This window comes from Sinohyriopsis cumingii, chromosome 4 (assembly GCF_028554795.1).
Source record: "Sinohyriopsis cumingii isolate HCF-2022 chromosome 4, ASM2855479v2, whole genome shotgun sequence".
Classification (NCBI taxonomy): domain Eukaryota; kingdom Metazoa; phylum Mollusca; class Bivalvia; order Unionida; family Unionidae; genus Sinohyriopsis; species Sinohyriopsis cumingii.
The window spans coordinates 84,584,105-84,872,462 of NC_142964.1; the positions used below are offsets into that span (position 1 = coordinate 84,584,105).

Sequence of the window (288,358 nt, forward strand, 5' to 3'; positions counted from 1 at the left end):
ATCGTCGAATAATTCGCTTGTTTTTGCCAATAAAAACCGTCCCGATGGAACTCCCGATTGGATCGTCGTTGGCATACCAACAGGCAGCTACGAAATTGAGCAAATAGATAAGGAACTAACCCATAGAATATCAAATATAACCGGCGATGCTACACCAGGAATAAAAATATTAGCGCACGAACCAACGTTGTCATCGATAATCGAGGTAAAATCGCCGTATATCGTCGATATTTACCAATCATCGATCAGGACAGTTCTAGGTTGGCCCGAAATCGCACCTCTGGCAAAACCAGAAAAACCAGATTTTATTATTCCAGGTTGGCACGAAGAAGCTCCTCCAGAGCTACCGGAACCAAAAAAATCAGATTTTACCACCGACGAAGGATGGTACGGAGATTTTAGACACAGGACTACGATCCACAATGCCATCAACCTCATGAACAACCACAAATTTAACCTGGTAACGTTCGCTTTTACTTTCAGGGACAACAAAATTCTCTCGTGGTTACCTCTTCCTAAAATTCCCCCCGGTGTGGAAATCTTCGTCGCTACCAACATTAACAGGATAATAGCCCCCATAGACGGTATCTTGATAAGAAGAACCATCGACGATTTTAATCAAGAACATAAATTACAATTAAATTTATTGCGGGGATTCTTTCATGAATGTATCTTAAATAAATCAGGTTCATGCAGCGAAATTATCGAACGCGTGAAGTTTTTAAATCAACTCGCGAATGATGTTGAATATTATCATGGTATGTTCATTCGGGCGATAACCGACGATATATCAATTGCCGATTACGTTCTTCCTATTAGCAAATTCAAGTTGATCAAAAATTCAGGAGAAAAACAAAAATTCATGACAGTATTCGGATTAACCGAGGAAACGCTACCAAATTTCAAATTTCCTGATTATGATGTTGATAAAATGAGAAAATCCGTCACTGATATCATTGATGAATTATTTCCGAAATTACATGCCGCGTGGACTAAAAAAATACAATCAGAATCGATTCTCAAAGACAATAATGATCCAACCGGGCAGGGACGGCATATCTAGCCGGGTATCGTCAATATAACGGAGGTTATCGCGATTAATCTTCACGCGGACGTTGTTGAAGGTAGCTACAACGCGGATACGTCTACGTCAGAACAGGTACAGCAGGGATTTATCTTATATTCGTTTTCACCTAGCGCCTCTCCGGGATATTTGATAATAAAAGAACCCGTTAATCCGTTTTATCTGCGATGTCACAATCGATTATTGTCGAAGATAAATTTCAAACTGACAGACCAGAATGGAAATTTGCTTGATATACGCGAGGAAACACTGAGTATTAATTTGCTGGTGAGATCGTAGAAAATAGAATCGAAGATTCTTAAGATTTAAAAATCTGCCCGCCAGAAAAAAATGGCCAAAAAAATAAATAAAAACCAGGAAATTTTTCAAAATTAATAAAATTTTTAATTTTTGTTTTTTTTTGTGGTAGAAATTTTTAAGAATCTTCGATTTTAATTTTACTCTCATCGACCAGCTTTATTAGCTGCCTAACACGCGAGCTGGTAATTTTTCTCGACTCGTACTCGTCTGATAAACTCGATCTAACTTTTTCTACCAGCGTCGATAATTTGACGAAATCCTCGATTTGATCATCACTGACAGTCGCAAGCGATTGATACATCGCAATCTGGATTTTCTTTATAAATTTATATTCGGACGGTAGCGTGTACCTGTATTCGAGTTTTCCTTGGACGATCGTTTCAAATTCGGACCGGATTTTACCTGCGTCCAAATCCGAAGATAAATTTACATTTTTATTTTTCAGATCCTCGATGGCTTCGATGATGTTGTTTACGTTTTCCTCGTTCATTTATATTATACTTTGTTGTATTTAATTTCAAAAATCTTCGATTTCACTTTCCGAATCTGATATTATCGGAATATAATAAAATTCGATCCACACGCCGAATTTATATGAGAATGTCGCGTTGATTATTTTTTCTGCCACAAATCGTACCGATTGTGAATGAATACTAAAATATCTTGCAGCGGCATTCATCGATGTAAATATAATTTCTTCGTTTGTTTCTCTGTTTATCGATTTGACCGCCTTAGCTGGTCGCCGTCCGCCGCCGGTATTACCGGATATGCAATTTTCACTTGGAGTTACCGTGCGAAGATTGAATAATTTATTGTTAGCTTTATTTCCATCGATGTGGTCGATAACAAGATCGACTTTGATAGGTCCATGGAAACATTCGTATACGAACCTATGACAGAAATAACTTGTGCATCTTCGTTTTTTGTTTCCGTTAATAGTAAATTTGAGATATCCAAGTCTATTAACTCTACCGACATGTTTTTTTGTTCTAATATGTCTAATGATACCGTCGGAGGACGCCTCGTATCCAGTGATCGTAGGATGAGATTTAAACTCAGAAATTGATGTTGATTCGGGAATCTCTGATTTCAGGTTCATATATGATAATCTATTTGTTTAAATCGTTATTTGCTTTGAATCGATTAATATAATCTTCTTCGCAGGCTATCACGGACGAGGATTTTTTTTCATAATATCGCCGCAATTCCCGATAATTCTTTCCTCCACAAGCCAGACACAATCGAGTTTTCCCCCGCGTGCCAACTTGACAAACTAAACATCGCTGTGGTCCTTTACTGCCACGCCGAATCGCATGTATGTGAGCGCCGCAATAATCGCCTCTGCAGGATTTGTCACAATTATTTGTTGAACCGATTAGTATCCATTTGCAATGCATTATAATTTAAACATATGTCTAAAATATAATCGATGGATGCATTTGATCTTGATGAGGCAGAATATATTATTCCTGAGGTTGATCGAGCGAAGAAAGAGTTCTTCGATGATGGAGCGATTCACACTTGGTCGACATGGAAAACGAATTCCATCGATGCTACGATGAATCTGGAGCGAGCCAAGAAAATAATCGAGCATATAAAAACCAAGCATCACGAAGAGCGATTTATCTTTGGAATAAAATTTATCGCACAAATGCCCGATGATACTTGGATTATTCGCGATAAACGAGATCCAGTGCGTGGCGGTAAGAAAAACGTTGTTCTCGATAAAAATTCTAAACCAGGATTGTTACTGGGAATCGATGGTCCTTATTATGCTAGATCTTATCCAGCCAGCGCTGTTGTTTATGGAATTTATCAGCTAAATAACAACCCGGATGTGAAAAATCTACCTACGATGAAAGAATCACCGATGATAAACTGCGTGGCTGAACGTGTTATCGAACACATGAAAAACGCTCGACGTGGATCTGGTTTGACACAATTAAGGTTGGATAAAATTAACGCGTGGGCGAAGACTGTCGTTGATGGTGCGTCGGTGGACGATGTAGCTGCGTTGAGTAAAAATCTTAAATTTCCCATCACGGTGAAAACGTTATCGGGAGAAATATTATACTCGTCGCCGTATAGATCCCGAGGAGCGCCAATCGAGATTATCGACCACAATTCCCACGCGTGGTCGCAATCGGTAATGATATTTCCGCGAGATCGTGTGGTAAAATTTTATCCTGTAGATGCCGCGAAGGATAATTCCGATGCCATGTTCAGATTTATCAAAAAATTAAGCGCATCTGATCCGATATCGATATGGTTATTCTCGAGTGAAGAAAGATACGATCAATTTATCCTGCCATGCGGTGATATTTACAGGGACGAAATATTACATGAATCGATGAAAAAACTTGCGGTGAAATATTCGTCGAATCCCAACCAGTTGCTAACGAATTGTTTTACAATTCCGTCTGTGGCCGCTCATGCCGCCAGAGAGAAAAACTCGTGGAAGCCTACAAGGAACGAATATCTTGCTGATATTCAACGTAGCTGTATCGAATACGGCCATGGCGGATTGTGGAATACCAGGTACGATTTCGAAGATATGATTTCCGTTGACATGAGCGCGTGTTATCCTGGAAGTTTTCTTGGATATGGCGATTGTGCATATTATTTTGCTAAATTCGGCCATCCTACCAGCGAGATGACAAGAGTAGCAATTAACGGACCGTTGCCTGATTTTGTCATGACCGGATTCGCTTGTGTTACGTCGTTCGAGTTTGCTGAAAATTTACATAAAATTTGTTATATTTGGTTCGGCAAGCATTTCTCCCAACGTCGTTGGGTCCCTACGGTGTTATTGAGATATATGCTAGATTCGTCGATGTTAGTGTCACTGACGGTAAGTGAGGCGATTATATCTTACAGGAAACAGACCGATGTGTGGTTGCCGACGGATTGTGATAACGCGAAGGATATCGGAAGAAAAATAATCGGTAAATTTACTCAGGGCGGATCCGTTGATCACAAGCATCGACACGCTAGATTATTTATCAACGACGCCGAGATGGATTTTATAATCGCCGATACGGTATCACGAGGAATATTTTGTAACAGAGAGAATATTATCATTGATGGAACAAAGTTAGGTACCGTGATTAGCTACCTTGACGGAGAATCAGCGCAATATACGCATTTGCGATCGTCGATGCTCGCTTATGTTAGTATAAATTTGCTATCGATGATAAACAAATTTTCTGATATCGCAGAAAGAGTCGCGACGGATTCGTTTTATATCGATAAAAAATACCAAGATAGGCTGGAAAATTTAATCACCGATGGTAGTTCGTGGGGAACTTGGAGGATAAAAAACGAAGATATCTTAGATTATTGTGAAGACGCTGATGTTGAAGATCGCGATGAATTCCACCGAGGTAGATTTGAAGAAATATCGACAGCCGCATCTGCGTTCGATCCAATTTCGCGCAGTAAATTCGTTTACCTAAATGGACCTGGCGGTAGCGGTAAAACAACGCGAGTAATAAATTTATTTGCAAATTCCGATATGATCATGTTGACTCCGACACATAGATTAGCTCGAGAAATAAAGCAGCGCGGCGTTAATTCTTGCACGTATCACAGTTATTTCAAATATAGCGGTGGATCATGGGACTCGGTGCGAATGGGCGATAAATATATCAACAAGATCATAATATTCGATGAGATTTGCACGGTGAATTTAGATATACTAAAATCGATATTAACTTGGCTGGGGGGAAAAAATACCGCCGTAATAATGTGCGGCGATCATGGCCAACCTAATCCGATTGATGGTGAATCGCCTCACGAATGGCTCAGAAGCTTCGTTGATTATTATGAAGAAATCGACGCTGATCATAGATCGACGGATATTTTGTTGACCGAATTTAAAAAATTGATTAGATTGCAACCGAATAAGATTCAATGTGACGTCATGAGGAAAATAATCGATGAAACTCCGATGAACGATTTTCTAAATTTGTGGCGTCCTGATCACCTGATTGTCGCTAGTAGAAAAATTATTTGTGATATTATCCAGGAAATGCTGTTCAAGCTACATTGTGAGAAATTTCCAACGCTGCAGGTACCGTTATGCTACAGGCCCGCTAATACTCGACGACAAAATATTAATGTTACTCTGCCATGCGGAGAGGAGAAAAACTTTGTCCTGAATGATATTATCTTTGTTGATATTAATCTTGTTAATGTCGCGCTAAATGCAGAAAAATCGCCATGGAAATTAGGCTACGCAACAACGATACATTCATCGCAGGGATTAACCGTCGATGGTCAAGTTTGGATCGTCGATGACAGAATTTCTTGGTCAAATTTGGTATATTTGGCCGTATCGAGAGTAAGAAAATTATCTCAGCTAGGACGAATTCGAGTAAACTACATTAGTGACGCTGGCGGTAGTTGAGTATCTTCGGGTACTATTTGTAATTCTTCCTTGGTAAATCCGCGTTGTGGCGCTAACGAATCTAGGATATAAATCGCCGGTCTTCCTGAAGATCTTGTTACGGCGGATATTTTGTGCGTTGTAACGCTCCAGGTTGGATCGGTTGCTCTTTTTCTTCCTCCTTCGGCTTCACCTTCCTTATATAAATACCTGACTGTGACGCTACCTAGTACAGGTTGAATTGTGGAATCTCGCTTTAGGGGTATATTCGATTTTGTAATTGCAATTGCAGGCTTCATTGATATTGTTCGAGTTGTCTCGTTATTTAACGCGTTAATTACATGAGGCAATCTTGATGCCCAATCATGAGATCGATTATCCTGGATAAATTCACGCGCGTATTGGTATCCGAATAATCGTTCTGCGAGTTTTATTGAATCTTTCGACGACAGCTTGATTGCGATGAACACCTACGATACCGCGACGGATTTTGACGTTATTTTTTTTCATTAATGAAGTAACCGCGCCAAGAAATTCTCGACCTGGATCAACCTGGAGAAGATTCGGCCATGTTAACGGGGATCGTGAGTAAATTTCGTTAAATGCCTTAGCAATTTCCGTTGCTGTTTTATTCGATAATGGCTCTGCTTCTTTATACCTACTAGCGATATCAACGATGGTCAAAACGTATTTATATGTGACTCCGTCGACGGTATCGTGAGGAAGAAACATTAGATCCGCTTGATGGACCTCATTAGGGACACTGACGGTGAAACTCGCGTATGGTATCTTTTTAGGTGGAGGAAGATATATTTGCCAAATTGCCTGTTTTGATAACCACGATTCAGCGACGGATTGTTTTACTTTAGCGGCCTTGGCGAGTTTGGCAATTGCTGATTTTCCTCGCCAGAATCCTCGCGGAGAATAATATATCTGCTCCATATTATTTACCAGCGCCGAATACTAATTTGCCTTTCATCGCGCCTTTTACCATCCATGTTGCCAATTTCTCTTTGAAATTTTTATCAGGAATCGCGTCTAGTGCGTGAATTAGCTTGATATCAGCGAGATGTCTCTGTTGTAAATCCCCGCTGCGATATGCGAGATCGTGGTAGTAACAAGCTTTATCGATGGCGTTTACCGGATCTTCACCTTGCTTTGGTTGATTATTATCGTCGAGTCTGATATCGAGTCTTGTTCCGGGTCCGCAATAATTGTACCCTGGTAGATGCTTCTCTCCGGGATATTTTGCCCAGGGTAACCCAGGTAGATTTGTCAAGGAGGCTGCGATATCTCCTCCGGTTCTGTTATTTTTTTTTTTACAAACCTGAACTTGCGTGTCTTACAAACTTCGCATTCTCCTGCGATCGCATTTCTATTGTTGCGTGTGACGATTTCGGTTGGATTTATCGTAGCTGTGTGTATGCGACACTTAACACAATATAGATCCATATATTTTAGTAACATGAATGTAATTGATTTTTCAGCCACGAAGCGACGCGAGCAGGTGAAACATCATGCGACATTACCGAATTCGATTAGAATGATAATCATTGGCCCATCTGGATCTGGTAAAACGCAATTGTTATTGAATTTGATCATGAGATGGCTGAAATGGGACAAATTGTACTTGGTTGCACCATCCGTGGACGATCAGCGTTGTTATCAAGTGTTAAAAGAATTTAGCGACAATACCGATGAGGGCACAATAGAATTCATCACGGATATCAATGAAGCTCCATCCGTGGAGAATTTGGACGGTGACATTAATAATCTTGTTGTTTTCGACGACGTCATGCTGGACAAGCAAACCAACCCGGCTAGAATATTCTCGCGTGGCAGACACAAGAACACCGATGTTATTTACGTAACACAGAGATATACGCAGATTCCAAAGGTGATTAGGGACAATTGCAACATTTTATCTGTGTTCAATGGCGTGGACACGCACACGTTGAGAAATATCCATCAGACCTGGTGCAACGGTGACATGGATATAAATAAATTTAAAAATTTGTTCAGCCGCGCTCAGATGACGCCGCATGGTTTCATCACGATAAATCTGCATGATCCACGAAGTCGGTATCGTATCGGTCTTGATCAAATTTATTCATGAAAAAGCAGCCCCACGTTGCAACAAAAAATAATAACACAAAAAATTATTCCCGATAATTTATTTTCCTGTCTTGGATGCTATATTTGCTGACACACACGGCGCGACCACACGATGCATCGGGTCTGAAATGCATGAAAATTAGCTCCCGTGGAAGGCCGTAAAAGTGAAATCCGAGGCTTCTACGGAGAAAGTTCGCGTAGGAACGTTTATTTTGGCTGGAAACTCTGGTCTGTTCAACTTCCCTGCTGCTCTCTCACACACAAACGAATAAACACGGTGCTTCTGCGTGTTCAAAATTTTGAAATGGATTAAAATTACAAAAATAAAGCAACAATATCAAACATAAAACGCGATATTAAAAATCGCCAGATATCTTAGGGTTAGCAGTAAATTAAAAGTATTTACCTTACTAGAATAAGGAGTGTACGCGTACACTCAGACTCAGAAGCTTAAATAATGCAGTAAAGGGGTACTTTGCCAGAAAAATTAGGTATTTATTTCATACATAAAAATAATTTTTATTACTACATAAAATTCTATTTAACAAAGGATTTCCAGTTCTATTGTTTTGTCAGCATTATTCGCTTGGGACTTCTGAAATGGACAACCATATCTCAGCACAAAGAGTGAGACTGACAGACAGAGAATTGGTTCTCTTTTCATAATTCCTTTGTTAGAATTAAATCAAATCCGTCTCTTTAAAATATATATATATATGTGTGTGTGTGTGTGTGTGTGTGTGTGTGTGTGTGTGTGTGTCTTTTAAAAATATTTATTTATGTTCTAGCTTCTCTTTCTACAGCGTTTCTCATTTTCAAATTAGTGCAAGAAAATTTATTCTTCGACTGAAATCCATTTCGTGACATTATGCGACTAAAGTATGGTACGTGGCACCACTAATTTGCGTCATGGGATTGCCAATGGGGAGCAAGACTTGTCTTTATTGTTTTGCCATAAGCATGCCTGAAATGGTTAACATTTCATGTCTGTTTATGTAATGCAAATATTTAGCCCAAACATTCGGCGGTATGGTATCTAGGGATCTGTTTTTGAAGTAATGAGAAATATATCTAATTTGCTTTCCAAGCACATGAATCATATAGTGGTCCTGTATATATGTAATTGAAAGTGCTTCTAAGGGAAACGACTTTCAGGATAGACATTTTGAATCTCCCCAATGACCCTAACAGGAATGTTTTAGGGTCGAAAACAGGGACCCATACGATCCTTATTCATTGCTCTTGCTGATCATCTATCTAACCGTCATGATAATGATATATAGATGCATACGTTTAATTATAATGCATAATAGAAATGGCTGATTCCCAATGTTCTCATGCAAACAGATAACAACTACAATAGCATCAAGGCTGTCTCAAGTTTGCGCAGAATGAAACGACGTATCGGGCGAGCGTCGTCATAGGCGCCCCCCCCCCCCCCTTAAAATAATACTGCAAACTCCGCGAAATGGCCCTTTCCCCATGGCTTCGCCCCTGGCTATCGCCCTTATCACCCGCCTCTTACGACGACCCTTGTTATTATACCCTGGTCATTCCATATTTGTTTGTCTCACAGCGACATTAGTGCATGGTCCGAAGATTTACTTCAATTTTAAATGAATAATTAGATATGTATGTGAAGATAACAAAAACAATCGTGTTCTTTTCAAATAAAGGTTTTATTCTGCATTTTATGTATGCACAACATGCAAGATCTGTTGCAGATTATCGTGCGAAACAGCAACAACAGCAACAAAACCGTGGATAATATTTATATTATGAACCGCATAATCTAAGACTAGATTTACAGGCGAACAGCTCCATGAGAAGGCATGTACATACCTTTTTTCTTCAAATAAGACATTACGTTATAAAAATAAATAACATTATAATGAATTAGGAGAGATTAAACTTTTAAAAAAGTATGCGTAAAAGTCATAACTTTGCTACAGTGGTACTGCTTGGCAAATTTATGCCTACGTATCAATGGTGGATAAATAACGGAGATGAAAAGAAAGAAGAAAACGAAGTGAAAAGGAAAATAAATGGGTGGATGGGGGATCATATGTATCGTTATTCTAAATGCAAAGCGCGGTAAGGAACGCTTTTTAGTAAACACCTAGGAATAGACATATTTAATGTTGTTGTTATTGTTTTTGTTGTTGTTGCTAATGTTGTTTCTAAATAATAATAATAATAATAATAATAATAATAAATCAAATGTATGAACATTTTAAATCTTTTATTTTAAATAGATGTGCGTTACATAATTTTTAATCATCTTTCAATTTACTGATTGTATTGTTCATATTTCTGACGGTATCAAATCCAAATGGACCCAGATAGTTTAGTTTACAGCTTTTAAGGACGGGTGATTACTTCGAAACTTTTGTATTCTGTCATGTATATTTGCTTTCATGACACAATTTTGAATAAAAGTTTCATGCAGAAATATATAATAATGTCAAGCTTATCTGAATTACATAACGATTCCTGAATTTCAAATAACAGCATATTCAGAACCTGAATTACAGAAAATTGCAGCCATTATGAATTCAAAGGAAATAAATCGGCATATTTACATCTTGTAATTGCACTTGCAAAAAACTCGCATCATCAAAAGACGTCAGCATGATAAAAATGACATCGAACACAACGTCAGTACAACAAAAATACTATTTTTCAAGTGTATTTCTTTAACCTTGTAATGAGAAAATCTATACCCTTCTTTCTTTATGGCAAATTTTAACCAACCCGACTGAATTGTGTGTGTGTTAGCGACATTTATATCGCCAAGCACCCGAGTGGTGAGCGGGTTGCATTTCAACAAGGTATCCAAGCTGTTAAAGCATATTGTAAAAAAATATTGCATGATCAACAATCTGCTTCATTCACACGTGCTGAGTTCCAAGTAAAATATAATGAAATATTGTCACTTTTAATTATCCCATATAGACAAAACGATGACAAGTAAAAGACTGGTTTGTAAACAAATTAATGAACTAGAATTTGATTAAAAATATTTTTAGATTTTCAGACATTTTCCGTTTCACTGGTTATTAAGAATGATTTCTTGTCAGAATACATTAAGAAAAAGGCTAATTGTAGTGGAAACTACTGCGACAAGCCTGTTCTTCGAGCTGTTAGTCGGACCATGAGTCAACACATGCCGGTCAAACGCATCATATGAACGTGTGATGTGCAAATTAACTGGTTAGAGAATAGGCTTGCTAAATATTCCTGATGTTGGAGACACGGGGTGGATTTAGAAATTGATCCGGACAAATGCCAATACAGCTACACGACCTCTTCAATGACTCCAAATAAATTAATTTAAGAGAAGAAAATTTTTTATTTCCCTTGCAAAAGAAATTTATAAATTATTGCTGTGATCCTAAATCAACTGTACCAAAATTATTGTGTACCTTGAAAAAATGAACTATTTTATATATTGCAGAAACCTAAAGCTTTAGACGCAGTTGGGTTTGAAAATGAAAAATACAAAGAATTGTCTTCTTTAACTTTATCCTTGGCTGAAATCATATATAGAGTTCAATACAAGCTTCATGCGAAACGTTATCAGTGATTTGGGGGAACAAAAACTTCTTCAAATTCGTGAAAACTTCAATGTTTTCAGAGGCAATAGAGAAATATCAGGACAACACCACAGCTAAATGTGTCCAGACGTATAATATAAGTGTCCAACTGATATATCCTTTGCCAGGAAAACATTATTGGATGACGACTTGCTATAGTTATTATGAAAAACAAAACACATCAAACTTACGAAACTTAATGATTGTGATTTTAATATGTGCAAGAGCTGTCTAAATGGATGATGTATGGATTGGACTACACCAAACCGGTACGCGTAACGATGGCCACTTAAGACTATTGGTAACGTTACCAAGTCTCTATTCATCTGTGTTAAAATATAATTTGCATGACGATATCAGATTAAGTATAAATTTCGAAGATCCTAATAACCTTGAAAACGACAACGTGTTTAAAATGCCACAGATCAGCTAAAGGTTCCAGGAGCTTTCAAGTGCAGGTATCTTTGAACCAATTACAGAGAGTTACTAGTTAACGACAAACCACTGTTCAAAACGAGGCCCAACCATATAGTTTGGGCCAAAATACATGCTAGATGATCTTGACATTGACCATAAATAAATTGTTCGGGCTAAAATACATGTTGTATGACATTGACCGTGACCATACACAAACTATACGGGACAAAATACATGCTAATTGACATTGACCGTGACCATACACAAACTGTACGGGACAAAATACATGCTAATTGACATTGACCGTGACCATACATAAACTGTGCGGGACAAAATACATGCTATATGACATTGACCTTGACCATACATAAACTGTGCGGGACAAAATGCCTGCTATATGACATTGACCTTGACCATACATAAATTGTGCAGGCTTAAATATATTCTATATGACATTGACCGTGACCATACATAAACTGTGCGGGACAAAATACATGCTAATTGACATTGACCGTGACCATACATAAACTGTACGGGACAAAATACATGCTAATTGACATTGACCGTGACCATACATAAACTGTACGGGACAAAATACATGCTAATTGACATTGACCGTGACCATACATAAACTGTGCGGGACAAAATACATGCTAATTGACATTGACCGTGACCATACATAAACTGTGCGGGACAAAATACATGCTATATGACATTGACCTTGACCATACATAAACTGTGCGGGACAAAATGCCTGCTATATGACATTGACCTTGACCATACATAAATTGTGCAGGCTTAAATATATTCTATATGACATTGACCGTGACCATACATAAACTGTGCGGGACAAAATACATGCTAATTGACATTGACCGTGACCATACACAAACTGTACGGGACAAAATACATGCTATATGACATTGACCGTGACCATACATAAACTTTGCGGGACAAACTACATGCTAATTGACATTGACCGTGACCATACATAAACTGTACGGGACAAAATACATGCTAATTGACATTGACCGTGACCATACATAAACTGTACGGGACAAAATACATGCTAATTGACATTGACCGTGACCATACATAAACTGTGCGGGACAAAATACATGCTAATTGACATTGACCGTGACCATACATAAACTGTGCGGGACAAAATACATGCTATATGACATTGACCTTGACCATACATAAATTGTGCGGGACAAAATGCCTGCTATATGACATTGACCTTGACCATACATAAATTGTGCAGGCTTAAATATATTCTATATGACATTGACCTTGACCATACATAAATTGTGCGGGCTTAAATATATTCTATATGACATTGACCTTGACCATACATAAATTGTGCAGGCTAAAATACATGCTATATGATATTGACATTGACCTTGACCATACATACGTTGTGCGGACCAGAACACATGCTATATGACATTGACCTTGACCATACACAAATTATGGGCCATAATATATGCTACATGACTTTACATAGTCTTCAACATATTTCATCTTTGCATCATAATCACCATAGTTTGTGTTATTTGCCTTGGTTTATTTCTTTTAGAATCATGCTAAACCTGAATTATCAAAAACATGGCATAGTCTGTCAAACGTTGACTTCATGAGCTAAACCGTGAACTTGCTTGAGTCAAGTTTGTAATGTGTCATATATGTATTCCTGAACATTTCAAAAGTGTCACAGCATAGTCTGTATTTTGCTTTTACTCATTAGTCGTAAAGGTCACCGAGTGAGTTCAGTCTGAGGTGTGAGACCACATAATCGCTATCTCATATGTCAGAGTCACTAAAACTTTCAAATAACCTTTGTTTTTGGTTCGGTTTTTTTTTTTAAGGTTGGGGTCGGGGTAGCTGTCTGCACAAATCGTTTAAAGGTGTCCGTTTATTCATATATGTAAACATTAGTTCTCGAATATGTAGGATGCATGCTTTCAAAATATTTAATCGTCTCATCAAACTTCTCAGCATTTTATTTTGTAGCCAGTGAGAAAGTCGAGGAATTCGGAAGTGTATTTTGTTTTAATGCCAGAGTAGTTAAAATGCCCCATGTTTTTGTGCAGCGTGACCAGGGAGCTTTGTGTTTTTATACAGTAGTTGAGAACTAATCTCGGGCAGATTGTACGAGGGTGTTTTGTCTTTTATGTATTAATAACGAAAGTATTTCAGCAAAGAGTAGATGACTAATTTAAAAAACTGGCATTTGAATTAACAAGTTCGTAACTGTTTACTTTATTTATTGCAATATAGACACCCAAAATGTCCTTACGACTTCAAGTTTAATTAGTGGCCCATCCCTGTCATAAGTCATATTCTAAACAGCAAGCTGGAGGCTTATAAGAGAGCAGTAATTTTCATTAAACGGAACATTTTCATAATTTAAAATGGAAACAAGAAGTTGTCATGAACTGTCAATTGACCTAATAAACTTTGTTTGCTTCAGAAATCACGGTGGAAGAAAAAATAGTTCTCATAATCGTTATTTATGTTTCTTCGGGGGAAAAAAGATCTAACTTCTTGCCTTTTAATTAATTATACCAGGAAAGGACGGCAGTTTATCCCACTCTAGACCAGGTTATTCAAATTTTGCAATGTCATTCAAAACAATATTTTTGACAAAAGCAATGAAGTTTCGCATGTAACTTAACAAGGCTAATGTGATGATTACTTCTAGTTATTAATACGCATATCCGGATATCCGGGTGTAGGACAATGTCCCCTCAGAACAAAATGCTCGTAGGACAAAATCCTCCTTGGACCCCCCCCCCCAACAAAATGAAAGGTAAGTCATAAACCACCACCACCCTTAGGTCTAAGCGTAGCCCTTTCTAAACTATCACAAATATACATCCTTGTCGGCTTGGGCCCTTTGATGTTTCCCTTTAGTAGATAAAAGACGTATAGTGTTCAGGCTAGATGCTAGATCCTAATATACAAGGATATTAAGATGCCTAATGATCTGCCAGTAGCTTCTCGTGGGTCGGTGGCTCTTTCCGGGGTTTTCCCGGGTTCTTCCTCTACCATTAATACTGGCCGCCACGTTTAGCCAGCCTATCCTGTGTTGAAAAATGGCGTTAAACCCTACAACAACAACAACAACTGTCTTAGATCGTTTTGACTATGAAATTATGAATGTGCATGTGTTTTGTCTCCTCGCCTTCACAAGTACTGAGCTTACTGTATTTTATCATCATTATTATTATTCGAAGTATTTACAAGTCATAATTTTATTGGATAAGCATGAAATTTCATAATTAAATTAAATCTGAGGTATATTAATATGTCACATTTCTTTTTTCCCCTTTCCCGTTTCAAAATAGGCCAGTATACTTGTAACGGTTTATGACGGGGGGGGGGGGAGGATATATATAGCATACCTTTCATTGGGGGAGGGGGTAGGTGTCCTAAGGGAATTTTTTTGTCTTGGGATATTTTGTCCTGTTGGATTTTGTCACTAACCCCAACCCCCCCTTTATGAAATCTGAAATCTTGTGTGTTTGTAAAGAAAGTACTGCATGTCAATGGCGTTGTGGACAAGTTTAATTGCGTGTATAATATATGCAAAGATAATAGTCTGATTGCTTGAATTATTAAAACATGATATCTATATGTAAATTCAAATCTTTTATAAAGGTCGACTTTAGATACCGATCACCTTGTCGAAATGGCAAATTTCCCATTTACACGCTTGAATATCCTTCCATAAAACTAAATGTATTAACAGACGACTGTTTGAGAACAAGGCAATGTTTTCTTACTGCTCAAAGCAGTCACTCAAGCATATCGATCGTGCAAATGACGGTTTGTTTTCCCAAAAAGATCATTGTTTAGGTCAGGATCTGTCACGTAAACTGGTGTGTAAATATTCCATATCTTGCTGATCTTGCTTATATTGACCGTACTCAAGTCAATATATGTTTTAAATTTGCTAATGTATCTTGATTTTTATTTTAAGGTTTTGAATAAAGCCTCAGTATATTGCTTATAAAATTGTTGTTGGGGTATATACTCGAGGTAAATTGTGACGTAGGAATGTTCACAAAATTAGAAACAAACAACGACAAAAAAAAAAAAAAAAAAAAAAACAGCAGAGAGTACGGGTAATATGCTAACAGCTAGTAAACAGTGTGACTATTCAGGTTGCCTAAGTAGCTAGAGCGTCCGCCTCGGATGCGGGAGGTCGCGGGTTCGAACCCCAGCCGAGCCATACAAAAGACATAAAAATAGTACTAAGAGCTATCTCGCTTGCTGCTCAGCATTAAGAAGTTAGTGACTGGTCGTCCTGGTGTCAGTATAATGTGACTTGGTGGGACATGATGCTACATGTCTGCGGCATGACGCCCCAGTGCTAGACATCACTATAAACTGCCACAGTGTAGACGTAGTAGAGATAATGGAATATGATGCATAATGTCGGCTAGAAAACAAAACCTGATCAAAACATCGCAGAGATATTGGTCCCATAAACGATGCAAGTGGCAGATGTTGTCGGCAACTCTTGTCGAAATGATCTAATAACAGTTGCAGAAATATTAATTTTGTAATCTTTCATTAACATAACGTAGATGATACATACATCTAATACTTATTTGTGCTTATATATAGTTTTAGACAATAATTTTCGTCCCTTTAAGATGAAAGAAAAAGTCAGTTTTCAGATCATAGAAATTGATCAGGCACGAAGTGACGTAATAGATTACAAACACATTCTACACTATAATATATATATATATATATATATATATATATATATATATATATATATATATATATATATATATATATATATATATATATATATATATATATATACACACACACACACATTAAATACAATGATGTACATCAACACATTATACACTATAACACATTCTACACTATAATATATATATATATATATATATATATATATATATATATATATATATATATATACACACACACATTAAATACAATGATGTACATCAACACATTATACACTATAATGTACATCAACACATTAAACACTATGATTGTACATCAACACATTATACAATATAATGTACATCAACACATTATACACTATGATGTACATCAACACGTTATACACTATTATTATTATTATTATTATTATTATTATTATTATTATTATTATCCTGTGCAAAGCGTGCTCAACTATTTAACAACGTCATCATCAGCAAGCTTGCAGTTGATTGGGGAACTTTGTCAGTGGACAGTTGTTCACAATGTATGACATGGTCTGAAGAGCTCCACAGCAACGGGAAGAGTTAGTGGCCTGGACCCATCGGACAGGGTTGACTGCCAAACGACCCTGTCCTGTCCGAAAGCGGTTTATGTGTGGTCCACAGATGACGTGGAGGGCAGCCAGGAGGCAGACAGATGGCTCAGCTACGAGGGAGTTGTTTACAACATCTGTTGAAGACCACTCGACACTCCATGCCGAAATAGCTGTCATATCCTCCGGCAACGAACCTAACCAGATTGGGCGTCTCGAAGTCAAGCGGACTGCGGGATATGAGGTGGTGTCCTTGTACAGTGGAAGTTTCTCACTGGCATAGACCTTAGCCAACACTTTTGGGGTTGATTCCTTGCGACGCAGATGTGGAGGAGGAATGTTGGTGAGTACCATCAGCCATGGTAAAGGAGTAGGACGTAATGTTCAAGAGATTATGCGCACTTTTGTATTGAGCTGGACATCAATTAGCTTAGTGTGGGATGCTCGAGCCGAGACAGGAGCGCAATACTCGGCTGTCGAATAACAGAGGGCCAGTGCTGATGTCTTGAGTGTCTGAGTACAAGCGAATCTGGTTAAACAAGCCAGGTTGTGGAGTAGGTTGTTTCGAGTGCTAAGTTTTGCTGCAGTTTTCTTCAGATGGCTGTAGAATGTCGGTGATCTGTTCAGAGTCACACCAAGGTATGTTGGTGTCGGGTCGTATTTTATTTGCTGACCACTGATGAGGATGCAAAGCTCACGGTTCCCATTTGCATTGTCATGCTGGAAGACGCTAGAGGCTGTCTTTGTTGCGCTTGGCTGTAGACGCCATTTCTTAAAGAAGTCCGTCATATCCTCCAGGTCCTTATTCAGTACTCCCTCAAGCTCAGTAAATGAGCGACTTTGGTTTCCGAGAGCAATGTCATCTGCATACATGAACTTACGCGACTGTGACACAGGTAAGTCATTGATATATACATTGAACAAACTTGGCGAAAGAACAGACCTTTGTGTGAGTCCATTAGTCTGACGCCTCTACGAGCTGCATCTCTCTCTCTCTCTCTCTCTCTCTCTCTCTCTCTGTCTCTCTCTCTCTCTCTCTCTCTCTCTCTCTCTCTCTGATTGGCACTCTGAAGCGCCTGCTGAGAAGAAACAGTTCAATGGTCTCAACTCTCCAGCGCGGCAGTACTCGGGGAAAGTTTCAACAGCAGCTTCGCATGCCAGACTGTGGCATATGCCACTGTTAGATCCAGAAAAACAAATCCAGTCGTGGGTCAGAAGGAGGTCATTGTTCATCGCACACTCTACCATGTGTTCCCTGTCTTCACATGAGTGTGAGTAGCCCAAGTCAGGGTGATGACTGTTGAAGTCGCCAATATAGACAGCTGGGTGTTTTAGATATGGAAGCATATTGTTGTCCCAGTGGGCACTGGGCAGTTTGTAGACATTAGCAATCTTGTACCCTTCAACCAGGACCACATCGCAGAATCTGGTAGAGGAATCTGGAGAGGCGTCAGTAATGTCACAGCGTGCATACGTAGCACGGCCAAATTTGGAGTCAGGTGTTGATGAAATAAGGTCAAAGCATCCAATGGTGTTTCGTCCTGCTACCTGGTCAGCTACGTAAGTCTCCTGCAGACAGATTATGTCAACATTATGACGGTGGGATATAGTGCTGATGATGGTTCGTTTGGCTGCCGAGAGTCCCTCGACGTTAGTTGTAAAACTCATAGGGATGGTCCAATGGCTTAAAAGTCAGCGTACATTGGCACGTCGGGAGCTGCTCTAGGTAGTGGCACGTAACCGGTATTCGTTGCTGAATGCGGTTTGCAAGTTGGATCCTTTGTTTTCACAACCTCGGGCGGAGCCTTGGCGGAGTACCGACGAGGAGCGCGATGTGAACGCGGATCCATGCACCCTACTATAATGTATATCAACACATTATACACTATAATACACTATAATGTACATCAATACATTATATACTATAATGTATATCAACACATTATACACTATAAGACACTATAATGTACATCAATACATTATATACTTTAATGTACATCAACACATTATACACTATAATACACCATAATGTGCATAAATACATTATATACTATAATGTATATCAACACATTATACACTATAATACACCATAATGTACATCAATACATTATATACTATAATGTACATCAACACATTATACACTATAATGTACATCAATACATTATATACTTTAATGTACATCAACACATTATACACTATAATACACTATAATGTGCATCAATACATTATATACTATAATGTACATCAACACATTATACACTATAATACACCATAATGTACATCAATACATTATATACTTTAATGTACATCAACACATTATACACTATAATACACCATAATGTGCATAAATACATTATATACTATAATGTACATCAACACATTATACACTATAATACACCATAATGTGCATAAATACATTATATACTATAATGTACATCAACACATTATACACTATAATACACCATAATGTGCATAAATACATTATATACTATAATGTACATCAACACATTATACACTATAATACACCATAATGGGCATAAATACATTATATACTATAATGTACATCAACACAGTATACACTATAATACACCATAATGTGCATAAATACATTATATACTATAATGTACATCAACACATTATACACTATAATACACCATAATGTACATCAATACATTATATACTATAATGTACATCAACACATTATACACTATAATGTACATCAATACATTATATACTTTAATGTACATCAACACATTATACACTATAATACACCATAATGTACATCAATACATTATATACTATAATGTACATCAACACATTATACACTATAATGTACATCAATACATTATATACTTTAATGTACATCAACACATTATACACTATAATACACTATAATGTGCATCAATACATTATATACTTTAATGTACATCAACACATTATACACTATAATACACTATAATGTGCATCAATACATTATATACTATAATGTACATCAACACATTATACACTATAATACACCATAATGTACATCAATACATTATATACTTTAATGTACATCAACACATTATACACTATAATACACCATAATGTGCATAAATACATTATATACTATAATGTACATCAACACATTATACACTATAATACACCATAATGTGCATAAATACATTATATACTATAATGTACATCAACACATTATACACTATAATACACCATAATGTGCATAAATACATTATATACTATAATGTACATCAACACATTATACACTATAATACACCATAATGTGCATAAATACATTATATACTATAATGTACATCAACACAGTATACACTATAATACACCATAATGTGCATAAATACATTATATACTATAATGTACATCAACACATTATACACTATAATACACCATAATGTGCATAAATACATTATATACTATAATGTACATCAACACATTATACACTATAATACACCATAATGTACATCAATACATTATATACTATATGTACATCAACACATTATACACTATAATACACCATAATGTGCATAAATACATTATATACTATAAGGTACATCAACACATTATACACTATAATACACCATAATGTGCATAAATACATTATATACTATAATGTACGTCATTATATAAAACATGCATTTGAACGAAAACACATTGTTCTTAGTTACTGGTGGCAGGATTTTTCCTACCGCTCCCAAATCAACGTGTTTCGTTCTTTTCAGATTTGAATATAGTATATTTTTCCAGGTTATAGTGGTCTTTAAAAAAAAATTCAACCCTTCCAATCAAGGCACGAACCATTTTATTTTGCCTATATAGATGAATCTTTAGCTACAAGAAAACAAAAAAATAGAAAGGTTGTTCATATATTCCATCTTTACGTGTATCTTCAATGTTATTTTCAAGGTTAATATAAATTTATCAATGTCGCCTAACCACTTATAGAAAACGTTTGATGCTTTATGAGTTTGTCAACTATTGACTGTTACATAAGGGCAAAACAAATGATTCATTTAATTCCAGGATAATATTTCACGGAGGATGATGCATATAAAACTTTTCGTACAATATTTAATACTTGCTTTGTACAAGACAGTTAGACTAAAGGCGTCATGGTGCAAGTTTATAAAAAAAGGCGACAAAATGCCGTTATTATGTCAATTTATAAAAAATTAAGGTGACAAAAAAAACAATAGGTCAAAATTATTGACCTATTGCTTTAGTTAGCTGTTTTGGTCAAGTCTTTACAACTGTACTAAATTTAAGATTGTCTAAATTCCTTGAAGATATTTCGTTACTATCTGAGACTTAAGCTGGATTCAGAAATGGCTATTCCACAACAGACAATATTTTTCTTTGTACGGCCTTATGGAATGGATTATGCATTGTAAAATAAACTTATTGCACTTTTGTTGATTTTAAAGGCGCCTTTCATAATATATGCAGAGTTGGATTATGGCATAAACTGAATTTGGTAATCATCAGGGAATGTATTTTAATGTTACACTGAGTATTTACAATTACCTCAAATGATGTGTCCGTGAAAATAATGGATTTCCGGTTGAGTGAAAAGCGAAGAATGCATTTGATATAACTGACAAATAGACGTTTTATCTCTTACAATATAAATTCATGAGCGAAACCACACAGAGGAAGAGTCAGAACACCCACCCCCATTAAAAATACCCTGAAAACATTTGAATTACAGGAGCTTCAAGGAATATCTCGCAGACCAGTTGCATACTTATTTACCCTCCACCAACATCCCCACACTACATTCATGGATCCACCCCTGTGGATAGTTTTGTTCGGTTATGAAAATGTGGATATGTTAATTTCAAATTAATGACGGCTACTCACGGAATTCAACAAAGTTAATTATAATGTTTTTCTTCATTTATGAAGCAGATTCATGGTGTCTCAGTTGGTGGTGCGTTAGTTTTGTAATTCAAGGGTTGCGGTTTCTGTGCCCGCTCTGACCAGGCCAAATGTGTGCTTGGAAAAGACACTTAACTCCTACCTCCTCGGCCTGATATACCAGTGAAAATCCAACCGATAATTATCAGAAAGTCGAGTTTCACAAAGTTTGGCCGAAAAGACTGCGAAATTAACATATGAAACAAAGTATTCATCGTATCATATTACCCACTCAAGTGATTTTAAGTCAACAATTACAATGACTTAATTCCATTTCTTTCATTATCTCTTATAAGAGATTTTGCACTAAAATAGTTCTCATATCTAAAGATATTTTCTAAGCTTTTTTATGCTCTGGTCACATCCCCACTTCAATATTCAGTTTAAATTATATAAACATACATTTTAGAGGTTTTTATGTCTTAAATGACAGCCTATAATCATTTAATGATATACCAGATTGTGGTCACGAGTTAAACAGGTAAAACTGCATCTAGCTATTGAGAAGTAAGTATTCATTAAGGATTCAGTTGTTGTTATTTTTTTAAACAATGGGTCGCACACAAATTTACATTGATAGTTAGTGTCTAAATGGAAATTAAGAACCTTCGCTAACTATTTGAAAAGTATTCCATTTTTTGGAAACTGGAAAAAGACAACTATAAACTATCTATAAGCAAAATAAGTTACCGATAGTACGTTCTTAAAGTCTGCATTGGAATACATGACATTCAACCTTTGTTGTTAGGAGATAATCCAATTTTGCTGATTATTCACTAACACAAATCAAAATCAAAATATCACTATTATTGTATGTCTTATATTTTTAGACGTAGCAGCAGAACGTCACGTTTTCCATCAGGAGAATTTCGCGACATCAGATAACGAAGCTTCAACTGAACCTGCGTTGTCCTGGATTCCACTTTTTCTGGAGAAACAAATGTACTCAGATTACTAGAGTATCGTACACTGTACGTTTAATACCCGTCGTCAGTGTAATTAAAGATATTAGTGACCTTGACTCTGAGCCCTTAATCCTCTAATCGTCATGCTTGTTTTTCTCACCTAGGGCAACTATCATTAGAAGTTTGGTGTAAGGATATTTAGCATCACTTAGGTTACTACATCAAACCCTATTTTCCTTTTTCATCTGGCAGTCATCTTGCTCCTACTCTTAATTAATCAGTTTGCTTCTCTATATCATCAGAGGCAACACATGTACACATTTTGCTAAAAACATATGCTTAGTGGAAGTTTTTACGAAGAAATGATTTTCCGTGTTTCCTCTTACCCGATAGGTCGAAACAATTTTGCTACAGTCAGGCATAATCACCTTGACTTTTTGAACCCCAAATCAAAAGGGTTACTTGCCTCCTATAGAGAAACTCACCTGCAAAATTTGGTGAAGTTGTTTCGAGTAGAAATTGCAGCATTGCATTAAAGCAAACTTATTCGTTTTTGTTAGTGTTATTGACCCTTGAATGTTAAACCCAAAAGCAACAGATTTTTTTGGTCTCCGACAAAGTATAAAGGAACTCAGTTGGAACAATTTTTGAAGTACATGAAGTTTTCGTTTTAGGTTGGGTGGTGGGGAAAGGATGTTTTTAAGTACATAATCGGCTATACATGGTGGCCGATATATTTGGTGGAGGAAGAACCATAGCTTTATGGACCCCTCAGATCTCTCATCTGTCCGCGTTATTTTCAATATCGGTTCGATCAACGTGGGTATATGAGAAAGCTTGATAGTAGCTTCCTGTTGGTCTGTGGTTCTTCCCGGGGTCTTTTCAAGTACTTCCTCCACTAAAAATACTGGCCGCCATGTATACTCTATCAAGTACTGAACAAAAGCGTTAAATCCCACAAGAAAAAAAAACACCCACCCACCCGCCCCAAAAAAGAAAATAAAAACAACAAAAAAGGACACAGACCTACGGGAAGCTACCGAGAGTCTTTCTCAGATACCTACGTTGGCCGCACTGAGCCTGGATATCACGCAAACAGAGTTTAGATGCGTGAGTTATCTGACAAGCCTTAAACAATTCGATCACCCTGGTCTCCTGAAAGGATGTAAAGCATAAATCATTGCTACTGCATGTTACTTGTCGAACCTTTGACTATTTTTTACTGCTAAATTAATAGTTATTTGTTATTGGGGAACCCACTTTCAATGTTATGAAAAGCAAGGAAACCAAAATGTCAACAAACGGACGGACACACGACTACAATACACGCGCCGCTTTACGGCAGGCAGCTAAAATTGATCTTTAATATCGTTGCTCGATGAAATGTTAGAGTCGCAGAAATGTTTGTACTGTTTTGTTTGTATCTCCACATTTACGTCAAATGTTGGTACTATTTTGTTTGTATCTCTACATTCATGTCAAATGTTGGTACTGTTTTGTTTGTATCTCTACATTCATGTCAAATGTTGGTACTGCCTTGTTTATATCTCCACATTCATGTCAAATGTTGGTACTGTTTTGTTTGTATCTCTACATTCATGTCAAATGTTGGTACTGTTTTTTTTTTGTATCTCTATATTCATGTCAAATGTTGGTACTGCCTTGTTTATATCTCCAACCGCTCCGGTGGCCTAGTGGTTAGAGCGTCCGCCTCGGATGCGGGAGGTCGTGGGTTCGATCCCCGGCCGAGTCATACCAAAGACTTACAAAAATGGTACTAACAGCTGCTTCGCTTGACGCTCAGCATTAAGAGGTTAGTGTTAGGACTGGTCGATCTGGTGTCAGGATAATGTGACTGGGTGGGACATCATGCTACATGTCTGCGGCATGATGCCCCAGTGCTAGACATCACTATAAACTGCCACATTGCAGACATCGTAGCGATATGACTGGAAAATTGTTAAAGCTACGTTAAAAATCCAAATCACATCACATTGTTTATATCTCCACATTCATGTCAAATGTTGGTACTGTTTTGTTTGTGTCTCTACATTCATGTCAAATAATGGTACTGTTTTGTTTGTATCTCTACATTCATGTCAAATGTTGGTACTGTTTTGTTTGTATCTCTACATTCATGTCAAATGTTAGTACTGTTTTGTTTGTATCTTCACAAAAAAATTTGGTATTGTCTTGTTTGTATGTCCACATTCATGTCAAATTTTGTCAACTCTTGTTTTTATGTCTGCATTCACGTCGGTATTTTGGTTTTGTTTTGTTGGTATCTCCATATTACGTCAAATTTGAATAATATTAAAAGACCCTATGATTGTTTTATTTGAATTTATTTTTATTCAAACACTGTGTGCTCAGCCAGTTCCGTGAATACCGTGCCTGGTGTTGTGGTGAAGAAGTCAATCGATATGTCTGTAGGGAGTACCAACCCGAAGGATTATATATGTAATCCCAGAAGGAAGGAAACCTGGTTCGATATTTCACTCAATCCTCCGGTGTTTATCTGGATCCGATCATCGTAAAGTTTGATAAACACGATTACTGAGTGGCATATTTGTGACAGATCACTACGTGTGCGAATGACATTCATCAACGCAGAACAAGTATTAGTACTGAATGACCTGAGTTTTCATATCGTTGTTCAGAATACAATTAGTATATGAGTATGCCTGCGGCTTTCGACGTACGAAAATGGATTAACAACCCTTTTTGTGCCAAATATTAGATTAATCGTTTGCTGTAGCAATTACCTAGAATTTAATTAATAATTTCCTCATATTACAGCAAATCCGAATAAGTATTAAATGAATTCATTAGTCAATATACATATAGTTTTCGTAAGTTATAGTTTCTACGAGCTTCTAACATGCATACGTTGACCGAGTCCGAGACTCGAACCGACGCTGACACAGGTGAGATGTCATTTATCTATAAAAGCGATCCCCTTAGAATACTCGGCCACGCGCTCTCCCTCCCCGACAATGGTGCAATGTATTTGTTCAATAGAGAAATTTTTGCATTGATACAGTGAATTACACGACTTAATGAATCACACTTCCAGTTAGTGATGTTGTGAACGATTTAATATGCTGGTAAATTTGTTGGTCAAATGACGAATGGCTTCAACTGTAACGAAGCAAAAGGAAATACAATATGTGCCAGCCACGGGAATGTACCCAGGGTTTAAGTGAATTTTAAAATTTATAATTTTCTAAATGTTTTGTCAGCCGTTACCTCTGACCGTAATCTAGAGCGAGTAGAAAAGGCCGCGCTGGAGTAATCGACATTGAGAAATTTTTTTTTAACGCAAGCTGGAGAGTATATAAGTTGAGCTGTAGTAATCGAGGGCGATCTATATAATAACTACAAGGGAGGACGTTTCTTTCCTTTCTCGCATGGATTTATCAATTTTTATGATCGATGTAAATATTTATCGACAAATATGATCAATGTATGGAGTTATGAACAAATACGACGAGTATGATTGTACATTAGATCATCAATAAGCATGAGGGAGTTTTAGATAGTCTAGATTGCCACACTTAGAATGTACATTGACTTCTCCGTTAAAACCGAATAATTATATATATATATATATATATATATATATATATATATATATATATATATATATATATATATATATATATATATATATATATATATATATATATATATTCCATCAACATGATAGTATATGATATTGTTATCTCGTGACGTCCAGGCGATGACATGAAAGTTTTCGATCCACCAGTCCCAAGTAAGAGTATAGGATGAACTTGTGGATATCGTGTGGTTCATTCCTTCCGGCCTGCTGAAGGGTCTCTTTAGCCCCTTGCACCGAGTTAACCAGTAATCAGACCCCCTTCCCCGAAACTACGCCACCACTGAACCAGATATCCGGGTTAAACAGCCCACAGAGTTGAATGACTCCGGGTAACTGCTAAAAATACCATAACTGAGCCGTGTTCGATTCCCTGGTCAGCAACTCAAATGCGAACTATGTATAGGATATAGGATCTCATTAAACACATTTAAATGCGAAGACATTGATATACATTACGCATGTGCACACATGAATTTAATTTGTTGCACATTAAATTCTTCTTTATTACAATAAGCACGTGCGTACATGAATCAGTCGACGCTTAAAATAATTGTACTTGATTTAAATATAAAACTTTAATATTTCTCATCGTAGAACAAACAATTAAATTCAACTTGCCTGTTCAACTATAAATTAGGAGACATACTATATTCTACCCAATAGCAAGGCGCTATGAAGCAGGTCTGACTTCCTAGAAAATTTAGAATAAATTCAAAACTATTTAATATATTAAACACCTCCTCACCTTCAACGGACAGAATGAAAGAAAGAATAACGTTTTACATTTCCATTTACCTCTACAGCTGAAGAATCTTTTGGGTAAAGTGGACAGCTTCCTGTCAAGGCTCGTTTGCATTATGATGATACAAAGAAAATAAGCGCTAGAAGTACCATGACGTGATAAAATCCAAGGCCAGATAACTCTATGTAAACGGTCCCCATCCCCATCCTCTCCCCCATTTCCGTTGCTTTATGCGTGCATTTAGTGAACATAAAAAAGTAGTATTTAGTTCAAATCTCTAAGGTTAAAACCATACACGTTCAGTCATGCTGTACGTGGCAACTTAACCCAAATTACATTTATGTTCATATAAGAATCCAAAGGTATGTTCGCGCATACAATTCCATGACATCTGTAAGTTTTTAATTAAGTTTTATTTGGCAAACAGTTGGATGAAAGTAGTTAAATAACTGAATAGGTAGAATTAAGATATCTTTAACTGAGGTAAAGTGAAATCGTCCCAATGTATTGCTGCTTTGAGACAATTTTGGTATTATATTTAGATGCAAAAGACAAAATTACAACACAATGAATAGCTTTAGAGTACCCAGTTAACATAATATTGTTTCACATCGAAGCAAGAATAGTTGTGAATATTGATGGTGTGTACGAATACGGTCCAACATTAATTTAGCACTGTAGGAACTTTATTGAAAGAATGCATCGGTATCATGATGGCTGAAGGACACGTGATATGAACATGCCCGCACCCTTTAAACCCGTTATGGAAGGGGGTCTATAAGAAGGATTACGTCATCAAATTAACAAGAATGCAATCATCCGCAGCATATATGCATATTAATAACGTGTTCTCTTATCTCATTGGCCCAGCTAGAGACCACTCTAGAAGATGTGGAACTTTTGCTCGAATATATATATATATATATATATATATATATATATATATATATATATATATATATATATATATATATATATATATATATATATATATATATATATATATATATATATATATATGTGTGTGTGTGTGTGTATCTATACATATACACACACATATATGTGTGTGTGTATGTGTGTGTGTAGACTGAGACAGATAGACAGACAGCGAGAGAGAGAGACACACTGACACAGAGGTAGAGTTAGAGAGTTTTATGATCGGTAGTACTGTTATCAAAGCAGAAACATTACTTAGATCAACAGTAAATATATTAAAATATTTTAATTACCTCCTGTTGGTTTGGTTCGTCATTTTGTATTATTTTCTATTCCACATTAATTTCCATGCGCCGGTGCGTGGATGTCTTAGCGTTCATGTGAATGGCGTAGCTAACCAAGTGTTTCTAGTGCTCTAACTTTCTTCATTAAAACCATCTTTCATGTTTAAATCATAAGTGTGTATCATTGATTTAATCAATGTGAAGAAAAATGTATATTGAAAAAGAAAACAATCGACTTATTAATATACAATGGCGATTGTGAGTAGAGACCATCATCAAAATCTATATTAAGAACGATGGTTAGATGGTTATGCGTATTATCGGAGAGATGTTGCATTTGGTAGGCTAAATTTCTTGTCAATTTAGATAAAAGAGGTGGTGGGGGGTGAGTTGAGTTTTGTGAAAAGTGATTAATAGGTTTAGAACTTGATAAAAGGAAACAGAACTAAGTGTGATCTAGAGTAAAATATATATGCAAAGAAACAATATTATTTTATTACCCTAGTATTGATGGCCATTAACATCATGCTAGTTTTTCCCCAGAGGTCAGGTCCATAATCGGTAGATTATATATGGTTATATAAGAGAATTATGTTTAGCGTCTGTTTACAGGGTTATAATCAAGGTATGAATTTCACTGTTTACGTTGAAAAAGCCAGTAGTGCATATACATATCAAATTATCCCCCCAGAGGAAAATCCTTTTGATCCAATATTAAAGTCTCAATTGCGTGTCGCGTATTTATTGCTTATGGATGTTTGTCATAATTTCGTCCGACGTAATTGAATATTCTAGCGTGCAACAAAGAGCAATACAATAATAGTGTCTCTTTACACACATATTTTACCGTAGACCACAATTTTTTTTTTGTAATACAATAATGTTGTCTCTTTGCACACATATTTTACCGTAGACCAAATTTTTTAAAAGTTTTCGTTTAATCAACTTATTATTCATTTGATTAAATTGTGGTTTTTTTTTATATCCATCATATTAATTGAAAAACAAAGTTTTCTTGAGATAAGAGAAAGGAAAAACATGGCAACTTGTAAGCAAATTCCCTGTCCCTACTTGTCCCCTCAGCCCCCATCCCGAAATTTCAATTTTCGGTCCCTTAATAGGAAAGATTTCTTTCCAGTTTTAACAATATGTATATAGACTGTTATGCAGAGCATAATAAATACGCAAAAAGACAATATTACCTCATGAACCATTTGCTGAAACCGACTAACTTGATTACAGTCCTGATACCTCTGCTTTTAAATTATAGTTTTCGTATCTTCGTCAGGATTAGCAACAAAGCAAAATAAGAAGTGAATATCAACAAAAGTATACACAAATATTTATAAAATGCCTAGTTGCATGGTCGCCTGTAACACTATATAGGCACGTGAGTCTTATTTTCGTTATTTGTACGAAATTTATTAGAAATTGTGCTGTCGGAAGGTAGCAAGCTCGCATGTGCATCATCTTCTTAAGCCACGGATAAAATACGATACGCTCTCTTATTACTCGTGGCTGCCTACGATAAGAGTTCCTCGTTTCTGATGAAGATGCATAAACCTGCTTATACTTAAGCAATCACTGTGAACGCGGTAAACATTTCTGGCAATGTTGACCCATCATGATCTCTCCTGCTACTTGAGTGAAAGTTTCTCTTCCAGCCACTTATCGATTGATAAAAATGGATCTTTCGTTGACATACAGGAGCTGTTTACTTTGTTGTGTTGACGATGTATTTTCACATATGCATACTGAAGAAAAAAAGAAATATTGACACAGGCGGCCAGTGGTGAAAAAGGAGCGTAGCGGAGTGTCGCCAGTGGCTTGCGACGATGGCCTGGGTACATCATAGAGATGTTTAAGAATTGCCGAAAGTAATATAAAGTAAATGGGATACTGTTCAAAATGAAGTTGTTTATTATATAGACTTATCGTTCAATTCGATCGCAAGAACCATTCATATAACAAGAGATCGTGATATAGAGTAATTCAATCCAAACAAGATTTCATATAACATGAAATCAAATTCACTGTCAACTCGTCACAAAATGGTCATATTGTCATTGAATGGACAATGAGTGCTTTTGCAGGCGAAACTTACACAATATGGCGACATCCGATGCTTTAGGAAGACTCGAATGTGAAACTTTAAACAAAAGCTTGCTTACAATGGCATTAATATGCAAAACGTTTGTAAATATTGAGATTTCTAGATGTTTCGACAAAATTTTTCTGTTGATATAGCTTTCTTTTAAGGGTTATTACATCATAAGGATCTGATTTGGACAATAAACTCAGCTGCGATAACAAAAAAATTTGAAAACAGAAAATATAACTACTTTTAAAAATAACTGTTGTTATTTCTCTCAACCACGTTACATCTGTGATACAGCTCTCTAGCGCACCTATTTTCAAAGATGATCTACGTCACCTAGGAGTTTCACGGTATGTGCAGAAGTGGTGGGTGGGGGTGCTGTTGCCATTCATTTATTGAAACAGGAATTACAGCCACATCCAAAACGTTCTAAATAGCAGACCCTAAAACTTGCAACAATTGACTTTCGGACCATAATATTGATAATTGGACCGCCATCCACCGCCATCCACATGACTAGTCCCTGTACTTGCTGAACTTGACATTATTTTATGACCGTTTTGTTGATAACGATTAAACTTCTTTATTAGTTTTTTCCAGAGGAAAGACCCATAACAGTGAAGCGGAGGAATATACTTAGAAGGATTTATTTTATGTTTTGGATCTGCTTACAGTCTTATTGTCAAGGTATGACTTTCAATGTTTACATTGAATCATTCAGTAGTCCATATAAATATCGAATTTTCCACACAGTCATAAATCCTTTTGATCCTATATTAAAATCACAGCTGCACGTCTCATATTTATCTTTAGGAATTCGTGCTTCGTAATTAAATATTCGAGTTCGACTCATAAAAGCGTAGAGAGGAGGGTTTTCGTGACTTGACTCCTTTCTGGTTTAGTTTAGAAGAGATATAACCTGGCTGGACTCCTTTTCCTTCCGGAGATATTAACTTGAGCGGGAATGGGGCGGGAGAGGCTGTGCGGACTGATGGGGAAAATCTAACCTGAATTAATACGATTTATGTATGAGATGATGCTTGGCAATTTTTTCTGTTATGTGTGAAACGTGTTTTTTTTTTCTTTCTTTCTTCTTCTCATCCATGACATGCGTCTTTGTTTGGAAAAAATATTTAGGTATATTCTGTTTACACGTGTGGACGTGAAACTATGTTCCAGGATGACGTCAAGTGATGAAAGTCACAATTTCAAGACAGGCATGTATCTAATAAGTATAGGACTCGTGGTACTAATTCAGTTCGCATAGTAAACCTATGCAAACGTCATGATATTAAAAATTCAATAACTTTAAATTTCTGAGTGCTTATGATCAAACCTATATTTATCAGTATAGATAAAACCTGGATGACAGCGGCCTTATAGAGAAAAGGATATGAGCCGCTGCATTTTTTTGGACCTACTCGTGTTTAAAACAGGTGTTTTAAATTGTGCACCAAAAAGTCAGATTCTAATTTCAGTAATAAGTGTTTCAAGCTCAAGACTGTGAAAGGACTGAAATTCCACAAAGAAAACAGTCTCTATTTTTTTCAGTTACAACCAGGATTAGTCCGAGTTTCCTCTGACCCTTGCCACCTCTATTTTGATCTTTGGACATTTATATTGTGGTGTAGGATCAGAAGCAGCAGGGAGGGCGAACAGCCTCTAATTGATTCACTCATATTTTCGCAAATTAAACCTTCCTACAAAAACACAAAAAAATCGTAAAAAAAGTGCGTATCCAGCGTAAAACAACTTCGATTACATGTTATCGCCGTGGGTTTTCTTCTTTGTTGTAACTTCGAAGGAAAAATGCGCCATTGTCGGTGACAATTTGGAGGGTGAACAGCCTCTAATTGATTCACTCATATTTCGTCAAATTAAGCCTTCCTACGAAAACACAAAAATCGTAAAAAAAAGTGCGTATCCAGCGTAAAACAACTTCGTTTACCCTTATCGCTGGTATGTTTTTTTTTCTTTGTCGCGTCGAAGGAAAAATGCGCGATTGTCGGTGACGATTTGGAGGTGCGCCCTCCCTGCTGCTATGAATTAAAAATCGTATCTAACCCGACTCGATACCGTGTTCGAGGATCATGTAAATTTATTGTTATAAATCCGTGCGGGGTTGATTGGGCATGACTAAATAAATTTCTAAACTTATTTATATCCATATCACCACTGCACCAAGTCTGATGTACATTTCGTAACGTGTGTGTATCAACACCGTTAAATACTGCAAGAATATTACAGTTATCCCTGATCACTTTAGGAATTTGTGTATATCGCTGGGTTACATAAATCACATCAGTGTTTTTGTGTCTGCCTCTGGAATATATCCTAGCAGGATTTGATTGTTTATCCAACATCACATCATCGTACACAACTAAATTATTAATAAATCCATCAATATCATCAATACTTGGTGCTTCATTAATGTCAGTTATAAATTCAACAACATCATCACCGTTTTCATTTAATGATTTTGCACTTTCATTAAAATCTTTTAACACTTCGTAGCACCGTTGATCGTCTACACTTGGTGCTACCAAATACAACTTATCCCACTTCATCAACTTCATTATTAAATTAAGTAACAACTGTGTCTTACCACTCCCAGATGGTCCAATTATAATCATACGAACAGAATTTGGTAGCGATGCGTGATGTTTAACTGGTTCTCGTTTCCTTGTTGCAGAAAAGTCAGTGACTTCCATTAGATATAATATAAAATAAACATGGATTTTTATTGTGTGAAATGCAGGGCGCGCACGTCAACAAGTGATCCAACAACCATTACAACAAAAAATAATAGATCCGCGGTTTCGGGCAAGTGTGAGCGATACGGTACAAAGAAATTTAAATTTATTTCCACTGGCAAGTCAACGCAGTCAGGTGAAAAACCAAAACCAAAGCCAAAGCCAAACCAAAAGTCAAAACCAAAGTCAAAGCCAGCGCCAAGTAATAAAAAAAAGGAGATGATATTGCCGCTAAGTTAACAAAATTACCAGGGGCTCCGTGGGCTAAATATCCAGGAGAAAAACATCTCCCAGGATATAATTACTGTGGTCCTGGAACCAGACTTGATATTAGACTTGATCAAGATCAACCAAACCCAGGTGAGTATCCGATAAACGCTATTGATAAAGCGTGTCATGTTCATGATGTAGCTTATAAAAGTAAAAATCTACAAGATAGGCATCTCGCGGATGTGAAATTAATTCACGCGTTAAATTCCATCACTGATAAATCTCTCAAAGAAAGATTAGCCAGTTGGTTAATAAAGCCCGCGATGAAATCTAAGCTTGTATTAGGTGCTGGTAATTAATTATAATGGAGTCGATTTATTATTCCCCAAGAGGATACTGGAAGGGTAACGCAGCAATTAGTAAACTTGCCAGTGCGGCAAAAGTCACACGTAATACTGCAGCAGATTGGTTATCCAAACAGGCAATATGGCAAATTTATTTACCGCGTCCTAAGAAAATTAATTTTGCACATTTTAATGTTAGTGTGCCAAATGAAGTTCATTAAGCTGTTATATTATTTCTACCACATGATACCGTTCGTCGTCGAACATATAAATACGCGTTAACTGTAGTTGATGTTGCAAGTAAATACAAAGATGCAGAACCGTTAACGACTAAAACATCATCTGAGGTTGCTCCTGCTTTTGAACGAATTTATCAACGAGGACCTGGACCACAAGGTGGTCTGCGATGACCAAATCTATTACAAGTTGATCCTGGCAGAGAATTTCAGGGTGCAGTATCATCGCTGATGAAGTAACATAATGTCACCATCAGACGAGGACATAATGAAATTCATCGTGATCAGGCAATTGTTGAACGATTTAATCGAACACTTGCTGAGCGGTTATTTGGATATCAGTACGCGAAGGAATTCACCCAAGACAAGAGATCATGCGAATGGGTTGCAAGATTACCAGGTGTGATAGCTGCATTAAATAATGAGATAACTCGAACAACCAACATGAAACCTATTAATTGAATTACCCAAAAAAATATACCACAACGGCGTGATTTTTCAGCACAACCAATACTGGGTGATGTCACTGTGAGATATTTATATGAACCAGGTGAACTTGAAGGTGGTAAAAAAGAGCTACTGATCCTATCTGGAGTATTACCACACACAAGATATCTAACATAACTAGATCTACTGGTAGACCAGCAATTTATAGACCGGATTCAACTGCTCCTCAACGTGGATTCACACGTGAACAATTACAAGTAATTCCCGAGGACACACAATTACAGCCCAGATCACTTAACTAGCACCAAAGGTGCTGGCACCTCTACGTCGATTACGCTCAAGACATGTCAGCATCACATTTTGTCGTACATGACCTCAACTACTATCTTTTCCATCTACGGTGAATTGTCTTGAATTATTACTCGAATACTGCCATAACATTATACAATTACAGCTCGCACAGTGATTATTCTGATGTTGCTTCAGTGTCATGATAAATTCAACATCGAGATCAAAATCGCGATTATTTTTTTTGTCACTCTGTTTGTAACCAGCTAATTTTTTTCTTATTATATCGACTTGACATTTATCGTTGTCATCAGCCGTTGACTCATCCAAGACAATTCTCCGCAGCTGAGAAAATCTTCTGACTCTGGACACAGCCAAGTAAATTAAGTTTGACCATTCGATGCGATCATCAACGATCCAAATATCAGAAATAGTCAATCCTTGAGATGAATGAATCGTCATTGCGTATCCTAGCGTCCACGGGGATTTATCGGCGCGCAGTGCATCTTCAACAACATTGACATCAACTGTGACAATATCATTTAATACTAAATTCTGTTTTTCGGTCTGTCCTGGTATATCAACATCAATATTTTGCAGTCGTGTATCAGCTGGTCTATAGCACAACGGCACTGGCAGCGTCGGGAACTTTTCCCGTTGCAGTGAAAACAATTTCATCTGAAGTGTGTCTCTGACTATTTTTCTACTTGCCACTATCAAATCGTTTGGTTTCCACGTTTGCAGAAAGTCGCTCATTGAAGTCTCTGAAATTATTTTACGCATAATTTCACATTGAATTTTAATCGGTTGTAATCTGATTAATGTTTTAAATTCCTTCAACGTTGCATCAAGAGATCTATAATCGTCAGACACTTCTTCAACGTAGTCAACAAAATCTTTTAACCACAAATGCGGAGATGAACCAACAAAAGGTGGTGGCTGACCGTGATCGCCGCACATAACGACTGCAGCATTTTTTGTTAATAGCCAATCGAGAAATATTTTTAATGTTTCTAACGGCACTGTGCACACTTCATCTTAAATAATAATCCGCGGAATATATTTCTCTCCCATTCGTCAGGAGTCCACGCACCACCGCTGTATTTGAAAAAGCTGTGATAAGTACAAGAATTAACTCCTCGTTGTTTGATCTCCCTGGCGAGTCTGTGTGTAGGTGTTAGTACAATCATATCTGAATTTCAAAATAATTCAATCGCTCGAGTTGTCTTACCAGAACCTCCCGCCCCGTTCAAGTAAACGGTTTTGTGTCTGGTGATTGGATCATACACAGACGGTGCCAACGACACTTCTGATAATTCTGATTTGCAATAACTGTCTTTGATAGCAACATCAGCGGATTCACAATAACAATGTAACATTTCTTTTCTTATTCTCCACGAACTCCATGATTCATCATTGCTTGTAAAACGAGCCAGTGATTCTGAATATCTTTTATCTATATGAAATGAATCCGTTGCAACTCTAACTGCAGTGGCAGGAAATCTGTTTATCATCGATAACAAGTTAATGGAAACATAAGCCGGCATCGAATATCTTAAATGTGTGTACTGAGGTGATTCTCCTTCGATGTAACTAACAATTGTACCAAATCGTCTTCCATCAGACAAGAAAGCGTCTTCATGATTACAAAGTATGTTTCTTGCAGCGGCATCATTATCTATAAAAGTTACTTCAGTATCATCCATAATCAATCGTGAGCGATTTCGTTTATGATTATATGAGCCGCCTTCAGTAACCTTGCCAATTATTTTTCTGCCGATTTTTTTTTTTTTTTTTTTTTTTTTTGCTGCGTCTTCATTGTTGTTGAGTTTAATCTTAAGAATAGTAGGAGCTTCACTGACGATAACATCTATGGTCTGATGGGGACATTCTCGTACATATTCTTCAATAACTTCATCGAGACTGATACGCTCAGGTGTTGGTAACCAAACCTCAGTCTCTTTCCGATATGATATAATCGCTTCACTGACAGTCAACGACTTTAACATTTTACTGTCAAGCATATATCGTAATAACACTATTGGTGCCCAAAGTTTTTCCGAGAAGTGTCTACCAAACCAAACATAACAAATCGGATGAAGCTCTTCAGCGAATTCAAACGATGTCACACGAGCAAATCCAGTCAGATCAAAATCGGGTAATGGGCCATTAATCGCAACTCTAGTCATTTCATGACAAGGATGACCAAATCTTTTAAAATATCCAGCACACTCGCCCATCCCGAGAAAACTTCCCGGATAACACGCAACCATGTCTACGGAAATCATCTCGCTTATATTATACTAGGTGTTCCACAAACCGCCGTGTCCGTATTCGATACAACTTAACTGAACATCTTCAAGGAACTCAGCGCGCGTTGGTCTCCACGAATTTCTCTCTCGAGCGGTGTGGGCAGCAACCGACGAAACTGTAAAACAATTGGTTAATAACTGCTCAGTGTTTTCTGAATATTTCTGTGCGAGTTTTTTCATTTCTTCATGCAGAGATTCTTTACGATATATTTCGCCGTTAGGTCTTACAAATTGATCATACTCACCATCTTCAGAACTTTTAAACAACCACACCGACACAGGGTCGTTTTTGCTTATCCGGCTGATAGCATCAAACATTCTACCCTCCCCAGAGTTCTCTGGGGGGTGGGGGGTAATATTTCACAACACGATTTCGTGGAAACATTGTTACTGCGTTAGTCCAAGCGTGAGCGTTATGGTCAATAATTTCAATCGGCGCTCCCTTTGACTTATTCGCTGATTCATATAATACCTCTCCGGTTAATGTTTTTACGGTTATTGGAAACTTTAATTTCCTTGATAATTCAGTGACATCGTTTATTGACGCTCCTGTATCCTTAACCAATTCAGCCCATTTGTTTATTTTTTCAATTCGCAGATCGGTTAAACCGTTTCCACGCTTCGCATTTGTAAAATATTCCATTACTCGCTCGGCTACACAATTTAGCCATGACTTTGCCAAGGATGAAAATCTCTTTGGGGCAAGTTCATTGATTTTTGGTTTTTTTATCGGATAGATTCTATAAATGACCGCTGTTACAGGATACGCTCGAGCGTAATATGGTTTATCAATCCCAGTTAACATTCCTGGTTTGGAATCTTTACTTAACAGAGCGGTTTTTTCATTAGCAAGGACAGGGTCACGTTTGTCACGGATAATCCACGTATCGGAATCTCCTTGCACAAAAAACTTTATTCCGAAAAAATATTTCTGATCATCAAAGAGATAATCGATAATCGTTTTCGCTCGTGCATCATTCATTTCAGCATCAATGACTTTGCCAACGTCGCGTATAATTTTAAATGTAGACCATGCGTGAGATGCTCCATCATTACGAAATTCTTTTTTGGCATTCCTGATAATATCAATCAAATCAGTCGGGGCTCGTCTCCGCGAGTCAGGGGTTAGTCTGTCAAGATCGAATCTAGAAGCTTTCCAGGGTTTGATTGCAGATAATCTTTCAAACTCCTGCATATTATATCTAAGACAAACATTTAAATAAGAAATTTTATATATATATATATATATATATATATATATATATATATATATATATATATATATATATATATATATATATATATATATATATATATATATATATATATATATATATATATATATATAATGAATCAATGCAAGTGGTTTAAACTTGGATCTGTAACCTTTTGTAAAAATCCTGCAGGAAAGAATTCTGCGGGGAACATTCCCGAAGCATTAGAAGGGGGAGCTTAGGACCAATACCCTGCCTGCGATGTGGTGTTGGGGTCAGGGGTAAAACACAGTTATGTTCAAGAAGCGGGAAAAAAGATACCGTGAACTTAAAAGATATTATAACAAAAAAAAAATAACAATGATGCGCTAAAATGTGAGCGCGATTATATAACTAAGTTTTCAGACAAATTATAAATTAGACAAATACATTATTATATAAAATGAATCAATAATTTGTCCCACACCCTATCAGTAAGAATTACGAAGCGAATCGTGAGGGAATAGTCAGACATTGCAGGTTGAAAAAACCAGTTGGTGTTGTTAATAATTCTGGTTATCTAAGATTCAACACTGGGAATAAAAACTATTATAATCACAGGTTCGTGCTCGAGCGTTTCTTTGGGAAGATCGAAGACGATCTTGTAACTGATCACATTGATGGACAAAAACTTAATAATAAATTATCTAACCTACAAGCTATCACGCCGAGTGAAAATTCTGCACGAGGTGGTACCGGTAAATTTAAGAGCGTTACAAGGAAATCTGTCAGATCTTTCAATATAAGTACCCGTGAAGAGAAAATATTTCAGTCAATGACCGCGGCTGGCAAGTATTTCCGTATTAACTTGCGTTCGGTCCAACGTGTTGCAGAAAATATAAACAATTCATCGGTTTCATACAAGTTTAATAACTGGATTTTATTTCGTTATGTAGATGGAGATAACTCCGCAACGATTGTGTAAAAGTCAATTATGAATTTCTCTCCCTCCGCAACAGGTAAACAATTTTCCCTGTTACCTGTACGATCACAACACGGAAGTAAAACATCTGCAATTACTTCCCCTTGACATAGTCAAGGTTGACAAAGTCAAGGTGATTGCACAACACCTTGGGTAATATTATCCAGCGAGCAGAACTGTATACAGTTTTTTTTTTACAGCCAATTGTATACACACTGCGCCACAGTCTATTTCAATACATTAACACTTCCGCGTCTGATAAAATCAAAAATTGTCAGTACAGGTAGATGTTATTTTTTCACGGATAATGTTTAGAACTTAAATTTAGCAGTAATGTTTAAAATCCAGTTTAGAACTTGTTAACTGTCTGTCAATAGTTACCTATATGATAATTTTTAAATCCTGTATTATTAGATAAGACCGTGGTGCAGTTGTAAAGCGTTTGACTCTCGTCCCCGACGTTATCAAATGTCAGCGGTTCAAGTCTTGTTACGGACATACTGTCGACGGTGCCCATTTAGGGTTTTATAATAAATTGGGGGGCTCCAGCAGGGCCCTCGTGCACATATCTCCTCCACGTCGAATCGTGGGGGTGTGTTTTTCATCGCTGGGATTTTGATCTCGGGGGGTATGTACAACAGACAGTTTCACTTTCGCTTAGGGAAACGCCTAGGAAGTGGAGCCCTTAAAATAAACAGTGGCGGATGTAAGCTCTAAGTCATATGGGTAAAAATAAAACATTCAGAAAGAATGCGACCAAAAAGAAAAAAGAAACGATCATGGGGATTGCGAGAAGCCACAAGAAAGGTATCTGTAAAACTGAGATAAAAAATCTCTGAGATAAAAAATCTCGAAATAAAAATCTGATAGGACCCCGTGGAGACACATAGGTCAGTGCAGGTGCCCATTGATAACCGCTCATCATGCCACTGTTTATTTTTTTCTTCTTTTAATATATATATATATATATATATATATATATATATATATATATATATATATATATATATATATATATATATATATATATATATATATATATATATATATATATATATATATATATATATATATATATATATATATATATATATATATATATGAATTACGAAAATATCAATGATGTGATTGTTGCTATTAAAAACTTAGAAGAGCGCGGATTTAATATATCCGATGAACTAAATCCTGAAAAAATCATGTCTGATTTTGAAACACTACATGAGGATAAATGCGCAGGGCGTTATATTTTGCCTGCTCAGTACAGATTTATAAAAAGTATCCAGACGAATTTATATAAATCGCTGGCTACAGTAGAAGAAGCACAAATAAATGAATTTGTTTCGTTGTCTCGTGCAATTGAAAAAATTCGGTTGGAATTAGCTGAGGAATACGAAACAAGGAAAGTAATAAATACTCGCGTAAAACAACTAAAAAATGTATGTCCCTTGACGAAGTCAAGGAAGTAAATACCTCGCCTTGACTTTGTCAAGGTGATTTCATCAAGGAAGTAGAATATTTCCCTTAGTCGATCGGATTTAATGCAAGAATGCGCGTAATTTAGAATTTGATCTTTATTACACTTGACTATACAAATACGTTCTTGCTGTAGTTTATCCAGCTGTGATTGTGTCAATAGGAAGTCTTCGTTACTGTATGCATCAATAACCAAGTCAACTGGTCCGACTATAAACTGTGTAAATATCTTTTTGATGTAGTTTTCAAGTACTTGCTTATCGTGTATGAAAACCTTTACATGTTGGTACATTATATAATACTCACTTGATTAATTGTCAGTCCTTGTGTGTGGATATATTTTTTTACTTTCCAAATTGAAAATCTATGAAAATCGAAGACTTCTAGGATTTCACAAGTAAATTAATATGTAGTGTTTCATTCCGTAAATCAAGAAGGTGACCAGACTGGTCTGTTAGTTTGAAATTTATTCTGGTCAGCCACGGATTATGACACCGTAGATAGAATGGATTGATCGGCTCTTGCACGATTTGAAATCCAGGTGGTACATCTTTCGGGGTGAATGAATAAAGAACAAATCCTTGCTGGACTTGATTTGATACTGTCGTGTCTGTGCTGTAGCTGCCATCGATTACATCACACACAAGAATGACCGAGACCACTTCGGTTATATTTACGATGCCCGGAGATACATGTCGTCCGTCTCCCGCTTGGCTATTGTTATGTCTGAGGATATTTGACGGTGGAAGTGTTTTTCTCCATGCAGCGAGTATGTCATCAAAGAACTCATTAATTAGATCGTTAACAGATTTCTTTAACTCGGGTGCGTTATATCCAGAAAATTTAAAATTCGGCAGCGTAACTTCTGTCAGCGAATACTTAGTTAAAAAATTTTGTCGAGGTCGATCTTTACTGGTGTCAACGTGATCGATTATCGACTGAAGTAATCGTTGGTTAAGATATTCCATATCGTATACAAGCCGATTTAATGTTTCTATGTGTTTAATGATGTTGTCGCGTGAACTTGTTATATCAAAAGATGTTCTTCGAAGTGCTGCCGCAGCTGATTTAAATACATTTTATGGTCTTTTCTGATATTTACGTTAAATTCTCTAATAACTGATTCATGTATGGTTGTGTCAAAATCATAGTTTTTATGACTAATATCATAATAATCCCACCAAAACTTTGATCCAACTTGTTTAAAAATTATATAAGGTATTTCTTTTAACATATTGACATAACGATAATTATGACGGCCGTCGTGGGCAAGAAATTCGTACTTGGAGAGTCCGTGGTACATTTGCTTGTCCGAAGTATAATCAGACTTTTTAGGTTCTGGTGGTATTGGTGGTGCCGGTGGCGGAGTTTCAGGCCATCCTAACACTGTTCTGATCGAACTTTGATATATGTCCACGGCGTAGTATGGGGTGCTTATTTCGATTGCAGAAGACAGCGTTGGCTCATGAACAGTTATTGTTATCTTAGATTCTTTCCTGTGATATTTTTTATTCGACGTTGTAATTCTTCATTGATTTCTTCGATTTGATAAGACCCGGTTGGTAACCCAATGACACTCCAGTCTGGTGTACCATCTTCTTTATTTTTATTTGCAAACACAATTATTCGCTGGCAATCCACTAAATGATTTTGATCTGATAATGTGCCAACTGTGAAATACTCGTAATTTTGTTAACGCGATCTAGTTTACTGGAATCGCAGTTGGAAAATTAATACTGAATTCTGGTTTAGTCGAGATTACTGTTATCGAAGAAGTTCGTTTTGGGCTTGTATTTTCGACTATCTGTTGAAGTAATTCCGACATTGTTATTTATCTTTTGTCTTTTTAAATGACTGGTGTATTCCTCGTATATCTTAACCATTAGCGCGAATTCGGAATCTGATATTATTTCGTCGTTTAGGCTTGATGATATCAACGACGACAATTTCGAGTAGGCGCTCGTGGCTGTGTTTAGTTGTATGACATAATCGTGCAATTTTGTTAGCGCGCATGAGGATATTTTTTTCGCGATAATATTAGCAACACCTACAATTGTCGTTGATGTTGAAACTGTAACTGTGATTGCGATTGCAGTTGTCACTGGTGTTAGCGCTGATAATAATACTCCCGTAGATGCAACTATCGCGGATCCTAAATACACTATTGTGTCTAGGATGATTACACGCCGCTTGTATTTTTTTACTTTTATTGTGCATTCGTTAATGGTATTTTTTAACTCTGACTGCCATTCGCGTACTTGATCATATATATATATTGTTGCGCATCTGTTGACTCTGACGCCATTTATTATCTTACGCCGTAACCAATTGAGGTGTTTCAGCTACGAATTCCAAACACCACCAGTAAGATGTTGCGGTTAATTTCTTGTCGGCGGATTCCAGTATAAATGTTTCTTCGGTTCCCTTGTTTAATATGATAGTCACAATCCCGGAAAACTTGTCGGTGGAATGTCGCCAAGGATATGTTGTGAAAATTTCAAATTTTGCAGCACTGAACACAGACAGCCTGTACACTCCAGTGAATGTTGCTGTATATTTGATAGTATTATTTTGTTTAGACCATGTTGCAAATCCAGATGATACTGTGTATACTATGTTGGTAATATGCCCGGGAGTAACTCCAGTGGGTATTTTAATCAAACTGGTTTTGTTAACGATATCAGGAATTCCACTTACGATATCCTGCTGTGTTTGTTTGATCGTGTCAGTGTTAGTTTTGATATCAGAAAGTTTTGCGTCAACGGTGGGCGGAGCACTAAAGAAATTATCTATGGTCTCATCTGCTTTTTGAAAGTTTCTACGAAGTCTTGAAAACGCGTTTACATGAACGTCATACTCGGCCCGCAACGTGAATAGTTTACCGTCAACGGCGTCAACATAATTTTTCGTCGCGGCATCTTCCGGGGATGTTGGATCTCTTAAAACCACTATTTTGTTTCCGTTCATGCTGAGTTCACCTGTCATTTTGTCGCCGGTCTTTTTCACTCGTTCCCCTGCAGCTTTCTGCGTATCATCTCTTAACGCCGCAATTGATATCAGCGAATCTTTGATTTTTCCACTGTCAGTGAACACAGGGATGTTACCCGGAGTAGCTCCAATAACCCTACGAATTATTTCATGCCATTTGATATCGCTGGTTTTTAGTTTTCCGTGTCGGTCCTGAAAAATAATAACCTCATCTGGGTCTATCCCGGATAACGATAAAAGATTGTCGATTTCATCCTTGGTCGCATATTTTGATAAATCTACATCGGTGCGTTTTTTTTTTGTCTTTGGGAGAAGAGATCTTCCGTAAATATCAACCATTATTCTTTAACGATTGTTTAAATCGACCCGCGGTATACTCGTGCACGACCTTGTGAGGTGGTTTGGTTGACGCTGATATCGCATCGAGGACATTTAATACTTCACGTCCACATATTGGCGGATCGGTTAGTGTTTGTGTTGGCAGCGTTGAATACCAAACTGTGGATGGAGTATTTTGCACATATTTTAGAAATTCAACTGGAGGTGCTAACCCATACGAATCGAAATAGATAATTCCACGTTGATGTATCGCGTAAACAACCCAGTGAGTTCCTGGACCATCGCTGTTATCGAGATTAATAATTCCAGTTTCTGGATTATTCGGTTGTTGTGGTAACTGATCTCGCATAAAGACGCCTCTGAAATTTTTTATATTTAATTGTTTAGCGGTATCGAGTAAATCAAAATTTGACATCGGTGTGAAAACGCTCTGGGTGAGACGTTTTGCGTCTAGAACCGTCTTGGGTACCATGATGGCGGAGTTCCTGGAAGTCTTAGGCCGTGTCCTTTTTTCTTGTATCCTTTTCCAGTTGCTTTCTTTAATGCCATTCTAGCAGCTGTTCCAACAGCTCCTAACGCGGCTGCTTTTGCGACTGCAACATTTTGTTGTTGAGCAGTACGCGATAACGACGTGGTAACAGGCTTAAACAATAGTTCAGTTGATTCTGTAAAACCTTCCTTAGCTTCTTGTTGTAATTGTAAAAATTTTTTTGAAATCCTCCTTTACAGGGATATATTTCTTAAGTGCTTCTTCTCGCTCTCTAGCTAGTCTAGCTGTGTAAGATTCCGAATGTACCATTATTTGGTATAGCAATTTTTTAATTCATAGCAGCAGGGAGGGCGCGCCTCCAAATTGTCACCGACAATAGCGCATTTTTCCTTCGACGCGACAAAGAAAAAAAACATACCAGCGATAAGGGTAAACGAAGTTGTTTTACGCTGGATACGTACTTTTTTTTTTTTTTTTACGATTTTTGTGTTTTCGTAGGAATGCTTAATTTGTCGAAATATGAGTGAATCAATTAGAGGCTGTTCACCCTCAAAATTGTCACCGACAATGGCGCATTTTTCCTTCAAAGTTACAACAAAGAAGAAAACTCACGGCGATAACATGTAAACGAAGTTGTTTTACGCTGGATACGCACTTCTTTTTACGATTTTTTGTGTTTTTGTGGGAAGGCTTCATTAGCGAAAATATGAGTGAATCAATTAGAGGCTGTTCGCCCTCCCTGCTGCTTGAGAGTCCATTCCCTATCGAAAAGTTGGAATTCGCCGACACCATTTGGTGTCGGCATGGGGTAGCTGGCCCAGCAAACTTGAACGAACTTTCATCGAGATATACCTGCATGAAATCGATAGGAATATGATTTATTTTCTCAGAAATTGCCATTATAGCATTCGTTCTGTCTTTAATCCGCTGACAGACGAGACTAAAGTACATCGTTGCTGAAATTTGAACCGGATCTGGCCATTTGCATTCCTAGTCACGTGACTACACAATTCTCGTAACCTACATGACAATGACATCAGAGGTCTTACAGTCACATGATGTCAACAATAAACAATTCCTAGTGCTGCTGTAGGAAAACAAATCGAACATATAAATGAAAGTCGCTTAATTTTTTCAGAAAAAATAAAAAACATAAACTTCTCAAAATATTTATCGTGAAAACAACGACCGAAAATCTGTAAATGTTGCAGCACTTTGAAGAAAAACAGATTCACTACGCAGAGAGCACATGTCAATGTGGCGGTCACGTGACACCAACAAAAACATCGCTTACACGTGCTCGGTACTTCTTGAAAATGGTTTTGTCCACCCTGCTGCGATGCCGACAGGTTTCTGGTCGTTGTTCTCAGAATAAATATGTTGAGAATTAAGTGTGCATTATATTTATTTACAAACATTAAGTGACTTCTGTATAATATGTCCAAATTCTATGTACAACAACTTCGGAAATTTGTTTATTTCGATATCACGTGACTATATGACCTCTGATGACATTGACATGGTGGTAGCGAGATTTGTATAGTCATGTGACTCGGGATGCAAATGGGCATACCCAGGTCAAATTTCAGCAACGAAGTACGTTCGTCTCGTCTGTCAGCGGATTAAAGACACGACGAATGTTATGTACACGATTTTTGATAAAATAATCATAGACCTATAGATTTCATGCAGGTATATCTATATGAAAGGTCGTTCGAGTTTGCTGGGCCGGCTAGTAAGTGGCTACCCCATGCCGACACCGACATTCAAAACATCTCCTAACAGTTCCTACTAACTAGATTACTTCCCCTGTTGAAAGTCATATTTATTTACTGTTGTACTTGTTTGATTTGTAATCTGAGATCTTTACGCTAGTTGCTTTCTACACGGAGGCAATTACTAAGGAACCGAATTTATCGCCTAGGCGGGTTTTGTTTATGGAACACCTGTATTTATAGGACGCAAGTATATTAAATTACAATAGCTCTTGTTTATAGTTATTTGCTATTTTGTCGTGGAGCAAATATTCAGTGGAATACACTTTGAATTGTTTTATATTGATTCAACACTGACATTGTAAGTACGATATTTAATAGTGTTATTTGTAAATATTTACATTATGTGGATCGAAGTCTGTAATTGTATGACCAGTTATTACATAATATTCAAGCGTTAATATTTGTTATTATATTGGAGAAATTTGAAAGAAAATGTCGCCAGTTTTAACAAGCAGTAAACCAGTCAAAATATAATAAATATATTTTATGTTCTTTTCGGATCATAAAGCTTATGAAGGTACATTTTTTAGGCAGAAATAAATCAGTTTGTCGAAGAGGTAAAACAAACCGTGTCTCCAGATTAACAACAAAGTTTGCAATGAGAGACTAGGGGACATCAAAATAAAGTTTGGATGGACGTTAATACTGCCATAACAGCGAAACCAAGGAGAGCGAAAATATTAACAGCTGAAAATGTGTAGGAGACCTTAAACACATTTCCATACTTTCTGGTCAAACAATAGACGCAGCATCAAAATCATTTGCAAATTTCGACAATAAAGAGTACGAGATTTTACCTGGATATTAAGACAATAAAGAGTATGAGATCCATGTGCTTTTACCTGGATATGTAGACAATAAAGGGTATGAAATCGATATGCTTTTGCCTGGATATTGAGAAAATAAAGAGTATGAAATCCATATACTTTTACTCGGATATTAAGACGATAAAGAATATGAAATCCGTATGCTTTTAACCAGATATTAAGACAATAAAGAGTATGAATCCATATGTTTTTGCCCGGATATTAAGACAATAAAGAGTAGGAAATCCCTATGCTTTTACCCGGATATTAAGACAATAAAGAGTATGAAATCCCTATGCTTTTACCCGGATATTCAGACAATAAAGAGTATAAAATCCGTATGATTTTACCTAGATATTAAAACAATTGTATGGTATTTTTTTAAAAATCGGATGTACAGGTACCACTCCACGAAAACTTGCACATTTATGCACAAGGAGTGCTCTTGTAGCGGCACTGTTCAATTGTGAAGAAGGTAATGCGCTATATTAAATAAGACAATGTACAATGTAGTGCACTTATAGCAACGATGTAGTACACTATGCTAACAAGGCAGCTTACAACATTGAGCAAGGAAGTGTACTGTAGTGAACAAGGTAGTGTACTATAGGGAACAAGGTAGTGCAGTAGCTCACTATAGCGCAGATAGTAGTGCACTGTAGTGAGCAGCGTATTGTAATGAACAAGGTCGCACACAATTATCTGTAACGAATAAAGACACGGCACATCCACCATAGGAGTCTATCCATGATTATTAACATTACGCTAAACCAATACTGAATAAAACAATACTGTGTTGACATGTAGCATATCGTTGTATATTGGAGAAATGGTGATGACAATGCGGACGATGATTACGACGACAATGATAACGATAATTTAGTTAATTTATACAAAGTGGCTCTTTAACTCCCCTACTTCTATATATGTTAATAAAGTGACCATGTGTAGTAGTAATAGTAGTAGTAGTAGTAGTAGATTCTCTTTTTGCACTAATAATAGTATGTAGTTGTTGCTTGTAATATATGTTGTTAAAACATTATCATCATCATTATCATTATCATCATCTTCATCTTCATTATTATTATTATTATTATTATTTTCTATCGTATAATTACTTCGATAAATAGTCATTTTTATAGGCCTTTATGCTTTCAGTTTCCCTTGAGCAATTTATTTGGCCATTTAAATTCAACAACCGCATGACCGAGGTCAAGTGATGTAGAAATGTTTGTAGTGATGTCTTTCGCGGTCGTCAAAACAAAAAAAAAATGTTTTAGTTTTCAATGGAATTCTTTTAGTTTGAAATGGGTTGCATGTTTTTCGGTTTTATATACATGCCACCAAAGTTAACTTCTAGCCACCTAAGGAGAAACAGGAAAACTTTTTAAAAAATCCTCTTATAATGTACAGGCAAACAATATATCCAGGTGCGTACGTATCTTGGTCAGATGGTTTCAGCGAGGATAATGTATACGATAAAGACGATAAAAGGTTGATTCGGATATCGACTTAAACGTTTTTTAATTGTGTATTAAAAACACGGATACCTACCGCAACGCAATCCGTAAATTAGTAAAACATGACAGATAAAATTCGGAGAGGGTTTGAGGGTTTACGTGCTACTGTCGCAAGTATGGTGACCGGGAGGAAATACGACATATATCCTGTTATACGAAAGACAAGTTCAAGGAGAACAACATCAATATGAAGAGGAAGGACTCGAAAAGAGTCCCAGAAAAGAAAAGGCAACTTATTGATGTCATTAAAGGCGGAAAGGAAAATGGGACAAAGGTGAAGACATGTCTAGGAAATCTCGTTATAAATGGAGATGAAAACACGTTACCTAATAAAAATGTAGAATTTCGCAGATGGAAATTATCTATCACATCCTGGAGTGTTTCTGTTTTTTTTATAAAAAAAATGTATTTGTGAATATCTTTCGTTAATTTCTTAATGCATGTCTTAGTATTACACGATTCATAAATAAATTCTAATGACACTTACGTTCTAAATATCATATTTATGGTGCAAGGGCAAAACAAGAGGTAGATTTTGTACGGATTTCGTTATGTTATAAACAGTTTTCAGAAGGAGAAATTGATACATTAAATGAAATCGTTAAGTTGTTTCACAGGATCGTTCTGTGCTAGTATGTAGCGAAAATAAATTTCTTTGTTATTTTGGTCCGCCCAGTGTACGTGAACTACAATTGAAACAGTCGATCTTTTTTAAGTTTTAGAAGCTGTAGCGACATGTAAATCTCCTGGTAAAAATATTTTTATAAGAGTATTTTAATTCTGGAACTGGCGAAAATAATTTGATAAAAGACACCTTGGGATACAATGATTATAAAGAAAATCTTCAACGCCGAACAGGATGGGTCAGGATGGGTGAGAGGATCCACTGTTGACGTTAGTGGTTAGGAAAACGTCATATAAAGCCACTAAAACATGGGAAAATCCTCTAATAAGCGATTAAAAACAATAGGGCTTACGACGAGTTTGTTGAGCCGCAGAATGATTTCCATTCGTATCAAAGGGAACTGAAATTTACGTTTTTACCTTAGAAACTGCAAAACAGGTGTCCTCTTTTTATTTCTCATTCTATGAGTTATTTTGAAGTTTGAACCGTCAGTAAGTAATACAGTTCAGTTTGTAGGGCATCTCAACCCATAACAACTCATATAATACAGTTCAGCATTGTCATGCATCTCAACTCATAACAATTCATTTAATAATGATAGTTATGATACAGAGTATGTAGGCGCCCGGAACAGTGTATTTTTTCGACCTGAAGTGGAAATTTAAACCACAATTTTGTTGATGATTTGGAGTCTTCTGTCTTTACCGTTAGACCGTAAGTTGACTATCCGGAAGTAGACTTTTTAATGACTGAAAGTGTACTGTTAACCGGTGCCAAGACTTAAAGTTACTTTGATGATGTCATAACTGGTTTGTTTGACATCATAACCAGAAGTGGAGTTGGGTTTTATTATTATAAAAAAGACAATGTGTATTTTTAACCGGCGCCTTTACTGAAAATCTGCATTTTATGACTGGAAGCAGATTATTTGAGACAGGTTATCTAATGTTTAGTCAAAAATTAATTGTACGACCTAAACTTCAATATCATTAAACGTAAAATCACATTTACTTTACGATTTTAATTTTGGGGGAAATAAATTCAAGATTTTGCGTATCTGGTTTATTTCTAATTGTCTCTTTTAATCTTTGTTGAAAGAAAAAGAATTTCGTTCACATTCAGTTTTATTTTTGTAGGATAAGAAGAGATAAAAGGAAGTAAGGGATAAAGACGGTCACATCACATCATTCCCCGAATAAGGGGGTAGAGGTGAACGTGGAACCATAAGGAATATAAATTGTGTTTTTTAAATGATAAATTGATGGGGCCCCTGGTGGCCAAGTAGTCTAAAGCTCTCATCGCCTTTACCAATCACTGCCGTCTCACCGCTTTCCGCGCGGGTTTTAGTCACAGGTTGGGCTATTATGGTATGTGAGAAAGCTTGCCAGTAGCTTCCCATGTGTCGGTGGCTCTTACCCGGGTTTTTCCCGGGTTCTTCCTCCACTAGTTCTTCTGGCCGCCATGTAAAGCCTACCTTGTGCTGAAACGGTCCTACTAAACATTGCAAAGACACGCAAAGACACGCAAGATGCAAAAAGACATGCAAAGATACAGACACGAAACGAAACACGAAGATGCACAATGATATGCAAAGATACACAAAGATGCACAAAGACACGCCCAGATTCAGAAAGACATGCAAAGATACACAAAGACATGCAAAGACACAAAGATGCACAGACATCCAAAGACAAAGACACGCACACACAAACAATCTAAAATATTTAATTGTATGAATATGTGCATGTCTATAGATGACACATTAATTAAATAAAAATAATTAAAAAGTGTAGGTTGCTATTGTTTGCTAAATTTTCAAATCAGTACCGATCGACTAAAATATTTGCTTCTTTGTCATGTTCTTTGTCAAACTTACTGCGGCAAGTAAGCGCGGATCATTTTCGCATTTAATTATAGCCTTGGTGATTTGATTGAGACAAACAGGCAAAATTTGCTTAAGATTAAAGTGTTAATGTTTTTAATTTTCAAATGCCCATCGATCGCATTCAATAAGTGGCATGTTTGTCAGACTTACCTCTCAGCTTTAACTAATTTAATTGAGAGCAAGTGGCACAATTTGTTTAAGATTAAAGAGAACGATTTCACGTCCTCCACGGTAAGTTTAATAGTACAAAGGAATTTGTGACAAGCAAGGCTACTGCATGCACGTAAAGAAGTGCATGATTGGAATGTTTATTCATATGTAGTCTTGTCTGCGCGATATGTTAATTATTCTATTTTCAGTGCTAATTGATATGGCATAGCTTTTAAAAATCTGAATTATTAGACTTATTTAAATAGGTAAGCTTTCATAATTGTTTTAATTAATTATGCTTTCACTTTGCTCATCAAAGTTTATTCTGTGACATTTTACTAATTTGTGTGACATAGTCGTGTTTGTATCAAAATGCCGAGGGCACGGACCTGCAATGAATCAAAGACTGTACATCACCCTTATGTAGTTTGTGACAAGAATTGCAACACTGGTTCAGTGCAGTATGATGCATGTTAAAATTGGGTTTATGCAAAATGTGAAAGTATTGAGTTAAGTGATTTGAGTGCTATCTCTGTGAATTATAATTGTATGTGTTGCATGTCTACTTAGAAGGAGGATGGAGAACGTTTCAACTACAAAAACTCTCTAAGGAGACTAGCAGGTTAAGGTATTTTTTAAATTAAAATTTTTATGTACGGTCTATTCTAGGAGTATAAAGAACTAAATGAATTATATTTACTCGACGTGACCAGAGTAAATATAGATATCGTCACGTATATTAACTTTTCGTAACTTCTGAATTAAAGGGTGTGGCTGTACTTTTAAAATTAATACATTTATAAATCCTTAGAGATTCTTAGATATTGCAGTGTTTTTTACGGATATTGATTTCGGTTGATTTCAAAGTGCCCATCGTATGTTATTTGTAAGATATCGTTATATCCAGCTGTAAGTGAAGAATGTTGATACAATATTCGTGTAACATGAATATGCTACCTACTTTTCCGTAGAATTTAAACATTTCATCTGGTTAATTAATGGAGAAAAAAAGCACATTACACATTCCAATATTTTATAGAGGTTTAATTATCAAGAAGTATTGTTGTACACTATTTCGTAGATAGAATTTCAAATACCATATTTTACTTTACGTCTGATTTATGATAGATTAATAACGTTTTAATATAGAAAGGTCAATTCGACAGCTTTGGACAGGACGTTAGCCTTTGAATCGAAGGTTTAAATTCGAAATTTATGTGGCACTTTGATTGACATGAGTTATCTTTTCTAAAGTGCATAGGCGGCGCTCTTGTTTAATGTCTGGTCATAGCAAAGTTAAACAATTTTAATTTACTTACAGCGCGTGGCGTTTGGTTTCGATCATTTGCGGGTGATTGCACATAGAGAGGAAAATCTCCTATCCGAACAACATCATGAGTTTTTTTTTTTTACATGTCTTCTCTGCACGAAGATTACACATCACTGGGTTTCTTGGTAATGAATTCAAGTAATTCGAATGTCCATCTCCAGCCCATTTTGACAGCGGGAGACGGCACTTCTTTTGTTCAATGTGGGCTCGATGTTAATCTGTACAAATAAAACCATGAGTACTGTTACCAGCCTATGGTCTTAAACTAAGTAACAGAAAAGAGTGAAGACAACAAGCTTTGCAAAATTTAAAACATAATGTAATTCACTAGAATACAATGTGAAAAATGAGAACAAATGACTTAGTTTTACGAATTTAATCCAAATTGTAATCCAAGAATTAAAAAACACAATTCCTATCAATGAAAAGTTCTAAATGAATCGTAGTTCAAATCCCGATGAAAATCAAGATGGAAGACGATTACCTCTGTAATAGCCAGCGTTGTACTGATGTGTCAACAGCCTCTTGTTGAATCACAGAAAATATTATTCCATTTTGTGAAGTCTGTATAAATTCCAGTGAATGTCTTTGTCCAAGAATTATATCAAAGCACCTTTTTATGTCCAAGGAAAAAATTCACTTGAATTCAATAATTTGAAGGAAAATAATATTCAGCCCCAACTGGTCACAACATAATACAACTTAACGCGTCAAAAATGTTTTAAGCCCGACTGACTAGCTTTTATCAATGCATCTGTTATAAGACTAACTAAGACGCAAATCAGATTCCCGGTTGTGAGGCAAAAGTTCATCCTTCTGGAAAAAATGGAAGTTTGTTTACCAATTGACACATGCTTAATGACATATAGTCCAGATATGACATTGACCCAACTTACTGATTCTTACTCTGAGAAAGATAATATAAAAAAATAAGAAAAAGTTGTTTACAACTGTCACTGATTATGGAACAAGGTCATCAACAAGTTACAATGTTTCCATTGTTATGTATATTTGATTTAATTATATCTGATTTAATATATCTTTATTTCAATTTAATTGTTTGTCAGTTTTAATTTTTTATTTTTCATTACATGATATTGTAATGTAAATTTGTTCACTAGAGATGATACTTTTTTCAGAAAATAGTTTGACCTTGACTGTTAGTTTATAAACACCAGGTGTCGATCTAAATCCTGACCTTGTTTAAAAATTTGTGGCAATCACGTAAACAAGTTCTATCTTTATTTTAAAATGATTGGTTGTTGTCTAGGTTATGATGGGACTTCGTCTTTAAGATATAAACAATTTGTTTTTATTTATTAGAGTACAATGATTGGTTTTAGTCAGGGTCACACTGGCTGTACGTGACCTTTAACAAGTACGTAGTTTCTATAAGCTTCTAGAAGATGATCACGTGACCCCTATTTTCGTTTTAGGATAAGATATAACCTCTATTTTGGACAATTATTCCCAGTTGCAGCTGGGCTTTTTCTTACATTAGACGTTGTATATTGCGCTGTTTGGAGTTCTTTCAAATTACTTGGATTCAAAAGGATTAATTCTGTTATTTTTCTGGAAAATACGTGTGTTCATGTAAAATTGTTCAACAAGGACCGTTTTTTATAAAAATGTATTCAGCTATCAGAAACCGGAGTGATAATTCTTGTTTCTACAAGGAACTATAGTATTCAACACTACAGATTTCAGCATACGTTATTGTCTTCCGTCTTGGATTCTTCGTCGGGATTCAAACTTGAAATCACTAGAATATTTTGTTATTAGGATTTCAAAAATTTTATTCGTGGATTATTCTTGGATTATTTTTGGATTTGATTCTATAAAACCGTACGTTCATATTTTTTCATTTTTATAGAATGTTTCCGGGGGCAAAAAATTTTGTATTATTTTTAAAACTTGTTGTTTTCACTCTTGTTTGTGTTACTGTTTATTCGAGCCTAAACACGTGACATAAGACTATTCTGGACAATGTCAAATCCAGTAAACACTGTTACATTACAATAGCATGTATTGGAATAAAAAATGTTCAACTCAAGCAACAAACAATTAAATTAAATATACAAAACAGGACTGAAACTTGAGTTCGCACGTGTATTGCGATGGCTTTAAACAGGGATTATTACACAGGATTGCAGTAAAGCAAATGCATCATGTTATGTTTCCCCTCATTTGAAAATTCTGCTATTATGTGTGCCCAATCCGGTACTTGTTCAAGCGCGTGGACAATTCAAGCCCGTAGCGGAGCAATGAAACGAGATATTAGAGTAACGTATCCTTTTGTTAACAGCCCCAGTGACTTAAGGCAAAATTGCTCTCCATAACACATGAATCTAGAAGTAAGGTCACCGGCTCTGACACGTTGAGAATTATGGGGCCACAAAGATGGGGCCACAAAGAGGCAGCATTTGGTCACCAAATCATTTCGTACCACTTTTTCCAGTGGAGGAAAACTCACCAGAGATTATTCCTAAAAGCGTTCAAGCTGGTAAAGTTAGCACCCCGCCAAAACCTCTCAGCTGAATGAAAGAAATGAGTTGTGACAAGTCTTGCATAAATGTTGCTATCAATTAACACACAGTTGATGACTGCAAAGTTAGTGACGTTATCAATAAACGCAATTCAATGATAGTATAATTATGGAATCCGCACAGGTAATGTCTTGTGACACTACTGACAGTAATGATTCTGTCAATGACAACAAACTTGGTCAAACACACGAATCATCAGTTAAAGAGAGTGTCTCAGATAAAAATGAACAAAACACAGAAACTAATAAACACTCCATTCCTGGCACACATCCTTTACCTGGTTGTAAACTTCTAGCACCTACTGAAGTTTTGACCATTTTCATTCGTGACATGCCGAGCCTTGAAAAAGTACCAAAAGGCATCAAAGATAACATTTATATGATTCTTGATAATAGTGATAATTTAAAGAGAATAAGTGACAGAAAGCTCCACAGTATTGGTCTGATTGTGAAACCCTCGGACTATATAAAGACTATAAATGTTTTTAAACAAGTTATTGGTAAGAGAAGATGACAGTCAGTATTAACTCGTTCATGTGATTGTTAAAGACGGATTGTTAAAGACGGAATGTTATACACAGAACAAAGATGAAAGGGAATTACAATTTTCAAACTCCTTGACCTACAACATTCAGAAACTGTGACCGTTCACAGATACTACACGGCAGTGAAGCGTCAACCACAACATGGACTGAGTGGTTGTCTAAGACTAAGGAAAGGCAATCAAAAACGGTCGCGATTGTTGAAATACACGAGAGAGTATGAATACACTGAAGTCCCTCATGGAAATGCTAAAATTTATTCGAAACTGTACGTAAGAACTCACCCGAAGATGTGATAGACATGTGGCAGATAAACTCTTGAATTTATTTGGCATGTTAAGTGAAAGAAACCCATATTTGGCGGAAATAATACATTCTCGAGATAACGAACTTCCATTAATGAGGATCAGATTACCCACCTAAGGTCATTCCTAACAAACAACGAAGGTGCCGTCAGCCTTGACATAACCTTTTCCTTGTTTAAATGCTTTGCTACAACTACATTTTGCAAGTGGAACAAAGTTGTTCGAAAAGGAACAAGGGAACCCTAAATACTTCTGGGACTTTCGTGGTTACGCTGTACAAGCATATTAAAGCGTTAGTCCATTCTGCATTTTGTATAATCTCCGCACCAAAATGGATTTGTTTCTGCGAAATAATTCGCTTGAAAGCACTTTATTATCATTGGGACTGAGACAGGTAGAGACTGCTGCAGGCTTCAAAAAGTTGGTTTGTGTTTACAATGGTTGCATACAATACTCGGCTAAAAATCCTGACAACAGCACAAACTGTTTAAGTACTAGCCAGACATTCCTGATGCTGAAAATACAAATCGATGCTTTTTATTTTTGGCCTAGAGAAAGCATGACTTATCTGCTTTCAAGTGATAGCTCCAGCAATCAGAAAAGCATCTTGTTACTTTCATTCAGGGCAGAAATTGCCAACAAATTATTTTTTAATTTGCAAAATGTGAAGGCACAGTTGAACTGAAGAAAAGTAAAAATCAAGGTTTAGCGTGGTTACATTTTTGACTGAAATTATTTCGCGCGCACAGCGTTCATGGCTGTAGTGTATGTAGCACTATAGAGAACACAAACCGACCTCGTGACACATCGAAGCATTTTGGAGATCCCCTGAGGCTTTCATATCATTCATACATTTTAGCTCTGCAAAATGGTAGTGTCGAACAAGTGAAGACACGGGAGATTTTCAAACGTTTGAACTAAAATATTTTCACCATCACACTTTTTCTGAACTTGTTTACATTTTTTATATTTATAAACTTAATATCAGTCAAAATACCGAGTGTGAACATTTTCATGGATATTTCCTTTATCAAGCAAACAGATGTGAGTTAGGTTACACAGTACATAGACAATTATCAGAGAAAGTGTGCCCAGGCACCCGAACTAAATATACAATACACGAAAACATTCAGTTTAACCAACAATTGGTTTCGAAGTGGCAATATATAAAGAAATGCTAATATTGATACTACATATTGATAACTGAAAATCAATTGTACCTGCAGTTTCAAATTATAAGCGTGACAGACAGTGGTGTGGGGCTTATGAGAATTTAACATTAAGCTTGGGCCGGTATGGTGATTATGCAAATTTAAAATAGGGGATGGAGATGTATTAGGCTTATTAAAAATAGAATCACGGATTATTAAATGGATCACACTGGCGGTTATGAGAATTTAACATTAAGCTTGGGCTTAAAATAGGGGATGGAGATGTATTAGGCTTATTAAAAATAGAATCATGGAATATTAAATGGATCACACTGGCGGTTTTGAGAATTTAACATTACGTTTGAAACGTTAAGGCGCTTATGGAGATTTAAAGCTGCTGATGTCAAAATGGCCATTTACAGGATATGAATTTGGAAATGGGTCCCAACGGCTATCCATGGGAAGTTAACATGGGGATGGCCATTTATGTGAATTTAACACAGCGCTTGGGATACTACTGGGATAACGTGTGGTACTATGGGACTTTAACATTACGGACTAGGCGGTATGTGTCTTTCGGATAATTTAACATTACGAATGTCATGGTTGTTACGCCTGACAACAATACGTGATCTAGCATCCCAGATCGAATTATTATGATAATGATATTTTTGTAATATACCAATCACTTGTCAGATAAAAATAATAAAATCCCAAAATGAAATTGGAAAAAGAATGCTTACGATTTCTACCTTTCTAATACGAATATCATCTCAACTCATAAACCGAATTTCATTTTTTTGTGGACAACTGATATACGCATTAATATCAGTTTTATGAATGAAGCGTTTATAACAACACTCATGTTCACTACCATCATTGCTAATAACACACGTTCTTCGATGCATGGGATCCATATAGGTGATTGTTAGCTTTTGTGCAGTTGTCAAATTTTTGCCTAACAGAAGGTATCATAACAGCTGAATAAGTGGGAATGTTTATATCCGAGGCCCAGCTGATAGCGACTGAACTGTTTTTGGCGGGAAATAGTGTGAGGCTACAATAGGGACCTAACATGGGGATGACAACGTTATTTTGACAGCTATTTGCAGCTGGATTGTTGGAACTTGATTACTTAGACTCGTTAAAGAGAATGCTACTAATTTCCATATGTATGTCAAGTGAGACTACAGCATTGTTATTCACGCTTGTTCAGTTGTAACCAATAAACTTCGAGGAAAAACTAGCTCCAGCCTGTTTGTGAGTATGGTAAATTGGAAACAGAAAACGACAGTATCATTTTCACAACCTTTTTGACTTTGCGGTAAATTTCTGGTTCATTCTTGAGATATAATTGATAGGTATATATTATAAACAAGTTTATTTACAAAGTTGGAACAAAATTCAGTCTGCAGTTTGGTAACATGCTGCAAGGCTACATCATCAACATACATTGATCTTGCACAGAATCAAATTTATCAAACATCTTGATGTTATACGACTATTTCACATATTTGATCAAAAATGATTCGCAAATAGCCTTGCTCCACAAATGGTATGTAAGGCGCGCACTTGCGTGTTTGTGTGTGTATACATATGTGTGGTTTGGATTTTTAACTTAGCTTTAACAGTTTTTCAGTCATATCGCTACGATGTCTGCAGTGTGTCAGTTTATAGTGATGTCTTCTAGCACTGGGGCATCATCCCCACCCAGTCACACTACCCTGACACCAGATCGACCAGTCATAACACTAACCTCTTAAAGCTGAGCGCCTAGCGAAGCAGCTGTTAGTACCATTTGTTTATAAACCTTTGGTATGACTCGGCCGGGTTTCGAACCTGCGACCTCCCGCATCCGAGGCGAACGCTCTAACCACTTAGGCCACCGGAGCAGTCTGATATGTAAGGCAACCATTGGGCCATATTATATAAAAATGGCAAGGATTCTTGTAATATAAGGTAACTATAAGACTGGTAAGACAGATGTCATGCAAAGATATAAGTTAACCTGGTCGGACTGGAAAATTTTAAAAAAATAATCTGAAAAGCCGATAATTGCCTACAAAGAATGAAATCAGGTTAGATCGACAATAGCCATACAAATCTATTAGGTCGATCATTACAATATTATGCAGCTACTTGTCATACATAATCATCATCAGAAGGAGATTATAGTACAGACAACCGTGCCGATATGTGTAGTAACTGGACATCACTCTTTACTATACGAATCGTTGTTGTATCATGCATCTGTCAGACCGGTGCAGTAGTGTCTTGCAAAAGACACACATAAGCTTATTTTGATTGCTCTGATTTTATTTATATACCAGTCTATCCTACAGTGGTCACACAAAGACTAGAGTTAAACTTCGCGGATTGTTGCTATGTTCTGCACCTTATCTGACTGGTTCAACAGATGTTATATAATGTCAGCGTTCAGCTAAGTTGAATTATACTATTATCAACAATTGAAGCAGCGGGATAGCTTTATTACAAACAAAGCAATCAGGATAGGCTTGCCGTTGCATTATCATGAAAATATCCGAGCGATTCGACAGTTGTCATACAATGAAAGGCAATAGCCCAGGAAGATTAAGTTATTATGATGCAACTGTCGCATCAGCCCATTAGCAGCTATGCAAAGATGCTATTATCTGACTGGTCTGATAATTATCCTGAAGGTTTCGCTCTACAGTTACCACGTACTTCGGATATCGGGACGGGTATAAGGTGAAGTTGTGTACATTTGTAACAAATACAATAGAGATAATGCTGACATACCATTGTGCTACGTTTACGCACAATTTTTTTTAATTTTTATATGTAACCAACGTGCTGCCTAAAGCAGACAGCTGATCAAAATAGCTGCTCCCATGTGCTCCAGAAACGAACTTGAAATAGTCCAAAGCACATTAAAATAGCAAAATATTAATTTTGGCAGAGTGGACCATACATATTCTGAAAGTTCAATATATAAACTGTAATCTTTCAAAAATCTGAAAAAGTTCTTTTCTTGCCAAAAATTACATCTGATATACAGAGTGTGAAAAAAGATCCAGGAGAGTTAGCAATCTTTAGGAAACTGCGTGTCTGAAGTAAGGCCAATCTGTGTACTCTAAAACCGAAATTACATCAATCAATACTATTGGTAGATCAAACTGTGATCCGCCCATATCACATTAATACGCATATATCAACATTCTTGCAACTGTACTCTCGATTCTAGGTCAATAGATCCATTATGAATTTCCATTCATTATTCATTAGTGACGTACTAAAATACTGATAAAAAGTATTAATAATCCCCGTTTTCTAATTGAATTTAACATGGTACACAATTTCATTGCAATCCTTTCTTTTCCGTTGTCTCCTCCTCTCTTAGGAATAAGGGATAAAATAAGCAGAAATCTGGAGTGAGAGAGAAAAAGAATTTGGGCTGGATGAAAACAATGAAACTGAACTTACACCAAGTCACCTACAAGAATATGGTTCGTCGTAACAGTATGTGCACACTTTTCTTGGGATTTCTCTACGGTGTATATATAATCAATTATACATAGTTGAAATAGCCTGTCGACACTACACGGTAAATTTCTTTGGTTACGAGGTACCCATACTCTAATGTTTTTAATGCTTTGGTGGTGTTGTTTCTTAAACTTATTATAATGTTCTAAAATTAGGTTATTATTATTATTATTATTATTATTATTATTAATTTAATTAAATATGAAAAATGTACAAAGGTCGCCCCCTCCCTCCTTCCCTCTCCTTCTCTCTCTCTCTCTCTCTCTCTCTCTCTCTCTCTCTCTCTCTCTCTCATCCTAGCAAGATACGTGCGAAAATCCATGAAAAGAAAAGACGAGATTAGATAATTTTCGCTTGAATCGTACGGCAATGTCTCTGGTCTTATGACTGATGGCAAAAGTTAAGTCAAATCGATCAAAGGGGTGAGAGAGAGAGAGAGAGAGAGAGGTCTTAGGTGAAATGAGGCAGTCTCTGCTCACTAATATTTTGACTGAGAAGCCATCCGTTAGCGTCCCGAATATAGACGTTTCTACACGACCTATCATCATACACTGACGAATGAGGCTGGTGAACCCAAGTGGTATGCTAAGTACTAGAGGAGTTTCCAAATTGCTTTCATCGTCTGAAGAGACTGGTCTGCTCGTTGCATTATGTTACTGTCCGCCGGGGGTGATTACTGTTCTTCTGTGACAAAGAGTTGACCACTCCGATTGTTTCGTAACGTTCGGCATAGCCTTATTGCTTTCATTTGCATGACCATTATTCAATCGGTCCGATAGCAGTATAATCAAATAGCAATCCGCCTGTACCGAGTTCTGTCTTGGTATAGCATGGTAACGAACAGGTCTTATAGTTGCTTTAAATTACATCTAGTTCTCTTTCTATGGCAACCATTTCATATTATTGCAAGAATATGCACAGCCTCATTATTGTGTGTCCTTGACAACTCACAACACCGATCTGAGAACTTTAGAATATAACATGTTCTAAACCTAATTCTATTCTTTTTATGACCAATGTTTGATCGGTCTGATAATTGCAAAATAGATCCGTCTGATAATATAGCTGTCTTTATATGACAGCTGTTTGAGTAAATTTACCCTTTTAGTGACATTCTGAAAATTGAAAATCGGTCAAAACGATGAATAGAGGATGAGGCAGAAATCTCCATCAGCTTCGAACCCAGGCACGCGGCAAAACGGTATCCATCGCGGTCACGAGTTCGAATCTCCTTAGAGTACGAATTAAATTTCTATATATTGTATGATAATCCTATTTATTGTTATCTCTAAAAAATATGTTAGAATTATCAAGCATTCTCCTGTAGAATCCAGGGAGAGCACTCTCCGTTCTCTTTGGTGTCTATATATAATCCTCTCTCTCTCTCTCTCTCTCTCTCTCTCTCTCTCTCTCTCTCTCTCTCTCTCTATATATATATATATATATATATATATATATATATATATATATATATATATATATATATATTAATTCTGCCTACTTTTATGAAGCATTCTTCTATAGAATCCAGGGATAGCACTTTCCGTTCTGTCTCGTGTATAATTATAATTCTCTATAATTAATTCTATATACCATGATTTCTTTCAGAGGAATCCGAAATGACTGTATATAGATGAGAATTAATTACTAGGTCGTCATGCGAGTGTGTCCGCTACACACGAGTGCATATAACACCGACTGAGTGGCATCAGTTTTTGGTGATGGATGTGTGCTTAGTTGTGAGGGAATATGGGCTCGTGTGTGCAGGCAAGGCGATGTGTGCCTATATATATATATATATATATATATATATATATATATATATATATATATATATATATATATGTCCCATGTCCAAAAGTTGAAATAAACTTTGATCCAATCCATTGCCCATTCTTCCTTTTCAAGCTTCCCATGACAATGGCATACTCATTTGCAACTGTGAAAGAGTTAAATAAGAAATTTTTATATTTCTTAACACAATAAATTCTTTGTGATCGATGGACGGAATATCAGCCGTCTATGAAAAGTAATATTAAAGCATGACAGAGACAATACTTAGTACATGGAGTGAAAAAGCCACTGCTATTAGTTTTTTCAAACGAAAAAAGATTGAAAGGCAGATAACTGTCGGATGGTTGTAAAGTTATTTACGAGTCGTCCCCCTTTAATCGCTCTTTGTCTCTCGCTGTCTCTAGGTAACTAAAAAAAAAAAAATTAAAAAATGTCGACAATAAGTAGGCACAGATGAGGACCATGTGTAAGTACGTGCAAGGCAATTGCTACAGACGGACAGCGTTCTTTTAAATAAAGCACAATAATTAGCTCCAGACTCTTCAGTTTATTTTAAAAAATGTCCAAAACAGCTATTGCCATTTTCTCCCTACGTTTATATTGGGCTCAAGTTGTTTGTTTGTTTGATTGTTGATTTATTTATTTATTAAATTTAATATTTTACTTCAAAACCAATTTGATTCAGACAGCGACAATGTTTAGCTGAAAAACTTCTATGAAGTAGGATAACAGACAGAAATCATGGCATATTCACACGACGAAGCAAGCGCGAGTGTGAAAGCAATGAAATACCAAAAACACCGAACAACAAACAACACCTTGTGAAGAATATTTATTTATGCCATGAGGAATAAATAAAACTTGGAATCGCTATTTCTTGAATCCAGAGAGCAATAGCCGACTGAATAGATATTACCCTGGTTATTTATTTTCCTATGGAATGGTTTGAATGTTCAATATTATTTGAAACTAATGGACAATGGCTTTCCGAAAATAAATAGTTATTACAAATATTATACTTTATACAACCCTGGCTGTTATTTAACATTGAAGGTGATAATTGTGATACATACAAAAGATGTGCATCTTACATTCATGCCGTTCAATGTATATCGAACTAAAACAAACCGGTTTACAACAAGATTAAAAAGTCATAACATTTTTGAAAATACTTTCAGCGTCTACAGTTTACATTAACAACAACAACAAAAAACCCAGCTACTAAACAGATTAGTAGAAATAAAAACGGAAAGACGAGATCATCTTTAAACATGAGCTGCAACCCATATTTCCAGCGTTAACTGTACACAAAAGAGATCTTTAACTGAATGCTCGCAAATATTTCAAATATTTCCACCGTTACTTTTAACATGAATCAAGATAACATCCAGTGTACAGCATAGTAAAATTATACTCTCTCTCTCTCTCTCTCTCTCTCTCTCTCTCTCTCTCTCTCTCTCTCTCTCACACACACACACACACACACACACACACACACATGAAAAATCACTAAATAAATCATGAAATGAAGCCCATAATATCTTACGATGATCTTGCAGGAGAGTGTTATCACGGTGTCATTCATGTATGATCACCATCTACCTGGCAATTTGATACTTTGTACCTTTATCTTTTTAAAGATTGGTGATTGCTTCGCCTTTTATCTCTTATCTATAAATGACTATATTTAAGTTTATTTGGAAGAATTTGTCGTATTAAAGTACTGTCTTTGCAATTCATTTGTTTAAATTTGTTGAATTTTAATTGGTACAATGTATAGATAGGACTGTGTTGGCGTGTCATAAAACCATGTGCATCTATTACTTGTTGTATGTATGTATTTGTATGTGTTTATTTGAAATGATTTATCCTCGCAAAGTTCCGTTGGAACTTAATCGGCACGATATAGCTATAATTGTGCTGGCGTACCATTAAACACCACACATACATACAAACACCCAATGTAAGATAAAGTCCCCGTTATCTCAAAATAAATGATCGATGCCAAACTTTAAATGGGATAACGGACGAACAAGTAAAGTATTGTGTACGATAGTCATCTTCGTTCTCTTCAGCACCATCACCATCATCGTATTATTATTATTATTATTATTATTATTATTATTATTACTATTATTATTATTATTTATTCGCATTTTTCCCGTAACGCTAAACCAAATTTTGTAACTGAGAAGGAATTCATACCCTATAAATGTGTCATTTTTGCATATGAATTCAACTTCATAGTATCGTCGATAGTCTATTTCGCATACTTAATGTCATAGAAAAAAAATTGTTAACATCACATCTCCATAGCTAAGTAAATAAAAGGTTATATACCAAATATTGTCATAAATAAAGTAAATGAAAACGAATTTATCTAATGCAACATGAGCGATATTATATGACCACGTGACGTCAGTCAGTAAGGTAATGGTTGAATTGCCATAGTTGTGTAATGGTATCTCGTCTGCAGATCCTCATGATGGGCCCCGATGGGTCAAGGTCGAGGCATAACCCGCTCTTCTCGTGCTTTATATAGCCACCCTGAAAAAGAAATAAAACTCTTCTTTCTTTAACGTTCCACGAATACGAGTTTCATGTCATTACTGTTACAAATCACTGTTACTGAACTGTGCAGGGTCAGGACGCACGTACATCATAGAAGGGACATCTTTAAAAGTATCAGAATGGTAGTGTAAATGTTCTCATTATTAATTTTAAAACGAAAGAATATTCTTGTCTAATATTAATGCTCGTTTTATTCAGAAGCCATTGTTGATCATATGTGAAATTTTCAGTAGACTTTAAGCGAAATATTAGCCATATGATCCCTAAATTATCATGGATTAGGCCTAGATGTTCATTTCGATCCAAAGCAAGGGACTTGTAGATGTCAAAAATGAACAGATGCATCTTCTAAAAAACAAAAGTTTATTTGTGTCATTGATTGCGTCAGGAGAATTGTTGAGAAAGAGGGATATACCGGAAAGAAGTCAGTCTTGCCTAGTTGTTTTCAAACTCAGAATGGTTTACACGTCCTGACGATTTAAGTTTATTTTCTAGGCAAACTCATTCTGCACCACCATACTCTCTCTATCCAAAGACGCACGCACAAGAAGACAAGAACACGTCATACAAGCGTTTAACTTTTAACAATCTCAATGGGGACCACTCTGATCGCATAAGCAGTTAGAGTGGCCGCCTCGGATGCGGGAGGTCGGGGGTTCGAACCCCAGCCGAGTCATATCAAAGACTTATATAAATGGTACTTGCAGCTGCCTGCTAGGCGCTTAGGATTAAGAATTTAGTGTTAGGACTGATCGGCCTGGTGTCATGATAATGTGACTGGGTGGGACATAATGCTACATGTCTGCGACATGATGCCCCAGTGCTAGACATCACTATAAACTGCCACACCGCAGACATCGTACCGATATGACGTAAATAATTTAAACTACGTTATGAATCCAAATCACACACACACACACACACACACACACACACTTGATGGAAAGATTCCAGAGTCTGCACTGAGGATATTGTTCTTCGCAGAACTTTCCTGGTGTCCCGATTCAGATTTAACAAAGTAAAACCTGACCCTTCTATACACCAATGTACGCATGATTTGACCACTGACTAAAGGTGTGCTTGCAGACTTTTTTTCATTGTATTCATTAAAAATACGTACAAAAGAAGAATATACGTGTATCACACACAGCGGTGGACGCCATTTTCTTAGTGTTAATTTCAGTTGATATGTAGCACTAAAATTAGTTAATGAACAGTTTATTCAGAAATATTAACAGCTGATGTTGGTCACACGATGGTAATTTAACCAATGAAATAAGCTGTTACAAGAAATGTTCACATTAATTATAATTGCTAAAGTATAATTAACTAGGCCTGTGTGCATTAGGTATCATCGCAAGTGGCTCTTCTCACGACAGTTTTTGAGAAGCTATATTTACCGGAAAGTTATGTTAAAATTCAGAACATTGGAGTGTCAGGTCTTCAAAATCCGTGCGTTATCACCATTTATGCCGCCCAAATCAAAGTCTGAATGGACAGACCGATGGATGGAAAATGTTCTTACTTGGCCCAGCACAACCCACACAACGCAGAGTCGCTTTGTGGAAATGAAAGAAGCGTGTCATTCAAGCAGCAGCGTACTGTACATGAACCAAACGATGATGTAGAATGCAAACAGTAACTGCAGATATGCGCCAAGAGTGGCTGAATTTCAGTAATAACCAATTTGCTGACTGTCATTTAAAACCTAAAGCATTTTCTCCCCTCCATTCCCCCACGACAAAAAGCACGTCATCCTGTGGTACTAAGAGCGGGATCAAAGAAACACCCTGCCCAGGTGAAATAAAGGGAATTATCTTACGAATATGACTAAAATATTCACATTCTTTAATACTTATACGTTATCTTTTCGTGTGTAGGGGACGTCAACCTGTGAACAAGATACTGGGACATTATATGGTTTAATTTGATAGCAGATACGGCCATTGTGCAATTCACTTGTGCGCAAATGGTACTCGAAAATATCTTGCTTTGGTACTTTAGTGTAAGATTTTCAACTTTAGGTTGGCATTTATTACTCTTAATGTTTACTAAATGTTTACTGTGATGGAGGGGCTCGAATAAATTCTAAGGAATATAATAAGTCCATGATGACACATTGTATAGACAATTAAAATTGTCTCAAATCGCGTCAGTTTAAAGCTGTACGTCGATTTGTATGGTGATCAAGTCGTCACTGAATTCATGCTGCGAAAACAACAGATGTTGACGAACGGATGAATAGCTGGGTTACTTAAGGGTTACTTAAGGGCCGCCTGCTAAGTGAAACCCTAAAAACAAAACAAAAATTTAAGTACCTCAAAGATAGGAAGATTTTGAACTAGTTCGGGCAAATTACTGCTAAAAACTATGAGAACCCACACGTTTCATGGTCGCGTTTTGTTTTCTAGGTTTAATATTGTTTAATATTGTTTCTGACGGAAACACAGCTTTCATGTAGTCACGAACAAATTTTCAATTTGTCTTCCGCTGTACGACGCCATCTTTACCGAGCAATCAGATAAAATCGATTTTCAGTACATGTAATATACAACCAAAAAAATCAAAACAGTATATACATGTTACGATAAAAACGAGGCCCATTTTAAAGTATCTAACTGATGTCGATATCATCGTATCTAGCTGATGTCGATTTGATCGAAGTTAACTGATGCCATTATCATCGTATCTAGCTGATGTCCATATAATCGTATCTAGCTGATGTCCATATCATCGTATCCAGCTGGTGTTCATATCATCGTACCTAACTGATGTCGATATCATCGTATCTAGCTGATGTCGATATGATCGAGGCTAGCTGATGCCATTATCGTCGTATCTAGCTGATATCGATATGATCGTACCTAACCGATGTCTATATCATCGCATCGTTCCTAGCTGATGTCTATGGGGGCGCTGTACAGTTTTTATTTTGCATAGCGCTATAATTTTAAAGAAAAAGAATTCCCCCAGGTTTCCTCACTGATTATACTGGATATATAAAAGAGACCTTGAATATCTTAGGTATTGTTCAAGGAAGCTTTAATTCCATTTATTTTGGTGCATGACTGACGGGTGTAATTTGGGTTATATAGCATACAGCTTGGCCTTACTTAAGATGTGCGCCTCTCAAGAAACTGCTTGCTCCGCTTGGTCATTTTCACTTCCTCGACTTCAGAGGTAAATTGTAAAAAAAAGAGCCGATTACTTTTTAACGTTTTATATATTTGGTAATTCATTTATTGCACTTTCAGAAGCAGGTATTGTCTAGCCTGACAAAATTCCTTTTTCCTTTTTTAATAACTGCTAAAGACAGTGCACTTTAGACTAATTCGAGCTGCTTTTTGAGCACAAGGGAGCAATCATTTAGTAAGCCTTGTGTTTAGATCATGTACAATTTCCACAAGTACAATATTTAAAGAAATTTCAGCCATAGTATATGAAAGTAACATAAGGTCAAATGGTACAGTATTGATATCATTTACTAAGGCACCACCATTTTCATTTCACTTAAACATTCTACCTACATAAAGATCTGCCATCGCTCCTAAAAGGAGCAGCTTCTTACGCCAACTACAGAGCTATCAGAAGCTGAAGAAATTCTCCTCGTTAAACAAGTACTTTTTTCGTTTTGGATGATTGGACATTTTTTTTATACCATGCTTCATAGAATGTGACGATGTCGTTCTAATCGCTGCTACTGTCTTCTCACCAAGGGAACAATTCTTGTCAACACCTTCAAGCAATATTGATATACAGTATCAGTTACGTTGAATATATGTTTTAGCACTGGTGCATTCGCTTGGTCAACACAGACAACACATCCTGATCATTGGCAAGATGAGGAGGATTGGAAGTTTTTATAAATATTTGGACAACGATGTACTTGGAAGTCTGGGGGGAGGGGGCATCCTGTTAATGTGTTTGATGCAACTCATGTCTGAACATCTTAACTATACAAAGGCTCGTATGACCTTGTTGTCGGGACGCCGTTCGGATTTTACTTTCAACACTAGGCGATGAGAAAACAAAGGCATTGCCAACGGACTGAATCGAGTAAGTATTTCTTGACACATCCCGTAAACTTCCGGGTCTTGCACTTTTGTCTTGGGAGGGGCTATTTTATTTAATTGTTTGTAGCATGAATAACAGACTATGCAAGACGAGGATGATGAGGATCAGGATTCACTTTTGATATGGGGGGGTCCATTTGTGGTCGTCAAAAGAGATTGGCAAGCACTTTTTTAAAATCAGGTTTCACTTACGTCATCAATAATGGAGAAGAAGAAAATAATGATGTCAGCGTGGCTATTGTTCGATATTTCCGCGAGTACGTGCTTTTGCTAGCAGCAACGCGTCTCTTTCTTAGAGGAGTAGTTTTGATTTTCGTCTTCTTCCTCTTTATCTTTTGTCTTTATCTTATTTCTTGTCACATGTTATAATTTTTGGTGTGTAATTGCCCATTTTTCTTGCTGATCTCTCTCTCTCTTTCATTTTGTTTTTTAAAAAATTCTTGGTTGCTGTATTGGGGTCCTTTCATATAAATGAACAAATAAGAACTCCTCCCAGAAATCCACTTCCACCAGGTTTCAAGATACGTTGCCTCTTGGTCGGGTTCTCGGTTCTTTGATCTGCTGGTTGTGTGTATCACCTTATGATTCATGACAAAACACTGCATTTGATGACAAATGTTAATGACGCCTTGCAGTGACGGACGTGACGTCAATGTATACCACTCCAACACTTTTTTGAGACTCGCTTCCTACAAATGCAAATGTGCTTATGCATGTGTTTCACGACGCTTTGCTGACACTGCTCGAAAACACGTATCAGAAGGGTCAGATTGGAGTGAGATCATGTTGAATAGTGTGATGAATTGAGTGAAGGAATGTGGTCCTTATACGTTTTCAGACAGAGGAAAGTAAGGAAGGCAAGTCCAATTGTGAAATGTCAGGACGAAATATAAAACGTTTCTAGGCTTCAATAAACACAAGTGTTGCAAATTTGTGGCATAATCGTGCACATAATTAAGCTATGGTACTTGAGGTTTGCCAACATTTGTGCTTGAGATTAGGCAACACTTGTACTTGAGATTAGGCAGCACTTGTGCTTGAGATTAGGCAACACTTGTACTTGAGATTTGCCAACACTTGTGCTTGAGATTAGGCAACACTTGTGCTCGAGATTAGACAACACTTGTGCTTGAGATTAGACAACACTTGTACTTAAGATTTGCCAACACTCGTGCTTGAGATTAGGCAACACTTGTGCTTGAGATTAGACAACACTTGTACTTAAGATTTGCCAACACTTGTGCTTGAGATTAGGCAACACTTATACTTGAGATTTGTCTCTGAGACTTGTAAAAATACATGTACTGCATAAGAGGCATTGAGATTTGTCGTGCGATACACTCTGCTTTCTTGAAATATATCTTGTGTGATGTAAATGATACTGTCATTGTAATTGTATATAAATTAAAGTGTAATTACATTTCACCTAACATGCTCTCGACGATAATGAGATGGGTTTGACAGGAGTCACACACGATACCGTCGTCTTTGCGAGGAATACACTCTACAAACGAAAATATTTTTCCTTTATTTGTTAATAAAACGCGGGTTAATTGCCACTTTTTGTAACTCCACACAATGCGTTGTGGATGATGATCGAATACGATTAGTCCGTCTTCGATCAAACGTTTTACAAATTCGGTTCTGCGTGAACCACAAGATTCAGCAATGAGCATTTTTATGAATGTCGAACATACAGTTCTTTCCAACTTTGATGGTCTGACCTTTTGTAAGTCATTTTAAGAACTGAGGACCCAGCTATTACAATAGAAGTCTGGGAGTAATCATTTACCAAATGACGTTTCGTACAAAAAAGAAACAGCTCTTTTTTTGTTCCACAAAAGACAACACATAACACCACGTCACAGTGATTTCAAAATGCTCATCTTGGTTTTCTTCCTTTGGTCACAACATAATTCATTTGGATATTTCTTGTGTGTGTGGTAATTCGCAGCCAGGTAAACGTTTACACGCCACACCTGGAAGCATGGGCGTCCGCAGCATAGGTCAAGAGGGGTAAAATGCCCCCCCCCCCTTGAAATCGTATATATATTCTGACAAGTTTAATCATGCAAATGAAGCTGAAAATATGCCACAAGATCCTGTTCAAAACGCTTAGTAAATATTAGCTTTAGTTTCAGACTGCTTACTATACTAACTACGCAACTAATTATCCCGGCCGTGACTGACTGACCCCCCCCCCCCGCAAAAAATCCTGCGGGCGCCCATGCCTGGGTGATGAGATACGTGTCGTCACAAGGCCTAGAATCAAAGGCGGTGTCAATCGCATAAATCATTTTAGTGTTAAGCATTCTCGCGTAGATCACTAGCGACACAAAATTCTTGTTACGTGTGGCATGTGGACATAGAGCGACAAATATTTTCTTTACACAGGGGTATACTGGTATTTATTGCTATTTACAATACTTCATAATGAATATTAGTTAATAGACACAGTTTTAGTATGTGTGATTGTAGTGATAACCTTGATGTCTATTCATGAAATGGCGATACATTTATTAAAGTGATTCTGCAGTACCTTGTAATCCTCTACGTCCTTGGTTGTTTGATTGATATCCTCCCACGAAATTCGGTACAATAATACATGTCAAAGTAAATGCAAAGCAAGTTTTATAATATGCTCTTATAAGACACTCAATTCCTGCAATTTTTTTTTTCAGTAATGTCTCTCTATTTGAAAACTTTAAAGGTGCCACATTCTTTTCTGACATTAAGATATCAATTATTAAAAAGTTTATGACATTGAGGATGGAGTTCTTCTTTGGGTTTTACTTAAATCTGTACCAAGTAGCTGTTTATGTATTATATCAGTCCCAAAGGTAAACTATGAAATAGCCTTTCAAAAATGTCCGTAACTGTCTATGATGAACGTCGCTGTTCACTGTCTTAACTGACCAAGTGAAGGTAGTAACAGTTCGGAGACCATATGTCATGTTCATGGCAAACTATAATATTGTGTTCCTCTTTGAGGAGTTTCACGCAAATACTGAAACACTGTTTTCTCGCGCTCTCACATGTACAAGAAACCTGCTCTAGTTAAAGCACTAGGTATGCCTCCTTCCAGATATTTAGGTCATTACCCTTGGAAATTGTTCGACTGGCAAAACTACAATAACAATTCAAAGTCATGGGAAACTTGTATTCGGCTCACATCCTTGATTCTCCGTGATAAGATGGAGGTGGGTTTTGGAACGGTCGGTTTTACTTACGTTTGTGGTTTAAAGAAAGTTCTGCGATGGAAATGATGATTTTGGCACGGAAATTGCAAACTTTTGTTGGGTGGACGGGGCCGTTCATCGATCTCATCGTAAGGCACAAGATCATACACCTCTTCATTGAAACTTTCAAAGGGTAGGACTTTACTGAGACAATTTAAAGGAGTGGACAACTTCTTTCATTTTGGATAGTTCTGGTCAAAACAGCCTCTTCCCTTGGAACGCTACTGTTTTTGACTTGACGGCGTTTTTTACGGCTTGGTATTGTACTCAGTAAGTCGTAACAGTTTTAAAAAAGATCTGAAACACTTTCTCCAACACTTTAGTGCCATTATGGTGAACAGGAAAGCGTGTTATCTTGTGTGACTCGCGAATCTGAAGAGAAAGTCAATCCTGTCACTTTACATTTGGTGTGAATCTGTCCCTTCTTATATCGGTGTTAGTATCCGTAATTACATGGTCTGTCACTGGCAAAATTGAAAAGAGTAAAGTTGAGATATTCGTCTATCCCCTGTCCAAAATGTTCATCTTAAGTGTGGGGATGATCCAGGTGGATCATTGTACATATAGCTATTAGTCTCAAAGTATGGTACACATTCCCTTGAAGCCTTTACAATCGAGTACAGTTTTAATCGGGGATTGGTCTTGATGTAAACAGTAATGATCATGTCGGCAAATGAGTAATTCGTACAAACTCGATGACAAATGAGTTATTCGTACAAACTCGATGACAAATGAGTAATTCGTACAAACTCGTTTACAAATGCGCAACCAAGATTACATCTTCTCGCACGATTTCAGTGGGTTTTTTAAAAATCAAGTTTCTTTTATCATCCTTATCTGGATCAATCAATTATTCTGTAATCATAGAGCGCTTAACTACATTTCACCATAAACAATTCAGCATAACATTTGGCAAAAGCCTGTCTTCCCTCGTTGAATTCATCGCATTCGAACTTCATTCTTTCTATAGATCGGTACCGTTGCTTCAACTAGTCTTTTTCATTCTTGCCGTGACAACACTTCAGATAACCACTAGGGTATTTTTTACATCGCAGAAACTGTGGTTGGAATGTGCCAAATGTCATATATTTCTTAACAAACTGGTATCCACCATCGAGAGCGTGAAACAATTCAACACTCACCCACATTCTTGTTAAGGTCCGTTCCTCTTTGTCATGACGGAAGGTTCGTATTGATTACACGTTTCTTAACACGTGCGATACACAGGAAACATGAATTTTCCGTTGCAATGATGAAGTAACACAGGGTGGTACAAGTGTGAGAGTGGAACAATTTAGCATTTGATTATTCATTCGCATTAACGAATATGTTCCACATCAGTGAGCTTCGTTATAATTTCGTAGTGACTTGTTGAAATAGTGCATATACAGAACCAATGGTACATCATATACAGACCCAAAATACGTCAATACATTTGTCTGTTTTCTCCTTGAGATTCGCCTGCCTCCTAAACAAGCGGGTACCATTAGTCCGTCCTCCAAAGAAACTGTCACGTGGTTCTAAAGGTTAAAAGCATACAACGTCGTATTCTTTGATGATAGGTCGAAAGTCTGAGTCTGTTCTTAAACAACTCGTATTCCTGTTTCCACATAAAATTTCCACCACCTCGTGTTTTCAAGGTTCCACAATCTGACGCAACTGGCAATTTCTTCTGCAAAGGTCTTTCATGGTTATCGCCGTATAAGAACTTTTCAGTGCCAGAGACCGCCATGGAATTCGTACACAAGCTGTAGGTATTCAAAATCGCAACCATTGCCATAATAAGAACCAGTCTTCTCTCCACCGTTTCTGGATTGCTGCATTTTGTTGTCGTGAATCTGAAATCAGTAATGCAACCAACGCAAAACCTTTGCTGTATATTAACGACTCACTGATTAATAAGGTTGCGGTGGTACGATAGTTACCATGTTCTCGGGCAAGAAATTCTTTTGGTCCACAACAGCAAGCTTTAATAATGACAGAGACTTCCACCAAAGAATCAATACTACAATGCTCAATAAAAACAGCAAGAAGTTTCACAACAACGTCTTAGAATGTCTACATCAGATCCGCCTTCAATAGGTATTTTCTTCTTAAAAATGAAAAGGGTCCCATGAGCAAGTCTAACACGCCGTGTAGAACGCTTTCCGTTGCTTCGTTCGCACACTTTCTGAGTCACAGCATTGTCCGTCAGGCAAATGAGGGAATATGAAGTGTTTATTTTCCTCGAGGTTATAAAAATTGATGACAACATCCTTCAGCCATTTCAGTCATTGTATTCATTGTTAGGCATCTTACTCAAAGCCATAGCCAAGTAACTCATGAAATATTTGAACTGAACTTTTACTAGCCTCATGTACAAGATTTTTAGCTCCGTTTTGGCAATTATGTTCCTTTCTCTGCACAATGTTTCAAAGAAGCTGTGGCGCATTGGTGTAAGTTGCCGTAACGATCTACATCTCTTCGGCACAGCCATCCGCATGATCCAAGACCCACTGAGACAAATCGGAAATAGTATTGGGTCCACGAAATATATTTTGTATCTATCTGTAAGCATTGTACAGTTCTGACAGTGATAAAATAAACGTTCTTGAATATGCTGATCTCAAACTATTTGGACGAGCGACTCAAAAATTAAGGACAAGAATATCTACGGCTTTGAACATTCAAAATCAGTAAAAAGGTTTTGTTCCTTTTTCGTCTGGTTCTGGTTATCCATCTCCTTGCCTTGGTTAATGTATCGCTGAATGTAACACCATAGCTCGATAGCAGCGATGTAATAAATAAAATCGTTTCTTTATTGCACAAATAGTGTTTCTTTTCTGGCCAAACATGCTAGTCTTTACAATTGGTACAAATATTCTGTCCACATTCTGGATAATTATCTAGCAATTCACAAGGACTTTTCTTTTTCTGGAATTGTTTGGTTTTATGACAGTCGTAATATGCTTGACTGAGAAAATGACGTCCACAAATGGAAGACGTAATTCATTTTTGTCCGTCTGGAATACACGGACTCGAGGCCAAGCAGTAACGATATCTCTCTCAACAATGTACATGCTGCTCTCAGTTGCTAAATACTTTGACACATTGATCACTATAATAACTGCCTCCGAGAAATCTTTGGATAGTGTGAATGAAATTAATATGACTTTGTTGACTATAGAGGTGTGTATACTTTGTCCGTCTAGATGACTGGGTCATCGAAACAGAAAATCTCTGCCTATGACTTGAATTTCCAGCCCACCGACGTTAATTTACAGAAAAGGCCAGAGTGGCCTATACTTTTAAATTCCCGTTGAGGGTTGGATTGTCATGCTGATGTTAAATTCGTATACAGGGCCAGAGTGGCAAAACCTCCACCCAACCCATTTTAACAACCCTCATGCTTATCGTCATCATCTTTATTAAATAATCCTCTCTCTCTCTCTCTCTGACTTTATATTGCAGGAAACACACACACACACACACACACACACTAAGTACACACATATAAATGCAGAGATACAAGAGTTGGAAATGAAATTGAAACGGTTGAAATTTTTTACCATAAATTTAAAAATGTTTAATATCTATTAATCGTTTAAGTTGAGTGGAAATGGAATGATCTCTGTCAATTTTGAATGACCTTTATCTATGTCACTGCAATATTTTAATGGAGGCATATAATACTACTCTTGTACGATCCTCTATGCTTAGTTAAATGTCGTGCGCTCAATAATTTTATACCCCCATAAGCTGAAGCCAAATGTGCCGTGGAACTGAATATAAACAACCAGTAGGTTTAGTTTAAGTTTCACTTTTTCCGTCACGATAGTTTCCGAAACATGGCCCCTGTTTGACTTACAAGTTTTACTGTGAATCGCACATTTTGTTTCCTCTATCTAGTTCACAGAATGAAACCTTAATCATTTGTATTAGGTTAGGTACAAACACGACCCTGGTCAATTTCCATAAAGTTGATTGAATAATTGCCCCTATTTGTATCCGTATATTCTAATCACATTTCACGTTTACTTTATTCGTTTACAACAACAAAATAGAAATAAGTAAAACTAACATAAAGAACATTGCTCCTTCTCAATTCTCACAGTGAGCTTCCTAAATACCAAAATTGGCAACTCGGCGGTCGCTAGGAGCGGGTAGGTAGCAAATACTACATATCAGTTATCGTTGCCTGAGTATGTGGAACTTATTTACAAGCCCATATCAAACAATGCGTACATATTAAAAGACTATACGTCAAATTAGTGGCATACAGTATAGAAGATTAATCAGCCTCCCTAATTAGTAAATTAATTATGACAGGCGACCAGTTAGCTATTTACAGTGCAAGATGATTCCCAATTACAAATAGTCAATCAGATCGCTATAAAGAGCTATAAAGAGCGTATTTTCGCAACTACAGACAAAGTTAAGTTAACAGAAAGGAACTAAATAGCTAGCTCACTTTTATATAAAGGGCTTCCGTCTTTCAGTAGATTTGACTGTATTTAGTTTTTATTCTACTTCTTTATAATCCGCAGGATTCTAATCCATCCATCCAGTCAATCCATACCACGCATTGACACAACGTCCGTCCATTTCATCCATACCACGCCTTAACACAACGTCCACTCATTCAACCCATACCAGGCCTGGACACAACATTCATCCATATATCCATACCACGCCTTGACACAAAGTCCTTCCATTCAATCCATACCACGCCTTGACACAACGTCCATCAATTCAATCCATACCACGGCTTGATACAGCGTACATACATTCAGTCCATACCGCGCCTTGACACAAGGTGCATTCAAATAATAAAGGCATACGACCCAGGGGGTACCTTCTGCCCTACCAACCTAATCTCACTAAAGGCAATCACTAATAACAACAACAACAATCTAATGATCTGTGGCGACTTCAACGCACACAGTGAATTATGGGGAGGTAAAAAGAAAGATCAAAGAGGGAAAATGGTTGGAAAATGGATAACTGAGAACAATCTGGTCATCTTAAATGACGGGTGGAACACTAGATTAAACCCTGAGGATGGCACTCTCTCAGCCATAGACCTAACCATCACTACCCCAAAATTGGCTCAAATCACAAATTGGTGGGTGGATCAGGAAGATACGTTAGGAAGTGACCATTTTCCCATCACAATCAATATTCAAACAAAACCTCAACACATTCCAAACGAAACCCCACCTAAATGGAGGTACCAACAGGCAGACTGGGACCAATTCCAATTATTACTAGCTAGAGTATATCCAGATAACTTAGAAAGCCCAAGTATTGACATGTATTATGATAACATAACAGACACAAGTAAAGAAGCAGCTAACCGATGCATACCAAAGACAACTAATATCCAAAATAAAAACCCTGTACCATGGTGAACTAAACAGTGCACTATAGCACATAAAGACAAAAAAAGGGCCTTAAATAAACATAAACGCACCAAAAATTCTATCTACTTCCAGCAATATAAAGATAAAGAAAAAGCACTAAAACAAACTATAAAAACTGCTAAAATTAATCTATTGCAAACCTTTTGCTCTAAACTGAGTCTAAAATCAAACTCAAAACAAATATGGGACAAGATAAAAGCCATCAAAGGGAAAGCAACTACCTCAGCCCCAAAAATTAAAAATGCCATAACAAATGAAGATAAGGCAGACCTCCTAGCAAAGCATTTTTCGAACATGAGTAGCAACAATAATCACACCAGAAACTTTCAAGAACACAAAAACTAATGGAGGAAACCCAACCTCAAATGTTTCAAGGCCAAGGAACAAAAGAATCTTACCTAAATAGCGACATCACAGTACATGAATGGAAGATAGCCCTACGATACAAAAACGAAACATCCCCTGGTAAGGATCAGTTAGGCTACATTATCTACAAAAAGCTACCTATCAATATAACAATAGCCATAATCAAACTCTTTAATAGGATATGGGATAAAGGCCAACTACCCACCAAATGGAAACAGACCATAGTAATACCAATGCCCAAGCTAGGTAAAGATCCCAACAACATAAATTCGTACAGACCCATCTCCCTTACAAACAATATTTGCAAAATAATGGAGACAATAATCGTAAATAGGTTAAAACACCACCTAGAACCAATAACCTACTCTCCATAAATCAATGTGGCTTTCGGAACAAACGGTCCACCACTGACCAACTTCTCAGATTGGAAACAGACATCAAACTCGCTTTTAACGCACATAGGAAAACCGATCGCAACCTCATAGCGGTTTTTTAGACCTAGAAAAAGCGTTCGACCTAGTATGGACCAATGGACTAATGGCAAAATTAAATCAATTTGGAATAACTGGACGCTTGTTCTACTGGATTGGCAATTTCCTCACTGGCCGGAAAATTACCACAAGAATAGGCAACACCCATTCGGAAGAATTTTCACTTGAAAATGGAACACCGCAAGGCAGTGTAATAAGTCCCTTACTAATTAACCTAATGGTAAACGACCTTGACCTCAATACAGCCTCCGCAAAAATAAACTTGTCACAATTTGCAGATGATAGTGGCATATGGAGGAATGGAAATCCTGCCAATAACACAGTAGTTACAGAAATCCAGCAGAGCCTAGACAACATAGGGAGATGGGCGGACAAATGGGGGTTCAAAATATCTCATGAAAAGCCTGTGGCAATCATATTCACTCTCAAATGAAATAACAACCTAGTCTTTCCAAACTTCTATATACAAAATCAATTAATCAAATACGTAACAGTTGTAAAATTCCTAGGAATGTTCTTTGACAACCACCTCACATGGAAACAGCACATTGAACAACTCACCCAGAATTGTAACAGAGATCTCAATTTACTCAGGAACATCACAGGGACTGACTGGGGATCCAACCAGGAAACCCTCCTCACGATATATAAAACCCTAATTAGATCAAAACTGGATTACGGTTGCCAAGCATATAACTCGGCTAAGCAACCTGTACTACAAAAACTTGACACTATCCAGAGAAAAGCCTTACCATTATGCACAGGAACACTCCCCTCAACATCATTAGAAGAACTACAAACACTAACAGGAGAACTACCCTTAAAATTACGTAGGCAAGAACTGCTCCTCCGATACTCCATTCGATTAGATACCCACCCAGACAACCATCCCACCAAAATAGCTATAAATAAGTGTAAAGTTGTCTTGAAACCCAGAATCATACCAATCACACCAAGTGGCAAAGTAATCCTTGAACTAAGAGAAAAGATACCTCTACTAAAAAAACAGGTAACAAACAATACAGACCAGAACAAATCACCATGGTTACAAAAACCACCAAGGATTAACATTGAAGCTACCAAATTAGGCAATAAAGAAGGACAAGAAAACTTACTAAAACCTGTACTGGTAAACGAAATCAACCAAAAATACCCGGACTATGTTAAAATATATACCGATGGATCAAAAACAAACAACCAACCAAGAACAGCAGCAGCAATAGTCATCCCTGAATTCAATTTACAAACGGGATCCAGATTACCTGACTATTACTCCATTTATCAAAAAAATGCAACAAGAAACCAGCGATGTAAAGCAAGCAGGACAAAGAGCTCGGGAACGGTCCTGCTTGCTTTACATCGCTGGTTTCTTGTTGCATTTGCCTGGTGTTTCTTGGTTTTTTTTTTTTTTTTTTTTTTTTTTGGTCGATGTATTTTTTTTTTCTTCTTCAAAATGTTCTTAAAGGGGATGTGTTCTATGCTGTTTATAGAGGTTCTTAGTAGACATCAGCACGACAATCCAACCCTCAACGGGAATTTAAAAGTATAGGCCACTCTGGCCTTTTCTGTAAATTAACGTCGGTGGGCTGGAAATTCAAGTCATAGGCAGAGATTTTCTGTTTCGATGACCCAGTCATCTAGACGGACAAAGTATACACACCTCTATAGTCAACAAAGTCATATTAATTTCATTCACACTATCCAAAGATTTCTCGGAGGCAGTTATTATAGTGATCAATGTGTCAAAGTATTTAGCAACTGAGAGCATCATGTACATTGTTGAGAGAGATATCGTTACTGCTTGGCCTCGAGTCCGTGTATTCCAGACGGACAAAAATGAATTACGTCTTCCATTTGTGGACGTCATTTTCTCAGTCAAGCATATTACGACTGTCATAAAACCAAACAATTCCAGAAAAAGAAAAGTCCTTGTGAATTGCTAGATAATTATCCAGAATGTGGACAGAATATTTGTACCAATTGTAAAGACTAGCATGTTTGGCCAGAAAAGAAACACTATTTGTGCAATAAAGAAACGATTTTATTTATTACATCGCTGCTATCGAGCTATGGTGTTACATTCAGCGATACATTAACCAAGGCAAGGAGATGGATAACCAGAACCAGACGAAAAAGGAACAAAACCTTTTTACTGATTTTGAATGTTCAAAGCCGTAGACATTCTTGTCCTTAATTTTTGAGTCGCTCGTCCAAATAGTTTGAGATCAGCATATTCAAGAACGTTTATTTTATCACTGTCAGAACTGTACAATGCTTACAGATAGATACAAAATATATTTCGTGGACCCAATACTATTTCCGATTTGTCTCAGTGGGTCTTGGATCATGCGGATGGCTGTGCCGAAGAGATGTAGATCGTTACGGCAACTTACACCAATGCGCCACAGCTTCTTTGAAACATTGTGCAGAGAAAGGAACATAATTGCCAAAACGGAGCTAATATACAGCAAAGGTTTTGCGTTGGTTGCATTACTGATTTCAGATTCACGACAACAAATTGCAGCAATCCAGAAACGGTGGAGAGAAGACTGGTTCTTATTATGGCAATGGTTGCGATTTTGAATATCTACAGCTCGTGTACGAATTCCATGGCGGTCTCTGGCACTGAAAAGTTCTTATACGGCGATAACCATGAAAGAACTTTGCAGAAGAAATTGCCAGTTACGTCAGATTGTGGAACCTCGAAGACACGAGGTGGTGGAAATTTTATGTGGAAACAGGAATACGAGTTGTTTAAGAACAGACTCAGACTTTCGACCTATCATCAAAGAATACGACGTTGTATGCATTTAACTTTTAGAACCACGTGATAGTTTCTTTGGAGGACGGACTAATGTTTAGGAGGCAGGCGAATCTCAAGGAAAAAACAGACAAATGTATTGACGTATTTTGGGTCTGTATATGATGTACCATTGGTTCTGTATATGCACTATTTCAACAAGTCACTACGAAATTATAACGAAGCTCACTGATGTGGAACATATTCGTTAATACGAATGAATAATCAAATGCTAAATTATTCCACTCTCACACTTGTACCACCCTGTGTTACTTCATCATTGCAACGGAAAACTCATGTTTCCTGTGTATCGCACGTGTTAAGAAACGTGTAATCAATACGAACCTTCCGTCATGACAAAGAGGAACAGGCCTTAACAAGAATGTGGGTGAGTGTTGAATTGTTTCACGCTCTCGATGGTGGATACCAGTTTGTTAAGAAATATATGACATTTGGCACATTCCAACCACAGTTTCTGCGATGTAAAAAATACCCTAGTGGTTATCTGAAGTGTTGTCACGGCAAGAATGATAAAGACTAGTTGAAGCAACGGTACCGATCCATAGAAAGAATGAAGTTCGAATGCGACGAATTCAACGAGGGAAGACAGGCTTTTGCCAAATGTTATGCTGAATTGTTTATGGTGAAATGTAGTTAAGCGCTCGATGATTACAGAACAATTGATTCAACCATTCAACTGTAAGGGACCTTTATGGACTCCCAGATTGAGGCCAAACTATCAGGGTTCCTTGAATCCATAAAAGCCTGTGGGAGGTGGCACCATCCCCTTCCCCAGGAACAACTAGCAGGCTGCGGTGCATTCAGAAAAAAGTGGCACATGCACAATTGTGCACACGCCACTATAATTAAACTCAACAACAACAAAGGTGCATCCTTCAATCCATACCGCGCATTGACACAACGTCCATCCATTTAATCCATACCACGCCTTGACACAACGTCGCATCGGATAGACATACATGCATATAGAATATGCACGCTTGTAAAACAAAGTGCTTCATAAACCGAATTGCCACCAACAATAAGATATGTATGTAAATTCGTACACATCTGTAAGCAGTTTGCATAAGAACGGTGTATAAGAAGTACATGTTCCGAAGTGTGTCATTGGCAGTTCCGTTTTACATATTTTGCCAAATATGTCATGCCAACTTACATAATGTTGGACTCCAGTTTATGGAATTTTCTATTGAGAAACGAGTGACTGCAGAGTAGCTTTGGCTGCTTTAATATGATTAATGTGCTTAATAGCAATGTAATTATGCAGAGAACAGCACACCACACATTCTCAAAGTGTGTGTGTGTGTGTGTGTGTGTGTGTGTGTGTGTGTGTGTGATTTGGATTTGAAACGTAGCTTTAACAATTTTCCAGTCATATCGCTTCGACGTATGTTGTGTGACAGTTTAATGTGATATCTAGAACTGGGGCATCATGCCGCAGACATGTAACATAATGTCCCACCCGGTCACATTATCCTGACATAAGGCCTGCCAGTCCTAACACTAGCTTCTTAATGCTAAGCGCCAATCGAGGCAGCTGCTAGTACCTTTTTTATAAGACTTTGGATATGGCTCGTCCGGGGTTCGAACCGTGATCTCCTGCATCCATGGTGGACGCTCTAGCCACTAGGCTACCGGAGCGTTGTTCAAAGTTGTATGAAGAGTTCATGTTTCTGTAAGAATTAGGATATCAGTGGGTTTGTCAAATTATGGTTTTATATGCTTTCAGCCAGGAAAGGGAACCTGAAAAGATGACGAAATTTGTTTTAAGAGGTTTGAATGTAGTTCAAAGGGCATAACATCACTTTAATTTGCCGTGGTAAAACTAAAGGTTTTAGTCGGATCAACTCCCTATTAACTCCTAAGAAGAGTGCCGGTCTAAGACTGGACCATGCCACTATTCGATTCTGAACATAATACTAACTTTAGACTCAGAAGACCATGCACTGGGAACAATGTGTTATAAAATTGACACATATCTACCGATAGTTAGAAAAATGTTTACAACACAAACGTTTACCAAAGAGTTACATGAACTCACTTACCCTCTGATGTTCCCATGTATCGATAGCACCAGTTATGCAGTCCTCCAGTACGGGTCGTCCACCATCAAACAGATTCTTTACGACAACACACTGCATAGATGTTCTTAACCGTTTATCTTTTAACCAGGAAAATCCCTACAATAAAAATCAAAAAAGGATAAAGATTGACCACACATCATTGACCAACAAACTACAACATAAATCCATCTCATGTATGCTCTTCCTTCTTGATATCATTGCATCTATTAAGTTCTTCTTAAAAACATATTATCATATCAAATAACATTAACACACAGTCTGATTGCTTTTTATGTCAAATTTAATGATACGCTTCATATTTACTGGAAATTCAATATACTGGAAATTCACTTTTAACAAAATTTAGTCCTTCACCGAACCAATGATTGTATTTTGCTGTATTTTGTGGATACTTTACTGAGAATAAAACAGCCTTTTCAAAGTAACGGTTGTCATCATTCATCACACTCTGTATGAGTTTGTATTTCTTAATCTGGGCTAAAATTGGTAGACATGAAGATTCACGAAATGGCACGTATTTTGTTATATTTATGTCTTAATTTAAATTACCTGAAACAGTCCATTTATAACCTAGGCAACAATACTATAGCTAATTCTCTTATCAATTAATTCTTAACCTGGAAACACAGCATTACCATTCTCAGTATCATCCCAAAGTTGTCATTTGGAATGATATATGCGCCTCAATTTGACTGTCATTTTCTATTTTAAATGGCTTTTAACAACTAGTTAGGTATATATATATATATATATATATATATATATATATATATATATATATATATATAGTGTGTGAGTGTGTGTGTGTGACTTAATTATCAATGTGAACAAACATAAAGTTTATATATGGTAAACATTATTGAGTAGCTTTTATTATATTGTAGCTGTTGGTGCTAATGATGGTGATTATACAAATACATAAGCACGTTGTTTTTTATTGGGAATGCCTTAAGGGAATTATTTCTGTGGTAGAATTATTGACTATGTAGATAATGATGCATTTCGGGAAGAAGCCCATATATGAGAATATACGACAAAGTCGCTATGCGAGTGCATGAGGCTCCCTAGGTAGTCAGAAAAGTCTCTATGGAGGAGCCGTCCTTGTGTGTGAAATAGACATGAGGGACGCGTAAATAATGACAATAAAATAATGAAATCAAAAGGGATAAACAGATCTAATGTCAGGGAAATATATTTAAAAATCATCATTCTAAAGATTATAGCATTTGGTTCTTTGAGAGATAAATTAGAATCAGCTATTAGACGAGAATGAACATAGAATATATTACCAGAAAACCAAATCTATCAGCATAATGAACAGATGCATAATGAATGATGTCCTAGAGAATGAACATAGAATATATTACCAGAAAACCAAATCTATCAGCATAATGAACAGATGCATAATAAATGATGTCCTAACACAAGAAACAAAAATGCAAGACAGATATTTGACATCATATAATATTTAGCACATCAAAAAGGTATAAATGTTCAAAGGAAACTCACTCATAAATTTGCCTGATTGGAATAAGAACAAAAGCTTTAATGAATATTTTTTTTAATCAAAAGATATACTTGAAAGACGTTTCGTTTATGATATGGAACATGAGCTAAACACAAAAAGTGACGAAGTAGACTGATATTTGAAATAAAATTTTGTTTGATATATGTCTTGTAAAAAATATGTAACACTGTAGTCCTTAAGGAATGAACTTGGTTTGGATGTTGTACTTTGTCACATTCAAAGGTGAGTAAATTTATCTATAGCCAGTGTCTGAGACTACAGTACTCCCAATGGTTCTCTGGGCGTCTACAAATGCAATATCTTAGCCGTGTTTGTACCAAATGTCCAGCAGTCTGACATTTTCTTTTCAGTGCAAAGAAATTGAACGACTGATCTACTGTTATTTCACGCCAACATATTATACTTTGTTGAATTAACTCTCTAATCAGTTCATTTACTCCATTGTAATACCGTTTAATTATTGCTGCTCAGAAATTCTTTACAGCTATTTCCTACTTGCAATATAAACATTTTGCTTTTCAATGTAGCATTTACTGCATAATTTAAGTTCACTTACTAACAGATGTAAAAAGAACCTTGTGCGAAATGTTGTCTTTAAAACATGATTATGTAAAAGGTATAATGGGGATTTATTCATTAAAATCGTGTACAAACTCTTCTCAGATGACGTGATTGTGGTTAACTTTGTGTCAATTCTTTATTTGATAATGATTAAATGATACACTAAACTTTTGCATGGCAAACATTTTGTCCAAGAAAATTGTATAGTAGCTTTGCTTTCTTTGGATTAATTTCGAGAGGAACTTTATATGTACCTATTATTACATCAATATTGCTGTTACACTTGTGACTCTTGTTATCTTCTATTTTGTTCAGAATCTCTTACACAAGTTTCTAGTCTTTTACATTTCTTTTCTCAGCATTGATGACATTGATTCTCTTTATCACCATTTTGGAGATATAGTGGACATTGTTTCAGTTTTTCAGCATCTTGGAGGTATAGATGGAATCAATTTCATATCTTTGAATGTTATCATTTTCATGTTTTCCGTTATGTCATTCACAGTCTTGTCAGGGCATTATCACGTTTTCACGTGTACCCCCATGTCATTTCCTGGTGTATTTTGGATATATATTTTATTTCTTCTCATCAACATACATTAGCATAGTGCGCACATGTTTCAACTCCTTGTTCCACTGTGCTGTTTTGTTCAGCATGTGTTACATTCTAGAAACTCCTTATCGTTAAAAAGAAGAAACTCAGTATTGTCGTGCTTTTAATACCGCTACTTATGCATCGTGTTTACTCGAGCTCCACTAGTTCTCGCGCACCAAGGTTTCGCCGCTTCACAACTTGCGTGTTATTTATTTCACTTGCATGATATTTTCGATTGGCTTCCAACTGTTAAACGATTCATCATATCCTTTGCACTTAACAAGCATATAAACTGTATCATTCATCCGTTTGGTTTTTAAAATATGTTTAACTTTCACATTTCATCGTGTTAGTAAAATATGCCTGTTATGCCCTCCACCTTTAGGCTTCTAATTTGTAAACAAATGAATCACCTATAACTTACATACCTGATGTTAAGTATTGTCTCTATATTATTGAGATGGTATCGTTTTTGAAAAATTCGTTTGTGTTGTATCTTGAAGTTCTAATTGTTTCGCTATTTTTAAATTAGGTGTTCCAAATATATCTGGTATCAGGAAACTGATCCATGCCTTTGATCTGTAGTTGCCTCTGTTTGTTTCAAACGGAGAAATGTCAGCTGATCTACGATGAGAGCTATTGTATTCGTTGTTAGATTTTGCACATTCTGAATTTTGTCAGTGATCTCGTGAGCCGTTAATTAAATCAGGTATGCTGAATTTGATCAACACAGAATATACCAAACTGTCATGTGTGATAGACATTTGCAAAGTTTCTCAATCATTGGCACCACACTATAGTGTAACTAGAACAACAATAGAATCGAACAAGGCAGTGATAAACACCGCTGATTTATCTGTGCAGAAATCTGATCCTTAGATCTAGCTGTGTACGTACGTTTTATTTACCCAAAGTCAGCTTCCTCGCAGATTGGAAAATGAAATAATCCTCGAGTGCTACAATACGAATTTCATTCTTGGACGATCTTGATTTTCTGTATCGTGGTAACTGTGGCGATTATATGATGGTGATGCATAAGGGAAAAATCATCTCATCACGAAAAATGTGAAGCATGTTGTAATCACATTTGTCACTTCTGGCTTTTCGAAATCATCTGGCTTTCTGATGGAACTAACATGTGGTATTTAGTTTCATTCTATGTACATAAAAGCATGACGTTAAGTCATGTTGCAATTTGTTTCTTGTTATATCAAGTATTTGTTTATAAGTGTGCGTAATTGTGTTAAGCGTCTATGCTCTTGAAATAAGTAACAGAAAAGAGTGAAGACAACAAGCTTTGTAAAATGTAACAAATAATTTATTTTCCTAAAACACTAAGTAAAAAAAATAAGAAAAAGGAACTTACGGTATTGCGAATTAAGTCCAAAAATAATCCAAGAATTATAAAACACAAGTCCTATCAATGAAAAGTTCTAAGTGAATGAAAGTTCAAATCCTGATGGAATCCAAGATGGAAGGTGATGATGTCTGTAATAGTCAGCGTTGTACTGATGTGTCAACAGTCTCTGTTGAATCACAGAAAATATTACTCTAGTTTTTTTTAATTCTGTATAATTTCCAAGGAATGTCTTTGTCCAAGAATATATTAGAGAACTTACGTATTTCTAGGGAAACGAAACACTTTAAATTTCAATAACTTGAAAAAAATGTAAAAACTCAGTCCAAACTGGACACAACATAAAACAACTTGAAGTCTCAAGTGTTAAGGTGCAACTAATAAAATTCTTATCATAACATCAGCTATAAAACTAACTACAACGCAAAACAGATTCCCGGATGAGGGTCAAGAGTTCAGTTTTTTTTAGAAAGAAATGGAAGCTTGTTACGTGATAAAAGTCACGTCTACCAGCCGTGACCTTGACTCAAATTAAAGTTTCTTACTCTGAGAATGAATAGAAAAATAAAATGGTTCTTTACAAAAACTGTAACTGATTGTGAATCAAGGTCAGCAACTACATACAATGTTTCATTTATTAATTGTTTACGTTGAAAATTTCAAAAGTCAGTCAGAATTGAACTCTATTCTGGATAATATCAAATCCGGTAGAAACAATTACATTACACTAGCATGTAATGGAATAAAAAAAAAATTAAATCTAACAGACAAACAATTAAATTACATATAAATAACAGTTTGTTAGTAAGTACCTTTAGCAGCTATACACTGTAAGTTGGATTTCGCTTGTAAGGATGGGTGTTGTATATAATTTTATAACATACTTCTTTCTTGCCGCTGTATATTACTTTGTAAGTGTGTATTTGTTAGTGAGTATAAGAGTTGGTTATCATAGGATATCATACTCCTGTCATAATATCAACTAGTTTTGTATACACGGGTGTTTCTTCGTCAGCCCAAGTATATGTCATTATATAATGACGGACCCCCTTCTTTCCATACATTACTTCGTAAGAGTGAGTGATGGATTGTAAGAGTGTATGTTCATAACAGTTAGCATATCACCTTTACATCCTATAGCCAAATAATGTGCATGTGTATGCGCTTTTTTGCAAGAATGCGTTTTAGTCCTCATACCATACAATGACCCTTGCTTATAGCACAGAAAGATTATAAGCTGAAGGATAAAGTAGTTAAAAGGAGTGTCCAGAAACATAAAAGAACCTTTGTTGCCGTATTGGCAAATGAGGCAGAACAAGTAGCAGCAAAGAGTAACCTGAACATGGTATATAATATTACAAAACAGCTATATGGACAAGCATCCAACCACTCTATGCCAGTTAAAGGTAAACAGGGAAGAGTGATAACAACGGAAAGGAAGCAGGCTGCGAGAAGGATCCAACACTTTGAAAAAGTACTCAACCAGCCAGAGCCTGATAAGCCAGCAGACCCGCCACCATCAGACGCCATTAATGACATCGATATCAGCCCACCCACTTAAGCACTGGTCAAAGCAGATATCAAAGCCATGAAGAGCGGCAAGGGATTTGACATTAATTCCCTACAAGGAGAGTTGCTGAAAGTTGATATAACCACAGCTGCAAATGTGTTGACTAATCGCTTTAGAAAGATATGGGATAATGATGTCATGCCACACGACTGGTGTAATGTAAAGGTCTCTTTGTAAAGCTACCAAAAAGGTGACCTCAGCAGTTGCGGCAACTGGCGAGGGATAAGGCTCCTTCCCATCCCCAAGAAAATCTTCTGCAAAATTCTTCTCCGAAGGATTGGCAGTCTTAGATGACAAACTCAGACAAGAACAAACGGGGTTCCACAAAGGAGGAGGATGCATAGATCAGATATTTGCTCTACGCAACATCATTGAACAGTGTCTAGAGTGTAATGTCCCCCTTTACATAAACTGCATTGACTTCAAGAAGTCATTTGACAATGTTCACCGCGAGAGTCTATGGAAGATTCTTAGAACCTATGAGATATCACTGAAGATAGTCCAACTCACTGGGATGTTTTACGAATACTTCGACTGCAGCATTATCCTTAACAACACTATTACCGAGTCGCTCAAAGTGAGGTCTGGTGTTTGGCAAGGTTGCATCCTCTCTCCCATTCTGTTCCTCATCACAATGGATCGGATAATGCGCCAAACATCTGAACGTGCCAGAGGGATTCAGATGACACTCTTCTCACACCTTGATGATCTGAACTATGCTGATCATTTCATCGAAGTACTCATCTTCAAGAGAAATCTGATAGACTCAGCAAGAACGCTAAACAGACTAGCCTGAATGCCAATACAAAGGAAACTTAAATGATGTGAAATAATACCATAGTTACTCCTCCAATTACCACTGATGAAGAGGCACTTGAGTTTGTAGAGGACCTCACCTACCTGGGTAGCCTAATTAGCAACGACAGTGGCGTCAAAAAGAACATCAAAGCCAAGTTAAGAAAAGCCAGAAGTGCTTTTAGCAGACTCCGCCCTATATGGAAATAAAAATAAAAAAGCCACAAGACAAAGATCAGACTTTACAACAGCAACGTAAAGTCGGTACTGTTGTACAGCGTCCGAGTGGAGTGTTGGAGAGTAGTGAAGACTGACATTAACATAGTAAATTCATTTTACAATAGCTGCCTCCGTAAAATCTGCAACATGTATTGGCTAAACAAGATCTCCACTGTGAACTTTTATGAAAAACATTTCCCGTGAAATTAAGATGCGCATGATCAAAAAGCTCAGACACATAATGAGGATGCCCCAAGAACGGATATTCAAGGTAACCCTCAGATGGACATCAGCTGGTAAGCACAAGTGAGGATGGCCAACGATAATGATTGTAATGACCGAGCTGAAAGTGATTGTACTTTCCTGGGCGTATGTGTCAAGTCTACTGTAGAAATGCCGACAACAAACTCTGCTTATGGTTCTATACAAAATTTGAACAAGCGCGATTAACGTGTTTCGGGGGATGGTCAATAACGAAGTCTACCATAATGAATTCTTTTTTTCTTTTTTTTATAAGTTTAAATGTTCTAAAACGTACAAATATGAAAATCGAAAGTTTAAAAAAGTGTAAATATTACAACAAAATAAAGCTTTCAAATACCGATATTATAATAAAACCCCCAACGAACTTGTCAGTCTGTATCAAGTGTATTATTGGAAAGTCGACAAAGAATTATACCTATCGCTCTATACAAACATTGATTAAAAAGAGTCAATGGGTGTATTGCTGAACAACCGACAACTAAATTGCTTATTGGTCTATACTAACATTTATCAAGCGAGGTTATCTAGTGTATTGAAGAAATCTTACAAGAAACGTTTTCTCTATAAACACTGGTCGCTATGAAAAGAAAAAGTTAGCGTCGTGTCATCAAGTCATAGATACTGAGAAGGTAGGCTGATATAAGAAGCAAAACTAGTTTCAGCCCTTTAGCAGGAGTTGTTTATAATTTAAAAAAAAAAACAAGGGTAATTTGGACAATTTCCAAGGGTAATAAAATGATAAAAATCATAAGGCTATATATCCATTAGCATTAGAGAGAAATATTATCATTGAATTTGATATTACAAACTCGTACATGTTATATATTTATGACATTTATATATGACATTTAATACGATAATCTTTCATATGGTTGTTTGGCTCTACATCAGCTTTGAGAGAGTACCGTACCCAGAGCGGTCAATAATCTGCCTTTAAGAACTTTCATGAACTCTGGTTTCATCTGGTTTTAATATCGAAAATCACTACCTAATTCAAGAGAAGTATCTGATTAATGCACAAAAATCTCACAGCGTGTCCATTTTCCTGCGTTGCATTGAAGTAGCACCGTTTTATGAAAAATCTGCACCTACAAACCGGATTAACAAAATGGTTTGTTTTATGCTCTACACAGTGATTTTTGCACAGAAAGATGAGAAAAGGAAACCTAGTATTTCATGAACGTATAAAGGTAGCGCTGTACATCAAAGGGAGCGCAAATAAAGGCCGATTTAAAGTAGAGTTAATAATGTCTTCTATTTATAGCAAGTAAAAGCATTATTTCATGTACATTGTCGAACAAGTTCAACAGTTCTCTACTGCATTGATACTTACGGATTTAACAAAATATCTTTTCCACAAGGAATATAAAAAACACTTTATGCAAGAGGAAAGATTCAAAGACGATCCATTTTGTTTTTGGAATATAAGTGACTAAGAATACAGTTTTGCAGTTCTAAGCATTTAAGGCACTGTTCTTTATGGTTGAGAAAACGATGGAAAATGGAACAAAGCCACCGACATTGACGGGCAGCTAAATGTTCTTGCACGCCCCATCATCGAAAATAATACGACTGCAGAACCATCCTCTGCATACACAGAGTTATACAGTTAGCTATTCAATTGGTATTTCTTTCTGTGAGCATACGTCGTACTGTTCGTAAATGCATTGCTAATTTCATAAAAATGAGAAAAATATGTAAATCCAAACGGTTTTGTCTTTTTATCCCATTTTCAAGGAAAAATTGTGAATTTATGTCTACAAAATATGCTTAAGTATGTAAAGGAGAAAAAACAAACATCAGGCAGGATTATTATCGAGAGCTGCTGAGGGGTAATGTAACTATTCAAAGTCTGTATGATATCGATAGAGGAATTGAAAAAGTATGGCCTAAACCATAAACCTTATTACGGTGTTGTTGTAACCAGCAACCTCAAACCTTTGGATTGGTCAACGCTATATTTGCATTGAATGAAGAATTTGCAAGGTGCCCACTGTTTTAAGACATCAGGATACTTCTCGTTTAAATTAGCCAGCTAAGCTCACGAACAGTAAAATACTTGCCGTGTTTAAGAGAGACTTTACAATAACATTATCTTCGAAATTGTTCCAAAAGCTTGTCGGTATTGTTTTATGTATGTTATTCGTAAAACAAGGGTCATGAAAGACTGCCCTACTTCTTTATATATCACCATGAATAGTGATGGTGTGTACAGAACGACAAAACATGTCCACAATCAAGGAAATTAACCCATTAAATTCCATTGGGGTTAAGGGAAACTTAAATATGTGTCTTAAGCTCTATCTCTTTATTCTCAAATGTGATAAGTACCTTCGAGGTTTGGTCCATCTGTATATATTTATGGAATTTAAGGAAAATTTTTAATACTGCAGAATGTTGCATCCAATTTGTCGGCTGCATTAGGCAATTTGATGTCAATACATCACTCAAGTCAACCTGACAACGTGATGTTTTTGTACAATAAGACAGATGTCTAACAAAGAATCGTAACACTGCGTTGACATACACAAGATTAGAATGACAATTTGTTGACATATTTGTAATTCAATAAATAAGACGTTCGCTTCTCTGGCAACTATAAAACGATAAATAAAAGTCTGGGATGGGTTACAGTTATTCTGAATAGGTTACCATAAAAACAAGCTAAGATCGAACTTGCTTCTGGGCGAAATTATATAAAAGATCATTAAATTTGGTTTGTTATTAAAAGCATGACAACTAACGAGAACCTGTGAAAATGAGCATTTGTGATTAATATATGACTGATTACCCAAAATCTTCAATTAATGAAGTAACTTTGAAGTCAACAGGTGCCACACAAAAGATTAATATTGACTAATCAGGACAAACGTTTTATTAATGAGAAGCTGAATATGTCAAGTTGTTTGCTCGGCTTTACCTTTCGTTCTTGGACTTACATTTAAATCTTTATCTTTCAATTTATAAAAGACCCCCACGATGTTTACCTAGTGTGCAAGTGTGTGTTTACGTTGCACTGCAAATCTGTAACGGCGATTCAAGTGATGGGTTTGCTGCACGTATTTAATGAATATTAATTGCATTGGACTTCATTAATTTTCTTTTGCCCTGCTTTGATACAAATTAATTAGAAAATGGGTCATGAATAAATGATGTTTTACACACATGGGATTGTGTGGTAAAATTTTGGTATTACTGGTATATGGTGATTGTTTCTACTCGCTTTAAGTGTACTAAATGTCACATAAGTAATTGGTTATTGCATAACAAGTATTATTTTTCTGTATCAGATAATTGCCAGGAAAAGATTCGTTATTGCTATTCAAAAAATATAATACCAGTTGGACTTTTTTCTATGACACTCATCCTCGAATAACCGGGTGGCAGACTAACACAAAGTGGTTCAATAATGAAATCAGAGAGGATCCTAATACGTCTGATAGACTTCATGCTTTGTGTGTACAAGCTCCAAAAAATGTATTTTCCATAGACACAGAGCAAGGCAACACTGTACCTAAAACAGCGGAGAGTAAGTATGAGCAAGTGTGTTGATGCCGTCTGAACAGAATCGCTTGTCGTCGAAATTGCATAAATCTGCTTTGACATCATCTGTTTCATTCTTGTGACAGTTTGATCTGATTACTGTCATCGACACAAGATTTTTATCACCGTATAGAGCTGCGTTGTTATCTTCGAATTATATATCCCATTCAACAACATTTTAAAAACTCTTTATACTCTTATTTTACTTTGCTGTCTGCAAGTTTGATGTAATACATTTTGCTCTGCAATCCGATAAACTTGACAATGATGATACAGTTTGTTTTGTCTTCTATAACGTTGGCCCTTTTATCAGACGAAACATGGGTTGTTGGTCTAGATTTGCTGGTCCAGATAACACCGACGTTCAGAACATCGCCCTAAGACAATGCGGGGATGTATCAAAAGAAACGTTTGTAGAACTTTGTCACAAAGCAACTAGTCGTGGCAGGCACGGCTTCTTCTTGTTTGACAGATTTGCCAGAGGCAGCAAACACATGATCAGATGCGGCATTGATGAGATTTTATGTGGCGACTAAAAGTTGTGTAACATCTTGTTATAAAAATCGATAAACAAGATGTATTAAGAATACGTATTGCTTCACGAGCCAGACTAAAAAAAGGAGAATTTGCCGAAGCACGTCTTGGCCAGCAGCAACAAACAGCTGAAGAAACCTCAAGACTTATTAGGCTAATAACCAAATCTGTGCTTGGCAAACAATGCTAAACTATCACCAGAAGAATTAGAGAAGCTGAAAGAAAAAGGTTTGCTTGGCAAGCTAGAGGAAAAACAACAATAGGCTGCAGAAAGAGTCACGTATTTTTTATGTGAGGACGAAAGAGTATGCATGGAAGAACCCTTATTATTGGTTATTATTAAAACATTTATTAATTTCAGTTTCTTGAGGATACGATTATCTATATAAAAAAAACGGATATTTGTGATGGCTTCCATCTTTAGTTTGGGTTCACACATTAAGCATGTATGTACCAACCGATGTTCAAGTTATCTTCCTCCGTTGTTCCATCAGCAAATATTGGCGGAATTGTTATAAGCGCTACTGACAGACCAACAGGTATAAATGTGTTACACTTCTTACTAAGTGGTACAAAACCAACACAATTTATAGCAGATTTCACAGTTTGTAATAAACCAAATATCCGAAAATTCTAAGCTGTTATAAGGTAAACTTTTAATTGGGATGAATATAAATATAGGTTTTCTCATTACTAATAGCAAAACAAAAGTGACATTTTTCTGATATTTTTTAATAAACCTAATAGATTTTCTAATTTTATTTAGTTCGCTAAAGATTTCGTTACAAGTTATAGTTTTTGATCATATGGTTAAAATATTAATCCGATATAGTGATTAACTAAACTTAGTCCTGGTTGAAAGAGAATGTATGAAGTGTGTGTGTGTGTGTGTGTGTGTGAGAGAGAGAGAGAGAGAGAGAGAGAGAGAGAGAGAGAGAGATTATTTTGAGAAATTCGACGATCTAATCAAACAGATTTACATGAAGTTATACTGTATACAATAAAAATTTATTTCAAGATTTGACCAACCGACCAACGGGGTTGGGGGCGGGGGTGGGGTGTTAGGCAGGAATACATGGTGTTTTGTCCTTTTTTCTTCAGATTTTGATCTTACAAGGCAAACAATTAAAACAAATTTGAAATTAAAACCCCATTCAAACTTTATTCTTAGTATTGCAATAAATATTAAGTAAATTTGAAAGGTTGTAGATGAAACAAAGGGTTGCACAAACGTCTCAATTAACTTCCAATTTATAATAGTGGGCTCTGCTTGTTTGTCGTTGGGACCGATAGCCTGACGACCTTTGTACGTTCATGCAATTCGAAGAAAATAACTATCGATCAAGTAGTGAAGTGATTAGATAACAATTTTCTTGTAGATTAAGAAAGAAGTACGTCTAGGTCATTTCCTTCAACAAGTTAAAGTATGCATAATAATGAATCTCTCTCTCTCTCTCTCTCTCTCACACACACACACACACACACACACACACGCGCGCACGCTCAAACACAAACACACACACACACACGCATACACACGTTCTCTTCCTTAATAAGAAATAATACCTAAATTTCATTCAATATGGCAACTCGATCTATGCATTTTGCCCTACCCTTTTTAGTCATTATGCTGTCCTCGTTGTTATTGTCGTCGTCACATTCTTTGCCGTCTTTTGAAGTGTCTTACAGGTGACCTATTAAATTCTACTGAGTAATTACCCACCGCACGTGCAAAGGAGTGACTTTCGCAAATGTTTTTCTTGGACGTACGAAAGTTTCCTCGGATATCTTTGTGAAAAGCATTTTCGAAATAGCGTAATATTTTCTTAAGCTTACAACTTACGAACAAATTGTGTGCGCGTAAACTTCAGTTGTTTCATGAAATTGTGCCCCAGTCTCTAAGTCTTGAGATTAGTAACTTCCTTCCTCATCTATTCGACATGATATAAATTCTCGCCTGTCACTTGTCGTTCTTATAGGACTGGACGCCATTTTTAGATGACTACTTGAAATAAATCATACTATTAATGTTTATAAAAACACATTTTAAACACGTGGGAAAACTACGGGAAGAACTACCTACCCGAGAGAAGAAAATGGCATGCTTTCTCGCACGCACAGCCACGTTTGCCGAGCTGCGACTCGAACTCGCGCTGACAGAGGCGAGATGGCAGTGATCTCGGTAACATATCAACATACTCGGCCACCTTGGGCCCAAACAGTTTGTAGCACAACTCGAGATTTGAACGGAGAACTGGGAACGAATATACGCATGTAGCAACAACTGAGGATCCTGAACTCAGTACCTGTAAATTGTGTTACCTAATGTGTTTTTATAAACATTTTTAGTATCATTTATTTTAAGTAGTCATCTAAAAAATGGCGTCCAATCCTATAAGAACGACATGTGACAGGGGAGAATGTATCAAATGTCGAAGAGAAGTGCAATATAATGCATTTTCGACAAAGTAAAGACATTTGAAACAATTACCGTGGCAGTTCGATGGTGTACTCGCGACCAGAAGGGTTCGGATTCAAACCCTGCCTATACTTGGCTGGGTCTCCAGACGTGGTGTGTCTCCAGGCAAGGTACACCATTTTACATTTTGATATGCCATTGAAAATTAAAATAATCAATCAATCAATCATTAACCACACGATAATTTAATTTTTTTTTATCTGAATTGTTAATAAGCGAATGCTTGACACATATTACAAATTTCTAAGTCTGACATTATAACATAATTTTCTTTCCCCCCAACAAGTGCAGATAGGAGCAGGGTACTCACTTTTGATTATCAGTTTAGGTCATAAAACGAACAGAAAAATGTAATTTATTTAGGTCATTTTTAACAATCGTTTAATAATTTTGTTGCCGACGGTAAGAGGTTGTTTGTATACTGTTGACGAAAGAATGGTACATAAGAATTTTAGCTCTCTCAAGATATATCTACCGCAACAAAATTTACGGTCCTGGAGGAAGTATATTGTCATGGGACAAGCCAGATTAAAGAACACTTATCCATGAACCTGACTTCGTAGTTTTAAAGATTATCATAGATTTTGATGATATACACTCACCCAGGCCTAGTACTTTGTATAAAGACTGTTACACTTCGTGCTGCGTCTTCTTTTGGATACATTTCTATGCTATCGTCGGTTTCCCTGCAACCATCGTGGGTGCCATTAGTTCATTCAAGAGTAGGTCAGATGAACACTACGTGAATTTTGTTTCAAATGTGCCTGAGTCGGAACAACTGTGTTATCGTGATTCATCGTGAAATAGATCATCCCATATGATTACCAAACTGTACTTTATTTATTAGGTAGTGCCGAAAAAAAGGTATATAGCGAAATTGGTAATTTAGCAAATATTATTTTTGGAGTTATAATGTGAGTTGAAGTGTTATTTACCAATGGAATTGTTCCTTGTTTCCGTTCTTCAGAGCAACCAGTCATGGTTTCGTCCATTTTTTCCCCTTCCCAATATCATCAGTCCAGTAGTTTTCAATACCACAAATTATATCTGAATAAGTCATACATCTATCGTTAGCAAATCACGTAGCAAGCCTGAGTAACGCCAAGAACATTATAAATGGGAATCAGCAACATGCTGAATAAACGCCTTTGGAAAACACATTTTGTAATATAAAACAAAAACCAGACCATTTTTTAGTGCTTAGGCTATTGCTTTGGTGTCCTTCTACGCCAACGCGGTGATCCACAGAGGAGGAACTGGACCAGAAGGAGAAATGACAGGCACAAGAAAATTGACAGACAGACGAGATAGAAACAATAAAACCGATGCTTGCATGGATCGGGCAAGAAGAAAATATTAAGCGCAATATAAACATAATTTTAAATCGGCCGAGTACAAGATGATTTTAAGACGGAAAAATCTTCCCTCTTCACCTTCTGTACCCTCTATTACTTTTCATCTCCACCCAATGTGTAACTATAAAAATGTTTCGTCAAAACTGTCCAAACAACGTAAACCGTTCCGTGTCGTCCCTGATCCCTCGTTATACAATGATGTACGCATTTAGAGTAACTCGATGAACTGAACTGTTTTTGAAAATTGTAGCAACAAAAGACTCCAGGCCACACCAAACCAAAGATGAGGGCATGATTCACATAGGCCCCTATAGCTGTGCAGTCTTTATCGATCATTTAAATGTCTCACGTTAAAACTACCTTCACTTGACAGGAATTTTCTTGACAAGCGTGGTAACACAGATTGTGGAGTGAATTTGCCAGAATGAAACGTTTGTCAATGCTTGCTCGTGTACGTGCTTGCTCGTGTATGTATTCAAGCCAATAAGCTTTGTATCGTCTGGCTTGGGAATTGAAATTATTTTTATTTGGAACTTATATAGGATAATAACTCCATCGAATTTGCTTGAAAGTAGAAATTATTTTTTTAATATCAATGTTCTAAGGCTAGCTAACGACCTAGTTGATGATAAAGAAGGTTAGCTAATGACCCAATTAAAGATAAATATGGCGCTACAACTACCTAAATGTATTAGTAGGTATTGTCGTAATGGACGGATACATACAAATTTTTATTTGAGCATGCGCAGGGACGAACTGAAATAAATAACTGTCCTCCCACTGTGTATAAAGTAGGACGATGAAAATTCCTGAGCTTACCTGTGTTGCTAACTTGTAATGACAGGGTTCGGCGTACAGACTCTCCGGTGCTCGAAACAGGTACTGGTGGTTATCTAAACACTTGTTTGTATTGAGATTTCTCGCCTGGGAAAAATGAATATAAATTACATCTGAATGTTCACTCTGGTGTTCGAGATAGATCTAACTCGATAATGTGTATTGCTTTTTTAACACCAACAACTATTAGCTACATCTATTAAAAATGACAGTCAAAATATATATAATCCATTATGCATCTTACTGTATATCTGGCGTTCTGTCTGCGTGTATGACTGTTTATCTATTTTCCTGTTGTATTCCATGAGTGTTTGTTTATCTTAACACGTCAGGAAAAGAGAGAAGAGAACGCTTGTTGGTAACATTTCCTATACTGCAGTTTCTATTTGCAATTTATTTTTCGTTCACATGAAAATGTCAACATTAAGCGTATATAGACATCATTAAGTGTATATACAGAACCGCAAGTTTAAAGTTTAAATATACTTACTGAGCCCCATGCGAGTACATTTTGATTGTAAACTAGAAGTTCAGGCCAGTGATTGGATAAGAAATATGAAAATGGTTTGCACTGTAGTTTCTTCTTAATCTCGAACCGTTCTGTAAGATCACCGGGATTCAGATCCTGCGAAAACATGCACGTACTAAATTCAGATGTTCATCTCTATAGTAGTATAAAGATTGAGAGTTTTGGCACACCTGATATAACGATTGACTGTTCATTCCGCTCCAGTAATATGACAAAACTCATTCGATCTACATCGCTCTGAAGTTCCACTGCTAGCTATTTCAGAAATGCAATGTTACATTATCCATGCCTTTGTATATGTTGTGTCAAAGTTAGTGCTAAGCATGAATACGCGAGTCTTTATGTATCTGAACTTACCACTAATGAAACGAATTCAGCACAAAGCGTGGAAAGAATTAAGCGAATATACATGAAAATATTTTTTAGCTATAAAATTATTGTTATAGAGATAAAAAAAAATCCATGGTAACACTCTATTTTGATAATTAAACATCCTAAATATATTCATGGACAGGAAGGACTAGATAAAGAACAACAGTTTGCAATGAAGCTACTGTCGATGAAAACGGTGATAAAACAGACAGAAAAATAACAACAGATAAGGCTTTCAATCTACTATCAAGCAAATGGAACCCCCAGAGGGAAAAACCTAAACATCTATCTTTATTTAGTAAGCCGAAAAGTTAGATGTTTGCAGAAACCATTCTATTGCGGAATATCGAAGAAAAAAGACTGATGAAATTGTTGAAATGCTTTCAACAGATTTGAACAAAATTGATGATGACATGAAACAAGAAAATGCGCATTGGAACGGAAGGGCTTGTTCAGGACACAGGATAGTTGAGCAAACCAAAGAAGAGTTAACCTGGAAAAGGTATTATTTGAATCACTGTCTGTATCAATTAGGTATCGGTTTGACAAATTATGAACATGGTCAGAACAAGCAAATTGTACAACATGTTGCATCTTCAATACAGTACACAAGAAAACAAAAGACCATATATAATGCACATCAACCGTTTATCATAGTAACACTATTACTATAGAGTCTCTATAATGCAAACACATAGTATATCATAGCAACAACTATTACTATAGAGTCTCTATAATGCAAACACATAGTATATCATAGCAACAACTATTACTATAGAGTCTCTGTAATGCAAGGAAACTGTATAGCATAGCAACAATTGCCACTATGAATCTATCTAATGCGAATAAACTCTGTATCATAGCCACAACTGTCACTACAGAGTCTAGTGATATATATTGCAAAGAACTGTACATCATAGCAACAACTATTACATACACGAGATGCTGCAATTAATCTAGACAGTTATCCTCTTGTTTCTATTTTGCCTTCAACGTTGTTTTGCTTTTAAAACATTAATTGTAATATGTTCAACGTTATAGTGTTTTCAAGAAAGTCTTTATTATATTGTAGTTCATGCTGAATTTTATGAATCTACTTATTTTACAGTTTTGATAGTGAAAGATTGGGCTACGATTCCAACCATTACAAATGGAATTTTGTAATAAAAAATAGTGTTAAGCTAGAATTTAATCTTCGTATAGTCTATTGGTTAAGGCCATTGCTGATACTCAGGTATAAATGTGTTAAACTGGAATTAAATCTTTGTACAAGTCCATTGGTTAAGGCTATTGCTGATACTTAGGTACAAATGTGTTAATATTGAATTAGATCTTTGTACAGTCTGTTTCTTTGGCCATTGCTAATAGTTAGGTACAAATGTGTTAAACTAGAATTAAAGCTTTGTACAGTCTATTGGTTAAGGCCATTGATGATACTTAGAATGTTCACCTATTTCACCCGAAATATACTCTTTAATATTTTAGTAAAATATTGCACGTGTAGTTTTCAATGCACATTTTTAAAGATGATTTAATAATTGTATGTGCTGATTATTTTTTAAGAACTAATGTGTTGAAGAACTAATATTGTTCTTTCAGTTACTATGTCTGAGAGAGTCTGTCATAGTGTCAGCACCACTTGTGCGAAGCAGCAGAGCGGTGTAGCTAGACTGAGTACTTTCGTGTAAAACAAACTGAAATAGGTAATAGTTATATCAATATTATATATATATATATATATATATATATATATATATATATATATATATATATATATATATATATATATATATATATATATATATATATATATATATATATATGGATGGGTGGGTGGGTAGGTAGGTAGAGAGATAGATAGATAGATAGAGACAACTATCTATCTATCAGCTAATACAGACTTCGATAAAAACAAAATTTGTAATTAACGAAATTATAATTCATGAAGTGACTCGAATATCCTAACTCTGTCAGAAATATTGTTCTATATTCGAGAAATGTATACTATCTCATGGAAATGCACATAAACTACAAGTCATGGTACTTATTATGCACAACTATATTTGACAGGAAAATAAGTTGTTAAATCATTGTAGAACAGAATTTACTTCACACTTGCTGACAACATTTCACCTTGCATTTTTTATACTTCTTCTGGACCTATTGGATACTTTGGGAAAATGCCTAAAAAATATGCTAACTTCTAGTCCGGGTATAAATCTAGCCATTGGCTTAAGACAAGATTTCTTAACATCCCAAGAATAGCACTTAAAAAAATAAATACTACCTTCATTTCCGGAAAATGGTCGAACACAAACATTTTGTATTCTGGCTCCATCCAGACTTCGATCCCGCGCTTATAATTGTACATTTCTATAGCCTGCCTTCCTCCAGGAAATGAATATGGTTGGAATCTGGCCACATGCCCTATATGAGAGCACGGAACATGGATCAAGCGTCCTCCACACAATGTTACCTGTAATGCAAATGTTTTATCAAGTAGAGTGTCACTAGGTGGTGTTTTGAATTTATTTTATTTGTTGGGGGGAGGTGTCTTTCATCTAGTAAAGAAAGTTGGATTCTAATAAAATGTAATTATGTTGTCCGCCATGTTGAAGGGAAGACTAGTCTACACAGGAACTTCGACAGAGTTTGATATCAAATATTTTGAATGACACAATACTCAAACGGCATTCACCGTTGCCTTTGATTTTCCAGGACAGAAAGCATAAATGATTAATACATTACTACAATTCTGTTCTGTACCAGGGAACGTTATTTTTTATGCATATCTATACTGTATGTAGAATTTTTTCATGATTGTAGATTGTATTTGGGAATTTTATAAACAACATATTACTTAGCTAATGTTTGTCTTTTAGTGTAGATTTTATTTTAAGATAATAATCACTTTTAGATAAACATATTTACTTGGATTTGAGTTCAAGACATTAGTTTTTCACTGGGGAACTCCTGTTCTACCTGATGTTTGTCATGTTCTTTATGAAAATTTAAGTTAAAGACCTAATCGTGTTTAAAACTTCGAATGTTCTAGAAATGAACCTTTGACCCTCATCCCGATCCTCTTATTGTGTCTTAGGTTTTATATTAAGGTTATTTACATCAGAATCATTTGTTTCTATCTTAGCATCTATGATGGAGTCACTCTTTTAGTTTTGTTCAGTTCACATTTGAGACGATTAATTTATTTAAAGTATTCATTGGAATTACAGTGTTCATTACTACATTCGGACTAAGTCACTTTTTTTGGATAATTATGAATTCCTTTCGAGATGTTTTGGATTATATCAATGCGCATCAACACTATTCCAGGCTATGGGTACATCAGTACATTCAAGATTTGAATTCATTCGGGATACATCTATAATTCATTCGGAATACTCTATCCTCTTTGGACTTGTAAAAACGGAAAAATAATATTTCTTGAATTTTACAAAACTTGATGGTTTTCCCTCGTTTCTCTTACTTAGTTTAAGACCATAGAGTCGTAACAATTTTAATAATGATAGAGCTTATCCACATCGCTCCAACATTACGAACAATGGATGGTAACACTATATGCTGCAAATGAGTCTATAGCGACTAAATAGCTGAATTAGCTACTTGCAGGGACTGATCGGTAGTATGAAGACAGGGACTTCAAACTAGAAGTTATTAATATCAGGTATTCTGAAATAAGAGACACACTGGTCCGTCCACCTAATTCTCGCCCCGTTGTATATAGGCTGTCATCATTCGTATGCAACAAGCAAATAAATATAGGATATAATTTAATGCTTTCAACGACAAATTTCGTTCTCATAAAAGTAATTTGGATAAAGTGGTGCATGAATGTTGCCCCAATCTAACATAATGTATCGGAAAAATACCAGTAGATATTTGAAGCGATTTTGTATACCAGGCAAAATACATTTAGGAATTCTGCGTCGATTCTGAAGGCTACCAAAATTTAACTGTTTACTTGGATGTCGGTATTTGTCCACCCCACCCCACCCCCGAAAAAAACACCAACTTTCTGATGGGGAAATCAAATGACACTATGGGAGCGTAAGACCTTAAAACTCTTTATCCATTGTGTAGACAAGCCCTACAGTTGCTGTTGGCGCGACATGGATTATAGATTGAATACTCCCGTGTACAGATGTTTTTGCGTAGATTACGCAGATTGTATCAAAACAAATTTACTAAGAAGTATAATCTATCCTTAACTGTTATAGGAGTAATGATAAACAACAAATACAAATGCCAAGTTCATTTACTTGCCTATTAATAATTTGCATTCTTTCCTCCCATTGTTTCAGTCCAGTTTCTTGCTGAACGTTATGTTGATAAACATTGCACACAAATGTCAGCTGGATATGTCATGCAGTTAACATTATATATTGTGAATGATTTAAAGAGTTTTAGAGGCATACATAAGAAACAAAACTGCCGCAGACTACGCGGATTATAGTGTCTTAATTTGTTGAACTCGGTTGCAAGAATATTTCTGATTCTAATAACGCGACTGACTAAGCCTTTCGACTTCGATGATGCACATTGTCAATATACATGTGCATTCATGTTGTCAAATGTGGTATGCACAAGATTGCTGTCATTGAAATCCAAAGATATTCGTTCCCGGAATGACAGAGGCATCTTAGAACCGTGCATATTTAACGAGATTCAGAAATCTCATACAAGTCTTATATATCACGAAAGCAGATAACTTCCCATTCAGCTACTTTCACATGCACAAGTAAATATGCTGACAGTTGGAGCGTTATGTTGCAAATATTCTAAGCTAGACAAAATTCCATCAATCTCAATGAACATGCAAATTTGAGCTTGTTGTTGTTGTTGTGGGGCAGTGATCCGTAACGGAGAGCGCTTTAGACCACTCGGCCAGTCGGGGCCCCAATTTGAGCTTGTAATCGAAATAAGTCATAAAACCCCTTTCATAAAAGGTCTAAATTACATTCATATATATTTACCCGAGCAGTTTGAGAGTAGTCGTGCAGAAAAATTCAAGTGATCGTATTTAAGCAACCTGATATAATGTGTACAATTGCATTTGGAAACTTAGTATATCGTAACAAATCTTGAGAGGCAGGAAAACAGATCACACTGTCACATTTTCTCTTGTTATCTTGCTCGGTTTTGGTTTGATTGAGTGTCTTATGGCATAGCAACTCATGAAGGTTAGTTCATGTCAATTAATAAATCAGAGTGAAATGCCTTGCTCTGTGACACACTATCCTAGCCGATCTTGGATAATCCGATGGTAGGATTCAAAATCCATACCCCTTCGGTTGCGCAACTAACATGCTAAACAGTGAGTCACGTCCGGGGTGAGGGACTAACTGAGGTGAATGACACATTCTCTAATCATGATCGATATCTGGGTAAATTATCGTGGAAATATTTCAAATTTGATCCTAATATCCTCAAGATTTGCAAGCAATTGGAGGAGCAAGAAAAATTATATCGCATGCATGGGCTAAGTATAGACAACGCAATAACACAATGCACTCGAATTAAGACTGGCGTATAATGAGGACTCTTTCTAATATAGATGTTTCAATGAACTAAATAATCGTTGTTTCTGTATTAATAGCTTCATTTAGCGCGTAGCGAGGCAGAAGTAGGATATAGACAGGCCATGGGTTGCTATATAGTTTGTGTTTTTTTCCTTCTCTCGTCAAATTTACATTAATGTGTATAGTTTTATTATGGATCAAGCGCAACCATTAACAACAATAAAGTACATATCGGAAATGATATGTTTAACTTAGGATGTCCTATTGAATTTGTTAAATTGCAATTCTTTTCTTTGTCTGCTAGTTTCCTTGTTGTTGTTGTTTTGTTTATTTATTTATTTTTTTTATTTTTTTTTTGTTTTCTGGGGGTTTTTTTCGGGGAGGAGGTGTATAATGCTTTTTTTCATCATTTTCACCAATTACTCATGGACGGCTGCAGGGGACAGGGATCGGAGTAGTTGCATCACCTCGATATTTTAAAACTCCAGTGTGCAGTGTGTGTGTGTGTATATATATATATATATATATATATATATATATATATATATATATATATATATATATATATATATATATATATCCACCCAATCCGAATGTGGGATCTTGTCGCTCACCTTGACCCTAAATCCTGAATCAGTATCTAAAACAGTTCTAGTAGATGTTAGATGTATGCATGACTCGGACAAAGGAGATAAGTAATGACAACTTACCAACACTTCGAGCTATTAAGTGAACACCAGTAAAAGTTTAAAACTGGTGCGCTACCCATAAGACAACTTATAAAACGTGTCATACCAGGATGTGCACGACAAATCTTTTCGAAGAGTGATTCAGAACTTTTAGGTCAAACAGCTTCCCAATTCTTCCTACTGCACAAACTATTTAAAAATCGCTTCATAAATTTCACCATCAGATCGGAATTTTGTATCCATGGAAAATGTTTGGGAATATTACTGTGGCGCCTCTTCCTCCGAGCATGCATAGTCCCCGATTAACCAGGGTCCAACCTACCCTCCAGGCCATCTCCAGATTTTCTCCTCCCCAGACTTTCATGCCCTCATCATAAGCTCCTATTTCCCGGAAGTAGCTGCTGTCAATGGCGTAAGCGGCTCCAACCATAACCGTTCCTCTGAAACAAAGTAAAAAGGTTTCTGTAAATGGAACGTGGTACGTGCACTTGGTTACATTTTCCTGGTGGTAATCTTAATTTTTCAACTGGAGACCTGACTGAACTCGTGGCATATTGTCTAGTGCCATTTATGCAATTTCATCCAAATAGTACAATGTACAGGCCAGGCACAGAAACATGAAACGCAGAAACATATTCCAATATAGCATGTTGCCCTCCAATGATCATGAATTTTAAGCTTATGGTCTAAATATATGTGTAACAGACTGGACAGTCATAATCATGTACGGGAAAAAGTGTTATCAAGACATCTTCAGTGGTTCAAAAAAGTAGCTACCAGACAGTAACTGGTCACAAGATTATATATTCAATTGCGATGACATTAAAGTTTTGGATCTGATGAATTGGTACTCAACACATTCTCTTTTTGTTTAGTTTATCTTGATCATGTTTGATTTGTTTTAGTAGCTCAAACCATATGACCTACCTTAGAAAGATAATATAACATTGCTTGAACACAATTACCTATAATCGTGACATACTTCAGGAAAACTCGACTATCAGCGTGGTGTAAATAGTGTCTAGTAAATTTTATGAAACTGCATACTGCATATATATATATATATATATATATATATATATATATATATATATATATATATATATATATATATATACTGCACAATGGGAGCTTTTAAATATCGAGGCAGGTGCAACTGTCCCGATCCCCCTCCCTAACTGGTGAAAATAAATGATGAAAATAAGCACTGTACATCCTCCTATCCCAGAGAAAAAACAAAACTAAGAAACTGACAGACAAACAACTTAACTACAATTTACAAAATTCACTAGGACATTCTAAGTTAAACATATCAATTCCGATATGTACTTTATTGTTGTTAATGGTTGCGCTTGATCCATAATAAAACTATACACATTAAGGTAAATTAGACGACAGAAGGAAAAAAGAACACATAATATATAGCAACTCCTGGCCTGTATATATCCTACTTCTGCCTCGCTACGCGCGCTGTATGAAGCTATTAATAAAGAAACAATGATTTGTCAGTTCGTTGTATCATCTAGATTAGAAAAGTCTTTGTTATACGACCGTCTTAATTCGAGTGCATTGTGCTATCGCATTGTCTATACCTAGCCCATGCATACGATATAATTTGCTTGCCCCTCCCATTACTTGAAAATCATGCCAACCATGCGGGGTTGATATGACTTTCAACCTTCAGCTATACACCTAACTAAGGTGACCAACACACCATCTAGTCATGACAGATATCTGGTTAAAGATGCATCCAAATCTGTTTAAGTCTTGTCAAGCTTTAAAACGGTCAGGGCAAGATTTACGTACAGACAGACAATCAATGCCATAACATACTAGTAATACACTACGTCAAGAAGACGGTACAAAAATCAATAAGGAAACATTGGTCAATACGTTCGTGGCTAAAAGCAACGTTCGAGAAGGTAAAGACATCAAACGACTGCGCAATAAATAGCTAAATTGGGTCGCTGTAATTAGCAATAATAAAATTGTCATATTCAGAACTATAATTTTTTTAAATCATGATTTATATACTTTAAATGCTATATTTGTCATATGACTTTGTATATTTGAACGAAAAGATGCATGGTTATCTTAGTACTGAGAGGGAGTAGTGACTGGATTGAAAAGGGTCATTTAATGACACCAAATACTTACGGGCGGATATCTTCTGGTCTCTCGCCGATTTCATCTTTTCTGAAGAATGTCTCAAAGAATGTGAGGCGCCAGTCAAAGCCATATTTATTCATGTAGTCTTCGTAGTACCTATACTCCAAGGTATCCATCTGTATGTAGTCTAAAACTCCCATAGCAACAGTCTGCCGGGTTTTATTTATTTCCGTAAGAAGAGGTTGCAACCTTGTCGAAAAAGATACCGAGTACAGAGTAGTACTTTATAAGTTTGGTGACATTTCTTTAGTGAAAGAAATATAAAGATGTTTCAGTGAATGTTCTCTATTCGAGCGGACAGGTATCAGCCTTAAATATGTATAGCATAGTAGTGAAAAATCCCCATCATTGTCAAACTGTATGCCTTACGTGGGCGTATGATAAGTGGACTCTGATTGTCATATTTCAGTAATTACGTACATAAATTTTTATCTGTTATTTTATTAATGCAAACATTGATCTGCTTAAAGTGAAATGAATGGTTAAGATAAATAGCCAGATTTTTTCTTACAGGTGAAAATAATTAGGTTTGGGCGCGGTTTATTTGAAGAAAGCTGTGTTTAATATGTAAGGGCAAAGTTTTAAGTCACCCAAGTGCCATTACTTGGTCGAATTTTTCAAACAATGTTGAAAATCGAAATTGGTATATATATTTCTTTGTATAAGGCCACTTAAATGTTGGATTACAGTCCAAAAGTCCTGCGAAAGTTATCGTGCGTTAATGAAATTTATGATGATCAGACGGATGTAAGGAACGTGACAGGTGAACACCGGTAGTATTATTTGCTTGCTTGATAGAATATAGCGGTGACAGAAAAACAATAGTCGATTTATTAACTTTTGTGCTTTGTTCATCTATTTACACTTGCTACCTTTATGAGAGATTGATCTTCAGACTACTTGTTTTTCTTCCAATGTCATAGACTTGCCACCTGTTGTGTATGAAATTCATTTACAATCTGACTCACCGGTTTAAAATATTTCTTTGTAGTTCGAAGATTTTCAACAATACTATGGAATAAACTTGTGCAACAAATTGAAAACATTTATGCTCAGAAATATTCTTCGTATCAAGCAGCATCTTGCTGTGGTCATCTATTTCTTGTGCACGTCATTTACATTTAGTATACTGTCATAGCTAAAGAGATACGGTATGTCTTACCAATCTATATTCACTTCCATGTGGCTGTCGAAAAAGATTACGGCCTTTCCAGTTGAAATTTTCCAACCTTCCATACGGGCTTTTATCAGTCCAAACCTTTGAGGAAGTCGAATTAATTTAATCAGGCCATTCGGAAAGTGAGTTTTCAGATATTCATCCAGATATCCTTGGAGTTCCTCTGTAGTAAAAAAGAAAAGTAATGAACTGTAATTTTGAACAAGAAGGTGTTGACATAAATATATATATGCCGACATGATTTCAGTCATGTTTTTTGTTTCACCTTTGTTCAAACTGTGGAAAAATATGTTAACGCGTTCATGCAGATTTCATTTGAAGATTTGGATAATCAATGCGTTGAAGACACTGAATGAGATTCTTATCATTACCACCATTGCTTCTTTCAATACTTTATTGTTTTCGTTTGTCTTCTTTTAATATGATTGGTGTTAAGTGTTATTACCAGTCATTGGTTTTCCCATCCCAAACCAAAGGGACCGGAGCAAATCCTCCTGTGAAAGGATGGATTTTGGATTTGACCTACATTCTTCGTCACGAAAGCAAAAGGCAAAATTACCCGGATCTTGATATAGAGGCGATATAAATGTTAAGTGTTGCCTCATTAGAGCCAAAGCGGAGAATAAGTGTTTCAGTTCCTATGTATAGAACGTAGCGTTATTGATACAATTATAAAGATGTTGCCAGGACCTGTCATCTCACGGATCTCTAAAAATTTTGGATTTTAAGGCTGACATAGCAATAACAGCCACGTCGTCAATGGACGTGGTGAGTGGGTGAATTGTTTCTCTGCACAACGGCGTATGTATGCCCACTGTATTGGTTTAAGATGCATATTAGCCTTGTTTTTAATTGACCAATGAAAAGGGTTTAGAAGATATCGACATTTTACAAGTCTGTATATCAATTAAATCAGTTTAATTGAAATCGCTAACATTTCTACGTTATAGTGGAATCCATGTGTGGAAGGAATGATGGAAAAAGAAACATGTACTTCTGAATTCATGGATCGAAATTTAATATTAGTTTCTCATCTCGATGATCAATATTAAGTATTCTGTTCGAGTTTATGTGCACCAGCTGTTGATCTCCGTTGAAGTGTCTGCAAGTATACATGATAGAAAATAGAATTTATCAACAAATCACAAAGTGCATACATCAAACAATTGCATGTACAGTGAATTTTTTTTGGGGTGGTGGGGTGGTGAAAGAGTTGTCGGAGACCAAGGACATCGATTCTCCCGAAGATAATAAATGATAAAAACAGTACTTCCCGAATATACCTGTAAATCAGACTTTTCTTCTCTACTTACTGAAACATATAATTTTACTAAGGCAAAAATGGGTAAATAATTAATCAGAATCAATTGTCTTGATTTGTAAGGTCAAACGAGTACCCCAACAAGTATCACGCGCAGGTAATAGTCCATGAACGTCATGTCAGCCTCCCGAGGGCTTATAATTAGCGCCTTTTGATTTGGACAGTATTTCCCAAGAAAATTTGTCTTTCCTGCTAATTTGGCTTAATCAACCAACAACCTTCAAATCAAGAAGACTGGATTATTGGTTGATAGTGTCCAAATGAATCAGACAAAAAGCAGTCAAGAAAAACAAACGAGTTCCCCTTCTAAATGACAAAGAATTTTAATTTATTCAAGATCTTTTTTATATAAAAAATAAAGGTAGAAATGAGTACGAAAGAAATAATATAAAAAGGCAATGTTTTTTAAACAAATTTTTTCATAACTATCTTGCGTTTTGTTAAGGTTGATAGGTTTTAATCTTTCAATGTCTTCGAACGCATTGATGCCGATGTGGTCGTATTATAAAATAAATAATTACTTTGCAAAAATGCATGAGCGGGATTTAAATGCCACTGTGCATACTACTTTAGAGCAAAGGCCAACCCTTGTTCTGTTTGATAACGGGATACAATCTCAACCAACAGGAAATTAAAAAAAATTCCCAAGATTAAATAGATAGAAGTAAAGAGCAAAGATAACGGTGATATATGTTAAACATGATTACGTGCGCAAAAGTTGAACATATTCTGAGCAATTGTTATGTGTTCTTTGTGTTTGACGAACTTGCGGCATGAAAACGTATTGAGGGGTTAAATTTTATGTCAAAAAACCAGTTTGATATTACACTAAATATTAAAATATAGTTCAATGTAAAGCAAATAAAGTGAATTAGTCTAAGCTGTGTATATTCAATATGTCGTTGTAGTTTTTCAGTATTATCGGTACAGTAATAACAAGTACACGAGAACGTACATGAATGTCACTTGAAGCAGAAATTCTCAACAGGAAGTGAGTAGTCAAAGACTACAATGCGGGTCAATACTACATTTCCAGATCGTTGGTCGATATCTAACATTCAAGTGCTACCTTAGAACACGCAAAGGCCTCACACATGTTGCTGACTATAAAGACAGTCATTTCGTAACATTTTGGGTTGATTGGTTAAATCATACAAAGTTTACGTGCCACACAAGTAGTCGATCTATCTAAACGTAGACTTCGATGTTACGCGTACATGTAAAGCCAGCTAAGTTCAGTGATCTTTTCTGTCAAACCGCGGTATGCTGGTTGTTCTTGTTGTTGTTGTTGTAGGGTTTAACGCCATTTTTCAGCACACGATAGGCTATACATGGCGGCCAGTATTAATGGTGGAGGAAGAACCCGCGAAAACCCCGGAAAGAACCACCGACCCACGAGAAGCTACTGGCAAGCTTTCTCACATACCCACAGTAGCCAAATCCGAGACTCGAACCCACGCAGACAGAGGTGAGATGGCAGTGATCCGTAACGGAGATCGCTTTTGACCACTCGGCCACTCGGGGCCCCGCGGTATGCTGCAACGGGTAAAACTTGTGTGCATGGAGAATATAAATGATACAAAATAAACTAGGCCCTCATGTATAAACAATCATGACATTATATTTTTACCAAAATAGAATATATTCTGACACGCATGCTTCTTACAGGCGAACACGCTGACTCGATATTCTTTATTTTTTTTTCTTTGCTGCTTTTTTCACATACAGAGGTCAGATAGTAAAAAGTTCATGAAGTCCACAAGCTTCAGACATTCTGTGCAGTTTATACCATTATGATAATCGTCAAAAAGCACAAAAGAAGAACTCGCATGGAAACGGTAAGATTCAGTTCAGTTCACAATTGTATTGTCATACGAATGTACAGACGCATGGAGTACATACTGCATATATTGCTAGGTTAGCAAATTATATGCGTACACCTTCAAAACGGAACTAAAAAAGGAAATCAACAAAAGCCGGAATCGAGAGGATGGACAAATATAAATAGTCTTTTCAAAAATACTGTAATAATAATAATAATAATAATCTATCTCTTATTTTAAACGCTTTATATATATATATATATATATATATATATATATATATATATATATATATATATATATATATATATATATATATATATATATATATATATATATATATATATATTAGCAAGTGTGCATATTCCTTTCTGATTGCTTGAAGCTAACAATTGAATGCATTTATTCATGGATGGTTTACATGTAAGTTAGTATATACTGGACACATTAAAAGAAAGTGATATTCAATATTATGGTTGTCACAAAGTATACCATATCTTTCACTTCTATCTACTAAAGTGAACAACTGAACGCGCTTATACGTTGATGGTTTGTCCCAGACGTACATTTTAAGTAATAATAACAACTTCCATATCCCACAGTTTATTTTAGCAAATTATGACAATGCTTGGCTTTAGAGAGATTCTTACGTTCACTAGCTTTGTGGTTTATGGTTACACAAGAATTTGAAACAATCATCGAGATGGAAGTCAGTTTTATGTTTATACAGAGACAATTTATCAGAATTGTGTACATTTTTCTTCCAGTCTAATATTAAAAATTATGTAACCATTTGTTCAAAGCTTGGAACAAACTTGGAGCAACTGACAGAATCATGAAACATCAAAACTTTACCAGACCCAACTTTTTTTAAAGTAATTTAGGAGTGCAACCTATTCATTATATTATTTGATTCACTTTCACTAAATAACTACCTATATGCAGTATTAAATAAAATATTTACAGCATTTTAAATTCTAATTCAATACTTAATTAACTAACTATAAGTATTTTGGCAGAATTATTCCCTCTACATTGTGTACATCGACGTAGGAAGTAGACACCTTTACATTTAGAAAACATTTTTAAAACTTTCGTTGTACACGCTCAGTGGAGTCAACCTGATGGAAACCCTCCAAAGCTAAAACTATATATTAAACGTTGATTAACTTGTGTATTTTATTTTCAAAGTACAGTTAAGAATCAGATAATGTTTATTGAGCTTGATAACATTTTCCATTACAAAAAGCAAAACTGAAGAAATTAACATTTTCGACGATATAAATATTGTTTTGGGCAATATTCAATACTTTGTCTTGTCTTATTGAAACACATTTTCCAAAGATCATAACATTAAATTTAACCAAAGGTAATATAAAGATTCAATCTTTTGCAATGATCATGCTAATTGTTCAAGACCTTCTCTAAACCTAGATCTTTTCTGAAGAAAAAAACAAAACTATATCGTCAGTAAGAATTTCCACTTCGTTTCTGAAATACTCATTCAAATGATAATCGATTTTTTGCAATTTATTATCGCTTTTTTGTAATTACATTATCCGTTATTTGCTGACCTAGTTCTTCTATGATTGTTACACGGTCCAGTAAATCATTTCCATAAGTATCTCGTATAAAATCATTCGCTTTCTCATACTTCCTTTTGACTGTACAAAGAATTGAAATGTTGGGAAAATTGTTCAGGTGAAATGCTTTATAAGTCAAGTTTGCTTTCTTATTGTAATTTCGATATTTCATGGGATTATATTTCTTAAAACTAGACAACACATGTGATAATTTCGTTTTGCAATGAAATATTGGGAAAATTGTTCAGCTGAAATACTTGATAAGTCACGTTTGTTTTCTTAAGGTAATTCCGATATTTCATGGGATTAGAATTCTTAAAATTAGACAACACGTGTGATAATTTCGTTTTGCAATGAAATATTGGGAAATTTGTTCAGGTGAAATACTTGATAAGTCACGTTTGTTTTCTTAAGGTAATTCCGATATTTCATGGGATTAAAATACTTCAAAATAGATAACACATATGATAATTCATTTATACATTGGAAATTCGCTTTTTCACACACACACATTTCTTATAAATATTCTTCTGTTATTAAACATCGGTTAAATATCCATTTCTCTCCAAATTTTACCATATATATATATATATATATATATATATATATATATATATATATATATATATATATATATATATATATATATATATATATATATGAATGTTTTGTGTGTGTATGTGTAGTTTATATATATTCCTACATTCACCATACTTTTTTTTATTTGAATCTATAATCGGTAAAATGAACACTACCGACTTTTTCTCATGAGTACTAAGATCGGGTTATCAGTATATATATATATATATATATATATATATATATATATATATATATATATATATATATATATATATATATATATATATATATATGAATAAATAGAGATAAACAGTTTTATTAATATTTTTATTATGTATAATGCACATTTAAAACAGATATAAAAGTATTATATCTTGACATATTATCGACAAATGTTCAATATTTCATCAGAACTCAATTTATATAATAAAATTGTATTATGTTCATGATGCTTGTAATCAAGTATTTTACAGATAATTAGTCATAATGTATTAAGAAATAATTTTAAAATGCACTTTCATTTTTAAAGAATTAGTAAACTTATTTTTGTGATAGTTTATACTTTTACTAGCTAAGTTATTCTGTAAATTGGAATAATATAAAAATTATTCTCAACTAATTTTAAACAGGAGACATAATTCGGAAGGAAAAAATGATTAATGAATGTTTTTTTTGTGAGTTCTTCGGTTTTGTCGTCACAAAGTCAATTTCAGGCCCTTCTTGCTCGACAGATATGAGATGAAAATTGTCCTGATTGTATCCATCTTTCGAAAAGTCTGTATAGAGTGACTTATAGCTAAGACAAGAGGCTATGAGTTATGGAATTTACTATGACAAAAATGAGGACTTGCTGAGGTCTCTTTAATTTGGCAAACAATTAAATATTCTTCTTTTCTTGAGGGAAGATAAGCAAGCAGCTTATTTTGAAACACTATTGTTTCAATATTCTTTTTGCTTATATCAGTCTCATACGGAATTTGCCATCTTGTTTTGATGACGTAATGCGCTGTGTATGTCATCAGCCTATGGTCTTCAAGGGGTTCTCATGTAGATCAACAAAACGATAGATTGTCCTTCCTATGTGTGATAGTGACATGATCACGATCATCACAAAAACTTTCAATTACTTTGCCAAGTTCCAAAATCTAACCTCTTGTGTTAACAGGATCATTCCTTTGAAATGGCATTCTATATGTCTCACTTTTGACAATATCGCGTATGACGTCTTCTTGTTATGCATGGTGGCTCTGTGAAATTTTCTAAATAATAAATAGCAGCTTTGCTGTTTACGTCTGACAACGTGGCTTGAATATTCTCTATCTTTTTTGTGGGGAGGGAGGGGAATATGCTGAGGATATAACACATGACGAACATTCTCGATAACATTCGTAATTGCAGGGATTGTAATTAAACGTCGTGACTGCGCGGGATTCATGTTCACTGAAATCTATTTTCGTGAGGTTTAAATTTTTTTTCTCCATGTTTCTTGCTTTGCAGTAATATTAACAGCATTCAGTTATTCAAACAAGCAACCATCCACCCAAAATAAAAGCCACTCACCAGCTCACTGCTAATAAAAGCTAAAACAAATAAGCACAATGCAACTTGTACAACAACAAAAATGCATTCGCACATTCCAGGAAGAGTGTGAAAAAGTAGTCCTGTCGGAGAACTACTTGAAATGAAATAATTACGAAAAAGATGAAGCAATATATAGACATGTACAATGATTTCATTGTCAACCACATACTTAACCTTCCACGAATATTTCTCACGACAGAGGACTAAGAGTGGATTAATCGCGACGCCAGTCTTCACTAACGCAATGAGTTTAATAACGATTGGTACCTGCTAGGCGACGCAATATGTTAAAGGGTATTTACAAATCTTTATTTGTTAATTCCATTTTACTGCGTTATTTTATTTCCTGTTGAGCAAAAAAAATATAAAAGAAATAGGATTCAATCATCTTTACCTTATTGATTATAAATTCTGTCCCGATTCCTGTCAAAATCAATTTGGCTATTCATGTCAATACAAAGTTTCTACTTCATTCTTGAAATATTTCTGCATATAAAAAACTTAGATTTTCTTTCATTATGTATTTTTAAGGTAAAAGCCGTCGATTTAATTGGTTTTCTCCATTTCGATTTGAAAACAAACATATAGCACAGCGGCGTTATTTAAAAGTTAGCTTGTAGCTATGCTTGAAACTGTATTTTGTCAAAACGATGACAGTTTTCGTACGAAATGGCGACATTTTCACTTTTTGCATTGAGTGGGGTAACTAAAAACATAACAGATCGGTTGGATCTGACAGACTTCAGAGCGTAACATCTTTAAAGAAAATCTTTTAATGATTATAAGTTTAGTTGTTAGGCTTTTCGTCCTTCCTTTCTTGCATTGCTGTAGATAAACATAAACTTTTGTCTTGCATTATCTAGCTTGCCGTCAAACTCGGTAGCAGATAATGAATCGAATTTTCGACTGTCGCTTAATTTTGGTTTCAACACTATTCAATGCCTGTTTTACCCATCGTTTTCAGACACGATTTTGATCCAGTTAAATTCCTAATTAACAAAATATTATTTTTTAATCACGAATTTGTTTCTAAAAATGCATACAGTTTGTTGTAGAGTATTACAGGTACGTATTGTATGGGTGAGCCATAGCAACAGGTCATATAAGTTCGGTCACAGGCAGTTTCCATTATTCGTGTAGACAAGTAAAATATTTAATATTTTAAGTCGGGTTATTTTTGCTGTTTGGAGTTCGTTTTTAGGCATTTATTGATGGCACTTCACTGGCTGCATAAAAGTACACTAAAGGGTCTACAGCTGACACATTTTAAGATATGTACATCCTGACGTTGATGAGGAGAGAGAGGAAAGGAGGATAGAGAAGGAGCATAGGAAGAAGAAAAATGAAATGGGTCTATATATGAAATACGGGTCTGAATAACACACATAAGGACTCACTGAATGGAGAATACAAATTAGTTCCGAAAATGATATCGCCACTATGATGATATAATTTTACTCCAATGAAATATATAATAAATGAAATTATTCGTAGGATATTCATTCTCGTATGTATTTATGTATGTACGTATGTATGTTATATATATATATATATATATATATATATATATATATATATATATATATATATATATATATATATATATATATATATATATATATATATATATATATATATATATATATATATAAGTGGTAATGACGGTGACATTGTCATGACTTCAAAACATAAAAATAACAATACAGGGGAGCAAACATGCAAGAACAAACATTTTTATTGAAATTTAGAAATACCCTATCATTTAAAAATAGCGATATGACGCATTTTCAACAGATATATGCATATTTGCTTTGAATTTCAATCATTCCATTCTCGATAGTCATCAATATTTTTTGGGCGAGATGAAAATGATCTGATTTTAGAATTTTCCGTAATATCAAAAGAACGGTTTTGTTGTTTCTCTCAGACTAATACGTGCTTAATATTTTCTTTTCATTGTGGTCTTGGATTTTACTATCGTCCATAATAAGCGTTGTTTGAACCCTGTGTTTTTGTTGTTGTCCTTATGACCTTTCTCCTTTTACAAGGTAATTCATACAATTGGTAGTCCTTGGAGGGCTTAATCTTCACTCTGAAAAAGCTGTCTTTGCAACATAGTGGTTTTTTCTTTATGTTCTTTTTTCTTAAATCACATTTTTGTTTCGGATATCAAGCTGTCATCCCAAATATCTTTTTACCGATATTTCGAATGTTACGCCAATGCATTTTTGTCGAATGGTTAATTACATAGCTAGTACTGCTTCTGCGATTAATGTTACATCGAACTGGTGCTCCTCCAACTTAAAATCGTGCATTAACTCTTTTTTTTTATGGACTAATGTTTTTTTTTTTTTTTTAAAACAAAATATTTAATGTTCGGATATGGAGTAATACTGTGCAGTTCCTATATAACACAGAAGATTATATTTATTTTTTTAAGCTTAACAGCAAGATGATATAGAAAACTGCATCAGAGTGACGAGTAACTGGAACATCAATCAAATGATCTCGAAACTGCGTCTAAGTGAAGGGTAAACGGAGCATCGGCCAAATAATATCGAAACTGCGTCTAAGTGAAGGGTAACCGGAACATCAGCCAAATGATATCGAAACTGCGTCTAAGTGACGGGCAACTGGAACATCATTCAAATGATCTCGAAACTGCGTCAAAGTGACGGATAATGAACATCTGCCAAATGATCTCGAAACTGCGCCAAAGTGATGGGCGACCGGAACATAGTAATATGCTTCTGACCTGGAAACATAGTGTACCTGACACTGATTGAAAACCAGAACTACTTGGCCACCAGATTAGTTAATCAAAATTGCATTAAAGCATCTCTTGTGATAGTGCTGATGATATATGTGTAACACAGTTTACCACAAAAGGAGTGCTTTAAGGGTTACAACAAAAAAAATCGAGTACATAATGAATGCATTCAATGACAATACGATCATTTCATTTGCGAATGCTAGAATTTCAAAAAGAGGACGCACATGGATTTAATTATTAATTATTTTCAGTAAAACTCATCACCATTATCATCAATATCAACGTCTCCTTTATCGCCATCATCATCATTATCATTTGGGACGACCATACCTGGGTTCAAGAAAACTCAAGAAACTCGATATTTATGAGGTTAAACCACTGTCCCGTTTAAAAGTGAAAGCTAAATATACGATCATCTTATCGTTTTGCATACAAGTTATGTAACGGTAACTACACCCACTTTTGTGCGAATGATCCTTTACTTGTTACAGAATAATCCAGTATTTCGACAGTCACAGAAAGGACTATGTACTTTACCTTAAAATGTATTCTTGGAAAAAGTGCGCTAATAAGTTACTGCTTCATAATGACCAAGACATAGGACACATTGTGGACAATATCATTAAAGAAGCAATCCTGAGCTGTTACGTTGACCTTGAAAAAAATACTATGCAAACGATAAATATACGTGACAAAACGTAAGCAATCAATACGAATTAAGTTTACCAGGTTTCTAAATTCTTTCTGCCAGCACTGTTTTTTGAGGGTTTCCTAGTACCAGCTTAGCACAAAATTAAGTACTGTTGAATTTTTTTAATACTTTGACCTTAACTATACATGTGGACTCGTGAAAAGTGGCATGCGACCAAATTTCATATGACCAGATTTAGCTGTATCAAACATTGCCTTGATATGTGACCTTTATACTGAGTATGAAGCCTTGGAAGTGGTAAACGGCACATCCTCTAGCCAGGACGGTTAATGTACATATACAAAGTTTAAGATCACTGACATTAACGTTAGAGAGTTATAGTTCGCGGATACAAAGTAAAACACGCTGCCGCCACCACCCCACCCCCATATTAAGAAAATAAGTTAGGAATATCTTACTCATGGTGCTACCGTCGTCCACCAGAATAATTTCTTCTAACAGGTGGCGTGGTGATCGATTGACTATGCTATAAATAGTCCTTAGAAGTAGAGATGGCCATTCGTCATAAAATGGAATAATAACGCTTGCCGATGGCAGATGCCTAGGGTACGGTATATTGCTGCAGCTGAAATTAAAATAAATAAATAAATTAATAAATAATAAATAAATAAACGAAAATGTATGTGGGCATAGAAATGGAATAAATAGGAATATCCAATTATAAATGGATGTACACAAAAAGGAACAAAATGTATATATAATGGTGTAACATGTGTGCATGTTTGAAGAAAAGAGGAAAAGAGCAGTATAATATGTTTGTTGCTATTTGACTGGCCCTAAAATCAAAATTATATTAATGACCAAAACTCGTAGACGAAAATCTAACGTTGTGCTGACGACGCTATCGAAAAACTAAGACGAGAAAAAAATCACGCACTTACAGTTGACATCTAACCATATGTTACAATTTATATGAGTTGATTTATGTGCCTTTAGGATTTTGAAGCGATTGAGTTTAAATATTTGTCTTTCGTTAGCATTGCTTCTCGATAAATCTAAAATACAAGTAATATAACGTAGCGAGAGCCCATAAATCCGTTTTAGTCGAATTAATAACAGACGATTTAAAAGTGCGCTGGCCATAATGATTTATGTCGATAGTAAGCTGGTCCTGTCTGAAACAAACCAAAGTTTACCATATTAAACGATAAAATAATAGAATAAAATAGAGACAAACAGTCATACATATAATTATATTGTTATAAAGGATATACAATGTATCAATTAAAACAATTAGACAATGTTATATAGTGCATTGGCATTAAGGTCATTAGGATACAAAGTATCTAATTTACGAATACAATAAGTTTCTTTTATGAGCCTATTGATGTCACGAGGCACAATATCTATTGGCATGAAAGAAATCGAGTAGAGAGTGATTATTGGTGTTAAAGTGTGTTGAAATACTAGAGGAAAACAGGATCTCTATAATGTTTTATATGAAAGCGATGATTATTCATTCTCTTTGAAACTTGTTGAAGTGTTTGTCCAACATATTGCATGCTACATTTTTTACAGGTTATCAAATAAATCACATCAGTTGATATGCAGTTTGTGTTATCACGTAGAGAAAATAAATCTTTTGTATTAGCGCTACTGAAAGAAGTACTTTCTCTTATGTTTGCACATTGTGAGCGCCGGTGTCTGTTACATTTAGATGACGAAAATTGTCTTTTTTATTTCTGTTTAGTTCTAATTAGAAAATCTTGCAAATTCTTGGGTCTTATAAAAGCGAGAATTGGTTTATTTTTGTAAAGTGATTTTACGCTGGTTTTATTTGATAAATTTAGGAGACTATAATATTCATTAATTATACGACCTATATTAGGTAATGAAGGATAATACTGTATTGTGAAAGGAATTATATTTTTCTATATTTTACATTATACTGTGTTTAAAGCCTCATGTTGAGTAAGATTACAGGCTTTGTTCAGCGTAGAATCAAATGTGTAGGATAATTTCTAATTTGAGAATATGTTTGTAATTTATTCAATGAATTTTGTAATTGACAATCATCTGAAATAATGCGTCGGTATCTTTTGCCCTGGCTATATGGTATACCGTTTTTACATGACATGGGATTACATGAAGAATATTCCACATATTGGTGGATATTAGTTTCCTTGATATGAATATTTGTAGATATAGTGTTATCACTGAATTTTCGGCGTTTGTGGGTTTTATTATTTATCCCAATTCCATAGTCAACGAGACATGCCGAGTCAAAATCTGTACACAAAATTATAATATAGACTACTAGACAAAACCCGCTTCCCGTTGGCAATGGATACTCCTACCAACTATTGTGATATATGGCACGTGGAGGTAAATATATACAAGACTTAAAGTTAGGTATTGCAAAGAGGTGGAAGAATTTCAAATAGTGATAAATCTTGTATAAGGGTTTGGAACCAGAAATAGTCAACAGGCAGATAAAGCTATGCTTGTTCTATACACAGATTCTTTTGCAAACTTGGGAACATACGCACAGAGTGGTTTGTAAATTATTTGATATTTTTAGTTTTCTCAATTTTCAATTATGGTGCCGGAGTACGGGGAGAAAGTACATTTAAAATTGCTTAACTATGTATTAGGACCGAGTTAATGTAAGCAAAAAGGTTTTATTTATAGTGAATTGAGGAGAATGACTCCGCGTAGATGTACATTTCATTCGTATATTCGTTCGCTCGATCAGTCATTCGTTCGTTCATTCATTCATTCATTCATTCATTCGTCTTTATTTTCATCCATTAGGAAAGCAATAACAGCAAAGAGAAAAGGTATACTTGAGAATGACGAGGACATGGCTTACAATTACTTATACAAATCTCTAACTCATACATATAAGAAGGAGAATACAGAGTTGTACATTTGGTTAGTAAGAAACTGTGCGGCCGTACCATTCTAGCTTTACCCTAGGAGGAACGATACGGCCATTCAGTCTCTCGTTGTAAGTAGATAGGCCATATGGCCGCGTCCTACTGAGTATGTAGGCGTACTATGTACATCCGATGGATCGAATATTCATTTTAAAGGCATCAAGCAACAATTTTAAAATCACAATCGTCTACTCTATGTGCTAAACACTGACACGTGTTATATTATCCAGCCTTGTTGGCGTTAAGTATATATAACTTATTCATCCATTTATTATCAGCACTCAGCAAGGTAAAGAATTATGATAAATATTACATAAAAAAATACGGAACAGATAATCCGACGGCATAAGTATTGCTATTAAGTCTTATCTGTGAAGTAACACAGCGGGATACATCTTAGTTACTTCATTCATTCGCATCAACAATGGAATTTGATATCACTATTCATAATATCATCTGAAAAGGGTTATATATATATATATATATATATATATATATATATATATATATATATATATATATATATATATATATATATATATATATATATATATATATATATATATATATATATATATATACATACATACATACATACATACATATATATATATATATATATATATATATATATATATATATATATATATATATATATATATATATATATATATATATATATATATATATATATATATATATATATATATATATATATATATATATATATATATATATATATATATATATATATATATATATATATATATATATATATATATATATATATATATACATATATATATATATATATATGATTCAATATTCTAATCACGAGGCTTGCATACTAAGAATGGAAACACGCACCACATGTGTGGGTGGGTAGGTGAATATATATTTTCAAGAGGAGGATACAGATCTGTATTAAAATCCTGCTCAGTCAGACGCCTAATAAAGACAAACATGTGCTTGATGTAGGCATGGTAATGCAAAGCCTAGGGCCTGCACTAAGAACTCGTGCACTTCACAACAGAATGCCTTTATAAAGCAGCCGATCACTTTATCTCACGCTTAAACTTTTATGGTCAATCCTAAAAGCTATCATCTGTCTATATTTGGGTTTGCAGAAAAAAAATAAGTATCATTTTTAACAATTCTGAAAATATTGAGTTTGTAGAAGAAAAAAGTTTATTTGCAACTTTATTATCTGTCCAACACGTTCGCTTGTTTATGTAATTTTTCTTTCCGTTTACTCTTTCAATCCGACCGTCTGTTTGCAGCTGCAGGGCCCGTCTGTTTTTCTGTTCACCTATCTGTATACGTCATTCCATCCTTTTATTCGTCTATTCGTTTTTCTGTCCATCAGTTCTTTCATCTATCCGTTCGCCAATTTGCCCATCCTGCCGTTCGCTCTGTTCTGGTTTGTCCATAAATCTGTATATATATGTGTTCGTTCGTGTTGTTTGCATCCATTGATCCATGTACAGGCTATTCTCCGCTCGTTATCGATCCGTTTCTCTCGTTCATCCATTTGTATCCATCTGTCGAAGTGCTGATCTGCCATTTTATACAACCGTCTGATTCGTTTCGTCAGAAAGTTGGATGTTTATGTTGTCTTCAAATATTTTCTGTTCAAACAGTTGTTGTTGTTGTTGTCGTTGTTGTTGTAGGGTTTAATGCCATTTTTCAGCACACGATTTAATGCCATTTTTCAGCACACGATAGAAGATCTATCTAAAATGTAACACTACAGGAAAGTTTGTTTTCTTTTCGTATCGTCATCTCCCGTTTTGAATTGTAAAACTATGTTATTCAGATGAAGAAAATTAAATAGGAAACAATAGATTTGAAAATGAGAGTTGGTATTCCTCATCATGTGCTTACATTTTTACTTACACGTACACACTGTACATATATACAAAAATTGCAAATTTTATTAATAAATATGCATGCATTTCGAATGCATGTAATTCGACAAATAAAAACTTCAAACACATTTGCTTAAAGTTGTATTGATTGCTTTACATATGGTTATACATTCAAGCTCAGCTTAAGTGTGTGTGTGTGATTTGGATTTTTAACGTAGCTTTAACAATATTTCAGTCATATCGCTATTATGTCTGCAGTGTGGCAGTTTATAGTGATATCTAGCACTGGGGCATCATGCCGCAGACATGTAGCATCATGTCTCACCCGGTCACATTATCCTGACACCAGGCCAACCAGTCCTAACACTAACCTCTTAACGCTGAGCGCCTAACGAGGCAGCTGCTAATATCATTTTTTTAAAAGTCTTTGGTATGACTCTAACCACTTAGGCCACCGAAGCGGTCCTCAGCACAAATAGGAAAACGAGGTTGCCATGTACATGATGTAAAAGAAAAGCAGCGCGTGTGAGAAAGAATATTATCTTAAAACCCGTATTATCTTCATAAATAACAAATTTGCAAATGTGCGTTTGTATATCTCTGTGTGTGTGTGTGTGTGTGTGTGTGTGTGTGTAACTATTGGTGTTGTCTCCGTTCAGCGTAAGTGGATTCAAGGATTCCTATTCCAATATGTGTCTGTGCGGATGTAAGTTTTCCATCAGATCCTACCGCGCACAGGAAATTCGTGTAATTTATGGCTTATACCTTGTGTACACGCTATTTTAAGGTAATAGGGCAATCTCATACTGGTTGTTAGAAGGTTAATCGTCATAATTTCATGTTCGTTATATGAATGATAAGGTGTCATAACTCTACATCCATTTATAGACGGTATATTTTCATATATTCATATATTCAGATGTTGTATGAACATTACAACTTACCAGGGGAATGTTTAATATGAGAATAGCATATCATCATAATTTCACGATACCAACATTGACTCACGATTTCATTAAATAAACAGAACAGTTTCACAGGTTTAGCTCTGGATGAAGCATCGTCAAAAGAGGAACAAAGCTAGGCTTGGTAAGGTGGCAGGGTCCAGTTTTGTAAATTGGCCCCTGGCAAATTTCTTAACTTAAGGCTATGGTGTGACTTTTACAGCTATTATTGTTTACTATTTATAGATATGGATATATTTGTGAACTAGGTGTTTCGGGCTTGTGTTGTTATGGAAATTGATGTCAGGCATATACACCTTCCATAGTTGCTCTGCAGTATGTTGATAGTTAAATACCAATAGTTGGCTAGGAAGAAGAGCTAGCCTCCCATAGCAGTAGACACGTGGGTTCAAGGCAAGTAGAGTATCTCAAAAACGGCTTGGATGACAACTATTCTGAACTGCATCAAACTATTTAGTAGACAATGTTTTTCAAAATTTTCATCCAGGGAAAGAGCTTGCATTTGCACTGTGAGCACCACATGCTGGCCTTTGGATGTGAAAAATGCATGTATAAAATAGGGGTTGAGGTGCATAAACTTCTTCTGCTATGAACTGCCATTGACTTCTCTGGTCAAGTGAATACTATTCTTATGCTTTGTTTTAATATAGGTATATAAAAATATGGACCTTTTTGACCTCAATTGTGTATTTGATTTTCTAAGATTTTTTTATACTAGGTCGCTGATTGCGGTAATAAATTTTAACATAAAAACTGGTCCCTGCCCCCTAAGGTATACAATACTAGCGGGTTCACTGAATAAGGCCAACTACATTTGACAATGAATATTGTCGTATATTTTAGGGATCATCATAACTTTTTCATGTTGTATGTTTTTTTTCAACCCATTTCTTGTACCTAGCATTTTTACCTGGACAAGGCAAGGGTTCACAGTATCTCCCAATATAATTTTCTTAATCTTACACGCGCGCGCGTGTGTGTGTGTGTGTGTGTGTGTGTGTGTGTTTGCAATGTGCAGCGAGGAAGGATTAGATTTAAACACTATCCAGGTAGGCGCAAGCCTTGCAGACTTCATAGGGAAAAGGAGCCTATCGATTTCTGCGTAAGATTTGCGTGCTACCTTGGTAATATAAAATAAAAGCAGTAGGTCTTTTGTAAATTTGTAATTACTAGCACGATAAACGAAAGAAAAAAATGAATCAGTGATAACGTCAAATTCAATCTCTATCCTTGTATATTACGCGAAAACACACGCAGATCTTGCACACTTGTCAAATGTAAATTAAAAACAAAATATTACTGATAATTCATAATTTCATCTCTATATATCTGTTAACGTCTCTTAACACATCTGGTAACCAACCACGTTTGCAAACAATTAGTACGATCTTTTCCATGCAGAACAAATAATCACACTAAAAAATGTGATTTACCGCTCTCTCTGCTCTTGTATAGCTAAAGATCAATGCAGTTCTTTGTAAACGCAACGTTTTTTGCACATCATGAATGTTGGCACTAAGTCACTAGGTGATAAACTTAAAAGTATTTAATAAATGATATAAATATGTATTGATTTTAATATACAAATAATGCTCACGATATAATATTTATTTTGTTTATAGGTTTGGAAGGAAAAGAGTTCCCAAATCAATTTATTTGACACAATAACTTTTAAAAATATCTTTAAAATAATGATTTTGCATTTTAAACATAAAACAACAAATATTCTTTAACATTTCAGGAAAGATACATATTTACAGATATAATTTCATAATGATAACATGGAAAGAAGAAGTATCAGTCATTTATATAAAGATAGTTAAAATAGTGTAGTATGAGGAGGAAATAAATTACAAATCTGATATGGATAAATATACATATTTAAATTCGGTTAAATTTACAGTTTACAGTTGCTGCAAATTTTACAGGAGCAACTTACTACAATTCTGCTAAAATAAATACGGAATTTAAGGAAGACAAATTTTAGATTTTAAACAGCACAAACAGATTCAGTATATCAAGTTGCTGCTTGAAAATCAACCATACGAACTGAAATCGTTTAATGCATTTTGAAGGATTGCATGACGAAACGTTAAAAAGGTTCAAAAATGAAAGTAACAGTTATACATAGATATCCTTTTGGTAACAATTTGTTAATGAAACCTGAAAATGGACTGATGTCTAACCAGATCTGATGCTTGGATGCAACCAAAAAAAAAACCATCATACATCAATAGACATTACTCCTTTTGAAGAACTCAATAAAAAAGTTGATAAGAAGTATTAATCAGTCTGTCTGGTTATAAGTTTAAAACGGTGAAGCAGTCAGAATTTCGAAATACAAACCAATTTTTGATAAAGGCTATTTAAAATCAATCAAGTAGTCAGCTATTTACAAACCGGAAAACTTGATGGACGATAAAGTTTAAAATGTTGAAAAGACTTTGAAGCTCAAAGCAATGAACGGTAAAAAGAAAGTATGTCATTGCGAAATGGAAATGATGTTATGATTCGTTTGACAGATGGGAACCAGCTTCAATTGTTATGCAAAATACATGATGCACGAGAAAGATAAATCCATATCTGGAGAAGACGGTAGCGTCATACATAGGAGTAATAAAGAACACAAAACTTTTGTGCCTTTGACATAACGAGTTTCTAGCATATAACAGATTTGAACATAAGAAACAAAGTATAAAGTCAAATGTAATCCGCACTTAGGTGTGCATGTACAAAAGAGAACATCTATTACACTGAATGTTTCTACAGTGTTAGATACTGCTTAAAAGTTAATGGAACTATTACGTTTAGGAGAGAAATGTTACGACACAGATGAAAACATTAAATTACAATCTCAGCACTACATCCTAAGTGCAAAAAGTATATTGCATTATACTGTTGACGGCTATGATATGATATATTACCAAGGGGTACAGCTTTTAAAATATTTAGTGACTCTTTCAAACTCAGGTCAGATCCAACCGATGTAGAAACAATCGGTATTCAAAGAATGATAGCAGTATGGGATAGTAAGACAAAAATTTGTTAATGCTGAGGTTGTTATGGGTTTAACATCAATTGTCAGCACATGGCAGCCAGTATATTTAGTGGAGGAAGAACCCCGAAAGAACCACCGACACACTCGGAGAGAGGTGAGATGTCAGTGATATGTAAAAGTGAGCGCCTTTTACCATTTGGGCCACCAGGCCCCCCCCCCCATTAAATTCTAGAGGACAAATAAATTAAAGGAGGATGAATGTTATATAGAAAAGAAGCACAATGGCGTCGATATGTATAATGTCATGTCTTCCAATCATATCCGGATCTCAGACGTTCAAAGGACACGTGACAATTTAGAAACACAAAAACAATACTCACAGTGAAACTGACAATATTGCGCATGAAATAATTTATATTGATATTAATAGAAAAGTTTACTAGTTTGAAATAAGTTATGAATCTCTAACTGTGCTAGATGCTTTGTTTGCACTCTGATAACAAATGTAAATATTAACCACTAATTCTAAAACAAGTAACATGGTGTGATCAGTAAAGAAGAAAGCAACAAGTAAAGCTATGATTAAAACAAAGCTGGTTTTATGGTTAACCCAACATAGACAATCTATAGCACAGCAACATGAGTAGCTTACACCGAAACAATTGGAGTAAAGTGCCCTACCAAAGGAAACACCACAGCAACTGACGTAGCAGGCTAATTGGATGGTTGGATTCGAATCCGCACCTACTCGGTCGTGAGCCCGAAAAGCAAATTACTGTATTACCACTACTCCTGCCTATAATTCGTTCTCAAATGTCTTTATTTATACTGTAATATCATTAATTAGAACATTTGTTCCAATCGATTATTGAGACGGTTTGCAGAGTAGTCCGAAATAAGATATTTCACTTCATTTTTTTATTTAATCGTCGTTGGCCTCTTTCTATAGTTAATACTATTTTTATATTACTCAAACATATCAATTGCAAAAAGTCAACATAAAATACGGAACCTGAAAATGCTGATATATGCCTAATTAAAACGTGTAGTGGTTGCTTTATCTCAGATGACCTTTTGACCTAAACTTTTGCCACATTTGTTGTCTTTAAAGGAGCAGCTGATTAACAATGGATAAGTCGATAATGGAAAACAAAGGAGAAAATACTGTAATAAATCTCATCAATTATGAAGTTAACCATCATGAACAATTCAACTTTTGTCGTATACTCATCAATCTCTTTCTTTGATGATAATTTTGCAGCTATAGACCTGTTATCGCTGTGTATCTCGCATCCTGCGTTTGACCAGTGGAAACAGTTCCTTTTCTCCTTTGATGGATCACGTATCTCCATCGCTGGACACGTCTTGTTTAGTAAAGTTTAACTGTGTTCGGTAGAAATTAATTTACGCGACAGCGAGTGTTTTCAATGAGGTATCTAATTTTCATGCTTTTCTGTTTTTCTTTTCTTGGTATAGATAATGTTTGTTGTCTTTTCTTTTTGGTGTCCTTTTTCATTGTGGTATCCATGTCAAAAGGATTTATTATAGTATCTGTTTTTATTTTGTGTCTTTTCGGATAAGTTTTCTTGCTCTCTCTTCTTTATGTTGTATAAGTTTTGCCTTGCATTCCACAGCGTCTGATGACAAGTTTTGCAACAGCCGCTAGTTTTCTATATAGCATTGTATTTGCCCTGAAATCAATCTCTTTTATCTACCAAATTAGATTTGAAAACATTTATCACTATTCCAAGATAAAACGTATGAAGGAAAAAATAAAATAGTAGCAAAGAGTAATATATGTCAACACCAACCTGATGTTCACTAAAACGGAAACATAAGACATGGGGTCGTATAGAGAAAGGGACGAGCGGAGACAGGTTGTAAAGAAAAAATTTAAAGAAAGTATTTTTAGGTTTTGGAATTGCGAATTCTTCCAACACAAATATTTTCTGTAAAGCATTTAGAGAAATATAATACATTCGCTGTAATTATATAGCGGTGAGCTATACTGTACTCGATGTAATTATATAGGTAGCTATCTCACATACAGAGTTATGGAACAATCGATGTAGAAATTTAAAATGCTATCTTATATAGACTGATACATGCTAATCGATGTAATTGTTTAGATAGCTATCTTATATAGAGAGTTATATCACAGTGGATGTAAGTAGTATATGGGGTCAATATTCGGACATTGGGAAAATACATTACAAAACACTCTGCGGTACTATACGGACAAAGTTTTTCAGATGACCTTGGAGCACTATACGGACAATGGGAATTGACCATGGGGAATATTGGGCCTGTATACGGACAAGGGACAATAGGAACCGAACAGGTGAGGTGACGTCTCAGTACTGGAGATTGGGTAACAATGTTGCAAGGGTCTGACCTCAATCGGACCAAAGAGCGGGAAAAAACATAGAACGCTTGGCGGGGTGGGACTGGCGGGACATAGACATATATAACTCATACAACACATATATGGCAAAGAAAATAAATATCTTTTCGAGGCATATGAGTGGCGCTGAAAATGGCATTTGGTTTTTTATGTTAACATCATTCCGTTAACACGGAGGGTATCGCATAAGTCTTCTTCTCTTCCACAAACTTCTTCTGACTTACGTGCCGTAGATGAGAACTCGCTTTAGACAGCCTTGTCTCTCCACATAAATTATTCTTTTCCAAACGCTCGTATCAGTGATCCAGATAATTGTCCATGATGATCTGACATACATGGGTAAGTCCGTGCGGAACATCATCGACGATACGAGGGTATATGATTCAACATTAGTCCAAATCTTGTGACGAAAACAGGTGAAGGGAATGAAATGAACTGCGGTTATTTACAGTGGAAGAGTGAATCGAAACGGGTTGAAATTTTTCACCAATCCCAATACGCGTTACGAAATTCAGTCATAATATGGAGTCTGTCTTTCAATCCGAAGAGAGTTGCCCGTGACGTCACATTCCCGATATAGATGCGCTAGCGTCTGTGCGCAGTGAATCAATGCGACACAGTTTTCAAACATGACGGAAACTAAGAAGACGATGAACTGGGATGCATAGGCAGTGAGACGAGAAGCGATGGTATAACAGCAGCTACCAAAGTCAACACAGTTTTACTTCCAGAAGAGACCGATTTTAATTGGAAATTAGTCGATTTTTCTTCTTCTTCGCAAGAATTTGTTCCTGTATCAGCACCTTCGCCGCCTTCTCCTTCTTCACTACACGTCAAGGATTTTAAACATAGACAGAAAGAAGAATCTGAGAGATTCTACCAGCATCAAAAAGAAGTAGAACAAACTTTTCTCCTTCAACAGCAAAAACGAGAAGAAGAAGAGGCAAGAAGGAAACGACAAGAAGAAGAAGCAGTAGCAGAGGAGAAACAAAGTCTAAGAGAGAAGGAGGACAGTGAAAGTCAAACGGTAACGTTACTCTTAGACATTTTAGCAGAGTTAAGGAGTCTGAAACAAATGTATCAGACTTTTTTTTATTACAAACAAAGAGAAAAAGACCTTCCCGAGCCAAACAGCCCAGCCGTGTTGCTACACCTGAGATACCACCCCTAGTGATTTCTACCAAATCATCATTGACAGGAGCAAGACCAGAAGTAGGCCTTGGCTGTGGCAAAAGCTTAAGGCACTTAAAGATGATTACATCCGTTCCTGAGTTTGTTTTTCTTCAAGAAAACAAACACCCAAAAGTCCTTTTCAGGGCCACTCTCCTCTCTCGAAAAGAGACAGCATTCATGTTACCAAAATCAATTAAAACTCAAAATCCCCTTTTTTACCCATTGTGTAGGTGGGTGAGTGTGTGAGTGTAGGTCCTTATTCTAAATAAATCAAAACCAAGAGACACTTACATTTTCTGTCTGGTCTATTCTTGTACAAATTTTGCAATCCAATTCACAACAAAACACTTTAAAAAGTTCATAGACTTCTTCTGTGTGTTTGTTCACTCTGGTTTTTGTAAATATTTCTTCACTGTCACGTGTTTTTCCTCCTCTTCTTCCTCACTTTCTCCTTGCACTCCTTTCTTCTCTTTTTTTCTCCTTCTAGACATGTCTGAGTTCTTCCTTTTGGGAGGGTACCTCCTCTTCCGGTTCTGAATCCCTCTCATCCTCTTGCTACTGTTGTTTCTTTTAGCGCATTCTGAAGATCAGTGTCCTTTCTCTCGACAATGATAACAGGTATCTTGACTTTTGTCACTTCTGACACCTGTCTTGCTTTTTTGACGGTCTAGACACTCTATAGCCCAATGCTCTTTCTTCTTACAGATATAACAAGTATCTTGACTTTTATCTCGAATGGAGGTGGAGTAATCAATCGACTTTTCTGAAGAAAACTTTCGTATGACACATTGCAAAGCTCTGAGCAGCAGTTCGATCTGTGTGGGCTTCTTCCATCCTTCTGATCGGTTTGAGAGTAAACTGAATACTGGGAGGTAAGACAAAGGCCCTTTATATAGGAAGATACTAGTCTGACATTGATATAGGGACCCATGGCGTTTATAATGTAGTCATTTCACATTTTGCAATCAAGATGAAACAATCGCATCATTTCGTGGAGAAAGGAGAAGAAAGTAAGAGGCAGAAACGTGATTTATCGCCTCGCACAGTAGCTGAATTTTTGGCTCAGATTCATGCCAGCGATTTTGAAGATGACATGAATGAACCAGAATCTAGACCCAGAGAGTCTACACCCAATCAAAGTCCACCATTAACTCATCAAAATTACTTCCACATTCGAGAGACGGAAAAGCGCTCTTTTAGAAAATTTGGAACGACAGCCTATACGTACACGATGAAGTTTAAAGATTTCAAGTCCGATGTACCGCTGGAGAAAGCAGAAGGGTTCATCACCGAGGTGTGTGATTCTTTGTTAACCACACTGAAACGACAATGTGAAGCCAAAGAAGACGATCGCTTGAGACTTTTCATTTATCACGACAGTCTGAAATCCTAAGTTTGGATCGAGTTTAGCAGCCCAGCAGAATTGACACCTTCCATAGTCATTGACAAGATTCAACACGTGCATCTATCCAACGATAATTTTCACATCACCGATGAAAAAGCGACACTGTTCATGACCCACGTATCTTTTCCCCAAGGGACAGGATGCAGAAAAGAGTCATTGGTGGACGACCTGTAGCATCAAGTATAGCCTCGTCCAAATTAACAACCCTCAAGATCAGATGTGCTTAGCCTGTGCCATCGTGGTGGGACGAACGTATGCCGACAAGAACGACATGGCAGAATGGAAAAGAGCCTGTCAAACTATTAAAAAATTGAACCGTGCCAAACAACAAAGAGAAGAAGAACTCCTGTTACAGCAAGCGTGCCTATCCAAAGATACACCCTGTGGCATTCCATAAATGTAAAAATTAGAAGACATCTTGGCTGCACGCTACACCTTGAAAGTGCACCCTCAAGAAGTGCGCGGACCTTTAATGTTTCAAAGCAAAGATTTCAAAAACGGAAAATACATTCACGTCCATTACCAGTATCAACGGATTCCTGAGATATAGTTATTACTGTGAGAAATGTGAATATGGTTATAACAATCGAGAGCAACACAAGTTTGTGGTTTGAAATGCTCAGGATGTTTGGCATTTCAACCCTGTCCTGACGAAGGACAACCACGAGTGCATTGCCCAGCTTTACAGCGCACTTTTGTCAGCAGCATCATCTGACGAAGAAGTGTTTATAAAAGTTCTTGTCAACTCCTGAGATTGTGCCCTACTTGTGGACAAGGCATACATACCTATAGTGCAAAGGCACACGTATGTTGAGGAAGAAACGATGTCAAATTTGTCGCCAAATCGTGGAATTGGAACACGAATGCTACATTCAAAAATACCATTCCAAATATCAGGAGGACGAATATGACCAAAAGAAAGGCAATTGCGACTGCATGCATGAGACCGGTGTTCACATTCGAGCGTGCGAAAAGTGCATCCAAGAGCCTATCTTTAGTCATTGCCCTGACTGTAACAAGATTCCTGGAGGACGTGAAAAAATCTTTCGAGGACCGAACACGCTAGCCGAATTCGCCCAATGGATCTTAAACCCCATGGACGAGACGTGGAGTCAAGAGGACATCGAACGTTACGGAGATTGTCATCGCCATGCCATGGTGATGGCTCACAATTTCTCGGGATACGATGGACAGTTTCTTCTTAGATACTTTACGGTACAAGGCACCGAACGTACTAAAGTGACTTTTAACGGAGTCAAAATCATTTCCGTGCAAGTGGGACAAGTACAGTTTAAAGATTCGATGAGATACTTGGCCATGCCTTTGAGCCGAATGCCTAAAAGGTTTGTAATGACAGAAATGACCAAAGGCTATTTTCCCAACTTTTTCAATACAGAAGCCAAATCAACACACCGTTTTACCCCAGTTCCCTGAGGATCACCCTTACGACCCTGACAACATGCCTATCGAATAACAAAAACCTTTCTACGCTTAGTACCAGGTTCACGCCTCGGACCCCTTCGACTTTCAGGAAGAAATGTTAGCATCGTTCCGACGTGGACATTTTACGGCGTTGCTGTTGAAAATTCCGAGAACTGTTCACGAAACACGGAAGGATCGATCCTTTGAAAGAAGCCTGTACCATTGCCAAAGCGTGTTCCTTAGTGTACCGCCAACGATTCATGCCCGAAAACACCCTGGCTGTCATAAGCCCTCAAACGACGAACTTTGTCAATACTCGGTCAAAAAGCCCTACGCTGGCGACATTACTTGTGTTACAAGGAAGACAAGTGGATCCAACATGCCCGCAAAGGAGGAGGTGAAAAGACCGTCGGAACGTCTTCAATGGATGGCTGGACTTAGAAAAGCGCAATATCGAGTACGAGTTTAACGGATGCTTATTTCACGGATGTCCCATCGGCTACCTTCGACGTGACACTAAAAATCAGTTTTTAAAATATACCATGGAAGACTTGTAGAAGGCAACTTGTCGGCGGCGCATGAAGTTAGAACAGCAAGGATACCAAGTGGTGGAAATGTGGCAACACGGGCACGATCACCATTTGAAAATCGATCCCGAGTTTAAACGCATCGTTAAAAGTTACAAGTTGTTGGACCGAGTAAACCCGAGAAACAGTTTGTACGGAGGACGGACAAATGTCTCCTGTTTGCAGTACCCCGTCCACGAAGACAAAGGAGAATAAATCAAATACCTGGACGTGTGTATCGCTGTATCCTTACGTGTGCAAATATTGTCACTTTCCCGCTTGGCACCCGCAATTGCTGACGGAACACATCTACGTGGACAACATTCGACAATACGAAGGATTGATCAAGTGCAAAGTCTTGCCTCCCTCGGACTGGTACCACAACCGATTCTGTAGAAGGAAATCAATGAGACTATTCTAACGGTTGAGGATTACCAACACTTACTACGAGAACTGTCTCCATTGAATTGGGGTCGACGCGTGGTGTGTGTCTTAGTTACTTGCTTTCTGAGATTTCATTTACCAGCCGATTCGTTGTGGGCTCGGTTCGATCTGTACTTTACCACAAAAAAACATCACGGTGTTTTCTTTAAATGAGCATGAGAAACTCGTTCTGTTAAAGGTCTTGCACTTTCATCTACCAACCTTTCGACCTCTGCTTCAAGAAAAGTTTCTCTGTGAAATTTCGTCACTGCGGATGCTTACGAAGATGTGTGTACAGTTTGTGATTTACACTCTCACTGGAAAGATGTACGTGACTGGAGAAGTTGGGGTTTGAAGGCTAGGACAAAAGAAGTGGCTTATATTGCCCGAGATTTGCGTTATGCATTCAAAGGAAAAAGTGAACTTAAAGTGTCCAGTGAAAATAGTAACTATAAACCTGTGTTATTGACGATGTCAGAAGAAAAAGAACCCGACACCGAGGAAAACCACTCCCTTCAGGACAGGACTGTTATGGACATTCCCGAAAGGCCATTCCGGGAGGACTCCTGTATGATTGTACCCAGTGTATAGACTGTAAGAACATTACACACTGTCCCTAGGACACCTTTGTTACCAAAAACATGTTGTACAGAGATTTGTTTATACTCCACTTTGATCGTTTTGATATGAATTTTATCGTTGTACTTAACCATTTGGCTTTAATGTATTTTTGTCTTTCGTGTTGTTCCATCTTAAATATGTGTTGTAATAAACGTTGTCGACTTAAAAACAACAACAACAAAATAAATCTATAAAAACCTCGGACACTTTGGGCCTCTCTCACACAGGGTCAAAATGACGTCCCTTCAGTCTCATCTTTTCGTCAAACTGATTCGTGCCTTGTACGGCATCAGTCGCTAAAAATATCCAAATGCGTGCTCGTGTCTTAGAAACCAGGCGCGTTTTTGATAGGAACAAAGTAGTCTTGACGCAACTGGCCGATCTCCACATCGACACTCAAACGAAAAAGCAAATCATTCTGAAACCTGAAGATAGCATTTCTCTAGAAGGTGTCATCATTTGCTTCCTCTTTAAATGGGATCACAATGCCCCCAAAGTCCTCCTCAAGAAAAAAGCCACTCCCAAAAAAGACAAATGGACCCAGAAGAAGAAAAAGAACAGTGGTTTCAGAACTATGTCATAGCAACAGAAAAAGAAAAGCCCCCCAAAAACAGCTTCTTCCCGCAAGAGGCCACGACCTACAGAGACGGTGATAGCGTCTCCAGTAGCCTCAGGTTCTTCCACTTCTCCGTTGATAGTGATGCCTGCCAAACCAAATTTGACACCCGTTCTTCCCCAATTGGTGAAACAATTGAAACCCGCATCTCCAAGAACTTCTTATCCAGCGGTGACACCCTCCTCCTCTTTAACTGCAGTGTCAGCTGCTCACAAAGTACCTGCCCCCAAAATCAAAGTCCAAGAGAGATCAGAGATACAGAGCTTACTGTATTTGTCCAAGCAAGAACTGTCCCGATTTAGTCCTTTGCGACGCGTGATGCCTGTCATTAAGTTGATACCACGCATTGCAGTATAAACAAAAGACCTGAGGCAAAGGATGTGAATCAGAGTTATTGTGCTCCGCAACGCACAAAGATGTCCCCTCAAAGAAGCGCACACCGTCACCATCGTTGTTCTCCTGTCCAAAAAAGAAATGGATAAAGACAAGGATAGTCTCGTCTTTCGAAGAAACACTTAACCAAACATCGACGTTACCCCAGGAAATACCCTATCGTCCAAAGAAAAGGAGAAGCCAGCAAAGGGAATGATTCTTTGGTGGTTTTGGAAAACTCATCGTTATCTTTTTTGACGAAGCGATAGTAAAAAAAAAGATAAAAGGACTGTGCCAAGTCATCCATGTGAGTGTATTTTGGTGTGTACACTGGAACCGACAAAGATGTAACCACCATCCCCCGAAAACATCCTTCTTCACTCCCCAAAGGAAAGAAAATGAAATGACACCCTCCTCGTTTAGTCAAATATGGGGACATGTTGTCCGTCCTGTCCAGCCCTTCTCCACCCATGCAAAAAAAGCTAATTCAAACTGCCTCCAAAGACATCATGTTTTAACGTCTTGAAAGGCACGATACCTTTGTCTAAACACCAGCAAAAATGCTTAGCGAAACATCGTCACGTTATTCGCCAAATGGTTCAAAAGAAAATACCCATCCGTCAAAAGAAAAAGATGTTGGTCCAACATGGAGGATTTTTACCCCTATTAGGAACTCTTGTCAAAAGGAAGAGTAGGACCCACGTTGTGGCTCCTGGGAAGTATTTACCCATGCTTCCAGGAAGATAAAAGGGAACTCTGATGTCAAAACACCTCAGACGTGACCATTGATATCGAATGGAAGGACGAAAACTGGCTTAAGGTGCCTTAAAAACGATCGATGGAATACCGTCGTTGGCAAGAACAGCGGACCCCGCATTTGCCTCCAATCTTCATTTGACCGAGATGTCCCAGTTACAACACGAATTGCAGTGGTTGATGGATCGCAACGATTTGTCCGAAACAGTACAATCGCCAAAATACGGTAAGCTATTGCAACGACTGCAACTCTTTCACCAGAAAGCTGTAAACGAAACACCTCTACCAACTCTGAAAGTTTTTAAGATCCTGTGGAAATGTCCATCACCATCCCCACCACCACATTCAGAGGTCAAGCCAGACGCAGCCCCACGAATGCCTCAGGAAGAAGAGGTACGAGAAGTCTTCCTCCCATTCCTAGTAAGATTGCAGAGTACTTGTTGACCCCTTCCCCCACTCTCCTACGAGAAGAACTTAAAGCTTGGGTTAAAAAGATGATGTCTACTCCTCCTTCGAGAGAAGTCAAAATGAAAGAAGGGAAACCAGAAGGGAAAAAAAAAACAAAAGAAGACCAAAGTCATTCCATTACCACCCGCACCACCACCACTACCAACGACTTATATTCCCGTCGTATATCGGAAACGTACTGCCGTTTCCAAGCCACCATGCAAACCCCATGCAAAGTAGCATCAGCGAAGAGTGGGTGACTTGTTATACAATGGAGAAGGTGTTATCCAGCATTTCCTACGATCCAGCCCATCCTGCAGGATAGGGAGAAGTTCAAAAATTATATCGTGCTGCCAAAACCCGTCTGAAAAGTCTCCATTTACCTCAAGTACAACAATGGTTACAAGAACGAGCCATGTACACTTTATACAAACCCATTCGACGAAAATTTTCCAGTGGAGGGCATCGATCGTCAATGGCAAGCCGATTTAGCCGATGTCACTCATTTGGCCACTTACAATCGTTGCTACAAATATTTATTTTGCGTCATCGACGTCTTTTTACAATTTGCCTGGGTCGTGCCATTGACTTCCAAATCGAGCAGTGAATTAGCGAGAGTCCTCAAACTGATCTTGAAACAAAGTGGTCGTCACCTTCTTCGATGGCAAACTGATAAAGACATCAAATTTCTGAACCAAACTTTTCAAAAAGAATTAAATAAACGTGACATTCTTTTTTTCACCACCAAGAATCCCGAAACCAAAGCCAGCATCGTTGGACGTTTTCAATGCACCTTCAAACAACGCATGTGGAAATATTTTACGCATCAACACACTCTCTCAAGTACATCGATGTCTTATCGAACTTGGTCCAAGCGTACAACCTATCGTACCATCGGATCATCGGATGTGCTCCCCAAGAAGTGACTCCCGAGAACGAAGTGACCGTTTTTGAGCGCCTGCTTGGCATGTCACCGACGGGGGCTGTTCCAAAGAAAGGTGTAGTGTTGGCAGCAGGAGACTGGGTTGCATTGGCAAAAATAAAAACGCACCTTCGACAAAGGTTACTTACCCAACTGGACCGCCGAATTGTCACTGGACGAGTGTGTCCGTCATCCTGCCGTCTATTAATTGGAAGACATGGACGGGGAAGTCTTAAAAGGAACGTTTTACTTGCCCATGTTAGAATGCGTGACCGGAAGAAGAAGTGTATGGCATCGAAAATATTATCGAACGAAGAACCCGTAAAGTGGGGAAACGACGTGTCAAATAAGTCAAAGTACGTTGGAAAGGATATCCTCCCAGTTTTGATTATTGAATCGACGCTCGCAAGTCATCCAAAATAAAAGGAAGTGACCACCATGCCCTTCAACACAGCCTCAGCTACCGCTACGACCGCAGTGACCACTCCTTCACCGAGTTCTTCTCAGCAAGATCTACAAAAGCAACCCTTGTGGGTGTGGTGTGGAGAACGTGTGCATAAAATGCAAATCGTCTTTTTCTGTCCGGTGCTGCCATTGCCAATTTGAGTTTGCAACAAGGAGACAAACAATTGTGGACCATTTTACTGAGCAGTTGCATCGGTTACCTTCTTCCCAATCCTTCCCTGAAATACTCTTCTAACGGGAACAACGGGGGACTTGCGTCCAACGTCAATCACCCTTCCTACAGTTACCACTCCAACAGCAAAAATCCTCTTTTAGACACTTCTCTCACTTTGAGTGACCCCTCGGACAGCAGAACTCTGGAATTATGATCATCAACAACCAATTTTACTTAAAGTTACCCAGTGACAGTTCCATGAATGTGTTTCCCATCAACACTTTATGCTGTTTTACGGCCAAATTAGCTCAGACCATCCAAATGGATGAGGAAGCCCGATGAGAAATGGCTTTGATGGAAATCATTCACCCTAGACAAATTAAAAAAATATCGTCAAAAATCAACACAGTTTTTTGAGGTCGAAATCTTTAATGACCAGATACAACAATACTTGATAGAAAACAAACCTACAGATGCCACTAAGGTCACTGATGTTTCACGTCACATATGTCTTGTTCTTTCGTCCAGGCTATTATTTTAGCGGCCAACATTTGGTGGACGCAATTGCTGTCAGATTCAAGGCAGCGATTGGCAAAGCCTTGACAAATTTTAAAAAAGTGTCACGATCGAGTACCATAAAGTGGCTAATCGCCTAAAGATGAAATGGGACATGGAGATGAGGAAAAAAGTAGAGGAAAAAGGCGAATTAGCAATCGTGTACGACAACCCGAGTTTTTCAAAGTGGTTTTGTGCTCCGGTAGAACAGAACAAGGTCTCAATTTAATCTTTGTGTACTCCGATGTGGTGGAGTACAACGTGGTGGGACACACCTCCGTACCGTTACTGCGTGTCATTCCTTTCAATGTGGATTCTGCCACGAACGCTGACAAGGAAGGTGGAAACACCTATCACGTTCACCACGAATTCGTACAGCCTCATTATTTACCGTCTATATGTCGTATTTTTACACTGTCAACATTACTATAAAAGGAGATCTGGGATAAAATATTCTATTCACCAAAGGGAAAGTCGCGGTGAAACTCCATTCTCGAAAGTGATTCTCTAACGACTCGTTATTCATGTATCCAGTGTACGAGGCGTCGCTGGACAGCGAGGACATGGCTTAGGAGATATGCTGAAATCGGCCTTTCGTTCGGTGGCCCCGGTTTTGAAACCGATGGTGACACAAAGATTGCACGCCTTGAAAGAATCCGCGTTGAGGCTAGGCAAAGAATCTCTCCAAAATGTCATCATCGACAAACAAATCACCTAAAGAAGCTTTCTTGAAAGCAGGCAAAAATGTCTTGCTTCAAACGGGCAGAGACATTTTGGGCCGACGAGAAACTCCTATAAATGTCCTTGACACTGCTGGGTCACTCTATCCTGCTTCCCTGACGCCACAGCAAGGACAAGGCAGAAAGAGACGACGAAAACAACCCTTCAGAGGAATTCACACTCATAAAGCTAAAAGACTAAAAAACGAGAAGAACTGTCTGAGACTTAGACGTTTTTTTAGTATTAAGCAATCACAAAGAGAAAGAAAGAAAAACAATGTTGCACCGAGAGACTTGTGCCAAGTCGGAACTGGATCTGTTTGCCACGCCACCCACCATGATGACGATTCAAGAATCCCAATGGGTCGAATTTCATCCCATCTCCTCTGTCAAGGATTCAGAACCAGTCCCCATCGAGCTTGAAATCAAAGGACAGCCCGAAGATTGCATCGACCTGAATAGCAATTACTTGTACCTGAAAGTAAAAGTTGTCGATCCGAATGGAATTCCTATAGACAAAGAAGAAATAACTCCCGGAAACAAGTTCATGCATTCCCTGTCCAGCTCAGTGGATTTGTACTTGAATAACAAACCGGTTAGCAGCACATGGATACTTACCCTTACCAAGCGTACTCGGAAAATCTCTTGACGTACGGAAAAGAAGCCAAGAACACCCATCTGGATGCTTGTGTATTATGGAAACCTGACACAACAGGCACATTCGAGAATACCGATTTGATTACAGATTTTAAAAAAGAAGACAACAATGTGGGATTCAACGACCGACAAAACTAAATCAAAGGGGACGAAGTTTAGAACTGATGGATCGTTTGCATTTGGACATGCGGTTGCAAGAGAAGTTTTTGCTGAACGGCGTGGATGTCAGCCTGAGACTGAATCTCAGCAGTGCTGATTTCTATGTGATAACTGAAATTGACGCCGCTTTTAAAACAAAACTCAAAGAAGCTCGACTCTATGTGCGACGCGTGGAAGTGTTACCTAAAGTGGGAAACGACATCAGTCACACTTTGAGCAGAACGACCGCCAAGTATCTGATATGACGCGTGAAAGTGAAAACTTTCATCATTCCCAAAGAACAGAAATCCATGATCGAAGATCATCTGTTCCAAGGACAGTTACCCAAACGTTTAATCATTGGTATCGTCAGTAATGAAGCCTACAATGGAACCAAATTAAAACATCCTTTCAACTTTCAACACCATGGCGTGCCCACGATCGAAGTCATTCACGATAGCAAGACCTTGTGTACCACACCCTTTGAACCTGACTTTAAAGAGAAGAATTACTTGAGATCGTAAATGTCCCTGTACGAAGCCACCGGACAGTTAGGGACTAGCACCAGTCGCGGTATTTCGTACGAGGATTATGCAGAAGGTTACGCGTTGTGGGCTTTTGATTTCACTCCAGCGATGGATGGACATTTACACACTATAAAATCCGGCCAGATTCGTGTGGAACGTCCTCTTGTATGCCGAATTCGACAATACCATAGAAAATTAACAGTTTGAGAGAAGTCATTCTAGACTATTAGAGTCTATGGAAGACTGTAATCCCTCTTTGAATGGTGGAGAATCTATGGAAAAGGAATGAGAGGATATCGTTGAAACAGAACAGATAGGATAACATTCTCAATGCTGTGTGAAATGAACTGTGACAGAAAACTCTGATCCTTGCACACAGACTATAGACCTATACACTTTATAGCCTCCCAACTCTCTTAACAACTACGGAAAACTTAGTAACTGCCAGAAATGTGTTATGTTAAACATGCTTTATTTTAATTTTGTTCAGCATATCCAGTGTGTCCTAGTTGAATCAAGAATATATCTACACTATTTAATGAAACATAATGCGCTTACCAGACAGAAGGAATCATTTATCCGTCAACACATTAGTCCATCAGCAAATTTCACTGTGGCACTTGCCATATTTTCTAGACAGAAAAACAAATTTTCAAGGAATCCGTATTTGGAGGGCTTTTATACTTTAATACCTTTCTATAGGACCGCTCTGGTGGCCTAGGAGTTAGAGCGTCTGCACAACAAATGAAAAGTGCACCGTCTGTCAGAATGAACGAAATTATTCGTTCTTCTTTCTATCTAAACAATTTCCACTGAAATAAAAACTATGTGATAAAACGAATCTCACGTAGGTAATGATTTAATGTTAAATAATGTCCAGCTTTTGCTCGCCAAGGCTCGCAAAAGCAAGACACTTTTCAACTCGTTTCATAAATTCAATATTAAATCGTTACTCATTTGAGGTCCTCTGTGTACAACGACTTCACTTTCCATTTTCCCTATACAGGCCCAATATTCCCCATGGTCAATTCCCATTGTCCGTACAGTGTCCTAGAGTGATCTTAAAAATCATTGTCCGTATAGTGCCGCTGAGTGTTTTGTAATGTATATTCCCATTGTACCTATATCGACCCCATATATTACTGATGTAATAATGTACAGAGCTATCTTATCTAGATTGATATATGTTGATAGATGTAAATATATATATACAGCTGTCTTATACTGAGAGTTCTATCACAATCGTTGGTAAAACCACGAAAATAAAAGTTTCCCGACTTTTTTCACCTAACGCAAGGCCTATTCTGGAACCATCGAAAAATTGAAGAAAAAAAATGGTCTCACACACACAAACGCACGCGCACGCACGCACGCAAGCGCATGCACGCTCGCACACACACACACACACACACACACACACAGACACAACGATGCATTTTGGAATAGAGTAGCAAACTATCCAGATATAGCAAGAGCTCTAAACTGAAGAAAACGATCAATATAACCAAAAAAAAAATAGCCACGTATCTAGAATATCACCTGTCATCTAAGATTAAGGCGAACAAATTCGGATGTGAGTTAACAGCACTATTGGGCTATATGCTTGAGATGACCTAGTTTGCTGCCTCATTGCAATGAGATTGGGTTTCATAGGCGTCATCTGTACAGGCACATTTGTTTCTCTCAAAAATCAAGACTGCAACATATTTGATTACCAAAAACAAATTTAAAATAAAATGATACCTGGGTTTCAAGAATTTGTTTAAAAGAAATAATAATTTTAATTTTGCAAATTTAGTCATGCAAAAATATCATTACACTTAGATTATCATTCCATGCATATCACAAACTTTGGCTAAACGTAATAATCAAAAAGTGTGCAGGTGGTCAGTCCGAAACGTTCGTAACGTTGTATAGTTGATATCCTAAAACTGTGCGTTTTATAAACGCTTTAAAGTAACTTTAACAACAACAAAAATTCTTCATGCAAAACTATTAGCACTCTTAGATTGTCCTTCTATGTTTTAGTTTACCAGTTTTAAAATTTTAAAACTGTTTGTCAATTGTTCTTATTTTCTTATGTTGCATCCTTTGCTTTTATCTTTCTCCGTCATTCAAGAACGTCTCTTAACTTTGTGTTTAGTTTTAATTTGTGGATCTAACTCGCATCTTTCTTTAATGAAACGCTTGCTCTGCTCGAAACTTTGGGAACCTGTTTTGTATTTGCACGGTTATAAATTTTTGTCAGAATATATATATATATATATATATATATATATATATATATATATATATATATATATATATATATATATATAGAGAGAGAGAGAGAGAGAGAGAGAGAGAGAGAGAGAGAGAATATCTACGTTTATTTAGTAGATATAAGGTAATATTTCACGCGAGAAATGGAACATAACATTCTATTTTAAGGAGAAATATTTCCTTATATCTACTAAAAACGTAGCGTGGTTTATATCCAGTGTTTTCGATGGCAACATTTTCCATGTCTTACTCTGATGAACAACAAAAGCACACAGAGATGATTAATGTGCGTGTTAGAATGTTTGCAATGACACCACTGTGTCTAGCTTATCGGAGAGGTATACATGACAAAAGATCGCATCTCAGTGGTCTTCAGCAAAAAAATATTAATTTGCAGCTTAACACGAAAAAGAAAATGTAGATTCTTAAAAAAAATGTATGTTTTTGTTTTGTAAGTGATACTCAGAAATGCATATTTTAAAAAAATCAGCTATAATCAAGTAAGATTTAGTGATGACATGTGTTCAAATGAGCCTTACACGAACTGTGCAGTGACTAGTTATGTACACTGAATCAGATAGATACTTAATACAAGGACCTTTTTGAGTACATCATCATTCTCGAACGTTATTTTCGATGCTATTAAGGTGCCAAACGAACACCATAGACCGAGGGTAGCATGCTATCAATATTCTACCTTATCGCTGCAATGAGTTCCTTGTAATCTGGCCACCTCTCTATAACACTACAATTTTGTACCAGTTCAAACTGTAATGTTTTAAATAAAGTATGGGATAATGTAGAAATAGGGATAAGAGGTAAAATAGTATAATGTAAAGAATGTGCCAAAAAAAAAAATGAGAAATTACCACACTAACAATCTAACTACATATATAGAATCAGTCATCGTGAAATTTTCTGGAGGAAATGCACTAAATAAGTTCGGTTATAACAGTAAAACTTTTTTTTGTTCAGTGTCGGAGAAAACAGAGTATATATACGGTATAAAAAGATAAATATATAACTGATCTCCATATTTAACACCTTCTAGCTTGGAAGATTTCAACCATCTGCAAAAGAGTTCCATGAATGGAATACCAACTAATTGCAATGTTGTGTCATATTTGTGATTGTCCTTTAACAATCTGACAATTCTAAAAACTTTTGATTCAATTGTTTATCGTTGTGGTGTTTATTTCTGAAATATTCATTGTAGTGTTCTCTGTTCTCTTCACACTAATCCCTTCAGTATTCATTTTACTATCCTCTAATCTCTTTATGCCAATTTCTTTGATATTCAATTCACTAGTCTCGATTCTCTTTAAGCAAATTTCTTTTGTATTAAATTGACCAGTCTCTGTTCTCTTTACGCCAATTTCTTTGATATTCATTTTGGCCTTCTTTATTCTCTCCATGCCAATTTCTATCGTATTCATTGTAATTTTCTCTATTTTCTTCGCTCCCAATTTCACTGTAATAAAGTTTTCAGTAACCACACATTCCAGTAATTCAGTTTTGTCATTCTAAAATTAACATTATGAATATCTTTTAGTATTTTCTGTTTTTAACCACTGAATTCCAATATATATATATATATATATATATATATATATATATATATATATATATATATATATATATATATATATATATATATATATACACATACTGTCATTTCAACATTAATTCAAATTTATAACAAATCTACCTACTAGATAAAGTTAGAGCATTTGTGAGGTAATGCTAATTTACTTTCAAATGGACACATTTTAACACTTACATTCAGCTGTCATTCTTTTGTAAATTAACTGCAATGCAAGTAACACAGTATCAAAGATGAAATAAAGGCTGAGGAGGTAACTCGACCAAAGAAAAAAGATCTACGTAGAGTTGAACTTGGTAGGCAACTTGGAAAAGGTTCTCAAACATTTCAAGAGAATCAAAGAGAAATGAGAGATGGAACAAGTCTACATAATCGAAAGAAAAGACTGGTATATCAGACATTTATTACAGTGTAGGTGGTGAAGCAATTGTTGTTGTCATTGTAGCATACATTCAATTTGGTTTTGTTGGACAGCTAACCAACCTATACAATCTATACAACCCGTGAAAAAGGTCAATCACTTACCAGATATGTTATAAAATCAAAACAATAAATGATCGAGTCAAACAACATAATTAATTAACATCCTGCTGCTTGTAGCATGCTTTTAAATATGTTGGTAAAATTTACTTGTGGTTTTCCCATTAAAATGTATTCGAAGAAGTCTGAACATCAGTTGTTCATGTTTCTTTAAGCAAGTTAACGTTTGACTGCCTTGTGAAATCTGGTACATCACATAACTTAAATTATTCAGCCTTAAATGAGTGTGAATGATTAGTACATGAAAGGATTATATATCTAATTTGGAAAGCGAATCTGAAAAAAAGAGAATAGTTAGATTGGAAATAGCAAATAGCAAACAAACTAGCATATAAAGCTTTAGTTAGACTAGACCCTCTTTGTAACTTACGTATATATATATATATATATATATATATATATATATATATATATATATATATATATATATATATATAACTTGAAGATGACAGAATTTAATGTTGGTACTTTCCGGCCACCATTATGTTTAGTGAATATGTGCGAGCCATTATTGTACTCGTAAAATATATTCTTGATTCAAAATACTGAAAGGAAAGTATTAAAAGGGTTTAATAGTGTAAAACAAAAGAAATGAAAATTGTAATTTATGTTGCCCATTACTTATCACCAGAAGGCAAAAATAAGCACATTCAGGCATATGACCTACCATTGCGACATTTCGTCCAATGGTTCGTGTGTATTGTCGCCTAAATGTATTTTGTAGAAATGAGGCTCAAAAGTACTAAATATGTCCTCCAGCAGTATAATATACGACGAAATGTAGCTGCTACGAACATAAGCGGGACTACAGTAAGTAGTGGCAAAAGCTGTGTTGCCTAGCTTTCGGAATCCAGCGGGTACTCTATGGATGGATGGATGGATGGATGGATGGATGTACGTACATACGTATGACGGTATGTGTGTATTAATTCATTCATCACGGTAAAAGAAGACATACATAATGTTAAAATGATATATTATTCAACATTTTGGTGGCCCGCGTACTAAACGCATCCCCAAATCACCCAGTCAAAAGATTAAACTTATTATGCAAGGTAGTTCAATTATATTTGGCTTCATCCTCATATTCATTACAAAGTAAAGCGGAACATTTCTCTAATTTTAAAAAGCTGAAACTCAGCTCATAAGTCTGCATTGGACGGTTATGTAAATACATGAAAATGGTAATAGGTGTTACAATCCGAAATCTTTTTTTATACTTTCTTTGAAATAAAACTCATTATCTGTATGAAACATGTCAAACAGTTATCGCCCTTTGTCGCCCATCTGATTTATAAATACGATCTTAAGCCTAAATTTATGATACCACAATCTCTCTCTCTCTCTCTCTCTCTCTCTCTCTCTCTCTCTCTCATGCACGCACCTCAGTTTATCTTCATTATGAATAATTTCAGATAATGATAAATATGAAGATTTTCGTATTACAGGCGACCTGAAAAATCACCCTTCTAAATATGCTCAAAATGTTCCCTATTCTTACGAATGTATGGTCACGTGATTTGTGAAATGGAAAACAAGTCCTAGGCTGGAAATAAGGGATAATAACCTTTTCAGAGATGTTTTTCGAACGGGATAGAGTCAAAGAAGTAAATAAGTTGAAGACATTGAAATTTAGCTCATAAAGATACGTGCTAGATAATGTTCAAGTTCAGTTTTAAATAAACCTGTCATATCGCTTCAGCTAGTAATTGCATATTTTGATGAAAATCTGTTACATTATGGACAAACTTAAAATTCAAATAAAAGCTATGTAGTGAACTTCTAAATGAACCCTAGTTCTCAAGTTAAATGAAATGAAAGTATTAAGTAACTTAACCAAAGTCGGTTCGTCACATTAAACGCCTTACTTGGTAAATAGGTCTTATCAAATTACACCACGCCATTATGAACTCTTCAATTACTTCCGTCGACCTCGCATGGGTCAATGCGGGTTTTCAAACATTTCTGAGTGTATTTTAAACACCAAAACACAAATCTATGATATCCAAAATCAAATTATTTTTAAAAGGCAGCTGATCCTAAAAATGGTATGTATGAATTAATCGATGTGCTCATTTTGAAGACTTTGTTGTCATTTCTGGACAAAATTAGGTCAAGAAAATCAATTGTTATAGAACTTAAGTTCCGTTTGATTAAAAAAAAACATGGAAATATTCATATGTTTACAGTGTGTCTCAAAATGAAATTTAGAAAACCTGCTTTGTCAAAGGATATATCTCAAGAGTATTAATGTTTCAACCTATGTACACAACTGTATAAAATATAGCTTGCTGACGTAACAGCATCAACAGGTCTTGGATGGCATGAGTACTCATCAACGTTGAGAGGTCCTATCATGTGACATATTTACAATCCAACTTGGAGAAGTCCTATCAACGACATGTTTACACAAGCCTTAATGGTGTACTTGTGTATGCAGTACTTACAAGGTAGTCGAAGCTGTTCGTCACAGGTGCTAGCTTTAAACTATTACAAAACTAAGTCCTCATTTATGACTGTCTTTGCAAATGATGTGTCTTTCTGATACTTGCAGAACCTTTTCTCATCTGCACATATTTTGACTTTGGTATGTTTGCAAAGATTTTCCATTTTTTTCCCAAGTGTTCATCACAATTAAGAAGTTCCTTTGAAACTTAGTTTAATATATGTTCTTTACTTAGTATTACGTACAGTATATATCTTTACCTATGTTCTTGTTTAAATAGAATGCGTCTTTATATATATATATATATATATATATATATATATATATATATATATATATATATATATATATATATATATATATATATATATATATATTGATTGATCAGTTTTAAACCTAAATGGACGAATAGTTTAAGGTTGAGGTTAAAAATTACATGTATGTCCCTTTATTTATGAAGTGTATATTATACATTAGGTAACCATATTTCATAACTTTTCTGTTCCCTGAAACTTTACTCTTCAAAGGTGATACTTTCTGAACTTGTTGGATTACCTTTTTCAGGGGCTAATGTGTAATTTTTTAAATCGTCATGTAAACGTATAGCTACTTCTAAATCAACTTCCAATATTCCACCTGAAGTAATGTCATCATTCAGTGGCATCAGGTTGTCTTGTATGAATAACAACTGTTCTGAAGTTGTCAATTTAAAGTATCTAACAGGCCTATATTACGTCACTGAATGATTGTAAAGATTGTTACAGTCTAAATTCGTAATGAAGATCTCTCGACTTTATGTTGTTATATTCACAATCATCTTTTATATCAGCCTTCATTATATAAACAGTATTTATTTTTAGCTGTATAATTCGAACAACTTGGTAAAATTTTAAAGACGGATCATGTGCTAGAACTGATGCCCCGTAACAGTGTGCGAGATATAAAATATAGTTCTACATACAGATACTTCAAATCCTTCAAATACAGAGCACAAAACACAACATCCATTTAATATTAAACCATGTAATCAAGTAAGTCTCCTAGAGCTTGCAGTTTTGTTTATGTTCTTCATTACATTCTGGACATATTTACAGTTTTCTCGTGAAAGTGTTTTCTCTTTTGAGTGATGAAGAAAATAACCTACAGTCTTTTAATCAAATCTCCCTGCATTGTCAAATACTCGTAGAAATAAATGTCCTTTTTAAATACTTTTGTTGAAGTTAAAGTCTCTCTCTCTCTCTGAATGTGCCATTATTTCCAGCTGTTCCGATGATCTTCTATTTGCTTATAGCTATCAAGAAATATAATTGTCTTTTTGAAATGGACTTCATCTTTAACCTATTCGTCAACTATGAAATCATTTGTAACGGAGACAGAGTTTCAAACGTTTATAGCAATGATAACTACCTCTCGATTATGGAATGATCGCTACTTCTTGATTCGGGACATGATAGTTACTTCTTGATTAGGGACATGATAGTTACTTCTTGATTAGGGACATGATAGTTACTTCTTGATTAGGGACATGTGTCATCAAGCTTTTGATAAATAAGTTAATGTTATAAACATTATAACAAGAAGGGTATATAAATTGGATATCTGTAATTAATGTTGCAGTCTTGATGATCTTGGCTTCATAAATTAACCAACGCTCACATGAGTCCATGCAATACATAGAGGTTGTATATGCATTTGAAAATGGGTATTAAGTATGCTTGAGGTGACATACAAGGAACGTTTGTCATATTGATTATGAACGTTAATAAATGCATTCGCCTTCATCCATTCAGATACATTAATGTACGATTCAAAGTGGTGTAAACCAATCGACGTATAGAATGAGAAATTCGTTTAAGACAAAGAATCAGCTTGCCCCATGCTGTGAAATACCAATACGTGACATTTCAAATATTTTCTGTGCAACCACAGGTATCTGTCTTACGTAATGATGTTTTAAAATTTACATACACGATACTATGCAGAATTTATTATTTTATACTCTGCCCTTGTATATATAGTAAGAACTATACCAACTTGAAGTTTTCCGTATAGTTTTCTGTTTCATTGCAACAGCTGCTTGTCACATATTGTTGCATGTTGCATTGGGTATGGAAATAATTTAGTTTAAAAGTCACTCTACCATACCGACTGTAAAATATAAAAATCTCTTTAATATGACAATGGAAACTTTATATTTGAAACAACCGCCTCCGACCACCACCACCGCAAACTAAACAGCCTGGTTCTTTATGGAACTGGAAGAGATCATTATAGTTAGATCTGAATCCGAATAGGTAGATGATCTTTGGAACATTCAGAGAATACAACATGTAAAGAAGTATTAGAGATTAACATGGTTAGCAAAAACGCTGTGAATTTTAAAATGTTAAAGTTTCCAACTTAGGGTTATTCATTTCGCTTGAAAATGTAAATGACGTTCATGCCTTCATTCTGTTTCAAATTTACCAAAAAGTTCATCTATCAGCCCTAGTATATTAATGCATAGGGCAGAAATCCTCTGTGTATTATCTGCTTCGGTTGCCTAGTGTTTAGAGCGTCCGCCTCCGATGCGGGAGGTCGCGGGTTCGAACACCAGCCGAATCATACCAAAGACTTATAAAAATGGTACTAACAGCTGCCTCGCTAGGTACTCAGCATTACGAAGTTAGTGTAAGGACTGTTCGGCCTGGTGTCAGGATAATGTGACTGGGTGTGACATCATGCTCCATAACTGCGGTATGATGCCCCAGAGCTAGACATCACTATAAACTGCCACACTGCAGACATTGTAGCGATATGACTGAAAAATTATTAAACCTACTTTAAAAAGTCACACACACACACACACACACACACACACACACACACACACACTGTGTATTATTTGCACCTTGACTGCCCGAATCATAATTCACTTTTCTTTCTTCATGTTTTTTGAGCGGGTTGTTGCGTCAAGTGGTCCTTACCTAAATTAGCCGGAATGTCGCCTCCATGAATTACAATTATACCTGGTTGAATTCATAACCATATAGAATACCTAGGCTAAATGAAAGTTTATGAAAGCGGTCTGCCTACTCATGATATGAGTGCATCGGCTGATCATTTGACTTTTGTAATTGTAATCCACTTCGACTCGGCTGATCATTTGACTTTTGTAATTGTAATCCACTTCGACTCGGCTGATCATTTGACTTTTGTAACTGTAATCCATTTCGACTCATTCCTTGGCATTAACTTAGGGTGTTTTCCCCATCAATTCATATTAAACATCAAGACGGGTTCTCATATATGAGCGTGCATTGATAAGAGTCGATAGCTGAACTCCAACTATATGGGAAAAAGGCTTTAAGTCAACGATGATACTCTGACAACAGTATATTGCATGCCTCATGACAAGTTCTAATCCACCACGATTACTAACGGGTACCTGTGCGTCCCCTAGAGCTAAACATGAAGCACATAAACTTTAACAAGTGGTTGGTTTACAAATCGCTAAGTGTCGTGTAAGTTAGTATGTTCGATTTTGGATTTCAAGGTGTTGATGTCCAGTTAAACATGAAGTAAATGCCGATCACAGAACAGACTATAAACATGTGTTAAATTTTTTAAATTTTAAATCCAGAAATGTACGTGTTTGTAATTAGGTTGTCGAGTATCTCAGTCATTATAATATATTTTACAACAATAATGTTCCTGAGCATCCATCATGGGAATGTGGTTTAAATCCACGTAACTACCATTAAATAATACAGTTATTCCCCATTATACAATGATGAAAACCCTTGTTCGCTATATTGGCAAATCTTCCTTTCAGCATTTTCTTTGTCCATCTCAGTGGGGAAAGTAAACACAAATCAAACACAGTTTCATTCCCACAGAGATCTGGCCATTTTACTTTACATCGGATTTATGATTCAAACATTTTTTTTATCACATCCAAATTAGTTCATAAAGTGTACAATGGTTCGCTATGTTTTGATTCCTCTCAATCCTTCAGTTTTTAACACCGTTTCATTCCACATATTTTAAGATCAAGAGCAACAGACCAAGTATTCGTATAATTTGACCTTGACAATCAATGCGATTGATAATGGAATATTATTATTTGATATGGAAATAACATGAAATATATGCAGTAAGACTTATATGATATCTTTAAAAGAACAGTTTATCGATCGTTTTTAATATATATATATATATATATATATATATATATATATATATATATATATATATATATATATATATATATATATATATATATATATATATATATATAAAATGTGCTAAAACCCCTCAAGTAATGACTGCGTCAAAACAAAGTGTGGCAAAATTACGAGTCATTCTTTGATCCCGGAGATATTTGTCTAAAATGAATTTAACTCGCCTAAACCGTTGAGTCTGCTTGTAATGAACAGATGGTACACAGTCTAAACTAGCACTGAATTGTAATGACATACATAATTGGATAGATAACAAAAGATGCAAATGTAGCAATACGATAGAGAATTTTAAGGATTTTCTCTTTAGGTCATTCATATGCCAAACTGAATCGCACCTAGCAGAACAGCAGATACTAGAAATAATTAAAAGTGCTGAACTGACAAATATGTTGACTAGCTACTAATGATACAGCTTCAAATAGGTATTTTTATGTTCAATAATTTTGCAACGTTAGTGCAACCATTTCAACTGTGTTTATAATGATTGATGCAAAATTTGCTATTCCTATGTTTGAGTCTAATACAATTACTTTGTTTACCCTATAGTCGCGATGTGTTATTTTAAATCTATAGTTGTTCGCAATAAGTTATGTTTATGTTTCTAGTTTCGTCGTTGCAGACTGATGTTATAAAATTTATGAAAGATCTTCGAGTTGTGCTTTAACTTTAGCCGAATGCCAAGGTGTTTATTTTCTCACTTAAATACCTAGTTTATAATTTTTCCTACCATACCGTTGTAACCATCTTTCTGTCCGAGTTCTTGACCTCAATGTCGCCATCTTGAAATGACAGAATGTGATTCATCAATTTGAAAGACAGAATGTAAGTCATCATCTTTAAATGACAGAATCTAAGTCATCATCTTTAAATGACGGTGTAAATCATCATCTTTTAATGATAGACTGAAAGTCATCATCTTTAAATGAAAGAATGCTATCATCTTTAAATGACAGAGTGAAAACCATATCTTTAAATGACACAATGTAAGCCATCGTCTTTAAATGACGGTGTAAATCATCATCTTTTAATGACAGACTGAAAGTCATCATCTTTAAATGACAGAATCTAAGTCATCATCTTTAAATGACGGTGTAAATCATCATCTTTTAATGATAGACTGAAAGTCATCATCTTTAAATGAAAGAATGCTATCATCTTTAAATGACAGAGTGAAAACCATATCTTTAAATGACACAATGTAAGCCATCGTCTTTAAATGACGGTGTAAATCATCATCTTTTAATGACAGACTGAAAGTCATCATCTTTAAATGACAGAATCTAAGTCATCATCTTTAAATGACGGTGTAAATCATCATCTTTTAATGACAGACTGAAAGTCATTATCTTTAAATGACGGTGTAAATCATGATCTTTAATGACAGACTGAAAGTCATCATCTTTAAATGAAAGAATGCTATCATCTTTAAATGACAGAGTGTAAACCATATCTTTAAATGACACAATGTAAGCCATCGTCTTTAAATGACAGAATGTAAGTCAGCATCTTTTCCAAAGAATTACATGATAACGCATGATATCTAAAATCAACATTCACATTTTCGTAATTGTCATTTTGTAACAAACTAACTTTGAATACATTTTTCTTCAATCTTGTAAACAAATACACACTTTCTCTTAATACTAAGCCTGTTGCTTTCATGTTCAACTCATGACATATTTATATAGCTTCTCTCCGTGCGACTGAATTCAATACGAATTAGCCTTATTCCATTATATGTGTTGTGCAAAATGATTTTTAATTAGTGAGGTGCTTTGCTTGGGCTCTGCGTCCGCTCTTGGGCGCTTTGCCTTGTCTTCAATGTCTGAATTGTTTTGTAATGCTTTCTTTTTTGCCCCAGGTAGTGCTGGTCTAATGACTTTTTATTTTGATTTTTAGTGTTCTCATATCCCTACATGAAAACTTGTAGAAAACAAAAAGTATTGGTTCATCACCGGCCACTTGTTTACTAGTCCTAATAATAGTCCACACGAATTGCCATATATCCAGTTTCTGCATTCATGTTACGTGTGTGTGTGTGTGTGTGTGAGAGAGAGAGAGAGAGAGAGAGAGAGAATTTGATTTTTAACATAGCTTTATATATATAAAAATTCAGTCATATCGCTACGATGTCGGCAGTGTGGTAGTTTATAGTGTTGTCAAGCAGAGGGGAATCATGCCGCAGACATTATCCTGACACCGAGCCGACTAGCCGTAATAACTAACCTCTTAATGCTGAGCGCTTAGCGATGCAGAAGCTAGTACCGTTTTTATGTCTTTGGTATGACGATGCGAACGCTCTGAATACTTAGACCACCGGAGCCGTCCACGCAGTAGTAGATGCATATGTGCATGTGTCTTTTTTATTATCTATCAAATAGGATAATTTGTAAATATGTATGGATGTGTTGGCATTCAACTCTAACTCTTATATACATCATTTAAATCATTGGTTGAGAGTGGTTTGCATTACTCTCTTCTGAGAGAGGGTTATAAACACCCGCTACTGACAAAAAGTACTGTGTGTCCATCAGACGGGTTTGCAAATAACAGAGCACAGTGGCGTAGCAAGAAATTATTTGCCTCTCCCCGTCCCCTCCCAGGAAAACTGAATTCTAGGGTCCTTCCGATTAACAAAAAAATGTTGTTGGATAGGAATTTAAGGACTCGCTGGGCCTGCGGCCCCCACCCACCTCTGCACGTGCTGAGGATGCTTGGGCGTTTGCTACGCCACTGACGGAGAATTGTGGGCAATATTAAATGTCTCTTACAAGTTAGACACAATAATGCAATCCCGTGTTTAACACACTCATTCTCACTTTTGTGTTGTCGAATAAGCCATCGTTCTCATTTTCATATTGCCGAATAAATAGGAAAGAAAATACTGTACGAACAAAAGTAGGTTATCAGCAAGGAATATATGAAAGGTTTCCAGATAAAGTAACTTAGTCATCATATATAAGTTGTATTCGTTAGTCTAGCATGCGCAGTCCAACATATACGGTGTTAAAATGGGTTTCCTCAATCAGATGACTATCACTGATAAATACCATTTGCACATCGATATTGTACGCAGAATCAGTCTGGCTCAGTCACGCCTATTTGTAGGTTATCATAAAATAATGGATATATCTATCCAGGTATAATTTCCAAATTCCAATAAGCAACAGGAGAGCGATATGTCTCGTGTAATTAAATCCATCACAACAACATATACATTTGTTTAAAATAATCACGATGATAACTGAAGCTCCGAATAACTTCGAATGATAACTTTTAATAAAGATGTTTAAACAAATGGATGCAAATAAACTTGGACAGAGCATATGTACATGACTGTACTCTCTCTCTCTCTCTCTCTCTCTCTCTCTCTCTCATCTCCAAACTTTCAACAACCATCCGGAGATCGATATCTACCTCATGTGACTAAGCGACTAAACCCAAGATACACACTTGTTTAGATAAAACACAAACACACTTCCAATCCCTCCAGAAATGACCACCTCTTATCATTACTATATCAAAATATTGCAAAACATTGCCTATACGACACTTTCCACCTTCTAAAATGTAAATACCGATATAATTAAAACATAATATGTTTGCAACATTATAAAATAATTAAAAATACAAATTAACATCAGAATAATTTTGCGGTAGAAAAATGCAATGGACAAATGAACATTGCGAGAAATAAAAATGTATATAATTTAATTTCTTTAACACTGATATTTCGTTTTCGAATAAAAAAAGATACTCGCTGGAAAATATGACTCTGTACTGAAATATATTCGATTACATGCTCTTTACCCTGGGCTGTTGTTCAAAATTATATTTCAATACAACTGGCTGTGAATTTCTATATGTAAGCGAATACAACTGGCTGTGAATTTCTATCTGTAAGCGACTACAACTGGCTGTGAATTTCTATCTGTAAGCGAATAGAACAACCATTAAAATTACATCATATCAATTTAGTGAATATTAGCAAGTTTAGCTCTAAGTTAGAAGAAATAAAACGCATGGAAGATCTTTCATGATTTGTTGAGAAAAATAGAGAAAGAAAGAGGCAAGTGCAAATATAACAAACTTACTTGGGGAATCTTGAGTCCGGAACCATTCTATTTAGTGGAATGAGGTCACTGGCGTATACATTGATATGATACTGGTCTACTAATTTTTGAGCTTTTCTCTTTTCTTCGCCAAAAAAGGTGATACCACGTCCAAGTTCTCCACTTTTAGAGATATCATTTTTACCATAATCGTCAATCAAAGGGTTCCCTGTTATGGAATTCGGATCAAGCTGGTATTCCTTCCATGATTTTGCGACTTGCCTACCGGTAGTTATTTGAATGAATCCTTTGAAAGCTTTACCTTCGGCGTCCTTGTCAGACACAGCACTATGCGTTTCATAATTCTTGGGCATGAAAGAATTTCCAAAAACACCATATATCCTATTGTTACCCGGCATCAGCTGTGGAGTTTTCCCGGAATAATGAATAAATTCCAAAGAAATGAACAGAACAAAAATCACGACAGCAATGAACACATACCGCGTTGCCAGCCTCATGTCTTGTATTATAGCTATTTATCCAGACAACAGATTAAAAAAATTACAAACCTCGTCGGTGATTAGAACGCGTAAGATATGCGTGATGTATCTGGCACATTACCCATTATTGCGGAGTCGCACGTGAAGTCTTGAAACCCCAATTCTATCCACGGTGTATCTGGCTACAATATGTAAAATCAGCTGTTGCAGTCCATTCAAAAATATGACAGAATGTCGATTATTTAAACATAGATGGACCAGGTTTCAATCACTAGTTCATATTTTTTTATTACAAAAAGTCTCTTGTAAAAGATCACCATTAAGACAATAACAAATTTCCGTTATCTGATCTTGTACGCTCACAGTGAATGTGAGAAGTAAAGACGTTTGCAAGCGTATGCCTCCTGTTAGTAGAGGCCTGGGAAAGAGACAGGTGCATGTAGATGATGTCAGATAAGTTTAAACCTCTTACTTCCTCAAAGTTGGGTCACAGGTGAAATTAAATTAATGCTTGTGGCTAATCGTATTTACAACCGCTCGTTCTCTCTATCCCAGTGGTGCAAGTAGATTTTAACTCTTACCGGTACGGTAATGACCCACACCCCCAGATAGCGTCTTTCCAGTACGGCCGTACGGCAATATATGTACGACGTACCTGATGACACCGGCTTACCTACGCCATTGTCAAGTCGTAATTATCTAAAGGCTATTAGATTCTAATTTGTATATGTATAATCCTGGTCAACTGAGGTAAAACTAACTTGTGCATGTAATGGGAGGGTTCACAAAGTCTAACTGTAGCGGTCGTGAATCGAACCTTAAAGGTCCGGACCACCTGGTCTGGTTAATAAGGGGCGGTTTGTCTTCATATGTCACCCACATTCACCTCTCAAAGCGGCTGAAACCCATTCTCAACAGAGCCACAAAATTTAACGGGAGGAGACATAACGCCTGCCACAGTTGAGAATCGAACCCAGTTCATCTGTTTGGCAGTTTTGGGCACATACCATTAGACCTGGACTTCCTGACCAGCTAGGCTGCTAGGTAAGTGGTTTCATAAATCTAGACCGCGGCACATGTATTGTGCATTTGCATGTTCTTAAGTGCAGCGATTACTTATCTGGGACTCTTGTAGTTGGGTGTTATGAATAGAGACCCCTTATGCAACACAACTTTATCAGACCAAATTGTTGAAGGTGTAACTGTAATACACAAATTGCATAGTTTACAATTAGCTAAGTGTTCAGTATAGCTTTCAAAACCCAAGAATCACATAATGTAATCTCTAAAAATAATGTCAAAGTCTGTAGTATATAATTTGTGAATGATAACTTCTAATAATATTGATGATTCATGCAATGGGTGCAAATAAACATTGATTGAGAGTTTGTACACGACCACCCACCCACTCCCCCTCTCCCTCTCTCTCTGCTAAAACTGAATCAAGAGTTTGCTTTCATTAGGAGACCGTTCGATGGCCTAAGTGGTTAGACCATGTCAGGATCATGCGACTGGGTGGGACATGATGCTACATGTATGCGGCATGATGCCACATTGCTAGACATCACTGTAAACTGCCACACTGCAGACATCGCAGTAATATGACTGAAAAACTATTAAAGCTACATTACAAATCTAATTCACAAACACACACAGACATACACATTTTCATTAGGCCATGTGTCCCAGTTTAGAGGGTATTAGAGAGCTTTTATATTATTCATAAGAAAATTTGTCCTCAATTTAAGCAATCCAAAATTAGACCGTCACTTTAATTGCAGGTGGAAGTTAATTCTGTATTAATTCTGTAGGATGTTATCTTTAATTACAGCACTCACCATAAAAATACTCGAATCTCTGGTTTAGTATGTTAGTAATGATCTGACGGTAAATACAGTTAAGTGTCAAAACTTCATGCATATAAATGAAGCTAGATATATCAATGGGTAGTGACCTGAAGGTAGATACAGTTAAGTGTGAAACATTCATGCACATTTTTATGTATATTTGATTTACTTATATCTGATTTAATATATATTTATTTCAGTTTAATTGTTTGTCAGTTTTAAATTTTGTTATTTTTCATCACATGATACTGTAATGTAAATATATTCACTAGAGATGATACTTTCTCCGAAAATAGTTTGACCTTGACTGTTCATTTTATGAACACTAGGCGTTGATCTAAATCCTAACCTTGATTCAAAATTTGTAGCAACCATGTAAACAAGTTCTATTTTTATTTTAAAATGATTGGTTTTGTCGAGGTCATGATGGGACATCGTATTTAAGATGTAAACAATTTATATTTAAAAAAAATTATTTATAGGAGTAAAATGATTGGTTTTCGTCAAGGCCACACTGGGTAGACGTGATCTCTAACAAGTACTAAATTTCTATGTTCTTCCGGAACATGATCACGTGACCCCCTTGTTTACGTTTTAGAAGACCATATAACCTCTGTTTTGGAGAATTATTCTGAGTTGCAGCTGGGTTTCTCTTACATTGGAAGTTGTATGTTGTGCTGCTTGGAGTTATTTCAAATTACTTTGATTCAAAAGAATTCTGTTATTTTTCTGGAAATTACTTGTGCTCTTGTGAGATTCTTAATCAAAGACAGTTCTTATAAGAAATTTATTTTGATTTCCAAGGCCGGAGTGATAATTCTTGTTTCTACAAGGAACTGTAGACTTCAACACTACAGATTGCAGCATCGTCTTCCATCTTGGATTCTTCGTCGGGATTCGAACTTGAAATCAGTAGAACATTTTGTTATTAGGACTTCACAAATTTTATTCGTGGATTATTCTTTGATTATTTTTGGATTTGATTCGATAAAACCGTAAGTTCATATTTCTTCATTTTCACAGAATTTTCCAGGGAAATAAATTATTGTATTTTTTTCAAAGATTGTTGTTTTCACTCTTTCTTTTGTTAATGTTTATTCGAGTCTAAACACGTGACATAAGAATATTAATTAAGCTAGATATAACAGTGGGTAGTGACCCAGAGGTAGATACAGTTTAGTGTGAAACATTCATGCATATAAATGAAGCTAGATATAACAATGGGTAGTGACCTGAAGGCACAAATAGTTTAGTGTCCAATCTTAAGAAGAAATGACAAGGAACATAACTCCAATTCCTTTATTGCATGCTCGCACGCGTCGTGGATAACGGCGAGTCATCTGAACCATTCCAAATTACGAATGGAGTCAAGCGAGGCTGAGTGCTGGACCCAAACCTCTTCAGTATGATGTTCTCTACCATGCTTACAGATGCCATCCGTAACTATGACACCGTGATCGACATCAGATACCAAAATAATGGTAAGCTCTTCAATCGAAGGAGGTTCGGTTTGGTTTTATGGATTTAGACATAATTTTTCAGCACATGCAAAGCTATACATGGCGGCCAGTATATTTAGTGAATGAAGAACCCGGGAAAGCCATATACCCCTGATAGCATAGCAAAGATTCGAACACACTCGGACAGAACTGAATTGACAGTGATTTATAAAAGTGAGTGGCTTAGAACACTCGACCATCTGGGCACCTAATATGAGGAGACTATGGACGAATACAAAGCTACTTGAACTGACTGTTCGTAATAGCCTATTTGCAGATAACTGTTCACTGAATACCAAACCTGAGTCTTACACGGAACATACTATGAACCATGCCTCTTCACTTTGTGGCAATATCGGTCTCACCATCAGTATTACGAACACAGAAGTTATACACCAACCTGCACCAGGAAATCACGACGTGGAGCTTACCATCACAGTGATTGACCAACCCCTCCAGACATTGCACAAATTCAACTATCTCGGCTGTACACTATCACGTGCAACCCACGCTGATAACGAAACCAACACCAGAATTGCCAACACAATGATGGCTCTTGGTCCCTTACAAGCCATTGTCTTGGAGCGCAAAGACATCGGTCTGAAGACAAAACTGAGCGTCTACAACCACAATGTGTTGCCGACACTGCTGTATGCATATGAAACATGAACGGTGTAGAGACACCATGTCAAGAAGATAAACCAATTTCACGTGGGCTACCTATGGAACCGATTAGGATAAGACTGCAATACAAGGTTCCAGACAATGAGATTCAAACATGGGCAGCAATTTGCTGATGAAATCGCGGTTGAGATGGTCAGGCCACATCACCAGGATGTCAAACTAACTACTACCAAAGATGATCTTCTATGGCGAGTTGGAAAAGGAAATCTATTTGAGAGAGATCAGAAGAAAAAGAAACCTTCAAAGACTCCCTCAGGTCATTCTTAAAACTCTTCAGCATTGACCCTGGTTCTTGCGAAGATCACGCAAAGAAGGTTCCACCTGGAGCAGTGTCATCCATACTGGAGCTACACACTGTAAGCTGAGGAGAATTGCTAGCGGCGTAATGACTTGCTCATAGAACCAAGCCAGTTTATGATGCCATGGTAATCTTTGAACTAGAATGACGAACGACATATTCCAGCCCAGTCTGAACTTCCTAGGTTATTTCAACTGCATGCTAAAAACAAACAAAGCAATCGCCACTATAAATTGCCCTCTTGCCGCCCGTGGATATTATTACACCAAAATAACTTCATAAGACAATGAATTAACAGCCTGTTATCGCTAACAGCAACGTATTCAATAGTTGCAGATAATTTGAACCAAATTTCCTCAATATGTTTCATTAAAAATTTGCAGGAATAACATTAAAAATAAAATATGCAGGTTATTTCGTTAATGTTGCAACGTCGTCGCATATTATTTTCAAGGCCTGTCATTTTATAAGACTCTGTTGTTTGCAAATCTTGCCCCATTTTCGTCCGCAAAAAAACTTACCACTGATAAATCACCGATTCCTTTTGACACGGAAATTATTAGATTTATGTATCTATTAACTAATCAATGTAAACATGAAAAACTGTTTTCGGCTGTAAGGCAGTTTCTAGGTTTACTTTGCTAAACACTGACGATTGTATGAGATTTTTATTTTAAAAATTCGTTTACGTAACTAATCATAGAATTTTATAATATTTTCCTTTCTAATTTAGACAGGCGTTAATGCTACTTTGACTTTAGGATAGATACTACTTGATGTTAAGCAATATTACCGGTTCTAACCTTCTATTTACTTATAACTTGAAATGTATAACTGGTCAAATATGCAGGAATATAGTTGTTGTCTATGACCTATATGACTGCTGTTTAAAGTGTGACGATACAAGAGTTTAACACACAATACTGCTCAATGAGCCATGAGAATTTTCATAAACGTGCGACTAGTGTCTTACGCTCATTTCACTGATTGGATATTGCCTGTTGATAAAATACGTAGCTTGTCTCTATGGATATACTGCTAAATATATCTACAACAACAAAAAAATATTTTTTTTAAAAGCCTGTTGGCGGTTATCAATGCATCATTCCTGCCATTCCGAGTATTTTATTATCAGTGATAATGAGTTTAGAGTTCAAGGTTATCAAAAAACGCGAATCGTTTGCACAAGTTTCAGGCGCGACAATTTACCTATGTAAACACATATATCTTGCAAATAGTACAAACAAATATAAATATGTCATACAAAAACACAACTCAAATGAACAATTTTACAACCAAGTGTATTTGTAAAGTTTCTGAATTCTTTTAATGATCTTTTCGGGATGTGTCATATAGAAAATAAATGTTTTTGAAACTTAACAAGAGTTTGGAAGCATTATTATTCCTTTTCATTGCACGTATGCTTGCTAAATCTTGCCAGCAAAGATTATGTCCAAACATTATTCCCCAAATATTGCATGATATCAATAGGTATATATTGTATTACATATCTAATTCCACCCATTCGACCCCGTTATATATTTCAATAATGCATTTTTTAAAAAATACAAGTATCCTCAATGACATCAAATAAAATGCTGAAACTTAACGTAAAATAGCGGTAAAACACAATCGATAAAGCACACACACACACACACACACACAGCACAGACATGATATTTCGCAATCTCTCACCGTACCCATCCTGCTCCAACTATCACATTATGGCTCAAAAGGACAGCATAGTGACACTTTAGACAAATACTCCGTACTTCTTTAATTTTCAACCTTGTGACGAATACAACGGAAAAAAATCCGGTGGCAACACAGCTGGATATAAATGATTTTATGTAGTTTCTTTTTTGCCAACGTATTTTTTTTTACTTCCGCCATCTTGAATTTCTCCAGTGGTCTCTGCCATTCGACAGGACATTGCCTGGACTCGAGGACATGTGTCAGTCTAGATTCTAGGCATGATCCGTTAGACTGGTCCCCTGTCTTACTTCAACTTGTAAATTAAAAATATTGGTGGTAGCTACAAAGGGACCGGAAACCAGGCTATATCATCCGTAAGATTGACCCCGAAGTTAGACTCAAATCACTATTATTTTTTCTATATGGTCTCAACATTTGTTTCATAGTACTGAACTTTACACTGTGTCCAAAATAATAAAAAATCATATGTTAATCTAAAATACCTTTAAAGATGAACTCGAGGTGAAGCTCTTGTCAAAGGTTATCCGTCAATTGTTGTTGTTGAGAGACTATACTGTAAACAACGCAACGTGCAATTGGTTCAAATTTAAGTTCTGGATCAGCACCAATGCCTCATTTACTCACTGTGGTGCAATGTCGGCGATAAAGACAGACACAACCATAACATAATGTTCAAATTCTAAAGAATAAACAATTAGTTTTAAATCAATACCATGAATGCTAAATCTAACATGTTGTTTCACCACCAAAATGAAATAGGTATAAATACTCTAAAAACAGACTCGACGGAAGTAATAATTGTGACCCGAGTCCAGTTGGAATCAGATCACATTTAATGGTTCCAGTCCTTTTTTTTTTTTTTAGAGCATTATTTCCTGTCTCCTTTTGGTGGTGATACAATAGTTAGATTTAGACATTCTTGGTATGGATTTAAAGGTAATTGTTTATTCTGTAGAATATGCGCTTATGGTGTAGTTGTCTGTGTGTGTTTCGGCGACAGCTTACAGCAAGTATTAAGGTCTTGGTGATGATCTGGAAGTGAAATCTGTTTCACTGCACGTTGGTTTGTTTAAAATCCAGCCTCTCAAACAAATGCCGGTGAAACCATAACAAGAACTTCACCGTGAAGTCATCTTTGAAGGTAATTTAGATTAACATATGATTTGTATTGACTGTCACGCTGTGGAAAGTTCAGTACTGAGAAACAAATGTAAAGATTATATAGTAAAATTAATTGTTGTCTGGGTCCAGCTGCAAATCATAAGTATCTCCCCATAGTATGGTTCCCCAGCCACTCTTTCGCTTCGTTATGACGAAGAGTAATAGATGGAGAGCGGACAATGAACCATACTAATTTTACCATTACCTCCTACAGGTGGCGCTCTACAGTTTCGTATTGAATTTTAAAGAAAAAGAATTTCCATGTGTTTCCTTACTAGTTATAGTTGCTACTTAAAAAAGACCTTGTATATCTTAGGTATTGTTCAAAGAAGCTTTAATTCCCTTTATTTGGTGTATGATTGATGGGTGTAATATGGGTTACAGAGAATACTGATAAAACTGAGGCCATTCTGATCACAATACAAAGACTTTCTCAGTCACATCCTTTACCTCAAACAATAAACATCAGCAACACCAACATTAAATTCACGCAGTCAGTACGAAACCTAGGTGTCACTCTGGACAGTACTCTCACATTGCACCAACATGTCATGAACATGCAAGGCTGCATATCTTGAGCTGAGAAGCATCAGCTCCTTTCTCAAATATCTTTCAGATGATGCCACTAAAACACTTGTGTGTTCATTAGTAATTTGAAGACTGGACTATTGTAACTCAGTTATGTCTGGTTCATTTCAATATCTGCTTCAGAAACTTCAGAAAGTTCAAAACACAGCTGCTCGGATCATACTTAGAGTACCACAATCAGAGCACACCTCGCCGCTGATCTGTACCCTACACTAGCTATCCATTCGATCCAGAATCAAACACAGAATTTGTTCTCTGTGCTACTTTTCACTGACGGACTCCTGTCCAACACACCGTTCCGACCTCACCAACCTGTACACACCAGCAAGATACTTATGCTCCTCTTCTGACAATCGCATACTCATTATTCCCACTACGAAAACGAAGTCATATGGACAACGTTCTTTTGCATACCAAGGCCCAGCAACGTGGAATGAATTGCCCACTGAACTTAGACACAAAGACACATTGATCTCATTCAAGAGTGCTCTTAAAACTCACTTATTTCGACTGCAAGAACAAACTTAAAGTCCTAATAATGTTTCCTACCTTAAATATGGTCAGCATGTTTTTTTTTTTCCTCTCCATGTTTTCTAATTTCATGGTGTTTGCATTGTTTTTGGTAGTAATATCATTATACGTGTTTGTTTATGTTATAGGTGATGTCTAATGTTGTAAAGCGCTTAGTGCTTCTAAAGATTAGGCGCAATACAAAATCCCCATTATTATTATTATTATTATTATACATCTTAGCCTTACTTCTGATGTGCATTTTTCATAAACTGCTAGCTCCGCTTGGTTATTTTCACTTCCTGGACTTCAGAGGCAACAATAAAAAAGAGCCGATAACTTTTTTTTTACACTTTATATATGTAGTAATTCATCCATTGCACTTTCAGAAGCTGGTTTTGTCTAGCTAGGAAAAATTCATTTTCCCTATTTTAATAGGTGCTAAAGATAGTGTACTTTAGACTAATTCATGGTGATTTTTTTAGCATAAGGGAGCAGTCATTTTGCTTAGATATGTACAATTTCCATAAGTACAATATCCAAAGAAATATCAGCCACATTACATCAAAGCAGCATAGAGGTGTGCGAACATTCTCTCCACTGTGCATGTTTCAAATGCAAACAACTTCACCTTACATACGTCACTCTCAAAAATATATAATAATTGGTGAGCGCTCCCTTAAATCAATAGCAGAGGTGGTCCGAATGGATCTTAATTAGAAAAGCCACGAGATATTCCAATTGATTCAGCAAACTAGAAACTAATACCCAGAGCCAGCGGGAAAATACACCTAACATCAAGGGGCCGAGCTGATGACGGAATGTTATTCATCTAGCGGATTGTTTCAGAACTTTAATTGGTACTACATATTCTCGTTATATCCTTAGATTTTGCGAAGACACCCCCACCCAAATACACTGCAAATCGCAATCGTCAACTCGGATTGGAAACTATTTTTTTAAATATATTACAATGCTGACGGCATTTCTGCGCACTTAAGGCTTCCGTCTCCAATATTGAAGCAAAACGCACACTGAATTCGACCGACTGACGAAAATAAAATACAGCAATGTTTATCATTTGAAAAAAGGCAACTGTCACTAGAATATTTTGTTCAAAATAATATTAATATTGGACACAAGGGATACCACCCCCGTGTTTTCCTGACTCGCGATATGTCGGCCTATTCTGCACACAGCGTTGAAAAGATGTAATATTTATTAATCGGACAATAGAAATGAAATTCATTACTTTGGACTGTTTCTGTCAGCATTTCAGTCGAGCAAATATGTCAGTTCTATAGCTAGGTTTACAAAATTCATTGTAATAGTAACAATAAGTGGCAAGATAAATTAAGCAAACAAAACCGATATTGTAAAAAAGTTAGTAAAGTTCAACATTAATAATAATCGATGTGGAAGAGAAACAACAATGAATAGGATGTAATGTGTTGCTGTTGGGGAAAAATTACTAAAGAATTTAGAAACAGACTGCACGCCTCTGAATTTCTTGAGAATTTATATTGTAGCGGCAAGTTGACATGTTGGGTAGCAGACGATTTTGTACGTGTGAGACAACTTCTTGCAAAAGTGGAAACTTGGATTAAAATGCAGTATTGTTTTAAGGTATACATTTCTACCGTTTATATAATGTATTTATTATTTGTATGATTCTAAAAGATACATAGTAAATCGGATTTTCTAGGTTACCGGTTCAAGAAGGTCATGGAGTGGGTCTCCATGTTGACATTTAGAAATCACATTTGCATATGCATTTCAAGTCAAAATGCTGGATATTTTTATACACTTTATGCATATCACTTTTCTTAATTAAATTGTGATTGTTCTTTCTTGATACAAAATGGATTTTTTACCCAAAATAACACGTGATCCAATGTTTACAGAAATGATGTATCATTGTGCAGAATTACCTGATGCTCAGAATTGGGCGACTTGGCGGTACTTGTAACATGTCGATGGTCGTTGACCTAGAAATATTAGACATCCATTTTTAGCTTCTTTTTAGATCACTGTTATGATGTAGGACTGGTCATACGTGCAAATTTTTTGTGGTTGTTTCGTCCATTGGCGGTCCGACTAAAGACCCCAAGACTGTCCCAAAATGTTCTAACCTACCCAGAATACATGTTTACAATTACATAAAATCTGATTTTTTTAAAATAAAAAATATTGAACCATATAATACTGTCATTATACACTAACATCAGTAGAATTTTTTCCCATCTCAGTAATCGCCAAAGGATAGCAACAGGGGGTGATTTTTTGTTCAGAATTTTAGAATGAATAAAAACAGAATGTTTTCTGCATAATTTAAGTGTGATGAATTCAAGAATGAAGTCAGCGTTATGATACCTTTTCAGATTAATTCTCAGGAAGCATTCAAACACATGCACTATCCACCATTTTTAATATTGGTCCTGGTCACTTTTTGAAAAATCTTGACTTCATATTATTTCAAGCTAATATTTGCATATTTCTTATGTTGGGTGAACATTCAGTTATTAAAATGATTGGACTTTTCCAATGTTCCATGTACTTCTGGGGCCTTTCTATGCCTTCTTATTAAGTGCCCCCCGCCTCGATCATGTTTGTATGAAATACTTTATTCTTGAGTTGTACACATGTTGAAATTTAATGTTTTATTATTAATTTGTGTGTCCAGATTTCAAAATTGAACTCATCTTTATATCTTTTCAAATAAACTTGTGGTATGCATTCACTATTTTAATATTGGTTTTTGGTCACTTCTGCAAAATCTTGACCTCATGGTAATTTCAAGCTGAAATTTGCATATTTCTTACATATGTTAATACATAAATGTTTTGTTAACATTCAGCTTTGATATTAAATCACTTTTTCATCGTTTCGGGTACTTGTAGTAGGGACATTTGATATGATTCAACTGTTTTCCAATTTTCTGTTCTTGTACATAGCCATATTGAATAGAATCACATTTGAAGAATGTTCTGCTTCTGCAGTCTAAAATAAATACAAGCAGAGTCTTTACAGCATACTCACCCCATGGCCTTAATGGACGTTAATCATTTGGTTTAACAGGTCTAGCTCTATGGTCTATGTAGTAAGTGAGAACAGGTCTAGCCCTATGGTCTATGTAGTAAGTGAGAACAGGTCTAGCTCTATGGTCTATGTAGTAAGTGAGAACAGGTCTAGCCCTATGGTCTATGTAGTAAGTGAGAACAGGTCTAGCCCTGTGGTCTCTGTAGTAAGTGAGAACAGGTCTAGCTCTATGGTCTATGTAGTAAGTGAGAACAGGTCTAGCCCTATGGTCTATGTAGTAAGTGAGAACAGGTCTAGCTCTATGGTCTGTGTAGTAAGTGAGAACAGGTCTAGCTCTATGGTCTATGTAGTAAGTGAGAACAGGTCTAGCTCTATGGTCTATGTAGTAAGTGAGAACAGGTCTAGCTCTATGGTCTATGTAGTAAGTGAGAACAGGTCTAGCCCTATGGTCTATGTAGTAAGTGAGAACAGGTCTAGCTCTATGGTCTATGTAGTAAGTGAGAACAGGTCTAGCTCTATGGTCTATGTAGTAAGTGAGAACAGGTCTAGCCCTATGGTCTATGTAGTAAGTGAGAACAGGTCTAGCTCTATGGTCTGTGTAGTAAGTGAGAACAGGTCTAGCTCTATGGTCTATGTAGTAAGTGAGAACAGGTCTAGCTCTATGGTCTATGTAGTAAGTGAGAACAGGTCTAGCCCTATGGTCTATGTAGTAAGTGAGAACAGGTCTAGCTCTATGGTCTGTGTAGTAAGTGAGAACAGGTCTAGCTCTATGGTCTGTGTAGTAAGTGAGAACAGGTGTAGCTCTATGGTCTATGTAGTAAGTGAGAACAGGTCTAGCTCTATGGTCTATGTAGTAAGTGAGAACAGGTCTAGCTCTATGGTCTGTGTAGTAAGTGAGAACAGGTCTAGCTCTATGGTCTATGTAGTAAGTGAGAACAGGTCTAGCTCTATGGTCTATTTAGTAAGTGAGAACAGGTCTAGCTCTATGGTCTATGTAGTAAGTGAGAACAGGTCTAGCTCTATGGTCTCAGTAGTAAGTGAGAACAGGTCTAGCTCTATGGTCTATGTAGTAAGTGAGAACAACAGGCATTTGTGTTTATGTAAATTAATTGATTATTTACAGGACTTTTAATTAGTTTTAGATTATGAAAATGCTGATGATATTAGAGACAAGATAGAAGATTAATTTTCTCTCATTTGCAAGAGTAACTTATATGTAGATTTAAAAGAAATAGATATTTTATACTTGAACTCCGACAATCTTTGCCATCCCTTACACACAAACTAAATTTATTTAACATTTATATTTTGAGGGAGAGATTGAAAGTGAATGGGGGTCTGATAATTTGATCATTTACATGTTTTCAAATCAACTTCTGACAACTCATTAGTGAGATATCAGACTTTTAGTTTAATGTAGGAAACACAGATTCATTGTACCAGAAACAATCAAGCCAGTTATAGAAATATTATATCAGGATGTCTCCTGTGAAGTCCACTAGGCTGATATATATACAGAGGTAAAAATCGTTTGAGGGAGCTTTTGAATTTGAATTTGGTACTGTGAAAAGAAACCATTAAAGAAATATGTAGCCTAGACATTTGTTTGTTTGCTCTATCAGCTAATTCTCCAATGTAGCTGCTGCCTACTCTGCACATCTACAACATACTTCTTAAGCCTTATACTAATAGTGCATAATCATTACAATGTTCTTGTATGTATATGTGCTGATCTGAAATCACAATTTAGTAAACAACAGTTGCCGTTTTGGTATTAATTATGATAAGATAGTTTTGGTAAATTTTCATATGTTTACAATTAATGCCATAAAATAAACAAACAGAAAAATAACTTACTTTGAATACTTCCACAGTTCTACAAAGGAGGTCAGTCATATGGACATAATTCTTGACAATTTCCTCATTCACTTTTTCATTTTGTACAGATTTTCCTCTAATTCATTGTTCAGTTAATCTGCATTTGTATGGTGTAAAACGTCTATGTTGCAACAACAAATTTTGAATATCAATTTTTAAAAATATTTTCCTAATAATTCTGACCAATTTTAAGCAGTACTATACAGTACATGAAGTAGTATTAAATTGTGAAATCAGAGTGCGAGAGAAGGAACTGCCACTGAATTCTCACAAAATGTTTTATAATTATTTAATTTTTTAGTAATGTGTTATGGTATAGATTTTGTGTTCTTTATAATGTCAATATTCAGAATATATTGATATTCACAATAAATGCCATGAATTTCTTTTCTTTTCTTCAAAATAATTTAATTTTATCTCCTATTTGCCTATAATAAACATGAAAATTTAAAATTAAATAGGCCTACAAATGCCTCATGATATCACCTGTCATGTACCGTATTTACCATATATGTTGGGACACCATATTTGTTGGGACACTATAAATTTATTTTGAAAGTAATTTTTTTTGTGCACTGTATGTTCTGTGACACATCACTTTTTTTGAGTTGTAATTTGTGGGACACCTTTTAAATCATTAAAAAATTACATGTTGGAAAATGCACTCAAATGTAAATTTTATTAAAGAAAACTTTAAAAAAGAAAATGCTGTGAGTGTTGTTTGTTTACACTTTTCTTCCTAGATGCAAATTTGCTAAGAATAAGAGCTCAGGTAAGAATGAATCATTTGTGTATATGAGAGCAATTCAACTTTTTCTGTTCTAATTCATGCTTCAACAAAGTTTTTTTAATATTTAGTGTCAAGGTTTATTTGCTGTTTGTGCCCGTTACACGACTTATTTTGGCAAAATAACTATTGATGAGCACAGTATAAACTATTAACTGTAATTATGTAAAAATAAATTCAGAGAGAGAGAAAGAAAGAGGGAGATACCAGTAGATAGTGACAGTACAAAGTGATTGATAAACATACTAATTCTGAAACCAAACATCTTTTATTTACACAGCAGTGGTATCTGACATAATCCAAGTACTGCTGAACAAACTTGAATTCCACTAATATATTTAATTTAAATCCTTCAATCTGTCCACATTCGTAATTGTCCACTCAGCCTCCTCAAGCTCAAATCCATCAAATTTGTCCTCTTCACTGTTGCTGTCATCACATTCAGTATCTCTTATGATATTGTCCTCACATCCTTTCAAGTTATTGTTAATACCACAAACTTTAAATGATTTTTGGATCAGATCTGGCTCATCCCGAAGCAATTAGATTGCTTTCGCAATCCAGTCCACAACTGTTTGTTTATCTGCACTCTTAATATGAGACATGTTGTTATTTTCCTTGGAAAGGCCCTCTGCTGCTTTACAAATAAAATTTGTACAGCTTTTTCTCATCTCGGACTTGACTGGTTTATTTACACTGATGTCTAGTGGCTGTAGCTTGGAGGTGCATCCTCCAGGAATAACTGCAGGCACCATGTTAGCTCTTCTCAAAGCCTGTTATACACCATCTGTAATATGTGCCCGGAATCAATCCATCACTAAAAAAGATTGTTCCTTTCCTGTTTACTTGAGATATATCTCTTTAATCCACTGCAGCATCACCTCCTCATCAACCCAATCCTTCTCCTGTACACATACAGTCCATCCTTTTGGTGTCTGAATATCTTTTAGCTCCCTCACACCATGAAAAATTATCATTGGCAGCAACGCATCTCCTGCTGTGGAAACTGTAAGTACTAAGGTTAGATGCTTTTTATCTGCACCAGTCTTACGAATTCTCACACTTTTAACACCTTTCTTTTTGACAATTCATCTGGGAATGAGATCAAAGTACATAGGAGTTTCATCCTTGTTAATTATCATCTTGTCTTCGAAATTATCTTCTTCGCTTCTTGTCTTTATGAATTCGTGGAATAATTATATTTTCACCTCCAAATCTTCTGGGAGACGCTGGGCCATCGTGTCTGTGAACGAAGCACGAGGTTGTGTTGCTTTAAAAAACCTGTTGCCCAGTTCCTACTGGCTTGAAACTCAATTTCTGGACGTTTACTTGACACAAATTCCTTGGCATAAGCGCACACTAACAGGGATCTGCAGATCGCGTTGGACGAGAACCCACTTTGCAGTTTTTCGATCTAACTCATAGCCATATGATACTGGTCTCCCACTCCTTGCTAAATGTCCCCATTCATTCAGCTGCTGAGAAAAATCTATTTTTGACCAATTTGCAATGGTTGATTTGGGGATTTTTAAATGTCTTGCTGTTACTTGAATTCCATGCAGTTTTAAGAAATTTACAACTTCCTCTTTTTGCTTTAATGTAAAACGCTTGTAATGCCCTCGCCTGACATCATCATTTTCGTAGGCATCATCTCTCTCCTGACTGGGGTGTCCAATTTCGTGTCCTTTTGCAGCAGGTTCATTTTCTTTTACATCACACTCCTCCTCTCTAGCATGCTTTTTTGGTCGACCTATGGGCCTTTCAGGTGAAGCTTTTGGCAATGCATTTTCTTTTCCATGCACGAGGCAAGGCCTACTACTTGAGTATCATATTGCACTACAAACTTATCCATAATAGCGGAGATCTATAAACAAACTTATCCATAATAGCGGAGATCTATAATATGGTTTATTTTATTTATATTCCCCTTTATATATGCTATGTACATGATAACAATGACTGCCAGGAATCACTTTTTGTGTAAATATGTGAGAAGTTATCATTTCAAAGTGTTCCATTTTTTTCTGTTTATTTTCAAAATCCCAGTGAAAACTGGTAGAAAGAAATCAAAGTTGGCTTCCCCATGTCAGCTGAATTTGTATCCATATCTATAGTTTTAAAAAAATCTCCACGCTTCCTTTTTCTGCTTCTGGGGTCAGCATGCTTTGTAATAAATTAACTATTGTATTTAATATCCTACCGGTAAGTTCACACAATGAGTTTATGGCTGTTACAAGGTGTGTTTATTCAACACCTGGGCTTTTATTTATATGCCTTCTGTAGTCATAATTGACACAAATGAGTTTCGAGTTCTTCAGTGTAAATAGTATACACAGCATTAACTTGCTTTAATAATACTTTTTGTAACCCATGGAATCAAAAAGATTGTCATTTGTACTCACAGTGAATGTATTTCTAATAATGATTTTAGTTTGCGAGATATTGTCATATTGTTACCCAGGATATAATACACTCTTGGTTATTTTGTACCTTACACCATGTAACATATGAATGGCAGGTGGTTTCGAGCAATGTGGTTGATAATTTTCACTCTCTCTCTCTCTCTCTCTCTCTCTCATATGCGATTTTGCAGGATCCAGTTTTCATTCTTATGACATTCAAACCTTTGAGGACAACCAAACATGATTCATTTCTCAATATTCATGTCAATGACCTATGTGTTGTGTTGTCTGATGAAAGCAATAACACTATGGATGCATGTGCTACTTATACAGAGTTCATGGATACATTTTTCCTTTAATAAAATGCTAATGTCAACCAAAAAAGTGAATAAATGATAACAGTACAAGGTTAGTTTCTTTCATTTTATTATCCAATAAGTATTTTATTTATCTATTTTATTGTAACATGCAGTGTGGTGGGGGGAGGTGCAAATTGAACACAGTTTATTTCATTTCCTAAGTCTTGGGACACATGATGTAGGTTTTTAAAAAAAATCACCATAAGTTCTGGGACACACAAAAAAATTATTATTTTTTCATGTCCCAACATATGCGGTAAATACATTATATAATTTATATTATAAAGTCTGAGTCTCACCTTGAAAATACATTACATACCAAACATTGTACCCAAATTTTGTAATACATTTGGTATAATGAATGAAAACACCGTATAATCTGCTTCCCTGGTATAAATGTCTGCTTTATCGCAAATAGTTTTTGTGTTTTTGAACTCAGTTTATACTGTATTGCTGCCATTGTTTACATTTTTTATGTACCCATGTGCTTAAAGAGTTATTGTTCTTACTAGCATTGGATGACCTATTAAAAGCTGTATTTTCGACCATTTTCCACAAATAGTCTCACACATTGTAGCATTTTTGTGGTAAAATAATCTTCAAAGTATTTAAAAAGTAATTGTAGGATAGTGTATATGTTCATTTATTTAGTTCAGCAGCATTTTTGCAAAATGAAATCATTTATTTCTGTTGAATATGTTGTACAACAGGCTCAATGTTGGATATGGACAGTTGACCTTAACACCATGAATACATTCAGTTGTAATATTGTCGGCTTTTTACATACGAAAGCAGAGAATCTAAATATTGATCATAAGCGCCTACTAGCGTTGTCCCCGGCTGCTACAAAGGAAAGACCACAATACTCTTGAAAACACGTCAAGACACCTCAAATTATGATTTACAGTTGAAATTCTTTTATTACTTGAGCAAAAGATTGTTTAATTTAATCTTAAATACCCCAAAATTCAAAATAAAAAATGTAAGTAATGTTTTAAGATGATTACCTAGTCAACCACAGTGGTGAAAAAGTTATTGTTCACATATCTGATTCTAAGTACTAAAGTACTGAATAAGAGTTTTCTGTTACATATGGATAAATGAATACCAAACGCACTAAAAAGTAATTTAATACTTATTTTATTTTCATTTATCCATATATGCATGCCACACCATGAGGATGAGCTCTTTTCATGGCCCATTTTTATTGATGCTTTTTGCTGGGATTTTTTTCTTCCTGTTTTACTAGTTATAGTCACATATATATGTCATTCATTTCCTTTTTTATCATTGATGCAGTCTTAAAAAACCCACGATCAGCACTTTTTTGTCCTTTTGTTCATGGGATGCTGCCACTGTCCTGGTTTGTATGTGATTCCTTTGGCCTTATTAATAACTTAAAATTTCCCATCTTTTGATTTTATGAATTTTGAATTTGCATGTTTTGAGTCCACAAGAACATTTTGGAAGAGTTCATTTTTTTTCTTCTTCAGACTTGCAACACCAGACTGCATCATGTACATGGTAGATTCATTCTTCATTAGTCAGTTCATAATTTCCTATCATGTAGAGTATTTCTGTAATCCATAAAATGCAAGTCTGTAATTCTGTAAAGTTTATTAAATCTTAAATGTTTAAGATTCCAGTCAACCATAATTTTAAAATGTTATTGATGGATTCTCAGGGCCTCCCTTGGAAATATTTTTCTTTGCGCCATGAAATTCGCCAAATTTAAAAATCTGGAGCCACTTTAAGCCATGATGCAGGGACTTAAATATACGCATAATATTATATTGGCCCTATTTTTAATATATATAAACATGACAATAAAACAGTTTTTACATTTTCTATTACTTTTAAAGCACAAGAATAATTTATAATAAATATAAAAATATTATATACATGTGAAGTTCAGTGTATCGTATATGAAAAGCAAGAATGAATAAGTTTCTTTATAACTGATAATACAAACTACTGCTTAGTCTTTATATACAGTGTCACTGACAACGTCATCAACATCTGCCTCATTTTTTCCAAGACCATTTCTTAAATGCATTCCTGAAATAAAACTTCTCAACACTGGGCCCATCAATAGAAATTCTCATTACATTTTTCAGAGTAAATATACCCACAGAATTTCTTAAGTTTGTTTTGATGACAGATTCTGGCAACTGAAACCCCTCTCACAGTCTGCAGTATAAATAGGGGCAACAATTAAACTGGTAGCTGCCTCTGATGCAGCTGGACATATATCTTTGTTTTTCAGAGCTAGATTAGCCATATTCTTAGTGTCTGATACAGACTTGATGTACACGTATTAAGTTAATATTTAATTTTTCATTGATATAAGCAACTCAGGCTCTTTACTGTTGACAACTGGCATCCTTGAAGCAGCATTGTGTGTTACTCAGTTAAGTTCAGACCACAAAAACGTGTTATCTAAGTAAATAATCCCTAAAACAATAAGCAGTCCAAGTGTGTCTTGCACTCGCAATTTGCAATAAACATAAATTAACAACATGTGCAAATGACAGCAAATCTTTTAGCCGACCTGTTCAACAATAGATTATATCCCTCTGCCATTCCTTATTCCCTACTATTCACATTTAATTGCTTCTCAAAACCAGCTGAAGCTTGCAGTTTGCTGCAGTCATGTTCGAATAACATCTTATCATCTACCAGCATGATCCACTGACTGCTGCAAATAGTGAAAACTGGTATTCAGTGGCCCAAGTCACTTATAGCAATGAAAAATTAAAAATCAACTTTATAAAAATTTGTCATCAGCAACTTTCACCAGTCAGTAAAAAATAGTGCCACTTTTAAAAAAAATTCACATTTGTCGCCAAATGCAAAGCCTAACAGAGGCCCGGGATTTTGCGTTGTTATTGGTCTTGTGTTTGTTTTCATTGTTCTGTCGATTCAGTTCATTCACATTGTGGTGCAGTGTCAATGAAATAGACATTATATCAATAAAAAATTAACAATTTACTTTATAAAAATTTGTCATCAGCAACTTTCACCAGTCAGACAAAATAGCACCACTGTCAAAATTCTTTCGCATTTGTTGCCAAATGCGAAGCCTTACAGAGGCCCTGGATTTGGCATTGTTATTGGTCTTGTGTTTGTTTTCATTGTTCTGCCAATTCATTTACGCAGAAATTTACTAAGCCTTGGCTTCAAATTATTTTCAATGTATTGTTTGAAGCTGTTGTACTTTTCTTTTATTAATTGCTCAAGTTTTTCAAAGCGGCTTTTAGACTACATGCTAGTATTGGTGTCCACGAAAACTTCTCTACCAAACAGGGAACTCCTGACTGTATCAAGTTCAACCTTTTCAACTCTTACCTTGTTTTGTAGGTAAAACTTAACATTGTCTTTCCAATGTTTTGTGCACAGATATTGTCTTGTGTTAGGAAACACATGTTTGATAGCCTTAGTCAGATTATTCTCATCATCAATGTCAAATTAAATATTCTCTGGTATTCACATTTCAATATTCTCCACATCACTATCAAGTTCTGTTGCCACATGTTCCAGGAATGCTTTATACATTTTATACGATGTATGTTGTTGCAGAAGTAGAGGATGGTTATTGGTATTTTTCCTCTCTGATTTTGTCACATAAAAGTTTCCAAGACCATATGTTCAGTCAGTGCCAGTCAGTTGATTCTTTGTGTTTGTCAAGAAGTGTTTCAGAGCCTTGATTTGTTCTTCAGTGTAGCACATGTAATTTGTATGTAAAGGTGTTTATTTAACATTCCCAACACATCTAACATCTCATCAGATACATTGGTGTTTTGGACACGGTTTTGTCTCTTTTTCCTGAGTTTATACTTCTGGTTTCTTATCACTCTGAAGCCACATTCACAATTCATCTAGTCATCTTTGTCCATCTAACAAATGATTTCTCTTGGTTGCTGCATGTTAAAAATTTTGTCCATTTTTTCTATGTTTTTGTGGTTTGTTTTTGTGAATGTTTGTCTAGAATGTACCTTCCCATGCAGTTGTGAAGTAACTGGTTGAATTCCTTCATATTCAAACAGCACAACATTGCTCAACATTATTTACAAAGTATGAGACCCTTTTCTTAAAGGTTGGATCTCTTTTGAGTATCACATAGTACCTGCTTAAGACAATAGGGCTCTCCTCGGTTGTGGTTCAAGAGGTTCTTAGTATACCAGACCAATGCATTATTTTTTAAGGCAGTGCTTCTGATTTTTCTGCTCAACATTTATCAGGTGTCCATTTTTAGCCACAAATATTAATTTAGTTGTGTTGCACTTTGCAGTATCCCAAATTCCACAGTTGTTTTAGAATTCACATTTTTTCGTTGATTCCAATGGACTTACATTCTTCAAGTTATCCACTAACAGAAAACAAATAGACTTATTACCAGGTGGTAAATGATCTTTTTTAGTGATCAGTTTGTATGCTTCATGACTAGAATGCTACTGGTCTGATATTAATTGTTTCACGTTCAAATGAAAAAGAAAATTGACTGTTTTAGCATCAGTTTCAACTTTCTCATCAGTTTTGTCATATTCCATTTCAGTTGATATGACAGAGTCATCATCAGTGATTGATTGATCATTTTGTAGTACACATTAATCAGTGGCAAAAATTTGCGGATTTATACTGCAATCAGTGTCTTTGTCTGAACTGTTGTCTCTGATAATGTTTTTGATAATGCTTGCTGCACAGTTTTGGTAATTTTAAATTCCTTCTCCATGTTGTCCATTATTATGAGAGAAAAAAATCCTGTTTGTTGCCTGCGATGGGGAGGGGTCTCATTTCATGACATTGAAATTGCTCGTTGTTTGCATGACTGCCACTGTTCTTTAGAATCGGGACAAAATGATTAGCAGTCCAGATGGGTACAATGCATTTGACCCATTCTGTCCATAATATGGCAAGCTGTGCATTGTTTCGGATTTATTCTGTAGAAAACACTTTAGTCAACACTTCTTGAGTGTTGTCCAATGGACCATTCATTCTAGGATACAGGGTCAGAATTGGGAAACCTTCTACAGCAGAAAGGGCCATTATAGCCCACAGTGATGAATACCAGCCATCTGTGCAGCCTGAATCCCTCATTCCTCATAGAAGGGAGAATAGTCCATTAACTGGTCGAAGACTGATGGTGACTTGTAAGTTTTAGCATTTCAATCCATGTTTGCAACCTAAATTCAAACACCAGATCGTCACTTCCCATCAATGCAATTTAAAGAGTTGAAAAAAGCAGTTGCCATTGCCAGTAGATAGTGAAGGTATGCCAGATGAAGACAGACCACATTTGTTCATAATTTGATGTGTGTTTCAATCTATTTCCACAAAATTGGAGGAGATGACCTGTTTTCCATAGAACTTAATGGATTCAAGGATCTGTCTTTCTCTTGCTACTGTGAAGCATGGACTCTTAACAATGTAAAGGGACACCTGTGCTAAGCAGCATAATCCCTGAGTGTAGTTAGGCATACTTGTCAGTTTTCTTTTATTAGTTAATTGGATTGCATTACCTTTTCTTTGTCAGCAGTAAAGTTCATCATCTGTATTTGTAGATTTATCATACCAGTCTTTGTCATTAAAACTTCTGATAGGTTTTATAAATACAATAAAGAATTTAAAGAATATAAATATAGCACCCTTAGATTCTAATTATTCAGCATTCTGTTCTTTGTTACAGAGAAAGATTAGAAAGAAAAACTTTAAAAGAATTTCTGAATTATTAATGTAGCGACACCTCATTCTGCCTTATTTATGTGATGATTAGGACCATCTTCTTTGCTGATTCTGACCTTGTGAAATATTAAGTTTCATCCAGTATTTAAATATGACATTTATATTTTTTTTAAATATGATATTTCTCATTATTTCCAACATTCAACAGTTCAGATATGCATTTAATGAAATAAAAAAACCAAATGTATGTGATAATTGTTGTAACTTCAGTAATTGAGTAGTGGAAGTCTGATTGTTAGCATAGGACTTCAACAGTGATATCAGTCAAATTTGGCACTTCCTTGTCTGTTTATATTAGTATTTCCTGAGTTTACCCTCAGATACCAGCTTAACTTAAATATTCACCATTGGTTTATTATTTTGTTTGATCATTATATCCATCATTAAATTTGACTGCAAGTACTAATATTATGATCAACTCACATTTAATTTGACAATTTACTGAATAGGACACCATTCTAGAACACATTATATATATAACTTGGAATACCCGATAACTTTGTAACTATTGGTTACATGGTAGTGTTACAGTATTATATTACATATGTAATGTTATATATGTATTAATATACAAAATTGTATATTCAGAAATCAGTATGTAATGGATTTAATATATGCTTTAAATTAAATATTTTCAAATGTTTCAAAGGCTAAAATGAAATTAAGTTGGTTTACTGGTTTGAGATTGTACTCAAAAAAGTACTCAAAAGACAACAGTTTAACGATTACTGTTATTAGATAAAATCTGATGACACTAATCATTAAACTGTTGCCTTTTGAGTACAATCTAATAACAGTGAAGTACATTATCCTTTGTTTTCACGTGACGTCAGAAAACATGCACTTCCAGTCCGCCATTTGAATCCCTAGCCAAACTGGCACATAACATTATTCTTCCCACATAATTATGAAAGTATGTCTCATTTTGTGCCTAAGACAGAATTTGTGACTTTTCCCCTTCTTTCCTTTAAATAAAACATTGAAACTTCAACCATCTTTGTTATTCTTTCATAAACAAATAGATCAATCAATAAACAGATGCATAAACAAATGGATACACAAACAAATAGAAGCATAATGATTTTCAATTTTCATGGGCTGAAATCAATCATTTGGCTATCGTTCAAGTTAAAAAGCCAGTTAATATTTAATTTCATATTTTTAGAAGCATTTCAAGAACACTCGGTTGTGACATTTGACACAAAGTTATGTTCTGTTAGGTACATGTTTCATTTTAATACACTGTAGATGAAACATCTTTGAACTGTTGGGGCTTTCATTCACTATCATCCTCTGTCCATCATCTCCACCACCAAAACAGTATGTGACAATACTAACTAAACTTGGTTTGTCAGTTATCTTTGGGACAAGCACTTGATTTCGTGAAAAATATTTTTACATGATAATTCTATCAAATACTAATGCTATGAAATTTTAATTCCATAACTGATATTGTATCCTGAAGATCATTGTTTTGAAATACTTGTTCAAGATGACAATCTTGGGGACATCATAAAAAATAATTTTTAAAAACAAATCACAATATTGTCTGGTTGTCAGAAATAACTATTTTTGTTTGATAGTAATATGGATGATTGCGGTTCAACTTCACTATTCCATCTTCCGACATTAGCCAGGTAAATTCCAGCTATATTATGTCTTTCATGTATTAGGGGCACTTAGTTTCAAGTATAATCTATGTATCATTTTGATGAAATAAATAGCCTTATTGATCATTAAATCAGATTTTTATCTTGAATATATGTGATGTTGACAAAGGTTTGTTCAAAATTGTGGTGCAAGGTATGCTGACATTGCATTGTGGGTATTTGCATACAGTCAAGACTTACTGTTGTTTTCCTAATTGATAAATCTCTATAAAAAAAAAATTGCAGTTGTGTATATAATGAGAAAAATGCATGATTTGCTTGTGAAATCAATAAATACATTGAGTCAGTGGATATGAATTACTGTTAGACAATGTTTATACTGGCCTGATTTATGTAAATTAACTTTATATTTTCTTTATCTTTATTGAAATAATGGAAAGTTATTTTGGCAAAAACAAATCTTAATGCAATAGAATGCCCTAAACAAACTGGACAACTGGTGCACATGATATGGCACGGTGGTAAATACTGGTAAAACTAAAATATTACTTATCTTAACATGGCAAAAGAGGACAAATCTTGAGTGTTGAACTCAGTCTGACATGGAAGGATAAAAATTTGCAAATGGTCTGTCTTGATAGACTACATGGTGTTTTGGTAGATAATAACCTATCATGGAGTGAACATGTCAAACAATTCAAGTTTATGGCTTCTTAGTAGGATAAGACATTTTTTCCCTGAAAGGCACAGAAAACTTTTTTAACAGTTATATACAACCCTATTTAGACTACTGTAATACAGTATGGGGTAATTCAAATGATAAAAACATAGCAAAGCTGGCACATCTTCAGAAAAAAGCATTTGAGTTAATATCAATCCAGAAAGAAAGCAAGGAAAATTTAGCTGATAAGTTAAAAATATTATGGTACCTATTGAAGACCGAACGAATCCTTTTGAGAAAAGCCAAATTAATGTACAGGATATCCAATAATAGTGCTCCTGAATATTTACAATCACTATTCCAGTATAGGTTACCTGGTAATAATCCCCACCTGCGATCCATGTATACCAAACAGTATAAAATTCCCAGACCAAATAAGGAATTATTTTAAAAAGTTTCCAATACTCTGGAACTTTGCTCTGGAATAGTATTCCAGTTGAGATTAGAAACGCCCACTCTGTTTTCATCTTCCAAACCTAATATATCCAGTGGCTTCAGAGATGCAGCTAAAATAAATAAATTCCTTTGTATGAGGGCCTCAAGGTAGATTAGTTCTTATTTAATTGTGTTACCCTCTTTAAGTAAAGTCATTATTATTATTATTATTATTATTATTATTATCGATTTTGTTCTGATTTTGGCTATAAATTTGCTAATAACTACCTGTTTTTAATGTAAGAATTGAATATTAACTTTTTTCATTATATTACTGTGGGTACAAAAACAGTAATAAATAAATCAGGTCTTTGTGTTCCATTGTTTTGATTTTAATATTTCACATTGTCTGAATCAGCCTGGCATTTGGTCTGAATCAGCCTGGCTTTTGGTCTGAATCTGCCTGGCATTTGGTCTGAGTCTGCCTGGCTTTTGGTCTGAATCTGCCTGGCATTTGGCCTGAATCAGCCTGGCATTTGGTCTGAATCAGCCTGGCATTAGGGCTAATAAGTTGAGCCAAATCAGACATGGTCAGAATTACCCAGCATTCGTAGCTGTGCTCAAGGTATTTTTAAATTTGAGTTTTGAAGGAGAACTATTAAAGTTTTTTATTTACTGGAATCTTATTGCATATTTATATTAATTATTTTCCCCGATAAACCATAGGATATTAAACCAGGAGCTGATTAAAAAGTGAAACCTTAAAATAGTGTATATTCAAATTTCTCAGAATTTTGGAGATCAACAGTTTTCTCATCAACAAAAAGGGAGTTTTCTTACATGTCAAAAGTGGATACATTTTCTTTATAGTACCTTAAATTAAATAAATGTGTGATATCCCTATAATTTCTTCTAGTGAAATAAAAATGTTTTTCTTGTCTTTGATAATGTTTCAGTAGATCATCTCTGATTGTACATTAGAATTCACCTTGCATTGATTTACACTGAAATAAAAATATAATCCTGGCAAATCAAAGAATATAAATTCTTGTTACAATTCATTGATTCAGTTGTACACATTTTTATACTTAAAATTTAAGTAGTAAATTAAAAGTCGAGTTTATACTTAACAATCCTCAAGTATTTGAAGGGGTTTATCCGTGTTTATCAGTCCATAGCTTGGCACTAACAGTTGCCGTATGAGCAGTCTAGTAGTTTAAGCTGGTGATCAGACCTATTCAAATTATATACCAAGTGTTTGCAAAGTTATAAATTCATTATATGGTGTGATGATTTTGGTCAGAAAGTTGACACATTGGGATTGTAACATATTTTTGAGCCTTTTGAATGATGTCATTAACTATATGTACTACTTCCATCATGCTAGTAATGCATCTTTCTGGTTTGGATTACATGCCTGACCCATTTCATTTAAAACTCATTTCAGGAAATACATATTAGCTAAAATTTTCACACACACACACACACACACACACACACATATATATATATATATATATATATATATATATATATATATATATATATATATATATATATATATATATATATATATATATAAAATGGTAAAATTGTTGCTCTTTCTAAATATGGATGTGTTGAGCCAAATAAGAGGATAAAATCAGTTTAAATATTTCATTGTGCCTTTTGCTAACCTTAAAATGCGTGCTAAGATTAAAATAAGGCCAGATACGCAAGATTTGTTTTTATTACTTTATGTATATACACATACATAAAAAAAACAATACTTCCATACAAGACATTACTAAGTGAACACAGGGTATGGTGCAACAAAAAGACCTGTCTTGATCTCCAGGTCTAATATTAATTTCCAAAAGCTGCTTAAAGTTATCGCCCTTGCTTGAGCATAGTTGATGATTGTTTTATGTTCATGATTTGAAGAGATTTTATTTTTGTTGGCATTTTAAAAAAATTATATCCTTGAGTGACTAACAATGATTTATGGTGAAGACTGTTAATTTTGTTAATGTCAATATGTGAAACACCAGTGCACTGTTAGTGAATCTTCTTGATGTTTTCCAATGGATATTTCAGTCAAAATCTGGTGTCTTGGATTTCATTGGATGGGGTGTTTTATTTTAATGTTTTAAGGAATTCTAAGAACTCAAAAATAGAGGTGATGACATGCTGGGGTACACATTGGATGGGTAAAAATCAATCACATGGCAGGTACATTGTCTGTTGCATTGTTATAATAAGTACTCTTTAAAATAGTCAGTTTTGAAAATTTAAGGTAAACAATTGATAATTAAGAGGGCAACTTCATTATCAGAAATTCTTGGCCGTCATGGTCATCATTGGGCGATCCATTTTGCGATTCTGCCCAAACTCCAAGTACACATTCTTGGTTGTACATAGGTGTGTGCACCGAAACTAATCTTGGAACAACTAATGTAGTGCATCACACTCAGCATGTTCCAGCATCTTTGTTCTTGTCCACTCCTGTCTCTGGAGTGATCTGAGTTCTAATCCCAGGAGCAAAGTTCATGATAGGGCTAGAAGAACCATGAGAACAGTCAAGAATTGTCTCACCCACAGACACCCGAGGATTGATCTAGATGACATGGCCCTAATGCTGTGCATTTCTAAAGATATAGAAAGTGTGAATGATAGTAATGAGCTTAACTTAGTTATTAAAAATGGGTTAGTTTCCATGTCTTTTGTTGCAGTGTTAAATTGGAATGTTACGCTAGTATTTAGTCCATTAAAAATCAGAACTTGCATTTATTTTGATATATTTTAAGAGTAACCCTTGTCTATATAAGCCTACATGTATAATAAAAAAGAAGAGAAACTGACCCACGGGAAGCTACATGCAGCTTTCTCACATACCCACATTGGTGGAGCCTTACATTACTCTGTGTGTGTGTGTGTGTGTGTGTGTGTTTATATATAATGTATATCTAATTTGTATTGTGTGAGTGATTTTTGTCAATAATTAAGGGTAGGATTTCGGGCCTACCTAACTAATATCTTTTGTTGTAAACAACATATTAAATGGCTGAATTTTGTCTGTAAGTGTAGATTATATTTTAAGATGATTATTATTTGAAGGTAAACCTATATACTTTGATTTGAGTTTGGGACATTGTTTTTTTTTTCTATTGGGAATTCTTGGACTATCTGATATTTGCCATATTTCTGTATTAAATTACTATTAATAATAGACATGATCTTGTTTATAACTGAGAATGTTCTGGAAATGAACTTTTGACCCTCATTCTGATCCTCTTATTGTTTTCTTACAATTTTATTTTAAGGATGTTGACATAATTATTTTTTTATATTTTAATATCTGAAGTGGAATTAGCATTATTTTATAGCTGTGTTCAGTTTTAATTTGAAATAATTTTGTTTATTTAAATTATTCATTGGAATTAAAAAGTGCTCTTTAATATTTCAGACTAAATCACTATTTTGGGATTATTGTGAATTCATTTAAAGACATTTTTGAATTTTATCATTGTGATACATCAAGACTGTTAGTATATCAGTACTATTCCAGGCTATTTGGACATCAGCACATTCAAGATTGGAATTAATTTGGAACATGAATGAAATTCATTTGGAATACTCTGTACTTTTGGACTTGTGATAGAACTTTTAGGACTGTTTTGGATTTAATTCGTAATAGTGTAGGTTCTTTTTTATTTTCGCTTTTGTTTTCTTGGGAAATAAATTATGTGTTGGATTATATAAAACTTGTTCGCTTTCACTCTTTTCTGTTACTTAAAGACCATAGAGTTGTAACAATATATGGAATTTACAAGATTACTTGGGGCCTCACAGAGGACAAAAAATGCATTTTTGTTGCACTTTGGCACAAAAGCTCATGCAGAAAAATAGATTTGAATGAAACCGCTTAGTTTGTGACGAGTCCTGTCAGGCTAGTTTCATCATCACTTATAGATAAAGGAGATTAAATACCCACTCAGCACAAATTTGGTTTGCTATCAATAGACATGAGGATTTCCCTTGATTTTGAAAATGAAAGTCAAGGACTCTCTGCATAAAAAATGGGGAGTCTCGAGGAAAATCCTGAGAATCACCAACCAGATCATGGAGCCTCAGCCCCACTATAAGAATTAAATGTTTCCTTAATGAACCATGACCAGAGTACATACACATACCTGACTCATGCAAAGCTCCTGAAGGATGAACATTGACCAGAGTGATTACACTTAACTCATGCATACCTTCTGAGGATGAACATCAACCAAAGTGCATACACTTATTCATGCATACCTCCTGAAGGATGAACACTGAACAGAGTGCATACACTTACCTGAGTTGTGAATACCTCCTGATGGATGAATACCGACCATAGTGCATATGCATACCTGACTCATGTATACCTCCTGAGGGATGAACAATGATCAGAGTGCATACACATACCTGACTTGTGCATACCTCCTGAAAGTTGAACATCAGTCATAGTGCATATACTTACCTGATTCATGCATACCACCTGAAAGATGAGCATCGACCAGAGCGCATACACTTATTGATGCATACCTCCTGAAGGATCAACACTGACAAAAGTGCATACACTTACCTGAGTCATGCATACCTCCATGAAGGATGAATATCAACCAGAGTGCATATACTTACCTGAGTCGTGCATACCTCCATGAAGGATGAATATTGACCAGAGTACATACACTTATTATTGCATACCTCCTGAGGGAATGATCAGATTGCATACACATACCTGACTCATGCATACCTCCTGAGGCATGAACAATGATCAGAGTGCATACACATACCTGACTCATACGTACCTCCATGAAGGATGAATATTTACCAGAGTATATACACTTATTAATGCATACCTCCTGAAGGATGAACACTGACCAGAGTACATACACCTATTATTGCATATGTCCTGAGGGATGAACAATAATCAGAGTGCATACACATACCAGACTCATGCATACCTCCTAAAGGATGAACACTGACCAGAGTGCATACACTTACCTGACTCATGCATACCTCCTGAAGGATGAACACTGACCAGAGTGCATACATATACCTGACTCCTGCATACCTCCTGAAGGATGAATATCGACCAGAGTTCATACCCTGACAGTGTAACACATTATCTAGCCTAGTGATTTTCACGCTTTGTGATAGATTTTTTAAAATGTTTACATGGGAAACTTGGATAATGTAGCATTGGAGAAAATTTTTGAACTTTCTTAGAGAATGCAATTTTTGTAACCAGTGTTTTGACCCACTATTTTAGGGATTTTATATTTTTTTAACTTATCCTGTATCTAGCAGTACATCATGTTTGTTTGTATGTTTGTTTTGGAAGGCTTTATCATAATTTTTTCAATAATGATTTATATTTGCATTTCTTGAACTTGAACTTTAAATTGGCACTATATACCAGGTACTGTAGTTAGTATTGTGCAATTATACTCTAATACTTGTACACAAATTTAATTTGTACTAACATTGTTTGGTTTAATTTTTCCTATATAATATTAGAATTATTTTGACTTGTGAAAATATTATATAATGATAATATACAGTAAAACCTGTCTTGAAAGATCACCTGTATGGCGAGTTCAGGTTTTCAGTGAACTGATTTTTTAAAATAATATAGCGTTGTCACCAGTCATGAGAGACCACCTGTCTTGAGAGACCAATAGTTTTGGGCAGATGTGGTAGTCTTTCATGACAGATTCTACTCTATTAGCTAAAAATTGCATTTTTTCAAAGAGTTCATAGTTACACAGTTTACAAATCCTTTCAGATGCTCAATGCATGCAAAAGTTTATTTACATCCTTATTTTGACTGGGTATTTTCTTTTCTTTTGTAGGTGATGGGTACCAACCGAAAGGTGTTTGATGGTTTAACAGCTTGGTTTTCTGCCAGTGTAAGCAAATCAAAGAAGAAAATATGGAGTAAGTTAATTTGCATTCAGTTTAATGAAAGATTTTTTCCCCACGTTATTTTATCATTTATCATTTATCTGTATAAAATGTAGTTTTTGCATGCTCTTTTGAAATTGGATTTTGTCTTAGACTTGATTTTAAAACATTGGAAAGGTGGTCTTAGACTTGACTTTAAAACATCAGAAAGGTGGTCTTAGACTTGACTTTAAAACATCTGAAATGTAAGTACCTTGAATAAATACAGGTATTTTGCATTAACAGTTTTATGTAGCTCTAATAGCCGAGTGACTGCATTTTGGTTATGTTATACTGTGCTCAAATAATTTTTTTTGGAGACATGCCCAAGGGTGGTGACTTTTTAACAAAAAATCACAAGCCATGATTCATATTTCACAAGCTTTGACTCCACATGACTCAAAAATTTTCCTGTTTATGTTTACTATTATTTACCACAACATTGCAATTGCTGTGCTTCAAATACAAAAGCAAAATAAATATTGACTGGTGTGTTTATTCAGATCTCTTCATATTTCGTGTACAGCAGTGTATTCCTTGAGGTCCTGAAGTGTGCCATTGTTTAAATTGCTCTATAAATGTTCTTACTCATTGGACCAGGAATGCTTATATTCATCAGCATCTGAGACATGGCTTGCTTTGTACGGTTTCTGTAATACACTGTTGATCTTACATGCCACTTAATATATTCATCAGCATCTGAGACATGGCTTGCTTTATACGGTTTCTGTAATACACTGTTGATCTTACATGCCACTTAATATATTTAACCAGTGTTACATTACACTAATGTAAGTGTGAGCAAGGGACAGATCAGTAATTACTCATTAAACTTTAACTTGAAACATTAAACAGGACCATACGGTATTAAAATACTTACTCAAGTCTTTGTTGGTTATTTATTCATGCTTGTTGCATACAAATTTTGATTGTTTTAAGTAATGAGTGTTGTTTTGATCTGTGAGGGCTGTTCCATTAAAACATACATGGGACCCAGGGACGGCATTTTTAAAGTGGGTTACTCACCAGTAGATGCAATTATTGAATTTTCTTGTCATTTTAATATGAACTCTAAAGCTGAACTACCCTGGTATATATTTTGTAAAAACTGCCTTCCCTGGGTAACATGTACGTTTAACTGGAACAGCCCTGAACACTGTCATAATTTTATTTTCCAATTTATGTTATTCCTGTCATTTCTGTTGAACATTAGAAACAAAATGCAACAAGTACAAGAAATTTGAAGGTGATGAAGACAGGAGACATACTTGCACTCAGCCTGCAGTGTGTGCATTTTGGTCCGAAGGCATCTGGCCCACCATGATGAGGAGGAACATTAAGAGCAAGGAGAGAGTCTCTAACAGAGTATGATGTTTTAGCTCTCACCTGAAGATCTCATCAGTCACTAGTATAGTGTTGATTAATGTTACAATGGTTCCCATCTGCCCCTACAAAATTATCTGTATGATCTGTGATGATTACATTCAGTGATTTGGTAAATCATAGGATTGTCGAGTTGCTGTTTGTATATTTTTCTCTGATGCTGATACAGTTGCAGATGCATCACCTGGCAAAGACAGTTTCTGGCCTCGTGACAAGTCCATCCATACATCATAGGATGTAGGTCAGGGCACATGGGTATTTGTTGTATCATGATGGTCCATTTCACCATTCTTTCATGCCAGATATCACTGCTCTATCTGCCAACCAGCCAGTCCAGCCCTCTGGCCAGCTGTATCTTTTATCTAGTGACTAGAGATCTGTCCCTGTAGTTAATCATGCAGCATAGTGCCAGATAGTTCAATGGTATGTGGAACCATGAGGGGGTCAGTTTGACAATTTCCCTGTTTCACTGCACATTTTGTATGGGCAATTCCAGAAACAGTAGTCCAGTCTACTGCCTACTGAACAAATACATTAGATCAACGAAATTCAGAAAGGAAAGACATTATTGATGCATATTTTCATTTCCCTATTCACCTGACTTCAAGCAAGTTCATTCAGTTTGCCAGCTGAGTATAAGATATCCCAATTTCATGCGGTTAATGCCCAGATATCAAAGCCCTTGGACATTCACAAAAATCATCAACTGTGTTAACAGCAGCTGTGGCATATCTGGCCAATATCCTTCTTAAACACATGATGAGTTCAATTTTAGGGGAAGGGAAGGAATGATCTTGAGGACTGGTCTGCCAGGATAATGTGTTTGCGGCATGATGCTCTTGTGCTAGACATCATTAGAAACTGCCACACTGCAGACATCATAGCGATATGACTGGAAAATTGTTAAAGCTACATCCATGTTTAGGTGATCTGGGTTTTTTATTGACCTGGAAAAGTCACATGAGACCAGTCTCAATCCAAGGGATCGTTATGAGCTTCACCAATTTTGTAAATTGCAATTTTTTCCTTATTGGCGACAAAATATACCATCTTGCAATCTTTTTGGCGACAACATTTTTGGCTGTTAAAAATTGTATTTACAGTCTTGGGTTTAGAGTAGAGAAATTTAATAGGCACCATGACAGGAAGCCGCAAACATGGATATAAAATTGCACTGGAATCTATTGCTACATAAACAAACCCTTTGTTCATATTGACAAACCACCCTAACATGGTCTTGTTAGTACTCTGTGCTGTAATATAACCCAAATAGTCATGCTACTTGACTAGGTACAATATACCACCTCTGAAGGCGGGAACTGAATGACTACAATTTACCAGACAGTGGCATTTTTTTCCTTTTTGTAAAATGTACCAGAAAAAAATAGTTTTGCTGAAACTTCAAAAAGAAAATTGATTACCTTTGAAGCATCGATCATTCTGTGTATATACTATGCAAATGACAACAGAATTCTGTCTCCATCAATGTTTTACAATTATTTGATGTTGGCACAGCAATAACAAACAGGCATTTGTTTGGTCCTTCAAATTAAGCCAAAGACCTTTGATCAAAGACAGTCGGCAACAAACTTAAATAAAAGCATTGTTTCATTTTTTTCATAGTGATTGGAACATATTTGTTATGCTCTGAACGTTTCCTGTTTGCAACGAAAAAGTTCATACTTGAGATCACTACCAAATTAAAGTTCCAATATTTTGAAACAATAGATATCTGGCCATCGAGTTCAGTGAAGGTGGGACATCTTGCAAGAATAAGAAACTTTTTAATTTGTTAACATGTAATTTCCTTATGAATAGCCTCATCCCCTTGGAAGCCTCTGCTGACCAAAATCTAGGCAAATTTAAGTACATGTAGCATATAAAAAACTATACAGCCACGTGCTACTAGGATAATAAATATCAGAATAAATTGTTTCATGAGACATGTTTGTGGACAATGGGAAATAGATCAAATGAGGACTTCTGTTTTTTTTTTATATATTATGTTGTAGTTGTGTTTTCTAATGGGATTTAGATACATGAATTTTCTAACATAAGATCGAATACTCGAATTCATGGATTTTTCATATGCATGTATATTATTTAACACATTGTGGAGTGTACTACACAAATTACCTTGGTCCTGAGGATGTCGAGATAAATGGATAGTACTGTATTTTGAAAATGGCAAACATTTGTTAAAAATTGGTGACAGAATATTGAGGTTGGTGATTTTTTTTTTGTTGCAACAACTTTTTTTTAAGCCAGAGCCATCCCGGCAATCCCATGTCTCCTTCACATACATGCAGCAAGGATTATCAAACTTGTGAAGTTGATTTTCATCTCAGCGTGGATTTCAGTGAGAGAGTTTTTGCATCTCTTTCGTTTGTTTAATTCTTTTTGTTCAACGTCGCCGCCTTTTGATGTGCCTCTTGTAAATGGCCCAGTTGGCCAGAGGCATCCATTTTGCAGCCATGTCAATCAGTGAGCTATGACCATGCCTGATTAGTATTATTTTTGTTTCAGAGGTGTGTAAAAAAACATTTGTTTACATCAGGAATCGGTGTTTCAGCCAGGACATTCCTTGTGGATTCACAAAAAATAGACACCATGTCACAAACAAACAAAATTTTAGTGTGCCAAAAGTGCCACAAATAAAATGGACAGTGTACATTATTTGTCTATGACTTGGTTGCACCAACCAATCATTAAATATCCTATTTTCCCTATGATTTTTTGTAATGTAATTGAACAAATTCCATCTAGTGATCTTTTTCAATTCTACCTATGATGCATGGCCTGCCTGTTTTCCCTATTCTCATATATATCTCCCAATATTTTCTAGACTTAGAAATACAGTGGTATTCTGTCCCAACATTAGGTATACCAGTATATTTTTTCTTAGTCAAGGTTGGAATGGCTTGAATGAAAATATTTTTGAAACATTTCAAATTATGTACATAGGTAAGTTCAGCTTTTATTTTATAAGCATTTGTTATTTTAACAAAATCTGTAGTATCCTCAAATTTTGTGCAACTTTGACGTAGTTCCATTTGCAGTTCTGTGGGCAGCAAAGTTTTACTGAGAGATAGATATGAAGCAGCAGATAACAGATTTCGTTTCCCTGATATCATGCTTAGAACATGACAGCTATCAAAATAACCATGACAGCACAGAACGAGATGAAGTAACTCATGAAAGCCTGTAATGAAAAACCATCTGGTCATGAAACTTCTGATGATGATTCGGATTACAAAACGGGGGAACCAAAAGAATAAATTCATGCATGTGTTCTGAGAAGGCTGGAAAAGTGAGCATAGCTGGCTAGAATATGATTCAGATGAAAATTAAATGAACTAAAACTTATGCAGAAGTTTCAAGAAAATTGTTGAATCTAGGTCAGAACTTTAGGACATCAACTTCATCTTGCCTTACCAAGTGTAGTGATATTCAGCAAGTTCATAGAGATGATGCATTGTGCAGTAATTTTGCCGTTGCAGCAAACAATGCAGTCACTCCAAAGACTGTAGCGGTGATAGATGCCATGTGTTGTATATACTGGTTAGCTAAGCTTTGAGCAACAGAATAAGAATAGAATTTACTTAAAAACTTTCAGCAAATGAGAACAAAAGATTCCGTAAGGATTCCACTAAAGTATCCTATGCTATCACGTCTCGTTCGAATGCATTAACTCCTCTTGGAATGCATCCACTCCGCTGTTGCCTCTTCCTGAGGAAGAAAAAGAATCATTTGGAAATTGTTGGATCTTTTGAAATTCTGTGGAATGGAATAGAAAGCAGCAGATGGGACTATGCAAACAAAATCTTGTTGATGCTGAATAATGTAGAAGAGACTGATCACTTGTACCCTAAGGATAGCCTTTCAGACCTATTGAAAATAATAATGACACTTTACCTAACTTCATAATATTAGCAAGACTTTACAGTCAGCTGATTGGAAATGTGGCTTTGAGAGGCAAAACATCATTCACATACCCTCAAGAAACTGCTTGATAGCTGACACATTTTTAAGACTGATGACCATAAAGCTGGAAGGGCAGAAAATAAAAGAATTTGACTTTTTCTGCACTGTTAGTGTATGTTCGGAGGCATAAAAGAGAAGAATCATAAAGTTAGAGAAGATAGTGTACTCTGTATGTCATGCAAATAACAGGTAAAATAGACCATGTAATTGATTTCACTTTATTATTGTTTATTCACTTTTTCATACAAATAATAAGATAGATTATGTACATGTTATTGACCTTGCTTTATTATGAGGTTGGCCCATTAGGAACATACCATTATCTCAATTTTTATATGAATGGAGCCAATTGGCCCCATGTGTCTCAAACCTCACTGAAACACTGATGAATACCTCTAGAAAAGCTACAGCCAGAAATTCCTGTCTGTACAGCCCATAGCTTATATTGTTTGGTAGCCCACCCATTGCCTTTCTTCACCCAGGAAGTGGCAAGTGGGGTCGATAAGAGTTTCCTCTCACATCAGCCTTCTGGAAATGAAGGCTGTAGGTAATGCTTTTCATCTCTAGAGGAATGAACTCTACAAGAAAGTAGTCCTTATTATGTTGGACAACTCATTGATGGTGTCCTACCACTAACATGGAGGAGGGAATAAAATCACCCAACCTATGCATTCTGACTTGGTAATGTCTGCACTGGAGTTCCCAGCTAAAGATAACCCTTCAGATCAAACACATTCTTGGCAGTCATAATCTAAAGAACAGATCAGAAACTAATGCAGAAATTGATGGGTCAGGAATGTGTAGTGATACTGATAACCCCTCTCATGTGGGACAAGTTCTGTGTTGATGATCTGCTCAGTTTCTAGCAATAGACACTCTTGGGAGAATTGTGGAGGGGACAAATGTGTTCAAACAGCTGTGGTCATGGGTGTTTCTTCCCATCCCAGACAAGTTTCTCCATCATGAAATTGTTTACAGCAGATGTGGAGAGAATCTCTTAAGTTAGACTGCTTCAGAGGGGATGGGGTGCATTTTCAGAGACTGGTACAATGCCAACAGTAAATCTTGTTTGCTTCAATCCCACATTTGGCAGACTTCTTCCTCTAGTTTTTTTAGAAGACAGTATTAGCCTCGATTATACAAACACACATTATCAGACACATTTATTCATATATTTTTCAATCACTCTTGCTGTACCATGGTTCAGTACATAATGCAGTCAGCATTTATGGAACGCAAGTACTGCATTATAATAGGTGGGAGATGTACATACATATTGATAACCTCATATTCACTGTTCAGTTCATATTTGGAATCAAATTTTCCATTTCTCATATAACTCTTGCCCTTGAATTCTTCCCTCAAGTGTTTTCATGGAGGTTATGGGTTGTGTTCTTTGGTAACTTGACAGCTAATTCTTTGTTTACATCATGTTTTTCTTAAGTTACATTTTATTTCTTTTTTCAGGTGATGGAGGTGGTCAGGAGGCTGACTTTGATAGTGCCATGTTTATGTTCAGCCAGGATGCTGAGGCAGATGATACAAAAGAGTAATTTCTATTTCTGCAACAGCAGTGCTTTTTATCTATCTTCAGGAGCCAATGCTAGAGCCCAAGTCAGTGTAAACGGACTCCAATCCCAAAATGAAATATTTTAAAATCATTCAGTCCCATTTGATTTACTTCTGATTGATCGCTTTTTTTAGCAAAATTTTTGCATTCATATCACTTTTAAATCCCATGTGTGTGTGTGAGCTTTTAGATTGCTGACACAGTTTCAGACAAGGTTGCTTGTGCACTTGTTTTAAATTAATACTTCTTATTTAGTGTTGACTGCTCCAGTGGCCTAGTGGTTAGAGCGTCCGCCTCGGATATGAGAGGTTGCGGGTTTGAATCCGAACAGAGTCATACCAAAGACTTTAAATGGTACTAACAGTTGCCTTGCTAGGAGCTCAGCATTAAGAGTTTTGTGTTTGGACTGATCGGCCTGGTGTCAGGTATATGTGACTGGGTGGGGCATCATCCTATATGTCTGTGGCATGATGCTTCATTGCTAGACATCACTATAAACTGCCACACTGCAGTCATCGTAGCAATATGACTGGAAAATTGTTAAGGTGATGTTAAAAATCCAAATCACACACACATTTAGTGTTAAATCTGGAACAGGATATGACAAAATGATATTAAAGACTACTGATTGCATTGATGTTGGCCTAGTTTAGTCTTTAAGATGCAGGCCTGAGACTTTCCCCAGCTAGGAAGAGTTGTGAAATCTTGGATAAATTTTGCTGGAAAAATTGGGGCAGGGGGAGGGGGCAGCTTATTTTGTAGGTGTGCTCCATGAGGTCACTGTGTGCAGCTGGTAGATGACTGAATATATATAAAGAATATGTTGTAGAACCAGTTTGTGTAGCTAGATAAATTTCAAAGATGTTAAAAGTGTATTGAAATGGGAGTGAATGGAGCTGTAAATTGACAGTCAAATTCTTGAACAGTTTATCCACAAGTAGTATTCCTGAAAAGCAAACTATACCTTCCATGAGAAGGATATGAATTAATGCTTCTAATGAAAAAAGGCATTAGGTGGCCACATAGAAATTTCTGAGAAAAGAAATTGAGTCAGTTGAATGTGAAGCTGCAATGACAAAAAATGAATATTCCTATTAAGTGTACATGAGATAAAACACCATTTTTCAGTTCCTCTTCCAAGGATTTTCATTTGAGGAAAGTAAATAACAAAGTATTAACTATTTATTAAAAAAATAGTGAAGAAAACAAAAGGTGCCAGAAGAGCTAATTCAGGTGGTTTCTATTTTCATAAAATAGTTTTTGTTTGGAGAGCAGTACCCCAAGTAGGCTCCAAATAAGGGCAAAGCCCTCTAAGACCACCCCCACCACCTTCCAGTTTTCAGATTTGTTTTATATAATGAACCAGTCTCATGCCTGAGTGTGGAGAAAATTAGAAATGCACAGACCATTGTTGGGTAGCCACTTGACTGATGTAAGAAACAAGTGACTGATATTAATCCTTAGTTAGAATTGTCATGCAGACATAGACCCTGATCTGACATTGAATAATGTTCCAGTGGATCAGGTTTGTGAGAATAGTGTTCCATTTTGGATTGTATATACTCACTTGTAAGTTGGATCCGACTGCATAGAATTGCATCTACCAGTGCATTATATACTGGCAGATTTTGGGTCTGCAGTTGGTTTGGATTAATCAGTAGAACAAAGAAGCATAAATCCTGATCCACTGATGCATTATGCAACTTACAGCAAATATATATCATGGAGGCCCCATGGAATGGATGGGCCAGTTACTTAAAGGTTATGGTCATTTCAGGTAAGATTATACATTTTTGGATTTTCAGAAGTGCATGCATTTCATATAGTTGTGATTGTCCCAAAACAAAACTGGTCATTTAGTGTTGGAATATGCTGTGTGACACTTGTCAGATAATATTACAAAATGGCAGCTACAACCTTTATGTAAAATACAGGTTATGCATTTCTGAATACATTTCCAGTAGGTGCTGCCTTTGATTATTACTTTAAAATAATTGATATTGTATGTTGGACATTTAATTACAGGATTTATGAGTGTCAGGCATATCTTGATGAGCATCTGGCAGTTTTCCATCCCAATTTCATTAATCAGTGTTGGAAAAAAGGTGATGTGAAGGCAGTAGCTGTGGGAAAATACTTTCTACCACCTAAAGAAATCCAGCAATGTAGGTTGACCATCCATGTTACAGTGATATAAATCAGGAACTTTGCACAAGGTTTTTGCAAATTTATTTTATCAACTAGAGACTAGTTACAATAACAAAATATTTTCAAAATCATATCAAGAAGATCAGTAGTAGAAAATGATCTGCAAGTTTTATGTTACATGAATATTAAAACCTTTGGGTATTGTATTTAGTTATTTTTATTGGTAATAGCATTGCATATTCCATCTTGAGGATTAGTGTGGAGATTTTTTAAACATTTATATTTTTCCCATAGTCTTAAATTAGCAAGACCAGATTCTTATTTACTCACTCTTATTTACAAACAGACTTTTGTATTTCTTTCCTGTGGAATGGTTGTTAGTCATTTTATGATATTAATATTGTGTTAGAAATAGTTTCTTAGACCAAATCACTTGTTCTATATTGAATGTATACATTTTCATGTGAACTTGATTTTTGAAACTTAACAGCTTTTCTTTTTATTTAAACTCTCAGTGGTGAAGAAGCAGATGACGTTTGAATGGGAAATAGATGGAAATATGTCAGATAGTTCTGCAGACAATGTTACCAAGGTAATAGCTAGAACATGTATGATCACATGATCATTCACACAAGTTGCTTCTGAATGCTATTTCTCTATGCCTCTATGATACTGTTGCCATGGTATTTCCCTATGCCTTTTTGATACTGTAGCCAGGGTCATTTTGTTGACGGATCAGTATGCCTCCAAACAAAATAAGAGGGGGTCATTGGGTCTGTACATCCTTCACACCACTGAGATATTTTCATGAAACTTGATGTGTTTTTATATCATGAGAAGATATTGTGTTAGCTCAAAGAAAATGGAATCTGTCTGATCAGCATGTTACAAATTGTATCCTCCCCCCCCCATCACACTCTTTTTAATATGCCCATGATTTTAAAAAATTTCTCATTTCTTTTAGATTCAGCTCACTGAAGTCAGATTTGTACTTCTGCAGTTTTTAGGGTTGATCAAATATTTTTTTCAACTGCTTGTCCAGGACAAGTGCTTTCAGAAAATTCACTTGTCCCACCTTCATTTTCACTTGTCCCAAAATATGTATCGCTTCCCTAAGTTTGACAAGATGTATTTATTTTAATTCATATTACAAACAAAATAAACAATATACAACATTTTACTTCTTCAAAGAACTTAATTTTGTTCTTGTCACTATATCACCTCTTCTTGGTCCAATATGGTAGCATCCATACTTCATCAGCAAGACTGGAAAGGAATTTACTGGAATTCAGACTTTCCCTAACTACTTTTCTCAAGACTTCATCAATTGACCTTAAATTCTCTTGCCCTGAGTCTGTTCTTATAATTGTCATAAAGTTTAAGACTGTTCTGCTCCTGGAGTGCACACTGCATTTGCATACCAGAACTTGTTTTCCATGTTGGTCTATGACGTATGCTGTGTTAAAGAGAGCACTCATTATATTTTAGTTTTCATTTTGTTCTGTTTTAGTTTTAAAGTGGCCTTTCCTAGTGGAGTGCTACCAACTGTAACGTCAGGGATTTTCTGCACATGCTGGGTATTTTCATGCATCATCTGTGCTGCACAAGCTTTATGAAGTCCAGGACTGGCATGAGATTTTGTCAATCTTGCTTATGTCTTTGGAGGAATGGTTACCTCTGACTCAATGGCAGCCATATGTTTTATCCTTCCACTTTAATACGAATTTTCATTGTGACCTTCCTTGCAAAAATAATTTAGTAAAGTCAAAGTATCCATATAAAAATGATCACTTCATTGCAGATTGCTCATAACATACAATTTGTTGTTAAAATGCAAACAAAGACCATTGCTTTTATTGCAATTGTTTGTTTAAAAAATAAATTGCACGATGAACTCAATCCTCATTATAATCACATAAAGAAATTAAATACTCATTGCTGTGACTGTCATTTAATCTTGCAGTAGTTTGTGTCCCGTGTAAGAAATGAAAGTAGTGTAGTGCCTGGATATTACATCACCTTTTCCCGCTATGGCTAACGTGATATCAATCAAGTGTCTGTCGGTAGATGCACAATCCTTTTTTTTAAATCAAAACTAGCTATGGGAGACACAAATGCACCAATGCAACTTGTCTCACTTTTCTTGTTGCCAAGCAATGTTGAACCAAGTCAACGCTATGGTGTTTCCCAATGCACACTTTGCTGAAAAACTTAGCTTACTTCGCGCCGAGTTCGCACGGCGCTTTAGTGACTTTGAAGCACAGAAAAGTAATTTCGAGCTGTTTCGTAACCCATTTGCCATAGACGTGGAAACTGCACCTGTAAATTTGCAGATGGAGCTAATAGAGCTGCAGTGTAATGGGACACTAAAGGCAAAGTACGACACTGTGGGACCTGTACAGTTCACTCGTTTCATTCTTGAAGAGATGCCGCAGCTTCGTCTACATGCGGCTTGAACCTTGAGCATGTTTGGTAGCACATATCTGTGTCAGCAGCTGTTTTCTGTGATGAAGATTAACAAAACATCACACAGGAGTCGTCTCACTGATGAACACTTGCAGTCCATCATGAGAATCTCAATGACACAGAACATTACTCCCAACATAAACGAACTTGTAGCCAAGAAAAGATTCCAAACATCCAGCTGTGACAAATTGGCATAAGAGCGAAAATGGGTATGCCAATGATTTTTTATTATTAAAACTTTTTTCTGTTTTAATTTATATTAATGTTTAAAAAAGGTTTAATTTTCCGCTTATTGAATGTTTATCCTGTTCGGCCCGCAACCTTATGTGTGATTTGAGTTTTGGCCCGCTGAGCGATTGAGTTTGACACCCCTGCTCTATGGTGAAATCTAAATGACAGCTTAATGAAGTTATAGCCTGTGAGAAAAATATAAATGTACCCTAGAAAGTGTGCTTGATTAAAAACACATGATGGTAAATAACCTTCTGCACTGAATGAATAATTACCAAATTCAACAAAGTAAAAATGAAAAATGTTTCATCTGCATCTGTGTAATGAATTGGAAAAACTAACAAAAATGAAAATACTGATGACAACGTTACTGATGGAAAATTGATACCAATGCATGCAGGACTGAAGTGAAAGTAAAATTAGAAGAAGAAAAAAACTGAAAAATTTCAGAAATCAGAATAGTCAGAAGTATTGCTAGGACTTTTCCTTTCTATACTGACTGGCCGAAGAGCTGTTGGTTTTCTGTGATCTTCCTGGCCTTCTTCTGAGGCAGATATAAATGCTCAGTTAGTATTTTTAGAGTTATCACCCCTTGTTTGACATTGTATTTACAGTTTGTATCCCAACTATTTGAGACAACAACAAATGTTTGATAGTGTCACAGGATTGTGTATGAAATACCTGTGCATTATATATGAATGAATATTTAGATGGGTTTTGTTGGCATGTACTGCATTACCCGGGAGTGGATTAATTTTAATAATGGTTAATTTATAATCCTTATTTCTCTTCACTCACTGTTGCATGTACAAAGCACTGGCAATGGGGAACTTGTTTTACCTCAAGATTTCTGGCATTGATTTGACCATGATCATAGTACTTGTAGCCCAAACTCTCTCAGTATTATTGCAATATAGGTGAGACTAGTCAGGAAGCTGTCCATTTTCTTGAAGCAATCTTAGACTGTGGAAGTATGTAAAAATGAAAACTATGCAAGAGATGGTCCACTTCCAAGTTCTGCGATTTAAAGTAGAAAATCTTCTTTGATTGGTGCAGTTTGTCAATTCCACTTGTATCTCTCAAAGTGTGGTGGCAGACTTTCTTATCTTCCTGTTCAAAGAGAGAATGTTTGCTCTGAACTGTAACCAGCTATAAGGCAGCACTGTCCAATATGCTCAAGTTCTCCAAGGGTTTGGCTATTGTCTCTGATCCTGATCTCTCCAATCTTGTCAAGTATTTTGAACTGCAGATAACTGTATCACTCTCACTAATGCCTTTGATAGAATCTTGTGTGTTTTATGGGCTTGGTCAAATCCCCTTATGAACTATTGTGTAAAGCTTCTTTTTAGTATCGTACCCCTAAAATTGTCATTTTACTCTCCTTTGCATCTGCAGAGAGTAGTGACCTTCATCCCCTGTTTGTAGGGAACTCATTTACATTTCAGTGATAATAATGAGTTCCTTTGCAAAACCTGGCTTCTAGCAAAGACTCTGCTGCCTTTGGTAGCGCTACTTCCTCTTGAGTTCCCCAGTCTCATTCAAGTCTTTGCACTGGGGATGATCAAGATAAACTTCTGTGCCCAGTTAGGGCTTTACAGTTCTAATTTGCCAATTGTAAAAAGAGAAGAAATTGTAGGAACTGTCTTTTCCTACCTATTATTCCTTCCTACCTACTGATATTTTATCATCCATCATTTACAGTCAGATTGTCCTCGCTATCAGATCTTATCAGTCCCTCACTGAAAAGGACCTTTCTTCATGAGAATTACAGCCCATGAAGTAATGGCTATTGCTGCTTCATGGACATATCTAACTCGTTCATCATTGGATGATGTCATGAGTGCAACTTTTTGGCAGTAACATATTACTTTCTCCTTCTACCTTTGGTCTTAGGCACACCAGAGTGAAGGCCTATTATCCTCGGGCCTAATAATTAAGGCACACAAACTGGCCCAATCAGATGCCAGCTTACAGTAGTGGACACTCCTTTCCTGAGTGTGAGTATATTAATTGTTATACCAGTTTTGTGAATCATAAGCCTCCCTCCAAACTGGCAAAGTCAGTAAGGCAGTAATGACAGTTATATCTTTTCACAAATTGCTAATAATGCATTGTATTATTTTCTAATTTCTTTTTACCATTTGTTAAAGAGACAAATATTATTCCTTAAGTTAGAACCGATCATTCTAGTATTTCAGTTGAATTTCAAAACTTAGATTCTAATGAATGAGGGTTATTAAGAATTTAATACAAGACTTTTGATTGATTATATTTATAGTAGTAAGTGAAAGGAAAAATTGCAGGAGTTTAATTTCAAACAAATAGGCAGCACTTATATATGAAGTGTAAAATATGTGAGTTTTCTATCATTCATTTAAAAAAATTGAGCAAATATAGAAAATGAAATAAAAAGAGTTACTAGAGAAATTATACATGTTGGAGAACTATCTAAATTATGAAATGTTGAGGAAAAGGAGATGGTCAGGTCAGAGTTACAAGATGTAGATTTCCAAACAACAGAAGAGGTTATTGTGAGGTTGAAAATAAGATGGTATAGACAGTGGGAAAAGCTGACTTCGGTTCCTTTTCACCAGATTCACAGGAATTTTTAAATTAAATTGAAACAATACAACAATTTTTAAAGTGACACAATATAGTGCTTTGTGTTTGTATATCGATGACCCAGTGTCACCCAGAAGATTTGGAGAAAATAAAATCATTGGATGAATTTGTGAAGGCCAGAAGAGAAGATGATTTTGCAGACAATATGATTATCGATGAAATTTCCATGTACTTTGATCTCATTCCTGGACTGACTGTTGATAAGATGGGGGTTAAAAGTGAGTATTAGCACAACTGATGCAGATTTTTTTAAAAATCTGACTTCAGTCCTGTGTTGCCTACAACGATAATTTTTCACGGCAGAAGATAGCTAAACAAAATATTCATCCACTGAAAGAATGGATTGTATGTGTGCAGCAGAAGGTTTAGGTTGATGGGATGTTGCTGCAGTGAATTAAAGAGTTTTATCTCAAGTACACAGTTTATATTTTTAAAATAAAATTTGAGTTGGAATGCATTTTCCAACATGTAGTTTTCAAATGATTTAAAAGGTGTCCCACATCTTATGACTCAAACAAAGCGATGCATCCCAGAACATACAGTGCACACAAAAATTACTTTAAAAATTCATTTATGGTGTCCCAACATATATGGTAATTACAGTACAACCAGCCTACCCATTCCCATGCATGTACACACACCACCACCATTTCTGGTGGAGGTATATATAGGATTCATTATATCCATCCATCCTTCTGTCCATCACACAATTCCCGCATGAAATTTTGGAAATATAATAGTCATCACATGAGGATGTGCTTCTTGACTAATCCCTGTTTCTGCAGTATTATTTGAGTCATAGCCAATTTTGTCATCCTTGCTGAATGCAGTGTGTAACGGAATTTTATGGATCGAACTTAGTTTTCATCTCACTAGGCCATAACATAGAGTCATTGTGTGACCTTCTGTCAGTCATGCAGCATGCATCTTTCATTAGTCTGGCTAGGCAGCATCCATCACCAGTTGCTACTTTCAACTTCTCGTAAACCTCCAGACTAATTTCCACAAACTTGGTAGAGAGCATCCTGTTAGTAAAGTCTTTCAAATGATGCAGATCTGCTTTCCAGTTTAAATGTTCATTACTGGAGCTAGGAACAATTTTCAATTGCGTCTCCAAACACACTGAACAGACTTTGATCAGATTTGACAGAAAGTATTCACGCTTGAAGACCTTACAAGATTTTGCAAGTGATGTCAATCCACCGTCATATATGACCACCATTACCTAAAATAGAAACTCTTGTCTGTTGTCCGTCAAAACTTGCAATTTTCAGCTTCTGTAAAACCTCCCGAACAATTTCATCTAAGCTTGGCACAGAGCATCTTGGTTCAAGAACCCTTACTTTTTGCAAATGATGCCACTGTGTTGTTAAACTATCTCATCATTACTAATAACAGAAAAGTTTTCAATGGCTACTTCTTAACAACTGCCAAGCAAAATTTGAGCAAATTTGACAGGAAACATCCTGACATGAACACCATTCAGGTTCATACAATTAATACTAGTCCACCAGCAAATATTGCTGCTATTACTAAAGGTAGAAAACCTTTTAAATGATTTTCCCCAAGCTATTGAACAGATTGCTGGGGGGGGGGGGCGTCTGGCACTTTAAACATGTTAAATACTATATCATTCCAATGGGAGCTAAGTGCCTTTTCCAAGGACCTACAAACTAGGCAGCCAGACATGGCTTGCCCAGGCAGGTATCAAACCTGCAACCTTTGGATTACAAGTCTAGTCCTCTACTATCTGAGTTACTGTAGCTACCTTGCTGAATAGAATTTATTTTGTCATGAAACCCATTGAGATTTTCGAAGATCACTTAATAACATTTGACAAAACATTGGCATGAAGATCCCTCACATTCGTACAAACAATGCTGATCGACCATCAGGCCACCATTCTTAAGTTTCATCAAGACCACTGTATGGAATTTGAGTAGACTCGACAGAATTGACTCATGCTGGCATGAAGAACTTTCAAACCTAGGCAAAATGATGCTGGTCAGGTATGGCTGCCCTTACTAAAATTAGAAAAACTTGAAATGACTTCTAAATAAACGTTCTTTGGTTAGAAAAAAATAGTTGTTTAAATGACAGCTTCTCAATTTTCTCTGAATAGAATTTGACATGATTAGTCTTTTGGCTTCATTTGATTTAAAAAATACTTTTATGGAGATGCAAATTTTGATTATTTATTGCACTTGGAGATGCCAAAGGCAGTAGACATGAAAGAGACTCCCTCATGTTTTCATCTCCTACATACAGGTCTGTGGTCTTATCTATATGGTCGAGAACAGAAGATAAGAGATACCAACATTAATAGACAATGTCACAGCTGGTTGCTCCAAAATTTTCTTCTCACTCCAGTTTCAGTACATGTATCCACAAGTCAGTATGTGTCACTTACCAAGGTGATTGATACCAGCACAAAAGTTCAGCTCTGACCTGAAACCGAGCAATAAAAAAAATCATGTTTGGATTCCCTCCATTATGTAGAGTCTTCAAACAATAAAATAATGCCAATATTTTAATGATTCTAACTTCAGTCAAGGTGAAATTATACAAGATAAATTAACTACGAGTTTGGTTCATGTGTTAGATGGTGTTGTGACTATGTGGACTGGCTACCTGTGTTGCAGTATGTTTTTATATTATGTATTTTTTCAGACTGAAAAAAGAGATTTTGTTACACAGACACAAGTCACTGCTTTAGGGAACAGTACAACGGCTAACAAAGAAAAACCATCTGCTTCCTCACGTGGAAGAGAAGTTAACGGTATGAGCAGGATCAGTATTTTGATTTGTTTTAATTGGTTACAAATAACTAATCATCTAGAACTTGATTTTAGAAGAACAATTGCAGCTGACAGAAGCTTTATTATACAGATTTTGTTGCTAGCATGTGCCATTGATTTATTGAAAAATCTATTGCAGGTTTGATTTGTTTAATTCGTCATTTTACTTTCATTCAGATCAGAAACTTTGTTATGCTGACATTTTTTAAAGTGATTGCTCAGTTTCTATATGTTTATAGCCTGTGTAAAATGCAGAATTTAAAACAAATTTTACGACAATGGATCTTAACATTCTCTGTAGTGGGTTTGTATGTTGATTTGTACTACTCTCTATGTTTGTCCATCTTTCAGTCCATTCCTCCTAGGCTAGCTTGTTAGCACTATTATGAAAAAAGAACATAGACAAATTAAATTTGATAGCATGTTTATAATCTTGTGTAGGTGCCTTGATAAGATTTTGATGCCAGACAAGCATTTTTTACAGCATTGGTTTTATATACTTTAAACTTTTTTTGTTGAAAACTTTATCAGCAAGATTATTAAAAATAATTAACATAGAAAACATAAGTTTTATAAGAGTATTCCTATGTGTCTATAGATCATCCAGTTAAATTTGTATGCCATTTAGACAATATTTTGTTTGGGGTTTTTTTTCTTCTCACAATTTAGGGGACTTTTTTAATGTTAACATTATTAGCACAGACATTCAGTGAACACCTGATCTAGGCAAATGAAATTTGCTGTATATCTTTATATGCATGTGTAAATCTGATTGCTTATTTTGCCACTCAGTAATTTTTGACAGTGTAAAGTATGTTTGGCTGTTTTTTCTGCCAAAGTTTACACCTGGTTTCCATGGGGACATACTTTATTTGTATTAGATGGCATAAATGTTTTACAAATACAACCATAGATTTGAGCTCAAAGATCAGAAAAGCTTTTGTGATGGCAGCATCTGCCCATCAAGATTGCTATTGTAACTCCTAAATCTACATTGATGGTCACTATGAAATTTTACGTACAAAGTCATCCCAGGTTTAGGTGGACCTAAATGAAAAAATGCCACTTAGATGTACAATATGGCCACAATGGTGATAATCATTTTATTGCTGCTGCTCATATTTTCCCGTTATTTTGACTGCAGATCCAGGTTATTAGTAAAAAAATAAATGTGCATTTTTCATACAGTGTACTGTAATTATGGCATGTAATATATTAGCTATGATTTTATTGCCTCAATGAAATAGGGATACTAATATTATTACTATATAGTTCAGATTACAATTTTTCACCACTTCTGTTAGCAAAAAGTAAGCTTATTCAACTCTCAGGGTACTCCTAAAACTACTTTGATGGTCACTATGAAACTTTACATACAAAGTCATCCCAGGTTTAGGTGGACCTAAATGAAAAAATGCCATTTAGATGTACAATATGGCCATAATAGTGAGAATATTCTTATTGCTACTGCTCCAGAATGGATAGTCTTAGCAATATGACTTTACTGTAAGACTTTTTATGATGTCTAGTTGAGCTTGAATGAAAATGATGCTTATCTGACATCAAACATGGCCATACTGACCATGATTGTCACAATCATGTCATCACTAAATTTCCCAAAATAGGTGCTTGTATCAGCATAGGATTTTCACAAATAGACTTCTTATGGTAGCAGGTTGGTTCGAAGAGAAAACGATGACCCTCCAACATCCAGCATTGGCTGCAATGACAGTCGATTTGGAAATCTTGTTATTACTACTGCTGCAAAATGGATGGTTGTTGTGACATTGGTTTTTCACCAAAAGTCTTATTGTGACATGCAGTTGCCCTTCATGAAAATAGTACCAAAAGTTATGCCAATTATATTGATACTCAAGTTAGATAGTGGATCAGTCAGTACTTTTATAGAAAATGACACCAGATTTTAAGCAAAATGGGCTTTTTGACTTATGGATGAAAATTCTTAGAGTGGATGGGTCTTTTTAAACTTTAAAACATGTCTGGTCAGAAAATGGACAAGTCAACACTGCTTTACAAATTTGTAAAGAAGAATATGCGAGTTATGTGATACAGGACTCAGATTGGGCACTTTTTATGCTCATTGCTGAATTTTTTTAACTTAATGATCATTTGGCAAAAGTTAGACATTTAAACTAGTTAAAGTGATTGCTGAATGTAAATAATTCTTCAGTATATTTTATGTTTGTATTCTGGTTTTAATCCACATGGATTTTGCACATATTTTTGAAGTATTTTTTACATGCATGCAAATCTTGGGACATGAAAATTAATTACTATTATTTCCTGTCCCAAGTATTAGCATCATTACATTAATATAATTTTCTGACTAAAACTTTACTATGTTTTGATACATGTTGCAATTAAGTTTATCTTTTAAGTAAATTCACTGCTGTCTTTTGCATTTTATACATTTACTATAATGGATTTTGCACATATTTTTGAAGTATTTTTTACGTGCATGCAAATCTTGGGACATGAAAATTTATTACTATTATTTCCTGTCCCAAGTATTAGCATCATTACATTAATATAATTTTCTGACTAAAACTTTACTACGTTTTGATACATGTTGCAATTAAGTTTATGTTTTAAGTAAATTCACTGCTGTCTTTGCATTTTATACATTTACTATATCATTACAACTCCCTTGTAATAAAACAAGATACAAAGATATAATCATTGAAAGGGACAAATGCACAATGTGAATGTATTTCTGAGACCATAAACAAAATGACAAATGGGATGAACTGAAAACATAAAAGGAACATGACAAATTGAAACCAGTGCAAACAGAACACAAATAAAATGCATATTTGGTAACATAACCCATTTCAGGCTTGGTCCCAAATGAAAATGATATCGCTTGGACATCGAGCAAAGCTGCCACTTCTCATGAAACTATTGTCTTATCAACATTGTAAGACTTATGATGAATCATAATCTGTCTGAAATGTAAAGACAACCATATAACCTCTCAGCATGGGGAACGTTAGTCTTGCACTCATAACAGTAATTGTACAATATTCTAAGGAAGGACAAACTAATAGTAACAGTACATTGTGTGAGGACTTCTAAGAAAATTTTTAAACCATGATTGCTTCTCGATTTCAGCAGTTTGGAGAATAGAAGACTTGCCAAAGATAACTGGACCTCTGGAAGATTTTATTCCTGGAGAAGGAGGTTATGAAATATTTCATAAAAAGAGAAAAAAGACAAACTGATAAATATAAATATTAAATGCTGTACAAAGTGTAAATAAATATATTATCTCTAAATAAGATAGTGTCCTAATTCATTGAATAAGTTTTCTTTTAACCATTTGTGTAAGTTGTGTTTTGCTGAATCATTATTATCAGTGAGTAAGGACTCGCATAGAATCAGTTTCCATTTTAAGTGTTCAGTATTGTTAGTGATCATTGATTCACAATACAGAATAAATTTCCATTTTCATTATTTGTTTGTTTCCAATTTCATCTCTTCAAAGTTCTCAAAAATTCACTTGAAATTGAGACCTACAATTTGCTTCCTAACCTAATTAAGTCCATTCTTTTACCTTATGTTGGAGCTCTGTCTGTCTGTCCATTAACATTTCCTTTCTCACAAAATAACCAAGTTCTATGGCACCTGTCTTTACAGAATTTTGCAGGTAAGTTCTTTTTTTAGGAAAGAAAGAAGACTGTCATTTTTTAGGTCAGAAGGTCAAATTGCAGACAAAAACAAGAATTCCTGTACAGCAACATTTGTCTACACACTTCAGTCCTTGACAAAACTTGGTGTATGGTTTGCACCTGGAGTAAGAAAAATATTTTGATTTTGGGTTCGAAGGTTGAAGGTTAAAGTCACTGACTAAAAGAATGAAATGGTTTTTGCCCCAAAATATTTCAGTTTTCATCTGTGTACCTTCACTTAAGTTTGTGGATGACTTTGTGTGTCGGGTAAGAAAGAAGCCAGTTTGGGATGAAAAGTTCAAACATCACAGTCGCCGACTGAAAGAAGACAAATTGTTTTTGCTTAATAGTTTTAGGTTTAGACCATGTACATTGACAACAGTTTGTGGAGCACTTGCACATAAGGCATGGAAGAGGTCTGACATCCGGAAGTCTGAGCTCAGGTCAGTTTTGGCTCAGATAGAAAAATTGGCTATACAGACTAACTTTTGTTCTGAAGTAAAGTTACTTGATCAAACTTTGTCAGCCATGATCTACTAGTGCCTACAAAGAGGACTGTTAACACACTGCTGGCATATAATGTGCCATTTACGGTAATCTTGTTATTAGATGAAGAGGGTTTTGGAGAGAAAAAAAGAGAAATAAGAGTTTTAATTTTTTTACTTTTTCTTTTAAATCGCTGTACAGAGTTAAAGACATGATTGGAGTATTAGAGAAATTTGGTTGGAGTTATAAAAAAGATGAAATAGTTGGTATTTTGACCTTGGTCCGACCTTGACATGTATTTAAAACAGAAGCATTTTTCTGAATGATTCTTATTTTGTTGTCCAACATGCTTAAAATTTGCCCTGCATGATTATGCCAAGAATAAATGCTAACATTGTCAGCTTCTTCTTTATCTTATAAGCAGATATTGCGGTATATTTACTTTTATTTTTTCATGAACCTGAATCATTTGATGACCTTTGACTCAAATTCATATGATATAAACATCCATGTATAGATAAGTTGGCTAATAGTTGTGTTCATAACATAAAATAGGTTTATTGCATGTGTGTTGCTGAAGTAATCAGTGTGCAGGCTAAAATCTGTAAAAGTAACAATATAAAGTTTGTACTCACCACTGAAACAAAACAACCATATGATGTATAAACAAGATTGTTACATTCTATAATTCATGAAAATAGCTCCTTTCTTTAAATGATAGGAATTAAGTGCAAAATCCAAGGGGAAAAAATAGGCAAGCAGATTGTAAACCTTAACGTATTTTTTTATTCATATCTGGAATATAGTTTACTCACTTGACAAAAAATGATGAAGTTTATATTTTGATACAGCAATGTAGTCTGTGCTGGCATAAACCATTTAAAAACAAAACCTTGTTATTTTGATGAATCTTACTATTACCTCAGGGTTGTTATTGTCTCAGTTTTTTTCTAGCAGGTGATTGAGTTAATCAAAGACTATTCTCGTTTGAGGCCGTATTTTATAAAATAACATTTCCATGTACAATATATTATAAAGTAATCGACACTGAAGTCACTAAGCTTTCATTCAGTATATAGAATGTTATTCCACTGAACTATCTGGTGATCACATGTCCAAGGTGTCCTTCTTTACAAAACTATACAATTTCCTGCAGATCGTACATGGACAGAAAGTTGATTCCATTGAACAAAAGAATACTATGAATGTTCTATTTTTATTAATCCATTTATTTATTAGATGGAGGCTTCCATAAGCTGTTCACATTGATTGATAAAGTGGTGAACTGTGTTTAACATTTAGAAACTTTGAGCAAATATACATTTTGCAAATTCACTGAATAGAACACTCAATTAGTCATTCAGTATATTAAATTATCTGTTTTCTTTCAATACCATACAAGTAATGCTATTTAGATATCAGCTTACCCAGACTCTCAGATGAACAAACAAGATTTGTTTACATCTTTAGGCTCCTACATACGGGTGTTTAAAACCAGTCTAACTTGTATTTTATCAAATGTTAAGTTAATCCTCTAATCATATTCAAGGCATGCACAGGATTTTTTTTTTAATCAAACACAAAATAAAGAAACTTTATTTAATCCAATGTCTGGAAGATGTTTATAGCAAACCTAACAAATTAAACTCTAAGAAAAGATTAATTGCGAGAATTTGGGGTTTTGATTTCATATATGACATCTTGTATTTGCAGTAGAATGAAACTTGATTATCAGGGAGACTTCTTGATTCACACTGTAAAAGAGACAAAAAAACGAAATTACACTGAAACTAATCAAGAATTTGCTTAATTTGAGTCTATTTTGCAATGATCTCTCTTGGCTTGGCAAATGCTATTTATCTCTTAATATATTGTCAGATAAGATGGCTAAAGTATTATTTCAAAGCATCAAAGAGTTTCCTTAAGTGTCAACCAATATATCCATTAATCTATGTTATTCTGTCAGCCTATTAAGGATCTATGACTGGTCCAGTGAAAGACAGTGTGTTACAAAGATAAAATCGGAGTAAATTGCAAAGATAAAACCAGTGTATTATCATTACACACCAATAAATCATAAACAGTATCTTAAACTTTGTAATGGTTACTGCCTAGTTACATTTGGACACGCAGACTAGTTACATTTGGACATACAGAGTGTATTACAAACATAAAACCAGTGTATTATCATTTCACACCAATCGTTCGTAAACAGTATCATAAACTTTGATTGTAATGGTTACTGACTACTTACATTTGGACATACAGAGTGTATTACAAAGATAAAACCAGCGTATTATCATTTCACACCAATCAATTGTAAACAGTATCTTAAACTTTGATTGTAATGGTTACTGACTAGTTACATTTGGACATACAGAGTGTATTACAAAGATAAAACCAGTGTATTATCATTTCACACCAATCTTTCGTAAACAGTATCATAAACTTTGAATGTAATGGTTACTGCCTAGTTACATTTGGACATACAGAGTGCAGTACAAATATAAAACCAGTGTATATCATTTCACACCAATCAATTGTAAACAGCATCTTTAACATTGATTGTAATGGTTACTGCCTAGTTACATTTGGACATGCAGGGTAACAAATGATAGAGTAAGATTTCCCAGGCTGATTCTAGTTGAAATGGGTCCTGACATTGTTGTAAATGATGCTACCAAAATGCTTCTTGTTTCCTCATCATTTGTTTCCCCAAGAATAAGCTACAGCTAAGCACAAAGTTCAACATAGTTAAGAAATGGACAGAAGAAAAGGCGTTAAATTTTTTCAGATGTAAAACTGCTTTTCTGATGATAACATTGTATTCATGATGACCCAGAGCTCTATCCAGAAGGTTGTTTTTTTTCCTGTTGTGGAGGAGATAAAATTTTCAGGTGTATTTTCAGTCATTAACTAACGTTTATTCCACGTTTTAGATTCGAACCCCATATGTGATGTAGTGTTTAGGCCCAAATATCACTCTTTACATGTTCAGAAATCAAATTCCATTCCACCTTTTGGCACACCAGTAAATCCTCATTTAGAAACTGCAAAAATTAATGACGAAAATGTTGCTAAATTTTTGTATTTCCAAATCATTACCATGGTTATCAAAGCTTCCTAAATTATTAATACCTGACCTTTGCAAATTCAGGATCTTTAGCAAGGTCTTCATAGTTTTTTTACCATCCCTATATACAGATAGTTTGAAAGCTGGAGACAAAGCAGAAGTTGCCATTGTAACACCCCATGGCACCATCTCCTGCCAGTTTTTGGATAAAGCCTTAATTTTTAGTGCAGAAATTACAGCAATTCTTGGTGCTTTGAGTACATTGAAACCACTCAGAAACAAATTACTTCTTTTCAGATTCCATATCCACTATTAAAACTGCAGAATCTTGTATCTGATAACCCAATAAGATCGCAGATATTACAAAAACTGAATCTCCATAGTATCAGCAAAATGTATTCTATATTATTGGCTTCCTAGTCAAATTGGTATAAAGAGTAAATGAAAGGGCAGATAAAGCTGCCCTGCCCTCACCTATTTCTGAATGGAAGATTCCAAGCACTAATTTGAAATATTCTATGAATCAGCATGATCACCTTAAGAAACTCCAGATCAAACCCACTATTGGAGATGGGCATACCTTGTATAGAACTAATCAGGGATGAGGTGGTATTATGTTAGCATTCCTTGTATAGAACAAATCAGGGATGAGGTGGTATTATGTTGGCATACCTTGTATAGAACAAATCAGGGATGAGGTGGTATTATGTTAGCATCCCTTGTATAGAACAAATCAGGGATGATTTGTAATATGTTGGCATCGCTTGCATTGAACAAAATGAGGTACGAGGTGGTGTTATGTTGGCATCCCTTGTATAGAACAAATCAGGGATGAGGTGGTATTATGTTGGCATACCTTGTATAGAACAAATCAGGGATGAGGTGGTATTATGTTAGCATCCCTTGTACAGAACAAATCAGGGATGATTTGTAATATGTTGGCATCGCTTGCATTGAACAAAATGAGGGACGAGGTGGTGTTATGTTGGCATCCCTTGTATAGAACAAAATGAGGGACAAGGTGGTGTTATGTTTGCATCCCTTGTATAAAACAAATGAGGGACAAGGTAGTGTTATGTTGGCATCCCTTGTATAGAACAAAATGAGTAATGAGGTTGTGTTATGTTGGCATGCCTTGTATAAAACAAATGAGGGATGAGGTGGTATTACGTTGGCATCCCTTTTATAAAATAAATGAGGGATGAGGTGGTATTGTGTTGGCATCCCTTTTATAAAACAAATGAGGGACGAGGTGGTGTTATGTTGGCATCCCTTATATAGAACAAAATGAGGGACAAGGTGGTGTTATGTTTGCATCCCTTGTATAAAGCAAATGAGGGATGAGGTAGTGCTATATTGGCATCCCTTATATAAAACAAATGAGGAATGAAGTGGTATTATGTTGGCATCCCTTGTATAAAACAAATGAGGGATGAGGTGGTATTACGTTGGCATCCCTTGTATAAAACAAATGAGGGATGAGGTGGTATTACGTTGGCATCCCTTGTATAAAACAATTGAGGGATGAGGTGGTATTACGTTGGCATCCCTTGTATAAAACAAATGAGGGATGTTATGTATTATGTTGATAATGTACAGGACACAGACCTGACGTGCATACCTCCTGAAAGGTGAATCTTGATGAGTGTGTAACCTGGAGCACATCCTTGTTAAGTGTTGATTTCCACACTATCAAATAAATATTTTAATGTGAATTTCTTGAAGTGTTGATTTCCACACTATCAAATAGATATTTTAATGTGAATTTCTTGAAGTGTTGATTTCCACACTATCAAATAAATATTTTAATGTGAATTTCTTGAAGTGTTGATTTCCACACTATCAAATAAATATTTTATTGTGAATTTCTTGAAGAAACAATTTCTTTAAATTTTTCTGCAGTTCAAATTTTGCTTTTGTCAAACTTTACCATTGGTTGGCATTACATAGCCACTTTTATGGTGAAGTGCCAGAAAACACTACATACAGACAGACATACATACATACAGACACACACACACACATAGATACATACATACATACATACATACATTTTCTTAAATTCCTTAGATATCTTTGATGAAACCAATGTTATTAACCTGAACAGTTCTCTAATGATTTGACCATACATTAGGTTCAGCTAGTGTATTAATTATTATTTTTAATTAAACAGATTGACTAGTATGCAAATATTATTTAACAGTCCAATTAGTATGCAAATTACAACTATTAATTCAATAATTCAGCACGTGTGGTAGCTTACCACCTATGCTAGTGTAGTTGACATATGGGAAACGATGGAATTAGAATTTATCAGTGTAATATTTTCTTTCTAAAACAGGTGATACTGTGTCAATTTTAGAAGAGTGCTAGGTCTAAAAATGTCAGCTACTCAGCTGTTTTATTTAACTAGCTTTATCAAGTTAAGTCTTTTATACTATACTTATGATTAGAGTCCAGCTGCAAACTGCACAGACCCAGATCTTCTGTTGCACACTGGATTAGCAGATCAGATCTTGGTCTGTGCAGTTTGTTATGGCAAATCAGCAGAACAAAGAACATAGACCATGATCTTCTTACACATTATGAGACGAAAGATCAGGTCTGTTTTATTTGCAGTTAAACTCAACTTGTGAACATATACAGTAATTGTCCTAAAATTCTGTGAATGGCTGTCCCACGTTATTATGCGGTAGTTGGGTCCATAATTGCCGACCACATTATGTGCTGAACAGCGATATAGCGAAAATGATTAAATGTGTTGAGTGTAGTTGTGTATTGGGCAGGTTAAACAAAATACAAGTCAAATGTATAGTAATATTGTTAGTTTATTAAAAACAATGATATAAACATCTCATTTTGATAAATATACTTGCCATTTATAATTTCTCTCTACAGAAGTATTCAAGGTTGAAGTGATTAAAAATGTTGTAATCACTTGCAAAAAAATGTGATTAAATTTACGTTGCTCTTGAGATTTTCATTCTTTTTAATTAGGAACTCACAATCATATATTTACCACTTCTACACCATTCTTGCAATTAAATATCTGTCTTTAACATGTGTGCTGTGTGTCAAGTCATTTTTTATCAATGAAATATATTGTTTTCAGTTTAAAATATTTGTTTCATATGTCATATTATGTGCAGCATGCTTTCCGAAATTCCAGAATACAGAATAACAGAAAAAATGACAAACTTACATAAATGTATGTAATCCATTGAAATTAATTCTGAAACAAACGAATGTTCACAAAAAGTACTAATCTGAATTGAATAAACACTATTCACTCACATGATGTGCACTTCCTACTACAAGTATTTCATGATTTTAAGTTGTTTGACATGGAACATTCTTGTTTTTTGTTTTTTTTTTGGTTTTATTGTTTTTGTTGTTTGGAAAGTCGTATTTCTGAACTGCATAATTTTCAAGGGCTTATTGCCCTGACTTTCTAGCCACATCAGTCCTTTCTTGAATACAAATATAGCTTCAGAAACAGCATGTTTTTTTTTTCTGGGAGGTCCTCCTAGTCACTGTCATTTGTAGATTCAACTTAGTGTTGCTTGGGATCTAACTTTTTTCTTCTTGCACCAAGGAAGAATTGGATGATGTCAGCACTCTTCTTGCACCAAGGAAGCACTGGATGATGTCAGCACTCTTCTTGCACCAAGGAAGAACTGGATGATGTCAGCACTCTTCTTGTACCAAGGAAGAACTGGATGATGTCAGCACTTGTAAATACTAATAAAACTAAACTCACTTTTAAATATGATTTCACTGGAAAGTGACAATTAATTGTTTGAATAGTTCTTATTTGTACTGTAGCTACATTATACTATGTCTTCTGGTCTGCACTACAACAGATTACAAATAGTGGCTGCAAGTTCAAGAGAATCGCCGCTAATCCTTTCTGTGATCTGTTGCCGTCTAGGTCTCAATGTACGTTGGTCAACAATAAGCTGGTCTTCTGTATAATCGGTGAACTGTTTTTACTGAGATCAAGTCACTGATCTGCTTGGGTGGTTTTAGTGCTAAAGTCAGATTCTACAGTAATGCGTACTTTAACCAAACACAATAGTTTATGTGGACTAATGATAATTATGACTTTTTAGAGATGTCTAATTTGGGAGCTTAATAGACTGTTAGGAATACAAAATCTTACCTTGCCTGATTACAACTGTGGCACATTCTGGTTATATCCAAATCAAGTAGAGTTTTATGTGAGGGTTTCAGCAGATATAGAAATTATTGACAATTTTTTTTAATTATATTTTTTTTAAATTTGGATTGAGGGGTCCATAGTGCTACAGCATTATATCTGGAATCACATTATAGCAAAGCATGTTATAATGGGATAGAGTGGTATGAGTAGTTCTTGTATGTTAAATAGTTCTTGAAAGTGTTTCAGTTTCATGCAGAAATGCTTCTGGCAGAATCTGATCAAAAACATTTAAAAAGGTTGTTCACAATGGCGACCATAAGGGATGGCGTTATCAGATTGATTTCATGAGACTTTTAAATTACAAAATAACTTCTTTAAATTCAACATTACAGGGATAAATAATGACATTTGATTTTTCAGCAAGCTGCTTAGTCTGGTGTTTATTCATACTACTTGTCTACTAATATGAAACGTTTTGCTGTGAAAATATTTTGGTTCAAATTTAGCATGAAATATACTGTGGTCATGAATATATATTTCCTGCAAAGAAGTGATGTACATTCATCATTATGTCATATGGATGTTTGGTGCCAATGATAATGCCATCCATAACATCAATGATAACATCACCCATAACCACAGTGTTAACATAAATGTGTGAAAAATACCAACATCTCACTATGCTTCTCAGAAAAGACACCATCAACAAAAGCAACAGTAATATGAATTTAGCACATATGAACATGAGTTTAAAGAATAGATTTGGATTCATTTATATGCTTTGTGTGGAAAAACAATTGAAATTGGATCCATCATTCATGGTTTTTATTTTCCAAAAAGTGTAAATTATAGTAGTACATTGTATTTATCTTGAATGAATTAAATACTGTGAAATGTTAATGCAGATTCCCCTCAATATCACTGGCATTAAAAACAAAAAATCATTTCTACTGGAACCAGAATATAAACGTGTACAGATGTCACGTTAACTTTTTTTAAAAAACGTTTTGAAATTTGTGGAAAATCACAGAAGTATGCTGAGAAAATTTGGCTATATATTACCTATATTTTAGTCCAGGTTGTGGCAATATTTCCCATACATTGTCCCAGACAATATAACATGTTTTGTTACTCCCACCAGGTCTAAGCTGATAGCTGTGCTTTCATGCTTGATTGACTTGTTGGAAAGATCAGAGACTTTACAGTGTGTTAAATTTTATATCGAAGAAATTGTAAATGCTGCAAACTGTTGGTCATGAAGTCATAAAGATGTCTTTTTCTTAAATTTTGTATTCTTGGAGGACAAGGTCTCATATCATACACTGCAATATAATTAATTAACAAAGTATTGTATCTTTGAAGATGCATTTTTATAACTATTTATAACCTGGGGAATTTCTTAATTTTAATATTTTAATATTTTCCTGTGGATTCTTTTGATTGTCTTCTTTGAATGGTGTTTAGAATTTCCACAAACACATGATCATTGAGTACTTCACTCTGCAAAATCTTTGTGGAAAACTCTTCTTCATCTATCTCATCAAATTTTAATGAATGCAAGACTTTCCCCAGCACTCTGCACACATTTTGTGGAGTGACTTTACATTGTTGTCTGGAGCACTCTGCAGTTGCCCATTTGCATAGAGCAACAAAACGATCACATTCTGAAATTTCCTGTGTGTCACGCTCTATTATCACACACAAAGTCTCGTGGTCAACATTGGCAAGACCTGGAGCATTGAAGGAGATTGAGGCATTGTTAATAATGGCATCAAGAACTGTCGCTGCCAAATGGGGTTCATCAAACATCCTTGCTTGTGTTAGGAGTTGGAAAACATTATCTTTGGTCATGCCCTTGTGAAAAAAATCCCGACAAATCTTGTCAAGCATTGGCAGAGCATACTTTTTGGCAGCATAAAGAAGGGGCAAGGTCATGTCTGCCTCCAGAACCACTTCATCTGAATAGAGATACTTTAAGACAGCCATAAAAACTTTGGGTTCCATGTCTGTGATTGCAATGACATCATTTTTGTTTGCCATTGGACCATTGAACATGGCATCGAAGACTGCCGAACCAATTGATAGGATAAACTTGTGTGCGGGGATAGTTTGAGTGTTGGGTTCTATCCCTACAACAAAACGAACATCGCTCAAAGTCTCTTTGTTAAAGAGGAAGGAGAATCTTCGAAGTACCCCTGATATTTTGGCCTGCCAATTAAATGGAAGCATATGCTCAGATTCCTCAATTGCTGGGTTAAAAAATTCTAGTGGCAAATCAAATGATTCCCTTTTTCTTTGATTATTGCTCAAAAATAATTTGGAACTATAATTTCCATCAGTTTCAGAAGCCATTCCTTGTTCTTGATCCTTGTCAGGTTTAATTCTTTATTTCCTTTTGGATGATCTAGACAGCAATATAAATGCTGACCTAAGCTGATGATGTTTCTAATAATGGATGATCACCTTGTGTGGATTTCACCATGGCCTAATGGTCTCCATTATTGTAGCTTCCATGCAGAGTACACAAAATTTAATATGAATGAGATGATCTGAAATATGAAAAATTATAATTTTAAATAAGTATATAAGTTTCCAACAAAATTTCTGCACCTGTATCTGAAAAGACACAAGCAACAACACAAAATATTTCCACTTCATATGAGACATTTCTTACATCTACCCAGAAAACAGATTTTGTTTTCGTTATATATTTGAAAGAATAAAATGTTTTGTATGAATATTTCCCATTAAGTTGATACAAATGAAGGTTAACCTTGTAGACAAAGGAGCGTAGAGAGAGAAGAAATTAAATATAAAAAGGACATATTTAGTTCCTACATAGTAAAAGAGAATGTAATCCCAGAGTAGTAAGGCTGACAGTGTAAAGTTAATGGATGCAAAGTGAATGAAAATTTTATGCCAGAGCTGTAACACAAAGAAGCCACTTCAAAGAGTGGAAAAGAGAGGCACACAATATGTATGACTTAAAAGAAATATGTTTAACAAGCAGCTATAATATTTAAGACACCTGTGTATTATTTTGTGATGTAAGAAATAGACCTCACATTTGTATGCTTGAGTGATATTGCTATAACTTACAGGTGTTATGAATGTCATGTAAAGACTATAGTACATCAAAAATATGAGACAGGAAATTATGAACCCATTAAACTTCAAATAGAAACAATGACATCCAATAGTCAGGAGAAATACATGATGGTAAGGCTAAATAAAAAAGTATGGTTCTGGTTACCAGAATGATCCATTTTTTCCATGCTGGGGGGTGGGAGGTGGCAAGAAATAAATTCAGGAAAAAATTAACAAAATAATGTAACTACAATCAAAGTAAAATTTAGGATATGATTGACGATTTTTTTTCTTCTACTTTATGATTCATTTAAATCCATATGGACCCACACAAAAAAAATAAAAATTTGTATTCACCAATTTACCCTGTTGTATTTTTCAATGTAACCGGAACCACACATTTTTTGGGCCTAACCAAGCAAACAAACTAAAATCAAAAGTATATGGATTGTCATTGTTAACAAATAAAGAATTCTGATTTTAAAGAGAAACAAAGTAACATGTTATACCATGTCCTGCAACTCACTTTGACACTACCATTGGCCCAAATATTGCACAAATATTTAAAGAGATAAAACTCTACCCACTGAAAGTTATTATTTTACACACAGTCTTTCATCATTTCTGATAACTTCACTTTAAGCTTTGACAGTGATGACTGACAACAGATGCAGAACACAGTAGTGTCATGAAATTCTGGCAACAGTAGAATTTATAATATTGGCAGTAAAATTTCACTGCAACAGAATTAGTAAGTCGGTATACAATTGCAAAATTACTTTCAAATGTGAAAACTATAATTGTCTGAATGCTCCATAACATTTATCTGATTTTGCAGTTCTAAGAGCACCTATAAACAACATAGATCTGAAAGTTTAATATAGTCTGTAAAAACCTTAACATAGTTTGTAATAACTTTAGCATAATCTGTAATAAATTTAACATATTTGTAATAACTTTAACATAGTTTATAATAACCTTAGCATAGTATATAATAAATTTAACATTTGTAATAACTTTAACACAGTCTGTAATAAATTTAACATATTTGTAATAACTTTAGCATAGTCTGTAATAACTTTAGCATAGTCTATAATAAATTTAACATTTGTAATAACTTTAACATAGTTTGTAATAACTTTAGCATAGTCTGTAATAACTTTGGCATAGTCTGAAATAAATTTAACTTATTTGTAATAACTTTAACATAGTTTGTAATAACTTTAGCATAGTCTGTAATAACATTAACATAGTCTGTAATAAATTTAACAGATTTGTGATAACTTTAGCATAGTTCATCATAACTTTAGCATAGTCTGTAATAAATGTAACATATTTGTCATAGCTTTGACATAGTTTTTAATAACTTAAACATTCCATCAAATAAGGAGATAGATACATTGAAAAATATAAATACTTTTTTGATAATGGACCTAAAAAAATTAAAACTGCACGTTAGCATCTTTTGAGAGATTATACTGTTGGTGAGTTGAAACTTAAAATGTTATCACAACTATGGAACAGGAACTGTTTTATACAGGAGAAAATTGCAATCTGATAAAAATAACTTGATAAGAAGTGATGAAAAAATAGTGACATTTCTGTCTTGATACCATGAAATGAAAATGAAAGACTACATGAAATTCACATATGTTTCATGTGACCTGTATTTTGGATGCACCAATTCAAAACATAACAGTCTGTATCCACTGTTCACTGACACCGTTAAATCATTTTGAACAAAATTAATTTAGGCATAAAAGTTATTAATCTGATGGAAATACAAATACCAAGATAACATTTAGTAATATATTTCAAATTAAAAACTAGAATATACCATTAATGTTGATAGCATTTTTTTTACTGAGTGATGTTAAAAACATTGTTGGCTAAAAAAAACTTGAACAGTAATCAAATAGCTTACAATGAGGACCAAACATTAAAATACGGATGTGGCAAATAATGATCCCAGCAACTGACACGCAAGCTGTAAAACTTTGCAATAAGATGGGTAACAGAAGAAGCGAACATATGTAAGAGCTATATATAAAGGAAAACAAAAATAGTGAAAGGCTTGCAAGGTGGACATGATTAAAAGCACAGATCACGGAGGAAAGGAACATTCGTTTATATTGATACTAATAGTTTTAGTAAAAGGCTTAATTAAAGTTTTGAGGTAGGTTATTAAGTTTTTATCATTTATGTTGTTTTACTAAATATTTGCAAACTACAGCTGTACAATCAGCATATGATCAGCCAAGATAGATAATTTGTACTGCTGTATTTTAAAAACATCCCTATTACATTACCAGCGATATCAGGCAAAGCAGTCAAGATAGATAATTTGTACTGCTGTATTTTAAAAACCTCCGTATTACATTACCAGCGATATCAGGCAATGTGGCCAAGAAAGATAATTTGTTCAGCTGTATTTTGTAAACCACCCTATTGCATATCAGAGATATCGAATGCAGGCAAGAAAGATAACAATTTGTACAGCTGTATTTTAAAAACCTTCCTATTATACTACAAGTGAAATCAGGCGATGCAGCAGCTGCTTTTTGGCTGGCTCAAACATAGTTGGCAATATATTTTATGCCATCTTTGGCTTTATCAATGTCTCTGTGATACCTTCTCCACCACCGCTACAGCACATGGTCTTCCTCCGTCTCCTCTTAAACCTTGTACCGGATTTGCTATTGGCAGAGCAAGAGTCTCTTTTTTTTAAATTAATGTTTTCAGTGTTCATTACACCTGAGATCTTTTAAATGTCAAACTACCTGTATCTTTTTTCCATCATTTTGTAACTGTACTTTTATTTTAACTATACTAGTTACTGATATCTTAATGTCTTTCTCCATGTGATACTTTTCAACAACTGATTTCATATGTTCTAATGCCAAACCAGCATGTGTACAGCATCTACATAACCTCTTGATTATTTCTCTTCTTGTTTGAGTAAATAGCCTGCTTTCTGCGTATGGATGTCTCCACCTTGATTTATTGAATTTTCTACTTCTTTATATGATTGTATAAATGATTTATTTCTGTTCATTTATTTATGTTATGCCTTTTTTATTGGTAACCGTTGGTTCTGGTGTATGTTTGTCCTGGAGTGTTTCAGAACCAGTAATTTGGAAAACCGTATTTGGCTGCTATCTTATATTGCTGTTTTCACCTATCATTTATCTCAACCTAGTATTTTTACTCACTGGTTCTCCAATGAAATTCGTACTTTATGTTCGTTTGTGTTATAACAACATAATCATCGTCAGTATAATATAATATAATATAATATAATATAATATAATATAATATAATATAATATATAATATTAGAGCAATAAATAAAGGACTTAAGTGTGTTAATACCCAGAAACACGTAAGACTGAACGATGATAATTTCAAAGATATCAAAGAATTGAGACAACAAGATATTAGCTATGGAAATAGTTGTTCTTATACCCAATAAACAACAGTGCATACAATCTGATAAACATAGGATAAGTCTGAGACAGACGCCATAGAGAAGGACATGGAGGTAAAAGAAATTACAGCAAGATTTAAACAATCAAGTCGAGCAAAATGATGAATGGTTTTAGTATGATAACCAGCAGCGTTTCATATGCAAAGTAGGGTGCTGAAGAGCGATTGTCCCAGTAAATGTCCATTTATGTTATGGCTGTGTCTGCCCAGTAATGGAGGTAAGCCATTGTGATTGTCTGCACGATAGTAAACTGTTTTAGCAGCAATATTTTTCAGCCATGAGTTATCCATGGTCATAAATGCTTGATGAGGCTTTTTTATTTATTCTATGACACCTATAACACATTGTTGGTTATATAATGCTGATGAGATGGTTCCTAACTGCCTTTTCCAAGAATACACTGAGGCAGCCGACCTCAGCTGACCTGGACGGGTATTGAACACTTGACCCTTGAATTACAAGTGTGATGCTCTACCAGCTGAGCTACTGTAGCTCCCTGCATTTCGAAAATCATGTAAAGCCAGCTAATCAAGGTATGTAGTATGATATTATGTAAAGCCAGCTAATAACGGTTTGTACTATAACATAATGTAAAGCCAGCTGATCAAGGTATGGACAATACCTAATGTAAAGCCAGCTAATAGAGGTTTTGACTATATATAATGTAAAGCCAGCTGACAAAGATATGGACTATGATATAATGTAAAGCCAGCTAATAAAGATATGGAGTATGATATAATGTAAAGCCAGCTAATAAAGATATGGAGTATATATAATGTAAAGCCATCTAATAAATATATGGAGTATGATATAATGTAAAGCCAGCTAACAAAGATATGGAGTATGATATAATGTAAAGCCAGCTAATAAAGATATGGAGTATGATACAATGTAAAGCCAGCTAATAAAGATATGGAGTATATATAATGTAAAGCCATCTAATAAAGGTATGGGGTATGATACAATGTAAAGCCAGCTAATAAAGATATGGAGTATATATAATGTAAAGCCATCTAATAAAGATATGGAGTATGATAAAATGTAAAGCCATCTAATAAAGATATGGAGTATGATATAATGTAAAGCCAGCTAATAAAGATATGGAGTATGATATAATGTAAAGCCAGCTAATAAAGATATAGAGTATATATAATGTAAAGCCAGCTAATAAAGATATGGAGTATGATACAATGTAAAGCCAGCTAATAAAGATATGGAGCATGACAGAATGTAAAGCCATCTAATAAAGATATGGAGTATATATAATGTAAAGCCAGCTAATAAAGATACAGAGTATATATAAAGTAAAGCCATCTAATAAAGATATGGAGTATGACAGAATGTAAAGCCATCTAATAAAGATATGGAGTATATATAATGTAAAGCCAGCTAATAAAGATATGGAATATGATATAAAGTAAAGCCATCTAATAAAGATATAGAGTATGATATAATGTAAAGCCAGCTAATAAAGATATGGAGTATGATATAATGTAAAGCCATCTAATAAAGATATGGAGTATATATATATATATATATATATATATATATATATATATATATATATATATATATATATATATATATATACTGTAATCATACATAGGTCACATGTGAAGATTTTCCATTTGTTTACCATACGTACAAAAATTGTAAATGTCTGTTTCAAAGTCATTTGCTGTATTTTGTTTCAAATTGATATTAAATTCAATACAAGATGCCAATAATGGTTCCTGATCAAACAATTTTGCCACATTTATCTTCTTAAGTTCTAAACATATGTGAACAATCAACGTTCATCTAAGACAATGAGTGACGTATTTTTCGTTGTTTTTTAACTTTAATAATAACGTAAGTACTAATAGTTTTGCAGGCGCTAATCGGTAGTCTTCGAAATAGTCTTGGAACTACCTCTGAATCAATTTTAAAAATAATAGTAAACATCATCTTTCTAGCAGATTAGACTGTCCTTAATAATTTGGACTTTTAAAGTTTTTGAAAGACATGAGCTTGTTCATTGCTCTACCATAAAAGTTGCTATCATTTAAGTACAATGCTGTCGGGCATTTCTGGGTACCTAAGGTTTCCGTCACCAATACTGAAGCAAAAGCATACCGAATACGACCGATTGACGAAAATAAAATATTGCAATGCTTACCATTTGAAAGAGGCAATTGTCACCAGAATATTCTACTCAAAATAATATTAATTTTTGGACACACGGGATACCACCCCCGTGTTTTCATGACTCTCGATGTGTCGGTCTATTCTGCGCACATCTTTGAAAAGATGTAATATTTATCCATCGGGCTACAGAAATGAAATACATTAATTTGGGCTATTTCTGTCAGCAGTTGAGTCGAGTAATTAGGTCTTGTTTATAGCTAGTTTTGCAAAATTCAACGTTACAAGGCCAATAAATGGGAAGCGATATTAAGCAAACTAAACCGATCTTGTACACAATTTTTAGTAAAGTTCAACATTTTATAATAAAATAATAAAAGCGATTATGTGAAAGAGAAACAACAATGAATAGGATGTAATGTGTTTACAACGTCTTGTTTATGGGGGAAAATTACTAAAGCATTTAGAAAAAGACTATAAGCCAAGGAATATTTTGAGAATCCCGTTCTAGCGACAAGCTGACAGGTTGGGTAGTAGATGATTTTGCACGTGGGACAACTTCTTGCAAAATTGGAAACTTTGATTAAAATATAGAATTCTTTTAAGCTATACGTTTCTATCTTTTAAATAATTTATTTATTTGTACGATTCTAAAAGATACATAGCAAATAATATTTTCTGGGTAACATGTTCAAGAAGGTCATGGAGTGGGTCTTCATGCTGACATTTAGAAATCACACTTTCATATGCATTTCGAGTCGAAATGTGAGGTATTTTTGTACAGTTTATGAATATCACTTTTCTTAATTAAAGTACGACCGTTCTTTCTTGACACAAAATGGATTTTTGACCCAAAATAACACGTGATCCAGTGTTTACAGAAATGACATATCGTTGCGTAGAATTACCCGACGCGCAGAATTGGCCGACATGGTGGTACCAAATGAACCGTAACCTATTTTTTTCTCCACTATCTCTAACTGTATTTCCATCATCAGTATAGGTCACGTGATATACTTTTGCTTGTTTATGTCTGAGTAAGCTAATTTCTCTTCTAATTCCCCATTGTGTCACCAGGAGCATGTTATAACAGGTAAGCAGTAGTAGCAGCTCTGTTCGTGTTAACTTGACACATGCATCGTGAGTTAGTCTCGGTATACCGTAACACTCCCTAGGGTCTAGTGACTTGTTTCGAAGACATGCATTCGTAGAAAATGCCACTGAACGTACTTGTCGTTAGCGTCACCTGATGATTTCAATTTGATAGTTTCATGACATGACATCCTGTTACCCATGGTCACCACAGACTGGAGTAAATGTCGTAATTGTTGGTAATCTAGTTTTATTAAACCTCTTGCATTTTAGTTTCATTTCTTAAAACGTGCATTGTGTCTTTGCCTTTGCTATTGTTGAGATTCAGTTTTTATTAAAAAAAAACAATATCGTTCTTACAATTACCCATGTACTTATCAGAGAAATGATCGTGATACCTTACTATATTGTTTTGGATTGCCTATTAACAAATATGGCATATATCGGTAAAATTTTAAATATTTATTCTGTCATGATCATCATTTTAGCAGAGTTAATTGGTCCAGGTTCTTCGAACACAGTTCCTGCAATGGTTTGCAAATACTTTTAGCTTTTCTAAAACTATCTTTCCCTCTCTATTATGCAACCTCATGATCTTTGTACACGGCTTTAATGTAAAGATAAAATTCTGATGGCATATGTTTGCCTGTCTGCACTGTTCATGATTTATATGAATCTTCTTTACAAGCTTATTTGGTTTTATGATATTCTGAAATTACAATAATGAACATACTCAATTTTAGTTGATTATTGTAGTGTTTAAATTTCATAACAGAAACCTCACTGGGCATCACCTATGCTGAGTCATCTAGAGGTTTATTTCTTTAATAATCTTCGTTGTTCATGCAATTTGTATGAGGTGTTCAAAATGGTTCTTGCATTTGTATTGGCATATTAATTTATTTCAGATTACACCAATCTTGAGAAATCCCTTATTCCGTAAAAGTGGTATTTGTTTCCATCAAACACAGTTAAGTCCTCCACATGACCTATTCCTTTCAGTCACTGTAACAGAGTTTATGAATATGTCTGCAATTTCCTATACATCTGCAGATACACTAAATTCATTTTCAAATTAATCAATATCGTCAGGGTTATTTTTAGGTTGAGTATATGGATAATCTTTTGTTAAGTCTATATATAGGCTCTACCTTCCTATCTACATGTAAAGTCTTATGTATATTACACTCACTGGCTGGTACCTATCTACATGTAAAGTTTTATGTATATTCTACTTACTGGCTGGTACCTATCTACATGTAAAATTAAATTTCTATTCCATCCATATGTTGGTATTTGTCTATTCTACTTACATGCTGGAACTCATGTACATACAAAGTTAAATGTATATTCTACTCAAATGTTGGAACCTATTTCCATGTAAAGTTAAATGTATATTCTACTCACAAGCTGGTTCTTATTTACATGTGAAGTTTCAAGTATATTTTACTCACAGGCTGTACCTATTTACATGTAAATTTGTATGTCTATTGTATTCACATGTTGGTAACTATTTACATGTAAAGTTAAATGTCTATTCCATTCACATGCTGGTATATATTTACATGTTAAGTTAAATGTCCATTCCACTCACAGGCTAATGCCTATTTACACGTAAAGTTAAATGTATATTCTACAGAATGAACAGTTTGTATCTTGATTTACGTGGAAAGCTATATGTATATTCTACTCACATGCTGGTACCTATTTACATGTAAAGCTAAATGTCTATTCTACTCACATGCTGGTACCAATTTTATGTAAAGTTAAATGTCTATTCTACTCAGAGGCTGGTACCTATTTACATGTAAAGTTAATGTCTATTCTACAGAATGACCAGTTTGTATCTTGACTTATATCCTTATTATATTGCGTTCGCAGCTTTTCATTACAGAAGAATTCATTAGTGTAGGGCACTGACCCATAATACAAGTACAAAAACGTCAATTATTTTTACAGAGCACCGTATACAAATAATGGTATATATTCTTAAGTAATGAAGTTCTTAATTTAAGAACAGATTGTAACTGGAAACCACGTATTTCTTCTTAAAAGACATTCAGTTCACGAATTTACCGTTTGAAGGCTCCACATACACTTCATTCACGTATTTTCGTCTTGAAATAGAATGTGATGGGCAGACAGATGCAAGATGGTGTTTGTTTCTAGTACATCTGATCTTTAGGTATAACTTACACAATCCTTGGCCTTTATCATTTTTAAATGTCTGTCTGTCTGTCTGTCTCGATCATTAAATTAAAGTAACAACGAAATTTGGAGAGTTTTCGTAAAGGTAAAATGCAAACTTAACGTCATTTGTTTCCGTTTTGCTGGCAGTAATAAATATATTTGTCATAAACATGGCAATACACAAAATTGAAAGGAACAATCTATTAAACATTGTTTGAACAGTATTAGCAAAAGCGTTACATTACCAATTTCTAGTGTTATCTACACATACCCAAAACTATGCACCTAATTGACCCTGGTATATTTGTGTTTAGTACAATCTTCGTCCACTACGCTACAAATCTCTTTATATTTGTGTGCATTCACCAGAACACACGCAGAGCTGTCCAAAAGAATGAATATGCGAAAATGTTTCAAGCTGCTTTTCATAGCTTGAGCTGCTAACATTTTCAAGTTAATATGAAAAACAAAGTCGTATTTTAATAAAAGGACACTGTCTCATTAAGTTTACCTTTCTAATAAAAACTGTCATAATTTCGAAGTGTATCACTGTTGAGAAAAACAAATTCATGTTTGTTAACTTAATTAATTATATTCCAGTTTCATTGCATGAATGTTCCTTAACATTATTTTGTCTTGTAGTAAACGTAAAATTTAAATGCCGATACATTAAAATCACACAATAAAGCAAATATTTCTGAAATATCTTCGATGGTAAATATAACTGTCACAATCTGTTTTAATGTTTTGAACTACATCATTGACAACGTGCAATATACATGGGCTAAGAACACATTGTCCTGTTCCAACGTTGCAATCAAAGGATCTTGTTAACTCGTTAGAGATTCGTGCAAAGGTTTCAAAGAGAAAAACATATTTCTAAACCTTACAACACTTTTACGAATAATTCCTTGCTATGCCAAAGAAAACCACAACTTGACGTTTTGATCAGAAATTTAATTTACCAAAAGTACATTTTGAGTTAAGACAGTTTCATGGACATCATTTTACGAGATAACGTCAGAAAAGGAAACAGTAGCATCAATTTTAAATCCTGAAAAGTTTGAAGCGTAAACCACTGTATGCTATGAAATGTTAAAGATTCAGTAACCTTTATTTTACAATTTGGCAAACGCCCATCTACTCACTTTAGTCTTTCAAACCCTGGGTACAGTCGTCTCTGAGGATTTTTTTAGCACCTGTGCGACTTTGGGGACATGATTCGTTGTTTTCTTACTGATAATAGGAAGGTTGTAGCTCACGGTAACAAACATCTAATCAGTTTAGGAGCTGTTGTATTTAAAAGAATCAAGGTCCCTTTTTCACTGAAAATAATCGACGTATTTTTTTTTTCTTTTCACAAAAGAAGCCTACGTTTGCGTGAAGTGATCGCTGGATTTAAACCTAAAACTATTTTGATGTTATCTCTGTCGGGTCACGTGTATTACTGGATGCAAACGGGGAGATCGCACATTCCGGAATTTTAAAGGCGGCACCTATAACAATAGCAAATAACAATAAGAAAATAACAGTTTGCATCATTTTAAATGTTTACTCTTCGATGGATCACGCTCTGGATGTAAGCATATTGTCCGGTCGAACCACGAAAGTATATCAATGTTGCTAAAGCTTACAATTTTTTTGTGGGTACCATTTAGCAATAAGTAACTCCAGAAAAAAGAAATGTATGAAGAAACTATTCCCAGTCATTGAATTTACAGTTTTATCGGCCAATTAGGGTGCATTTATCTTTAATGTTCAAAATTAAGTTGATTATTTTACAAGTTTCAGACACTATTACTTACATTGCCAAATTGGAAGGATTCTAAAACAAGAGTCATTCTAAGTGGTTGACGCTGAAACTGGCAGAAAGAATTTCCAGGAATGTAAGAAAGACTGTTTCCGCTGTCATTTTTTTTTTAATGTAGCATATTGAATTTGTCTCTGGCATTCTTGCGACACTGTGCCGTAAAAAAGTCAGACCAAACCGAATCCAGCATACCAAATTTGAAACACAAATATTTTTATCTGCGTAAACATCTTCATAAGATATCTGTAAGTGCAGTACCAAATATATTTGCCACAGTCATGACCTTAAACGTGCTATCACTGACCAAAAATGTTTGAATCTGTTCCAAACAATGTCAGAATATACACATATTCTAAATTTGTTCAGATCTTTATTTTATATATGTACATTTGGGTCGGGAATGGGGTTATTTAAGTGGCATCATTGGAATATTTATCAGAGATATCTATGAACTGGATTTTTATAAAAATCTATTCCATTATGTTTTAATTATCATGTTCTCAAGCAAGTGCACTAAAACTCAAGTCAAGAGCTTTGACCTTAAAATCAATTTAATTTGTGCTGACTATAAACTGTGTTCATAAACTCAATGAAGTACAAAGATGCAAGAATAGACCTTTTGGCGCTATCTCAATGCTAATTGGGACTAGATAACTCCTTCACAAGAGTGTGGATATGTCGATGGTCAGATCTGCAATATTTTCATTCAGAACCAATTAAATATTGCAAGAAGTGATTTTTTAAATTATAAAACGGTTCATATCAATGCCACCATTCATGCAAAAAGAGTCTTATTAACGAGAGTTTCGTGATGGCCACTATAGGGTTCAGATGAGCCCAATTTTCATTCAGAACATTTGACATATTACTGTAATAGCTTTTTAGTGAAAACTCTATTAGTTTATGAGAAAAACCAATATAGAAATTTTCATGACGGTCACCAAGGCAATCATTTTGTAGGTTAGATCACCATCGTTTTAATATATGAATGTCTATATATTTCAAGAGAAAAGTTTGTTGTATTTTGTTCGTTGATCTCTGCATGGCCTACCTGTCACAAAATTGTGTGCCCAACATTGTAGTTGTATTTTCTTTCAATGTAACTATGGTATGAATTCCGTTGACACATACATCGTTACCCATGGTGTATGTTTTTTTCCTGATGATGTCGGACGATTGTGACATGTTTAGTTTAACTCACTTGCTCGATCGACTTACTGTGCCATGTGCAACGTTCCGTGGGTAGGACGTCCTGCGCATCATTTCTTTCGTCTATGATTCCCGCCATGTGTCAGTGTCTGGGGTTAACATATTTCAGTATAGTGACATTACATTGATGCCTTGAAGGGGTGTTGTGCTTTTACGATGGCAATCTTTTAGACGTTTAGGTACAGTTTCAAATATTTATATATCTTTTGTAAAAAATCACCATTTCATAAATTCATGTCTCTTATGTGAATTGACATTCTTCATAATTTTACATCTTCAGCATGTATTCACAACTTGATATCCATGAGGTGAACACACAAGCGTTTAAAATCTGTCAAAACGAACATGTTATGTTAACAGACTAATATTATAATCCATGCATGTTACATGCACACGATAATGTGTATTGGAATTCAGCATGTCATTCGAATAGCGGTATTTAGCACATGTGTAAACATTTTGTAGAAAGTTAAAAAGTATTCGTTTTAATTTCAATTGTACGATTGATACAGCTGTAATTGTTTATCTAGATCGCGTGAGAATTGCGCATGTCAGAGTAGGTCATTATTCATTTCTATATTATCTATCCATCTATCTCTTTATATGTATATGCCTGGGTTTGTGTGTTTCGTTGATTCTTCACGAATCCGAAAACCCAATCGGTCTATCTTCGTGATACTTCCACTTATGAGAAGTAGCTGTTACGAGAGTATTTACGTGTTTTTTTTTTGTTCTTTTTTTTTTTGGGGGGGGGGCCACATTGACATCATTTTCATTTAGGACTGGTTAAATCCTGTGAGATCTGAGAATCTATTTAGTGAGAACTATGTGTCGATACATCTATCCCCTCAAGAGGCATAGCGATACCAAGAGCTTCAAAATGACCTCGATTGATCAGTACGATTTTATCATAAGAAGTCTCTCAGCGAAAACCATACATTTATTGAACCGTCTGTACAGACAAGGGAGGTGTAGCAAGATTTTCAATATGGCTATCGTGGCAACCATACGGTATGTCTAATTGGCACCATTTTCATATAAAAATCACTACATATCATAGGAAGTCATTTTAATGGAAACCCCATGTTCCTAAGATTATCAATTCTGGAGGAAAAAAATAGTAATAACCAGAGTGTAAAGATGACCACCATGGCCATGAAATTTTAGGTCTAATTTGCGCCATACTTCTAGTACCAACTAGACATTAAAAGAAGTCTTAACGGGAGGGGCAACACTTTTAATTATGACCAACTTGACATCATAAGACACCTTCTTGCTGCTCGAGTACAATGATGCAACCCGTCGTGAAAAATCTTACTTTGATAACTGATGAAAATTGAAATCTGTGCAGAAAAAGGAAAGGGTCCAAGATGAAATTTATTTATCTTTTGCAGTCCTTCTTCAAGCACAAACCCCATATAAACAGTTGCCAGACGTATCCATCTAAAGGAATAAAGGTAAATGTTACCGTACCGATATACTGTAAGTACATTCAATGATTTTTAGTATTTTTATTGAAAAAATAAACATTTTGAACATTTTATATCGACTAAAGGGATATGTAACTATCCTTGATTACCTCCCCTTGTTGTAGTTTTATAACTTTAACTACATGCCCACATCTATCGAAACCAAAATAGTTTCTGTAAGCATTAAAAAAAACGTCGGGGGTGGGGGGGAGAGGGATGATGTTATTAATTCCTGAAAATTTTTATTTTACTTTATCATTACAGCGGACTCTCAAATTAAACAAATTACTAGATATATTCAAAACGGAAATTGCATGACAACGTTGCTTTTGCAAGTTTGCAGGAGAACTTATGAAGGCTATGAACAATTATTATGAATTTTTTTAATAACAATATTACTTCAGCAACAAATACACTCAGTGGATTATGAAATATGCCCAAATGGATTTTCGCATGACAATTAGAGTCTTTGTTTTTATGTATCAGCATAAGCTGTGTAATGTTTACACATGTTTACTTACAGTACTAAGTTTTAGTCACGTTTATGTCAAAAACTCGTATCAAAGGATAGCATAATTGAATGATGTGTAATTTATTTTCAGCAGCGCTATTAATAACTCTTTTAAACCGCAATATGTGCATAAATTCGAACACAAAATTAAATGAATAATAATTCTACATTATAAAAAATAGAACTTAATGAGTATTGCAATTATTAGAAGTTTGTGTGCTATTAATAATTATGATGAAAGAAGAATTCAATGTTAGGTCAGTTACAAGTATTTATATTACGAGCTAATGAAGCCGCTTATGAGTGGTGGAAGATTAAGTACAGTATTTAAACGAGTGAAGGTAGCTGATTAGCTACAAATAATTACCGGAAAAATCAGCCAGCATATGAGCAAACTGTACACAATAGTAGGCTTCAAACTTAAACAATTTGTTTTATCGCCGTCTCCTTAAAAAGTACAAATGGATATAAACGGGAAAATGGTGTGTACCACAAAGGAATTTTTATATATAAAAACAAGCCGCAAAACATATCATTTTTGTCGTTTTAAAAAGATTACACTTGGATAGCTCATGCAATGGATTTACGGGTCCTTTGCCGGTCTCACCAAGAAAGCATAGTAACTTTGCAAAACAATAGCTTTCAGGTCTTTGTGTATTGAATTACTTGCCTGTGCTCTAAAGTAATAAATACACAGATTGAAAAATGAACCTGATAAAATATTTCCAACCTGACCCGTTTTATTGACCAATTCGGGTGAATTTTGCTTTAATGTTTAAGAATAAGTTGTATGCTACATACGTTTGGAACATTTTTAATATGGCATCCGTTTTATTTACGCTGGATTAAAAAGAAGTATCTAGGACAGCTTGATTAAGTACTGTGTACTGTATTCTGTCAGCAGCGCTATTATTAACACCTGTCCACATGAGTCAGTTCTGTATATCAGACAGGAAAAATGTACAAGTAGTTCAAGGCTTTCAAACGTGGAACTAGATGATCGCAATAGTAATTACAGTTATCTGTAGCAATTTAAACTAATACGTATATAATACGCAAAAGGAAGGTTGCAATTAGGTATTCTGGTCGTTACATGATATTATAATATGTAATATAATACACAAAATGAAGGTTGCAATTAGGTATTCTGGTCGTTACATGATATTATAATATGTATATAATACGCAAAAGTAAGGTTGCAATTAGGTATTCTGGTCGTTACATGATATTATTTTGTTTCTTAACGTCTCTGTAGTTGCGGGAGACGATAAGACATGAAGTCAAAAGTTCTTCGTGGCGATAAACTGTACTTATAAGTTTAAAATTTAAAAGAAAAATTAAACAACGACAATAACGATAACATAAACAATACAAAAATAAAAGCAGCGTACTTACCTTGATACAATAATGAAGAAAAGTTAAACTGCAAATGATGATTTCGTCTTAAGAATACTTATAATTTAATACGTAGATCGAAGTTATCAATTTTGTAGCATAATGACAACTAATGCAATTTTCATTCACATGATCCGTTATATAACGCGAGAAATATATGCTGGTAGAAGCCAATAAATATCACGCCTTGATTACATGCCCACATATGCAGATCGAGTTTGAAAACAGAAAAAGTGGCAGCGTAAATAGCCAGCACACGAATATCAAATTTAACAGAACTGGTTTAACTCACGAGTTCAAAACTTTGGTACACGGATATAATAATAATAATAATAATAATAATAACAGTAGTGTTGAATACGAGAACCTACTGTGACTTATTTCCGAAGTAAAAACGAAGCACTTAGAGATTTAGTCCCTTCAGCCTTTTTCTTTTTGCACCACTAAATATACTGAAAAATGTACGGAAATTTAAATTTCAGCGCTTTCAGTTACAATACTTAGCCACCTCTGTCTGCGGCGGTTCGAGTCTAGGATTCAGCCAATGTGGGTATGTGAGAAAGCTTGCCAGTAGCTTCTCGTGGGTCGGTGGTTCTTTCCGGCGTTTTCCCGGGTTCTTCCTCCATCATTAATACTGGTCGCCATGTATAGCCAGCCTATCGCGTGCTGAAAAATGGCGTTAAACCCCACAACAACAACAACAACAATACTTAGCAACGCTTACTTGGTTTACCTGTACACGTGCAGAGTCTGCAAATACAGTGAAAACCAGTGGCTCGATCGGTAACTTGCAAAAAGTTGTTTTCATCCTTTGTTGAAGATAAGCGCATGCCAGAGTGGATTAGAGCATTGGTGTATGAAAGCTTGGCGATAGGCGCGGGATAAGCGCTTTCATCGACGGTATACGGGTGTTTCAATTTTTCTTTCAGCCGAAATAAGCAGACCTCTATTATACCTTAAGTGTTAGAAATTTTGAGACTCACACACACGCACACACACACGCGCGCACACGCACAAAATAATAATATAACTAAAGAGACATTTTGATAATCGTGGAATGCCAATTTTAGATCCCGGAGATAAACGTTAGTGTTAGGATATACCAAAATACATGAGCAGTATTGTTAAAGAGGAGCGAGACATTTCGACCCCAAGACATTTCAGCCTTAAGAAAACTCCCAAGACATTTCGACCCCAAGTCATATCAACCCCAGCTATGGGACAATAGGATCCCAATTCACGCATTTTTTTTTTAGAAACAATAATTAGCACATTGCTAATGGTTATTTACACTAATCACACGGTTATTCGTTGATGTCTGCAATTCAAGAAGATACCGACAAACCGCTAAGTCGCCGAGAAAAGATAGCAGCAGATAGTCATAATTAAAGTTACTTTTATTATGTTGATGAATGCACACTAATTTGAATGAAAAGAAATCAAACGTACAGCACACTGTAAATTTGTATAAAAGAGCCGAACATTTTCATTCCATACAAATATTTATCCTAAGCTTTAATATACGTGTTTGGTGTACTTGTGTGTAAATGTTTGGATTAATTTATATTAAATAAACTTTATACTGTGGCATTTCATTTGGATATATGTTGTATGATACTAACTGAATTGTGTTAATTGTGACATTGGTGTTTTATCGTTGTGTAAAATGCTATAGGCATGTCAGGCCTCGCCAACACGCGTTGTCATGTGATAAATGCGGACAAACGGCAGCATCGCATCTGCGATATAGGCAAGTATAATGATTCATTATCTATTTTATACTGTCTGTCAATCTTTCATATTTATTTATTTTATCATTTATTTATTTACTTATTTCTGGGCTGTGTGTGTGTGTGTGTGTGTGTGTAATTTGTATTTTTAAACGTAGCTTTAAAAAAAAAAATTCAGTCATATCGCTACGATGTCTGCAGTGTGGCAGTTTATAGTGATATCTAGCACTGGGGCATCATGCCGCCGACATGTAGCATCATGACCCACTCGGTCACATTATCCTGACACCAGTCCGACCAGTGCTGGCACTAATCTCTTAATGTTACTAGTACCATTTTTATTAATATTTGGTATGACTCGGCCGGGATTCGAACCCGCGAATTTTTGCATGAAAGACAGGTGCTATATCGACTTGGGCCACTGTAATGGTGTTGAACTTATTGAGTAGCACATATGTGGTTTCTATATTTACGCCATAAATGTTGGACCACTGGACTAATCCGATCAGAAAAAATTAAGTTATCGACCAGTAGGTGTTAACATAACTGATCCTAATCCCGTCGAGTAATAATAAAAAGGCTTACATATTAGTTAACGGCAAGTTATGGGCATTCATTTTCCCCTCTACTACCACCAAAACCGGATTGATGCCTGCAGTTTTGATATTTCCTGCCATTCTTGTATCTCTACTGACAGTGGAAGTGCACAACTGTCTGTTGAACAATCTTTGCTCCAGTAATCGTATAATTTTCCCTCCCAGGCCTAGCCCGATAAATTAAACAACCCACATCTGTGTTGATACTAATGGATGATTTGTCATTTTCATTGCCGGTGTGGGTCTGATTTATGATTTATTGCCCTACTGCATACCATCCCACACCCCTTAACCTGGATGACAACGACTATTTCCTTGATATCACCAGGTTGTCAACACTAATGTACATGGATTCAGTTAGCTCAACATTAGCAGTTGTCCCTGACCTTCCCCTAAGAGCAAACAAGAAATTTGCAACAATGTAGAGTGTCTGAGGCTATTCTCAGTTATTCATTAACACTACCATTTCCAAATGCTGAAACATCAAAATTGGTAAATCGAATTCTGAAACTTTTGTTCATATTCACATAGCTCCCCAAAATATCACAAAGACTGAAATGTGTGTAGTATTTTGGGGGATGTTACACATGCACTGACACGTACTTTTACACTTGAGTTACATCAAATAGTCACCTTTACTTTGCACCAAAAGCTCAGGAAAAAATTCAGATTAAGTAATAAACACAAATTTGAGGTAGCTGAATTCTGCATCTGATTTGTTTGAACATTGTGCTTATTGGTGTCCAACTATTTAATGGTTATTAAAATTACTTCATTAACCTTATTTTTACATCTTGCAACTATGAGGGTAAACATCCTATCAAATATTTTGCATTCTGTGTCTGACTAAGGGGTGTGTGTGACAGAACCATGACTGACACAGAAATACACATGTGCATACAACAGACAGTGGGTATAAATATATCACCAATTATCTTCTAATAAAAATTCTGAAGAACATGGATAATGCTACAGATTCTGAATGAAAACGAATGTTCAACCTACAAGCAAATCCATGTAAACAGAAGGATGGTGTAGAAATGGAACATTTAACCTACAAGCTATCCAGGAAGAGACAAATGCATAGAAAACATGCAAAAGTCATAAAATAATTGAAAAATGGTGAAAAACAAGGTAGCCAAACTATCTATTGAAAAAATTACATTTATTTATATCTATACAACACAAATGAGTTTTCTGTACTTTAAATTGGTTGAAAAAGTTAAATATTAATACTCTGGGTAGCATGCAGATGGCTCATATTTACCCTTCTTATTCATCATTTTAAAAACAAAATACACAGAAACTGCACAAAAGTTTGATTTTGGGGATTAGATTAATCTCCGAATAAACTTCCAGACTTGTATACTGTAATACTGTGTCAGGTCAAGTCACTATTATGCTGTAGAAAATTTATTATCATTTTCTTTAAACACCCTTCTCCTCTAAATAAATAAATTTAGAGCAAACAAACCAAAAACCTTGCTTTTCTCTCACAGTATGAATACAAGTTGAACATCAATATTAAAAATATCTGGCATTATTCAGATTACTGTTTGGCTGTAAAATCTCTTGCCTGTGAAATCACAACCCAAAAACAATAGAAAATATAGAAAACGTGTACACCTGTTTCTATCCTATTTCAAGACCTGATACAGCAATTTTGTGCTTGTAAAATAAATGCGAGATGGTGAAAATAATTTTAATCCCACAATAGCTTGACTCAGCTTTTGTGTAAATCAGGTTTAATCTATCATTTGTACAGTAAGAACAGGGTGGAATACAGTTGTACACGTACTTGTACCTATTCCTCTGGAGGAAGAGTGAGTCTGCACTGAAACAGTCAATTATTCAGATAAATCCGTAAATTAATATAATGCTTGGTTGTGTGCCAGCCACTGTTTGCTCTTTTCAATGGTTGATGTGCCATAATGCAAATTTTGAATCTCAATTAATTTTCCTATGTCATTACGAGTCAAAAGACATGCGAAAAGTTCCATCATATCTGGAGTTTAGTACAAAAAAGAAAATACTTTAATCTGTCATACCAATAAAAGTTGGTCTTGCAACTCAATAAATTGGTCGGGGCTCGGCAATTATGGACAAATGTGCACAAAATTCAGAGATAGCTTTAACCTGAGCTTCTACAGGCTTGACTTGACCATGCCCAATAATTTCCTAAAACTGTGACATAAACTTGGCAAAATCACTTTTACATAAATTAAGTGTCAAACTTGTATCAACCGATCGAAGAATTTCCGGATAGTTTCTAGGTGATCTTTCCGCAGTCACTGTATATAATGATGTCATCGATATACGGAAGTAGTATATGGGGTCACCCTAGCGTCAAGTGGACTTACCATGCAAAAACAGTCGATTCACTCTGGCGTCAAGGGGAATTTAACATGGGAAATTTTAACATGGATGGAACTGTAGAGCGTCAAGGGGAATTGAACATGGAAATTGAACAGGACCGGTACTTTAACGTCAATGGGACTTTAACGTTAAAATATGGGGTTTGCACTTTGTCGTAAATGGAAATTGAACATGGGAATGTCACCTGGATGTCAATGGGAATTGAACTTTGGGTGACGTCATGAGGTTTATAGGGTCAAAACATTTTATAGGGATTTTAATGTATTTGTAAGGACAAAGGGTAGATAGGGACAAACATACAAATGCACATTTAAACACACAGAAAAAACGACAGAAATGTTTTAAAACAAACCTCACAGAGAGAATAGAGGCTCAGAAAAGAAAAGTCTATTGTATGGGTTCAAAACATTTATTCAAGTATATACATGGGCTCTCTGGCCTGTGCTTTGGTCTAAGCACTATCCATTTAATACATAAACATTTCTACATCAAACAAACCTATTTACTAGTTATTTAGTTCTTGGCTCTAGTAAACCTGTTTACATTTAATGTTCATTTATAAGAAAAAGCTAACACAAAACAAGTAACATGCAATCAAACGGGACAAAGTTCATGTTTCTCTCTCTCTATATTCGTCTCACACGTTGTTAAAAATCTGGTCAGCTAGCACTTGTGTCCCAGCGTAGATATTTCCCATCACTTAATCCGTTTCATTCATAAATCGGCTGTTATATCCATCGTGCTAGGTACACTTATCAGTAAGCAGATCAAGTGCAGTCATCGTCTTCTTCCCATGGAGGTACAATGTATACCATATGAATGGTTACTTTTCCTTCGTTGATGTCAAATTTTCCTCTCATCGACTGCACGTCTTCAATAGCCCTAAAAAGTTTGGACGAAGTTATTTCTGCAGGTGTGCTAAATCCGAGACATACAGGTGAGTTCAAACTGTCGCGATACATAGATAGGCTCAAACGACCTCGATCTTTGACTTGGCAATGACATTTGAGTTCCTCTAACAGTGAGTCAAGTAGGTCCGTAATGAAACCTGCTACTTCCTCGGCTGAAATGTCAGACGCGAAGTCTCTAAATTTCACCGTGTAGGTGTAAGTTGTCGTTCTAAATTTTCTTGAGGTCGCTGTCTGAGTCATTTGGATGCTAAAATACTCCTGTAGGTCTACTGAATCCTTTCCCTTCTTGGACGCACTTTGCTGTGACGGTATGGTAGTGAAAGAGGTCAGTGATGTTTGTTCCTTCTCTTTTTTCATCTGCGTAGAGTGATTCATCTTTCTCGTTGCTTGTCCTCGCAATGAAGTGTCGTTCTTGGAAGTCGTCCCTTTTTATACTGGGTGATATCAGTATGTCCATAAGGTAAAGTTTTGTGGTCTGGAAGTTTCACTAGCTGCACGTAGTTTGTCATGGCGTTAGTACATAAATAACTAAGATGTGTTACTGCATTGGTGATGTGATAGTGAGGCAAAGAATCACACCCGAGTTTCTCGTTGGACTTGAGTCTTACGCTCTATACTTGCTGTTTGAAGGGATTCTTTTTTTCTCAATTGGTCTTAGTAGTGACAATGAACTGTTGGTCTTGGACGTTCTCCTTTTTTATATGCTGACCAATATTGATGTGACCGTACGGCAAAGTAAAGTGGTTGGGAAGTCGCACTCGCTTCTGGTACACGATTTGATAGACTTTTTCCAAGGGTCGACTGACGATGTGGTGAGTGGGTAAACGTACAATCTTGTTCGGCTGGTAGGTGGTCACTTTAAAGTTTGCATCCTCTCCAGACTGCAAGGCTTCTTTCAATACGCCAAAGTTGACCACACGACTGGTACGATAATTCAGAGTCAATCCTTTCACTTTACACTCTGTGTGCACTTCTCTTTGTGGGTCCCGGTATTCGTAGCCGTAATTTTTAGGACCGCCACTCGCGAAACTTAGAATCTTGTCGTCAGGATGTTCGTCTGTCCAGGCTCCTAAACGGTCTCCTTCGATGTTAGGGTGTTGCTGACCCGGTCGATCGATGTAGATGCAACTGTCCGTGTCAAAGTACAGGACGCGATCCCCTAACAGTTCTAAAGCTTCGTACAATTTTAAGCGAGCATGAGCTGTCACGTAAGCCGCAATGATGACATTTCCAAAAGGGTCGTCTTGTAAAAAGTCCAGATCTTCTTCGTAATTGACCAAGATTAAATTCTCTCGAACGACGTCCACGTGTTTCATGTATTTGGTTTTGTCGTGAATCATCTGGAAGTAGCGGGAAGGTTCTGTCAAATATTCCGTCTTGGGTAAACACGGTCGTTGTGCCATTTTACCCCACAAGCAATTTAACATCACTTTGGCAAACGATCGCCTGCCTTCGTTTTTCTCGATGTGGTCTAAAGTGATGCCTTCTTGTTCCCGGTATTTCTCTTTGAATTTTATTTGGTCTTCGGGAGTGTGACACCAGGAAGGATAGCCGCTGGCTTCTTGCTTCAGTTTCAAAAAGGCATCCACGTAGTCTGCGAAAATGCCTTTCTGAGTAGGGTCACCCTTGTGGTATTGTTGTGTCTTGGGAAAGTGGCAAATTTCGTACACTTCTAACAGTTGGTATCCCATGTCCATAGCTTTGAACAATTCTACGCTGACCCAGGTTCCCGTCAAGGCCCGTTCTTCCTGGCTGTGCTGACAAGGCTGATCTTGGTTGCACGTTTCGGCACAAGTACGGCACAAGGGAAACATCAGTTTGCCTTGACAATGGTGAGGTAAGACGGGATGGTATAGGTTCGTGGGAGGCAAAACTTTGCACTTGATCAAGCCTTCGTATTGTCGAATGTTGACCAGGTCGATGTGTTCCGTCAGCAATCGCGGGTGCCCTGTAGGAAAGTGACAATATTTGCACACGTAGGGATACAGCGAACACACATCCAAGTATTTGATTTCTTCTCCTTTCTCTTCGTCGGCTTGGTACAGCGAACAGGTGGCATTGGTCCTTCCTCCGTACAAACTATCCCTCGGGTTCAGGGGGTCCATCAGCTTGTAACTTTCCACGACACGTTTAAACTCGGGATCGATTTTCAAACGGTGATCGTATTCGTTTTCCCACATTTCCACCACTTGGTATCCTTGCTGTTCTAACTTCAAGCGTCGCTGACAAGTGTCCTGGTACAGGTCTTCCATGGTCCGTTGTAAAAACTGATTTTTAGTGTCACGGTCAGGGTAGCAGACGGGACATCCGTGAAATAAGCAACCGTTAAACTCATACACGATCTTGGGGTTTTTTAAGTCCCAGCCATCGACCGAATACGTTCCGATGGTCCTTTCGCCTCCTCCGTTGCGGGCATGCTGAATCCATTTGCCTTCCTTGTCGCACAAGTAATGTAACCAGCGTAGGGCTTTGACCGAGTATTGACGCTTGACATAGTTGGTCGTTTGAGGACTGATGACAGCCACGGTCTTTTGAGGCATGAATCGTTGGCGGTACACTAAGGAACACGCTTTGGCAATGGTGCAAGCTTCTTTCAAAGGATCGACCCCTCCGTGTTCCATGAACAGTTCTCGAAATTTTCCACAGCAACGTCGTAAAATGTCCACGTCGGAACGACAATACTTTAACATTTCTTCCTGAAAGTCGAAGGGGTCAGAGGCATGAGCCTGGTACCAAGCGTAGAAATCTTCTCGTTGTTCGGTACGCATGTTGTCGGGGTCGTAATAGTGAGCCACAGGCAAATGGGGTAGAACGGCATGTTGATTGGCTTCCGTATTGAAAAAGTGTGGAAAGTACCCTTTAGCCATTTCTGTCATTCCAAACGTTTTAGGCATTCGACTCAAAGGCATGGCCAAGTAACTCATCGAATCTTTAAACTGCACTTGTCCCACTCGCATGAAAATGATTTTGGCTTCGTTCGAAGTCACTTTAGGACGTTCGGTGCCATGTTCCGTATAGTACCTCAAAAGAAACTGTCCATCGTATCCGGAGAAATTGTGAGCCATCACTGTGGCATGGCGATGACAATCTCGGTAACGTTCGATGTCCTCTTTGCTCCATGTCTTGTCGATGGGGTCTAAGACCCATTTGGCAAAATCGTCTAGCGTCTTTGGTCCTCGAAAGATTTTTTCACGCCCTCCAGGAATTTTGCTGCAGTGAGGGCAATAACTGAAGATAGGTTCTTGAATACACTTCTCGCACGCTCGATGAGCCACGCAGAAATTAGGAATGTGAATGCCAGTCTCTTGCATGCATTCGAAATCGAAAAAGATGAAATTGCCTTTCTTCTTGTGACCGTCCTCTTTCTCTGGTGGGGGTTGGTATTTTTGCACGTAACATTCGTGTTCCAAGTCCACGATGTGGTGACAAATGTGACATTTTTTCTTTCCTGAACATACGTGTGCCTTGACACTATTGGTACGTATGCCTTGTCCACACGCGGGGCACAATCTCAGCAGTTGACAAGCGCATTTCTTCTGTGAACCTTGCGTCTTCAAATGTTGTTGGTAACAGGTAGGGCTGACAAACGTGCGCAGACAAGTTGAACAAGGCACTGGTTCTTCGCTCAGACAGGGTTGAGAGGCCAAACATCCTGAGCATTTCCATCCACAATGTTTGTGTTGCTCTCGATTATTATAACCATAGTCACATTTCTCACAATAATAAACATATCCCAGGAATCCAGTGATACTGGTAATGGTATCGAAATGTTCATCGTGATGATAAAGGTGAATGTATTTTCCGTCCTTAAAATCTTGGCCTCGAAACAACAGAGGCCTGCGCATTTCTTGAGGGTGCACATTCAAGGTGTAGCGTGGAGCTAGGGCATCTTGCAATTTTTGCATCTCAGGAATGCCACAGGGTGTGTCTTTGGACAGTCCGGCTTGTTGTAACAGGAGTTCTGCTTCATTTCGTTGTTTGGCTCGGTCGGATTGTTGAATAGTTTTCCAGGTTCTTTTCCATTCTACCGTGTCGTTCTTGTTGGCATAGGTTCGTCCCACCACGATGGCATGGGCTAAACACATCTGGTCATGAGGGTTGTTAATTCGGACGAGACTTGTTTTGGTGTTGCGAAGGTCGTCCACCAATAAGACCTTTTTGCGTCCTGTCCCTTGAGGAAGAGAGACGTGAGCCATTTTCAGTGTGGCTTTACCATCGGTGATGTCAAACTTGTCATTGGATTGTTGCACCTGTTGTATCTTGTCCATGACTTTGGAAGGGGTCAGTTCTGCGGGTCTGCTAAACTCGATCCAAACATGGGATTTCAAGCTGTCGTGTTGTATAGATAGTGTCAAGCGATCGTCTTCTTTGGGTTGACATTGTCGCTTGAGTGTGGTGAGCAAAGAATCCCACATCTCGGTGATGAACCCTTCTGCTTTCTCCAACGGTACGTCGGACTTGAAATCTTTAAACTTCACCGTGTAGGTGTAAGCCGTGGTTCTAAATTTTCTAGAGGAGCGCTTTTCCGTCTCTCGAATGTGATAGTACTTTTCAGGGTTGACTGGTGAACTTTGGTTTGGAGTAGACTCTCTCTGTCTGGTCGCAGACGTGAAAGGTGTTGGTTCAGGTTCGCTCATGTCTTCTATTTGAGCGAACACTTCTTTTCGTGTGTGAGGCGATACGTCACTTCGCTGCCTCTTACGTTCTTCTTCTCTCTCACTGAAATCGTGCGATCGTTTCATCTCGATTGCTGATTCAGAAATGATTTAACCAAGTTCATTCTTTCCATATATACCCTCTCTACCTCTCGTTGTGACAATGACTTGGTATATTTCACAAGGCAAGTGAAAGCCAAGCATATAGGAACCCAACGACAGCGTTGCGTCTTAAACACCTCATGCATCTTGACGACCCTTCGATTCAAACCCTACCACGAAAGAAAATAGTTGCAAGAAAAATAAAACAGACAGTTGGTGTCTTCAAGAGAGCTAGAGACGGCACTGTGTCGCTGGGACACGTACGTACGTACTCCAGAAAACTACGCTACTCGACAACGTGAGTGTGCTTGTCAAAATGTTTGAATAAGATTAAAAATGTTTGTCAGTTTCAAAACGCGAACCAGTACTGTGTCCGTTTAATATTTGATGTGGCAAGAAGAAATGGTACAATACGCAACAAACTGTTTGTACGTTTACACTCCAATCTGACTGTACTGCAATGGTAACAGCGCTCTTGCGTTGGCATTATTTTGCCACACTACCTTTTAAATAAAACAATGCATCACTCATCATAAACGATTTCATTGGCTATACTTATTTTCTTACCGCTTTCGCTTCGAATTGACTTCAGTACCTTTTCGCACAGCGACAAGATCGGACGTGTTTTTTTATTCTGCGTCTGGTCGCTACACTACTTGCCCTGAATTTACAACCAAACAATGTGTTACACATTGTAATTGACTTCATTGGCTAACCGATATTTTACACTTCTGTCTCTGTTGATGTGAGTGTGCTTGTCAAAATGTTTGAGTAAGATTAAAAATGTTTGTTAGTTTCAAAACGCGAACCAGTACTGTGGCCGTTTAATATTTGATGTGGCAAGAAGAAATGGTACAATACGCAACAAAGGGTTTGTATGTTTACACTCCAATCTGTCTGTACTGCAATGGTAACAGCGCTCTTGCGTTGGCATTATTTTGCCACACTACCTTAAAAAAAAACCCCAATGCATCACTCATCATAAACGATTTCATTGGCTAAACTTATTTTCTTACCGCTTTCGCTTCGAATTGACTTCAGTACCTTTTTGCACAGCGACAAGATCGGACGTGTGTTTTTTTTATTCTGCGGCTGGTCGCTACACTACTGTCAACAAGCCCTGAATTTACAACCAAACAATGTGTTACACATTGTAAGTGACTTCATTGGCTAACCGATATTTTACAATTCTGTCTCTATTGATGTGAGTGTGCTTGTCAAAATGTTTGAGTAAGATTAAAAATGTTTGTCAGTTTCAAAACGCGAACCAGTACTGTGGCCGTTTAATATTTGACGTGGCAAGAAGAAATGGTACAATACGCAACAAAAGGTTTGTACGTTTACACTCCAATCTGTCTGCACTGCAATGGTAATAGCACACTTGCGTTGGTATTATTTTGCCACACTACCTTTAATAAAACCCCAATGCATCACTCATCATAAACGATTTCATTGGCTATACTTATTTTCTTACCGCTTTCGCTTCGAATTGACTTCAGTACCTTTTCGCACAGCGACAAGATCGGACGTGTTTTTTTATTCTGCGGCTGGTCGCTACTCTACTTGCCCTAAATTTACAACCAAACAATGTGTTACACATTGTAAGTGACTTCATTGGTCAGTCGATATTTTCCACCGCCTTAGCTTCAAATTGGTTTCACTTGTTATTCGCACCGTGAGATGATCAGACACGTTTTTCTGTACCTGACCATTAGTCACTTCACAAACAATAAAACTAAAACACAAATGATCACGCCATGAGCGGCTCATGGAAATTATGTTAGTCATGTTACGAAATATAGCACGACTTGTTTGGATGTACTTTTCTGCGGTCACTCTTTAATTACATGCGTCTTCAGTTCACTCTTGTGATATTTTTTGTAAAGGGTGTATTTTTTCTATGGATGTGATTGTGTTATGTTCTATATGTTCTTTTATGTTTTCAGTGATTTTACTTTATATCTATATTTTAATTTAGATGTATAGACTATGTAGTCTGAAATAAAGAATTCTTATCGTATCTTATGTAAATGGAATGAGTGTTTCTTTGAAACTTTCATAAGGAAAATGTGCCATAAAAACAAACGTACGTGTCGTCATATTTTTAAAGTAGGAATACATGATCTCTCTCTCTCTCTCATTGTAGTTTTGATTTATACCCTAATGGAATATGTTCCCGTTTGAAGATACCTCTCCAAAATTGTGATCAGTAGTCACCATAATTACGTGAACTGTTCGTCATGTCATTTTTTTCAAAAGTTTACACTCTAAAAAATTGTAGAACGATTTTTTTTCTTCCATCAGTAAATCTTTGTATGAAATAAAAGCTTGAGTTTGCACAATTCTGGTATCTTAACTTTATCCGGTTTTGGAACTGCAATATGTCACCCAATTTTTTTCTTTTAACGTTAGATTTACAGTTTTTCAGAAAAAAGACAATCACACGGCTTTTTTAAGAATGAAACAAATGACATTGCACTGTATAACCCTGCCTATGGTTAACTCTGAATTCTAAAGTCAAAACATGGGTTCAGGAAAAAATGTAACAATGTTCGTCCTATCCTCAGTGTAAGAACATTGTTACATTTTTTCCTGAACCCATGTTTTGACTTTAGAATTCAGAGTTAACCATAGGCAGGGTTATACAGTGCAATGTCATTTGTTTCATTCTTAAAAAAGCCGTGTGATTGTCTTTTTTCTGAAAAACTGTAAATCTAACGTTAAAAGAAAAAAATTGGGTGACATATTGCAGTTCCAAAACCGGATAAAGTTAAGATACCAGAATTGTGCAAACTCAAGCTTTTATTTCATACAAAGATTTACTGATGGAAGAAAAAAAATCGTTCTACAATTTTTTAGAGTGTAAACTTTTGAAAAAAATGACATGACGAACAGTTCACGTAATTATGGTGACTACTGATCACAATTTTGGAGAGGTATCTTCAAACGGGAACATATTCCATTAGGGTATAAATCAAAACTACAATGAGAGAGAGAGAGAGATCATGTATTCCTACTTTAAAAATATGACGACACGTACGTTTGTTTTTATGGCACATTTTCCTTATGAAAGTTTCAAAGAAACACTCATTCCATTTACATAAGATACGATAAGAATTCTTTATTTCAGACTACATAGTCTATACATCTAAATTAAAATATAGATATAAAGTAAAATCACTGAAAACATAAAAGAACATATAGAACATAACAATCACATCCATAGAAAAAATACACCCTTTAAAATACATGACAAGAGTGAACTGAAGACGCATGTGATTAAAGAGTGACCACAGAAAAGTACATCCAAACAAGTCGTGCTATATTTCGTAACATGACTAACATAATTTCCATGAGCCGCTCATGGCGTGATCATTTGTGTTTTAGTTTTATTGTTTGTGAAGTGACTAATGGTCAGGTACAGAAAAACGTGTCTGATCATCTCACGGTGCGAATAACAAGTGAAACCAATTTGAAGCTAAGGCGGTGGAAAATATCGACTGACCAATGAAGTCACTTACAATGTGTAACACATTGTTTGGTTGTAAATTTAGGGCAAGTAGAGTAGCGACCAGCCGCAGAATAAAAAAACACGTCCGATCTTGTCGCTGTGCGAAAAGGTACTGAAGTCAATTCGAAGCGAAAGCGGTAAGAAAATAAGTATAGCCAATGAAATCGTTTATGATGAGTGATGCATTGGGGTTTTATTAAAGGTAGTGTGGCAAAATAATACCAACGCAAGTGTGCTATTACCATTGCAGTGCAGACAGATTGGAGTGTAAACGTACAAACCTTTTGTTGCGTATTGTACCATTTCTTCTTGCCACGTCAAATATTAAACGGCCACAGTACTGGTTCGCGTTTTGAAACTGACAAACATTTTTAATCTTACTCAAACATTTTGACAAGCACACTCACATCAATAGAGACAGAATTGTAAAATATCGGTTAGCCAATGAAGTCACTTACAATGTGTAACACATTGTTTGGTTGTAAATTCAGGGCTTGTTGACAGTAGTGTAGCGACCAGCCGCAGAATAAAAAAAACACACGTCCGATCTTGTCGCTGTGCAAAAAGGTACTGAAGTCAATTCGAAGCGAAAGCGGTAAGAAAATAAGTTTAGCCAATGAAATCGTTTATGATGAGTGATGCATTGGGGTTTTTTTTTAAGGTAGTGTGGCAAAATAATGCCAACGCAAGAGCGCTGTTACCATTGCAGTACAGACAGATTGGAGTGTAAACATACAAACCCTTTGTTGCGTATTGTACCATTTCTTCTTGCCACATCAAATATTAAACGGCCACAGTACTGGTTCGCGTTTTGAAACTAACAAACATTTTTAATCTTACTCAAACATTTTGACAAGCACACTCACATCAACAGAGACAGAAGTGTAAAATATCGGTTAGCCAATGAAGTCAATTACAATGTGTAACACATTGTTTGGTTGTAAATTCAGGGCAAGTAGTGTAGCGACCAGACGCAGAATAAAAAAACACGTCCGATCTTGTCGCTGTGCGAAAAGGTACTGAAGTCAATTCGAAGCGAAAGCGGTAAGAAAATAAGTATAGCCAATGAAATCGTTTATGATGAGTGATGCATTGTTTTATTTAAAAGGTAGTGTGGCAAAATAATGCCAACGCAAGAGCGCTGTTACCATTGCAGTACAGTCAGATTGGAGTGTAAACGTACAAACAGTTTGTTGCGTATTGTACCATTTCTTCTTGCCACATCAAATATTAAACGGACACAGTACTGGTTCGCGTTTTGAAACTGACAAACATTTTTAATCTTATTCAAACATTTTGACAAGCACACTCACGTTGTCGAGTAGCGTAGTTTTCTGGAGTACGTACGTACGTGTCCCAGCGACACAGTGCCGTCTCTAGCTCTCTTGAAGACACCAACTGTCTGTTTTATTTTTCTTGCAACTATTTTCTTTCGTGGTAGGGTTTGAATCGAAGGGTCGTCAAGATGCATGAGGTGTTTAAGACGCAACGCTGTCGTTGGGTTCCTATATGCTTGGCTTTCACTTGCCTTGTGAAATATACCAAGTCATTGTCACAACGAGAGGTAGAGAGGGTATATATGGAAAGAATGAACTTGGTTAAATCATTTCTGAATCAGCAATCGAGATGAAACGATCGCACGATTTCAGTGAGAGAGAAGAAGAACGTAAGAGGCAGCGAAGTGACGTATCGCCTCACACACGAAAAGAAGTGTTCGCTCAAATAGAAGACATGAGCGAACCTGAACCAACACCTTTCACGTCTGCGACCAGACAGAGAGAGTCTACTCCAAACCAAAGTTCACCAGTCAACCCTGAAAAGTACTATCACATTCGAGAGACGGAAAAGCGCTCCTCTAGAAAATTTAGAACCACGGCTTACACCTACACGGTGAAGTTTAAAGATTTCAAGTCCGACGTACCGTTGGAGAAAGCAGAAGGGTTCATCACCGAGATGTGGGATTCTTTGCTCACCACACTCAAGCGACAATGTCAACCCAAAGAAGACGATCGCTTGACACTATCTATACAACACGACAGCTTGAAATCCCATGTTTGGATCGAGTTTAGCAGACCCGCAGAACTGACCCCTTCCAAAGTCATGGACAAGATACAACAGGTGCAACAATCCAATGACAAGTTTGACATCACCGATGGTAAAGCCACACTGAAAATGGCTCACGTCTCTCTTCCTCAAGGGACAGGACGCAAAAAGGTCTTATTGGTGGACGACCTTCGCAACACCAAAACAAGTCTCGTCCGAATTAACAACCCTCATGACCAGATGTGTTTAGCCCATGCCATCGTGGTGGGACGAACCTATGCCAACAAGAACGACACGGTAGAATGGAAAAGAACCTGGAAAACTATTCAACAATCCGACCGAGCCAAACAACGAAATGAAGCAGAACTCCTGTTACAACAAGCCGGACTGTCCAAAGACACACCCTGTGGCATTCCTGAGATGCAAAAATTGCAAGATGCCCTAGCTCCACGCTACACCTTGAATGTGCACCCTCAAGAAATGCGCAGGCCTCTGTTGTTTCGAGGCCAAGATTTTAAGGACGGAAAATACATTCACCTTTATCATCACGATGAACATTTCGATACCATTACCAGTATCACTGGATTCCTGGGATATGTTTATTATTGTGAGAAATGTGACTATGGTTATAATAATCGAGAGCAACACAAACATTGTGGATGGAAATGCTCAGGATGTTTGGCCTCTCAACCCTGTCTGAGCGAAGAACCAGTGCCTTGTTCAACTTGTCTGCGCACGTTTGTCAGCCCTACCTGTTACCAACAACATTTGAAGACGCAAGGTTCACAGAAGAAATGCGCTTGTCAACTGCTGAGATTGTGCCCCGCGTGTGGACAAGGCATACGTACCAATAGTGTCAAGGCACACGTATGTTCAGGAAAGAAAAAATGTCACATTTGTCACCACATCGTGGACTTGGAACACGAATGTTACGTGCAAAAATACCAACCCCCACCAGAGAAAGAGGACGGTCACAAGAAGAAAGGCAATTTCATCTTTTTCGATTTCGAATGCATGCAAGAGACTGGCATTCACATTCCTAATTTCTGCGTGGCTCATCGAGCGTGCGAGAAGTGTATTCAAGAACCTATCTTCAGTTATTGCCCTCACTGCAGCAAAATTCCTGGAGGGCGTGAAAAAATCTTTCGAGGACCAAAGACGCTAGACGATTTTGCCAAATGGGTCTTAGACCCCATCGACAAGACATGGAGCAAAGAGGACATCGAACGTTACCGAGATTGTCATCGCCATGCCACAGTGATGGCTCACAATTTCTCCGGATACGATGGACAGTTTCTTTTGAGGTACTATACGGAACATGGCACCGAACGTCCTAAAGTGACTTCGAACGAAGCCAAAATCATTTTCATGCGAGTGGGACAAGTGCAGTTTAAAGATTCGATGAGTTACTTGGCCATGCCTTTGAGTCGAATGCCTAAAACGTTTGGAATGACAGAAATGGCTAAAGGGTACTTTCCACACTTTTTCAATACGGAAGCCAATCAACATGCCGTTCTACCCCATTTGCCTGTGGCTCACTATTACGACCCCGACAACATGCGTACCGAACAACGAGAAGATTTCTACGCTTGGTACCAGGCTCATGCCTCTGACCCCTTCGACTTTCAGGAAGAAATGTTAAAGTATTGTCGTTCCGACGTGGACATTTTACGACGTTGCTGTGGAAAATTTCGAGAACTGTTCATGGAACACGGAGGGGTCGATCCTTTGAAAGAAGCTTGCACCATTGCCAAAGCGTGTTCCTTAGTGTACCGCCAACGATTCATGCCTCAAAAGACCGTGGCTGTCATCAGTCCTCAAACGACCAACTATGTCAAGCGTCAATACTCGGTCAAAGCCCTACGCTGGTTACATTACTTGTGCGACAAGGAAGGCAAATGGATTCAGCATGCCCGCAACGGAGGAGGCGAAAGGACCATCGGAACGTATTCGGTCGATGGCTGGGACTTAAAAAACCCCAAGATCGTGTATGAGTTTAACGGTTGCTTATTTCACGGATGTCCCGTCTGCTACCCTGACCGTGACACTAAAAATCAGTTTTTACAACGGACCATGGAAGACCTGTACCAGGACACTTGTCAGCGACGCTTGAAGTTAGAACAGCAAGGATACCAAGTGGTGGAAATGTGGGAAAACGAATACGATCACCGTTTGAAAATCGATCCCGAGTTTAAACGTGTCGTGGAAAGTTACAAGCTGATGGACCCCCTGAACCCGAGGGATAGTTTGTACGGAGGAAGGACCAATGCCACCTGTTCGCTGTACCAAGCCGACGAAGAGAAAGGAGAAGAAATCAAATACTTGGATGTGTGTTCGCTGTATCCCTACGTGTGCAAATATTGTCACTTTCCTACAGGGCACCCGCGATTGCTGACGGAACACATCGACCTGGTCAACATTCGACAATACGAAGGCTTGATCAAGTGCAAAGTTTTGCCTCCCACGAACCTATACCATCCCGTCTTACCTCACCATTGTCAAGGCAAACTGATGTTTCCCTTGTGCCGTACTTGTGCCGAAACGTGCAACCAAGATCAGCCTTGTCAGCACAGCCAGGAAGAACGGGCCTTGACGGGAACCTGGGTCAGCGTAGAATTGTTCAAAGCTATGGACATGGGATACCAACTGTTAGAAGTGTACGAAATTTGCCACTTTCCCAAGACACAACAATACCACAAGGGTGACCCTACTCAGAAAGGCATTTTCGCAGACTACGTGGATGCCTTTTTGAAACTGAAGCAAGAAGCCAGCGGCTATCCTTCCTGGTGTCACACTCCCGAAGACCAAATAAAATTCAAAGAGAAATACCGGGAACAAGAAGGCATCACTTTAGACCACATCGAGAAAAACGAAGGCAGGCGATCGTTTGCCAAAGTGATGTTAAATTGCTTGTGGGGTAAAATGGCACAACGACCGTGTTTACCCAAGACGGAATATTTGACAGAACCTTCCCGCTACTTCCAGATGATTCACGACAAAACCAAATACATGAAACACGTGGACGTCGTTCGAGAGAATTTAATCTTGGTCAATTACGAAGAAGATCTGGACTTTTTACAAGACGACCCTTTTGGAAATGTCATCATTGCGGCTTACGTGACAGCTCATGCTCGCTTAAAATTGTACGAAGCTTTAGAACTGTTAGGGGATCGCGTCCTGTACTTTGACACGGACAGTTGCATCTACATCGATCGACCGGGTCAGCAACACCCTAACATCGAAGGAGACCGTTTAGGAGCCTGGACAGACGAACATCCTGACGACAAGATTCTAAGTTTCGCGAGTGGCGGTCCTAAAAATTACGGCTACGAATACCGGGACCCACAAAGAGAAGTGCACACAGAGTGTAAAGTGAAAGGATTGACTCTGAATTATCGTACCAGTCGTGTGGTCAACTTTGGCGTATTGAAAGAAGCCTTGCAGTCTGGAGAGGATGCAAACTTTAAAGTGACCACCTACCAGCCGAACAAGATTGTACGTTTACCCACTCACCACATCGTCAGTCGACCCTTGGAAAAAGTCTATCAAATCGTGTACCAGAAGCGAGTGCGACTTCCCAACCACTTTACTTTGCCTTACGGTCACATCAATATTGGTCAGCATATAAAAAAGGAGAACGTCCAAGACCAACAGTTCATTGTCACTACTAAGACCAATTGAGAAAAAAAGAATCCCTTCAAACAGCAAGTATAGAGCGTAAGACTCAAGTCCAACGAGAAACTCGGGTGTGATTCTTTGCCTCACTATCACATCACCAATGCAGTAACACATCTTAGTTATTTATGTACTAACGCCATGACAAACTACGTGCAGCTAGTGAAACTTCCAGACCACAAAACTTTACCTTATGGACATACTGATATCACCCAGTATAAAAAGGGACGACTTCCAAGAACGACACTTCATTGCGAGGACAAGCAACGAGAAAGATGAATCACTCTACGCAGATGAAAAAAGAGAAGGAACAAACATCACTGACCTCTTTCACTACCATACCGTCACAGCAAAGTGCGTCCAAGAAGGGAAAGGATTCAGTAGACCTACAGGAGTATTTTAGCATCCAAATGACTCAGACAGCGACCTCAAGAAAATTTAGAACGACAACTTACACCTACACGGTGAAATTTAGAGACTTCGCGTCTGACATTTCAGCCGAGGAAGTAGCAGGTTTCATTACGGACCTACTTGACTCACTGTTAGAGGAACTCAAATGTCATTGCCAAGTCAAAGATCGAGGTCGTTTGAGCCTATCTATGTATCGCGACAGTTTGAACTCACCTGTATGTCTCGGATTTAGCACACCTGCAGAAATAACTTCGTCCAAACTTTTTAGGGCTATTGAAGACGTGCAGTCGATGAGAGGAAAATTTGACATCAACGAAGGAAAAGTAACCATTCATATGGTATACATTGTACCTCCATGGGAAGAAGACGATGACTGCACTTGATCTGCTTACTGATAAGTGTACCTAGCACGATGGATATAACAGCCGATTTATGAATGAAACGGATTAAGTGATGGGAAATATCTACGCTGGGACACAAGTGCTAGCTGACCAGATTTTTAACAACGTGTGAGACGAATAGAGAGAGAGAAACATGAACTTTGTCCCGTTTGATTGCATGTTACTTGTTTTGTGTTAGCTTTTTCTTATGAACATTAAATGTAAACAGGTTTACTAGAGCCAAGAACTAAATAACTAGTAAATAGGTTTGTTTGATGTAGAAATGTTTATGTATTAAATGGATAGTGCTTAGACCAAAGCACAGGCCAGAGAGCCCATGTATATACTTGAATAAATGTTTTGAACCCATACAATAGACTTTTCTTTTTTGAGCCTCTATTCTCTCTGTGAGGTTTGTTTTAGAACATTTCTGTCGTCTTTTCTGTGTGTTTAAATGTGTATTTGTATGTTTGTCCCTATCTACCCTTTGTCCTTACAAATACATTAAAATCCCTATAAAATGTTTTGACCCTATAAACCTCATGACGTCACCCAAAGTTCAATTCCCATTGACATCCAGGTGACATTCCCATGTTCAATTTCCATTTACGACAAAGTGCAAACCCCATATTTTAACGTTAAAGTCCCATTGACGTTAAAGTACCGGTCCTGTTCAATTTCCATGTTCAATTCCCCTTGACGCTCTACAGTTCCATCCATGTTAAAATTTCCCATGTTAAATTCCCCTTGACGCCAGAGTGAATCGACTGTTTTTGCATGGTAAGTCCACTTGACGCTAGGGTGACCCCATATACTACTTACGGATCACAGCTATCTATACCAGATGTGATCGTGTTCACTAACCACTGGAATGCTGGGGGAGAGTTTTTTTTTTTTTTTATAACAAATGGCATCACTCTGCTTTGATAGAGTCGATCTAGAGTTACGAAGGCCCAACTATCTTTCGATCTATCCGTATGTGGAATCTACAGAATTCTGTCAATACAGTCATCAAATTCTTGGTACTGGAAATGAGTCTGTTGTGTGACACTGTTTACTTTTCTGTTGGACCGCTCCGGTGGCCTAGTGGTTAGAGCGTCCTCCTCGGACGCGGGTGGTCACGGGTTCAAACCCAGGCCGAGTCATATAAACATGGTACTAGTAAGTGCCTCACTAGGCGCTCAGCATTAAGAGTTTAGTGTTAGGACTGGTCGGCCTGGTGTCAGGATAATGTGATTGGGTGGGGCATCATCTTATATGTATGTGGCATGATGCTCCGTGTTAATCATAACTATAAACTGTCACACCGCAGGCATCGTAGCGAGATGAATGAAAAATTGTTAAAACCATGTTAAATATCCAACTCTCTCTCTCTCTCTCACACACACACACACACACACACACACACACGTGCACACTTTCTGTAGTCAGTACACATATGGAAAGTTTTATCTGGTTTTTTGGGGTGGGGGCCGACTGGTCTAAAGAGCTCTCGTTACGGATCACTGCCATCTCACCTCTGTCTGCGTAGGTTCGAGTCTCGGATTCGGCCAATGTGGGTATGTGAGAAAGCTTGCCAGTAGCTTCTCTAGGGTCTGTGGTTCTTTCCGGGGATTTTCCGGGTTCTTCCTCCACCATTAATACTGGCCGCCATGTATAGCCTATCGTGTGCTGAAAAATGGCGTTAAACCCTACAACAACAACAACAAAATTATCTGGTTTTGGCACAAGAATACATGTCAAGTTCCAATTACATTTGCTTCGTTCAATACAGTCATTCAACGAATATTCAATTTTCGTTTTCAAACATTCCTGCTTGAGAGGATCCATCCTGAAAGGGTGTTGTTGTAAAGGTTTAGAATCTGCAATTTCAACATCATGGTAGATTTCGTTTGTTCGAGTTGGAACATCTAGGAACAAATGCTCGTAGTTTAGCTGCTTTAAGTCATTCTTTTCCTGTGGCTGTAGATGCGAAAGTTTCTTATCCGGATTCTTTAATATTTCATAATTTTGTAGACTAGTTGAACCAAAGTCACCACAATCAGTTTGTATATCATTTAAATCTTCACTGTGTGGGACAGGAACCACCAAATTTATTGAATGATTTACAGAGCTATCTCGATTAACAGACTCCTTTAATATATTAACGTGACTGGTAATGAAATGATTCCTGTTTCGGCCTCCCAGGAGTGTTGACCATGCAAATTAAGTCCATATCTTTCTAATTTTATAAAGACCACAATATCTAACCTGAAGATGATGTTGAAGTATTGGCAAGAGAGACAGAATTTTATCACCAGGACGAAACATTCTTACCTCTGTAGATTTGTGCAGACTTAATTCCAGTTTTGAGTGGGCGGACAATAGATTACATCATGCTACTTCACAATCAGAGATAATCTAAAAAAAATTAATTTTGGAATCCTCTGTTAACATAAGTTTTTTCTACTAACAATTCCAATGGTCCATTGACATGTCCAAAAGAACTAAAACCGGCTAATCAGAACTAAAACAAAATGTACAATATTTGGAAACATTGTTTTAAATTTCTGGCCAATACAAATGGTTTAAGATCATGTGGTAAGTCTTAATCACCCCTAAATGACCAGTCAGAAGAGTTTAATGGGCACACGAAGAATTTCCTGTCTATACGACCTATGAACAATATTTCTTGCTCACTGACTACTTGTCACTAGAGGGTACCCACTGGTGGTGTCCATTTTCTCATAAGGACTCCATTTTTAACAAGATAGCACGTTGGTACCTCTGCAGAATCAGCTTCGCTAATAGGCCCCCCCCCCCCAAAAAAAAAAACAAAAAAAAAAAACAGGTTATCTCAGGATCTTGTTCCAGTTCGACAAGTCATTGTCGTTTGTCACCCTGATTAGAAATGAGAATGAGTGGTTAAAAGAGGATCAATATGATAAATACTTTCTGATTGAATAGTAACAGGGGCAAAAGCGACATCATAAAAACCTGACCAATACATGGGTCAGCCAAAGGAAAAATTTCCTGATCAACTTCGTTCTCAAGAGCTCTTTATGCCATAGCGCTAGTAACTACACATGCAGGGTATAAATCAGGTATTACATTTTCAATTGGATAAACCTTTTGATCAAAAAAAAAAAGGCTTGTCAGTTGCAAGTGGATTAACCAAGACCTTATTTCCAGCTAAGTCATTGCCTAGCAATAAATGTATACCCTCAATGGGCAAAGAGATCACATCACCGATAGTCACTTGTCCTGAAACTAAGTCTGATGTTAATATTATGGGGTGGAATTTGAATAAAGCTGCACTGTACTACCTGAGGGAGGGGGCCCCGAGTGGCCGAGTGGTCTAAAGCGCTCTCCGTTACGGATCACTGCCATCTAACCGCTGTCTGCGTGGGTTCTACTCTCGGATTCGGCTAATATGGGTATGTGAGAAAGCTTGCCAGTAGCTTCTCGTGGGTCGGTGGTTCTTTCCGGGGGTTTTCCGGGTTCTTCCTCCACCATTAATACTGGCCGCCATGTATAGCCTAACACGTGCTGAAAAATGGTGTTAAACCCTACAACTACAACAACTATACTCCCTGAACAAGAACACTTTCAGAAAAAGACTTCTCAGACAAAGACTAAGAACCTGATAATAAAAAACTCAGAGAAGCCCCTGTGTCTTTTAATATTTTAATAGGGATAAGATTGGCACAATCAACAATAATTGATATAGAACCTTTCAACATAAATGGTTCATAATTCTCCATAATAAAATCGGACTTGGGTTTGTTTGTCCCCAAAAAAATTTATTTTTCAATACATGACAATGATCTTGACCTCTGAGAAAAAAGAGCATTTGCAACAGCTGTCTTTATTCCGTTGCTTATTTTTTTTATACTTAAAGCAATAATGTGCCCTTTTTTGCAATAAGTGCATGTAGGAAGATATAAGGGTTTCTGATCAGTCTTATCAGGCATTTAATTCTTATTAGTTGTGTCAGACATGTACTCACTTGAGACTGATGTGATTTCTTGCTAACCATCTGCTGAGCAGAAATGTTATTGATACAAAACTTTGTGAGTCAAGGAATAATCATCAGCTGTTAGAGCATCATTTTCTAAAGTGTCTACCTGGTGTTTATCAAGGTAAATCTTGACACCACTATGAATGCAATTTTTAAACTGTCCAATAGTTGTTCTTTTTTCCTTGTAAACTCAACATGTGTTTGGCTATTTTCTTTTATGCTATTCTGAAAACTGTGTTGATATGCCTCAGGTACCAACTCATAACCTTTCAAGATACATTCTTTAACAATTCATTACCAGCACTTGCTTCTACAAACAATGAAGTATAAGCTTCATGAGCTTTGCCATTTTAAGAATTCAGCTATTTTTTTTCAAAATGTGACAAATGAATTTATCAGCAATTAACTGTGAAAAAAACTTGAATTTCAATAGTAACTGTTATAAAACCTTAAAACTGGACTTTTTTCATCCCATACAATCGCCAGAAAAAATTCAACCAGTGTAACATGTGATTTTATTTAATTGTTTTAAAGTCAGACTTATTCTTTGCCCATTTAAATCTGGCTTGTATACCAGCAAAGGGGCCATACAAATAGTGGAAAGTCTTTTTCTTGTAATAAATGGTATAAGACTTCTTCTTTGCCCATTTAAATCTGGCTTGTATACCAGCAAAGGGGCCATACAAATAGTGGAAAGTCTTTTTCTTGTAATAAATGGTATACAATATCCCACATACTGATGGTAATTATTCTTCATACAAGTCACCCACTCAATTTTATGAGTATGCCTTTGGGAATTTTTCACTGCAAATGCTATTATGTACTTTTCTCACTAATGCAAATGCTTCAGTTGGACATGTCCAGATATTAAAATATTGATATATGTGAATATATTTTTATACATAGATTAATCCATTGCATTTGCGACTCTGTAATGTGATTTTTCTAAACATTTTAGTCCAATTTTGGTTTTTGATCTTTTACATGCTTAAAAACTATGTTCAAAAGAAAATGCAAACCCTATAATGACACATATCAAACTTGAATGTCAGAGCCACATTTTTTATGTAAACTGTGACATTTGCTCAACTGATGCTGCCATCCTGACATGTAATGATCACAAGGGAAATGGGATGTTGGTACACAAGTTTTCATGAGAACTTTTCCAACTATAGCACTCCCATCATAACTCAAACCTGCTTATAACTCAGGCGCTGGCATGAATCCCATTTGTTTTTCTAGAAAATGCAAAAAGAATTGGCCTTATTTGTTGAATATGAAGAAAGTCATGATCAAATTGGTAAATGAATCCCCAATTGCCCATTTTATTGCTGAAAATGGTGATTACTGTCCATAAATTTGAATCAAGATCATGAAATTCTCAACTTATAATAAGTCACGTTTTGTTATATTTTCTTTACAAAAACATTTCAGTACTGTACATAACGATCCATGTCTACCAGGGGCAACACCTTTGAAATAAATAGCAATTAAATAAGTTTTGTCAGCTAAAATTTTTGTTTTAGTCGTATAATTTAATTCAGTTTCAGCATAATCATCATAAATGCGATATGCACTTTTGTATTAAAATGTGAAAAATATCAATCTACTGTCATAGCTCAGGCATTTCAGTGAGAACCTAATTAACTGCCAACTGTTTGATCTCCGATTTGCAGACATATTTCTTGTATTGTTACACTCAATTACAAGTAGACCAGCTTTGTATTATCACATTAACTATGTCTTTTGAATTATTCAAATAAAGGGAATATAATTATTTAAAAAGAGTTCAAAGGCATGCAAATCCTACCTGCATAAGAGCTAGCGGTCATGGTCACATGTCCAATTAACTCATTTCCATTGCCCAATCAAACGCAGTTATAAATATTATTGTGTAAGTGACAATTAAACTAATTTAATTTATCCTAGCCATTCACAAATGTGATCAAAGGCAGCAAGGCAGCCAAGCAAATGGAGCATCCAGTGAATTCAAAGCTTTGTTTGAGTGATACGGTTCATTATGAAGTGAGTTTCAAAGATCGTAGTGAACTTAAAATTCCTGAATTGGCTTAAGGATGATCAGAAGTTTTACTATTACTTGTAATACAATCACAGCATAAATATGTCACTAATAAATCAATTTTAAACAAATTGACTTTAAATAATAATTTCAATTTGAAGAAACAAATATCTCAATTGTTTTTAACAAATGGAAACTTGTGTTTTTATGCAAAAAGCAGATATTTAATACACAATATTTTCCAAATACACAACAAGGCACACATGTACATGTGTTGGAACCTTCTGGAGTTATGTGTTTCATGATCTTTCTGAGACTGGATATATTGAAAATAAAGGTAATTTATACCAAGAAGCAAACAATTTCAACAGAAGTGAACAATTTCAATAGAAAAAGCCATTTATTGACAATTATTCCCAACCCAATTATAAAATGAGTACTCAGCCATTAAACAGTGCCACTACCCCTCTCTGCAGGCTTTTTGATGTCTAGCCAGGATGGCACCCTGTTCTTCATTTTTCAGATGTCCCTCAGTAACACATGTTCTTGCTTATAATGTGGTTTATGTGTTTGGACCCTGTTGTGCATGGGTTATCAAGGTAGATGTGTATCACAATTTACAACTTTTATATGTCTTAACTTTAATGTCAGAAAGTTACAAGAATGTTAATTCTAAAGTTTTAAAGGTTATGAACCAGTTTTACAAACTTTTATTTACTAGCATGTATGTTGTCTTTCTGAGGTTCAATCTTGGCGGTGAGAACCGCCAAAAACTGGGATTTTGTTCATCTCGTATGATCCAAAATCAAATTTTCTATCAGTGTAGCTATTGACTTTATAACATTTTAAAAGTCAGATATATTCTGCATGCAATGTAGCAAAAATCACAGAAATCTGGTATATCTGACCTGCTCTGTTGTAACAAAGTCAAATTTTGCCAATTGTGTTAATTTTCCATCATTCATCCATATATAAGTTGATGTGGAGTGTAAAGATGAAACCAAATCAACACCTTGGCTTCTTATCTTTTCACTAGTAACTTCAGGTGTCATGAATTATAATGGTGTCACTATGTTATTCCAGATTAATTGGGAAACTACAGTCACATACACTAACATGCTTTTCCCCCACTTCGGTTGCAATGCACTTCACTGCTTAGAATCAAACAGCCAAACTCCACAAGTATCTAGTCATTGTTTTGTGTGTTTCAAATTCATCGAAATATGGTGTTCACATTTACTTCAATATGGAGGCAAGTTATTTTCAGATTGGATAAAATAGTACACACCTCCAGCTAAATTACCAGTACTGTAATCAATCTTGTGAAGCAGAGGAAGACAAGTACTGTGTAAGACTCATCACTTGGTGGAGGCATTGTGAGACAAGTTGGAGGATTTGGGGTGGATATTTATATAAATCATTAGGACTGAATGGATTGATCAGAACATGCCTCACTCATTAAAATGTACAAATAATAATACAACAATGAAAACTGCCCTCTGTTAATGTTCATTCTTTACTTAGAAGAGACAGCACATTATTTCAATCCACTTGAAATCATAAAACCTGTAACTGATGTGGATTAATGACCGAGAACAAATGGGACTAGCACTGCCTTTTACTCAAACTGAATATCATGGTTTAAAAGTTAGCAGGGCTTTGATTGTTGTCAGAAACCAAAGACAAATCCAACAATTACAATCAAAGAGAAATGCTGAAACAACAACTTGTTAAGAATGAATATGGATAATGGGTTGACATTACAAGTTGCTTTAAGCTGTAATGTCAAATGGATCACTGATAACCTATGAGCAGACCATCTCTATTCTGAATTTAACGTATATTATTGGCTTTCTTTAGTGAATATATGACAGTACTGGTTTAAGAATATATGATAATTATGTGCTTAATCTACAGTACTTTATAAACATTTCTTGAACATTCAAATCCTTCATATAGATTATATCCCTTTGTGGGATCAATTATATAAATGAAAAGGATGTACCTGAAATTGCTCATGTCAAATACTAGTAAATCAAATATCAAATCAGCTATGGCTAAAATGTGATAAAGAATGAGATATGGTGGAAAAAGATAATAAAGCAAAATCCATTTATATTTTTTGTTTAGGAACAAATGATATGCCTTGCATTAGTACAGAACACTGCAGAGTATAAACTGCAAGTACCAAGCACTCTTCTAAACTCTTTAATTGTTTCTTTTATTTCATGTTAGAGGAATCAGAAAAGACAAGCACATACAAATGCATAAATAATAATGATAATAATAATAATAATAATAATAATAATATAAAAGCAGTCATATTAATTTATAATTTACTGACATAGTAACTGAACAAGAATTCATACAGCAATGTGAACTGTTTTTGATTTTATCCCTTTTTTAATCTCATCTCCAAAATATGGTACACAATTTCCCATTCAAACACTGGTAATCACACTGAGCTTGACATATGTAGCATCGCTTATAAAAAACTGATTGATGCCAACATATGCATTCCCAGATTCTGTTAAATTAACACAGAATACATGTTAAATTTCTACGCTATTTCCTTAAAAATTTAACCCTGTGCAAAATATGAAACCGAATCAGGGCCTTAGTATAAACTATATATATGACAGAAAATATTTCACCATTTCTTTTCTCCATCTTTCTGAAAATGACTTGACTATCAGTTGCAGATCCCTCTTAACCCTGAAAATCAAATGGTCTATTCCCAAATTTGGTTGAGGAATGGAACCCTATTAAGGTTGCATTGTAATATTTATAAAAGCCCCAAGACAGCTCCACACCCTTAAAATCAAATGGTTTTATTCCCAAATGTGGTTGAGGAATGGAACCCTATTAAGGTTGCATTATAATATTTATAAAAGCCCCAAGACAGCTCCACACCCTTAAAATCAAATGGTCTATTCCCAAATTTGGTTGAGGAATGGAACCCTATTTAGGTTGCATTGTAATATTTATAAAAGCCCCAAGACAGCTCCACACCCTTAAAATCAAATGGTCTATTCCCAAATTTGGTTGAGGAATGGAACCCTGTTAAGGTTGCATTGTAATATTTATAAAAGCCCCAAGACAGCTCCACACCCTTAAAATCAAATGGTCTATTCCCAAATTTGGTTGAGGAATGGAACCCTGTTAAGGTTGCATTGTAATATTTATAAAAGCCCCAAGACAGCTCCACACCCTTAAAATCAAATGGTCTATTCCCAAATCTGGTTGAGGAATGGAACCCTGGTATGGTTGCCTTGTAATATTTATAAAAGCCCCAAGACAGCTCCACACCTGTTGCAATGTACATCTTGATCACAAGATGAGGTCAAAAACCTGAGTACCAGGGGTCAAGCTAGACTTGAATTTTTAGGAAGAAGTGATTTCTCCTTTCAGACTGAATAGGGATAAGTGAGAGCAAAGCAAAAAATGCAACATATATATGTGTATGTGTGTGAATTGGAATTTTAACGTAGCTTTGAACATATTTCAGTCGTAACACAACAATGTTTACAGTGCAGCAGTTTGTAATGTTGTCTAGCACTGTGACAGCATGCCGTAGACATGTAGCATCCTGTTCCACCCAGTCCCATCATCCTGACACCAGGCCGACCAGTCCTAACACTAAACTCTTAATGCTGAGTGCCAAGTGAGGTAGCTGCTAGTATCATTTTTATGTCTTTGGTATGACTCCCACATCCAAGGCAGAAATACTCTAACCACTTAGGCCACCAGAGTGGTGTTATAAATATATTGATGGCAAACGGGAGCATAAAAGTCGATAAATGAATGAACTAGACCCTTCTTTCCAACTGAATCAACACAGCCAAGAACAAATTTTCTATGCATGACATGTTGTTTGCCTCATCACAGGTTCATTTACAGTTTCAAACTAATTTTACGAAGAAAATGCCAACACAGCAAAAGATACTTTGTGGAAAGTGGGCAGTGATAACTTGCTTGGAAAAGGGTTTATGGTCAAACATCTATTAAAACACATGGCTGTGAATGTATAAGGGTTTGTTGGCACAACTGATATCAACACCAGCTACTTGATAAATTTCACCTTGGGCTACAACACTTTATTATCTGGCTAGGTTGAAGGAACATCTCAGAAGTCATTACTATGGTCGCTCACTGTACAGTTGAAAAATCACAGGCAAAGTCAGATTTTTTTCTAACAGAAGGCAAAGTTTAACATTTTTAGACAACTTAGTCACCCACTTTGCCTGGTAGCTTGACCCCTGGTGTGCAAACTTCAGTTAGAACAATCAATTATCAAATCTGAATGTTACACCAAGGGCATATTACAATTGGTAACAAAAACAATCTTGTTGGACATGTCCAGCACATATGAACAATTCCACGTGCTGTGTGTGTGTGTGTGTGTGTGTGTGTACATGTGTGTGTGTGTGTGTGTGTTTAATAGCAAGTCAGCAAAATCCTGTCTCTATAGTTCTGATTTAAAGTTAAATTACAAAAATGTATAGGTAAAAATTGTATAAGACTGAAGAAGATAAACCCTTCCAAAAAAAATCTAAACAAGAAAGTTGTTTCAATTCTTTATAAGGTATGTATATGGAAGACGCCTGTAACTTTATTCGTGTACAGAAATAAATTTGATGAGTTTAATAAATCAGCTTTTGAATACTTTGAATCTATACAGTAACAAATCTGAAAAACTCTTAAGACAGATACATTACAAGTTTTATGGTAAGTGTTGTGTGACTGACAGCGTAAACTGTAGGTTTCTACTGCAATCATTTCAGTGGTTTTTCAGTGGTTTTGTACTAAATTCCATACTCATTTCACTTTCCCTTTAGCTGAAAATTTAAGGAAAAAACTTTTTAACAAGAGTACAGTGAACAACATATTTTATGCTCACGTCATGCTTAACAAATCCCTATGTAGAGAACTGAAATTCTTGTGCAGAAACCCTTTCTCTTCTTTCAGTCACAGTTACCTTGGGCTTCAACCTTCTGACCCCATAATTGTTAGGCTTTTTCTAACATGCAAACTGTCCATAAAGGCTTGTCCGAGTCTGTGATGTAATCTTAATTTTGGGAAACCATTTTTCTTCTTTTAGTCACAGTGACCTCGACATCTGACCTCTAAATCAACGAGGTTCTTCCTTACCCTAACTGCCAAGCATCCACAAAGAATGGTCAAAGTACATGAAGTAGATCTGATGTTAGCATGTGAACACATTTCTCTTATATCAGTTAAAGTGACCTTGACCTCTGAACTTTTGATTCCAAAATCAATAGGGTTCTTCCCCACCCCAAATGCAAGCTTTTTCTTCTTTCTATCATAGTGACCTTGACCTTTTGGCCCTGTAATCAATAAGGTTCATTATTAAACCTACCAAGTTTGGTAACAGCAGATGTAGAGAACTCTAAGTCATTGTGTGAAAACCATTTTTTTCCTTCAGCAAGTGAACTTGACTTTGGGCCTGAAATTCATGGGTTCTTCCTTGTCCCAAGTTCTACCCAGATGTAAAGTTTGGTAAATGTTGATAGTGGGCTGCTGAGAAACTGACAGAGCCCAGAACAGTTCAAAGATTTATTATTGAGATATAGTCCTTTACACATAAATGACAGTATACTTAAGATGGGCAAAAATGCAAAACTTTGACAATTTCAGATTATAAAATAAATTTAATTAAAGCATGCACAAAATTATACAGATGATCACTAAGTAGACAATCATAAAAGCCAAACAGGTGGTCAAATCTCTGTGGATCATTATAAGGCTAAGGTCAACAGGTACAATAGGTATTCCAGAACATTTATCTTATGTACTTAGTATGCAAGAATTATCTTGTTCACATCCAGCATGTAAAATACATGTACAGTAAAACCTGTCTTGAGAGACCACTGCTATGAGAGACCGCCTGTCTTGAGAGACCAGGTTCTCCATGTACAGATTTAGAGATTATATAGTGTTATAACCTGTTATGAGAGACCACCTGTCATGAGAGACCATTATCTTTTGGCAGAAGGGGTGGTCTTTCAGGACAGGTTCCACTGTATACATCTATACCTACTTCTTGAGAAGACTAGGCCCTGACAACAATGACAATAGTTTTGATGGGTCAAAACTATGAGTGTATAGCTACTGTAATTGGGCAGATTAGGCTCAAACAACTATGACTTTGATGGGTCAAAACTATGAGTGTAGAGCTACTGTAATTGAACAGACTAGACCCAAATTACTATGCCATAGATGGGTTGAAATATTATGTTTAGCTATTGTAATTGGCAGACTAGGCTCAAGCAACTATGCCTTTGATGGGTCAAAACTATGAGTGTTGAACTCCTGTAATTGGGCAGACGAGGCCATACAAATTACAAACACCATAAAGTATGCTATTTTATGCCACTTATGTTCTTGCCCTATTCTCTGTAAGACTGATCTATAATATTTAGTGATTTCTCAAATTTTTTCTTTAATTGCCTTCGCGCTATGTAACCCTTTATGCTTTGCTGTCCATTAAACTCCAATTAATCCAATAATCAAAGAATTTTATCAAAACACAAACAACTAAATTGATATCAACTGCAAAGACAAAGAATATTTCCTTACAAATTGTGTCAAATTCCTGAATGTGGTTTTTTGTATTTTAAGAAAATAGAAAGGCCAACAAAGCACTTATTTTTATATTAATTAGTTTTACATTTGCACTGAATATCCAAAATGTACAGCCAAAAGTTAAGGAATACTTGCAAGGGTGATACATGCTTGGAACTGCTTTGAAGACCCAAGGAAAATGTTCTGGATAGTTACTGATACAACAAGACATTAGGATATGTGCACTACACAGGTTAATGAAATTTATATCTTTCCACTTCAGAAAGCAAAAATAAAAATGCTGAAAACAAAAACTTATAAAACCAGAAACATGGCCTGTTATTGAAAGAACTTGGTAATAAATGCATTTCATAACAATGAAGCATGTATTAAATTAGGGAAGCAACTTGTTTACTTAAAAAAATGTGGTTTCAATGATCTTAACAAACATTCAATGCAGGAACATACACATCAATGTGTCATTTCTAGACAAACAATTTACATCATCCACTGCACTAAATACCACATAAACCAGTATAATTAAAGGCTGACAAATGAATGTCAGTTCTGTTCAACTCTAACAAAAACAACCTTTCCAGATACAAAAATATAATCATAAAATTACACAGAATTGCTATGCTTCACACAAATCTGCATTAAAATTAAAGCAGTGGTATTACTATGGCTCAGAAGAAAGACCAATGCAATGCATCACTGATTTAGAATGTGCAGGGATTTCCATTTATCATGATTCCAATAATGTCAAACAATTTTTCAGGAAATGTACACAATCTCTTCTGGACTAAATAGTACCTCCATTACACCATTATGAAGTCAACGATCACTTTTACAATACAATATCTGGACTATCTTAACAACTTCAAATACTGTAATGAACAGTCAATGCCCCAAACAGTCTGCATGAAAATAGGACGAGAAATTTGCACTCTGGATAGTCTGAAAGACCAAACAAATCCAAGTTCTAATACGTTCGTACAAACTGGTGAAGCTGATGAAGGATTTCCTGATCTACAGTTCCCATCAGCTGGTCAAAGGTTGCTTGACCATGCATCTGTCTGCAGATTTCTAGCCGAGCAAGAAAGCAGTCCTTTAGTGGCAGAGAATGTACTGGGTCCTGACGGGTCATCTGTTAATGTAAAATAATAATACTGAGTAGAAAAAGCAGAAAACAAAGCACAGTCTAGCCTAACATGTGATCCCCATACTGTAACAGAGAACACTGTAATACTTTCCAAAGGTCCATCCATGCTATCCAACAGGACATCAAAGAGAATACTGTGATTCTCTCCAACAGTCCATCCATCTGAAGCTCCATATATACCTAAATCCCTGATTAGCTTCAATAGTTTCCATTTGAAGCTCTACTGAATATAGATTATCTGGAATCCTAGTGTTTCCCTTTACTCTATTTGTGCATCAGAGACACTCAACTTTCTAATTTTATCCCAGTTCTGACACCAAGATTTGTTTCTTTACCCAATCTAACCACATGCATATGTCCCATGAAATTTGTACTACATTTGTGCTGCCCTCCCTCCAATGCACATTGCAATAAAATAGATAAACAAAATACTTATTTGATAATAAAAAGAAAGAAACTAACCTTGTATTGTTATCATTTATTCCTTTTTTTTCACCATGAGTAATAAAGAATAAAATATATCCATGAACTCCATATATGTAGTGTAGGCTTCCATACCATAGAGAGTATTGCTTATGTCCAATAACACATGACACTTTGTTCATTGATATGAACATTGAGAAACAAATCATGTTTGTTGTGCTCAAAGGTTTCATTATGTTATCCAACTGCAAACTGGATCCAACAAAATCAAAAAAGAGAGGGAAATAATCAACCAATATCTTGAAGACAACTGCCATTCATACATGACATTGTGTTAGGTGCAAAATAACCAGGACTGAATTACATCTAGGTCAACTATATTACAGTATCACACAAATAAAAATCATTTGAAAATACATTCACTTGAGTGCAAGTGACAATCTTTTCACTAGCATAGGTTACAAAAGTATCATTAAATCAAGTTACTGCTGTGTATGCTATTTACCCACAGACATCAATGTCCGTTTATATTATTTACAGACGCCAAGCACATAGCAGCCCAGGTGGTGAATAAACACAACTGGCAGCAAGCAGTAAACTCTTTCTTTGAAACAGAACATCAAAGACGAAGGTTATTTTTATTACAAAGCAAGCCGACCTTGGAAGCCAACTTTGGATACTTTGAAGCCAGTTTTTCTTTTTTTGTTTTTAAGAATATCGATTCAAAGTTATTGTATTGCAAAGAAAGCCAACTTGGAAGTCAACTTTAGATTCTTTTAAGTGTGCTGATGTTTTTTACTTTTTATTTTTAATATGCAAAGATGGGTGAGATATGGAAGCTAACTTTGGTTCATTTTCAATGGTATTCACTAGAATTTTTAAAATAAATTGAAACAATGGAACAACTTTTAAAGTGACACTATTGTGCTTTGTGCACGGTCATCAATGACCCAGGGTTGCCCAGAAGATGTGGAGAAAATAAAATCATTTGATGAATTCACGAAGGTCAGAAGAGAAGCAGATGATTTTGCCAACAATACGATCATTAACATGGGTGAAATTCTAGTGTACTTTGATCTCATTCCTGGATGGACTGATGATAAGATAGTGGTCAAATGTGTGAGAATTAGCATGAATGGTGAAGATTTGACAAAAAATCTTTCGTCATTTCAGTTTCTGTTTCAGGTGATGTGTTGCCTCTAATGATAATTTTTCACGGTATGAGAAAGCTAAAATATATGCAGGAGAAAGACTGTTGATGAGATGATGCTGCAGTGGAATAAAGAGTTTTATCTCAAGTCACAATTTTATATTTTTTTAAATAAAATTTCAGTTAGAGTGCATTTTCTGATGTAATTTTCAAATGATTTAAAATGTGTCCCAAAAGTTACAACTAAAAAAATTGTATGTCTCATAACATACAGTGCACACAAAAATTACTTTTAAAATTAATTTATGGTGTCCCAATAAATAGTGTTTCAACATATACAGTAAATATGGTACATTATATCCTTGCTTTTGAACAAAGAAGTAGTCTTCATGGAAAACTAGGTTACATTATATCCATGCTTTCGCACAAAATAGTAGTCTTGATGGAAAACTAGGTTAGGTTACATTATATCCTTACTTTCCAACAAAGAAGTAGTCTTCATGGAAAACTAGGTTAGGTTACATTATATCCTTACTTTCCAACAAAGAAGTAGTCTTCATGGAAAACTAGGTTACATTATATCCTTACTTTCCAACAAAGAAGTAGTCTTCATGGAAAACTAGGTTAGGTTACATTATATCCTTACTTTCCAACAAAGAAGTAGTCTTCATGGAAAACTAGGTTAGGTTACATTATATCCTTACTTTCCAACAAAGAAGTAGTCTTCATGGAAAACTAGGTTAGGTTACATTATATCCTTACTTTCCAACAAAGAAGTAGTCTTCATGGAAAACTAGGTTACATTATATCCTTACTTTCCAACAAAGAAGTAGTCTTCATGGAAAACTAGGCTGCATTATGACCATGCTTGCCAATGCTGAACACTTTCATTATAACAGTTTGATGTTCTTTTAGAAATAAAGAATTCCGGTTGCATGCATCTTTGATCATTAACTTCAATGCAGTTGAAAATGTTTTTCCAGCATATACTAAGGGGTTAACATATGATGGACTGACACCACATTTAGGGGAGATTATTTCCAGTTTCTTCAATGCATGGAAAGCTGGATACACACAAGCCTTTGACCCATTTCCATGTTGCTACTAGCAATTTATACAATCACTAAAAGTAAAACACGTTCAATGGCGAATTTTTCCCCCGCAGAAACTAGATGAATGGTGAGTAATTTGCTCACAAAATACACCCCCACATTCCCATGATGGAAATGCATCCACTGTTAAACAGGAGTACCTCAAAGTGATTGATGCTGTACTGTCCAAAAAGAAGTTTCAGGAATTCAAGATAAGACCATTATGCTGAATGCTGAAAGCATCACTCATATTCATGGGCAATAAGAATTTCAAATTCACCACTGTAGCAGCATTGCTTGATGTAAGACTGGAAGCATTTTCATGTAGGACAAGCTAGACACTGTTTGCAGACTTTTGGTTAAAACACCATGTCAATATTACCATACACATGACGATCTGTGATAACAAAATCTCCAATATGTTCATCATGGTAACCATACTGGATGTCTGCAGGGCACCAATTTCATTCAGGTAAAATTAGATATCGTAAGAAGTCTACTGCTGAAAACTCTTATCTCAAAAACAAGATTTTCAAGATGGCCACCCTGGGGTCCATATAGGATGTCATATTGACATCATTTTCATTCAGGACAAACTAGACACCATCCAAAGTCTTCTGGTGAAAACCCCATGTCAACATGACCTTCTCCTTATGAGAAGTAGTTACAAGAAGATTTGTAAGATGGCTGCAAAGTGGCCATATCTGTAGTCAGCCAGGCTCCACATATTTGAAGTCAGACTGGCTCCCTGTATCTGAAGTCAGACTGGCTCCCCATGTTTGAAGTCAGACTGACTCAGTTTTCCTTTAGTACCAACTAGATATCATAACTAGTCTGGTAAAAACCCAATGTCGATATGACTTTGCATTTAGGCAGAGTAACACTAACAAGATGGCTGCCATGGTGGCCACATAATATATCAGATTGTCACCATTTTCATTTAAGACCAACTAAATATCGAAAGAAGTCTTCTGGTGAAAACCAATGTTATCATGACTTTCCATTTGGAAGTAGTAGTAATAATAATCAGATTCTCAAGATGGCTGCTATGGTGGCCATCTTAGAATTCAGATCTGCACATTTTCATTTAAGACCACTCAGACACCAAAATCAGCCTTCTAAGGAAAACCACATGTCCATATGACTTTCCAATTAGAATCAGTAGCGATAAGATTTTCAAAGGGGCTGCCATGGCAGCTATATTGGATATGATTGGCACAATTTTGATTTAGGTTCATGTAGACGTCATAATTAGTCTTCTCCTGAAAAACCTACATCACTATAACTTTTTATTTAGGAAGAGTAGCAATAACAAGATTTCAGGATGGCTGCCATGGTGACAATCTTGGAGATCATACACCTAAACGAATCTTCTGGTGAAATGGACCCTGGATGGCTGAGTAGTCTAAGGTACTTGCCTTTATAGATCACTGACATCTCAATTATGTCTGCATGAGTGTTAGTCTTGACTTGGTCAACAATGGAATGTGAGAAAGCTTGCAAGTAGCTTTGCGAGGCTTTTCCCAGGGCTTTCCGGGGTTTTCTTCCACTAAATCTGCTGGCCACCATGTATAGTCTAACCTGTGCTGAAAAATGGCATTAAACCCATAAAACAAATAAACTTCTGGTGAAAAGCCCATTTGGATATAACTTTCCATTTATGAGGAGCAGCAATAACAAAACTTTAAAGATGGCTGCCAAGGTAGCTATAATGAACATCAGATCAGCACCATTTTCATTTAGCTCCAAGTAGACATCGACAGAAGTCTTTTAGCTAAAACACCATGTTGATGTGACCATCCATTCAGGAGGAGTAGCGATAAGATTTTCAAGATGGCAGCTGTGCCATACTGGATATCTGAGTAGAACCATTTCATTTCAAACCAACTAAACCTTGGGAAGCATGTGTGTGTTATGGGCAATCCTCTATGTAGTTCAGGAGGAATAGTGATAACAAACTTGGGACAATGGACAATAGGTGATCCCAGTCAGCATGCATATTTTGTGTACTAAGCTTCACCGCATTTTACAAAAGAACTGCATATGTTGCAGCATTCACAAAATTCTATAAATGTATGTAAGGGAAATAACTCTTACATAAATCTCAAAAGCATACAGATCTGTTGACATGTGTCTCTTAAAATGACTACCTTGATATTTACTAAGTTTCCCAGCAAATCATAAAAATGTGAAACAAGTTATTTTCACAAGATTCTGATTTGTACTGAGTCAGCTTTAGGATAAAATGGGCAATAACTCTATAACAAAAACTGCAAGAAATTTATCAATATACACATCCTCAAATGAAAACTATAAAATTTACAAAGTTTAATGTCAATCACATAAAAGTCAAGTTGTGTTCTAAGATCCTACCATAAACTACATCAAACTCCAGGTCAAACAGGCATAGCAATCCACTTAAATCAAAGTCGTAATTTGCATTCAACTTCAAGTAAAGGGCAATAACTTCTATAAAAATTGCATGATTTAGGTGGCGCTATACAGTTTCGCATTTTGCATAGGGTTAGGAATTTAAAGAAAAAGAATGTCCCCGGCTTTCCTCACTGGTTATACTGGCTATTTAAAAAAGACCTTGTATATCTTAGGTATAATGCAAAGAACCTTTAATTCCCTTTATTTTGGAGTATGATTGATGGGTGTACTATGGGTTATAGAGTATACAGCTTGGCCTTACTTCAAATGTGCACCTTTCAAAAAAGTGCTAGCTCTACTTGGTCATTTTCACTTCCTGAACTTCAGAGGTCATTTGTATGAAAAAGAGCCGATAACTTTTTTTACATTTTATATATTTGGTAATTCATTCATTGCACTTTCAGAAGCTGGTATTGTCTAGTCTGGCAAAATTCATTTTCCCTATTTTAATAGCTGCTATGTATAGTGTACTTTAGACTAATTCAGACTGATTTTTTAACACAAGGGAGCAGTCATTTTAGTTAGCAGTGTGCTTAAATCATGTAAAATTTCCAAAAGTACAATATCCAAAAGAAATATCATCCACATTACATTAATGTAGCATAGAGGTATGCAAACATTCTCTCCACTGTGCATGTTTTAAATGCGAACTACTTCACCTTACATACGTCACTCTCTCAAAAGTACTTATTATCTGGTGAGCGCCACCTTATCAATATGTTCAGCTTCAGGTCATTACCATAATGTTTACCTGTTTCATGGTAATCCGTCAATAAATGTGAGACTACCAGTAGTTGTACCAATAAAAATGTGCCTTGGACAGAACTATGGACGTGGGGATTACTATACCACCCTGCTTCTGCAGAGGAGGGGATAAAAACATTTGGTGACTGAAAATTTAGAAGCCTGGTCTTCATCTGCCTTAAAGTTAATGATGTTCTCTACTGTTAATTATTTTCAAGATTGTGTATGTGATCTAAGAAACTAATTTCTACAGAAAAGACAACATGCAGAAATGAAATATTTAGCAAAGAGTTTCAGACAATTTGGCATCTATTTGGGAAATTCTAGTGCCAACCTAGCATTTTTAGGCTCCCAAAGACTTAAAGCCTTAAATTTATGAATCGATGTGAAATTATAATGGAATGGTTAAGTATGGTATTGAAGATAACTTACCAATCTCTTTCTTTTCTCATGCTCAATCTCCTGTTCATCTTCTCCCACATCATCTCCATCTGAGATAACAAGGGCACTGCCAGACAGAAAAATAGCACATTGCTATTTGACATGTATTTTAACACTCAAGAGATTCGATTGTTTTGTCATGCAAGATGGAACAACATCACATCTCATCTTCATACAGGGTTTCACATAACTAGAAATGTGTCCACCAAATATGAATGCCCCACCAAGATGCCTAACATGATCCAAACAAACCTGAACCGCGATGTGATGGACAGTCAAACGGACAAGGTAATACTAAATGCCACTACCACTGTTGTGGCACGAAAAGCATATTTGGTTAGACAAAAATAATTCTGTCATACCTTACTGTCTACAGCTGAATTGTATCTCTTGCTACTTTGAATGAAAAATCAGAACTTGATCATATGTATCTATCTACAGATCCTGATGTGGAGATTTCAAGCCACCTGAATCTTTGTGCTTTTAGTAAAATAATTAAAAAGAAAGCTTGAGACAAGTTTGGAGAATGAAAATTTACAAATTGTTAAAATGGTAGTCATAAAGACTTATATAGTTAAAAGGTAATGAAATCACATAAAACGAGCGATGATACCATGGTTTAAAATAGCTCAAATTCCCTTCAGCTTGACTGAGACACTCCAGATTTGGTAATTCCACAATATGGTCAGGAAGGGAATTCCACTGAAACATTGTTATCAGAAAGAAGAAGAAAAACAATATTTATTAGTGTTTTCAATAGTAGGGAATGGTTATATCTTTTTTAATTGGGTGTACTGCAGCACTGTACTCAAGGCCATATACAATTTTGTAAAACATAACAAGACATTCATCTGTCTCTGTTTCATAGCCAGCTTAGCCTATTTACCATCTCATCTTGCAAAAAGGTGCAAAGTGTTCAAAACCCTAAATATTTTTTGGTGTCAAATGAGTGTGTGTGTGTGATTTAGATTTTTTACATAGTTTTAGCATTTTTTGTCCTATTGCTATGCTGTCTTAAGTGTGGCAGTTTACAGTGATGTCTAGCACAGGGGCATCCATACAGCAGACATGTAGCATCATGTCTCACCCAGTAATATTATCCTGACACCAAGCTGACCAGTCATAACACTAACCTCTTAATGCTGAGTGACAAGGAAGGCAGATGCTAGTACCATTTTTATGTCTTTGGTATGCCTTGGCCAGGCCAGGGTTCAAACCAGTAACCTCCTGCAGCCAAGGTGGGTACTTTAACTGCTTAGGCCAATGGAACAGTTTGACATGTCAAATGTATTTATCTTGTATCTTACATAATTGCTAACAAGAGAACAGTTATGCCATATTATATGATCACATTGTGTTTAACAGTCCTCGATGTAGACATTTAGCACACTAAATGAACAGAAATTATTATTGTCTTACCAGATTTTCCATTATCATAACAATGACCTGTGGCCTTAACACCACAGAATCTATGTTTCTTTATTACCATAAATGCAACCTATCCACAAAATTTGATGAAGGAACTTAATCATGAGCAAAGGTTATTCTGCAAAATCCATTGATGACTTCAACCTCTGACTCCAATAACAATTGGTCTCCTCCATGCCTTATGTACAAGCCCTCCAAAATTTTTGATCAAAATATATGGTCTAGATGTAAAATTATTATGCAAAAACAATGTCTTCTTTCTTATGCAAAGTACAATCCATCCACAAATTTTGGTTTAGGATATAATGTACAACAATCTTATTTTGTGGAAACCATTTTTCTTTCTTCAGTCACAGTGACCTTGACCTTTTACCTTTTATTCCAAAAATGGACAAGCTTTTTTAAATCTCATTTGCAAGACATGTTTGGTCCAGTTTGGTGATGTAGAAGAAATGTTACTGTACAGAAGAAAAAAAAATCTTCTTTCTTTGACCCTGGACCTTTTGACTCCAAAACCAACAGAGTTTCTTCCTTATCCAAAGTACAAGCTATCCACAATGTCTTGTAACTGCAGATTGTGGAGAACATGAATTGTTATGCAGAAACCATGACTCGGGGAAACCCCTCATCCTGATTGGGTAAAAATGTAGTTCTATGGTGGTGGGGGTAAAACTAATTTAAATTAAGTAATACATACCTGTTCTTATTGTGATGGTTTCCTTTTCGAGGATTCATATTCCCTAAGACAATGCTCAATTATTTCCTCCTTCAATAAGTATTTAAGGACCAGAATTTAAAAGAATAAAATCCCAGTTAGACTTGTAAGTCAAGGCCAACATAGAGAATACTGTCCACTTTTTTCATTGGACAATGTACACATTGCTCACTGAATTTGCCTTTATTTTCTGTTTTAAAATGTGTTTGTAGTTATGCTGCTTACTTTTTCTAATCACTTGAGTGCTCATCTCCTCTGTCCTTCCTATATTTGAGTTATTTTGTGTTCTTTTTGTAAATTTAATTTTTGTGTGCCTTACACTTAGCAAACGGTGCTGTTTTTTTCTGGTGTTAGGGTAAATATGCCTTTTCTGGTTTCAGATATTTTAATTTTTGCATATTCATTGGCTCTTAATTTTGCCAAGGTCTAGCTCATACAGATGAGTGATAACTTATTGAATGGGCAATTTTTGCATATCAAACATACACCTATATTACTGAAAAATACTGCTGTAATTGCAAAAAGCATAGAAAGAGCATGGGCTAGAACTGAAACTATAATTTCTCAAGTTACAGACCTTGTCTTATATACTTATCTAAGGGGCCATGCATTTGAAAGGTTTTAAATCTGCTGTCTTCACTCCGAACAGAATGTTTATCCGACTCTGACCTATTTTAGTACCAAACATGCATCTAGTATCCATGACTTTTAAGCAAGATTGTTAAATAGTATAGGGGAAAAGTGCATTGAGTAAAAATATGACAAGGATAAGCAACTGTTAGAACTCACTTATCCTAGCGACAAGTGCATTTAAATAAATTTCTTGAAACCAGAGAAAACATTTTCTTTCAGTCACAGTGACATCAACCATTAAACTTCTGCTTTACCTAAATTGCAAACTATCCAAAAAGACTGATTTTTGGTGTGAGATTTTGAACTAATGTTATTGTGCAGAAACCATATTTCTCCTTTCTGTCACAGTGAACTTGTCCTTTCTCTTTTTGTCCCTCAAATCAATAGGTTTCCTCCTTAACCCACATGCAAGCCTTCTGCAAATTTCAGTAGTTATTGATTGTGTATAACTTGAGTTATTATTAAAAAATAATTTTTCTTCTTTTGGTCAGTGACATTGATGCATTGTTTTCACTTCTGTGATATATAACAGAGGTGTTTGGTCTAAAGAGCATAGCATCTATGGAAAATGTATAAAATATTCTTTTTCCTAATAGTTCATTCAATGCTAGTGTAATTATATAGTCAACTGAGCCCCTACCTTCTGCAAGCCCCTCTCAAATATCTATTTCTCCAGCTTTTTTTCAGGTATCTCTATGCAACTGTATCATATTAATTCCTCATATTTTGTATGCTTATTTTATCTATGATGCTAAAATGAATGAGTTTTGTCTGTTAATACAACAACAACAAAAATTTCAGTAGCAGCATTTCTAAGTTGCAAAAATGATTCTTGTGACAAAAATATGCCCCAACAATGAAAAGTTCCATTTTGTTCACTCTCGATAAACCTTTCTTGCTCACTCTCTATAAACCCTTTAATAGATAAAGCATTGGAGCCTGTTGTATGAATGGATATGCATAAAAGCTGCTGATTTTCAAAAAGCTACATACTCTCATCTTAAAACAACAAACTTACTCAATCTGAATGGTTGGATCTTCGTCTACTGGCACTCTGCAGACGTCATGAAGGACCTGCACACACAGGTTGATGATGCTAGCAAACATCTCACATACGGCACTGAAATACAATCCACTAAGTGTTCAATTACTTCATTTATGCATTGAAACCATAATTATTTTCAATACACTATGCAAATACCAACAGTTCAATTGACACCAGGATTGGTGTGTGGTCTCTAAGGTGGAGGATACAAAAAAATGCAACACAAACCAGGAATTTTGACGTACATAACAATTCAAATGATGCTTCAATTGATGATCATGCAACAGCCTTGAATAAAATACAGTATGTTTTCCCAGTGAGGCCTCAGAGGAATCATGCTGACTGGTCCAGGGATCATGTTGGGCTTCACCAATATTGGAAATTGTGATATGCTTTCCATGTTGATGACTAAATATACCATCTGGAAATGTTTTTGGCAACAACATTTTATTTTTGGCTGTTTCAATCTGTATCTGTAATCTTGAACTTGGATTGGAGAAATTCAAAGGCACCACAAAAGGAAATCGCAAACGTGGAAGTAAAATGCACAAGAATCTATTATTACATAAACAAATCGTTCGCTCATATTAATAAATTCATCTTAACAGGGCATCATTACATCATAATCCACTTATTCTGACATCTGGCCTGACTACTGTATGCTGTCACACTCACACAGTCATGCAACTGGATTAGCTAGATTACAATCGACCAACCTCTGAAGGAGGGAACATAAATGACTAGAATGAACCAAACTATGACTTATTCTTTTCTTTTTTTTAAAATCTACCCAGAACAAATAGTTAGCTGAAACTTCAAAGAAAACTGATTATCTTTGAAGCACCAACTATTCTGCATAAATACTTAGCAATTTAAAAAAGCAAAGTCTCAATCAACGTTCTACAGTTATTTGATACTAGTGCCACAATAACAAACGAGTATTTGACTGGTCCTCCAAAAAGCAGGTATTTATATGTGACTTAAAAAACCCATGCACCCTTCATCAAAGCAGGCCAACTACTATCTTCAATAAAAAATAAAGCACCTTTCATCATGGAAGTCAGCACCAAACTTAAATAAAAGCAATAGAATCTGATCTATGATTGTAACACTTTTATTGTGGCGTGAAAGTTTCCTTTTTGCAGGAAAAACGTTTATGCTTATAGTCTTTGAAACCATCAATATATGGCTATTAAGTTAACTGAAGATATGACATATCACAAAAATGTTTGTTAAACTTTTTAATTTGCTCTCTTATTTTTCAATTCCTTATGAATAGCTGCATCTCCTGGGTTGCCTCAGCAAGATGATAGCTGTGTCCAGCTAACAAAAAACTAGGCCAATTTAAGTACATGTACACAAAGCATGTAAATAACTATACATCCACTTGTTATTGGAGACAATGAATATCATTGTGCATTTAGTGATACATGTTTGTTGACAAAGGAACACAGATCAGATGAGGACTAACATTTCTTTTATGTCTGTGTTATTTTTTTTTCAAATGGGATGTGAATAATATATTAATTTTCTAATATATGATCTAAATTCAATTTCATGGATTTTTCATATACATGTACAGTACTTAACACATTAAGGATTCCACTACACAAATGCAAGTTGTCATTTTATAAGTGTATTTCAGTATAGTTTTGTCTTCATTTAATCAAAATTTCCATTATTTTCTCCGTGTAAATCCTATCCCTGACAGCAGGTCATCTCTTACAAATTTCACTTTTATGCGAAATTTAATTCCCACCCCTACCCCATTATTTCAAAATCTACTTAAGACCACGATATTACTTTGGTTCCAGGGATGTCAAGATAAATGGGTAGTACTGTATTATGAAAACAGTGACATGTTTTGAATATTGGTGACAAAATAATGAGGTTGGCAAATTTTGGGGCAACAACTTTTTTAAAGCCACCACCATCCCTGCTGATCATGCAATAACCTATGAATGAAATACAGTATGCTTTCCCAGTAAGGCCTCAGTGGTAGTATCTGACTGATTATGTGATAACCTGTGAATGAAATGCTTATTAACAGCAGTCATATTGTGTGTGATACTATGCATCAAGGTAACCTTGTTACCTGAAGACTGTTAATAATCTTGCTCATAAATCATTTAAAGAATGGAAAATATGATACATTCTGGGGCATATCTTATAACCAATCCTCCGAAAATTCTGCAACATTCTGGAGTTCATATCAACATTCCATAGCACTTTAATTGACAAAAGACTGCTCTTTGTAACTGTTTTATGATTTTATGCTCATCTCATCTCAATCAATAACAAAAGTGTGCTTATGTTGGTATGAACAAGTTTTACTAGAACCACATTTTTAAAACTATAATTTAACCCCAACACCCACCATTCAAATAGAAATGCAGATTCTCAAAAGTTTATCTGCAGCATGCCCTAAAGGTTATACAAAATATCACTTCTGATTGAAAAATTACGAATTATCTTTGATGTCATTTTGTCTTCTTTAACTCTATGAGTTACCTGTGCACTTTTAATAGAGTATGTATGTATGTATGTACAGGGTTAAAACAACAAGCAGTGAAAATATCCTAAAATTTTTCTTGTAAAAAAAAAAATCAATAAAAACAAACCCAAAAAAACTGTTGAAAATTTCTGTTACTTCTATCCATGTATTACAGGTACATAACTCTTACATGGGCTTTTATTGGTAGAATTGACCTTTGGTCTACTATAGCAAAATTCCTATATTTAACACCACATTTTACCTGGAATTAATTGTAAGAAGTGATGCCAAGGCGAGAGCAGACAATTTTCGTCTCTCTGGCTGAGTCATACTGTCCAGGCTGTCAACCCAGGCACTGATCAGTAGTTTTAGTAAAGTCTGCGTCTGAAAGGATATGGAAAACATGCATCATAACAAAACAAAGGCCCACTGATCACTAATACATTCCATGGCGATCCACTGAAATTTGTAAAACTAGTTCTGTTCAGAAGATTCTGTAATACACTGCATGAAAAAAGGGCACTAACTCTTATAAAAATTGTGGTAAGAGCATAATTTGACAATATGTACACTTTTAGATGTTGATCATAATATCTATCAAGTTCCTCTGCAATCCATCAAAAACTGTAGGACTAATTGTGCCTCCGATATTGTGTCAGACAATGCAACAAACTGCAAGACAAAAAGGGCAATAATTTTTAACAAAACTCGCATTAACAAAGTGACTTATCAATATGTATATCATCACGTGATGACCAATATTTTTATCAATTTTCAATGCAATCATTCAAAACCTGCTGGACAAGTTGCATTACAGATTGCACTATAACTATTTGCAATAGAAAGGACTGGATGGACAGGAGGATTACTATATACCCATTCTATAGTGGACAGGAGGATTAACATACACCCATTTTATAGTGGACAGGAGGATTACACATACCCATTTTATAGTGGATAGGAGGATTACTATACACCTATTCTATAACAGACAGGAGGATTACAACATACCCATTTTATAGTGGACAGGTGGAAAACTGTATGCCCATTCTATAGTGGACAGGAGGTTTACTATATACCCATTCTATAGTGGACAGTGGGATTAAAATATACCAATTTCATAGTGGACAGAGGGATTACCATATACCCATTCATAGTGGACAGGGGATTACAACATACTCATTTTACAGTGATCAGGAGGATTACTATATACCCATTCTATATTGGACAGGAGGATTAACATTATACCCATGCTAAAGTGGACAGGAGGAAAACTGTATACCCATTCTATAGTGGACAGGAGGATTACTATATACCCATTCTATAGTGGACAGTGGGATTAAAATATACCCATTTTATAGTGGACAGGGGGATTACAATATACCCATTCTATAGTGGACAGGGGGATTACAATATACCCATTTTACAGTGAACAGGAGGATTACTATATACCCATTCTATAAAGGACAGGAGGATTACAATATACCGATTGTATAGTGGACAGGAGGATTACTATATACCCACTCTATAGTGCACAGGATGATTACTATATACCCATTTTATAATGGACAGGAGGATTACTATATACCCATTGTATAGTGGACAGGATGATTACTATATACCCATTTTATAATGGACATGAGGATTACAATATACCCATTTTATAGTGGACAGGAGGATTACTATATACCTATTCTATAGTGCACAGGATGATTACTATATGCCCATTTTATAATGGATGGCCTACAATATTGCACCATGAGTTTTTGCTACATATGTCTTCCATTCATCAACAGTTGTATTTACTGCCATCAAGCAGCAGGGAAGTTCTACAGACCAGACGTTCCAGACCAAATAAAGCCTCCTACGAGAACTTTCTCCGTAGAAGCCTCAGATTTCAAAAATAAGCCTTCCCACGAAAAATAATTTGCGTAAATTCGTTCCCGATTGCAATTTTTGTGAGCAAAATCAATGATTCTGGACAAGTAAAAAACAAAGATTTTGGGGGGGGGGGGGAAATTTATTCTGGTGTCGACAAAGTTTGCGAAGATTTGGCTGCGAGTCTCATGAATAAATTTGATCAAGACCGATTCGATATCTACTACGCGGATCATGAAGATTAATCGTGATAAAACCATGCGGTGTTGCCTGGGCGCGGCTGAAGAAAATTTTGAATTTGTTTATGTCCATATCGCCGTTGCACCAAGTCTGATGAATATTTCTCAACGTGTGAGTATCGACGCCATTGAAAACTGATAAGATGTTACAATTGTCCCTAATTACCTTTGGAATTTGCGTATATCGCTGCGTCACGTAAATAACATCGGTGTTCTTGTGTCGGCCACGCGAGAATATCCTAGCCGGATTAGTTTGCTTATCCAGCATAACATCATCGAATACGACAAGATTATTAACATCGCCATCTAAATTTTCCACTGATGGAGCTTCATTGATGTCTGTGATGAATTCGATTGTGCCTTCGTCGGTATTGTCGCTAAATTCCTTTAGTACTTGATAACATCGCTGATCATCAACGGATGGCGCAACCAAATACAACTTATCCCATTTTAGCCATCGCATTATCAAATTTAGCAACAACTGCGTCTTTCCAGAACCAGACGGGCCAATAATTATCATCCTTATCGAATTCGGTAACACCGCGTTGTGTTTCACCTGTTCGCGTTTCTTCGTGGCCGAAAAATCAATTACATTCATGTTACTAGAATATATGGATCTATATTGTGTTAAATGTCGCACGCGCACAGCTACGATAAATCCAACCGAAATCGTCACACGCAACAACAGGAACGCAATTGCAGGAGAATGCGAAGTTTGTAAGACGCGCAAGTTCAGATTTGTAAAAAAAAAAATAGAAGAACCGGAGGAGACATTACCGCCTCCTTGAAAAATCTACCCGGGTTGCCCTGGGCGAAATATCCCGGAGAAAAGCATCTGCCAGGATACAATTACTGCGGACCCGGCACAAGGCTCGATATAAGACTCAACGATAATAATCAACCAAATCCCGGCGAAGATCCAGTAAACGCCATCGATAACGCGTGTTACTATCACGATCTTGCGTATCGTAGCGGGGATTTACAACAAAGACATCTCGCTGATATTAGGCTAATTCATGCAATAGACGCGATTCCTGACAAAAGTTTCAAAGAAAAATTGGCAACTTGGTTGATAAAAGGCGCAATGAAAGGTAAATTAGTATTCGGTGCTGGTAAATAATAATGGAGCAGATATATTATTCTCCGCGAGGATTCTGGCGAGGAAAATCAGCAATTGCCAAACTCGCTAAAGCCGCTAAAGTAAAACAATCCACCGCTGAATCGTGGTTATCGAAACAGGCAGTCTGGCAAACATATCTTCCTCCGCCTAAGAAAATACCATATGCGAGTTTCTCTGTCAGTGTCCCTAATGAAGTCCATCAGGCTGATTTAATGTTTCTTCCTTACGATACCGTCGACGGAGTCACATATAAATATGTCTTGACAGTCGTTGATATCGCCAGCAGGTATAAAGAAGCGGAACCGTTATCGAATAAAACAGCAACGGAGATCGCTAAGGCGTTTAGCGAAATTTATTCACGATCTCCATTAACATGGCCGAAGCTTCTCCAGGTTGATCCAGGTCGAGAATTTCTTGGCGCGGTTACTTCACTGATGAAAAAGAATAATGTTAAAATCCGTCGCGGTATTGTAGGTGTTCATCACAATCAAGCTATCGTTGAGAGATTCAATAAAACTCTTGCAGAACGATTATTCGGATACCAATACGCGCGTGAATTTATTCAAGATAATCGATCTCATGATTGGGTATCAAGATTGCCTCATGTGATTAACGCGCTAAATAACGAAGTAACACGAACAATAGCAATGAAGCCTGCAATTGCAATTACAAAATCGAATATACCCCTAAAGCGAGATTCCACAATTCCGCCTGTGCTAGGTAGCGTCACGGTCAGGTATTTATATAAAGAAGGCGAGGCCGAGGGAGGCAGAAAAAGAGCAACCGATCCAAACTGGAGCGTAACAACACACAAAATATCAGCCATAACAAGATCATCGGGAAGACCAGCAATTTATTTCCTAGATTCGCTAGCGCCACAACGCGGATTTACCAAAGAAGAATTACAAATAATACCGAAAGATACTCAACTACCGCCAGCGTCATTAATGTGATTTACTCGAATTCTACCTAACTGAGATAATTTTCTTACTCTTGACACGGCTAAATATACCAAATTTGACCAGGAAATTCTATCATCGACAATCCAAACCTGACCGTGAACCGTCAATCCCTGCGATGAATGTATCGTTGTTGCATATCCTAGTTTCCATGGCGATCTTTCTGCGTTTATCGCGTCATTAACAAGATTAATATCAACAAGAATAATATCGTTCAGTACCAAAATCTTTTCCTCTCCGCAGGGTAAAGTAACACTGATATTTTGTTTCCTGGTATCAGCGGGTCTGTAACACAACGGCAC

At 36.0% G+C, this 288,358-nt stretch overlaps 3 protein-coding genes and 1 pseudogene across 7 annotated transcripts in view; 1 reads left to right on the plus strand and 3 right to left on the minus strand.

Moving 5' to 3' along the window:
* Window positions 1-63,550: 63,550 nt before the first annotated feature.
* On the minus strand, window positions 63,551-159,286 carry LOC149801577 (polypeptide N-acetylgalactosaminyltransferase 13-like). Its single transcript, XM_089955807.1, has 10 exons — window positions 158,487-159,286; window positions 120,665-120,831; window positions 109,877-110,054; window positions 108,703-108,903; window positions 106,868-106,985; window positions 102,604-102,792; window positions 99,906-100,040; window positions 99,398-99,502; window positions 83,740-83,874; window positions 63,551-65,278 (listed from the first exon to the last, which is right to left on the minus strand). Exons 1-10 carry the CDS (start codon window positions 158,960-158,962, stop codon window positions 65,150-65,152), a joined length of 1,833 nt encoding a protein of 610 aa, XP_089811933.1. The 5' UTR covers window positions 158,963-159,286; the 3' UTR covers window positions 63,551-65,149.
* A 563-nt stretch (window positions 159,287-159,849) lies between these two features.
* Window positions 159,850-210,797, plus strand: LOC149801578 (telomere repeats-binding bouquet formation protein 2-like). 5 transcript variants are annotated; one of them, XM_089955812.1, is made up of 7 exons: window positions 159,850-159,988; window positions 190,031-190,115; window positions 196,956-197,037; window positions 199,084-199,223; window positions 199,722-199,798; window positions 207,196-207,304; window positions 210,456-210,797. In XM_089955812.1, the coding sequence occupies exons 2-7, from the start codon at window positions 190,034-190,036 to the stop codon at window positions 210,563-210,565; spliced, it is 600 nt and encodes a 199-aa protein (XP_089811938.1). In that variant the 5' UTR covers window positions 159,850-159,988; window positions 190,031-190,033; the 3' UTR covers window positions 210,566-210,797. The 5 variants fall into 5 exon arrangements, with proteins under 5 accessions (XP_089811938.1, XP_089811937.1, XP_089811936.1 ...); XM_089955811.1 differs by lacking the exon at window positions 159,850-159,988 and adding an exon at window positions 167,976-168,107; XM_089955809.1 differs by lacking the exon at window positions 159,850-159,988 and adding an exon at window positions 168,776-168,873 and having other exon boundaries at window positions 210,459-210,797.
* Window positions 210,798-219,627: 8,830 nt separating this feature from the next.
* Window positions 219,628-221,260, minus strand: LOC149801579 (BTB/POZ domain-containing protein 2 pseudogene; annotated as a pseudogene).
* A 47,820-nt stretch (window positions 221,261-269,080) lies between these two features.
* LOC149801580 (importin-11-like) overlaps window positions 269,081-288,358 on the minus strand; it is a 128,595-nt gene continuing 109,317 nt past the window's right edge. The window contains exons 24-27 of the mRNA XM_089955813.1: window positions 284,123-284,244; window positions 281,340-281,441; window positions 277,537-277,612; window positions 269,081-271,248 (exon numbers count right to left, since the gene is read on the minus strand). Coding sequence (XP_089811939.1) covers window positions 271,084-271,248; window positions 277,537-277,612; window positions 281,340-281,441; window positions 284,123-284,244 — 465 coding nt within the window. The 3' untranslated portion in view covers window positions 269,081-271,083. The remainder of the gene's footprint in view (window positions 271,249-277,536; window positions 277,613-281,339; window positions 281,442-284,122; window positions 284,245-288,358) is intronic.

Coding starts and splice junctions, on each gene's coding strand:
- LOC149801577 (XM_089955807.1), bottom strand. CDS start 158,962: ATGAGGCTGGCAACGCGGTATGTGTTCATTGCTGTCGTGATTTTTGTT. Junction 106,986..108,702: donor AGACCAGAAGATATCCGCCC/GTAAGTATTTGG, acceptor ACTTTGTTTCAG/AGGAACGGTTATGGTTGGAG. Junction 99,503..99,905: donor ATGTACTCGCATGGGGCTCA/GTAAGTATATTT, acceptor CATTTTTCCCAG/GCGAGAAATCTCAATACAAA.
- LOC149801578 (XM_089955808.1), top strand. Junction 190,116..196,955: donor ATCAAAGAAGAAAATATGGA/GTAAGTTAATTT, acceptor TTCTTTTTTCAG/GTGATGGAGGTGGTCAGGAG. Junction 199,799..207,195: donor CTGCAGACAATGTTACCAAG/GTAATAGCTAGA, acceptor GTATTTTTTCAG/ACTGAAAAAAGAGATTTTGT.